Below are 288,358 nucleotides of genomic sequence, written 5' to 3' on the forward strand. Positions count from 1 at the left end.
TAGACACTATTTCTTCAATTGATTTACACCATATTATCTCCATTCTTTGGAGTTGAGCCAAACTTTTGGCGGTTGAAGATGTGAACAAATATGACAAGTTATCACAATTTTCTACTTTTAAACATATCAGATTTGAGAAAGACACTGTGCATGTTACCAAGTTTTCTAAACTGGAACAACTAATGACTTCAAAAGTTTCTATATTTCTGACAAAGGGCTCAGTCCAAGAGTTCTCTAACCCAATGGAAACTAGCTCCCCAAGAGACTCCAAGCGTAATTCTTTGAGCTGTAAGAGAAGTTCACTATTATTAGGTCTTTGATAGCAGAAAATCAGCTTGAAGGAACTACTACACACCACAAGCTTCTCTACATATGGCAACTTCGTAGAAATCCATACTCCGGAAATTCATCACACTCAATATCAAAGCACAGAGTAAGAACTTTTATCTTGTGTAAAAGGTTTCTCTGAAATTCTCCATTCACAATCATATTCAATTCATTTTCACCCACTGTCAGATGCTGTAAGTTGGGTGTAATTAGCTACAAAGAGAAACCAATAGTGAATTAACAGAAGTTTACCACAGCCATAGATTCGGCTCTCTCTATATTGAGATTGTGAACTTTCATGCTAAAATAAAGCTGATATTAAAAAAAAAAAAAGCCTATTAAAAAAAACAAAAACAGATGAACTAGCCAGTCCAGGTTGCTACTAATAAGGCGGTACCCTATGTTCTCAAACGATTTTGAGTTTAAAATTATTGTTTAGATGAAAAGTTTGATAAATGAGATGAATAGTGTTCGTACGTGAAGAAAATAATGAAAAAACTTTGGATGGTTGGTAGGAGAATACTTTTAACACATGATATATGATACAATATGCATGTACAAGAATGTATGTAATTGACTTGGAAATAATTCCCAAACCTCAAATATTGGTGTTGAATCATGAATGCAAGACATAGTATTATGCTTGAACTTGGGCAAATCCCATAGTGTCAATGATGTCACACCGGGAAACATAAGCTTGGGATTTGTTTGTTTTGGATGATCTGGATTGGCCTCTGTAACAATTTGAGCAGTATCTTCATTCCAAACAGTTTCCAGATTTGGCAGCTTCCATAAAACCAAACTCTTGAGAGGAAAAGTGGTTGTGTCTTGTGTTGTACATTTGACATCAAATATGGTTTTGACAGAATCACAGTTTCGAACTTCCAATGTTTGCAATTGAGGTAATAAAGGAAGCAAAGTGAAGGGGAGTACATATGATAGAAATTGACACCCATTGACAATCAAGGTTTCCAAGTCTCTGAAGAAAAAGTGTGGGATGTGCAGAGAGACACGCCATATCTCTTGTAGATCTGCCCTGTCTCTGAACTCAAGACTCCGTAGCCAAGCCCATGATCCTCTCTTTCGAAATCACCACATGTAAACGAATAAATAAAAATATGAATTTAATCTATTACAAGGATAAACAAATATTTATTTTTAACAATTTTCTAGAAGTATGATATGCATCGCCAACTTTATTTATAATTAATTATTCAGAAACGTACCGAAGAACTTTAATATTTTTTCTTTCCAAATTACATTTTTATTAAAAAAATTATATTTGAAAACAAGGTAAAATTTGAGTTAGATTTAACTCTATTTAATTTTCGTCAAAATTGAAATTCGTTTCCACGGTCAACCTTCATTAAAAATTATATAATTTGCTTTGGCAATTTAAGCATAGAAGTTAACTATAAAAATTCTAACTATTTTATAATTAACTTTGTCTTTGTTTTAATTGAATTCTAAAGTTTTTAAAATCATTATGTTCTGTTATTTTTATGTAACACTATCCTTTTAAGTTTAGGAATTTAATTAAATAAATATTAACTTAAAGGTTTAATAGAATTTTTTTTTCAATTTAATTTTTGTCGGAATTATTCAATACCATCTTTTAACTTTTTCTTTTTAATGTAATCATTTTTTTTTTTGTTAAAAGATTCAATATCATTTCTTCCCTTAAAGTGAGAAACATCATGAATAATAGGTGACAGTGAAATATTGGTGTCATATTAAATAACTTAGTCACATTGGACAATGTGTGACACAGATATATCTTCTGTAGCTTTTACGTTTATGATTTTCTGTTTTTATGTTATCGATAGAGATATGGTTAATATCTTTTGTTATTTATTATGTTTATGATTTTTTTGTTTTTATGCTGCTTTTAATTTTTTATTTTTTATGGGTTGAATATTTTTATATATTTAATGTCTTTCTTTAATAAAGGCAGCAAATATTGATTTAATAAAAATGTTATTAAGGTTATCTTTTATCAAATTCTCTTCTCCAATATACTTATATGATTATATGATATCAGATTAGTCTTGCTTTATTGTTCTCGTCCTCTCTCGTTTTTTCATGTCCTCTCTCGTTTTTTCATGACCACTTCTCAATTGGATTATCTCACCAATCTAACAAATCTCCTTTTATGTTTTAATGTTATTCTATTTTTTTATTTTATTTGATATTTTAGGTTTTATTCGATAAAAGTGTAAAAGATAAATATGTGAATTATATTTTACAAATAATTGAAAATCTTAGAAAATTGAGAAAATTATGAACATAATAAGTGGAATATTGAATAGTCAAAGATTATTAACAATATCAGATATCTACAAGTTGGTTAGTCAAATTACAAGTCAAGTAGCTAATTTTCTCATTCACGAAGTTAGGTGTAATGTATTCTTAATTCTATATGAATTATTCATTTGATGTAATTTTTTTCTATAATCTCTTATGTTTTATTCTTTTTTAACTGCATATTATATGAATTTTGCACATGCGAGAGTCTATACAATGGTCCAAAAGATAGTTCGGAAGCCTAGATTATCATCTTTAACTGCATGTTCTAGATATGGTGCAAATGTGAGAGTATTGGTTGATAAAAAAGATAGTTTAGAAAATCTGGGTAGGATAAAACAACTTTTGATTTCACATGTTAGACATAGATGCGGTCATTGATCATTCTTAAGCATCAACATATTGGTCATTAATGCAAACGTAATAGGAAAAATTGCTAGACATAAAGTTTTAATTATTATAGCTTAGGCTTGTCTACAATGAAATCGAGGCATGTTACGAACTATATGAGTATGAGAGATGGAAATAATAGTATATTGTTTGTTGTTTTTACTTTGAATGAAATCATAAAACCCAATCTCGATAAAATTTTTATCTTATATTTTTCTCAATCAAATTTGCTTTCATGGTGTAAATTCCTTTTATTCATTATATAATTTAATTATGAGTTTATTTTACATTTAAAGCAACAATGTCTTTCTATTCTCGACCCTTATCGTAATCAACTAATTAATTTAAACTACATTAGTATCCGTGGGATACAATATCTGAACTTGTCCACTATATTCTTTATACGATTTGATATATTTGTCAATTTCGTAACAAGTTTTTGACAGCATTGTCAGGAATTAAAGTTGGTTTAGTTTAATTGTGTTCGTATAGGTTTGTATTTAAAAAAAAAAAAGAGTTTTTTTTCTTTTTATATTCATTGTAACAGCACAAATCATACATCTAATAATTGCTGGATAAAACATGGTTATCCTCCAAACTATCATCAAAAAGAGAATAAAACTACTCATCCAAAGTTGTCAGTTAGTGTGGTTGATTATGCTCCTACTGTTACTGATGATACTCCTGTCGTTACGAATGATCACAATGATGTTCAACATGGTTTCTCTAAAGAGCACTATGCAACCCTCCTTGCTTTAATTCAACAATCACGGCTTGTTTTACCTTATTAGTGGTTGCACTATGAATAAATCAGACTCCAATATTAATTTAAATTTGTTCTGTTTTAGTCAATAATACTATTTCTTGTATTTTGTGACACATGAAACTTGACCATCATTCTAATAAAATTTTACAAATTCTTACTTCACAAAATTCTTCCATTACTTACTTTGTTGTTACTACTTGTTATGCATGTGTCTGTGCGAAACAGAAACGTTTGCCATATAGTAGCTAGGTTTTAAATATTTTCTAACGATTGTTGATCACTTCAGTCGTTTTACCATACAGTACTAGTATTACCAAAACTATTCACTTCTTTGAACTTATTCATATTTATATTTGAAGTTATTTTTCCGCAATTTCTTTGATGGTTTTAAATGTTTTGTAACCATTGTTGATAATTTCAGTCACTTTACTTCGATTCTTTTTTCTGAAAAAATAAAACTGATGTCCGCACATGCTTCAGCATTTTATCCTTTTCATAGAAAATCAATTTTCATGCAAACTAAAAAAGTTAGGTCAAATAACAGCAAAGAATTTTTGTTTAATAAATTTTAACAAAACAAGGATATTTCTCATGAAATCCCCTGTGTTGCCACTCCTTAACAGAATGAGGTTGTCGAAAACATCAACACTTTCTAAATGTGTGTTGAGCTCTTCTTTTTCTATCATATTTACCTAATATTTTTTGGACTTTATTCTTTTAAGCTTGTTGTTCATATTATTAATTAGTAATTATTAATTGTTTACCTACTCCTTTTCTACAAAACAAATCACCTTGTGAGATTGTTTGTTCCATCCAACCTGATTTTTCCAACCTCAAGTTTTTTTGTTGTTTATCATATGTTTTTTCAACTACTGCTAACAAAACTAAATTGTACTATCTATGTATCCCGATATACATATAAAAACATCTAGGTATATGTCTAAGAGTAACATCGGAAAAATATTAAAGTTTTATTTGTACCTTTATTTGTGTAAGAAAAATGTATTCATATTTGGTATATATTTAAATTGTATTTTGAAAGATTGTGTGCTTTTAATAAGCCATTGTTGTATTTATATTACACTTTAATATTTTGTGATACAATATATTTTATTTATTTTAAAATTAGGAAAAAGACAATTCTATTCAAGACTTTTTAAGATAAATAAATGTAAATGTTCTATATTTTGGAATATAAAAAACTTTTCTATATTTAAATTATTGAAACATTTATTTTTATATTATAAAACTGTAAGTTGTATTTTTTATTGATATTCTAGTTCATATATTACTCATAAATAAAATAAAGGTCACAAAACTCAGAAGAATAAAGAACAATTTATTAAAATATAAAGGGTTAAATATGTTTTTGGTCCCTTAATTTTCAGTAAATTTTGGAATTAGTTTATTTCGAAACTTTAGACCAATTTAGTCCTTCATATTTTAAAATACGTGGATTTAGTCCTTTTAATCAAATTTTGTTAAGTTTATTTGACATTTCAAACACATTTCATAATAGTATTTGACTTAACATTGAAGTAAAAATGTGTCAAACAGAATAAACAACTCAAATAAAATCTTGAAATGCGTATGAAACATCAAATAAACCTAATAAAATTTGATTAAAATGACTAAATACACGTATTTTGAAAGATGAAGGACTAAATTAGTCTAAAGTTTCGAAATGGATTAATTCCAAAATTAACTGAAAGTTAAGGGACCAAAAACATATTTAATCCAAATATAAATGATATCTATTCAAAATCTAATAGATTGTTGTTACTAAGTAATAAGGGATAGTAAGTTTCTTTTTTAGAGCTAGTGAAAGTGTAATTTGTATACTTCAAGAGTGGATAATTACAATTTCTATAAAACAATTTAACATGACAGTAATCAAAGCCTTATTTAGTTACTTTTTTTTTTCTTTATTTAAGAAAATAAAAATGATTTAACATACTACTTAGTCTCAATTTGGAAGTTATTAGGATTTATCCGGATAAATCTATAAATTTTTTAACCTGAAAAACACATTATATCTTCTTTTTTTCGTTCCTTACTAATAAGCCTGACTATGGGGCCCTAGAGTCAAACTCATAAGATATCATTATTGACCTATCTAAGTTATTTCTTGAAGATATAGTAAATACATTACACAATTTCCACATAGGACTCAGACATGTATTATAAATGTTCAATAAATAAAAAATATTAAAGACGTACCTTTATAAATTCCTTCCTCATAGTAGAGTTGAGATCAGTTTTCAATGGAATGGCCTTTGATGATCGTTGAAGTATAACTTGAATCAACTTGTCTGCCTCTAGCGTACCTGGACATAAAGTTATCATCTCGCTGCAAGATGTTACTGAAAGTTCCTCCAAGGATGGGAAACTTAAACTCCCTCTGTACAACCTTCTCAGCTTCCATAAACCTTCAAGATTCAAACAACAGAGCTGCGGAAACGTTATCTCATCCTCTGATCCCTCCACATCCTCCTTACACACTATCTCTTCGATTGATTCACAATATGTTATCTCCATTCTTTGAAGTTGACCCAAACTTTTGGCTGTTGAGGACGTGAACAAATATGATAAGCTATCGCAACCTTTTACTTTCAAACATGTCAGATTGGAGAAAGACACTGTGCATGCTACCAAGCTTTTTAAACTTGAACAGCTAATGACTTCAAAGGTTTCTAGATTTTTGACAAAGGACTTGGTCCAAGAGTTCTCTAACCCAATAGAAACCAGCTCTCCAAGGGACTTCAAGTGTAATTCTTTAAACTGTAATAGAAGTCCACCATAATCCACATTATTAGGACTTTGACAGCATAACATCTCCTTCAAGGAACCATCACACACCATAAGCTTCTCTATATTGGCAACCTGATCTAGAATTTCATGTCCAAATACTTCCGAAAGGGAGCAGAGAGTAAGAACTTTTAAGTTGTCTAAGAGGCTTCTCTCAAATTCTCCTCGCAAAATCATCTTCACTCCATTTTTCCCCAGTAACAGGCACTTGTAATAACCAAGAAAAACACAATCCAAAGCTGGTTAGGACTGTTGTAATGGTTTCTATGCAGAGGAAAATGAGTTAAAAAGTTCTTTAAATCTTAGGAGACTGTTAATAAAGATTGTGGAAGCATGAACACATGATATATTATAAAGTAGAATAGCGTAATCTATTCATATTGAAAAATGATAAACAACTATAGGAGGGACAAAAAATTCTGGTTATGATTTGTGTGTTCTTCCCTCCCATTTATATTAATCATCTCAAATTCGGAATTCCAAATTCTCAATCTTTTTTAAACTCACTCTGCTTGTGTATAGCAGAGAAACCAAAAGAAGAAACGGAAAACAATAAGAAATGAGAAACCTAAGGCCTAAGGGAAACATACTGTTCCCATTCACGAAGTACTATTTTTGAATTTGATCTAGATCTTTCATTTTGGAATATTCAATTTGCAGATACTGATCCAATTATGAACAACAAGAAGCAGCTAAAAAATAATACCTTTTGAGTACCGAGTTGATTCTTAGTATGTGAATCTAGAGGCGTATAAATGTCCGACTTGAGTGAGCAGTAGTAAAAATACTTGAACTTGGTCAAACCCCATATTTTCAATGATCTTACGCAGGGACATGGAGACGTAAGCTCTAGACTTTGGTCCGTGTTATCCTCTGCAACAATAGTCATCAATCCTTCACAGTCTTTCACCACTAGATTTTCAAGTTCCACAATATCTCTGGCTACTGATACTGGAAAGACGGTTTTAAGGCATTTACAATCCTCAATATTTACTTCTCGTAAATGGTGCATACTAAGAATTCCATGAGGATTTTCATTCCAAACATTCTTCAGATTTGGCAGTTTGAATAAAAATAAATTCTTCAGAGGAAAAGTAACTAATGTATCTTGTGTTGCACATTTGACATCAAATATGGTTTTGACAGAATCACAGTTTTCAACTTTCAATATCTCCAATTTGGGTAATGAAGAAAGTAAATGGAAGGGTAGCACTGCATCTGATAAAAACCGGCAGTCATTCACTTTCAATGTGGTGAGCCCACTGAAACACAAGTCGGGGATATGTAGTGAGCCATTCCATATCTCTTGTAGCTCTGGCTTACTTTTGAGATCAAGTTGCACAAGTTCTGATATCTGCACGTACGTGTGCAAAAAAATAAATTAAAATATGAAATTTATTATTTATAAGAGCCAATGGTATATTTTAGATTAGTAATCTACAAACATAAAAATATTAAATAATTTTTTAATATTACGGAAAAGCCTAGTTGACTTATGTTTTCTACTGAATTATGTTTTCTAATTTATATTACTCGACTTTTCAAGACCTTCCAAACAAGTTAAGAATCGAGATTTTGTAGTTTTACTTCGTTATTTATAGTAATAAAAATTGTATTGTGGAAACAGTTCAAGGAAACACGTGAGCAATGCTCCCACTTCTAAGCAAGAGAAATTAATCTTATGTACAGTAGATGGTTTGATACCATCAATGAAGACAAACAATCTGTTCAAGACAGACAATATTGTACCTGACGATCTTGAACTATCACATATATTATAACATTAGACTATCTGGGAACTTTATCAAGATTTTATTAGGTCAATTTTTATAAATTTCTATCTTGGTTTGATAACGCCATTTTCTATCTTTTATCGGTGTTTAGTTTTGAAAATAAAATCAACTTTTTCATAGTTTTTATCTTGTTTAATCTTCAAGTTTATCTTATTTTTGTATTGTTTTGTATTAGGAAGCAAATATGGTGGATTAAAACAAACTGAAACTCAAAAAGGCATGATTCGACAAGAAATAATGACTTTTAGACAAATATCCACACTATGGGCACTAGAATCACACCCAGTGCTGTAAACATGAAGAAAAGGACTCACCTATAAGGTACTATTATCATGGATCACCACCATTGGACACCAGCTTGAATCGCTGGGCGAGCTGGCTATTCTCTGGACAAAAATGACAACTCAAACATGCAATATTCGATTCACTGGACAAAAATATGGCTCGTCTAGCAAATTACAAGTCAAAGAACATCGATATTTAGGCTTTGCTAGGCGAGAATGAAGCCATTGGTCAAGAATGTTGACCTTGATATGCAAATATGGATATTTAATTATATTTTTATGAGAGTTTTAGGAGATTTCTCATTTTACAAGAAGAAAAACACCTTGAGTGATTGTGAGATTCTCTTGGAGGTTACTAGGGGTCCTAGAAGGTTCTCCCTTCTCCTTCTAGGGTTTTCTTCTTCATATAGGGAGGTTTTGTCAATTTTGGGTTCGAGATGATGATGAGCAACGAAATTAGAGGTGAAGATACAAATGAGAGGGCCATTGCTTCTTTATGATTCAAATTTCTTTTCTATCCTTTAATTTTTTAATAAAATCCAAGGTTCTCCACATGGGAAAATTATGTCTATTTATTAAGATTATATATAAAACATTGAATTTTTGTGTAAAATTATGTTGTTTATATACACATATATATATATATATATATATATATATATATATATATATATATAATCAAATAATAAGAGAGTTTGAGTTTAGTTCCACACCAGATATTAGCTATTCATTCTATTTCTGCAATCTTCCTAACGACAAAATATATATATATATATATATATATATATATATATATATATATATATATATATATATATATATATATATATACCTCGGTTGCACTTTATGGGAAAACAATTTTCATAATTTTTATGAGAAGGCAGTAAACTGTTATTCAAAATTAAAATGAATATGTCCGAGTCATATAGACATGAATGAGAGGTTAACTTAATTTTTTAGATTATTTAGAAAAATAAAAATAATTTATCCTGCTTCTCTGATTTGGGAGTTATTTAGAAGGCAGCGTCATAAATTGAATGACCATCGTACTGAGGTTCTAACAACAGTGTAACGACAAAAATCATGACAATGTTCAATTAAAAATGTGAAACACATACCTTTTTCAAATATTTCTTCTGTATAGTAGAATTGAGATCAGGTTGTAATGCTTCAGGGAATTCTCCAAGTTTAACTTGAGATAACTTGCCTTCCTTTAGAGTACCTAGACATAAAGTTGCCATCTTCTCGCAATCTGTTATTGACATTTTCTCCAAGCATGGGAAACTTAAACTTCCTCTGTAGAACCTTCTAAGGTTTTCTAAATATTTAAGATTCAAAAATCTGAGCTTCGAAAATATTATTTCATCCTCATTTGGTCCCTCCTCCTCCCTGTACACTATCTCTTCAATTGATTCACAATAGTTTACCTTCATTTTTTTGAGTTGACCCAAACTCTTGGCTGTTGAGGATGAGAACAAATGTGACAAACTTTTGCAATTTTCTACTTTCAAATATGTCAGATTGGAGAAAGATACTTTGCATGTTACCAAACCTTTTAAACTCTCGCAACCAATGACTGTAAAGGTTTCTAGGTTTCTCACAAAGGTATCAGTCCAAGAGTTCTCTAACCCAATAGAAACCAACTCTCCAAGGTTCTCCAATCGTAATTCTTTCAGTTTTAATAGAAGATCACTGTAATTCACATTATTAGGACTTTCACAGCAGAACATCTCTTTCAAAGAACCGTAACATACCACAAGCTTCTCTATATTGGGCACTTGTTCTAGAATTTCATGTCGAAGTACAACCGACAGAGACTGGATAATAAGAAACTTTAAGTTGTGGAAGAGGTTTCTCTGAAATTCTCCACGCAAAATCATCTCTATTCCATTTTCCCACAGTGACAAGCATTTAAATGACTGACAAAAAGCACAAGCAAAAACAAGTTATGGCAATTAGAGACCCATCTCTTTCGTATAATGACATAAATAAAATTTTGTGCTGAAAGATTCCTAATAGGTAATAATTTGTGTCAAATTAACTACGTGATGCTAAAAGATTGTTTATGGAGGTTGGAGTACCATTACGGCATGATATATCATAAAGTATGATGGTTTGCCTAAGAATCATTGTAATTGTTCTGAAATCATCTTTTTGTTGATATCATGAATGTATATTTATGCTTTTAATTTTATAAATTAATGTTGTTAAACTTTATTCAATCAGACAGGACGTTAAATTAGTGAATTTTAGGCCTGTGGTTTAATCAGAACTCAGTTAGAGTCGGATCAACTTTAATACAATATTATTATTTTAATTTTTTAATGCAAGAATATAATATACGGATTATAACTAATTTAGTACTACATATCTAATTCCCATTCACCTTATGTCCTCGTAATAGTTTATTTAACACATATGCACCCATAGTTGATCTAATTCTCCAATAGGGTTGTCAAAGTTGTCAAAGTGAGTCATTCTAATTCACACGACTTCATCATAGGTTGAGTTAAAAATGAGTTACTTCAACCTGACTCACTCTTTAATAAATCACAAATTTTGTAACCAGACTCAACCCACCACAAATTGGTAGGTTAGTTGGTTGACTCAAAGATGTTTTGTTCTTCCAATTTATTTTCTATATTTATTGTAGTACAATAAAAATATTGACCATATATTTTTTGTTTAGTAGCACAATCAAAGTGCTCATATATTTCACCAAACATTATTATAAATATACTAGTTGAAAATTAAATGTCAACTACATAACTTTACAAACAAATAAATTAAACATAAAAAATATTCAAACATTATTCAAGGATATTTTAGTATTTAAAAGAATAAAAATGTCAAGGACTCGAACCCACAGTTATGGATAGGGTTGGACATAATTTACTAAACTATACTAAACTATAGTTAATTGTACTATATTAAACTAAAATATATTGAACTATTCATAATAATAATTGAACTGTATTATAAAATAGTTCAGTTTTAAGAAACTAAACTTATGTTAAGTTAACAAAGTTAACTATTGAACTATAGTAAATTGAAAGAGCAAAATACCTCAAATAAAATATTGGTATTAAGATAAGAATTGGACTTATGTATTTTGTGTCTTACGTTCTATTCTTTCTCTTTCATATTGAAATATTTATTTTATTTTGTCTTAATTTTTTTCTTTACTCTTTCTTTGAGAAAAATATAAAATTCTATAATTAATTTATTAAAAAAATTATAAATTAATTCAAGATCTTATTTTATTTTGAATAAATTTTACTATGTAATGTTATTTTTATATTATGATTTTACAGAAGTTATTTTTAAAAATTAAATTTTGTGACAGCTAACATTTTTATAATTTTTTATTTATATTCTTAAATATTGAAATTAGTATAATAAATATAAATATTGGTACTAACGTATTTTTTATTTTAAAATCTTATGTAATATTATTTTTTAGTTTTAAAATATTTATTATGTGGCATCAACTTTTTTAAAGAGAATTTATTTTAAAAAATTCTTAAAAATATAAAAAGTTATTGATTCATTGCTTCACGAAATATATTTTAGAACTTCATAAAATTTCTAGAACATTTTTCACACAAATATTAATGAATACAAATGTTTAAAAAAATATTAATTTTGAGAATTTTGTAAAATAAATCCTTTTAAAAAATTTGACGCAACATAATAAACATTGTAAAACTAAAAAGTAATATTACATAAGATTTTGAAATATAAAAAATAAGTTAATATTGATATTTATATTTATTATATTAATTTTAATATTTTAATTACATTTTAAGTTACGGAAAACTTTAATATAAATAAAAAAATTATAAAAATGTTAATTGGTGTATTGAAGTATGATACATATTTTAAGTATTGTTTTCTAAGCACTTTCAAATTATAAACTTTAGATTATTATTGCGTAGTACAATCATATGTAATTAGTGCAATTTGATTCAAAATAGTGTAACTAAGTTCAAAAATAGTGCAATTCAATTCAAAATCAATACAATCCAATTCAAAAATAATATAATTCATTTCAAAAATAGTGAAGTTTATTCAAAATTAGTGCAATTCGGTTCAAAAACGGTTCAAAAACAGTGTAATTAAGTTAAAAATTAGTGCAGTTCAGTTCTGACGTAGTGTAGTTCATAAAACAATTTAGTTTATATTATAGTGCAGTGCAGTTCAGTGCAGTTCAGTCCAGTTTATTTTTAAGAATAACAGTTCAGTTCAGTTCAGTGCATTTCATGCGAACAGTTTTTTAGTTCAGTGCAGTTTTTGGTAGTGCAGTGCAGTTTGGTTTATTTTGCCCAGTCCTAATTATGGATTAAATCCATTTAGAAATCTCTAGTCTCCATTTAGAAATCTCTAGTCTCGTACTACTCAACTTCACCCACCTGCACCACATAGTTTCTGCCACTCTTTGTTGTTTCAGTTGATAATGTCAACACCTTTATATTTGAAATACCTTAACCATTTTCTCACATTACACCAATCCTTATGCAGGTTATCCCATTGAAAACAATCTTTGTATCTTTCACACTCATTAACATTTTATGCATTCCAAATCTATTGACACCGAGCCCATTTCTTATGTTGAGGCTGTCAAGAGTGATTACTGGCTTAAAGTCATGAAAACTAAATAAATTTAGTTCAAGTAACTCAAACTTCCATGCTCACCACTCTTCACAAAAATGCCATTGAGTGTCGTTAGATCTATAAAATAAAGTATAATACTAATGGAAATACACAGTGTATAAAGCACAACCTATTACCAAAGGTTACAAATAGATCGAAGGGTTAGTACCTTGATACATTTTTCCCTGTTGCTAAAATTACTATAGCCTAAAACTTCTCCTACTACCTTAAGTTATTCGATGTCAACAACGCAGCCTTACATGGTGAGCTACAGAAAAATGTTTACATGCATTTACCTTTTGGAATTACTTCCTTTTTTCCAATCAAGTTTACAAACTTCAATGTTCTATATATATGTCTTAAAACAAGCCGACTGACATATTTAGTTAGCACTTATGTTTTCAAATTCACTTTTGTAAGTTTGGAAAAGATATCAAGACATTTAGGATGTTCCGATCCTTTTACAAAATTACATAAATAATTGGATACTATTATTGGGTACTATTATATTGTAACTCTATAATAATGAGAAGACTAAAATCATAAACGAGTAGCTGATTCATTGGCATGAGCACTATCATCATGCAAATATTTAATTACAATTCAGTAAATTATCCCGTATCTATATTTAAACAACTTATACATGTAATGTAATAACCGAAAAGAATAGTCTTCAAACTTTTTCTTTAGAAAGATATACTTCTGCAGTTTTCTTCAAATTTAATTTTCAATTTTATCTATTTCACTTCGACTTAATAACTTAACTATTCAATTGTAGAAACTTCCCAATCAATAAATAAATTGTGACAACGGCTAGTTTTTTAACATGCTATACCTCTCCAATATGTTCTTGACAACAATATATAAATATATTTCATATTTTAATTTTGCAGAATTTCGTACTATTCATATTGATCAATGACAAACAATTAAAGAAACTCAACATTTAATTTGCAGTCACCACCCATATTGTGGATCTAGGAGGAAGTGGTATAACAATAGTACGTACCTTGTTAGTACAGAGTTGATCCTCGGTATGTGATTCCAGACGTGTACTACTGTCAGATTTGGGAAAGAAGTAGTAAAAATACTTCAACTTTGGCAAAGAATGTAGTTCCCATGATCTCACACAAATACAGGGAAACATAACCTCTAGACTTGGATCTATATTATCCTCTGAGACAATAGTCATCAATTCGTCACAGTATTCTACTATAAGATTTTCAAGTACCACAAGATATTTGGCTACTGATGTCGGAAACAAGCTTGTAAGGTCATCACATTCCTTAACATGTACTTCTTGTAGATGGTGCATTCTTAGAATTCCATGAGGTTCTTCATTCCAAACATTCTTTAGATTTGGCAACTTGGATAAAGTCAATTTCTTCAGAGGAAAGAAGATTATGTCTTGTGTTGTACATTTGACATCAAAGATGGTTTGGACATAATCACAGTTTTGAACTTCCAACGTTTGTAAATTAGTCAAGAGAGGAAGTAAATTGAATGGTAGAATTTCATCTGATAAAAATTGACAACCCTTCAAAATCAGAGAATCTAAGAGGCCAAAGCAAGAGTTTGCGATGGGCCATGAGCCAAGGCATAACACTTGTATATCTCTCATACTCAAATTTGAAATACTCTCCTGCAAGAGAAATTAGATTTAGAATTTTATTTTCCTTACATCCAAATTTGTTTTAACTGTTAACTTTTGGAAATACATCTTTTCATGATTACGATAACGATGATGAAAATGTGAGAATAAGAAGAAAAAAAACTCACAAATCATATAGTAATATAAAAGAAGAATAGATTGCCCTCCACAAGCATAAAATATAAACTAAATCTTGAATGGCCTTAATGGCAAAGTTGTGAGAATTACCTCTTTTTTGGAGCAGTGGATAGAGTATTTGAGGTCTGGCAATTGGTACAGCGTCAATGTGGTGAGACAAGGAAACACAGACTCCACAGACTCTTGTGTTGTTCCTTCCCCTTCTCTAACTTTTTTAAATATTTCTGCCAATTTCCAACACTTAATTACCTCAAGCACTTGAAGTCTGGTAAGATCTTTGGCCACGGATGCCGGAAACAAACTTTCAAGACACTGACATCTTGAAACACGCACTTCCTGTAACATTTTAAGGCCAATAATTCCTTCCGGATCCTTGTCCCATACATGCTCCAGATTACGTAGAGCATCTAAAGACAACTTTTTCAGACGGGATATTCCGGAAGCTTTTGTGAACCTGTTCTCATCATTGATATTAAATATGACACGTGCATTAATGCAACCCCATACATCTAACTCTTCCAAATTGTGAAAGCAGGAATGCAAATGAGACGGAATTACATGCACTACATTATCACATCTCCATACACTCAACCTTTTCAAATAACCAAAGCTGTTATGCTGCACCGAATGTCTGCCATGCCATAGTTGATCAATAAATTCAGTATAATTGTCAAGACTCAGATTCTCACTGTATGTAAAAGTGACCTGTAAAGTCAGGCAAATTGTTAAACAAGTTCTCCACCTTTAAAATATAAATTAAATTAAATTAATTATTCTTTATTTTAAAATATATAACAGTGATTATTAAAAGTGTTATATTATAATTATTAATTATTAAAAACTTTAAATCATTTTAAATTAATAATTACTCACTTATCACCGTCATGTTTACGTAATTTTTATTTTAAAAACATAATTTTTGATATATAAAAAAGCTACTAAATTATTATATTGGAAATTTGTAAACGTGTACTCTGTTGTGTGAACATCACTTGGTACTAATTTAAAATTAAAAGAAAACATGATCACGTTATTCTGGGCGTATTTTTGTTTAAATTGGAAATGTTAACATTGAATGCATTTTATCAGAAAATTAATATTATGAAGAAAAAACTACGATTTCTAGTTTCCAGTCTTGTTTTTTTTCAAGAAAAGTTAATAAAATGAGGAGAAATAACATTAAATAAATGAATAAGAGAATGAGTACCTTATCATTGAAAATTTTTTGTATGGTGACATTCAAATCACCTTCCCACTCCCATTTAGCTTTTTCATTTCCTTCCACACCAAAGACATCTTTTAACTTTGGTGCTATTGGCTCTCTCTCACTGAATTTTTCCATCTTTGCACATTCTCTTACAATCAATATTTCCAGTGATGGAAATTTAAATTCACACTCATTGTAACTGCAAAAGCTTCTCATGTTCTTTAGTCCCACAAGTTCTATAGAAATCAATTTGCTGAATACAATTTTCATCACTTTGCCTTCTTTATTTCCGCCATTACTTACTATTTCCTCTATGTTAGGACAGTTGATTACCTTCATGGTCTTAAGTTGAACCATGCTTTTGGCAGTCGAGGATTCCATTAAATTTCTTAATCTCCAACAATTCTTCAGTTCCAAATATGTCAAGTAAGTAAATGATAGAGAGGAAGGACCTAAATTTGTCAATTCATTGCACTCTTCCAAGCTTAAAAGCTCTAGTCTCTCTAGAACTTGGCCTCCATCAAATCCTAGATGCTTCATCGTTGAATTCATGAAAACTAATTCCTTCAACTGCAATACGATCCCCAATCCTTTTTGTTGTGCAATGTTTTCTCTTGGCACTAACTCTTTAAAATAAGAAGAAATAAATTTTAACTTTTGTAGATTTGGCATTTTGTATGGAAACTGGTTGAGAAGATCAAAACTTTCAACTGAAATCAAAGTGAGTTCTTTTAGACGGGACATTTGGTACTTCCCTAACAATTCTTGTGCTTCGTTGAAGTCAATTTCCATGCACACCAAGTTGGGTAATACCTAAACAATAAAAGAAATAAAAGATTTCAAATATATGAACTAAATGCCTACACTACCCCCTTCAAATTTGTTTGGTTTTTGTAATTGCATTGAAATATTGTAACAGTTTATGATCAATAAAATTGCGTATGGTTTTTGTTTTTGATTGGTTATTTGTTTGTTCTTTTAAGAAACTTAAATCATGAATTAAAATAGAAACATCCTATGTTTAAGAGATTCATTGTAATGTTGATGTACATATGAATTAATTTTTAAATTGGTCACTAATTAATTGGAAACTAAGTAATTTTTAAATTGGTCACTAATTAATTGGAAACTAAATTAGAAACTTGTGGTAGCTAAAACCTTTGTAGCTAATTTTAGAGACCAATTTACAAATTAATTATAATTTTTTATTCATAACAGTGACTTCTTTAATAACCAATAATTTGTAATTTTATAAATTAGTCATTGTAGTGAGTAATTATATTTTATCACTAAAATTGGTTATCATATAGAGATTTTCTTGTAGCGTTTGGGGGAATGATCTCCACTTCATATATATATATATATATATATATATATATATATATATATATATAGGTATTTTTGGTTGTTGTGTTGTTGTTTTCCCATTCGAGTGGCCTCCAAGCTCTTGGTTTGGGGCTATTATTACTTGCTCGAATGATGGACATACAAAGATGATTGCTTTAAATAGTATAAATTATCATTTGTGGAAGGGCAAAATAAAATATTTGTTGTTTGTGAAGAAATTACATTTGTTTATAATCACATTGCTTTTATGTAGAAGATAATGTTTATAATCATATTGCTAATGAGACACATGCTAGAACTTTGTGGGAGAATATTGAATCTTTGTATGCTTTTAAATCGGACAATAATAAATTGTATATCTATTGAATTGCTTTATGAATTTAAGGTAGAAAGGGAGTTCTTTAAAAGAGTGTTAAGGACTCTTAGATCAATTGTTATGACTGAGTATCAACTTTGATGATGAGATTTTAGGACTATAAATATTGAATACTCTATGAGAGTATTAAGAGATATTTCAAATTTCAATCTGAGGTGTTTGTCAAATAGAATAGGGAGAGTATTCAAAAAAAGGAACCAAAGGGTAATAGAGAGAATAGCAAGAGTAAGTCCAAGACATGATATAGGAATATGTCATGCAAATATTGTAATAAACCTGGACACATTCAAAAATATTGTTGTAAATGGAAAAATGAGAACAAAGGCGAAAAATGGGTAAGTAGAAAAAGCATGAGCATGAAGATAGTGGTCATGTTACTACTACTAGAGGTAGTGATATTGTTCTTCTTCGTGACTAATTTTGTTAATCTTGTATTTATGAGAGTTTGTAGATAATTGATAGTGGTTCTACACTACATGTTACACCAAACAAGGAGTTCTTCGCATCTCACGCTTCTAGTGATTTTGGAGTTTAAAAATGGGTAATTATGATGTTTCAAAATTTGTTGGTGTTCGGGATGTTTTCTTGCAAACCAGTATAGGAGTGCAATTACTACTTACAAGAGTTAAATATGCTCAAAATGTTCGTTTTAATGTCACATCTAATTATTTGCTTGATGATAGTGGTTATTATGACAATCACTTTGGTTTTGGTAAATGAAAGTTATAAATGGTATTGGACTAAAACTTTGGTTACTAAAGATAGGGTGAATTTTATGTATATGGAGACATAAGACTAATGAGACCTAAGTCCAACCTACATAAGAGATTGACACCATTTCTAATCCAAAATTTTAAGGCAATGGATTTATGGGTCTTTATCTTTATACGGTGTTCAACTTTTTCATTTCAATCCAATGTAGGGCTTAGACTCATATTTGAATTCTTAAGACTCATATTTGAATTCTTAAATATCTCTCCCCTTCAAGGGTGAGTCCTTTCCATATTGACACACTCCCCCTTGAGCAGAAGTATTCCTAACCACGACTATCCCTTATTCAAACTGTCGTTCATCTTAACTTCAAATGCTTACCTAAATCCTTCATCAAGAAGGATTTTGATACAAGAATCATATTGTACTCGTATGAGGAGGTCACCAAGACTAACTGGATTATGATACCACTAATGGATCTTTCGAGGAAGATCATCAAGGAGATACAACATCAATAAGATCTGAGTCCAACCATATAAAGGATTGACATCACTTCCAAATCATATAAGGAAGTATCACTTTGGATTGAAAGTGATGTCAATTCCTTGTGTGAGTTGAACTCAGGTCTCCCATATTGTTGTGTCTTCCCGATGATTCTATGGAAAAAATTCTATATTAATAATAATAATAATAATAATAATAATAATAATAAACAATATTAGTTATGGATAGAAATAAAATTACCTTCCTTTATATCTCTTTAAAATTAAACAATTTTATTATTTTAATTTTTATTTAGCTAATCTTTTATATGGGTCAACCAAATAAATTTAGTTTTCATTTTATTCTAGATATTTCTATTTTTATATTTATTTTACTTTATAACTTTTTATTCACTATCAAACATATCAATTTTACTAACATCTCTTTGTCTTTTACAATAAGAAAGTTGGAGTATTGCTTACTTCTTCAGCTGAGAAAACACATATTTCTTCTTTTTCTCCTTTGTTTGTTGTTTTTCTGGTTTCTTCAAGGATTGTTTTGAGCTTGATATCCCCCATATGAAACTCCTTTAATTTTGGGCACTTTATAGCATGTCTCTCCCTGCAGAAACATTCAATATTTGATAACACATCTAATTTCATATATGTTAGTTCAGGAAACTCTAATGGATCAGTGTTAGCTTCTGAAGCATCTCTACTTTCAACAACTTCTACCATATTCTCACAATGGAATGCTGAAATGCCTTCAAGCTTTGAAGCATCCCTTGCCACAGAAATCGGAAACAAACTCCTCAGTTCATCACAATAACATACTTCTATAGTCCGCAATTTCTTAATTTAAGAATTCCTTCTGGATCTGTACTCCACAATTGTTTCAACTTTGGGAGATTTTCAAGAAGAAGAACCTGCAAATTTGTGTCTATCCCTCCAAATGTATCTATTTCTTTAGAATCATTGATTTCAAAAATCACTTCCACCGAATGGCATCTAGAAACTTTCAAGTTGTCCAAAGTTTCGAACCATCCTTCCAGGTGACTTGGAAAAATCTTGTCTAATTTATTGCATTCTTCAATATTCACAGAAATGAGACTAGAAAAGGAGTCCACGCTCACTTTAGTTTGCCACATATCTGTTAATCTGTTCATTTTGCTAAGGTGGATTTCCTCTAACTTAGGAAAGACGCAAACCTGTATTTTGATGAAAGAAAACTATTATTACATATAGAAGTTAACGAAAATGACCAAGGTAAAGTGTGATCAAGAATAATAAACTTAATATTAAATCAACTAAAAACATGTACTTATTTACATCAATACACACCATGTCTGCATTATTTCCTTCAGTCTTAAAAATCTTCTCCATAATCGAACAATCACTTATGACAAGGTTTTTCAGCTTCTTCAAATTGCTAGCCATAGACAATGAACATAGATATGTCAATTTATCACAACCTTTCACAACTAATTTTATCAAGTTTTGAAAGATGAAACTTGACGAGTGTTGATCGCTCCATATGCTATGGATATTGAGTGAGGATGAATTCAAACTCTCTAAGTTTGGAATTTCAACCTGAAAATACATACATACATAGTTAATATATTTACAACAATTGAACTAATTATTTAAAATCAGAGAAAAAGTAGGCAATATCATACCATTTGCCCAAAAAGAGGAGACCTCCTGTCACTTTGAATTTCTTCTTTATTAATTTCTTCATGTCCCCTATTTGTAGTTTGAGGATCTGTCATATGTGACCAACAAGATTCTTCCACTTTGGTATAAAAACGTTTAAAGGATGGTAACAATTGGAGTGTCAAAGTGTGCAATTTAAGAAATTCAACCTTACCATAATGCATTGGTATTTGAAAAATTTCCTTTAAAGATCCACATTCAGAAACCTCAATTATTTCTAGACTAGTAAGAAATTTATCCATGTAAGAATTACATTCAGAAATCTCACATGTTTGTGCACCAGTAGGAAATCTAACCTTGTGAAAGGAGTAGAGGTTCTTCAATCGGTCACACATCTCAACCTTAATGGTTTTTAATTTTGCAAATGACTCAACTGTACTTGGACCGTAACATATCATGTCTAAGTTCCCCAGATTGTAGAGACAAAGAGATTCCAAATTGATAGGTTATATTTTTTCATATATGGTTTATAGTCATGGTCATGGCATATGGTTATTGGGAGATTATGGTTCTATATGGTTATATAACATTAGTCTTACACATATAAGACCTTAGACACCACTTTTACACCAAAACCTTAAGGCAATGTTGTTATGGGTCTTTATTCTTATATAGTGTTTAACTTTGTCTTTTCTATCCAATGTGGGACTTTTTGACTCACACTTGGACTATTCCCAACATCTCCCCTCAAGGGACCCTTGTTTTTTTCTTTTTTTCATATGGTATATTTCCCTTCAGGTGTGTATGAGTGACCCCTTTGGTTATGGTTATGCGGTCAGTCACTCCGAACCATCGGCTCTGATACCACTGATAGGTTATATTTTTTCATATATGGTTTATAGTCATGGTCATGGCATATGGTTATTGGGAGATTATGGTTCTATATGGTTATATAACATTAGTCTTACACATATAAGACCTTAGACACCACTTTTACACCAAAACCTTAAGGCAATGTTGTTATGGGTCTTTATTCTTATATAGTGTTTAACTTTGTCTTTTCTATCCAATGTGGGACTTTTTGACTCACACTTGGACTATTCCCAACACAAATTGGGAAAAACATTCACATAATTACACAATTCTGATGAATTGACATATTTGATGTCATTGTTATTTATGATGGATAAGTGTTTCAGATCTGGAAATCCATCTATATTCAACTCATTCACAACCATTTGAACACCATCTATCTTTCCCAACAACAAACTCTACTGTTTTAAACAATAGTTTTATGCTTTTATGGGAGTGAATGTTAGTGCCATCCTTCAATTGCAATGCTAAAACTCTTAATGCTTCATACTTATCGGGCATCCTAAATTCCCCAACAGAAAACATGTCAATGTCTCCGATCACAATCTTGTAATCTTTTAGCTTGTCAAAGAACAAGTGAATGGGAAAATTTGAAGCACATGGGATGCTTAAGTCCACCACTTTCAACTTATGCAAATTATTTAGCTCAATAAGAAATGAATCTTGACCTTTGTTTGTCTCTCCTTCAAACAACAATTTGAACAAGCTTTTTCTTATATATAGTTCTTCCAAACATGACAAACTTGATATAATATTATGTGGAATAATCTTCAATTCAGAACAATCGCTGATGTCTAACAATCGTAACTTATCTAAGCATTGTACTCAGATGGAAAATTTCTAAGTTGAGATCCAGAGAAGCTAAGAATTCTTAACTTTCTCAACTTCCCTAATATAGATAAGTTGCAATCTAAAGTACATCGTTCCAAACAAAGCATTCGTAGTTTTAATAAGTATTGAATTGAATATGGTAAGCTCGAAAGACGAAAACCAGTCATTATTAAAACTATCAAATTTTTCATTCTTCTAAAAAAACTCTCAGGAATTTCCAAAGATGGATCATTTGTCTCTATTTGCAAAAGTTTAAGTTGAGAACAATTTAAAACTTCAGGAAGCTCATCATTGATATCACTGTTGCATATAGAAATAGAAGTGCATTTTTCGAGTTCAGGCCAATCATCTAGTTTTCCATTTCTCAAAATGAAAACATTGTGATCCTTGTGCGCTATAGACAAAGCAGCATCTCGAACCATGTCATGCATATAGAAATGATTATTAGAATTTTCATCCAACAACAAGCCTGAGTCTTTTAGCTTTTGAATTGATGTCGTAATTCTATCTCGAGCTTCCCAAAGAGAGGAGACTCCTTCAAGTATACCCAGACCGAAGCAATACTTGACTAAGTCCATAATTAGTGGTTGATGGCCCATTTGAGCACAAATTAAGAAAATGGACTTGATCTCTTCATTTTCAAGATGGTCATAACTCATTTTCACTGAAATATCCATAGATGTTTGCACTCCTACCAATTCTTGCTTTTTAAGTTTTTCTAGTGTAGCTTCCCATACTGACTCACTTTTGCTTTTCAATGCCCTTGCAACTGTAACTATGGCCATGGGTAACCCTGCACAATACTTTTTCACAATTTCTTGTTTAGAGCTAGACATTTCATTATGTATTCCAGCCAACTTCTGAAACAACACCAAAGCATCCATATCATCCAATTCTTTTACGCAAAAAGTTGACTTTACATCCATTTCAACGCATAACACCTTTCTATCCCTTGAAGTTAGCAAAATTTTCCATCCCTTGTGACCACCAAGGAATTTTTCTTTTTTTAACACTATGCGACTAAGATCCTTGTTGTCATCTTTTTTTTCTTGTGTTTTCTGATTAGGATCCTTGTTATCCTTATTTTTTTGGCGACTAAGATCCTTGTTACCACTATTGAAATCATCATCATCTTCATCATCATCAAGTGGAATCCCTAACTTGTTCAAGTCTAATTTGTCCCAAAGGTCATCCAAGATTAAAAGTGTGTTCCCTTTTTCTCTCTTTAACCTCCTTCGTAGACAATTAGCTCTCACATTTTCACCTTCTCCTTCCAATCTCAATCCTAACACATAAGCAATTTCTTCCTGGATTTTTTGTGGATTGGGATTGGCTGTTATTTCTACTTTAACCACCACATCAAACAACTTTTTTTCTTTGGCTTTCCTTGCAATTTCTTTCACTAAAGTGCTCTTACCCACACCCCCTGGCCCGTACAATCTAATCATTCTCACAGTGGAATCATCAAGTTCTCTCATTACTTTTTCCATTGTGGATTTTGTGGAACCGAATTCTATAAATCCATAATTAGACAGTGTGACATCATTAGATGTTACATTTTGCCTATAGGCAATATCGTCCAAGTTGGGGCAATCATCAATTAGCCTTTTAACATCCAATTCTAACTTTTTTGCTTGTCTGCCTAACCTATGTCTATTCCACAAGTATGGAAAAACATAACAATTGGGCGATCGGGCCCTTTTATGGCCATTTTTATTCTCAAACTCCTCCACTATAGTTTCAATTTCACTGACTTTTTGAGTCCATTCAGTAACCTTACCTTCAACATTGTTGAGATTTTTCTCAGCCTCATCACGTTGGTGATCTACCCTCTCTTTTTCAAATCCAAGATCCTTAACACTACCACTCAGTTGAAGAACATTTTGCTTGTAATAAATTATGTAAGTCATTTGTCGAACACCATGTTTCCACACAAAATTGATTATTGCTTCAGCAGGTTTACCAAAAGGCCCTAAACAATCCATCCTTAAAGCTCGATTATCTTGTACAAGGTCAGACTACATCTTTTTCCCAACAAAAAGTCAAGTGAAAACATATATATTAGTCAGTAAGTAAATAAGAAAAGAGGATAAAATTTAATCAATAAAAAAAAATTCATAAGTGCATGTACTAAAATCAAATCAATCAACATTGTATTAAGATTTATAAAGACATACTAAATTTAGAAAAAGAAAGTATTTTTCATTAAGAAACGTTCTTTTCTCATTAAAAAAAAAAAGCAATGTATTGGATTGATATTTTGTAAAAAAAAACAAAGTATTTTTCATTCAAAAAAGTTTTACAAATTTTAAAGATGGATAACCAATCGCACTAATGAAACTCGCATGTGATTTCAGATATAGCAAGGCAGTCTGGGCTGAATTCACGAGACAAAGATTTCTCAATGATAAAGGCATGGTTGATGCTAAGTACAATGCTTCTGTTGTGTGGCCAGGCATTAAGTCCTTTTTTAATAACACTAGGTGGGTATTAGGTAATGGGAAAACTATTAGTTTTTGGAAAGATGCATGATGCTCTCCTTCATCTTTCATGGACTCTCTCTGGCCTCCTTCTTATGCTAGATTTGAAAGCTATAGTGTGAGGCATGGTCTGAAGGCTAGATTTTCACGTAGCAAATAACTCTATCCCGTCCTCAATTACTCGAGTGGCTCAAAAACCTGCACATTAGAAATGTGGATGTTGCTCCTATCTGGTCCAAGGAAGACGATGGTATTCTTACTGTTAAGCCAGCTAAAAAGTATAGTCAAAGTACTCTACAACCTGAATTGTCTAAGCTTATATAGACCAACAACATACCTCCTATAAGGATCTTAGTCATTTGGAAAGACCTTCAAAACATACTGCCTTTGGATTCAAGGATGCAATAGTATGACCTTCACATATTATTTACATGCAGCCTTTGCAACATTACCTATGGAACTATAGAACACGATTTCTTTTCTTTTTGTGTGAAGTGGTTACAAAATTCTAGTCTTAGCTAGCGAACACGTTTCGCTCTAACAGAATTTGTACATCTATAGATAATGTTCTCAGTTCTATGCAGGTGCAATGCAACATTCAATTAAAAAATTTCTGAAGAGCAACGTACATAAATATTACATGGTTGATTTTGTAAACACGAAACAGTGTCAAACATTATTAGGTAAATTTAAATGAGCGTAGTTGGGAAAATGCAAAAGATAGGAATGTTTCTTGGTAATTATTATTCGGTTCATTAAATTATATAGTTGGGTAGTTGTCTTTAACATTAGAAGTTCATTAGAAGTTCATTGATAGTATTTTGGTAATAGTTGAGTGACTATATTAATTGTATTGTGGTAGAATTGATATTAAATGTATGTGGTCGAAGAGTCAAGTTAAAGGACCTATAAATAGTGCTTGTACTATTCAAAATTTCACACAACAAGTCATAATACGAAAGAGTGTTTTGTTCATAAAGATTTGTTTGTCAACAAATTGACATTAGTGTTAGAGAACCTAAGTGTTTGAGTGTTTAAGAAAGAGCGTTTGAGAACTAGAGAGTTTGAGCAAGATAGCCAACCTAGCAAACATTATGCCCCTGCCTAAGTTATCAAAAGCCGTCAATTATGACAATTGGAGTCTGCAAATGAATACTCTCCTTGGTTCCCAAGAAGTATGGGAAGTAGTTGAACTACACCCTCTCTATTGTGAAGACCAGAAAGGCTCGTTTGTCTACGAACATAATGACCCAATTCTCTTAAACTACACCCTCTCTATTACAAAGACTAGTTGTACTGTGACCAGTAATTTACCTAGGATCTTACTAACACCGGTTAAGGATAATTAATATGTATTGAATATGATAAAGTTTATAGTTCAAAATTAAAGTAGAAAATCACCTCTTGGATCCATTTTTACTCCAGCAAGAATCTCTTGCCCAAACGCAAGCCTATTCAATCTGTTGAATGCTTTGGGACTTCTATCAAGGTGAAATTGAAATATTATTAGGTAATAATGTGCTTATACTTTTAAGTGATATGAGGTCGAGTAGAAGAAGGGTTTTTTTTTTTGATCAGCAAGAACACATATATTAATAGGAGGTAATTGGGTTACCTCAACTCATAAACAATAAAAAAAAATAAAAAAAATAAAAAAAACTATGACTTTCCTTCATCATTCTTCACATAGAATAGTATCTCACAATCATCACAAAAGAAAAGACACAAAGATTACAAGTAAAAAGCATATCCTTCATGACTTTGCCTTGAATACAAAACTTAAACGTCCTCCCCCAATAGCATCAATTATCCTGCAAAATATGAAGCCACAAATACACACAGAAACAATGCAAAGACAATGCAAAGAGCTAATTTCATAAGACTTTTGATGTAAACCGAACCAAGGCTACAAATAACAGTGAATGGAAACCACATGCAACAATCACAGAAGGTATATCATGATGAGCCAAAAGATGATAAACCACCAAAAAAAAAAACTTTTAGATCGCAAGGAGACATGTAATTGGACTCAAACACCAGTCAGTATAAGAGAATGTTGCTGATGGATACTTATTGGTGATCCAAGCCCATGCTTTAGTTTGAGCCAACATAAAAACTTCCTCCATGTCTATTAATGTATTTTTAAATATAACACCATTTCTATGTGACCAAATACCCCAAATAATAGCCATCCACATACATCCCCACACGTTACTACATTTGGTATGAAGACCTAAGAATTTAAATTGACTAAAATGAATTTGAGCACTCATGTGATATACTGATGATCTCCCTACCCAAGAGTCACACATCTTCCACATGTGTGAAGTCACATCACAACTAAAGAACAAATGGTTGATGGTTTCCTCATTAGTGTTGCATAAGACACACATTCTGCTACCAACATCTATTCCCCTCCTTTCCAAATTGTCTCGTGTGGCTACTTTATTTATGATAACTCGCCATGCAAAAAATTGAGCAGAAAGAAGTGCTTTGATTTTCCAAAATTGACTATAGCTAAAGCCATCTTGAACAAAGTTATCGTTTTTAAGCTTTGTATAAGCAGAGTTGACAATATAAACTTGTGTTTTATCATCCCTCCATTGCCACTCATCCTCCTTTTCTCTACTTAAAGATATACCCTCTATCTCATTCATCAGGACATTTTCCATTGTTTTTTCCCACTCAAACCAACTTCTTCTCCAAGGTAGACACCATTGCCATTGATCACTGTTCCAAAAACCATATTCCCCTAAAGTTCCTTCCTTAAGAATTGCATTTGTATACAACCTCGGGAATCTTTCCTTTAACGACATTTCGCCAAGCCAGATATCATCCCAAAACTTTATTTTATTTCCTTTGCCCTTGTTCCATCTTAAGTTCTTATTAAACCAGTTATTTTTTTGTCCTTTCACACAAAGTTTCTTGATATCCCTCCACCACCAAGACTCAAGTTTTGAGCCTTTTGCCTCATCTAAAGCTCTCCATGATCCATACTTTGAATCGAGAATCTCTTTCCATAAGCTAGGATCCTCCTTTCCAAGTCTCCACTTCCACTTGCCTAAAAGGGCCATGTTAAAAAGATTCAAGTCCTTAACGCCTAAACCACCATCTTCCTTAGTTTGACAAATATGATCCCATTTTATCCATGCAATTTTTCTTCCATCATGACCCCAACCCCATAAAAAGTCCCTTTGAATTTTTCTTATCATTTTCTCCACACATATAGGCAATTTAAACAATGATAAATAATATAGTGGGATTGTGGATAAGACAGATTTTATTAAGGTTACCCTACCTGCAAAAGATAGATACTTTCCTTTCCACAGTGCAAGCCTTTTCTGTATTTTTTGGATCATATCTTGCCAAAATTCTATTCTTCTATGATTTGCCCCCACCGGAATACCCAAGTATTTGAAAGGTACCTTCATGATGTTGCAATTCAGAATGGTTGAGAACCTTTCAACCTTCCTAAGGTGGATTCCTATGCTTCCTATCTTGCTTTTATGAAAATTAACTTTTAAACCAGATGCAATTTCAAAACATCTAAGAATACTCCTTATGACCATTATGTTTTGAATTTCCTCATTGCATACAAAAATAGTATCATCTGCAAATTACAACATACTAATCGGACTTTGTTTATGACCCACCCTAATGCCTTTGATCAGCCCCATAAACTCACCTGTGTAACCACTCCTGCTAACCCTTGTGCTACTATAAGAAACAAAAACGGGGCTAAAGAATCACTTTGCCTTAGCCCCTTGGTTGGTGTAAATTGCCCTGGTGTTTATAATTTACTGCTTGTGTCTGATGCCAAGTAGAGCTGGTCCCTGTTATCTACTGAGATTTATTCATGAAATGTACGGTACTTGGGGATGTATAACATGCATTTAATGAGACCTATCCAGAGTGGATTCAATAAGATCTCAGGTTCCACTTGTAGTCCTAGTCACGTAAAGTAAGGTGACATGCGGTGAGGATCCCATGAGGTGATACGAGGTAAGTACAAGAAAAAAAGGTGATACGAGGTAAGTACAAAAAAAAAATAATATTATCTAGGAATGACAAAATGAACTAATTTGATCCATTTTGGTTTGGCATGTTCTTAATTTGTCAAAAACCCATAGGAAGAGGCTGGCCTATCACAAAAATATCGGTTAGAACATCCAATTATAGGACGGATTGGCATGTTGGATAGGGATGTCAACAGGGCGGGTAAGGTACGGATAATAGCTCTCCCGTATTCTATTCGAATAAATATCGACCCCGTACTCACATATATCAGGTATCCGTTATGTAGGTACCCACATAATCTTTTAATATCCACGGATACCCACGGGTATTTATAAAAAAATAAAAATAAATATTTAACAACATATTTTAATCGTAAATTCAAAAAAAAAAATATAATACATAACATTCATAAATTTTAAACAAAGTCCAAATAACTCATTTAAATAGTGTTGAATGACATTTTACAAAGAAATGAATTTTTTTTAAACTAATTGATAAGAAAATAACTCATTCAAAATCAATATGTTAATATTTTAATCATGTTTTTTTTAGTTTAAATTATAGTATAGCGGGTACGTGTATCCATGGGTACGTACGGATACTATGATAGTCATATCTGCCCCATTAACATGCGAGTATTGAAAATGTATGTACCCATTACCCCTGGATATTCCTTTACAATATCTATTTTCTATCTGTTGCAGGTTTTATCTATCGATACTTGTGGATCCGGATTTTTTTGACATCCCTAGTGCTGACAGGCTGACCTGCTACCTATTTTTATTTTTTATTTTTAATTTGTTTGTATATATACTGATAAATAAATATTTAAATCATATTTAATTATGTAAATATTTTCTAAGCTTTAATTGGTTAATTAATATTTTTAAGTGAATAAACTAATATAATTATTACATCTTCATATTAAATCATTCTAGTACAACTAATAATTGGAACTTAATTTGTAAGTATTAATGATTGAAATTATAATAGTATTGCATATTTAAATATTTACAAAAATATATTATGAAAATTTTAATATATTTAATTATTTTTATTTTTATTTTTATTTAAAAAATAAAAAGTAAAATGAGCCAAGGACGGTATGGTCCACTAATTTTGCAGACTAGGAGGATCAGACCAAAACAAGCTGACGAGTTAAAAATTTCAACCCAGCGTATCCTATTTTTGCAAACTGACTTGCGAACCACAGTTCAATTTGACATCTCTAATATTATTAACGGCTAAAATCTATTAGTAATGAATAAAATCCACTGATAATTAAAAATTATCGATGTTACAAAATTCGTCAGTAAAATCTCATGAACTCTTTGTTATATTATATATTAGGATTTTTTTTTTCGATGCAATCAATTTTATTTCTTTGCTGGTAATCATCCATATGGTTTTGTTATGGTTTGAAAACTTAATCTAAGTCAATATGTAAAGTAGGATGATTAATATATCTCATTACAAATAATGTTTGATTTGTTAATATATGGTAATTTCAAAAACATATAATTTAAACATTAGTATAAATTGGATTGAGCAATTCAACTAAAATATCGGTATGGACTATGTTCGAGTCATTCAAATAAGATAATCAGCTCATAAAAAAATGAGTCTTAGAATCGATAAACCAATAAAAAAATATATATGACAAAGAAAAGTGTGTTCGTTGTGGGTCAATGAAAAATTTTAATATAATGTTATTTAATTTTAAAAAAATAAAAGTTATTCTAAATTAATTTACATCTTTTTATTTTCATTTGAAAGAGAAAAATTTATAGAAAATGTGTTATTTTTAGTTTAAATTATGCTATTCTTTTTCAAATTAAATGTCACTGAAATTTTAAAATATAAAATAATAAAATGCCTATTATCGTTATTTCATATTAATTAACTTTTGCACTAACTGACACCAATTCATCTAAATACAGCTTGTATAATTTCAGCAATGGGTCGATTGAAAGAGCAGAAGTAACTGGTACTTTAAAAATCTTACCGTGAGTGTGAGACAAACCAAGAATAAGAAGGCTCTCTCATTCATTATCATCAACCACTCCAATTTCCATTTCTTTTCCCTTCTTGCGTCCCCTTTCTGAATATTCCGCTCATTTAGATGCTGCTGCTGTGTAAAATTTCAAATTATTGTTTGCAAAGACGGACTTTTAAAGTGATTTAAATAGTAGATTTTAAATATTTTTTGTAAACCACATAAAAATAAATATAATATAGAATAAAAAAATTATTAAGATTTTTTTCTTCGTTTGTCTCTTAATTTATTTACTAATTTGTTCATCTTTCATTCACATGATTCTTTTATTTTATCTTTTATAAAAAGCTAAACATTAATTTAGTATTTTTACTCGCACGTTGCATTCTAAAAAAATATAACTTTTTTTCCCACATAATATCATAATATTAGTTTCATATTTTATTTTTTATTTCGTTAGTCATATGTTAGTTTATCAACATAAAAAAAGTTAATTGTTATGTCCCAATATTTATCATAGATTTTTCTTTTAATTACATGTCCCAATATTTAATTAGATTATGATGATTTATTTTTTAATTTTGAGTTTTTTAAATAGGTATATGCTTATGAAAAATAAAAAAAATTAAAATTAAAATTTAAAAGTATATTAATTTTAAAAATATTAAAATTACAAAAATAAAAATAAATAAAACAAATAAAATAAACTAAAAATTAGAATTAAAAAATTTAACATTTAAATGAAATTAAAAAAAATTAACACAGAATAACAAACAAAACTTAAATATATAAATATATTTTTTAGATTTAATTATTATGTAATATATTAAAAAAATTAAAAATATGAAAAATTAAAACTAACATTATTAAAGGCCAAAAAATAAACTGAAGAAAAAAAAGAAATATATATATATATATATATATATATATATATATATATATATATATATATATATATTTGTTTTATATTTATTTATATTTATTTTAATTAATTTTTATTTTCATTTATTCATATTTATTTTTTAATAGACATAAAAATAAAATTAAAAAATAATATATATTAAAATTCGTTATTGTATATATTTAAATTCGGTGACTAACTATAGGTGATGTGTATCGGATTTCGAAAACTTGTCATTGTGTTAGTTAGATTTTGAAATTCAGTAATTTTTTAAATTATATTTTAAAATTTGGTTAAGTAATTATTTTTAATTGGACTTCGAAATTTGCTTTAGTAAAAGTTGAAAAGTTATTTTGAAAGTTTTTGAAAAATTTGGAGGAGATAAAGAAGAGGAAGAAGTGTGGTATTTGTGTACCTAATGTTGATCTCTGTATGCGTCAAATCTCTTAAAATCTTAAATAAAAATGAGCCAACATATAGTTGATAGATTGGTATTTGCATAAGTTATAAAACACACCTCTGTTATTGGATGACCTTAAGTTGTGATTTGTCTTTACTTGTCACTGTTCCAAATCGTAAAACCAGAAACACAGCAGCAAGAGAATACTGAGAGCATATGAGCTGAGAAAAAAAAAAAAAACTGAGAGCATATGAGAAAGACATGAGTATTAAAAGAAGTGTTCCCCAACAGCTTTTTCGAATCAGTTAAAGGATATATTTCACGCACTTTTCCTTCATAAGGATTCACCAGCGATGCACTTCATCTATTTGTAAATGCTTGCATTAAGAATTAATCATTTAGAACAAGAAATGAGAAAGATGAATAAGGCAGAGAGAAACCTGAACTGCAAATAGAAAGTTTTAAGTTTTCGTGAGTGTTTACCTCACCAAACTATGAGGGCAACAAAAGCAGCCAGAGACTCTGAAGAAAGTTTAAAGAGCACTGAAAACGGAAGAAAACAAAATCTACAGCATCCTTCTTTCCTCCAATCTATGAGGGCATTCAAAGCAGCCAGAAACTCTGAAGAAAGCTTTTAAGAGAGCACTCAGAATGGAAGAAAAAAATAAGCTACGGTATCCTTCCTCCTGCGGTCACTTGCTTCATTTGAAAATATACCACATCTAATTATTTCATGAATTATTTTTCCGTATATATAACATGTATATAAATCTACATGCACATGAGACTGTACAAGTGCATTCACTTTTTTTTTTTTAATTATTACTAAATATAAAAAAAAAATATAACCCCTCTTAGCTTATATATTTGTCCCCCTAATTTCCTCTCCTAATTCTTTATTTTTATTTTAAAAAGTTGTTGGACCGAGATCCAAATAATTTCTAATTGTTCCTACTAAATTAAAATATTAATCTATGATATTATATATATATATATATATATATTTTTTTTTTTTTATAATTGACATTATCATGTTTTTATTTTATAAATAAATGAAAATCTCACAAATTTAGGTAAAAATAAGTGGCCTAACAAGTATTTATGGGGTTGAGTATAATGTATGGTAGGATAAAACTGATGAGATTTTTTCCTGTTATGAGTTATGGTTATAATCATTGACAGATTATAGTTCTATATGACATAAGTTTTATATATTGTTATCTCTAGGTGGGATACGATATCTGAATTTGTTCATTATATTACTTGTACGAGTTAATATACTTGCCAACATATTATATATATATATATATATATATATGTTGGGATTTTTAGGGCTTTTGAAAATATGAGAGATATGAAATATATGAGAGATATATGTGATATGTTATACGGAGGAACATGTTTTTGTATTTTATTGATATACTCTATATATAGAGCAAAATATAACAAATATCAAGTATAAAATATTTAGAATATCTCACTCATAATCTAAAATAGTAACAAATTTCTAAAACTGACACATATCTCTAAAACTGAAATATTTTCTAAAAACTAATTTAAATAAAAAAGATATTAAGTAATATTCTCAACATTCCTCCTTGCTTAATATCTGTTTATTTTATATCTTCAGATTTGATTCTCCATCTTTTCATGCTTGATTTTCTCCTCTTTTTGTGCTTGCAATATTTGTTTTTCTCCTTCTTCCATGGCATCACATCTTTCTTCAATTTGGCATCATCCTTCATATTTCTTCTTATATCAGCATCATCTTCTTTTTCTTTGTTCGGTGTGGATTTCATTGGATTGGCATTGGACCTTTTGTGAATATTAAAATGTGAACCTCCATGTACTTTCTTCACTTGGACATCTACTTTCTTCCATAGATATTTATCTTCTGATTTTGATCTTTCTTTTATACTCACTTCATTTGTAGCAAATTCCTCCTTCATAAAATCCTTCATAAAATCTAGCGCAAATCTTTTATCTTTCATGTGGACTTTAAATACCTCTATGTTGTTAGTATTTTTGATCACACATACTTTATTTTCAAATGAGACCTTATAACCTTTCTCTAACAATTGAGAGACACACAAATTTTGGGTAATCTCAGGAACATATAAGACATCAAAAATTAATTTGATACCTGAATGAGTTTTAATTGAAACTGTTCCTGTACCTTTCAGGTCAAGTTGTTCTCCATTCCCAATTCTTACCTTGGAAATATTTGATTTATTCAGCTCCTTGAAAATTCCTCTATCATGAGTCATATGGTTTGTGCAACCACTATCTATAATCCAATCTTTTGAAAAATCGTTGGTTGTGACACATGATGTTGCAACAAGTAGATCCTCCTCTGATTTATCCTCATCTGATTTATTCTCCACAATTTGAACATCTTCTTGAGAATCTTTAGATTTGCATACCTTTTCCACATGTCCCAATTGACCGCATTTGTAACATTTGACATCTGGCCTCCACCAACACCAATTGGGTTGATGACCTTTTCTCTTGCAATGGGGACAAGATGGGAAAACCTGTGTGTTGTTGTATTTGCTCCTTCTATTTTTCTTGACTATGAGAGCATTATCTTCCGTGTAATTTAAATTACCTTCAACCGCCTCATGATCTTCTCTCATCAATCTTCGTTGTTCTTGTGCTTGCAAGGCATGTATCACCTCTGTAAAGGTGATTGTAGACAAATCTTTTGTGTTTTCTAAGGAAGCAATAGATGCCTCATATCTTTCCGGCACCGTCACCAGAATTTTCTCAATGAGTCTAGAATCTGAAAACTCCTTTCCCAACAATTTTATCTTGTTGGCAATACCCAACAATTTGTTTGAGTATTCTTTAATCGTCTCTGACTCTTTCATTCTTTGCATCTCGAACTCCCTTATCAAGTTCAAAACTTTCATGTCTCGAATCTTCTCGTTCCCTTCATATTCTACTTTCAAGTATTCCCATATTTCTTTGGGAGACTTTAGAGTCATGATCCTGGTCATAATCATTTGTGAAACACCTGCGAACAAGCATGATTTTGCCTTTGCCTTTCTTGTTTTCTTGTCTTTATACGCTTTCATTTGAGCCGCGGTGGGATTTTCAGATAAGGGAACATCATCTTCCTCCACAACTTCCCATAGATCTAGCTCCTCTAGATATGTTTGCATCCTTACCGCCCATAGATCATAGCTTTCACCATCAAAGAGTGGAATAGCGACGTGTGACATATTTTCTTCGATTCTATCGACAGTAAGAACAATGGCTTTTGATACCAGTTGTTGGGATTTGTAGGGCTTTTGAAAATATGAGAGATATGAAATATATGAGAGATATATGTGATATGTTATACGGAGGAACATGTTTTTGTATTTTATTGATATACTCTATATATAGAGCAAAATATAACAAATATCAAGTATAAAATATTTAGAATATCTCACTCCTAATCTAAAATAGTAACAAATTTCTAAAACTGACACATATCTCTAAAACTGAAATATTTTCTAAAAACTAATTTAAATAAAAAAGATATTAAGTAATATTCTCAACAATATATATAATGTAAATATTTAAATATATTATATATGTGTTCATAGTCACCGAAAGACTGGATTTACAAAACAATAATGCGTTAAATTCGTGATCGTTACTGTCATTGTTTATGCATTTTTACATTTGGCTGTGCAATTTGAAATTGAAAAATTAAGAGAATAACTTTTTGGTTATAATAAAACATGTTGCCCTTAAAGAATTGTTAGATATGTATGATGGTCTTGTATTGATTTTATTTTACTATTATTTGCTTGACTGATTACAACGGCTTCTGAAGTCGTCTTAAAATATTGGTACATGAAGACACCTTCCACCAACTATATAAAGTAATCCATTGTGATGCATAATTGTAAGATTTATTTTAGGTGAAGTAATCTAATGGTACAACCGGTAGCGTAGATGTTGGTCGATAATTTTGAGAAGTAAAAATAATATATTTAAAATTTAAATATTTAATTATCATCGTTAATATAATCAAAATTAATACACAATTTAATATAACTGTGACTAAAACAAATTGTATGTATAAAACAAATATCATATATTATCATATATCGGATATTTTTATATATGTAAATATTTTAATATGTAAAGAAGTTGAATCTATTTTTTTTTTAAATAAATCTATCCTTTCATTTATCATCAATATATCGATTTTTTTAAAGTTTAAGATTAAAAAACAATTTATCATAATCAAATAAAAAAATTCAAAAACGCAATTTATGATAATTGAACAAACATTAAAAACCGGTTATGAAAAGTACAGTACAATATTTTTTCTTTTATATTCATAAGAAGTGAGTATTCACATGCTCATAAGATTAAAAAGATAACGTTAACTATTAAACTAGTCTTTCATTATCAAGTGAAACCAAATAGAATTACTTTTTTTCTTTAAGAATACAAGAAAATAAATGAAATATGAGAGTAAAAATATGTGAGAGTGGAAGGACTACAATATGTGATAAACTCAAAAGACAATAAAAAAAATAAAAAAATATCTTAATAAATATTTTTATTTTTATTATTTATTAACATTAAATGTTGTGTTATAAAACAAATAAAATACATTATAATTTAAAAATTTCTTAATAAACTACATTTAATTTCCACTATTTCTTAATGTATAAACTACATTATAATTTAAAATTTTTAAAAAACTTTAAATATATAAATATATCAACTTAAGGGCATGGTCCCTCCCTTCTAACATTCGCATTGATTAGGGCAACTAAAGTAGTTTGGGAGACTATTAAGAAAACTTTAGGCTGTTCTCATGAAGAGATAGATTTGGGAGAGAGTCTGAAAATGAATTTGTGTGAGTGATTATGTGTTTCTTTGTATGGATTTAAAGGGTAAATTTTAAAAAAATTTGGAGGGCATGGCCTCTCTAGTCACTTCTATGAATTTTGAGGTGAGTGAATTTGGAGATGAATTTTATGAGAGTTACTAAGTGATTTAAGTGATGTGATAGATAAAATTAAAAGTTATAATAGATAAAATTTTAAATTTATTAAATTGTCCTTGATGGAAAAAATATATAAAATAAGTTTTGAATTAGTTAAAAATATTAAAGTTTAAAAACTATTATTTAATTAATAAAAAATTAAATTACATTAAATTATTATTATTATTTTCATAATAATTACTATTATTTGAACTATTATTAATAATTAATAATATTATTATTATTAATTGTTATATATTATTTTTATTATATTTAATATATATATATATATATATATATATATATATATATATATATATATTTATATACACACCTTATTTATTATTATTCTTATTATTAATTACTATATATATATATATATATTATTTATTATTATTATTGTTATTATATACATATATTATTAATAATAATTCTTATACATATTTATTATTATTAATTATTATATTATATATTTTTATTATATATATATATATATATATATATATATATATATATATATATATATATATATATATATATAGGTAGTTTAGAAGGGATTTCAATGTAAATTATAATTCATCCCCTTCTATCTTTGTTATTTTTGGTAACTAACTATGTTCTCCTTGTGGTATTCATATGGTAGAAGTCAACCAATAATAATTCAAATGAATGACTTTTTGGTTATTATAAAACATGTTGCCCTTAAACATTGGTTATAATATTTTACTATTTTTTACATGATTTCTGAAGTCCTTCTAAATATTGTTACATGAGTCCATCGTCCACCTATTCAAGAAAGTATCAAGAAAGTAATGAATGATTAAAATATCTAATTTATTCTAACATGGTTGGTAGTATATCCCATTCAACGACCCAACTACCAAGAAATGTTTTCTTTAGCACATATTAATTTAATATGGGCTGCATTACAAACAAATATTCAAGATCATTTTTTTCTTATTCGAATCGGTATTTATCTTTAATCACGTGTGTCACAATAGGTGCTTCATGTGTTGTTGTGACATTAATTTTTGCTGTGGAATCCTTGGGCGTGTTCTTTTATTGTTTTAAATTATATTTTGGAAGCGTAAACAACAATCTCGAAATCTAGGATGATTAATTAATGTAATTTAGACCAAAGGAAAATAATGGAGACAATGCTTTATTCAATTACACATATGTGGGCTCCATTTTTTGGATATATGCTGGATAATATATAATATTTGTAATGTAAAAATTGTACTCATTTTATAATATATGAAAGATGAGCATTAAAGTAAGTTTCCTATATTAGACATCTCTTCTCATAATTATAAATCTGACCTATTAAACGTTTAAGAATAAATAGCCATTTTTCACTTTATTTGTTATGAATAAGTCATGAACAGTTAGACATTCCTACCATTCAATTCAAGACACGACAGCCTGTCCTAGTTCTTATGTTTGTTGTCTATTATGTTAAGATGCAGTCTGTTAAATGTAGATGGATGGTTCTCGTCATAATTTTCTTTTATTTATAACGACAAAAAATAATGAATAATTATAATAATTAATTTAGATAATAATTTATAAATTAAAAATTATTAATAATTAAAATAGTTTTTAAATCGATTATTATAACAAATTAATTTTTAAATTTGTCAATAAAATTAATTATCAAAACTAATTTAAAAACTAATTTTTGGTAGCTACAACTTTTATAGTCAATATATATCACCATGTCTGACGGGTTATAAATTTTAGACGTAGTAGCTTCTTAATTAATTATGGCATATGAATTATTTTACATTATTTTTTTATATTTAAAATAAGTTCAATTATATTTGGAGTCTCCGACCAATTTGAAAACTTTCAGTAGTTGAGTCTCTGTTAAATTATATGATGTGCCAATTATTTGACTATGTCATCTTAAATGTGATCATATAATACTAAAAGATCTTAAAGATAAAGATCTTTCTCAAGGATTTATTATATTTAAAGAAAATTATTTTAAAACAAATTAAAATTATAAAATTAAATGGTAAAAAATTATAAAATATAAAACTAAAAAATAATAAATTATTGAATTATTAAATATAAAATAAAATATATATTTTTTATAATTTTAGTTTCGTTATTTTTTAATTTTTAATTTTACAATTCATATTTTATATTCTATAATTTCGACATTTTATAATGTCAAAATATCATAATTTCAAAATTTAAAATTTCATATTTCATATTTTCATAATTTTATTATTTTTGTAATTTTACAATTTTATATTGTAATAAATTTATAATGGGTCAATTATAGAACATAAAAAATACTAATAAAATTAGATAACTGAAAGAAAATACTATGTGATGACATTTGAACAAAACAAAAGTGTGTAAGGTAACCGTCAATCTAAGGATATGACTTAATTAAAAAATTTTAAAATTTTAATAACTCAATGAACTACAAAAAAATTAATAGACTAAAATGAAAATTCTCAATTTTATCAAATATTAAGTATATAAATAAAGTATTTAAAAAGTAAGTAATCTAGTGACTACTTTTTAGTCTTTATACAGAAAATTAGTTATTCTATAATATGGTTACTGACTCAATTTTTTTAAAACAAAACACCGAAGCAATATAATTACTAAATTGCTTTCTGAATAATAAACTCATAGAATTGATTTTTGTATAAATGGTTACTAAACTTTAGTTTATTAACTTGGTTTCCATTAAATAATTTTTATATAATAATATTTACATTTACTTTTAAATCTGAATCTAAATTTCTATACAATGATGATCTTCCCTAGGGGTGATCATGAATTGGATTTTTAATGATTCAATCCACATCATTTTGGATCTAAATAATTGGATTAGATTTTCGATCCAAATCCATTTTTTCAGAAAAAGTAGATTTAATTTTTTAAAAATCCAGAACCAAATATTTAAATCAAGTTTAAATCCAGATCTAAATATTTGAATCAAGTTCAAAATCTAAAATCCATTTTTCATAAAATAAATTCAAATTAAATTTTTTTAAATTTGTATCCATAGGGCTGACACCACCAATGCAGTAAGGACTTTTTGCTCCGGTTATTTTTCTCATTTTGCCTCGGGTCTGGAACTAAGACATATTGGGGCGAGGCCAAAAGCTACCTCCTTTTAGCTTTTGGCCTCGGTTGTTACCCGAAGCCATAGAGTCCCTTTTATGCCTCGGTTCTAAATGAACCGGAGCCATAGGGTTCCTTTTCTGTCTCGGGTTCACGAGAATCGAAGCCATATGGTAAAAATATTTTTTTTTTAATTAAATTTTTCGCGACTCACCAAAGCACTTCAAAACTATTTACCATTCTCCAAGACCCACCTGCTTCATCTATATCACTGCCACTCACAAATCCATGTCCCTTGAGGGAGTTTATACCCTCAATAAAAGAGGTAACAACTCTAGATCAATCTTTTATTACTCATGACCTTCAAAATCACGAGTTAGATGACGGAGAGCACAGACAAAACACTAATGCCACTTGTAAACTCTCTAAGTCCAAATATTCTGGTGCTGTGGAATTGGTTCAAACTAAGAAAACAGATGCTCCTCATTGCGCATTAACACTAGATGCTATGCAAGGAAATCAGAATTACCTGAGACATGTCCCTGTGCACGTTGTTGATGAGAGGTTTAACGGACAACCTAAGATTCTCACAAATTCTGCTGCATCAAACATAAGTGAAAGTTAAAACAACACAGCACGCTCCTCTGTTCATCATCATCAATCGTTTTCTCATTGTCCTCCCTTCTCACAACACAATCAGGAGGATTACCATTCATTTCTTTAGCTGCCGCAAACCAATTCCTCCAGTTATCATCACTTTCCCGCAACACTCTCATTCGCAGAACCACCACCTCAACATCACAACACCATTCCAACCTGCAAACAGAACATACAAGCAAAACACCGGAATTACAACTCCATCCCTGCAATACAACATCACATCGAATCAAAACCCTCGTCCTAGCACAAAGCTCTCACGTTTCATCTTCCCCAATCATTCATACTCAAGAACAAATCAGAAATAGAGAAACAAAGAAGAAAGAAAATCGCCGGCGGCCGGAGGGCTGGTTTCCTTGGTGCTCGCGAACCCAATCTCGGTGGCTGGCGTGGTGGCAGCGAGTCGCAGGACCTAAGACGTTTCTCTCGTGCGGAAGAAGAGAGTTAGGGTTAGGAGACGAATGCGCGCCGACGTGGACGCCGACGACGGCTGGAATCGTTGACGTAGTCCCCAACGGGCAGGGCCGCGTAGTCGTGAGAGAGATCGGCGTTGTCGTGCAGTCACGCGAGCAAGAAGCCGCCGTTATCTTGTGATGGGGAGGAAGGAAGAGAAGATGTGCCGTTGTGGGCTAAGCTCCTGGCGGTGGTCGGTGTTGTCGCTAGGGTTCATACGTGATGTGAAAGGGAGAGGGGATCCAAGAGACTAGCGAGACGCAGAGAGAGATGGAGGAGATGCAGCGCGCGTAAGGAAGAAGTAGAGGGGTTCGCGTTTTTGTGCCCTAATTAAACTATATGGCCTCGGTTCAATTAATAACCGAGGCATATAGCCCTATTTGGCGCCAGTTTAGTGCCACCTGAAGCCAAAGACGTAATGGCTAGTGGCATTTTTGAAATTTCTAGCCACGTTTTTGGCTTTGGGTCTGCTCAACCGAAGCATATAAGCACCTTTTGACACCAGTTTTTTTTTGAACCAAAGCCTATAACCCCTTTTGGCTTCGGGTTTTTCTTGAACCGAGGCATAAAAGTTGTTTGGAATTGCAAAAATGTCACTGTGTCATTATATGCTTCGGTTCCTTGCCAACCGAGGCCTGAACCGCATATAAGGCGAGGTAAAAATGCAATTTTGCACTAGTGCACCATAGAATTTGGCAGATTTTTTGTCGGGGCCAACGAGGCCAAATTTCAACATGGGATGAACTTGGATGACTTTCAAACGAATTTCGGTCGAGGACGACGTGACCAAATTTGGGCCAAGGTCGACTTGACAAAATTTCAGTCGAGATCGACTTGACTTGATTCGACTAAATTTCGGCCAGAACCGATTTTGCAATACGACCAAATTTTGACCAGAGCCGACTTGGCCAAATATGGCCACATTTGGGCCGAGGCTTGATAAGTCAAATTTCAGTCAGGGTTGAATCCACTAAATTTGTCGGCCGGGACCGACTTGACTGAATATGACAAATTTTCGATCATAGCTGACTAAGTTGAATATAGTCAAATTTCGTTCGCGACTTACTCGACCGCATACGGCTAAATTTGGGCTAGTGTCGACTCGACCAAATTTTGGTCATGACCAACTCAACTGAATTTGGCCAAATTTAGGTCAGGACCGACTCACCTAAATATGACCAAATTTCGGTCGCGATCGACTCTGCCAAATACGACCAAATTCAGGTTAGGACCAACTCAGTCAAATTTTGGTTGAGGCCAACACAACCGAATTTTGACCGGAGCCGACTCGACTGAATTCGGCCGAATTTCGGTCGTTGCCGACTTAGTTGAATATGACCAAATTTTGATCGTGACCGACACATTTGAATACAGCCAAATTTCATCCTAGGCCGTCTTAGCCGAATACGACCAAATTTGGGCAAGGGCCAACTCGGTCAAATCTTAATCGGGGCCAACTCGATTGAATTCGACCGAATTTTGATTGGAGCTAACTAGGCTAAATACAGCCAAATTTTGGTCGCAGTTGTCTCGACCGAATACGGTCAAATTTTGTCTAGGACGAATCAACCCAATGTAGATCAGATTGATATCCAGATCCAACAAAATGGATTGGAATTTTAATAAAATGAATATTAAATGGATTGGATCATAGCAAAAATGGATTGGATCATGAAAATTAGATTTTTTTGTCCATCCTTAGTTTAACTTTTCAGATCATCCTCTACTCTCTTCCGCTCATTCAAGAGTTCAATAAATATAAATTATTGTTGTTATCCTCATAATTTTTATTTTTAGGTGTTAAATAAACATTAATTATCATTTTTACCCTCATATTTGTATTCTTTCAGTTTTATATGTATTTAATATCTTTTTATTAATACATTTTTTTAAAAGAGTATAATTTAAATTTGTTAGTACAAATTTATGGATACATTAACAATTCTTTTATTAAACTTCTAAAATTTTTAATGAAATTGTAAGGTTTAAAGTTTATAAATATAAATTTTAAGGGTTAGTGTTTACGGACGTCCCTTTTCTCAAGTCTCACGGCACACGTCGCATGTCCCCGTCTCATGTCTCACGTCTCTCGTCTCACGTGGCACGTCTCTCACGTCTCACATCTCTCACGTCCCATGCCCTACGTCACACGTCCCACATGTCACGTCTCACGTTCCATGTCTCACATGTCACGTGTCACATCCCACGTCCCACGTCTCATATCCCACGTCCCACGTCACACGTCTCACGTCTCTCGTCTCACGTCTCACGTCTCTCGTCTCACGTCTCTCGTCTCACGTCTCACGTCACACGTCTCATGTCCCACGTTTCACGTCCAATGTCTCACGTTCCACGTCTCAGTTCCACGTCTCACGTCGCACGTTGCACGTCGCACGTCTCACGTCGCACGTCGCACGTCTCTCACGTCTCACGTCTCACGTCTCATGTTTCACGTTCTATGTCCCACGTCTTACGTCTCACGTCTCACGTCCTACGTCTCTCATGTCCCACGTCCCACGTCTCACGTTTTATGTTTCACGTTTCATTTCTCACGTCCCATGTCTCACGTCGCATGTCTCTCGTTTCAAGTCCTATTTCTCACGTCTCACGTCCCACGTCGTATGTCTGATGTCTCACGTCTCACGTCTCACGTCCTACGTCCCACGTCCTACGTCTCACGTCTCACGTCGTACGTTCCATGTCCCACGTCTCACCTTCCACGTCCCACGTAGCACGTCTTATGTCACACGTCTCACATTATTGCACTGAAATACTTGATTCTTTCATAAAATAATGGTGTTTTGGTTTACTCGTTGGAATATAGCTAAGGTTCTTCTTTGTTGTTTATCCTTCTTTAGATAATAATTTCTTATTGATCGAAAGAAGGAAGAGAAAAAGATATTATTTTACCGAAAATAAGAAAGCTAACCTTATGCAACAACAATAATTTGAAGCTTTTGCAACAATAATTTGAAGCTTTTGCAGATGTCTGCTATCATTACATAGATGATTTTAGAAAAGTGTTTAGATGTTGACAAACAATATTTTTTCTTTTGGTTTTCTGTTCTGACATTCAATATGCAAAGAGATGTGTCACAAAATTCTAATCAAGGGTGGGCAAAAAAATCCATTTTTTATAATCCAATCTATTTTTTTTATTATCTAATCCATTTAATATCTATTTTATTAAAAATTCAATCCATTTTATTAGATATGGATATCAATCTGATATATATTTTATATATTTTATGAATCAGATATTCATTTTCTAAATTTAGATTTTCAAAATGGATAATACAAAATATCCAATACAAATTTTCAATTTATATTTTTGGTTAAGTTAGGCTAAAAGTTGAGACCGACTAGTTAAAATTTAGTCGCATTTGATTGAGTTGGCGTGACCCTATACAAAATTTGGCCGAATTCTGTCAAGTCGGTCTCGATCGAAATTTGGCTTAGCTGGTCCTGGACAAAATTTTGAAGTATTCGGTTGAGTTCACCCTGACCCAAATTTGACTGCATTGGGCTGAGTCGGCCTAGACAAAATTTGACCGTATTCGGCCGAGACAACCACGACCAAAATTTGGCTGTATTCGGCCTCTTTGGCTCAAGTCAAAATTTGGTCAAATTCAATCGAGTTGGCCCCGATTTAGATTTGGGCGAGTCGGCCTTGACCCAAATTTGGCCGTATTTGGTTGAGACGGCCTAGGGTGAAATTTGGTCGTATTTAAATGAGTCGGTCACGATCGAAATTTGGCCGTATTCAACTGAGTCGGCCACGATCGATATTCGGCCGAATTCAGTCGAGTCGGCTCCGGTGAAAATTCGGTCGTGTTGGCTTCGACCAAAATTTGATCGAGTTGGTCTTGGCCTGAATTTGGTCGTATTCGGCAGAGTCGATCGCGACCAAAATTTGGTCATATTTAGGCGAGTCGGTCTTAACCTAAATTTGGCCAAATTCAATCGAGTTGGTCATGACCAAAATTTGGTCAAGTCGTCACTTGTCCAAATTTAGCTGTATTCGGTCGACTAAGTTTCGAACGAAATTTGATTATATTCAACTTAGTCGGCTATGATCGAAAATTGGCCATATTCAGTCAAGTCAGTCCCGGCCGACGAATTTAGTGGAGTCAACCCTGACCGAAATTTGATTGATCAGGCCTTGACCCAAATGTGGCCATATTTGACCAAGTTAACTCTGGCCAAAATTTGGTCGTATTAGGCAAAATTGACCTTGGCCAAAATTCAGTTGAATCCAGTCAAGTTGCTCTCGCCTGAAATTTTGTCGAGTCGACCTTAGCCCAAATTTGGTCACGTCGTCCCCGACCGAAATTCGTTCGAAAGTTATCAAAGTTCATCCCATGCTAAAATTTGGCCTTGTTGGCCTCGACAAAAAATCTGCCAAATTCTATGGTGTCAGCCCTATCGAAAATATAATCCACATCCATTTTGGATCCAAATAATGGATGTGGATCCAAATTTGTGTCCATAGGACTAACACCAAATAATTTGATAGATTTGGCCGAATACTTCCAAATTTTGTCCAGGACCTGGGTCAAATCTCGATCGAGACTGACTTGACAGAATTTGGCTTAATTCGACCAAATTTTGTATAAGGTCAAGCCAACTCAATCAAATACGACTAAATTTGGGCTAGTCCATCTCAACCTTTAGCCTAATCTAACAAAAAATATAAAGTGAAAATTTGGATTGGATATTTTGGATTATCGATTTTGAAAATCTAGATTTCGAGAATGGATGTCCAATCCATAAAATATATAAAATGTAGATTAGATTGATATCCATATCCAATAAAATGGATTTTAAATGGATTGAATTTTTAATAGAATGGATATTAAATGGATTGGATCATAAAAAAAATGGATTAATCATAAAAATTGGATTTTTTGCCCACTCTTAACCCCATCAAGAAAACTTTCCTGCTGTCTTACCGACTCTCCAAAAGCTGGTTCTTACATGCTTGTTATGCATGCTACCTTTATTCCTTATATTTAGTGTACGTATGATGATGGTATTGGAAGAACAATACTCGGCTTTCCTTTCATGTAGTTATCTGGTTCGTTGCTGTATAAAAAAATAGGATACATTCATCTTCATCCTCCCTTGATGCCTTCAATCTCTTGTCAATTACTGCAATGTTGGAGTCGGCAACATAGACTCAACCTAGAAAAATTATTAATATAAAAGGGATTATGAAAAGATATGAATTTAATTATAGAAGAAGTAAAAGTAGCATTGAACCGAATATAATGCTATACATATATCTCATAACTCAAACATGACAGAAATATCTACTTAAATAAATATCAATAAAGCATAAAATGACACTACCTAATCAGACTTAATCATCGTGTTATACTATGAAAAACTGCTTCTAATTATAATTATTCGTCACCTGCATGCGCATAAAGCAAATGATAGTATAACTCACCATAAGAAAGAAAGTAACAATTTTAATAGCATTAGTTACTATTGATGTACATTGTTCACCATATTGAAGAATTGAAATTATGACACAAGAAGCATCTCCAGGCTATTTATAACAAAAAACATGTACATTACTCCAAAAATAATTTTCTCAATTCAATTGTTTATGACATTGTTGTTAATTTCTCCATTTGCAACTCTGCTCTGATTATAATAAAGTATTATGTTCAAACCTGAAATACTGATAAAATTAACAGCAAATGAATACAAGCACACATTGTTTCTTTATCAGCATAAGCACACATACTATAATACAGTCAATATTCTGTGACAGAGTTCATGACTTCACCTTTACTCAATATTCATGACCGTTCATCGCTTTTAATCTCACACATTCCATAATATAAATAATAATGTATTTCATCTTCAACGAGGTAGAACAACACATTTTTTCTTTTTTTACTTTTTTTTTAAACACAATCACACATAGTAAAATAGGGACACATTCATCTTCATCCACTCTCTATGCCTTCAATCTCCTCTTAAGTACTGCAATATTGGAGTCGGCAACTCAGATTCAACCTGTACAAATTATAAGAACAATTACTATACTTTCTTAAAAGTTACATATATCAAGAAAAAAATATGAATTTAATTATAAAGGAAGTAAAAGTAGCATTTTATATAGAGAATATCATTCTATACTAAAACATCACAAAGAAATATCCATGTAAATAGAAATCAATAAGACATTAAATTACACTAAAAAGATTGCTTACATAATCAGACGTAATCATCATGTTATTATGCTGTGAAAAACTGCTTCTTATTAATCATCACCTGCATGTGCATAGAGCAAATGATACTATATCTCACCATAAAAAGGTAACAATTTCAGTAGCATTAGATAATATTTGATGTACCATATTCACTATCTGAGCTATTGAAGAACTGAAATGATGGCACTAGAAGCATCTGGAGCCTATTTAAAGCAAAAGAATATGTACAAGTTAATTTTAAGCACGATGCAACTCAAAAACACATTACAATAAAAACAGTGTCTGAAAATATTGTTAAACATGAACCCTGAATTCCTGGACAGTATCATCTATCATTATCTATGAAGAAAGAAAGATTAAGACGTAAAAAGTTTAGGTACCTCTTTTTCACAAGTTTTGCGCACAGCAGAATTAAGATCACTTTCTTTGTGGGGTCTCTCATGTTCTGAACAATACCACTTTATGGGATGAATTATTTTGTTGAATTCACTGAAAGTTTTCATAGAGCTGCACTTGATGACGTAGACTTCCTCCAAGGAGGGAAAACTTAAAGTAAAATTGCCAGAATAAAAGCACCCTAGCTCATCTAATTTTTCAAGATACAAATCCTGGAGCTGCTTAAATATTATTTCTTCGTCCTCATCAGATTCTTCCCCCTCCTTTGACACTATCTCTTCAATTGATTTACATTCTTTTATCTTCATTCTTTTGAGTTCACCCAAACCTTTTGCTGTCGAAGATTTGAACAAATATCGTAGAGTACTGCAACTTTCTACCTTCAAATAACTGAGCCGCGGAAATATTATCCCATTATTCTCATCTAATTCATCTCCCTCCTTAGATTCCTCTGCAACAATTGCCATCAATCCCTCACAGTCTTCCACTACTATATCTTCAAGTTCCACAAGATTTTTTGCTACTGATGCAGGAAACACACTTGTAAGGCCTTTACATTCCTTAACATGTACTTCTTCTAGACTACTCATGTTTAGAATTCCATGAGGATCTTCACTCCAAATATTCTCCAGATTTGGTAACTTCGATAAAACCAATTTCCTCAGAGGGAAAGTAATTAACGTGTCTTTTGTTGCACATTTGACATCAAATATGGTTTTGACAGAATCAGAGTTTCCAACTTCCAATGTTTTCAATCTAGGCAGTAAAGGAAGTAAATGGAAGGGTAGCACTGCATCTGATAAAAATCTGCAGTCATTCACAGTCAATGTTGCCAAGTCACTGAAACAGAGGCCGGGGATATGCACTGAGCCATGCCATATCTCTTGTAGTCCTGGCCTACTTTCAAGATCAAGTTCCTCAAGCTCTGAAATCTGCATGTGCGAAACGATAAATAAAAATATGAAACTAATTATTTTTTATTATGAAAAAAAACCCAGTTGACAATTGAGATTTATAGTTTTATTTAGTTATCATAAAGTTATTAATTTTTTCAACCGTTACGTTATGTTTGAAACATGTAAACAAAAGTTATTGTTATGAATAATAAAAATAATTAACGACGTACCTTTCTCAGAAATTCCTTCCTCATAGTAAAGTTGAGACCAGTTTCCAATGGAGTGTTTGATCCTTCAAGTTTAACTTGAGACAATTTGTCTGCTTTTAGCATACCTGGACATAAACTTACCATATTGTCGCAATCTGTTACTGACAATTCCTCCAACAATGGAAAACTTAAACTGCCTTTGTAAAACCTTAGGAGATTTTTCAGATTTTTAAGATTCAAACAATTGAGCTTCGGAAATATTATTTCATCCTCATCTGATTCCCCCCCTTTAGATACTATTTCTTCGATTAATTCACACTCTTCTATCTCCATTCTTTGTAGTTTTGCCAAACTTTTGGCTGTTGAAGATGTGAACAAATATGACAAGCTACCACAACTTTCAACTTTTAAACATATCATATTCGAGAAAGACACTCTGCCTGATACCAAGTTTTGTAAACTGGAACAGCTAATGACTTCAAAGGTTTCTAGATTTCTGACAAAGGGTTCGGTCCATGAGTTGTCTAACCCAATGGAAACTAGCTTTTCAAGGGACTCCAAGCGTAGTTCTTTCAATTGTAAAAGAATTTCACTATTATTAGGTCTTTGAAGGCAGAAAATCCGCTCGAAGGAACTACTACACGCCACAAGCTTCTCTACATTTGGCAACTGTTGTAGAAATCCATACTCCGGAAATTCATCACACTCATTATCAAAGCACAAAGTAAGAACTTTTAACTTGTGTAAAAGGTTTCTCTGAAATTTCCCATCCACAATCATCTTCAGTTCATTTTCACCCACTGTCAGATGTTCTAAGTTCGGTGTAATTAGCTACAAAGAGAAACCAATAACGAAGTGAAAGCAGTTAGCACAAGTCATAGATTCGGCTCTCTATATAAAATTGAAATTGTGAACTTTCATGCTAAAATAAGCCTGATAATTTGTGAAAAACTAAACAAATCAATATAAAACAAAAATAGGTGTGAACAAGTCAATTTAAAAGAAGAAAAAACGTTTATTTTAAAAAAAATGTAAAAAAGATGATCTAGCCAGGCCAGGTACCTGTTAACAAGGCCATATATACCGTATGCATTTACAACAATTGAGTTTAAAATTTTAGATGAAAGGTGATAATGAAAAAAACTTTCGATGGTTGGTAGGAGATTGTTTATCAAGATTTAAGCAATATATTTGATGCATGTATGTAATTGTTTTGGAAAAAAAAAATCCTCAAATGCATGTAGTATTATACTGTTGGATCATGAATGCAATGTACACTACTATGATTCAACTTCGGTAAATCACAGTATCAATGACGTTACACTGAGGAATCTAACCTTAGGATTTGTTTGTTCTGAATGAGCTGGATTAGGGTCTGTAACAATTTCAGCAGGATCTTCATTCCAAACAGTTTCAAGATTTGGCAGCTTCAGTAAAACTAATTCCTTGAGAGGAAAAGTGAGTGTGTCTTGTGCATATTTGACATCAAATATAGTTTTGACAGAATCACAGTTTCGAACTTCCAATGTTTGCAATTGAGGCACCAAAGGAAGCACACGGAAGGGGACTACATATGATAAAAGTTGGCACCCATCCACAATCAAGGTTTCCAAGTAAGTGAAACAAAAGTCGGGGATTTGCAGTGAGAGACGCCATATCTCTTGTAGGTCTTCCCTATCTTTGAACTCAAGATTCGATCTCTTACCAATCTTGCGAAATCATCACATGTAAACGAATAAATAAAAATATAAATATGAATTATTTTCTGTATGATTATTCTATATTTATTTGTTTGTTATGACAGAAAATGTCCCTTATTTGCCACCAGAACGTTCAATAAATAAACACGTACCTTGCTCATAAATTCCCTCCACATAGTAGAGCTAAGATCAATTTCCAATGGAATAGCTTCTCCATAACCAACTATAACTTCACACAACTTATTTGCCTTTAGAGTACCTGGACATAAAGTTACCATCTTGTCGCAAGCTGTTATTGACAATTCCTCCAACGACGGGAAACTTAAACTTCCTCTGTAGAACCTTCTGAGCTCCTGTAAGTAATAAAGATTCAAACGACTGAGCTTCGGAAATATTATCTCATCTGGTTCCTCGTTAGACACTATCTCTTCAATTGATTCACAATTATTTATCTCCATTCTTTTCAGGTGACCCAAACTCTTGGCTGTTGAGGATGTCAACAAATATGATAAGCTTTCGCAACCTTCTACTTTCAAACATGTCAGATTGGAGAAAGACACTGTGCATGATAACAAGCTTTTTAAACTCGAACAATAAGTGACTTCAAAGGTTTCTAAGTTTCTGACAAAGGAATCAGTCCAAGAGTTCTCTAAACCAATGGAAACCAGCTCTCGAAGGGACTCCAACTGTAACACTTTCAGCTTCTGTAACACATTATTACCACTTTCACAACAGAATATCTCCTTGAAGGAACCATCACACACCACAAGTTTCTCTATATTCGGAACCTCTTCTAGAATTTTATATCCAAATACATCCGAACCCAAGCAGAGAGTAAGAACTTCCAAGTTGTGCAAGAGGTTTCTCTGAATTTCTCCACGCAAAATCATTTCTACTCCATTTTTCCCCACTGACAAACACTTCCATAACTGAGAAAAGGCACCAATAACGCAGGTTAAGGCAATTAGACATCCATCTCTTTTATATACAATTGTGACATTTTTGAAATTATCTGTACAACTATAAACATTGGTTCTCTAAGATAACCGAATCCAATACCCGTAACCTTATAAGTATAGGCTTCGGTTCTTTGACTAATATAGTGAATAAAGTTTTTATGTTTAGGTATATATTTGGTGTCACTAAAAATGTAAGATTGACTAATGTGTACGGATTTATTGACCCCTAACTCATTCATTGGACAATAAGTCAAGTGACATCCAAGCACATATCACCAGTTGTTTAGGACAGGGAAAGCAAATAAACTTCATCAGTAGGTGTAGTTGGTTTGTTGCAGTGTAATTATAATCTATTTTAAAGTGTCACAATGATTTTAGTTTCAATTTAGACGTCATTGAATACTTGTAATTTCTCTAAGAGATAAAACTGTTGTATGGTTTTTCTCATTTCACAAACTTTCCTCAAGAATCTCAAACAAATAATAGATTAGTAAAAACTTCAATTATTTATAAATTGTGATATATTTGTGGTACAGTAAATAAATCAACTCATATAAGTGTTTACCATATTATACAATGAATAACAAAAATTTTTGTGTTCATATTACAATTGATTGAAAACAAGTAATAATTTAATTTATCCAAAATACTTTACAAGTTTTTCTTTTTATATAGTAATTGAAATTATTGTCTGTTATCTACAAATACGACAATCTCACACCAATGTATGAAAATTCAATAACGTATGTAAGAATATCTTGTGTCAGCTATATTATAAAAATGTACGATAATTTGATCTACTCTACTTTGTAATCATTACATTATTTAAAGTACTATCTATATTCTATTGTGGTTTATGGCTGTATTATGTTTTGAATCGGTTGTCTATTCGTTATTATGTAGCCAAAATCATAAATGAAAAATATATTCAAAAAGAACTTAATAATACACTTAGGTTATTATCAAAATCGAAGCATATTAAGAAGTAAAAAGTATAGGCTTTGATTATTACCAAAACCAAAGCATATTACGAATAATATGTTGTTGTTGTTACTACAACCAGTTCCTTTCCCTTTTTAAATATTTTTCAATTATTTTCGATAGTGAATTTTTGTATTTGTAAAAGACAAAAATTAAAAAATAAAAATAATAAATATAAAGTGGTTGTAAAAATTTATTGAGTCTTAAAGTATTATATTGCCTGTAAAATATTTCATTGTAAAATACATGCAGAGAGTGTTAGGTTTATACAGAGGGAGTATCACTAGGGAGAACAAACATCAATGAGACCTGAGTCCAACCGCATAAGGCATTGATACCACCCTCAATCCAAAACCTTAAGACAATGGGTTTATGTATCTTGATTTTTATATTGTGCTCTACTTTCTCATTTCTGATCAATGTGAAATTTAGACTCACACTTAGATTTCTAACGGATAGTACATGTCATGTCTCCACTAATCTAATCAATGGAGTATATGTGGGGGAGTGTAGATCATATAAATGGTAGATATGTTGCGGGATGGCTAGTTTCTGCTGTATCGGTAGCGGCTATGTTAGATATGAGGACGTTTGTTTTTTAGTTTATGGTTAGTGACTATGTTTATTTATTTTTTATTTTTTTGTGGAGATCTATTATCAGGGTCACATAATCAAAAGACAAACTTTTTGGATGAAAAAGAAAATACGGAATATTATATATATATATATATATATATATATAGTATGTCTCTATAAACGAAAGTCAAATCCGTGAAAATTAATTAATTAAATAAATAAATAATTAATAAATGTGGGTAGTGGAAGCTTTTATCACATTAAATTTTGACAAGTATGAGGTGGAAAAGTACTAGCTCAAGTAGTTGAGAGTACTTGGTTGTGTTGAAAGGACTTAGGTTCGAGTTTTATGTATGTCATTAATGTGTTATATACTTTATAATTCTTTTAATAGTGTGCTAGATCGTGATAAGTGAAAACATAATTTTAGAATTATATGAATTATCATGAAACATGAATTTGTTAAATGGTTGTGCATTGAATTGAACATTCGCATGGTTATGGGTTTAAACCTTGGTAGAACCAAATTAAGCTTTCTTTTTGCCAATTTTTCGTTGGGCATGAATATGAGAGGGAAGAGAAAACCCTAGCTGAATGGGCATCCAAGGGAGGTTGGAAAAACAATCCATAATGGACTTTGAATGGTAATTAAGTTAGCTTAATGTCAATTCTCGTTTTTCTATTCATCATTGCTAATTAAGGCATTTTTTAGTGGGAATTAAGGGAGAGAGAGAGAGAGTTTTGGTGTTGCCATTGTTGAGCATTGTGAGAGGTGCGAATTCAGAGAGTGTGTGATGAGAATTGAGTGCAATTGGGAGCTGAATTGAAGGAAAGTGCTAGGCGGCCTAGTGATGAAAGAGGAACTCTCCAAATATCCAATTTTAAGCAAAGGAATTCCAGGTTATGGGAGCTTACCATGCTAATTTTATGTTTTGATTGACTGTATAATATGTATAACTTGATCATGCATGATTTCCCTCTGCACGTTTATATTTCTAGGTTTCTGGAAAAATTCCAGAAACCGCTTGGCGGGTGTGCATAGCCACTAGGCGATGCATGCTGGTCTTATGGTTTCTGGGTTCTAGATGAGGAACCGCCTGGCAGTACGAGCCTGACTGCCACGCGACACATGTGCGCCAACCCAGTTTCTGGGTTTTTGATGAACTGTCTGGCGGTGATGAACACTCACCAAGCGACGCGGGTCAATTTGACTCTTTTTTTAGTGTTTTGGGGTCTTGGGTTGATTCTGTTCGGCAAAAAAGACAGTATTAACTATTTGGAAATGATTGGAAGTCAGAATTCACTAAATTATATGTCATTGAGGGTTCGATTGAGTGAAAATTGTATGAACATGTATTTCAGGGTTGATGATTTGGGGATATTCAAATTTGTACTATGTTAAGTGGTAATGTTAGGGGAATTTCGTATATTGAGGATTTTGTGAAGGAACCTTGAATCTAAACACGTGAATGTAGCATATTGGATCCTAAATCGATGAAACCAGAACAATAGGGGTTAGATAAGGTTCGCAGGTGCTGAGAGGAGTTATGGGTTCCTGGAATAACAGGAACCGCCTGGTGGCACTCAATTCGCCACCAGGCACTATATCAGGGTTGCGGGCTCTGTGGGTTTGTTGTGCTGTGGTGGTTGGGAAACTCATCAGGATCATGTGAGGTACAATTTTTGTTAGAACTGGAAATATTACAGGGATGAGCCTAATTTGGAACTTAGGGTAAAATTTACCAAGGTTTAATTATGAAGTATTGGGGTATGGATGACTTAATGTAATGGAAAATTCTATTTTTGGGGGAATTGTACGACAATATGGTTAAGTCATTGTAATGGAAGGATGGTATGAAGGGTAAGAGTTCATAAATGCCTATAGGGGATATTAGATGGATAAACTTGAATTTTATTCCGTGGAATATATCACAATCCTGAGATGAATTAGACTATATTAAGACCGAAATATTACCAATAGGAATTCTAAATAATTATGAGGATGAATTCACAGCATGGGTGTAAAGCATAAGAGTAACTTAAGGTTATGTGTGACTAAGGATTTTAAGGATATGATTTTGAATGAGAAATTATGGGTGTAGTAATTATGGTGGTGCTAGTATATTGTAGGTGCTTTTATTGAGCCAAGACGTAAAGATTGGATTGGTTGAGTGACTATGCGAGTAAGGGTGTGAACTACAGTACCTGAAATCAAACTAGAACCAGTACTGCACGAGTACTGATGTGGCGCCTGGCGGCAGTATGTGACCCACCAGGCAGAAGTTGCCAAACAGAAGAGAACTAGAACGCGAGGCGCCAGGCCGAAAAGGGTGTTCCGCTAGGCAACACCTGCAAGAACAGTGGCAATAGAGGCGCTTGGCGCCTGGCGGTACGCGTCCCCACCAAGCGGTCTGGAAGCTTGATGCACCTAGCGGCTAGAGTGTTGTGCCAGGCGATACCGTGAAGCAAAGGTGCTTTGCTTGCTTTGATGTGAGTGATCTACAAGGCTTCTAGTATATCTTCAAGTTTGGCTTGCTGGTGTTCCTTGAGTTGTAGCTCGAAACGTATTCCTTGAGTTGTGCCTCATGATAGGGGTTAAGCACGTGGTATTCCTTGAGTTGTGACTTGGAATAGCATCTCTTGAGTTGTGGCTCGGGATGGCGGATGAACACGAGGAACTCTTGAGTTATGGCTCAGGTTGGCGAGTGTTGCCGGTGTGAGTGTGCATGTTGTGGCATGTACGGGTTGGGTCTAGTAGATTGTCCTCCTTAGTAATAAGCTGACGAGTTTGGTAGTCTTGGGACATTATGAATGTTATTCATATTGGGAACTCCACCTAGCGTTACGGTGTGTGATCCGTAGCACGATTTCCCGTATGTTCTCTATCAATTGTGGCTGATTAGTGTGGTAGCAAGACATCTTGAGATACTCACTAGAAGACGTAGAACACGGTGAACATGGTGGTGACCATGATTGTATGAAATCAAAGGATGAAAGTCCTTTGGTGTGATTGTGATATAAATTTGTTGTATATATGACTATTTTATTGTTAGCTCACCGTATCTGCTTATGTTTGGCGATGATCGTGTACATGGTATACGGGAGCATATGATGTTACATGTGGATCTGGTGAGACATAGAGCCGAAGCGGGGCTAGCTTGAGAATTTATCAGAGTTTTAATATGCTTTTGAATCAGTTGTAAACTTTTAAATTATCATACTTGAGTTTTGTAATTGGATTTATAATTATCGATTCTTTTGGAATAAATTGAGGTATTAAATGTTTTAATTTCTCGCGTTTTTGGGTGATATTTCAATAAATGAAGTTATTATTTATTTCTTTATTTTATTTATTTAAATCCATAATATCCGATCGGGATGTTACAATATGCAACCTCTAGAACACTACATGCTTCCTTTGAAAATGTAACGTTTGCAATCTTCTCGAAGCCTAACTCGTCCACAACATTGTACAAGAAATACAAAGCCGACTTTCCTTTCACTCGCGTCTTCTTCAACGTCGGCAATCTGGCCCACTATTTGATTTGCTTCATCTGTGGGTTCTTGATACTCGGTCTCCACTATCTCCCAAGTATCTTGGGATCCCATAAGGGTCTTCATCTGTAGACACTAATTATTGTAATTTGTCTTCTTCGACAATTGCGACATCGTCATACCATTAACAACTTTTGTCATCTCTCCTTTTTTTTTCAAAGTACTCAAGCGCACACCTTTTCTTTTTCACACTACTCTTTCTCCTTTTTTTCACTCGATACTAAAAGCATAGAACTCTGATACCATTTTGTTGGAGAAAACTAACACACACAGTAAAAGAATATGCAATGTAACTCACTATGGTGTTTTTATTGATAGAGAATGGGCTATTATATAGCCACTTACAAACTAAATAGGGTTAAGTATGTTTTTAGTCCCTGAACTTTGATCAAAAATTGGAATTCGTCCCTGTCTGAAACTTCAATATATTTTGGTCCCTAAACTTTAAAAAGGAATGAATATAGTCCTTTTAACTCAATTACATTAACTTTTTTTGAAGTGTCGAACATATTTCTCAGTAGATATTAAACCAAGAATGTGTCAAACAGTGTAAAAACTCCAATATTAATATGAAAAGTGTTCAATGTGTCAAACAAAGTTAACATAATTGGGTTAAAAGGATTATATTCATTCATTTCTAAAGTTTAGGGACCAAAATATATCGAAGTTTCAGACAGGGACGAATTCCAATTTTGAGTCAAAGTTCGGGGACTAAAAACATACTTAACCCAACTAAATATTAACAAACGAAACCAAACTAAATCTTAATCTAATCTAATTTAATCTAATCTAATATGCCATATTAACAAACTAAATCTTAGATAATCCAACTGACTAAAATAAGAACTAACTTAAATCTAATTCACCAAATATAAAATACTCTCACTTTACTAAATAAAAACAATTCTGTAATCTAAAACGTAATCTAAAAATTATCTAACAAAATTAAATATTATCTAACAAAATTAAAGATTATCTAACGATTAATAGGCAAAGAAGATAGAAGATTTATAGGTAAAGTTTATGTTTTAATTTTCACAGCATTTCGTACTTCATATGGAACAATGACAAACAACTAACGAGACTGATGATTCCACATTAAATTCAGGAGGAAGAAATAAAAGAGTAGTACGTACCTTTTTAGTATTGACTTGATTCTCGGTATGTGATTCTAGATGTGCAAAATTGTCGCACTGCAGTGAGCTGTAGTAAAAGTACTTGAACATGGGCAGACCCTTTAGTTTTAATGATCTCACAAAGGGACACGGGAAATCTTCATTTGCTCCCATTATATCTGTATCATCCTCAGCAACAATTGTCATCAGTTCCTTACAGTCTTCCACTTCTAGATTTTTAAGCTTTACAAGATCTTTGGCTATTGATACTGGAAACACATTTGTAAGGCCTCTACATTGCTCAACATATACTTCTTGTAAATGCTTCATATTTAAAATTCCACGAGGATCTTCATTCCAAACATTCTCCAGATGTGGTAGATCGTATAAAGTTAATTTCTTCAGACCAAAAGTTATTGTGTCTTGTGTTGCACATTTGACACCAAAAATGGCTTTGACGGAATCACAGTTATTAACTTCAAACGTTACTAAACTAGTTAAGAAAGGAAGCAAACTAAATGGTAGCAGTACATCTTCCACTACTAGATCTTCAAGTTCCACAAGATCTTTAGGTACTATTGGTGGAATCACACATGTAAGGCGTTCACATTTCTCAACCTGTATTTCTTCTAGATTATGCATGCTCATAATTCTGTGAGGATTTTCATTCCAAACGTTCTTTAGATTTGGCAACTCAGATAAACTCAATTTCTTCAGGGAAAAAGGAACGGCTGGTCCCATAAATGTCACATCTCTGTTTTGTGTTGTACATTTGACATCAAAGATGGTTTTGATAAACTTACAGTTTTGAACTGTTAATGTTTCCAAATTAGTTAAGAAAGGAAGTAAATTGAATGGTAGCAATACATCTGATGAAAACTGGCAACCATCCACCGTTAGAGATTCTAAGAGACCGAAGTAGGAGTTTGGAATTGACCGTGAGCCAAGACATAACTCTTCTATATCTCCCTCACTCAAGTTTGATATACTCTCCTGCAAAAGAACTTAGATTTAGAATTATATTTTCGTCACATTCAAATTTGTTTGAACGGTTTGGGAATTTTCCTTCTTTTGATATAATAATAATAAAAAAAAAATAAGTATAAGACAACATAATAATAAAACGGATTAAATATTTTCTTTTCTTCAAACTATTTAAAAAAATTATGTTCGTTTTCTAAGTTTATACGTATTTGGTTCATACACTTTATAAAAGTAATATAAACATCCTTCCAACCGACGTAGATGTTCAACATTTTCGTTTTTAAACTTCATTTATCACGTAATAAACGTTCAATACTTCGTTTTCTAAAAAAAATGTTTTATTTGATTTTTGATTCTTGTGTTACTTTCTCTTGTTAGAGTGACATTGAGGTAAGTGTTAAGGCTGTATTTATTTGCTTAAAAGAGGAAACAAATACATAAATGATTGCTGTAAATGAAAAGAATTATGATTTATGAAAGTGCAAGATAAAAAACCTGGTTGTCAAGAAATTTCATCTTTCCTTTTATTATTCAAAAGTCAAATTTTATCTATGATGAAGAATAGGATGTTGCACACCAATAAGTGTGTGGTTTATTTGACAATATGTAAAAAATATAATATTTGTAATCACACTACATATTTAAAAAATTGAAGAAGAATCGGTCCTTATATACTTCTATATAAATCAGGTAAAAATAAATAGTATATGTTGAATTGCTTCACAAATTTGAGGTAAAAAAAAAGGTATTCCCCATTTAGATCACTTACACGAGTTTCAAAAGTTCTTAGATCAATAATAAATAATAGGTATCAATTTGGTGAAGCTTGAGATTCCAGATGCTAAAAGAAAATAGATATAATTGACGACCATTATTCGTTAGTAACAACATAGTCAATTATAATCATAATGTGAAATATATGTAGATAATTATCAACAAAATATTTTTGTCACTAAAATTTATTTTATAGATGTTTTGTCGATAGTAATTATCGAAAGGTGTATTCTAAGGTAATTACCGTCATCCTTCAATAACTCTGTGCAAAAGGGAAAGTAAGTTGTCTATCTACTAGAAAAGTTGAATATATATGCATCTACCCAAGCATGCAAGGAAACTATCCAAATTTAAAGGTTAATGAAGGAACTTACAAACAAGCAACAAAAGATTGTTGTATATTAATAGTCAAAGTGTATTTCATATTACAAAGAATTCTATCTTCCATTCTAGGACAAAACGGATAGGTATAATCTATTACTTTGTTCGAGAAGCAGTAAAGCAAAGCAATGGAGCTCATTCAAGACTTACTCAATAGAAATTCGAAGCTTTAGCTTCGGCACATCGTGATAAAAATAGAAAATAAAGATTTTTGTGGTTTATGATTAGTTGAATAGATATAGTACTTCTCGAGAATTAAAAAGTATTTTATATTTGTTGATAAATCAAGTTCACTTTGAGAGTTTGAAACCAGACTTGTTTCACACGATTGTCTCCTTTGTATGCCTTCTGCAGAATATCTTACGCTTCTTTTGAAGACTGAGTATTCTCCATCTTCTCAAAGTCGAACGTCCTCCTTTTGCAGAATATCTTACGCTTTCTCCTTTGTCCGTGTTGCTTTTAATGTAACAAGTTGAGCTATCGTCAGTTCTTCAACGTCCTCTGGTTCTTGGTGCCCATTTTCGACCACCTCCCATACTTCCTGAGAACCAAAGAAAGCCGTCATCTACAAGCTCTAGTTATCATAGCTGACGCCTTTTGATAACTTCGGCAAGGGCATGTTGTTAGCAAGGTTGGTCATTTCACTCAAACTCTCTTACTCTCAAATACTCTTTCTAATGCACTCAGACTCTCAAGCTTTGATGCCAATTTGTTGACAAATCAAGTCGGCTGATGTAAAATAAGAACTCAGTGATGAAAGAACACTTTGTATATTATGCTCGCTGCAACTTTAAAATGAACAATACATGGTTATTTATAGGCCCCTAAGAGATGACCCTTCAACTACATCCAAATCTCAAAAGGCACTCTAGACTTTAAAACATATTCTAGACTCCAAGACGTAATCTACACCCAACAAGGTATTTCAGTACATGCCACAATCATTACCCGACACAATCATTACCCGACGCTTTCTTTACTTATGCACCTTTCTAAAATTCTTCTCCCAGCATGACACCTACCTAGGACACGTTATTGCATTTAATGTTCACCCAACAAAATCCGCCTATAAACTTAAATGTTTTTTTTTGTCCTTCATTCCAAGTATCATCTTGTTGTTCTCGGACAAAGTGGTCGGCAGTGGCTTCGTAAACATATCTGCAGCTTGTGCTCGACTTTTGATATGCACTAACTCCACATTTCCTTCTTTTACTTATTCTCAGACAAAGTGAAACCAAACATCAATATGCTTGTTTCTCTCGTGATTGACCGGGTTCTTCGCCAATTCAATGACCAACTTGTTATCAACTCGGATCACAATCCCTTTTTCTTGATTTAACTCTAGCATGCTTAGAAGGTTTCTAAGCCAACTACATGGCAAGCACTCTAGAATGTTGCAATGTACTCGGCTTTACATGTTGACAATGTTACAATGGGATGCTTCTTTGAAAGTTAGGTGAACGTTGTGTTCCACATGAAGAATACACATCCAGACGTGCTTTTACACTCATCAATATCTCCACACCAGTCGTTATCCGAGTAGCCGACTAGTTGGTAATCATCTGACATGGTATACATTAGGTCGAGCGACACAGTTCCTTTCATGTACCTTAGAATTCTCTTTCGTGCCTTCCAATTAGTATACCTCGGCTCCTCCATATACTGACGTACTATTCAAACACTTAGCATTAAATTCGGTCTGGTATTTGTAGGTACCTAAGGCTTCCAATCAAACTTAAGTATTTGCTCGCATCAACTCAATCTCCATCTGCATACTTAGAAAGCTTTGTGTCGGGTTCCATATTGGTGGAAATCGGGTTCCAACTTGTCATCTTAAACTTTTTCAAGACCTCCTCGGCATACATTTCATGTGACACAAAGATGTCATTCTCTCCTTGAGCGACTTCCAAGCTAAGGAAGTACTTCATAAGACCTAAGTCGGTCATTTCGAACTCCTTCATCATATCTTCCTTAAACCCTTCAATCAGCTCAGCATTATTCCCCATTAATATAAGATCATCAACATATAGGGCAATAAACATGGCATCTTCTCCACTCTTCTTTATGTAAAGAGTGTGTTCATAAGGACATTGCTCGTACCCATTCTTCTTGAAGTTTGAAGTCGGGCTTGCTTCACACAATTGTTCCCTTTGTATGTCTTCTGCAAAATATTTCACGCTTCTTTTGAAGACTGAGCATTCACTATCTTCTCAAAGCTGGACTCATCAACAACTCGATACAACATGTCAGAGCCGCTTTGTCCTTTGCCTGTGTTGCTTTAAACGTAGCAAGTTGGGCTATCGTCAGTTCTCCAACATCCTTTAGTTCTTGGTGCCCATTTTCAACCACCTCCCACACTTCCTGGGAACCAAAGAAAGTCTTCATCTGCAAGCTCTAATTATCATAGCTGACGTCTTTTGATAACTTCGACAGGAGCATATTGTTAGCAAGATTGGTCATTTCGCTCAAACTCTCTTACTCTCAAACACTCTTTCTAATACACTCAAACTCTCGAGCTCTGATGTCAATTTGTTGATAAATCAAATCGGTTGATGTAAAATAAGAACTCGGTGATGAGAGAACACTTTGTATATTATGTTCGCTGCAACTTTCAAATAAATAGTACATGGTTATTTACATGCCCTAAGATATGAGCCCTTCAACTACATCCGGCACTGTAGACTCTAAAACATATTCTAGACTCCAAGACGTAATATACGCTCAACAAGGTATTTCAGTGCATGCCACAATCAATACCGACGCTTTCTTTACTTCTGCACCTTTCTAAAATTCTTCTGCTAACACGGCACTTACCTAGGACATGTTACTACATTTAATGTTTACCTATCAATATTTATAATAATTTAATTAATAGTCTATACACGAAACAATTGTACAAATTGGTATATTAAAAGAGAATAAGAAATCTCGTTAAAGGTGAAATTTAGTGTTTAATTTATTTGTTACAAAAAGGAGCACCCCAAAATCACTTTCTTTTTTATGCTTGATAAAAAAATAAAAGGTACAAGAGTATTGTAATTTCCTTTAGTAAAATTATATTATTGTGTATTATCTATTTTATTCCTCTAATCATATTTTATTTAGTATAAGGTGTCAATAAAATTTATATAATATAAAATTGAAATAATAAGAGTAACAATAAATATTATATATCCATGTACTTGAAATAATTTTGAATGTGAGAGTTGTTACCTGTTGTTTGGAGCAGTGGATAAAGTATTTGAGGCGTGGCAATTGTTCAAGCGTAAATGTGGTGAGACGAGGAAACATAGAGTGTTGTGCTGATCCTTCTTCTTCTCCACTCGTCTCGTCCTTCCTATATATCTCTTCCAATTGCTCACACTCTGTTACCATAAACACCTCAAGTCCGGTAAGATCTTTGGCCACCGACTCTGGAAACAAACATGTAAGACTCCTACAATATTCAACCCGCATTTCCTCTAGCACATGAAGGTCAATAATTCCCTTCGGATCCTCGTCCCATAGATGCTCCAGTTTTGGTAGGTTATATAAACACAAATTTTTCAGACTAAATATTCCGGAAGCTTTTGCCATCCTGTTGTTGTGAGCGATATTAAATATGACCTCTACATTACTGCAATTCCATACATCTAACTCTTCCAAATTGTGAAAGCAGGAAAGCAAATGAGATGGAATTATATGCACCAGAGTATCACATCCCCATGCATTCAACCTTTTCAAATACCCAAACCTGTTTTGCTGCACCCAATGTCTACCGTGCCATAGTTGCTCAATTAATTCAGTATAATCTTCAATATTCAGATACTCGGTGTACGTGAAAGTCACCTAAAAATCAGCCAAATTATTAAATTGCTTCTCCAAATTTAAAATAGACAATTGAATCCAACTAACCATAAATTTTTCTCTCCCACAAAGTTAAAGAAACACTTTCATAAGATTAATAATTTCCAATCATGGTTCATAAGAAAAATCAAGGATTTATAATTTCCAATCATTTGGACAGAAGAAAAGTTCATAAGATCAAGATGAATCGTATCAAATAAACGAAAAAGTAAGTACCTTATCACTGAAAATTTTTTGTATGGTAGCATTCAAGTCACCTTCCCACTGCCATTTGGCTTTTTCATCTCCTTCCACACCAAATACATCTTTCAACTTTGGTGTTACTGATCCTCTTTCACTGAATTTCCTCATCTTGAAACATTCTCTAACAATCAATACTTCTAGTGATGGGAATACAAATTCACACTCCTCATGACTGCAAAAACTTGTGAGGTTGTTTAGTCCCACAAGTTCAATAGAAATCAATTTGCTGAATACAATTTTCATCACTTTGCCTTCTTCACTTCCCTCCTTGCTTACTATCTCCTCTACTTCAGCACAGTCGATTACCTTCATGGTCTTGAGTTGGACCATGCTTTTGGCTGTGGAAAATGCCATTAAATTTCTTAATCCTCCACAAGACTTCAGTTCCAAATATGTCAAGTAAGTCAATGATACAGAGGGAGGAGCCAAATTACTCAATTGGTCGCAATCTTCTAATCTCAAAAGCTCTAGTCTTTGTAGAAGTTGGCCTCGTTCAAATCCTAGATCCTTTATCTGTGAATTCAAGAAAACTAATTCCTTCAGCTGCAATACAATCCCTAATCCTTTTTGTCGTCCAATGTTTGCTTTTGGCACTAACTCTTCAAAATTAGAGGAGTCGAATTTTAGCTTTTCCAGATTTGGTACTCTGTATGGAAACTGGTTGAGAAGATCGACACTTTCGACCGAAATCAAACTAAGTTCTTTTAGGCGGTGCATTTGGTACTTCGGTAACAATTCTTGTGCTTCTTTGAAGTCAATTTCCATGTGCTCCAAGTTGGGGAATACCTAAAAGAATAAAATAAATAAAAGTAAATAATATAAAAGATTAAGTGAATTTTTATTTTTATTTCTCTCCAACAAAATAGTTTTTTCTTCATTTAAGTTCTCACGTATTTCGTTTTCTTTTTACTTATTTTTTCTTTGTGTCTTTTTATTTTCTACCAAACATATAATAAAAATTTCAATAGTTTTTTTTCTCGAACTCCGACAAAGATAGAGTATTGCTTACCTCTTCAATTGAGAAAACGAAATTTTGCTCTTTGTTTGTTGTTTTAATGGTATCTTTGAGAAATGTTTTAAGCTTCACACATTGTCTCACACTCAACTCCTTCAGCTTTGGGCACTTTATAGGATATCTCTTCTTGTAGAAATACTTCATGTTTGGTAGATCATATAATCTCACAGAGGTTAGTTTAGGAAACACCAATAGATCTTTCTTAGCTTCTGATGCATCTTGACTTGCAACAATTTCCTCCATTTTCTCACAATTTAATGCTGACATGTGTTCAAGCTTTGGAATATCTTTGGCAACAGAAACTGGAAACAAATTCCTAAGTTCATCACAACTACCTACCTCTATGGTCTGCAATTTTTTAAAGTTAAGAATTCCATTTGGATCTGTACTCCACAATTGTTTCAGATTTGGGAGGCCTTCAAGAAGAATTACCTGCAAATTTGTGTCTATTCCTCCAAATTCATCTATTTCTTGAGAAACATTGATTTCAAAAATCACTTCCACCGACTGGCACCAAGAAACTTTCAAGTTGTCCAAACTTTCAAACCATCCTTCCATGTGACTTGGAAAAATCTTGTCTAATTTATTGCACTCTTCAATTTTCACAGAAATGAGACTAGAAAAGGAATCTGCACTCACTTTAGTTTGCCACATATCGGTTAGTCTATTCATTTTGCTAAGGTGGATTTCCTCTAACATAGGAAAGATGCAGACCTGCGTTTTATTGAAAACAAACTATTATTACATATAGAAGCTAAATGAAAATTCACAAGGTAAAGTGTGATCAAGAATCGTAAACTTAATGTTAGGTCAACTAAGAACATTTACTTATTTATGCCAATACACACCTTGTCTGCACTATTTCTTTCGGTCTTAAAAATCTTCTCCATGATTGGACACTCACTTATGACAAGGCTTTTCAGCTTCTTCAAACTTCTAGCCATAGACAATGAACATAGATATGTCAATTTATCACAATCTTTCACAACTAATTTTATCAAGTTTTGAAAGATGAAACTTGACGAGTGTTGGTCAAGCCATATCTTATGGATGTTGAGTGAGGATAAATTCAAAGTCTCTAAGTTTGGAATTTCAACCTGCAAACACGTAACACGATTAATATATTTAAAACAATTGAACTAATAATTTAAAATTATAGGAAAAGTATACAATATCATACCAGTTCACCAAAAAGAGGAGGTTCCTTATCACTTTGTTCATCTTCTTCACTAAGTTCTATGAGGCCCCTATTTGTAGTTTGAGCCTCTGTTAGATGCGGACAGCAAAATTTCTCCACTTTGGTATAGAAACATGTAAATAATGGTAATAGTCGGAGTGTCAAAGTGTGCAACTTAAGAAACTCAACCTTACCATAATGCTTTGGTATTTGAAGGATCTCCTTTAAAGATCCACATTCAGAAACTTCAATTATTTCTAGACTAGAAAGAAATTTATCCATGTCAGAATTATATTCAGAAATCTCACATGTTTGTGCACCAGTAGGAAACTTAACCATGTCCAAGGAGTAAAGATTCTTCAGTCGGTAACACATCTCGACCTTGATGGTTTTTAATTTGGCAAATGACACTACTGTAATTGGACCGTAACATATCATGTCTAAGTTCCCCAGATTGTTGAGACAAAGAGATTCCAAATTGGGAAAAACATTCACATAATTACACAAATCTGTTGAATTGACATATTTGATGTCACTATTATTTATGATGGATAAGTGTTTCAGATCTGGAAATCCATCTATATTCAACTCATTCACAACATTCTGAACACCATTTATCTTTCCCAACAACAAAATTTGTATTGTTTTTAACAACAATTTTATGCTTTCCTGGGAATGAATGTTAGTGTCATCCTTCAGTTGCAGTGCCAAAACTCTCAATGTTTCATACTTGTCGGGCATCCTAAATTCTCCAAGAGAAAAAAAATCAAAGTCTCCAATCATAATCTTGTAATCTTTTAACTTGTCAAAGAACAAGTGATTGGGAAAAATTGAAACACATGGGATACTTAACTCAACCACTTTCAACTGATGTAAATTCTTTAGCTCGGAAAGAAACAAATCTTGACCTTTGTTTGTCTCTCTGTCCGCCAACATTTTGATCAAGCTTTCTCTTATATATAGCTCTTCCAAAGATGTTAAACTTGATATAAGATTAGGTGGAATAATCTTCAATTCAGAACAATCACTGATGTCTAGCATTCGTAACTTATCCAAGCATTGCAACTCAGCCGGCAAATTTTGAAGTAGAGATCCAGAGAAGCTGAGAATTCTTAATTTTTTCAGCTTTCCTATTATAGATAGGTTGCAATGTAAAGTACATCGTTCCAAACAAAGCATTCTGAGTTTTAATAGGCATTGAATTGAATATGGTAAGCTCGAAAGACGAAAACCAGTCATTATTAAAACATTCAGATTTTTCATTCTTCTAAAAAAACCCTCAGGTATTTCCAAAGATGGATCATTAGTGTCAATTTGGAAAAGTTTCAGTTGAGGACAATTTATGACTTCAGGAAGCCCATCAATGATATCACTATTACATATAGAAATTGAAGTGCACTTTTCGAGTTCGGGCCAGTCATCTAGTTTTCCATTTCTCAAATTAAAAGCATTGTGATCCTTGTGTGCTATAGACAAAGCAGTGTCTCGAACCATGCCATGCATGTTGAAATGATTATTAGAACTTTCGTCCAATAACAAGCCAGAGTCCTTTAGCTTTTGGATTGACGTTTTAATTTTTTCTCGTGCTTCCCAAAGCGAGGAGACCCCTTCAACTATACCCAAACCAAAACAATACTTCACTAAGTCCATAATTAATGGTCGACGACCCATTTGAGCACAGAGTAAAAAAATGGACTTTATCTCTTCATTTTCAAGATGGTGATAACTCATCTTCACTGAAATATCCATAGATGTCCCCTCTCCCACCAATTCATGCTTTTTAAGTTTTTTTATTGTTGCTTCCCACACTGACTCACTCTTGTTTCTTAATGCCCTTGCAACTACAACTATTGCCATGGGTAAGCCCTCACAATACTTCTTCACAATTTCTTGTTTAGAGCTAGACATTTCATTATGTATTCCGGCCAACTTTTGAAACAAAATCAAAGCATCTTTATCATCTAATTCCCTTACACAAAAAGTTGTCTTTACATCCATTTCAACACATAACACTTTTTTATCCCTTGAAGTTAGCAAAATTTTGCACCCCTTGTGACCACCGAGGAATTTTTCTTTTTTCAACGCTGTGCGATTGTCATCTTTTTTTTCTTGTGTTTTCTGATTAGGATCCTTGTTATCTTTATTTTTTTGGCGACTAAGATCCTTGTTACCACTATTAAAATCATCATCATCTTCATCATCATCAAGTGGAATCCCTAACTTGTTCAAATCTAATTTGTCCCAAAGGTCATCTAAGATTAAAAGGATGTTCCCTGATTCTTTCTTTAGCCTCCTTCGTAGACAATCAGCTCTCACATTTTCACCTTCCCCTTCCAATCTCAAACCCAACACGTAAGCAATTTCTTCCTGAATTTTCTGTGGATTGGGGTCAGCTGTTATCTCTACTTTAACCACCACATCAAACAACTTTTTCTCTTTAGCCTTCCTTGCAATTTCTTTGACTAAAGTGCTTTTACCCACACCCCCTCGCCCATACAATCCAATCATTCTCACACTGGAATCTTGAAGTTCGATCATTACTTTTTCCATTGTGGATTTTATAGAACTAAATTCTACAAAACCACAATTAGACAATGTGGCATCATTAGATGTTACATTTTGCCTATACAAAACTTCATCAACTTTAGGGGACTCATCAATTAGCCTTTTAACATTCACTTTCTCCTTATATGCTTGTCTTCCCAACCTATGTCTATTCCACAAGTACGGAAAAACAAAACAATTGGGTGATCGGGCCTTTGTGTGGCCATCATCGTTCTCAAACACCTCTATTGTAGTATCAATTTCACTCACTTTTCGAACCCATTCAGTAACCTTTTCTTCAATGTTGTTTAGATTTTTTGTACCCTCTTCACATTGGTGAATTATCCTTTGTTTTTCAAATTTAAGATCTCTGACACTATCCTTCAGTTCACGAACATTTTCATTGTAATGGACTATGTAAGTCATGTGTCGAACACCATTTTTCGACACAAAATCAATCACTCCTTCGACAACTTTGCCAAAAGGCCCCAAAAAGTCCATCTCCAAAGATTGTTTGTCTTGTACAAGGTCGAATTACATCTATTTCCCAACAAACATAGAGTAGAAACATATCGGTCAATAACTAATTAAGAAGAGGGGATATTGTTTAATCAATTAAAAAATCATATGTACATGAATTAAAATAAAACCAATCAAAGTTGTGTTACAATTTATAACGGTATGGAAAATTTTTAAGAATTGGAAAAATGTTAGTTAGAAACGTAATGGATTGTTATTTTAAAATGGTATTTTTTTATAAATAAAAAGTGTTGAAAATTTTAAAGGACTATGTGAGTAATATTATAAATAAAAAGTGTTGAAAATTTTAAAGGACTATGTGAGTAATACACTTATTTAATTTTTTTTAAAGACTTTAAAATGATTAAAATTTTGCAATTTCAATTTTTAAGAATTTATGTAGTAAGAAATTAAAATATTTAAAATAATTTTATAAATGTGTAAGATTTGATATAACTTTACTGACTTATAATACTTTCAAAATTACACGATTTTACATTGTTTGAACAAAATAGAAAAAGAAGACAACTCTTTTCCAGCCTTCAAATAAATAAGTGGATTTGAATTCATGTTCTATTATATTTGTTCTTTATATATTATCATTTTTTATTTCTCTTATTTATGGCTTATATTTTCTTGATATATTAAAAAAGATTTTGCGTATACTAGTTCTGCTGAAAAATTTTCAGAATTACATTATTTGCAGAGAAACTAATCATGCAGTCAGTGTAAATGAATATTTGACCTTCGACAAATATAAATTTGTTTCTAAGAGGGTGGCATGCAGGAGAGCGTAAGATGTGAATGGTAACTGCCTCTCCATTGTGCTTGGTTCTTTTCAATAGAGTTTTACGTTGAGATGATTTGTTTAGATAAAATAAGGAAAATGATATTTTAACCCACTTTTTTTGACCCATTTTTAATCCACTACTCTCATCACCTTTAGATCATCTATTTTAAGTTTTTGGAGTGATGTGATGTGATGATCTAAGGGTGATAAGAGTGATAGGTTAAAAATGGATCAAAAAATATAGGTTAAAGTATCATTATCCATAAAATAATTAAAAAGAAATTTTGAAAAATGTTTCAAATAAATAAAATAGAAAAATTTTAAATACTCTCAAAATACAAAATATTTGAAATTCTACTCATTTTTACTCCACTCACAAAGGTTGAGCCTAGTTGGTCGAATCGAAGGACAAAATGAGTAATGTAGGTTGAAGTTCAAGTCTATTGGACACATGTCAAAGGTCAACATAAGTTGGTCGGACCAAAGGTTGAGACAACTAGACCACGGTTGAAGGTAAAGACGAGTCAGTCAGACTGAAAGTCAAGACAAGTCGATCGAGACAAATAAAGTTGAGATGAAACACCTTGAACTTAAGGTCAATTGGATTCAACCCAGGCTTAAGTTTGTGTCTAGTCAACTCGAGCCAAAAGTCGAGACAATTCATCCTGACTGAAGATGTAGATGAGTCAGTCGAATCGTAGGTAGAGAGGAGTTGGCCAAGACCGAAGGTCGAGACAAGTTGACCCAAACTAAAGGTTGAGCCATGTCATCCTGGGTAGAAGATCAAGCCAAGTCGGCCCGACCGAAGGTTGAGCCAAGTCGGTCTGAGCCAAAAGTCAAGCAAAGTTGGCCCAGCCAAAGGTCAACTAGAGTTGGCTCGGGCCGAAGGTCAAGTAGAGTAGTCCCGGGCTGAAGGTCAAGTGGAGTCGACACAAGACGAAGGTCAAGTTGAGTCGGTCAAGGCCGAAGTTCGAGCTGAATCGATCAGGATCAAAGTTCGAGCTAGGTACGCCATAGTTGAGGGTCAAGTCGAGTTAGTCCAAGCTAAAGGTCGAAAGGAGTAGTCTCGAGCCTAGACTCGAGACAAGTTGGCATGGGCTAAAGGTTGATTTGAGTCGAGTCGAGCCAAAGGTCAACTCGAGTCTGCTTGAACTGAAGGTTAGGTCGAGTCAGCTCAAGTCGAAGGTCTAACCGAATTGACTAATGTTGAAGGACACGTTGAGTCGGTCCAAGTCGAAGTGTGAGCTGAGTCGGTTTAGACCAAAGGTCAAGAGGAGTCGATCCAGACTGGAGGTTGAGACGAGTCGGTCCGAACCGAAAGACAAGCTAAGTTGAATTAGGTTGAAGGGTAAAGTCAAGTTATCCAAATATCTTTAAAATAGAATTTTGAATTAAAATAGAAATTAAATTACTTTATCCAAACAATAAATTTGAAATTTGAGATATCACAAATTGTACAATCTTATTCATGATCTAGTCTTCAATGAGGATAGTTTCTAAAATTGGGATGTAGACGGTTTTCGATTTGAAATTTGCGATATCACAAATTGGGATTTTTATACCAAGAATGGATTTAGTGCTATCTGATTCAAGGTTGCCTTTCAAATTTCAAAGAAGACAGTTTCTGATATCCTTATGCTTTGCAATGACGATTAACAAAAGTCAAGGACAAACACTTTCTAGAGTCGGCCTTTATCTTCCACAACCTGTATTCACACATGGCCAACTATATGTTGCTATTTCTAGAGTAAAAACCAAAAAAGGATTGAAAATACTTATACTGGATGAAGATGGAAATGTCACGAACACAACTAAAAACGTTGTGTACAAAGAAATTTTTGAAACTCTTTGACAAAGAAGACATTATAGGTATATAATTTTTTATTTTTTATTTTGATTTGAACTAATTCGTTTGTATAAATATAGATCAACTTATTTCTGTTTTGTTCTGCACTGCAGCAAAATCATTGCCTAAAATCCAAGGCTTACAAGGAAAACTGATGATACAACAAAGGTTGAATTAAGAAGTAATAAACATTGTGTACAAAAGGAATTTATGAAGTTGTTTAATAAAAAAGACATTATAGGCATGTAATTTATTATTTTTTTATTCTTATTTTAACAAAGTGTATTAGTCATCTTTTTGTTGTTGGTTGTTGCAGATAAAAGAATAGACAACAAAAGATAGAATGAAATAAAATATGAACTTCACATACCACTTTCATTACATTCTAAATTGATTTATTCTATTTATACACTTCACAATTTTTTAAAGACATCATATTTTCGTCCTAAGATTATTAAATATCCAAAAACTCCCTTGCTATTACCAAAAATATTATATCTAAAAAAACTCTCTGTGTTGCACGAGTAGAAAAACGAGTAAAAAAACTAGTTGAAAAACTAGTTGAAAAACAATTACAAGTCGATATTGATGATAATAATGATTTTGATGGTAATAATAATGTTGATGATGATAATGAAGAAGGGAGGCAATAACAAATAATGCAAGTGCAAAGTGAGCAACAATTAGCTTAACCAACAAACGAATGTCCACAATGAAATAGTCAGGAGACCTACACGGATGGAGAATTTTGTGGTAGAGAAAATAATGAAAAGGAAGTTAATCATTTTGTTTTGTTTTGAAGATTCTGATCCCATAAGATTGTAGTTAGAGAAGAAAAATGAAGAAAAGAAATGGATGATGGAATCAGTTGCATTGAAAATGATAACGCCTTGTGATCTGAACTGGATTTTTTTTTTCAATTTTTTAGAAAATGGATGAATAAGATGTTAATTTTTATTTTAAAAAATAGATTTAGTATTGTATATTGTTATCTAAGATGTAATTTGAAAATATAAAAGTAAATATAATTTTCTTTTAATTTGTTGCGTATTAATTTTTTTTAATAGTAATTTTTTAAAAATTATGAATTATAATAAAAGTAAAAAAAGTAAAAATAATTAATATATAATGTTTGAGGTGATGTTATATTATTTATTTTTTTATGTTTATTAAATATTTAAAATAAAAAAATAAGTCGAAGTTATAAATAATTTTTTATTCATACAATATTGTTTAAAAAAATTTAATACACAATATACTTTCAATACTTCCATACACAAAATCTATATTTATTTTTATATTTTCAAATTACACTTAAATTAACTTAATATACGATATTAAATATATTTCTAAATAAAAATTCAAAAATTCTTATTCATCCATATTTTAAAAAAATGATAAAAGAAATCCAGTTCAAAATTCGGTTTCATAATAAATGAATTTCGAGTAGGATTGAAAACATAAATAAAAAAAAAAGTAACCACAGAATTCAGATCCTTAAGGACCAAATTCCAAACTTCATTCCAAAAGTGTGTTATCTGTATAATTATTGTACACAGTATACAGTATACTATGCCTGTAAATCAAACAAGGAATAGTGGTACGTGGGAAAAAAAATCATCATTTCAGCTATGAATCCATGGAAAGGGTAGTGTTATGGGATCTCTAACCTTGAGTGTGAGAATTACGTACTAAGAATAAGAAACCTCTGATTCATCATCCTCAACCATTTCCCTTTCCGAACGTTCCCCTCGTTTAGAAGTTACTTCTGCTAACACTTGAAATAAGATCCAAATAATTGTAAGTAATATTCATCTTTGTATGGATCAATGTTTTTAATTAAAATCTTGAAAAAACAATGAGTCGATATATATATATATATAAGCTACAAAACACCTCTGTTATTGGAATTCGATTACCTTAAGTTGTGATTGCCTTTAGTTGCTATTGTTCCAATCCAAACCGTGACACAGAGCAATACTGCAAGAGAATAATGAGAGCATATGAGAAAGAGAAGAATATTATAAAAGTGATCCCCACTGACTTTTTTCTATTGAGTTAAAGGATATATATTCACTCACTTCTCTCTGAGAAGGTTTCACCAGTGTGTGTGTGTGCGAGAGAGAGAGAGAGAGAGAGAGAGGTTTTATCGGTGTTATACTGAATTGAGGGGAAAATAATCTTTTCGTTAAGCGATGCACTTGATCTATTTGTAAATGTTTGCGTAAATAATTAATTATTTACAACAAGAAACAAGAAATGAGGAAGATGACTACGACCGAGAGAAACCTGAACTTCAAAGGGAACGTATCAAGTTCTCATGAGTGTTTACTTGACCACAATGAGGGCAACTGAACCAGACTCCGAATAAAGCTGCAAAGAGAGCACTGATAATGGCAGAAAAAGAATAGTACAGTATCAGCAATCACTTGCTTTATTTGAAAAGGACAAAGATATTATAATTTCTATTTTTTTTCCTTCTTTTATTATTTTTTGACGTGCTTAATATTTTACTGATTAATGTATTATTATATTTATATTTTTTTAAAATATCAATAATTTATACTAAATTAGGTCAAGAAGTAAAAAATGAAAGTTAAAAAAATGAAAATTATAGTGAATATGAAGAATGAGTTGTGTATGATTATTTGATATGAGAAACATGGTGTGAGATTATATTTTATGGAAAAATGATGAGGTTATGAGTATAAAAGAGAATTAGTGGAATGTTATTGGTAAAAGAGTTTTATGGGAAACTCTTGGTGATGGTATGGTTAGTATATGCCTTAATATATGAGATGTCTAGATAAAGGAAGTATACTGAACTCTAATAATCATTCACACTCAAGTAGAGTAGAATGAATTATATGGTAAAAGTGGCAGGAGGTCCTAATCTTGGGACGTATTGGGCCTGAGACATTAGAGGATTAACCTTGTGTGTGGTTGGCTGATAACCCCTTGTGTCTAGACTCTACAGATTTTAGAAACCAAGATGCATACTTTCTTTAGAATTCTATATCGAGTGCATAATTCGGATAATCGAGTTTAGAGAGTCTGTAATTATATCACTTGCTTTATTTGCTTTATTCGAAAAGGAAAAAGATATTATAATTCGTGGTTATTTCTTTTTATGAATGCTTGAAATATGTTATTTTATAATGTAACAAGTTTAACTGTTATATGATTATTTATGTTATAAACTAGCTTTCCCTTGCACTCTATGTCTCTTGTTGTTTGTCTTTCTTTTGCGACGATTACCTATTCGGTGGGAGCAAATGATGTTACAGGTTTAGAAGCATTTTTGGAGGATGAGGAACCATCCATTAGACTAGTGAAAGGTTTTTGGGAGTTAGAGTAAATGGTTAACATGTTTATAGAGCTTTGTTAGTTTTAGTTGATTTGTATAAATAATATATTTTTAGAGTCCTATCTTCTGTAACACTATATTAATATATCTTATACAATCTCTTTTGAATACTATGATGCAACATCCTAGTTTATTATTATTCTTTTTAGTTGCTAAAATTGGAATGTTGCAAACTTAACTCCTCCGATACAATATAAAACTCAAAATCAACGAAAACAGTAAATTTAATCTATAATTATTTTCATACTCAAATATAAAACCTCAATTACAAATCAAGTTAGTTTTCCTATTGGATAGTTAGTTGTATAAAAGAATGATTAAACAAATCCAAAATCCTAGTTAAACATTGTGAAACGAATCCAAAACAAAAAACAAACTAATTAAAAGAATAACTCTTGTCAACTAATAGAACTAGCAAAAAGATTTACACAATAGTATAAGATTTTAGAATATATGAAAAACGGAATTAGAAATTAAAAAAAAAATGGAGAGAAATAATAGATTGAGACACGTGCTAATAGAACTCTGAAATAGAAAAGACAAATAAAGAAAAAGAAGAAAGGGACAAGTGAAGAAAAGAAGAAAAAGAAAAGAAAAAAAAGTTATTGGGCCAAAGGCCTCTTATCTCGCATTTTCCACTTGTTGTGTTCACTTGCTATAAGGTCAGGGAACAGCCAACCAACATTGCGTTAAAGTTGCAATCATTGTTGCCATCCTCAATACATTATTGCAGGGCTATTGTGTGAAATTATCATGAAACTAAAGAAGCTAGATAGTGTACAAAACTATCTCCTTAAGATATTTTTTGTAGTGTTGTTGACCTATGAGATTGAAGGGGCAAATATATTGTAGCATTCCAATAAATATATTAATTTATAGACTTTAAGGGCAATAATGTACATTTTGGATAATTTTTTGTAATGTTTTGTTTTGGGAATGTTTTCCAATAAATAACCATTTATTTGTTTAATTTCACTTTTATTAATGTCCATCCAAAATAACATTCACCTACTTATACTATAATTTTACATAGTCAAAATATCTACTTCTAAATGTATTCAAAGTAGTAAAACAATATTTAACAAATTTATTTTTTTCAATTATATACTTCTTAGATTTTTAATTATCCAAAATAATTATTTTTCTCGTTTTTTATTACTAACTTATTTTTAAATATTTTTTTATTTCTAAATAAATATACATTTGTGAATTTTAATTTAAAAAAAAATCATAATTATAAAATAATATTATCTCATCTAGAGGTGTTATTGGGATGGGACAGAGACGACTTTCGTTATTCATACTCATCTCCAAAAAAAAAAATCATCTTTATTTCCATACCATCTTTCTCTCCATACCTAAACTCATCGAGTATGAAATTTTTGATTGATCCCCGTCCTCACCAGATAATTGGTATACACTTGTACTCGTACTTATACCTATACCTATTTTATTATGGTTTCAATATCAATTAATTATTTTTTATAAAAAATACAAAGGAAACGTAATATTATCAAATATTCAATATCAAAATTATTCTTCAATATAAAATATTTATAAAGAAGTTATAATTGTATACAAATCAAGTTAGAGTGAGAAACAAAATTTCACGAGGCCATAACATTTATTAAATTTGTGCAGTTAATGAAATAAAGTTGATAAAAATTAAATTTTTTTTTTAAATTACAAAAAGAAAATAGATCTAGATAATCAAATTTAGAAATATTTAAATGTCTTTTTACTCCCATTGTTTAAATTCTAATAAAATCTCTTTTTTACTAATAAAAATTATAATACACAACTGGAATAAAATCACACAAAAAACAAAGATTAAACTAATAATAATTGAAATTTAGCATAGATCTTAAACCTTTTGAACTTCGATATATGTTGGATGATGATAAACAAGATTCATGACAATGACATTAAATTACTATATTACAACAAATGATTTTTTTTATACAATTCTAGTGATATAAAATAAAAACAATTATATAAAAAACATCAAAATAATCTTTTACATGATAAAAATAAACGACAAATCAAAATATTAAAAAGAAGTCATCAATAAAAAATATTATCGTCTTTACCCCTAAAAATCATCCTATTAACACAAAAAAAAAAAACAAGAATATAACTTGAAAATTCCAAATACAAACAAAAAATCAAGGTCGTTGTCCAAAGACAACCAAGGAATAATCACTATGTGCAAACTTTTACAACACACAGAAAACACTCTCAACTCTAAGGAACGTAAAAATACTCGTGTCCGTGAGTATCCGTGACGGATAGTTGGTATCCATGAATATTTACTATCCGCTAGTAATGAATTGTATGTATCATATTATCCGTACCCACAAATATCCATTACCTAAAAAAAATTATTATTATTATTTATTATTACTAAAGTAAGACATTATTTCATTTACATTACTTAATTTTGTGTTACATGTTTTATCACATGGATCTAATATTCAAAAGATCCTATAAATATAGTTAGTATTTCGAAAGATATACATACTCTTATATTTTCATTCTCTCTTACAAAATATCTTTACTCTATTATTGAATTGAGAGTCTATAAGTCTTTTTACAGATAAATCTTTTCTCGTGTTTGAACCCTTAGAAGTAGTTGAGAGTCTGAAGTGTCACATCAAAATTTAGAAAAATATCCTGATCTTGTCACGTGAATGAAGAGTCACCTCAAGCTCTCGGTAAAAAGAGAAATGTTTCAAAATATATCTGCTGCTCAAACGCATAATCTGCTTTTAGAATGTATGAAAAATGGAATTAGAAATTTAAAAAGAAGTGGAGAGAAAAAAAGCGACAGAGATACAGTGTAACAGAATAATGAAATAGAAAAAGAAGACAAGAGAAGAGTAAAGAAAAAGAAAAGGTATTGAGCGAAAGGCCTTTATCTCAAATTTTCCACCTGTGATGGGTCTGGTGACAGCCAAGCCAAGAATAATGCATTGAATTAGTAATAAAAAGGTCACCCTTTCACCCACTCAATAAAGTAATCAATGATTAAACCTCAAATTTATTCTAAAATGGTTGTAAGTACATTACCCAAAGTAGTTGAAATTTATTTTAGGTGCATACATAAAGTAATTTAACTATGCCACAATTGAAATATGTATTGTAATTATCATGGTTCAACTCAGCTAAATTAATATCAAACTCAATTGCATAAAAATACATATCATTATTCAAAAAGGAAACTGCATTTAAATTGTTTGTTATATTAATTGAACTTTTAAAAACTCAATTGTTCTTAGACAAGACTATTAGAAATAAATTGGATCATAAGTTATAGTTAAAATAAAGTATGAAGTATATTATTATTTAAACAATTCGAATAGTTGAATTATAGTTTTGTTTAACAATAGTTTAGTTATTTGTACATTTTGCCCATTCCTAATTGCAGCAGTGCCTCCAACCACAATTTCTATAATGTGATCACATTATCTCAAATATAAAGTTAAAATTTTAAAATTTATATTTATAGATTCTTTTTTCGTATATCAATCACACTTTTCATTGTTAGGTCAGGGTTAGTTTTAAACTTAAATTATATAAAAGGGTTGATTGACCGTTAAATTATAGATATGACAAAGTCATGCTGATTTATGACGAATTATAAAGTAAAGTCGTTAAGTATATGAACGATTTTTTTATAATTTTTTAAAAAGGCAGAGTCATCGTATATCATGGTTTCAATGTAATGACTTTTAACTAAAATAATTGAAATCGTGAGAAATGAGAAAGGTTTCGATTAAAAGCATTATATTGAAATTGACTTTGTCTTTTTAAAAATTTTCAAAAAAATTGTTTACATATCTAACACCATGAGTAATTTAACGGTGAACAAATCCTTTCCTATAATTTATGCCTAAAACTAACTACGTTTAAAAAATAAAATTATAAAATATTAAAATATTAAAATATTAACTATGAAATTATAAATTTATAAAGTTTTATAATTATTAAATATAAAAATATAAAAATAATAAATAATAAAATAACATGTGAGAATAATTTTGATGACATGACAAAATAACAATTATTTGAATCATTTAACCATCACATCACCTCTACTAATAAAAAACTTAATAGAAAATACCGAATTAAAAAATATAAATTTATTTAATAATCAATCTAATAAAACCATTTATTAAACAATTTCTAAATTTTGTTAAAAGTTTAAAAAATAATTAATCTTTTATTTAATTACAAATTACTTCTGGTGTTCACTGGCAGCAGCCAACCAATAATGCTGCTTTAACTTTGGTATTATTTCCTTTATTTATACACTATTATATTCGCTACTGCACTGAGTGAATAACTTCTGGGTTATAAAACATGTTGTCCTTAAAGATTAATTAGATATGTATCAGCATCTAGAATATATAATTGTAAAGCATTAATACACTATTTTACAGTCTACTTTGGAAGTTTTACTCATGGAGCTTTAAGTAACACCCCTTTCAACTCCTGAAAGCAGGTTCTTCGGCTACTTTAACATACTTATTCTTATAAATCAACGATTCATACCTCCATTTCAATATTTTTTAGTGACCGGGATGCGGTCAGTCATTCTGAACCATCAACTCTAATATCACTGTTGAATTATATATATTGTCAGGTTTTACAGAGGAGTTTCACTGGGGAGAACAACACCAATGAAACCCCCTCTGTAAAACCTGACAAGTGGTATCAGAGCCTGGTTTTAGCATTTTCAACATTGAACCTACTAAGCAATTTTTTTATATATTTTTCCTGAGATAAGTTTAGAATACCTTTAGATCTATCCCTGGAAATTCTCATACCAAGAATTTGCTTGGTTGGACCAAGATCCTTCATTTCAAAATTTTTTGACAATTGTTTCTTCAATCTGTCAATTTCTGTTATATTAGCACCAACAATCAACATGTCATCAACATACAAGGCAAGAATGATATAACTATCAACATATTTCTTCACGTAACAACAATACATATTTCTTCACGTAACAACAATAATCTTCTTCACATCTGTGAAATCCTGAGTTTCTCATAAACTCATTAAACTTCTTATACCATTGTCGCGGTGCTTATTTCAACCCATACAAACTTTTATGAAGCTTGCATACAAGATTCTCTTTGCCTTGTACTTCAAAACCTTTTGGTTGTGCCATAAAGATTTCTTCCTCAATATCTTCATGTAGGAAAGCAGTTTTCACATCTAACTGCTCCAAATGAAGATTTTCTGCAGCTACTATACTCAAGATAACTCTGATGGTAGTCATCTTGACAACAGGAGAGAAAATTTCTGTGAAGTCAATTCCTTGTATCTGTTGGAACCCTTTCACTACGAGTCTGACCTTATATCGTTTGCTGCCATCTGGTTCTTCTTTTAACCGATAGACCCACCTGTTTTGCAAAACCTTCTTTCCTTCTGGAAGCTTGGTTAAAGACCATGTCTTATTCTTCTGAAGAGACTTTATCTCATCTTCCATTTCTAGCTCCCACTTAATACATTCACCTCCCTGCATAGCCTCAGCAAAATGCTCTAGCTCACCAGCATCAGTCAACAACAAGTAATGCAATGAAGGGGAGTACCTTTGTGGTGCTACAATTGTTCTGCTAGACCTTCTAGTCGGTAATTCAGGAGTAACTGACTCTACTATCTGTTCAGGCTCTGATACCACTTGTTACATTGGTACACTCCCCCTCCAGCGGAAGCTGCCCAACTACGAGTACTCCTTTTCTGCCCTTTTTTGTACCGTCTTCTTCTTAACGGGACACGCTTACTTGACCCACACTGTTAGAAAGACTTTCGATACTAACATATATATATATATATATATATATATATATATATATATATGTATATATTCATATATATGGTGGCTTATAATCATAGTCATTGAAAGATTATGGTTTCATATGGTTATATGACATTAGTCTTATATATATAAGACATTTGACACCACTTTTACACCAAAACCTTAAGATAATGGTATTATAGGTCTTTATTCTTATATATTGTTTAATTTTGTCTATTCTATCTAATAAGAGACTTTGACTCACACTTGGACAATTTACAATAGTGGACAAATCTGACAATTTCTCATTGGACAAACCGGCGTTCTGAACAAAGGAAACTAATTTTTAGACAATTCTGATGAATCAGATCTGGATATATAAGCTACTTTAAAAGTTTTACTCATCTTTATAGGGCTCTCACTCAATATCCGTTTCAACGTTCTAAACATAGTTATTCTTATATAGTTGGATATTCATACCAAACTTGCCTTGTTCCGTAAAACACAGAGGAATGTTTTATCTGATAAACACAGAAGAATGTTTTATCTGATTCGAATTAGATGAATTTTTTGCTTTCCAACTTCAACTTTTATGCTGTCTGGTTTAGTGCTGCATCTACACCAAGTATCCTTTTGAACAGTTCAAATCCAACAAGGCTCGTGTATATAATGTAACCCTTTTGCTTTGGATGCTTTTCATTATTAATCATCTACACAATCTGTTGCCATAAATTTTGGAGTTTGAGGAAACAAAAGCTGTTTGGTTGATGAATTCTCTCATTCATAACTCAAACATATCCAGTGGTTCTTTAAGAGTTTGTCAATTGCAGAAATTATATTAATTAAGAATGTTTCTTTCCTCTATCATGAACTTGTTCTCTACATTTCTCAATCTGGGTTCATCATCTCTCCATTACTTTTTAAATTTTTCTCTGTCTCTTCCTCTCTCTCTGAAAGCAAAGTATTTTTTATGATTTCTTAAACATGTAGGGTTTTGTTCTTGCCCCCTTATCAAAGTCTCACCGGATCCGTTGTGCTGTTGTTTGCTACTCATTTTTTTTTCTTTCTTTCTTGAGTGATTTGGTTGCAATGTTACTAATTTAAGTATTATAATTCTTCGATGTTGAGTGAGTTCATGGGAGAGTGGGTAGAATGAGTTGACTTTATTTATCTCCTTCTAATTTAGAAAAACTTCTAAAAATCTAATTATAATCCAAAAGAAAATGGATCTGAAAACTGAATTTGCTTTAACAAATTATAGAACTTCAAATTTAAAAGCATCTGGAAGAACCAAACTGTTTCTTTTCCTTCGCAGATTCCTTAATTCCAAGAGCATACACAACGCTCTCATCATGTTTTCTTATCCCTTAAACATACCCACAAGTATAATTCTTAAAAGTATCGCGTAGGGAACACAACTCAATGACTAAAATTGGTCGATGGAAACATGACCCATTTAGTAACCAACAAAAGCGGTCATTATTTTGTTCGTCATAGATTTATAATCACTATATGACTGAATTTGAATTTGTGACCGAATTTATTATAGAATTAATCAGATTTTTGAGTAAAATTGTGATTGAATTTGTGATCGAATTTGTAACCAAGTTTGTGATTGTATTTATGATACAAGTAGTAACTAAATCCATGATTGTATTAGATTTAATTATAAAAATTTAAATATTTTATTAAATGTTTTTAGAATTATTCTTAAACCAACCCATTTTTTACATGTACTAAAAATTACTAAAAACATATACCAACTAGAAATATCAGTATAATTAGAATTTTGTTTAAAAATAGGATTGGTTTAAAAATAATTATAGAAATACTTAATAATAATTCTTCATAATTAAATCTAATAATTTAGAATTGAATTTCATAAATATTTAATATAAAAGTTGTTTTAATAAAAATAGGAGTATATATATATTTGGTTATAAAATTATTTAATTTAAAAAATAAAATTAGAACTAAAATAAATAAAATAATGAATATATAAATTGAATCGAAAAAAATCAATAATGACACAATTAAAGTGACATGTGACACATGAAATTATGTTAAGTTAACATGTGAATATTTTTTTAAATTAAAAAATAAATAATAAATAAACAAGCTAAAATATAATTAAAAGATAACAAAAAATAGGAACTAACACCTCACACGTTCCGATTATATATTATTAACTATTTAAATGTCGTCAACACCAAATTAACAAAAATTATTAAAAATTTAAATTTATTCAACATGCTAAAATAAAAGAGGATCATATTGATCAGACAAAAATAAAGATCAAAGTAATATTTAAGCTTAGAATTAGAATTCATGATTATAAAGTACTGATCAATTAAAAGAAATAATCAATATAAGTTTTGGCATAAAAAAAGAACATATTATGATTTGAAGGTCTCCTAATTCCTTGCGAGAATATTTTGGCATCAAGTGGACTAATTGAAACTTTTTTTTACCTGAAAACTTATGAGCATGAGCAAAATAAAGAATAAAGATGTGAAAGAATTGCTCTAAAACTGTGTGGTGACAAGCTATGTGATTCTGCTTTTTATCCTTTGTTACTTTGACATTGACACCCATAGACCTTTAATTACAAATTACTTCTGGTGTTCACTTGCTATAAGGTCTGGTTACAGCCAACAACCAATAATGCGTTAATTTTGGTATTATTGCCATTGTTTATACATTATTATATTCGCTTCTGCACTTGCAAATAGACATGTCAAAGTGAGCCAACCCGGCTCACATGGGTTGGTTCACCACGAGCCGGGTTCAAAATGAGTGAACCCAACCCGGTTCACTTTCTGGTGAGCCAGAAATTTTATAACCCGGCTCAACCCATCACGGGTTGGTGGGTTAAGTGGGTTGGCTCACCAACCCACCTAAAAAAATTATTTATTTATTTTTTTTATTATTCAAATATTTAAATAAATTTTTAAGTAACCCATGAGATGACAATCATAGTAAAATCAAGAATCAATGTTTTGATCATGCTCACCACCAATATATGAAGAATTATTTCCAAGAAAGTATCCATTAGTCTAAGAAAGCATGACTAATATTACAAATTTTCTGTCATGCTATTCAGCAAAATATAAATAAAAAAAACTATACATTTTTTTCATGCTAATTTAGAAAAAATTGTTTATAAAACGGTTACTTGAGTAATTTACTATAAAGATTAAAGTATCAACATATATATAACTTGACAATCAAATTAATTAAACATTCAAATAATTCAAATATAATTAAACAACATTCTAGCATTCAAAAATATGAAATTGTGAACAAATATAATTGGAGTAGTAAATAATTTTAAAAAAATTAAAAGAAAATTAAAAAAAAAATAAAAAAAAAATTGTAAAAAAATGTTGGTGGGTTAAGTGGACCAACCCACCTTCAACCCGGCTCGAACCCGTTTAACGGGTGGGTTAAGTGAGCCGGGTTGAGTTCAACCCACTTTTGAAAAAGTTGAATTTTTCTCAACCCAACCCGACTTGAACCCGTGGTGAGCCCGATTGACTCACGGATTGAAACCCATTTTGACATCTCTACTTGCAAAGTTGAAAAATCAAAGGTAATGCAGCTGAGAGAATAACTTTTGGGTTATAATAAAACATGTTGTCCTTAAAGATTAATTAAATATGTATCAGGATCTAGAATATATAATTGTAAAGCATTTTACGGTCTACTTTGGAAGTTTTACTCATCCCTATGGGGCTTTAGGTCAACTCTCGCAGATATGTGCTGAATTCTTTCTGCGGCCATAGGAGAAAACAGGTTCTTCAACGACTTTAACATACTTATTCTTATAGATCAACATTTCATACCAAACTTGCCTTATTCCGTAATACACACATATAGAAGAATGTTTTATCTGATTCGTATTAGATGAATTTTGGAGTTAGAGGAAACAAAAGCTTTTGGTTGATTTCCCTCTTCTGATGAATTCTCTCATTCATAGCTTAAACATACAGTGGTTCTATAAGAGTTTTTCAATTGCAGAAATTATATTAGTTAAGAATGTTTCTTTCCTCTTAGTCTCTACATTTCTCAATCTGGGTTCATCATCTCTCCATTGCTTTTCAAAATTTTCTGTCTCTCTCTCTCTCTAGAAGCAAAGTAATTTTTATGATTACTTAAACATGTGGGGTTTTATTCTTGCCTCTAATCAAAGTCTCTCCGGATCCGTTGTGCTGTTGTTACTCAATTTTTTTTCTTTCTTTCGTGAGTGATTTAGTTGTAATGTTACTAATTTTAAGTATTATATTTCTTCTATTATGAGTTTGTTCATGGGAGAGTGGGTAGAATGAGTTGACTAATTCATCTCCTTCTGGTTTAGAAAAACTTTCAAAAATCAAATTGCCCCTTAAAAATACACCCACAAGTATAATTCTTAAAAATATCGCGTAGGGAACACAACCCAAGCAACAATTGAGTTGAGGTATAAGAAATTTCACCAAAATCGTACATGTTTTGTTTGAATAGTTCGTTAATATTCTCTAGTTTTATGTTTCAGTTATGTCTTCCAACGAAGAGGTAACAATCCCTTTGACATATTGGGTGGACGATAGCAAAAATCGTGTAGTTGTGGCAGAAGCAAGTGGGGACTTCGTAGATATTCTCTTCAGTTTCCTCACCCTTCCTTTGGGAACTATTATTAGGCTTGGAAACAAGTTGGAGCAACATATAGAGCTTGGCTGCATCAATAAGCTCTACGAAAGTGTTGATAAATTGGAATCTAATGTTTTCTGGAACAACGTCTGCAAGAAAATGTTGCATTCTCCGCGCAACCCGTTAGAGAGTTCTTGCCAAAGACTAAAAGTGAAAGTGGATGATACAGAACCCACCAGGTATTTCGTGTGTCACAGCTGTTCAAAGGAAAAAGAATTGTTGCTGAGTACCTTTGATGGTGGAAGGTGCCAGTGTGGGAAATTGATGAGAAAAGAAACGAAGTTGCTGGAAGAATCCAAGGAAGAGCTAGGTAGGGACAATGGTGTTTTTGTTAAATCAGATGCCATGTTCTTGATCTTGGATGACTTGAGAGTGCTCCGAAGCTCTGTAGGTGACTCTGTTCAAACGTTTCTCAAGCATCGACACAAAGACATCAGCAAGCTCACAGAAAAATCTGAAAATGTTGGCCTCAAGGAGGTAATTGTTTTTAAGCTATACATTTCTAATCAAACTTGTAAAAAAATAAGAAGGTAAAATCTCTCGAGTTTAATTTAACCCTATGTTTTTTGTGGCATAAAGTTAAGATATTTTCAGTTCAAGACATTTTTCCGATTTGCTCAACTGATAAACCTTCCTAGAATTCCTTAATGGTTTCGATTTTGGTGCTATTTTCAGATATTGAGCATACTAAAGCAAGCCTTAATCTCCAAATGTCCTCTGAGTGATGTGTTATTGAAAAATGAAGGATCTAAGAAATACTCTTCCTCACAAAACACCGGTCCCATTCATTCCAAAGGACATGTAAAAATCAAAGTAATGGTGAGGAAATCAGAGAACAAGATTTTGTTTGCTGAAGTAGATGCAGGTTTTGTTGACCTTCTAGCCAGCTTCCTCACAACACCTATTGGATCTATTGTGAAGCTTATGAAAGGAAATTTGTGTTTGGGAAGCATTCGTAACTTGTACAAAAGTGTGAAGCATCTCAATCCATCATGGTTTGTAAGATCATCAAATGAATCTTTATTGAATATAAAGGTTGCTCCTCATTTTGGTTGTAAGAGCAATCCATTAGGAGAGGAGGATTCTCCTCAGTATTGGTATGGCCCTGTAGTGGAGAAAGATAACGAGGGGCGTACAATGATTTCAAAGAAAAAAGAAATGTTACGAGATCCAAAAAAAGTGAAACTTTTTGACCCAAGATCTTCTGATGGAGCAAGAGAAGCTGGTGTGGGATTTATGAAGAGGCCATGTCTATTTCTTGTGACCGATGATCTGGAAATGAAACCAATGACGGCTTCTTCTAGCATTTCGTATTTGAAAGAGCTTGGGATTGAGAATTTGAATGATTTGGAGGAACATTTTATTAAAGTCAGAAAGTCACATGAGGTAATATTCTCAATCAACTCTTGAATACTTTTCAACTTATAATTGACATTCATTGTATCTATTTTGGTCAGGCACTAGACTTGTTGAGGGTTTCTCTGACAAACAATAAAGATGCTTTGACAAAAAGCCTATTCTCTCAATTCTGGATATGTCAAAGATGCATCCCTTGCTTGGGTGTATTGGGAAGTCGACAACAAGGTAAAACTGAAATAAAAAAGGAAAAGAAAGAAATAAAAAAGGAAGAAAAAGTTATATCAGTTAAAAAAAGGAATGACGAGGGAGAAAGAGATAAGAAGGAAGTGAAGTAGAAACAAAAAGGTGCAAGAGAAAATAGGTATATGTTATTCATAAATTCTGAAAAAGTCAGAGGAAGAAATTTAAGCCTAAACTAAATTTATGAATGAAGATTGAAAATGGGTGTTCTAGTGCATTGTTGTAATATATTGATGAGTGAAATAGTTATGTTCAAGTAAATTGGACGACCATGTAATATTTAATACAAATTTGATTATTGAATTAAATTTCAGAGCTAGTCAAAGAACTAATTTATTTGAACATGGCAAGGTTTTAGGGAGGAATTTTGCAATGAAATCTCATATTAGAATGAGATTACACTATCAAAAAGGTAAAGAAAACTACTTGAACTACATAACATAAAAAATGGGTCTGAAAGATACAAGAGCAACTTATTTGAAAAACGCTTGTTTGGAGTAATGTAACACTTTTTATGATTAGTTGAAGTCAAAACTTTGATAATCAAGTGGGTTCCGTTATATTACCTTAAATTGTATGTATTATTCTAGATATGAGAATATATCATATAAGGTAATGTGCCAAAAGGGGTTTGTACATAGGGAACTTGTGCAAGGTAGCACAAGTTAATCCTTGTGAAATTGATTAAATGTTTAAAGGCATTATGCAAAATGAGGGTACTTACAGAAAATTGTATATTTGAAATATTATGAATACCAACTAATTTTAAACTTACGTTTCTTAAGGTTGTAAAATTCAACACTCACTACAAGAATGTTGGGTATTAGCTGCCATTAAATGACACTGGTAAAAAAAGAGATGCTACAAAATAACTTTTTTATTAATATAAACATAGGTACGGTATGTAAAGAAAAGAACTAAAAAAATGAAAACATTAATGAAAGATGGAGTTTGACTCACTCTAAGCAAACACAAATTAACAAAAAATTATAACATTAAACATTGAGAGGGAAAAGTTGACGCTACAAACTAATTTTTGATTAATATAAGAATGCTCTAACTAGCGCTAAATAGAAAAAATAAATAAAATATAAAAATATTAATGAAAGAATTGACTAAGTCCACTCTAAACAGACACAAATAAATAAAGATTAACAACATTAAATATTATGTGGATCAAGCTACAAATATAAACGTTGTTGACACTAATTTAGTAGAGAAAATAAATAAATAATAAAAAAATTAATAAAAGAGTGGGTTAAGTCAATTCTAACTAGATTTAAATAAAAATAATAATGACATTAAACATTTGTTCGTCATCCCGATGTTTAAAAATAATTTTTTATTAATATAAGTATTGATCTAATCCTGTTAAGTAGATGAAATAAATAAAAAATAAGAACATTAATAAAAGAGTGCATCAAATCTCATCTAAACGATTGTAAATTAATAAAAATATATTAATAGCAGTAAATACTATATAGACTAAATCGACCTTACAAAATTATTTTTTATTATAAATTCGTGTGCGTGGATGAAATAGAATACAAACTTAGATTAGTTTTGATCAAATGGTGGGAACAAAAAGATATTATGCACAAATCATTTTCTTCTTTTGAAGAGTGTTTTTCTTTCTTTCTTTTTTTATGATTTTCTATGATTACATTCTTCTCTCTTCACTGTTTCCAAATTAACTTTGATGGTTTTCTTTTTCATAAATACCATCACAAGCGTTAGCTAGGCTAACAATATCACTAATAATTATTTTTTTTGAAAAAAATATAAAGTGAGTGTCAGTTAGATTCAAATTATCTCTGATAAATTTAAAAAAATACGTACACAACACTGACTAGACCGAAGCTAACTATTAAAGTTCATGCTTTGTGCTAAAGGCGAGGAAACAAGAGGAAAAAGAGCAACTTAAAGCAGAAAATAGAAGGGAAAGAAAAATGCAACAACAGTCTTGTCTATACTATTGATTGATGTGATTAAAAAAGAAAGGGTAACATATTTATACATATCAGGAAGTTGTAAGCTGAGAAAGCAGCTAAGACTTATGGTAAAACAGAAAGAAAGGCTCTAAGGGACAAAAGAACGAACACTAGGTAGGCATTGTGCGAGAGAAGATGACGCTGAGTCAATTATGCAGAAAAGGAATTTTATCACTTACTTCAATTATTAGTTAATACAAAAATTATGTTAATATGAGTCGATTGGATGCTACCAGAGTGTTCTTTCAAACTTATGCAAAACGCCATAACTTTCAAGATTAAAGGGTGGGATTTTTACTTGTGCAATACCAACACCAATTAATTGTTAGCTTTAAAAGAATCTTATTTTAACAAATTGTAAATAATCATAATAAAATAATTTGAACTTCTCCACACAAATATATATATATATATATATATATATATATATATATATATATATATTCCGTATATAAGTACATTCAATTCTACAATATACACATTACCATCTAATTAACTAATTAACGATGTTTAAATTTGTTTTTTTTAAGAAAATTATCAATTAGAAATCAATTTTAAAAATAAAAGTTAGTTAGTTACTATAATAATCAATTTAGATATGAATTACAAAATTAAGAATTATTGATTACTAAGATAGTCATTGTTATAAATAATAAATTATAGAGACCATTTTAGAAAATAAATCATTGTGATAATCAAAACCTAGGTAGCTAATTTTTAGTGATCTACTTACTTTAATAACTAAAAACCATGGTATCTAATTGTAAAAATCAATTTAATAATCAATTATAATTTTTAATTTATAATAACAATAATTAATAATTTTTAGTTTCGTAAATTAGTATCTAAGTGGGTTATTTACTAATTTTATTAAAATTAATCAATATTTAAAATTTATATTACAGTCATCTTTTTATCTTCTACATATAACATTAAGATCAACATACTCATGTCCATAAAATTCGCGAACAATTAATTCTTTCTCTTTTCAGTCACCCTTATGCTTAATCTAAATCAGCATGTATGCATTGTTTTGGATCTCTTTAGTCCAACCTTAATCGGATTATAAACAAACTCTTAATAAAAAACTATAGTTTGAACTTGTTTCAATATTAATAGAAAATTTTAAATTAATTGATTATAAGTAATATTTAACTTTTTAAAATCTGATAAGGAAAAATGAATATATACATATTTATTTGAGATTACTAAAACATTATTTATTAAATTTGTTTGATATCTTATTCTAAATCTTATGTCATTATAATTTTTTATTTTATTTGACATTGAGGGAAATAAAACTAGATTGACAATGGATTCTTAAAAATGTTCAATTCTTCTATTATAATTTATAGTTTTCTAATAAATGTTTGACAGAAACCAATGCGAATAGAAGCTGAAGTGTAAATGAAATTAAAAGCAAATGAACAAAAACACCATAATCCTTTTTTATTTTTATCAGAATACATAAGTAATATAGTTAATATTACACAGGTCATCAGTTGTTCACCTTTACTCAACATTCATGACCGTTCATTTTAATCTCACACATTACATAATATAGACAATAATGTATTTCATCACCACCAAGGTAGAACAACACAATTTTTTTTTTCCTTTTTATATTTTCTTTAAAACACAATCATACATAGGGACACATTCATCTTCATCCACACTTTATGCCTTCATTCTCCCTAGGGATGACAACGGGGTGGGGCGGGGACGGGTTTCGCTATCCCATACCCATCCCCGCATAAAAAATTCATCCCTATCCCCATACCCAAACCCAACGGGTATCAAACCTTTTTCCCATCCCCATCCCTACTGGGTAACGGGTATAATCTCGTACCCATACCCGTACCCGTGTTCTAACTACTTCAATATTAATTTTTATAAAAGAAAAAAAATTATGGTAAAGAAAACATAATATTATGAAATATTCAATATTAGGAGAATTTTCTTCGATGCCAAATACCTTAAAATAAATTATAATTGTTTACATTTTATATTAGAATACCAAATAAAATTTCATGTGAACCAAAACATTTATTAAATTTGCAAACTACAACATTGATGAACTTAGTTGATAAAATTAAAAAATATTTCAAAAAAATATAAAAGGAAAACAAATATTCAAATTAAAATATATTTTAAATGTTTGTTTACTTCAATTTTTTAAATTCTAATGAATCTCTTTTTTATACACTAATAAAAGTTATAATATATCACTTGATCAAAATGACACAAAGAACAAATAATAAAAGGAAAAAAATATTCAAATTAAAATATAGTTTAAATATTTGTTTACTTCAATTTTTTAAATTATAATGAATCTCTTTTTTATACACTAATAAAAAGTTATAATACATCACTTGATCAAAATGACACAAAGAACAAATAATAAACATAATAATAAAATTTTGACATAGATTTTGTATCTTTTGAACTTCAATATATGTTGGATAGTGACAAAAAAATATTCATAGAAATTACATTAAATTTTTATATTGTAGTAAATAAAAGTTATTTATACAATTAAAGTGAAAAAAATTACAGTATGATTAATAGTGAGTTATAAAATAACAAATAATTAGATAGAATATATCGAAATATTATTCTACATGATGAAAATAAACAATAAATAAAAATATTAAAAAACTAACAAATGTGTGTTTTAGAAATAATTTGAGAGACTATCGAAAGAAATCGCACAAAGGAAATCAAATGTATAATTAAGGTATGATAAAATGAAAAAAAAAAACCTTAGAGAACTAATTATTAAATTATGTTTGAAGTGGTTAAAAATAAATAGAAATATCATTAGTGACCAAAAAATTTGTCATTAAATTACAAATAAATTAGTAATTAAATTGGTCACTAAATCAAGTACCGATTCGATCATTGAATCAGTCACTAATTTAGACAATAAATCAACTACTACCACCAATGATGAAAAATAGTGACTGATATGGATTACTGACTAAATCAGTCACCATTTCATGTTTTTCTTGTAGTGAATTATCATATACTATTCCTAAATATCATTATATATATATATATATATATATATATATATATATATATATAATTTTAACCACTTCAAACAGAATTTAAAGTGAAAAAATTACATTATGATTAATAATGAGTTATAAAATAAAAAATAATTATATAGAATATATCGAAATATTATTCTACATGATGAAAATAAAAATATTAAAAAACTAACAAATGTGTGTTTTAGAAATAATTTGAGAGACTATCGAAAAAAATCACACAAAGGAAATCAAATGTATAACTAAGGTATGATAAGACAAAAAATATCTTAGAGAACTAAGAAAACTTTTCAAATATCAACATATATACTTAATGGTTGAAAAATAACGAAAATTATTTTAATGAAACAAAAGAGTTCTTCAAATTAAACAAAAATTAATAATAATAATAAGTAAAGAATTTTTTTATATTACCTTAAATTGAGAGTATAAACATTCTCATGGGAAAGGAAAATTTATAATAAATATAAATATTAAAAAATAATATAAATATTCAAATGTGAGGCATAATTTTTTTTTTTATTAACATACATCATTTTAACATAATTACATAAAGGTTATGATAAGATAAAAAATATATTGGAGATGAGAATGAGTATAATGACAAATGAAATAATTAAAAGAAATAAAAAATAGAAATATATATATATATATATATATATATATATATATATATATATAGGGGTTACTTGATTAATTGTGAATATTTTAATAATTTAAACGAGAATGAAGATATGGCGGGGACGGGTATTATGGCGGGTATATGTACATCCCCATACCCATCCCCATACCCAACTGAAAAAGTCGGGGATTCCCCATACCCATACCCATACCCAGTCAATGCGGAGATTCCCCGTCAAAACGGGGACGGGTTCAGGCAATACCCACAGGGACGGGTTTATTTGCAATCTCTAATTCTCCCCTTAATTACTGCAATATTGAAGTCGGCATCACAGACTCAACCTAGACAAATTATAAAAAAAATGACTATACTTTCATAAAAGTGATCAAGAAATAATACGAATTTAATTATAGAAGAAGTAAAAGCATTGCAACGCAGATAATGCCATACACAATTCTCATATCCACTAAAATAAATATAAAAAAAATTATTAAATGACACTATAATATAAAATTGCTTATGTAATCATGTTATGACGTGAAGATCTGCTTTTATTTGATGGTTAAATAATTTTTTATCCCTTAACTTATAGTAAAAATTAAACTTAATCCCTTTCGAAACTTTAACCCAATTTAGTTCCTAAACTTTAGAAGTGTGTGTATTTAATCATTTTAACCAAATTTTATTAAGTTTATTTGACACTTGAAATATATTTCACAATAACATTTGAGTTGTTTACACTGTTTAATACATTCCTGTTTCAAAGTTAAATGAATATTAGTTGAGAAACACGTTCGAAATGTCAAATAAATTTAATAAATTTAATTTTGGTTAAAAACACTAAATCCATGCATTTATAAAGTTGAGAGACTAAATTGGATTAAAGTTTCGAAGAGGGACTAATTTCAATTTTGATTAAAAATTAAGGGACCAAAAACATATTTATCTCTTAATTAATTATCATTCGCATGAACCTAGAGCAAATGATAGTATAATCATACAAAAATACAATAAATAACAATTTCAGTAGCATTAATTAGTTAATATATGATGTACCTTGTTCACTATTTTCATCAGTGTGAACTATTGAAGAACTGAAATGATAGCACTGGAGGCATCTGGAGCCTGTTTAAAACAAAAGATCATATAGAAGTGAATTTTAAGTAGGATGCAACTCAAAACACATTTCACTAAAAATAATGTTCTTATGTACTCAATTCAAAGGATGAATACTACCCTTTGTTTACAGCTTTGTTATTGAACTCCCCTACCCTCCGTGAATTAATTGAACTATATTTTTCCAAGGAAAAAACAATAAGATAATAGCCTACTTATATATTTCCCCCAAAGAAAATGTATACTTTTTTTTTTAATGAAAATGATAAATCTAATTCTAAATGCCACTGTACATAGAGAAATTAAGAAGAATTTTATAATTAGATTAAGACGGTGATGCATACCTCTTCTTCGTAAGTTCTGCGCACGGCAGAATTAAGATCAGTTTCCTCTGGGTGTGAAGCATATTCTCCATAAAACCACTTTAAATGAGAATCATATTCTTCATAATACCACTTTATGGAATGATCTATTTTGTTGAATGTAATGAAAGTTTTCATGGAGCTGCACTTGATGACATAGACTTCCTTCAAGTATGGAAAACATAAAGTAAAATTGCCAGGGTAAAAACACCTCAACTTTTCTAATCTTTTAAGATCCAAAACTTGGAGCCGCTCAAATATTATTTTTTTGTCTTGATCATCAGATTCTTTTGCAACAATTGTGATCAATCCCTCACAGTCTTTCACAACCAGATTTTCAAGTTTCTCGAGATGTTTGAGTAGTGATGCGGGAAATACACTTGTAAGGCATTTACAATTGTCAACAAATACTTGTTGTAGAAATTGCATGGACAGAACTCCATGAGGATCTTCCTTCCAAACCGTTTCCAGATTTGGCAGCTCCGACAAAACCAATTTCTTTAGAGGAAAAGTAATTAATCTCTCTTGTGTTCTGCATTTGATATCAAATATGGTTTTGACAGAATCACAGTTTCGAACTTCCAATGTTTCCAAGTTGGGTAATAAAGGAAGCAAAGCGAAGGGGATTACATCTGATAAAAATTTGCACCCGTCCACAATCAAGGTTTCCAACCATCTGAAGCAAAAGTTTGGGATGTGGAGTGAGACACGCCAAATCTCTTGTAGGTCTACCCTATCTCTCAACTCAAGACTCCGATTCCATGTACAATAAGGAGATGTCCACTTTGGAAATCATCACATGTAAATAAAAACACGAAATTTATCTTTTTTCCAAGGATTAACAAGAATTGGGATTTTTTTAATTATTCAGAAATGTAAAGATAGTTTTGAATGATTGGTCGTCCATTGATTTAATAGAGTTACCCATATGATATGATTGATATTCATATGATTTATTATGTAAATATTTATATTAAGTATTTGATTTTTGATTTGTATCATTTACGGGTTACATATTCTATATATAGATAAAACTCTTCCTATCATACACACATAAAAATTGATTCTCATTTTCTCATTCTTTATTCTTCTTGGACAATGATAATATGACTTCCATTTATTAACTTCCATCTTCTACTTCTGGCGTGACTTAGTATGTGTCATTGACTAATGTATTACTATTTTTTCCTTTGAAATAATCAATGACTCACACTACACCACGTCATAGAGTAAAGAATATGAGTAAAAAAGATGGGAGTCAAAATTTAATTTTTCATTCTTTCTTAACTTCTTCTCTCTATTATTAGCTTTATTTTATAAATCTGGTCAATTTTTATAGTTTTTTCTTTCCAAATTACATTTTTATTGAAAAATTCCGTTTCGCTACTTTGATTAAACAAGGTAATATTTGAGGTAGATTTAAAATTCTAATTAATTTTCACAAAATTAAAAATTGTTTCCACTGTCAACAAGCATTAACAAAGTATATATAATTTGGTTTGTCAATTTAAACATAGAAATTAATTATAGAAAAGGCTCTAACTATTTTTAAATAGTTTATTAAAAATTTTTTAGAGCAACGTTTCTTTTTAAATTTTAAATGAATATTAATTTAAAAATTCAACTTTCATTCAAATAAAGATAAAGAATTTTAGAGCAACCTTTATTTTATTTAAAAGTAATATATTAACTAAAATTGTAATAAAAAAATTAAATAATAGTCTTATAATATAAAAAAGATAAAGAAACTCAAATAACTCAATTATAGAAAAGTTACATTTATCTATCTTCAAATATTGTTAAATACAGGTATCTTTTCATTAATTTTAAAATAAACAAAGTATATTGCATCTTACAAATTTCTCGATTTTCTTAAAAAGATCCATAATGTATGTTGATGGTTTGATTCAAATATATTTTATCAGTAAAAATATCATATAAATGAATACTGTGTGTTCTAAAAAAAATTAAATGAATACACTTATTTATAAAACAAAAACATTTGAACATATTTATTGAATTTATTTAGATAAATAAAGAGTATAAAAGCTACTTCTAATTGATCTCTTCCTTTAAAAAATTTAAATTAAATTTGTTAAATAATAACTTAATTTCATTTTTCCATTAAATACTCTTTATAATTATCATGAACTTCCGCATCACTTCCACATAATTTTTTATTCCAAAAATGAATTAGATGTTTTTTTTTAAAATTAAATTATAATTATCTCTATAAATATAGAGGATATAAGACAAAAAAAGAAAAGAAAAATCACTTGTACCTCTTATTCTATTCCTTTTTTGAAAGCAAAAGAAAGGGGAGTTCACAAAAAATTAAAAAATTATAATTAATAGTTATTTGTTTGATCAATGGATGAAAGTATATTCTAGATCATAATTGTAGGGAATATTGTCTTATTTTTTCTGCCCACTTCTTTTGAATAATTTAAAAAGGATTAATATATGGTAGTAAGACAATTGGATCCACAACTTTGTTTTTTATTTTTCTCATCCAATCACTAAACCCACTTTATTACTCTAAGAACACCTGTAAGAACACACAGTGATCAAAGCCTTATTTAGTAATTTTTGACCTCATTTAAGAAAACAAAAATTATTTAACATACTACTTAGTCTCAATTAGTCAGTTACTAGAATTTATCTGGATAAACTTCGCTGTACAAATTTTAACTTAAGAAGCAGATTTTATATTATTTTTCTCTCTTCCTTGCTAAAAGTTTCCAAAAAAAAAAAGTCCCACACTTTAAACTGATAAAATATTAACATCGACGTACCCTAATTAAAAAGTTACTTTTTGCCAATGATTGCTAGCAATTACAGTACACATTTTCCGTGAACAGCTACAGACATGTATTATAGACGTTGAATATATAAATATTTAAAGACGTACCTCAATCAAAAATTGCTTCCGCATAGTATAGTTGAGATCAAATTTCAGTGGAATAGCTTCTTGGAATTTTTCCAATTTAACATGAGACAATTTCGCCGTCTTTAGAGTACCTGAACATAAAGTTATCATCTTGTCGGAGTTTGTTACTGAGAATTCCTTCAAGGATGGGAAACTTAAACTCCCTCTGTAGAACCTTTTGAGCTCCAATAACCATTCAAGATTCAAACATCTGAGCTGTGGAAATATTATCTCATCCTCATCTAATTCGTCTTTTACTTTTAAACATGTCAGATTGGAGAGAAGCAATCTCCACGCTGCCAAGTTTAACCCAATGGAAATGAAATCTTGAAGAGACTCCAAATGTAATACTTTCAGGTGTAAGAGAAATCTACTGTAATAATCCACATTATTAAGGCTTTCACAACAGAAGATCTCCTTGAAGAAACCATCACACACCAGAAGCTTCTCTACATTGGGAACCTGTTCCAGAATTTCATATCGAAATGCATCCAAATGAAAACAGAGAGCAAGAACTTTTAAGTTGTGTAAGAGGTTTCTCGAAAATTCTCCTCGCAAAATCATCTTCACTCCATTTTCACCCAGTGACAGACGCTAATAATCAAGAAAAAAACACAAGCAGAAGCTGGTTAGGAGGACTGATAAAGACATACAGATCTTTTAAATTTTCATGCTAGTAAAGAAGAAAAAAATAATCTCTTATGGTAAAAAGGAGAAAATGGTAAAACAATAATACCTTTTCAGTATCGAGTTGATCCTCGGGATATGATTCCATATTTTTATAAATGTCAGACTTCAGGGGACTGTAATAAAAATACTTGAACTTTGGCAAATCCCGTAATTTCAATGATCTCACACAGGGACAGGGAAACGTAATCTCCACATTTGTTCCTCTTGGATCTGTGATATTATCCTCTGCAACAATTACCATCAATCTCTCACACTCTTCAACCACTAGATCTTCAAGTTTCACAAGATCTTTGGCTACATATGCTGGAAATACGCTTGGAAGGCTTTTACAAACCTGAACATGTACTTTTTGTAGAAGTTGCATGCATAGAATCCCATGAGGATCTTCATTCCAAATAGTTTCCAGATTTGGCAGTTTGCATAAAACCAATTTCTTCAGAGGAAAAGTGATTAATGTGTGTTTTGTTGTACATTTGACATCAAATATGGATTTGACAGAATCACAGTTTCGAACTTCCAATGTTTCCAATTTGGGTAACAAAGGAAGTAAATAGAAGGGCAGAACTGCGTCTGATAAAGACGGGCAGGCTTCCACAATCAGTGTGGCCAACTTACTGAAATAGAAGTCGAAAATATCCAACGAGACATCAAATATGGTTTTCACATAATCACAGTTTCGAACTTTCAATGTTTCCAATTTGGGTAATAAAGGAAGTAAATGGAAGGGCAGAACTGCATCTGATAAGAACCCACAGTGGCCCACAGTCAATTTGACCAACTTACTGAAACAGAAGTCGGGAGGGATCTGTAATGAGCCATCCCATATCTCTTGTAGTCTTGACCCATCATACACAAAATCTACATCTACTTTTGACATCTGCACGTCCAAAAGAATAAATAAAACTTAGTTAACTATCTCTAGAAGAATTTCTCTAACGAATCACGTTTTATAATTTACATTAGGACTACGATTCTTTCACAAACTTTTTTTACCCAAGTTCGACAAAATTTACTGTATACTTTGTCAAAAATTTGATAATAAAATTTTGGCAAAACATAATTTTTCTTTACATTACTTTCCATCAAGACCTTCAAAACAAGTTAGGAATTGAAATTTGTATTGTTGTTTAGTTATCGTAACATAAAAATGGGTTCAACCGCCCCATATATATATATATTTGGGGCAATAGTTAAAATATGTTAAAAAAATTAAAAGTTACTTTTATGAATTTGAAAATTTATAATTTATTATTATTTCTAAAATTTTATCTAATTATGTCTAAACTTTTCCAACAAGTTGTCCTGAACCTGTTTTGCATGTTTAAACACATTCTATATACATAACAATAGAAAAATAAATTTTTGACAAAATTGAAAAATTTATTAAATAAAGTAATTTCTTTTACTTTTTATAAAAGTTATAAAAATAAAATAATAAAGTGTTAGAATTTTTTTTATTAGAATTGATTGTTTGTAAAAGTTTGTCAAAATATCATTTTTGTACCTAAAGTGAATAAAGCATATGGTTTTGTAATGTATTAAAAATTAACTGTTGTGGTTTTAATATTCCGCTGTCCTTAAAGATATTTATATATTGATATAAATTTAAATTAACTGTTATAATTCTACTTTTCATTTATTAGTAATAAAAAGTATGATTTAATGTGATTTGTGGTAGAATCTTATTACTAGGACACAACTTTTGTTATTTAAGAACGTAATTCAAGCATCACCATTCAAGTATGACCTGACTTGTTCTTTGTCATGGTATAATTAATGTACATCCAACCTTCCTCACATTACAATTATATACAATCAGCAACAATTGACATCCATTTATTAAATCTCTTTTAACAAAATTATATTTTATTAAATATAATAAGTCACTTTTCCACCACTTGATGATAAATATAGTATATTTTATTAAACTTTAAAAGCATATTTATGTATTTACTAAATTATATATATACAACCACCTATTCTTTCATAATTTTAGGAAAATATGTTAAAAGATAAATATAAGAAAAGTATAAAAAATATTTATTTCATAAATAAAAATTAGCTAACACTAGTTGAAAAGGTATAATAATTTCTTAATTATCTGGTAATATTAAATATGATTCTTAAGACGATTATTTAAAAAAAAAAAGAAATTTCCGTAAGAAAATATTGTTGAACGATAATATTAACTTTTACTTCACTTTAACTACTTTATCAAAAAACATTTTGCGAAATTGTTATCATACGTAAACCACTTTTCAAAATTAAAATTAATATATCCGCGTGGCATAGACGCTAACCAGAGCTTGATTTAAGGAGAATAAAAGTAATTTAACATGGTTATCTACTTTAGAGATTTTTTTTTTTTTTATTTGATACCGTTTGAAAATCTTTGTAAAGATAAAATAATCCTAATAAAAATGATTTTTTGTATTTTTAAAGAAAAAGAAAGAGTAAAAGACAGTGAAAGGTAGTGTTAAGTAGAAGAAAAAAAACAATATGATATCAAAATACCTTTGTCTAATTCGGAGTTATTTAGAAGGCAAGCCGCTAGTATTATTTTGACACCCAACTAATTTCTAAACAGACTTTATATCCATTATTTTATTCTTCGATCTCTCTTTCTTTACAAATATAAAAGTTAACTTTTTAAAGACCCTTAAAAAGTGTCAAAATAAATATTTTCCAAAGATTAAACATACCTGTTTCAGAAATTCCTTCTGCATAGTAGAATTGAGATTAGTTTCCAGTGGAAGAACTCCTGAGCCATCAAGTATAACTTCAGACAACATGTCTGTTTTTAGCGTACCTGTACATAAAGTTATCATGTTGTAGCAATTTGTTATTGACAATTCTTCCAAGGATGGAAAATTTAAATTCCCTCTGTAGAACTTTCTGAGATTCCTTAAACAATCAAGATTCAAACGACTGAGCTTCGGAAATATTATTCCATTCGCATCTGATTCCTCCCCTTCCTCCTTAGACACTATCTCTTCAATGAATTCACACCGTTTTATCTTCATTTTTTTGAGTTGACTCAAACTCTTGGCTGTTGAGGAAGTAAACAAATATGATAAGCTAAGGCAACTTTCTACTTTCAAATATGTCATATTGCAGAAAGATACTTCGCATTCTACCAAGTTTTTTAAACTCCCGCAACCAATGACTTTTAAAGTTTCTAGGTTTCTGACAAAGGGCTCAATCCAAGAGTTCTCTAACCCAATGGAAACCGACCCTCTAAGGAACTCCAAGTGTAATACTTTCAGCTGTAATACAAGTTCTTCACTATAATCCATATTATTAGGACTTTGGTTCTTGAAGATATCCATGAAAGTACCATCAATCAGCACAAGTTTCTCTATATTGGGAACCTCCTTTAGAATTTTATACGGAAATACCTCCGACTCACAACGAAAGAGAGTAAGAACTTGTATGTTATGTAAGAGTTTTCTCTGAAATTTCCCACGCAAAATCATCTCTACTCCATTTTTCCCCAGTGACAAGCCCTTCAATAACTATGAAAAAGCAAAAGTAAAAGCAGGTTACACAGCAATCAGAGATCCATTTCTTTCCTATACAAATTGTTTATAAAGGATGGAACATCATTAATGCCTGATATACGATAAATTATTATGATTATTGAAGTTTATATTCATTTTGATCTTTTCCTTTTCAGCCTTTCTCGTCTTTTTTCTTTCTATTTTTTTTCTTCTTTATACATAAGACACAACTCAATTCATCTTCCTTTCTTCTTTTATTTTTCTTTCTATATTATTTTTTCTTGCTTCGGTATTGCATTTGAGAAATCAATGACCCCTAAGAATCTAAGTATTTGATGTGAAATATTATTTTGTTCCTATCAATATATTTATTTATATAAATCAATGTTGTTAATTAGGACCTTATTTTTGAACCACCCAGATCACTAATTAGTGAAAACTAGGTCTAATAGTTTAATCAGAACTCAATTAAAGTCAGACCACTTTAATAAAATATTATTATTTTAATTTTTTGATAGAAGAATATAATATACTAATTATAATTGATCTAATGCATCATATGTATTTTTAATGTAATAATATAATATACTAACTACCTACTTTTACACGTATATTTAATTGGTTTTGGGATATATATATATATATATATATATATATATATATATATATATATATATATATATATATATATATATATATATATATATATATATATATATATGCAGTTGCCTCCAAATTAAATTTTGAATGGCCACTTTGATCTGTTTCATTGTAGCTTCAATTTAAGAACTTAACTATTCATTTATTGAAAGTTCCCAATCAAAAAATAGATCTGTGAAATTATCTAATATATTCCTTTAGAAAATGAGATTTAACAAGCTACCAATCCTGTATATTCTGAAAACAATGGTATAAAAAAAAAAAAAAAATGGAGGTTAATAAACAACAAAGAGAGTAGACAAAAGTGAACTTTTCATGTTTTAGTTTTCGGGGTAGTATTCATATTGAACAAAATATAAAAAAGTAAAGACACTCATAATTTCATATGAATTTGCAGTCAAGGATAACACGTACCTTTTCATTGTAGACATCATCATCAGCATGTGATTTTATATGTGCAAAATTGTTGCACTGCTGTGAGCAATAGTAAAAATATTTGAACATGGGTAGATGGTTTAGTTCCAATGATCTCACACAGGGACATGGGAGCTCTTGATTTGTTCGGCTTGCATCCTCAGCAACAATTGTCATCAGCCCATTACAGTTTTCCACAACTAAATTCTCAAGTTTCACGAGATTTTGGGCTATTGATGCTGGAAACACATTTGCAAGGCCATTACAATACTCAACATTTACTTCTTTTAAATGGTGCATACTTAGAATTCCATGAGGATCTTCGTTCCAAACATTCTCCAGATCTGGCAGATAGGATAAAATCAATTTCTTCAAAGGAAAAGTCATCGTGTCTTGTGTTGTATATTTGACACCAAAAATGGTTTTGATAGAACTACAGTTTCGAAGTTCTAACTTTTCCAAATTATTTAAGAAAGGAAGTAAATTGAATGGTAGAAGTACATCTGATGAAAAATGGCAACCATCCAAGCTCAAAGAATCTAACAGACTAAAGGAGGAGTTTGGAATAGTCCATGAGCCAAGACATAATTGCTCTTGTAAAGGGCTATATCTAAGACTCAAATTTTGTCAACCTCACCTGCAAAATAGTTAGATTCAGAAACATATATTCATCACATCCAAATTTGTTTGAACTATCTGAGGATACATCTTTTCATGATGATGAAGATGAAAATAGGAAACAAAACTAACAAACATCACAATAAAATACAATTAAAACAAGGACCTAGAAAATTAAGATTCTAGATAGTAACTCAATGTAGATGGAAGAAAATGGAATTTCTTGATTAGTTAGTAACGTTATTATGAAAAGAATAGATGATGTATCATGGTGCTAGCACTTAATTTTATTGTTATATAATACTGAACTCGGCGTAATTAATAAGCCTTCCAAATTATTCAAACAAGCTTTCTTAAGTTATCTTAAAAAGTCTTCAAGTATAAAGTCTTCGAGCATACATTAATTAGAGCACTCAATTTGATTCAAAGTTTATAGGTTAATCCTAACCTATTTTTAGAATAAGTTTCCTTCAATTAACTTTTAAATACTTTTTTGAATTGCATGAATCTTTAAAATATTTTAAATTGTGAATTGATTTCTAAATAATTTACATTAATTATAAATTAATCTTTAATTCATTTTTATTATTTTCAACTTAATTGCAAGATTGAAACCCAATCCAACTTGTCACAACCTAACGCAACTCAGCCTGAGTTTGAGCTCAACTTGACCCAACCTAACTGGACCATTCCTAATTTGGATACAACTTGACCCAGGTCCAACAGAACTTGGCCTATTATCCTGGTTCAACTCAGTTTGATTTTGACCTATGCCAACTTGAGCTCAATTGACTAGACAAAGCTTGAATTAAGCTTGACCTAGTCTAACTTATCTTAACTTGAATTAAGTGTGATCAATGTAACATTAGCCCAAGCTCGACACAAACTAACTTAGACTCAACTCCATCTTGAGTTGCATTAGACCCAACCTAGTTCAACCTAACCTATGACAACCTAGTCTAATTGAAGCCAGATTTATTTCAACATGATTGGGTCTAGCTCAACCCATCCTAACTTAGGCTCAATCGATAAAAACAATGAATAGACCGTAGATTGCTTAACTCAAACTTAACACTATTAAATTCTCTAGAAGATGATATTTTGTATTCTTTATCAAACAATTACAATTTAGAGTCGATAAATCACACATTATAACAACAACAAAAAATACTTATCACAACATTCACTTAACTGAAACTCCTATTTACTTTTACTCTTATATTTTCTTTGTGTAAAGGTGTATTTTTATTTGATGTTGTGCTCAATCTACAATCACATCAACATATCCTTGATTCCATATGAAGGAGACAAACTTTTTGCCACTAAGGAGATCAATTTTTTTATCAAAAAAAAAAAGAATATAAATAGATGATCTAATGGTGATTGAGATAGTAGGTTAAAAGTGGATCAAAAAAAGTGGGTTAAAATATCATTATCCTTCATTTATACGCTGTATACAAAAAACTTTAATAGCACTAGCACTTCTTTCTGTTTTCTAACAATTTGCACCCTGACATATACACCCCATTTCCTAGTTTAACATTTATATTGATACTTCATGACTTTCTTTTCTACCGCAGTTCTCTCTAGTACAACTTTATTTTGCTCTTTTACAACCTCGAAGTCTCTGTTAGTCGATCGTCCTGTTTCTTTATGCCATGAATCAAGTCCACATTCCTTTGGGTAATGGATACCTCTGTTTGATGATTTCAGCATCTTACTCCTGTATTTAAACTCACCATTGTCCACGTTTGAAAACTGTAATTTTAGGCTTAGCAGAATCCAATTTTCGTAAGACATAATCATATCCTCTTCCTTACTTTAATTTCTTACAGTTTTGAATAAATCATAATAGTCTATTGAACTATACCAGATACTCATTTTGCTCTCACCTGTAAATTAACCTTCCCATTTCCACCTTTTACACATCACTCCCCTTCTCCCCCACATTTATGTGTTTTAATTTGTTCCTCATTTATCACTTATATTTTATAAAATTGAAATAAATAAGAGTAACAGTAGATATTCCATGAGCATAAATTTATAAACTAATTTTGAATGACCATAAAGACAAAGTTGTGAGGATTACCTCTTCTTTAGAGTGGATAGAGTATTTGAGGCGTGACAATTTCTGCAGCGTCAATGTGGTGAGACAAGGAAACAGAGAGTGTTGTGTTGTTCCTTCTTCTTCTCCACCCTTTTCATCATTCCTAAATATTTCTAACAATTCCAAACACTTTGTTACCTGAAGCACTTGAAGTCTGGTCAGATCTTTGACCACCGATGCTGGAAACAAACTTTCAAGACGTCCACATTCTTCAACATGCACTTCCTGTAGCACTTTGAGGCCAATAATTCCTTCCGGATCCTTGTCCCATACATGCTCCAGTTGTTGTAGCCTACTTAAAGATAAAATTTTCAAACGGAATATTCCTGAAGCTTTTGTCCGACTCTTCGCACCGATATTAAATATGACCCGTGTTGCACTGCAATTCTGTATATCTAACTCTTCCAAATTCTCAAAGCAAAAGAGTAAATGAGATGGAATTACACACTGTAGATCATCGCAGCCCAATGCTTTCAACCTTTTCAAATAGCGAAAGCTACTTTGGTGCACCGAATGAATGCCACGCCGTAGTTGCTTTATATTAGATGATATAATATTGTGTTTAATAGTTGGGCTCAGCCCATTATGTATTTCTGGGATTTGGCCCATTATCAATATAAATAAATTGTCCTTTGTGTAGGGTTTACACAAGGGAGATTAATTCCAAAACCCTATTTCATCTTATTTTACATGGTATCTAGAGCTTAGGTTAGTTTACTACAGCCACCGTCCCGCCGCCGCTCATTGCCGCCGCTTCTGCCGTCGTCACCGTCGCCTCCGCCGCCGCCGCCACCGTCGCCGGAGCTGCAGTTTCGACCGACGACCAGACGGTTTTGTTCGTCACGGCCAGGCGACTCCAACGCCGCAGATATCGCCGCCATCGGAGTTCTCACGCGCCTCCACGCGCCGCCGCAAGCTCCGGCAGCCGCCACCTCTCCGCCGCGCGTGACGGCGCGTCGCCGGTCGTTTTCTGCGCCGATCAACTTCGCCTGAATCGCCTTCTTGAGCTCTTTCTGAATCTGTGGTTGTTGTTTCAATCGGAGCACCTTGAATTTTTAGGGTTTCTCCCTCTATGGCTTCTTCCGCTCCAATTCGGATGTGTCATCTTTAAGCACTCCGCTGTCTGAACCCTCTGTTTATACCAACTACGTCAATGTGCATTTATCCATTGACAAGTTGGATGGCACAAATTACGCGACATGGGCATCCGATATCAAACTTTGGCTCAAGAGTCAAGGATATGAAGATCATCTCACCCAGAGTGTAACTACAGTTGCTGCAGATGAAGTTTCCCGCTTGACGAAAATTGATGCCCAATTATGCATTGTCATTAAGTCCACCATTAACTCTTCGCTGAAACAAATGTTTCGTTCATATGAAACATGTTCAGACGTTTGGGCACAGGCCAAGTTGTTATACACCAATGACACTCAGCGTCTTTATGGTGTTTGTCAGGATCTTTTCAAAGTTGTTGCTCCGCAGAGTCCTGGACCCATGGCTGAATATTTGGGCAAAATTCATGCCCTTCTGCATGAGTTTAATGAGTTATTGCCTCCGGCCTCCACTCCAGCTGAAGAACTTGAGCAACGGTCAAAGTTCTTTATGTTGTTGGCATTACATGGTCTTTCTGATGAATATTCCCATGTTCGCGACCAGATTTTGGGGTCTCCTGTTGTGCCCAACTTCACTGCTACTAGTTCTGCCCTTTTACGTGTGCCAAGAAAACAAATCATTGATATATCTACTTGTGCTGATGATTCCTCAGTCTTGGTCTCTCAGCGGGATGATCGCAATCGTTCTCGCAAGCCGGGAAAGGGACGACCCAAGTGTGACCATTGTGGCAAATTAGGCCACAAGATTGACAAATGTTATGCTCTACATGGACGTCCTGAGTTGTTCTCTATTTTTCAATCATTCTTTCATGAAATTAAAACACAGTTTGGGGTTTCTATTCGAAATTTGCGGAGTGATAATGGTCGTGAATATCTCTCTCAATCCTTCAAACATTTTATGGCTTCTCAGGGCATTCTTCATCAAACATCATGCGCTTATACACCCCAACAAAATGGAGTGGCTGAGCGCAAGAATAGGCACCTTATTGAAACAACTCGCACTCTTTTAATTCATGGTGCAGTTCCTTCACATTTTTGGGGTGATGCGGTTCTTACTGCTTGTTATCTTATTAAACGCATGCCTTCTTCAGTCTTGCATAACCAAGTTCCTCATTCTATTTTATTTCCTCACGACCCTCTTCACCCTTTACCTCTTAAAGTCTTTGGGTCCACATGTTTTGTTCATGATTTTAGTCCTGGCTTGGATAAGTTGTCTCCGAGAGCCCACAAATGTGTCTTCTTAGGATTCCCCCGCTCACAAAAAGGGTATAAGTGTTTCTCTTCTTCCCTCAACCGTCATTTTATCTCCGCTGATGTCACCTTTGACGAGTCTTCTTTTTACTTCACACACCCCTCTTCTCGTTGTGAGCCACCATCTACTACTATAGATATCCCTGTTGTGTGTGATCCTCCTAGTGTGCCCACTTCCAGTGCCACCTCGGATTCTCCTCAGCCACCTCCGAGTGTACCTATTGCGGATAGACCACCTCTTCAGGTTTATAGCAGAAGACATCGTTGCCAACAACCAACACATGACTCACATCAAGTGCCGAGTTATTTGTCTCCTCCGGTTCCAACAACTGAGTCTGATCTTCCCATTGCCCTTCGTAAAGGTATGCGTTCTACCCGTAATCATTCCCCTCATTATGCTGCTTTGAGTTATCATAGAATCTCTCCATCTTTCTATACATGCCTTTCGTCTATTTCCTCTTTGTCAATTCCAAAATCTTTAGGTGATGCATTAGCCCACCCTGGTTGGCGTCAGGCCATGCTTGATGAATTGAGTGCTCTCAAGCATAGTGGAACATGGGATCTTGTTCAATTACCATCCGGGAAATCTGTTGTTGGTTGCAGGTGGGTCTATGCTATCAAAGTTGGCCCTGATGGCACTGTTGACCGTCTCAAAGCTCGCCTTGTTGCCAAAGGTTACACACAGATCTTTGGTTTGGATTATGGTGATACTTTTTCTCCAGTGGCCAAGATGGCATCTGTTCGCTTATTCATTGCCATGGCTGCTCTTCGCCAATGGCCTCTTCACCAACTTGATGTCAAAAATGCATTCCTCAATGGCGATTTGAATGAAGAAATTTATATGGAGCAACCTCCGGGTTTTGTTGCTCAGGGGGACTCTTCTGGATTGGTTTGTCGTCTTCACAAATCTTTATATGGCCTAAAGCAGTCTCCTCGGGCCTGGTTTGGAAAATTCAGTAGTGTTGTTCAACAATTTGGCATGTCTCGCAGTGAAGTGGATCATTCAGTTTTTTATCGTCACTCCAGTGCTGGATGTATCTACTTAATAGTGTATGTTGATGACATTGTTCTCACAGGAAGCGACAACCTTGGCATCTCCCTCTTAAAGCAACATCTTTGTCGTCATTTTCAGACCAAAGATCTTGGAAAACTCAGGTATTTCTTGGGTATTGAAGTAGCACAATCCAATAGTGGTATTGTCATATCTCAGAGGAAATATGCATTGGATATTCTGGAGGAAACTAGATTAATGAATTCTAAAGCAGTAGAAACACCCATGGATCCTAATATTAAACTTCTACCTAAACAGGGGGAGCCTTTCTCAGATCCTGAACAGTACAGACGGTTAGTTGGAAAGTTGAATTATCTTACTGTTACTCGTCCTGATATTTCCTTTGCTGTTAGCGTGGTGAGTCAATTCCTTAATTCCCCATGTGAAGAACATTGGAATGCAGTTATTCGCATATTAAAGTATATCAAAAGCTCTCCTGGAAAAGGTTTACTATATGATTCCAACTCTGATACAAAAGTTGTATGTTATTCAGATGCTGACTGGGCAGGATCTCCTTCCGACAGAAGATCTACTTCCGGATATTGTGTCTCAATTGGTGGTAATTTGATCTCTTGGAAGAGCAAGAAACAAAGTGTTGTGGCAAGATCTAGTGCAGAAGCAGAATATAGAGCTATGGCTTTAGCCACATGTGAACTTGTTTGGCTTAAGCAATTGCTTCAAGAATTGCAATTTGGAGATGTCACTCAAATGACACTCATATGTGACAATCAAGCTGCTCTTCATATTAGCTCTAATCCTGTCTTTCATGAGAGGACCAAACACATTGAAATTGACTGTCACTTCATTCGAGAAAAAATCCTATCCGGGTACATCAAGACCGAGTTTGTCAACTCAAGTGATCAATTAGCAGATATTTTCACTAAGTCTCTTCGAGGACCTAGAATTGATTATCTTTGTAACAAGCTTGGTACATACGATTTGTCTGCACCAGCTTGAGGGGGAGTGTTAGATGATATAATATTGTGTTTAATAGTTGGGCTCAGCCCATTATGTATTTCTGGGATTTGGCCCATTATCAATATAAATAAATTGTCCTTTATGTAGGGTTTACACAAGGGAGATTAATCCCAAAACCCTATTTCATCTTATTTTACACTTTATAATAAATTCAGTACCGTAGTTATAAAGCAGATCCTCAGTGTATCTGAAAGTGACCTGCAAAACAGGCAAAAAGAAGGTGATGTGGTTCATAATTTGTATAAATTTACCCAGAAAAGTATATTTCTTAATCACTACATTTTTTTTGTTAAATTTCATTTTAGTTCTTATATTTTAAATTGATGGATTAATTACCTAATTTTCATATAAATTAAATAGATTAATTCTGAACTTTTAATTTAAAACTTAGCGACAATTTTTTACCATCAGATTTTTATCTTTATCAAAGTTTGAAGATTAAAAATTTTCAAAATTGCAGGCCGTGTGGTTCTTCAAAAGCTATCACTTTAATAATCTAGTATTTTTTCAATTTTAAAATTTCAAACTTTTGAAAATATTGTTTATTAACTACGCAATAGTAGAAATGTTATATAAATAAAATTATCAAATTACTTTGTAAATGAATAAATGAGCCAATACCTTATCATTGAAAACTTTTTGTATGGTGGCATTCAAGTTATGTTCCCACTGCCATCTGGTTTTTTCATCTCCTTCTACACCAAATACATTCTTTAACTTTGGTGTTATTGGCCTTCTCTCACTGAATTTCTCCATATTCGGACATTCTCTTACAATCAATATTTCCAGTGATGGAAAATCAAATTCACATTCCCTGGAACTGCAAAAGCTTCTCATGTAGTTTAGCCCCACAAGTTCTATAGAAATCAATTTGCTGAATACAATTTTCATCTCTTTGCCATTTTCACTTCCCTCATTGCTTACTATTTCCTTTACATTACCACAGTTGATTACCTTCATGGTCTTCAGTTGAACCATGCTTTGGGCCGTGGAGAATGCCATTAAGTTCCTTAATCGCGAACAATGCTTCAGTTCCAAATATGTCAAGTAAGTCAATGATACAGAGGGAGGAGCCAAATTGTTCAGTAAGTCACAGTTTTTTAAGCTTAAAAGCTCTAGTCTTCGTAGAACTGGAACTCGTCCTAATCCTAGATCCCTTATCTTTGAATGAACCAAAACTAATTCCTTCAGCTGCAATGTGATTCCGAATCTTTCTTGACGTGCAAAGTTTGCTCTTGGCTCTACCTCTTGAAGAAAAGAAGGGTAAACCATTTTTAACTTTTCTAAATTTGACATACAGTATGGAAACTGCCAGAGAAGATCGACACTTTCAACTGACATCAAAGTAAGCTCTTTTAGACGTTGCATTTGATACTTTGGTAACAACTCTTGTGCTTCATCGAAGTCAATTTCCATATACTCCAAATTGGGCAACACCTACATAATAAAAGAAATAAATGTGAATATTAAAACTACCACTAAAAATGATCATTTTAAGAATGATAATAATAATAATGATAAAAACAAAATAATATTTTTTTTATCTCTTTTTGGAATTAAGTAATCTTAAAATTTTATTTTTATTTAGTTTTCATTTTATTATCAAGTATTTTTAAATTTACGTTTCTTTGTAATCTTTTATTCTTGACTAAACATTCTTTTTGCTTGAACTCAAACAAACACTACCTCTTCAGCTGAAAAAACACATTCTTCTTCTTTCTTTGTTGTTTCACTGGTTTCTTTGAGGAATGTTTTAAGCGTCACACGCGTGCCGATGCTCAACTCCTTCAACTTTGGACACTTTATAAGATGTTTCCCCTTGTAGAAATGCTTGATGTTTGGTAGCCATTGTAATCTCACACACACTAGTTCAGGAAACACCAATGGATCATTGTTAACACCTGATGCAACTTGACTTGCAACAATTTCCACCATTTTCTCACAATGCAATGTTGATATGCGTTCAAGCTTTGGAACATCTTTGGCCACAGAAGAGGGAAACAAGTTCCTCAATTCATTACAATTATATATATCTATAGTTCGCAACTTTTTAAAATTAAGAATCCCATTTGGATCTGTACTCCATAACTGTTTCAACTTTGGGAGATTTTCAAGAAGAATAGCTTGCAAATTTGTGTCTATCCCTCCAAATTCATCTATCTCTTTATAATCATTGATTTCAAAAATCTCTTCCACCGACAGGCAACTACAAACTGTCAAGTTGTCCAAACATTCAACCCATCCTTTCATGTGACTCGGAAAAATCTTGTTTAGTTTATTGCATTCTTCAATTTTTACGGAAGCGAGATTAGAAAAGGAATCAACACTCACTTTAGTTTGCCATATATTTGTTAATCTATTCATTTTGCTAAGGTGGATTTCCTCTAACATAGGGAAGACACAAACCTGCATTTTTACGAAAACAAACTATTATTACATATAGAAATTAAACAAAAATACATAAGGTAGAATGTGATCGTGTAAAGTTAACATTTACTTATTTAAACCAATACACACCTTGTCAGCACTGTTTTCTTCAGTCTCAAAAATCTTCTCCATAATCCGACACTCACTTATGACAAGGCTTTTCAACTTCTTCAAACTGTTAGCCATAGATAGTGAACATAGATATGTCAATTTATCACAATGTTTCACAACTATTTTTATCAAGTTTTGGCCCCCAAAACATGCCGAGTGTTTGTCGCTCCATATCTTGTGGATGTTGAGTGAGGATATATTCAAGCTCTCTAAGTTTGGAGTTGCAACCTAAAACATATGTAATTAATATATTTCAACAATTAAACAGATTATTTGAATTTATAAGTATATAATATCATACCAGTTCACCAAAAAGAGGAGTCTTGTCATTTTGCACATCTTCACCGACAATTTCTCTACTACCCCCATTCGTAGTTTGAAGCTCTATTACATGTGATCCATAGGACCCATCCACTATGGTATAAAAACTTGTAAATGATGGTAACGATTGAAGTGTCAAAGACTGCAACTTATGAAACTCAAGTTGACCATAATCCACTGGTATTTGAAGGATTTCCTTTAAAGATCCACATTCACAAACCTCAATTATTTCTACACTGGTAGGAAATTTATCCATAAAAGAATTACATTCCGAAATCTCACATGTTTTTGAACTAGTAAGAACCTTAAGTGCGTAAAAGGAGTGGAGATTCTTCAATCGGTTACACACTTCAACTTTGATGGCTTTTAATTTGGCGAATGACGCAGCTGTAAGAAGACCGTAACATATCACCTCTAAGTTCACTAGATTGTAGAGGCATAGAGATTCCAAATTGGGAAAAATGTCCACACAATTAGACAATGTTGTTGAATTGAGATATTTGATGTTATTGTTATTTACAATGTGCAAGTGTTTTAGATATGGAAATCCATCTACATTCAACTCATTAACGACATTTTGAACACCATCTACATTTCCCAACAACAAACATTGTACTGTTTTAAACAACATTTTAATGCCTTCGTAGGAGTGAATGTCACTGGCATCATTCAGTTGCAATGCCAAAACTCTAAATGTTTCATACTTATCAGGCATCCTAAAGTCTCCAACAGAAAACATTTCCAAGTCTCCAACCACAATCTTGTAATCTTTTAACCTATCAAAGAACAAGTGATCGGGCAAAACTGAAACACAAGGGATGCTTAAGTCCACCACTTTCAACTGATACAAATTCTTTATTTCAGAAAGAAACAAATTTTGACCTTGGTTTGTCTCTCCTTCCCCCAACATTCTAATCACAGACTTTCTTATATACAACTCTTCTAAATGTGTCAAACTTGATAGAAGATGTGGTGGAATATTAGTATCCACTATGAAACAATCACTGATGTCTAAAAGTTGTAACTTATCCAAGCACCCTAACTCAGTAGGCAAAGTTTTTAGTTGAGATCCAGAGAAGCTGAGAATTCTTAATTTTTTCAGGTCTCCTATATGTAAGTTGTCATCCAATGTGCATCGCTCCAAACAAAGCATTCTAAGCTTTAATAGACATTTAATGGAAGATGGTAATCTTGATAGACGAAAACCAATCAATATTAAAACTTTGAGATTTTTCATTCCTTCAAAAAAATTCTCGGGTATTATCAAAGATGGATCATTAGTGTCTATTTGAAAAAATTTAAGTTGAGAACAATTTATCTCTTTAGGAAGCCCGTCAACAATATCACAACTGCATATCGACATAGAAGTGCAACTCTCTAGTTCGGGCCAATCATCTAGTTTGCCATTTCTGAGTGTAAAAACATTTCTATCATTGTTAGCTATGGACAAAGCAGCATCTCGAACCAAGTCATGCATATTGAAATGATTATTAGAACTTCCATCCAACAGTAAGCCTGAATCCTTTAGCTTTTGGATTGACGTTTTAATTCTATCCCGAGCTTCCCAAATTGAGGAGACCCCTTCAAGTATACCCAAACCAAAACAATATTTCACTAGGTCCATAATTAGTGGCTGATGGCCCATTTGAGCACAAAGTAAGAAAATGGACTTTATCTCCTCATTTTCTAGATGGTCATAACTCATCTTCACTGAGATATCCATAGATGTTTGCACTTCCACTAATTCTTGTCTTTTAAGTTTTTCTAGTGTAGCTTCCCATACTGGCTCACCCTTGCTTCGTAATGCCCTTGCGACTGTAACTATTGCCATTGGTAACCCTGCACAATATTTTTTCACAATTTCCTGTTTAGAGTCTGACATTTCATTACGTATTCCAGCCAACTTTTGAAACAACATCAAAGCATCCTTGTCATCTAATTCCTTTACGCAAAAAGTCGACTTTATATCCATTTTATCACACAATATCTTTTTATCCCGTGAAGTTAGCAAAATTTTGCACCCCTTGTGACTACCAAGGATTTTTTCTTTGTTCAACACTTTGTAAGTGTGATCCTTGTTATCATTATTTTTTGCCAACTTTTGGTCACTATGATCTTTATTATCATTTTTTTTGGCCAACTTTTGGTGATTATGATCCTCGAAATTTTGGTGATTATAATCCTCGAACTTTTGGTGATTATGATCCTTGTTATCACTGATTGAGACATCCTCATAATCATCTTCATCATCAAAAAGTGGAATCCCTAATTTGTTCAGGTCCAATTTATCCCAAAGATCATCCAAGATTAAAAGGGTGTTCCCTTTTTTTTCTTTAACCTCCTCCGTAGACAATCAGCTCTCACATTTTCACCTTCCCCTTCCAATCTCAATCCTAACACATAAGCAATTTCCTCCTGGACATTTTGTAGATTGGGATTGGCTGTTATTTCTACTTTAACCACCACATCAAACACCTTCTTGTCTTTAGCTTTTCTTGCAATTTCTTTGATTAAAGTGCTTTTACCCACACCCGCTGGCCCATACAATCCAATTATTCTCACAGTGGAATCCTCAAGTTGTGTCATTACTTTTTCCATTATGGATTTTGTAGAACCAAATTCTACAAAGTCGGAATTAAACAAAGTGGCATCATTAGAAGTTACATCTTCCCTATAGGAAACTTCATCAAAGTTGGGGGACTCATCAATTAGTTTTTTAACATCCACTTCCATTTTCTTTGCTCGTCTTCCTAACCTGTGTCTATTCAACAAGTACGAAAAAACATAACAACTGAGCGACCTAGCTCTTTTGTGGCCATCATCATTCTCAAACACATTCATTAGAGTCTCAATTTCATTCACTTTTCGAACCCATTCAATAACCTTACCTTCAATGCTGTTTAGATTTTTCTGAGTATCATCACATTGATGATTTATCCTCTCTTTTTCAAATCCAAGATCCTTAACACTATTGCTTAGTTCAAGAACATTTTGCTTGTAACAGATGATGTAAGTCACATGTCGAACACCAAGTTTTGATATAAAATCAATCACTGCCTCAACAGGTTTGCTAAAAGGCCCCAAATAATCCATTCTTAAAGCTTGATTATCTTTTACAAGGCTGGGTCACATCTCTTTTCCAACAAAACATAAAGTGAAAACATATCAGTCAATAACTAAATAAGAAAAGAGGATATTGTTTCATCTATAAAAAAGCCATGAGTAGATATATTAAAATGAAACCAAACAATGATGTGTTAAAATTTATAAAAGCATGCTAAATTTAAAAGCATGAATGAAAAATATTCAGTTAACATTGTATTAGAATGATATTTTAATAAAGTATTTTTGACAATAAAAAGTCTTACAGATTTTAAGAGATTATGTAAGTGATATACTTATATGTTTTCTTAAAAGTCTTTAAAACGATTAATATTTTATAGTTTCAATTTTAGAGGGTTTGTGTAGTAAAGTTAAAAGATTTAAAAGAATTCTATAAATGTATAAGATTTAAAAATAACTTCATGAATTTAGAAAACTTTCAGAATTTTTATGATGTTATAAAGACTGACATCGTTTGGACAAAATAGAAAATCGAGACAACTTTTTTCATTCTTTTAAAACTTTTTTGTTTTTTACTTCGTGCTTTACTATATTATTTTATCTATTATATATCAGTTTTTACATTTCGCTTAAAGAGTTTGAACAATAATTTTACATTATGACTTTTGTTATCTTGAAATATGAAAATAAATATTTTATATCCTAGTTCAGTTGGAAGTTTTTCATAATTACACTATTTACAAAGAAATTAATCATGTAGTACACAGGAATTGCTTTTCATGCTTTAATTTTTTAATCAATTATCTTTGCTTCTTTTCAATTTGGGCATTAATGTTTTCAAATTTTAAACAAATGTTTACATAATTACAATTTAGTTTGAATTAGCACTTAATTTAAGTTTGATTAATTTGCTGACTAAAGGAGTGATTATTTAAACACGAAAGCAAATGAAGCCTTTAAATTAAAGACCATATTTGCTTTAGTTAGCTTTCACCTTCACTCTCATTCTAGCCAACATACAACCAAGAGAGGACTCTAAGTTTGAGCGTTGCTGCAACAAGACATAAATCTCAGTTACGTTGTGTTTGTTTCATCAGGTTTATTGTTGAGGAAGATGGAAAAGCATGAATGTTTGCCGTTTATATCGGTTTATGTGTGTGAAAAAATGAAGAAAGAAAGGGGAGGAAAGTGGGAATGTTGTGATGATTGTGAGCTACTCTATGTGGGTAACGATGGAGGAAAGTTGTAGCATATTGGTTTTTATTTTATTTTTTTATGAGTTGAGATAACCCAATTGCCTCCAATTAATATATGTGTTATTGTTAATAAAAAATTTAATATAGAGAAAAGAACAAGGACAACTGAATTTTTACATATTTGTCCTTACTTTTTAGTGAACATAAACAAAGAAAGAATTCTTGCATAACTAAAATGGCAAATAAGTTTATGGTGTTAATGATGTAGGGAAGAAAGACATAATCGATTATGGCTAAAAGCATAATTGCTTAAGCTAAAAAAGACACAGCTCACTATATAGTCATTATTCATTATATGGCCTTTTACAATTACGCCTTACGAAAATAATAAATTAATAGTTAAAGGTATCAATTAACTCATGTCATGGTCCATGGGTCAATCCAAATTCACTCCTAAATAAGTCCCCTCTTATGAGAACACCAAGTGAGTAGGCAAAAAAAAAAATCTTAGTCCCTCAAGTCCCCTCTTACGATGAGTTAGGGTCAGGGTTAAAGTGGACTTGACTTCACTACATGACTTTAATTAACTCTTAAATACAACACCTGGGTCTAAAGACGAGCTGAGTTGTCTCGACTCGAAGGTCGACCTAAGTCCACTTGAACCGAAGTTCAAACTGATTCAGCTCAAATCGAAGGTCAAATCAAGTTAGTCTGATCCAAAGTTATAGTCGAGTCAGTTTGGGACGAAAGTCTAGACAAGTCGACTAGGCTGAAGGTCGAGATGAGACCATGAGGTCGATGATCGAGACAAACTTGCCTAAGCCAAAGCTCTAGACGATTCATCATACACCAAAATAGAGACAGGTCAAGGATAGACCGACCCAGGTCGAGGATCGAGACGAACCAGCCTTGATAAACGGTCGAGACGGGCCAATAGAGGTTTAAGATTAAGACAAGTTAGCTTGGGTTAAAGGTCAAAATAGGCCAAAAGTGGAACAAATTCGACCAGAAGGTTGAGATGGGCTAGCTCACGCGGAAGGATGAGACCACCCATTTTTGAGAAAAATTCGAGATAGGCGGGCCAGGATTGAAGGTCAAAATAGACAAACTAATGATGAATGTCGAGACGAGCAAACCCAAGTAAAATGCCTAGATGGACCAACTTTGGGAGAAAGTCAAGACGGGTGTGCTCGAGCACGAAAGTCGATGGCTTGATTATGTTGATTTGAAAATGTTTCTTTGGTTATAAGGAGAACATAATTATTGATTATATTTAACTATAACTAATTATATTTAACTCACGCTGAAGGACGAGACCACCCATTTTTGAGAAAAATTCAAGATAGGCAGGCCAGGATTGAAGGTCTAAATGGGCATACTAATGATGAAGGTCGAGACGAACAAACCCCCGAGTAAAATGCCTAGATGGGTCAACTTTGGGAGAAAGTCAAGACGAGTGTGCTCGAGAAGGAAAGTCGATGGCTCGATTATGTTGATTCGAAAATGTTTCTTTGGTTATAAGGAGAACATAATTATTGATTATATTTAACTATAACTAATTATATTAGTCTTTAAACTTATAACTCTTTTGAAAAGGAAGCTCTCTCTCATTCATTTCAATGATTCCATACTCTGAGAAGAGAGTCTTGTTATTTTCTAAAAGAGATATTCTAAGAGTGTCATAGATTACATCTTATGTGGAAAAGAAGAGCTCAAACTTCATCAAGAAAAGTGATCACGTTATTGTACAATCTATCACATATAAAGCCATATCTTTCTTTCTTTTTTTGTAATCAGGTATTGTGAATCTTGCACTGATGTATTGGTATGTGTACTATAGGTAATTGAGTATTTTCCTTACCTAGCTTAGAGCTTCTTGAAAGGAGTTTTAAAAAGTGTTTTTAGTTTTCTTCTGATTGCATAAATACTCTTGTAATTTAATAAATCAAGTTTTGTAGTGAAAAATCTAACTCAGATTGTCTGGATCAACTAAATGTATATTCTAATCAAGCTATTATAAAAATTCTTGTGAGTTTTTGAGTTTTATTTTTTGCTCATTATCTTGAATTCTTTATTGTTTTCAATGTTCATTCATTATTGCACTAATTTTCCCTTATCATCAACAATTTTAAGCAAAATTTTCTTTGAATTATTTTAAGATCATTTTTTAACCAATTTACCCCTTTTGGTTGTGTTTTAACCATTTTGTAATTTACCAACATTATAGAAAGGCAAACCCAAGGTTTGTGGAATTCAAATGAAAATGGAAGGAATAGCAAATGATACATAGGATGGAATTTAAGAATGATTTCACATTAATGGATCTTATTATAATTGTCTTAGAAAACAAATATTTTTTTATTCCTTGTACATTTAATGTAATATATATTTTTCCAAATTCGTTATAATTTAAGATCAACCAATATAAAATATGTGTTCAATATTTACAAAATATATACTATTTTGACATCAAATTTTGTATAAATTAAAATACTTTTTACAACATAAAATAACATTTTTCTACTAGTTTCTCTTTATTGGATTTTTACTTAATATTCAAATAAGCTTAGCTAAACCGATTGAATTTGAAACAAAAAAACTCATGAACTTTTTTATGATAATATATTATGATCTCTTTTGTTTTCAATTCAATTAATACTATTTCTTTTCAGTAAATCATGGTTAGATGAAGTAATGGTTAGAAAACTCAATCGTGGTCAATATCTAAAGTAGAATAATTAATATTTCTTGCTAACAAGAATAATGTTTGATTTGCTAATATATATATTTGATAATTCTAAAGTATAAATCGGATTAAGCAATTCAACTAGAATATAGGACAACTGATCAGTGATCGATTTATTCAAATAAGATAATCAGCTCAAAAAAGATTCAGTAACTGGTAATTTCAGAATCTTACCTTGAGTGTGAGACAAACTAAGAATAAGAAAACTCTTATTCATCACCATCAAGTGCTCCATTTTCCATTTCTTTTCCACTTTTGTGTTTTCTTTCCCTTTCTGAATATTCCCCTCGTTTAGAACTGCTGCTGCTGTGTAAAACTTCAAATTATTGTTCGCTAACTTCATAATATTTGTAAAGCCGTGACAGTTAAAAGATCCAAAAATTGTACGAAATTGCCATCTTTGTATGAATCAAATTTCTTAAAATCTTAAAATCTTAAATGAAAAACGAGCCAATATACAGATTGATAGATTGATATTTATATAAGCTACGAAACACACCTCTGATATTGGAATTGAATGACCTTAGGTTCTGATTTGGCTTTCGTTGTCACTGTTCCAAAACCTAACATCTAGCAACACTGCAAGAGAATACGGAGAGCATATGAGAAAGAGGAGGGTATTAACAGAAGTGACCCACACCAACTTTTTCGATTCCTTGCATATGTTTGACGCACTTTTTCTTTGAGAAAGTTTCACCAGTGTGAGTGAGCATTGAGAGGTTTTTCCAGTGTTATACTGAATTTGGGGGAAAGTAATCGCATTTGATCTATTAATGTTTTAGAATATATCCGTTGGTGCATGTTAGGATTTGATTTTGAAATACATGAAAAATGCAATTAAAAATTTAGAAAAAAATAAGAGAGAATTGAGAGATAAAGACACATGCTAATAGAATAATGAAATAGAAAAAGAAAAAAAAAAGAAAAAGGAAGAAGAAAGAAGGAAAGAAAAAGAAAAAGTAATGAATCAAAGTAAAATATTCCTTAGTACTAAATTTTGATAATTTTTTTTTATAATCTCAATTTTAAGTATCATTTTTTAAATAATTTTTTTTAATTATTTTTAATATTTAAAAATTATTTAGAAGATCACACTTCAAGAAAATTATTAAAATTTAATAGTTAAAATATTATTCTCTTAACAAAGATCCATGATCTAACATTTTACACGTGGTGTTCCCACGTTAGAGTCCGGTAAGAACCAACGAATAATGCGCTAAACTCGTAATTATTATTGCCATTGTTAATGGATTCATACATTTGGTTCTGCAATTTAAAATTGAAAAGTTAAAAGTAAAGCAGATTAGAGAATAACTTTTGGGTTATAATAAAACAAGTTGCCCTCAAAAGATTAGATAGATATGTATGAAGGTCTTGTGTTGATTTTATTTTACTATTATTTTTGCATGACTGATTAGAACCACTTCCGATGTCGTTTTAAAATATTGGTGCATGAGGCCACCTTCTACCCACTTACTAAAGTAACCTATTTTGATGCATAATTGTAAGTATCTTCATAATTAAAAGTTGTTGCAAAAATTATATTTTATTTTAGGTGCATACATAAAGTAATTAAGGTTGCAACAATTGAAATGTGTATCGTAATAATTAGAAACTGAATCGTATAAAAAATATCAAACTATTTAAAAGGAAATTGCATTGAGTTATTATATTTAGTTTCGAATATTTGACAATTATTTTTAAATAAAACTATTTGAACTAAATTAGATTGTATTATCATTTGTATTTAAACACCAAAATTCCTATAAAAGTAAATTACAATTTGACTCCTCTAATTTAGTATCAAACTCAAAATAAATGAAAACATTAGATTCAATCAATATCATTCAATTACAATTTCAACAATAATTACTTAAAAACTCAACAATGGTTACTTGTGTTCCAAGTAATAACAAGGAAAGAGTGAGATGACACAAAATCTTATAGACACTGTGAAGCATTGTGAAACGAATTTAACTTTCAATCAAAGCATAAACTAATTAAAATAATTCTATTTTTATAAAGAAACAGAGTAAAAAAATTAAACACTCCCGTAATAGTAAATTGAGAAATATTAGACTAAAATTTACACTTTTACTGAGAATTATTTACATAGAAATGTGTCAGAATACAATGATAGGATTTGATTTTGAATTACATAAAAGTAGAATTAATAATTTAGAAAGAAATTGAGAGATAAAGAGGTATATATCATCGCATCATATCACTAAAAAAATTAAAATAAATAATCTAAAAGTGATGAGAGTGATGAGTTAAAAATAAATAAAAAAAATGGATTAAAATATTATTATTCAAGAGATATATTCATAGAATAATAAAATAAAGAAAAGAAAAAGAAAGAGAGAAATAAAAGAAAAAAGAAAAGAAAAATCTGATATGTCATATTTTACACTTGTAGTGTTCACATACCAGAGTCTCTAACAGCCGACTAATAATGTTTTAAATTTTAATCATTACCACCATTGTTTATATATTCTTACATGTTAATGGTGTTGGTAATTTTGGATCACACATATATATGATACATAATTAAATGTGTTAAAGCATTATTTATTTAAGTCAAATAATAAAGTGATATGATTAAATTAAAATTTTGGCTAAAGGCATGTGTCATGAAAATAAAAACTGTGTAGAGATTATAAAATAATTTCTAATTTGATGAGAGACCAAATTAGAAATACGGAATCTTTGAGTAATTAACCTAATCAGGTTATTTAAAGGGTCATGATCCTCTCCTGAGAGCACACAGGTAGAACGTAAATTTTCTATTCCTGATTTTTCTCTGTATCCCCATCAGGAGAGAAAACCTAGAAGGAAATATAGGTACTCTACAGATTGAAGATCAGGATTGAAGATCAGATGACCAACAATAACATTACTATTAGAGATGGCAAATAAACCCGTCCCCGTGGGTATTGCCCGAACCCGTCCCCGTTTTGACGGGGAATCCCCGCATTGACTGGGTATGGGTATGGGTATGGGGAATCCCCGATTTTTTCAATTAGGTATGGGTATGGGGATGGGGATGAATATATCCCCGCCATAATACCCGTCCCCGCCATCTTTCCATCATCGTTTAAATTATTAAAATATTCACAATTAATTAAGTAACCCTATATATTCTTTTTATTTTTTATTTCTTCTAAATATTTGGTTTGTCATGAAACTCATTCGCATCTCCAATATATTTTTTATCTTATCATAATCTTTATGTAATTATGTTAAAATGATGTATGTCAATTAAAAAAAAATTATGTCTGACATTTGAATATTTCTATTATTTTTTAATATTTTTATTTATTGTATATTTTCCTTTCACATGAGAATGTTTAATACTCTTAATTTAAGTGTTTAATAGCATAAACATTTCATTTACTTGGTAATATAAAAAAATCTTTTCTTATTATTATTAATTTTTATTTCATTTCAATAACTCTTTTATTTCGCTAAAACAATTTTTGTTATTTTTCAACCATTGAGTATATATGTTGATATTTGAAAAGTTTTCTTAGATCTCTAAGATATTTTTCGTCTTATCATACCCTAAATTATACATTTGTTTTTTCTTTGTGCAATTCTTTTCAATAGTCTCCAAATTGTTTATAAGACACACATTTGTTAATTTTTTAATATTTTTATTTTTGTTCATTTTCATCATGTAGAATACTATTTCGATAATTTTTATCTAATTATTTTTTATTTTCTAACTCATTACAATCATACTTTAATTTTTTCACTATAATTGTATAAATAATTTTTATTTACTACAATATAAAAATTTAATGTAATTGTCATGAATATTTTTTTATCACCATCCAACATATATTGGAGTTTAAAAGATACAATATCTATGATAAAATTTTATTATGTTTATTATTTGTTCTTTGCTTCATTTTTTTTTATCAACCATTGAGTATATATGTTGATATTTGAAAAGTTTTCTTAGATCTTTAAGATATTTTTCATCTTATCATACCCTTAATTATATATTTGTTTTCTTTTGTGTGATTCCTTCCAATAGTATCCAAATTGTTTATAAGACACACATTTGTTAATTTTTTAATATTTTTTTTGTTTATTTTCATCATGTAGAATACTATTTCGATAAATTTTATCTAATTATTTTTTATTTTCTAACTCATTACAATCATACTTTAAGTTTTTCACTATAATTGTATAAATAATTTTTATTTACTACAATATAAAAAATTAATGTAATTGTCATGAATATTTTTTATTACCATCCAACATATATTAGAGTTTAAAATATACAAGATCTATGATAAAATTTTATTATGTTTATTATTTGTTCTTTGCGTCATTTCTTTATCAACCATTGAGTATATATGTTGATATTTGAAAAGTTTTCTTAGATCTCTAAAATATTTTTCATCTTATCATACCCTTAATTATATATTTGTTTCTTTTTGTGTGATTACTTCCAATAGTCTCCAAATTGTTTATAAGACACACATTTGATAATTTCTTAATATTTTTATTTTTTGTTTATTTTCATCATGTAGAATACTATTTTGATAAATTTTATCTAATTATTTTTTATTTTTTAACTCATTACAATCATACTTTAATTTTTTCAATATAATTGTATAAATAATTTTTATTTACTATAATATAAAAATTTAATGTAATTGCCATGAATATTTTTTTACCACCATCCAACATATATTGTGGTTCAAAAGATACAAGATCTATGTTAAAATTTAATTATTATGTTTATTATTTGTTATTTGCATCATTTTGATCAACTGATGTATTATAACTTTTATTAGTGTATAAAATATAGATTCATTATAATTTAAAAAATTGAAGTAAACAAACATTTAAAATATATTTTAATTTAAATATTTTTTTCCTTTTATATTTTTTTAAAAATATTTTTTCCTTTTATAGTTTTTTTAAAAAATATTTTTAAAGTTTATCAACTAGGTTTCATTAATGTTTGCAAATTTAATAAATGTTTGTGTTCTCATTAAATTTTATTTGGTATTCTAATCTAAAATGTAAACAATTATAATTTATTTGAAAGTATTTGATATCAAAGAAACAACCATACTCCTAATATTGAACATTTGATAATATTATGTTTCCTTTACCGTAATTTTTATTATTTTATAAAAATTAGTTAAAATTAATATTAAAGTAGTAAGTAAACGGGTACGGGTATGAGTACGAGATTATACCCGTTACCCGATGGGAATGGAAATGAGACAAAAGTTTGATACCCGTTGGGTTTGGGTATGGGGATGAGGATGAATTTTTTTTACGGAAATGGGTATGGGATAGTTAAACCCGTCCCCGCCCCGCCCTGTTGCCATCCCTTACTATCATTATGTCTAATTCAAGTATGTTTTTATACTCGGCTTATAACATGTTTATGGGTATGAGATAATATTTATAATTGATCCTTAAAATCAATATTAGAATTGATTATCTATCAAAAGGTAATGAAGAGAGAATAACTTTTACATTATAATAAAACATGGTGCACTTCTTCAAGATTAGTTAGACATATATCTATCAGGATCTTCTTGTATTGATTTTATTTTACCATTCTTTACATGACAGATTATAACAATTCTCAGGACACTTTCCACACACTCACTAAAATAATCAATCATTTAAACGTATAATTTATTCTAAGATGCTTGTTAGTAACGCATTATCCATTCACCTACCCAGCCCTTGAGACACTCGTAAACACAAGACATCTAATTATAACATGATAACATGGTAAAAGACACTTCCATCAATAATTAAAATAAATACAAATTATTGCATATATTACGTTTTACTCTAACTAGGCGCATATATAGAATAATAGGCATTAGTTCAAAAATATAGAATAACGATCGAAATAGAAGATAATTTCCTCAAAAATGTTGTGTATGATGAAATGGTGACAGTTTTTAAATTATTAGAAAATATTAGACAACGGATAACTTAAAATCGTCATATTGCTTTATAGGCGACGATTTTTTTGAGGAAATAATTTTCTATAGTGTGTGATAGACAACAATTTTAACTTAATTATCCCTGATCTTTGTTGATTTGGTCTTCTCTATTTTTTTCTTGCTACTCTTACATACTAATTTTTCTCCTTCTCCTCTTATTTTCTATACTAACCTTATTTTAGTTAAATATTTATAGTTAATATTGGCTTAGCTGATCAAATTGTCCCGGATTTTATCGAAGAATTTTAAAATTTTAATTATTAATAGATTTTTTGTTAGTAAAATTTATCAGTAATTATATAACTTAAAATTTGTATGTAAAATTTAATGGAATTTGAAAATTGTTTATCATTGACGAATTTTTTCGTTAATAAAATTTATCAATAGTTACATATTTTAAAATTTGTCGGTAATTAAAAATGTTAATTACAAATCCATTGATAAAAAGAACCACAATTTCTCTTGCTCGAATTTGACAAGAAATATATTATAAATTAAATAGGTGAGTTTAGATAAAGAAGAGAGAAAGAAAAAGGTAGACAAAGAAGAGGAGAGAAAGATTGTCTATTTATTTAAATTAAAGTTAATCCTGTTGGAGTTGAGAAGCAATTTGATTATTGATTAAACTCTACTTTCTTTGGTTTCTCATCACACGCCATCAATCTAAACATGTGCTTCGTAATATTTCTTTCAAGTTAAAATAAAACTAAAAAAAAAAACAAAAAAGTTACAAATTGATACATTACATTATCTTTAGTAGTTGTACATTATTAACAAAAATAATCAAATTGAATTAATATTTTTTAAATTGACACCAAATTGAAATTAAAAAAATTTAAAAGATTAATTTAATATTTTTTTATAAAAAAAACAAATAATTAACTGAACTTGTTTTTTATTAAAAAAATATAAAAGACGATATGGAAGTACTTGAGATAATCCCATCTATACGACGTTAAACAACTTCAATCTTATCTAAACTTGTCGAGTAGATTCAAGAAATGGACAAATTGGTCCTCAATTGCTAGCTATTGCAATAAAGTATTATGTCAAAACATGAAATATAGATGAAATTAACAGCAAATGAACAGAAACATAATCTTTTTTTTTTTTATCAACACACATAACACACAAGTAATACAATCAATATTTTTGTGACACAGTTCATCACTCCTTACTCAATATTTATGACCTTTCATGAGATTTCATCTCACACATTACATAATATAGATAATAATGTATTTCATCATCAATCAGGTACAACAATACAATTTTGTTTTTTAAAACACAATCATACGTAGTAAAATAGGGACACATTCATCTTCATCCACACTTTATGCCTTCAATCTCCTCTTAATTACTGCAATTTGGAGTCAACCTAGACAAATTATAAAAACAATTACTATTGATTAAGAAAAAAAAATATGAATTTAAGTATAGAATAATTCAAAGCATTATAACGAATATCATGCTATACATAATTGTCATAGCTAAAACATGACAAAGAAATGTTACAATTAGAATTAAGACGTGTAGAAGTATGCGTGCGTACCTGTTCTTCAGAAGTTCTTCGCACAGCAGAATTAAGATCGCTTTCCTCTCGCGGGCTCTCATATTCTTCGTAGTACCACTCACCGAAAGTTTTCATGGAGCTGCAGTTGATGACGTGGACTTCCTCCAAGGATGGAAAACTTAAAGTAAGATTGTCAGCGTAAAAGCACCTTAACTTTTCTAATCTTGTAAGATCCAAAACCCGGAGCCGCTGAAATATTATTTCTTTGTCCTGATCTTCAGATTCCTCTGCAACAATTGTCATCAATCCTGCACAATCTTTCACAACTAGAGTTTCGAGTTTCTCAAGATCTGTGGCTACCGATGCTGGAAACAGTCTTTGAAGGCATTTACATCTATCAACAAACACTTTCTGTAGATTGTGCATGCTTAGAATTCTATGAGGATCTTCATTCCAAACAGTTTCCAGATTTGGCAGCTCCGATAAAACCAATTCATTTAGAGGAAAAGTAACTAATGTATCTTGTGTTGTGCATTTGACATCAAATATGGTTTTCATATAATCACAATTCTGAACTTTCAATGTTTGCAATCGAGGTAATAAAGGAAGCAAAGTGAAGGGAAGTGCATCTGATAAAGAGTGGCACCCGTCCAGAATCAAGGTTTCCAAGTTACTGAAGCAAAAGTTTGGGATCTGCAGTGAGATACGCCATATGTCTTGTAGGTCTGCCCTATCTCTGAACTCAAGACTCCGTTGCCATTGCGAGGATTCTCTCTTTCGAAATCACATGCAAACGAATAAATAAACACATGAAATTTATCTTTTCCAAAGATGAACAAGAATTAGGATTTTTTTTCTGATTCGTATTATAAATATATTAAACACTTACGTTTATCAAAAATGCCTTCCTCATAGTATAGTTGAGATCAATTTCCAATGTAACAGGACCTGATACTTCCAATTTAACTTCCAAATCTTTAGCTGTCTTTAGAGTACCTGAACATAAAGTTATCATCTCGTTGCAATCTGTTATTGAGAGTTCCTTTAAGGATGGGAAACTCAAACTCCCTTTGTAGAAGCTTTTGAGATTTTCTAAATATTCAAGATTCAAACAACTGAGCTGCCGAAATATTATTTCATCCTCATTTGATTCCTCTCCCTCCTTGGACACTATCTCTTTGATTGATGAACACCATTTTATTTCCATTGTTTTTAGTTTAGTCAAACTTTTGACTGTTGAGGATGTCAACAAATATGGCAGACTATTGCAATTTTGTACTTTGAAACATGTCAAATTGGAGAGAGGCAAGTTTAACCCAATGGAAATGAGATTTTCAAGAGACTCCAAATGTAATTCTTTCAGCTGTAAGAGAGATCCATTATGATAATCCACATCATTAGGGCTTTCACAACTGAAGATCTCCTTGAAGGAACCATCACACACCACAAGCTTCTCTATATTGGGAACCTGTTCTACAATTTCATTTCGAAATACATCCGACCCAAAGCACAGAGTAAGAGCTTTTAAGTTGTCTAAGACCTTCTGTAATTCTCCTCGCAAAATCATCTTCATTCCATTTTCTCCCAGTAACAGGCACTATAATAATCGAGGATAACACAAGCAGAAGCTGGTTAGGACTGACAAAGACACAGATCTTTTAAATTTTCATGCCAAAACATACAGATAATTAGTGAAAAATTATTAATTCTTAATTTACAAAAAGAAATGGAGAACCAAGCCTCCTCTCACCCAACAAAACTCCATCACTCTCCTGTCTCGTTATATATATTTTGCAATATTCAATTTGGAGACACTGATCTAAATTATGAAACATAGAGAAAGTGCTAAAACAATAATACCTTTTCAGCAATGAGTTGATCCTCGGAATGTGATTCCATATTTGTATAAATGTCAGACTTGAGCGAGCAGTAGTAAAAATACTCGAACTTTGGCAAACCACGTAATTTCAATGTTCTCGCACAGGGACAGGGAAACGGAACCTCCACATTTGTTCCTCTTGGATCTGTATTATTTTCTGCAACAATTACCATCAATTCCTCACAGTTTTCCACTACTAGGTTTTCAAGTTCCACAATATCTTTGGCCACTGATGTGGGAAACAGGCTTTTAAGGCATTTACAATCCTTAACATATACTTCTCTTAGATGTTGCATGCATAAAATTCTACGAAGATCTTCATTCCAAACACTTTCCAAGTTTGGCAGCTTCCTTAGAACCAATTTCTTCAGAGAAAAAGTAATTAATGTGTCTTGTGTTGTACCTTTGACATCGAATATGGTTTTGACAGAATCACAGTTTCCAACTTGCAATGTTTCCAATTTAGGTAACAAAGGAAGCAAATGGAAGGGTAGCACTGCATCCAATGAAAACTGACAGTTATCCACAAACAATTGGGTCAACTCACTGAAACAAAAGTAGTCGGGGATCTGCTTTGGGTCTTGCCATATCTCTTGTAACCCATCTCCTAGAACAGCTCGATTAAGTTTTGAAATCTGCACGTCCAAAAAATAAATAAAAATATGAATTTATTTATTTATTACAGGAGTTAATAAGAATTGATTTTTGTTTTTTTACATTAGTAGATTACAAATATGAAATATCCACTAATTTTATTTAGAATCATTTTTTAGTAATAAAACTTAGTTAGCTATATCTAAAAGAATTTTCCTAACGAATCACGTTTTCTAATTCACATTACTTGACTTCAAGACCTTCACAAACAAGTTAAGAACTGGGACTTATAATTTTTGTTTAGTTATCTTAATATAAAATTTGGTTCAATACCTATATGTTTGGGACAATAGTTAAAATATGTCAAAAAAAAAAAAAAATACTTTTATGAATTTGAAAATTTTTAATTTTTTATTATTTCAAAAATTTATCCAATTGTGTAAACTTTTCCAGCAAGTTGTCCTAAACCTGTTTTGCATGTTTAAACATATGCTATAAATATATGTCTATGCATAACAAATGGCTATTAAAGTCAAATGTAAAATGATAACTATTTTTACCTAAAGTGTAAAAAGTATATGGTTTTATATAATGTATTTAAAAAAGTTTGTGGTTTTAATATTCCAGAGTTTTTAAAGATATTTATACATAAATATAATTTTAATCATTAAATTTAAATTAACTATTATAATTTTACTAAGTCAGAGAAAGTATGATTTAATGTGACTGATCATCCATTTAATAAATCTTTTAATATTTTTTAACGAAAGTATATTTTATTAAAGATAATAATAAATCACTGGAATAATATTCTGAGGGCAGAGTGATAAATCCAATTAATATTGAGGTGATGAGATGGTGTTTTTAGAACATACCTTTTTCAGAAATTTCTTTTGCATAGTAGAATTAAGATTAGTTTCTAAAGAAAGAACTCCCGGATCATAAAGTATAACTTGAGACAACCTGTCTGTTTTTAGCGTTCCTGTACATAAAGTTATCATCTTGTCGCAATTTGTTATTGACAATTCTTCCAATGATGGAAAATTTAAACTCCCTCTGTAAAACTTCCGGAGCTTCTGTAAATAATCAAGATTCAATGATCGAGCTTCGGAAATATTATCTCATTCCCTTCTGATTCTTCTTCCCCTTTCTCCTTAGACACTATCTCTTCAATTGATTTGCACCTATTTATCTCCATTTTTTTTAGTTGACTCAAACTCTTGGCTGTTGAGGAAGTGAACAAATATGATAAGCTGTCGCAACTTTCAACTTTCAGATATGTCAGATTGAAGAAAGATACTTTGCATCCTACCAAGTTTTCTAAACTCCGACAACTAATGACTTCAAAAGTTTCTAAGTTTCTGACAAAGGGCTGAATCCAAAAGTTCTCTAACCCAATGCAAACCGACTCTCTAAGGAACTCCAAGTGTAATTCTTTCAGCTGTAATTGAAGTTCACTATAATCCACATTATTAGGACTTTGGCACTTGAAGATCCCCTTGAAAGAACCATCACACACCACAAGTTTCTCTATATTGGGCACCTGTTTTAGAACTTTATACGCAAATATGTCCGACTCACAACCAAGGAGAGTAAGAACTTTTAAGTTATGTAAGAAGTTTCCCTGAAATTCTCCACGCAAAATCATCTCCACTCCATTTTTCCCCAGTGATAAGCACTTGAATAACTAAGAAAAAGCACAAGCAAAAGCAGGTTATAGTAATTAGAGATCCATTTCTTTTGTATACAATCACATAAATTTAAATAAACCTTCCATGTTGAAAAAGATTTCAGATATATAATAATTGCTGACCTAAGGTTACTAATTAGTGAAAACTAGGTCTAAGGTTTAATCAGTACTCAATCAAAGTCAGATAAACTACAATAAAATAAATTATTATTTTAATTTTTTAATGCAAGAATATGATATACTAATTATAACTAATCTAATGCATCAAATGTATTTTTTAATGTAATAATATAATAATATATTAACTATACTTTTGCACGTTAATAAAATTGATTTTGAAAAAGAGATACTTATGCAGTTGCCTCCGAATTTAACTTTGAATAGCCACTTTGATCTGTTTCATTGTAGACTTCAATGTTTTAAGAACTTTAACTATTCAATTGTTGAAACAAACATCCCAATCAAAAGACTTTGTGAAAAGAAATTATCTAATACATTTCTTTAAAAAAAAATATGAGTCAAGGATCGTTAGAAATTCAAGTGTGAGTCTAAGTTTCATATTGGCTAGAAATGAGAAAGTGGAACACTATATAAGAATAAAGACACATAAACTCATTGTTTTAAGGTTTTGGGTTGAGAGTGATATCAGTGCCTTATATGGTTAGGCTCATGTCTCATTGACGTTATATCTTCTCGTGGAATCCCCTCCTTATAATCCTAACAAGGGTTACTCATAAGTAAAATTTTCACTTTTTAGTTTTCAAAGTATTTGGTACTATTCACATTAAACAAAGATGAACAGGTAAAGAAACTCATGATTAGTAATTTGCAGCCAAGGAGGAAGTGGTAATACAGTAACACGTACCATTTCAATATGTGATTTTCGATGTGTAAAATTGTTGGACTGCAGTGAGCAGTAGTAAAAATATTTGAACATGGGAAGACGCCTTAGTTTCAATGATCTCACACAGGGACATGGGAGATCTTGATTTCTTCTGCTTGGATCTGTATCATCCTCAGCAACAATTGTTATCAGTTCCTCACAGTCTTCCACCACTAAACTTTTAAGTTTCACCAGATCTTGGGCAATTGATGCGGGAAACACATTTTTAAGTCCTTTACATTGATTAACATTTACTTCTTGTAAATGGTTCATATTTAGAATTCCACGGGGATCTTCATTCCATACATTCTGCAGGGTTCGCAGATTGGATAAACTCAATTTCTTCAGACCAAAAGTTATTGTGTCTTGTGTTGTACATTTGACACCAAAAATGGTTTTCACAAAAGTACAGTTTCGAATTGTTAACTCTTTCAAATTTGATAAGAAAGGAAGTAAATTGAATGGCAGAAGTACATCTGAAAAAAAATGGCAACCATCCACAGTCAAAGAATCTAAAAGACCAAAGGAGGAGCTTGGAATGGGCCATGAGCCAAGGCATAATTGCTCTTGTGCAGAGCTCAAATTTGTTAATATCACCTGCAACAATTTTTTTTTTGAACTATTAACTTTTGAGAATACATCTTTTCATGATGATGAAGATGAAAATAGGAAGAAAAAAAACAATTATTTGTTTTTCATGCTATAAAGACTTTTTAGTAAAATATTTGTTTTTTGATTTTCATTTTTAAATAAGATCTTTTACTTTAAAAAAAGTCCCTGAATTGATCTGTTCTTATGAAAATATTTTGACCTTACCATAAGTTTTTTCTTATTTGAACCGTTTGATCCTATGAATTAAGCCAAATTGATAGATCATATTAGCAAGCTTCCAACCTTAACTTTTTAGATACAAAACTCATAAAACACAACGGTTATAAAAACATCTCATAAGTAATAATTGATAACATTATAATTCTATTTAAATCTCTTTTTCATTTCTATTTATCTTATGAGTCATAAATCCAAATATTGTACTTTTAAATTGGTTAACTCAAACTCATACAGATTATTATACACATTGTTGCCTTCGACTTTTAGATTAAGCATAATCTATGGTTCATACTATACATATGTTACAAAGATGCACGGTTTAATAACAGAAAAAAAAAAATAGTGTTGACATACGGAAGGCGAAGTTAAAGAATATTAAAGATATTTTAAACTAATTTTGTCTTACTCGATGCTAACTTATGTGAACAATAAAATATATATAATTGGCTTAAATACCTTGTTGGTCCTCATTTTCGTAGTGTTTGTTGCGGATGATGCTCATTTTGACAGAATGTTTAAAATGGTCATCATTTTTACCGGATGTTTAAAATGGTCATCATGTTCGCAATTTGTGTTTTATTTGGTCCTTTTCTGTAACGTCATTTAAATCATTAATAGAGCATTGTACAGGTGGCACGTTTGTATTAGGGTGTGTTACGTATACTGTAACTATGGCTAATTAACGTTAATTTCTCAATTTAGGGGGAATTTTGCAATTAGGAAAATTTCTTCATCTTCGTCTTTCTTAAGCTCGGATTATTTGTAGAGGAAACAGCTAATACTTGTCATTTCATCATTGGATTGCATTTGCGCTCTTCATTCCAATTTTACAGTTAATCTTCTTCTTCCTGCAATCCCATTATATAGGTATGTTACGGTCTCAATCTTCTTTCTTTATCTCTGATTGTAATCGTTGGAGGCAACCGTGTTGTATCACTTTGTGCATTGTTGGTGGTTCATGAAAAATGGATTAACCCGATTTGTAGCTGCGGAGAGATGGCAGCTTTAAGGATGGCAAGAACTCCAAAGAATATTTGTTGAAAATTTTGGGTACAATCTGTTTTTATTTTTGTGTTAATAATAAATTGGTTTTAATTTTTGGTTTATTGATTTACAGAGTGATGCTTCCAATAATGTGGGTTGCAATGTTTTCAAATGGTGGTGTTAATGAAAAAGATGTCATCATCATGACACAAATGAGGCAGATTAATGATTTGGAGAAGTCATTGAAAGTTGCTAGTTGCTGAGAAGAAACTGCAATTAGTAATAGGGTTGACGTTATTGTGTGTAATCTTTTAAAGTCCAATCTGTAAAATTGAAATAAAGAGCGCAATTGCAATCCAATGATGAAATAATAAGTATTAGCTGCTTCCTCTACAAATCCGAGCTTAAGAAAGACGAAGATGAAGAAATTTCCCTAATTGCAAAATTTTTCCTAAATTAAAAAATTAATGTTAATTACCACACCTATACAGTACACGTAACACACCCTAATACAAACAGTGCTACCTGTACAATGCTCCGTTAATGATTTAAACGGCGTTACAGAAAATGACCAAATAAAACACGAATTGCGAAAATGAGAACCATTTTGAACATTCGGTAAAAATGAGAACCATCTTACACATTCTGTCAAAATGAGGACCATCATCAACAAACACTACGAAATGAGGACTAAAAATATTTAAGCCTATAAAATTAATAATGATCTAGCCAACACTAGCTTAAATACATTTAAATCCTAAAAGTAAATATGATTCACATTAATTAAGTCAACGTTAACTTTTAATTTTTAATATTTATTTAAGTTAATGTAACCATATTTATTTTGACATTAATACAAAAATTTTATTTATTAAAAATGTTAAAATTAATGAGGGTCGACTTAGAATTGAGTAAGATAACTCCACTATAATATTATTAAGTTGACTCTATTAGCATTGGCTAACTAAAGTTAATCTCACACTATAGTTCAAATATTTTTACTTACAATGAAAGAAGTTAAAAATAGTCAGTGTCGAGTTATATAACATTAAGAGAACACTATTACTTGACAAATATTCTTTTAAAAATAATTTTATGCTTTTTATTATTTTTTAGAGTAACCTTTTAGGTAACTTTAGAATAATCAACTCTAATAGCATTGCTTTGATCAATGTTTAGAAGCTAATTTTAATGTTCTGTAGTAGTGAGAAGATGCAAACAAAATAGATATTTATATAAAAGGTGGGAAAGAAGGAAGTTGAAGATGATTCAAGTAACCATGAAGGCAAAAGCATCCCTACATTTTTTTTCTTGAGTGAGTCTCCACATAATAAAACAATGGTGTAGAACAATTTTTGTTTGAGACTTTCTCACCTAGGAAAAAATGGTTAAAAAGAGTAGTATGGTTTCAAAATCACTTTCATTTGATTAAAAAAAAAAACTTTCTTCAAGTTGAAGTACGAGTCTGCTCAAGTGAAATGTTATTGATATGCAAATATATAAATAGTTGAAGGACAAGAGAGTAAAAAGAACAGGGGAGGAACTGAGAACAGAGAAAGGAAAACTTGGATTTGAGCAAGGAAAAATCTTTGTTGGTCGAAAACAATCCTCTATTTGTCAACTTTAGTAATTGTTTCACTTTTCAAAATTGACTAACTAATTATCTGATATATATATATATATATATATATATATATATATATATATATATATATATATATATATATATATATATATATATAATAATTTAGTCAATTGATATAATGATAGAGAACTTCTGAACATATATAAAAAATAAAAACATATATAAAAGCATATATAAAAAGAAATGAACATTTACAATTCAAATGATATATGACAAAGTCAAAGATCAAAACACATCTCCTTGAGTCTTATAATATTTCATAGAGGAGAGAACTTAAAAGAATGTGAAGATCATGAGCACATTTGAAAAATAGTTATTAGGAAAATTAGTTTATCTTTCTACGATTTTGGGCTTTCTTCTAGAAATTAGTTTATATTATTATGTTTTTGGAGCTTGAGATTTCTTTTAGAAACTAGTTTATATTTTTATACTTTTGGGCATGGACTTTCTTTTAGGTTTCTATGTATTATTACACTTATGCACTTATATACAAAGGTACCAAAAGCACATATCGACATTTTTAGTCATATATTAAATTTTATTTTATTGTACTAACCTTTTTTCTTGCAAGATCTATACATAATGGACACTTTTTTATGAACCGGCAGATGCACTCATCTAGAAGTGGTTTTATGGGATTACCTATCCTACGCCTCACAAAGATCCATTGATTAAAGAATGTGACACTGCTAGAAGAATGACACACAATACTACACTTTTGAAAAATACAAAGGAACAATGGTGGTTATGGGAAGTCTTGCAAAAAAGAACAGAACCTGGACTACAAGAGATGTCAATGTCCTGGTCTCCAGAATTATAAAGTTGAATGTCAAGATTGGTAGTCTTAATAGGAAGCTCAAACCTAACAAAAAATCATTACCAAGGACAAGTGCGCTAAGATGTTCCAAATGAGAAGGTTATGGTCATGAAACTCATCAATATCCAAATTAGAATGCAAGTTCCTGACTAATAAAGATATCAAGAACTACATCCTATATTTGAAAAGAAAGGAAGAAAGGACATTGAAAATATTAGAGAAGTTAAAAGAAGCAAGACAAAAACAAAAGCATAAGCAAACACTAAAAGAAAAAGAGGAAAAATAAACTAGTGAAAGAGAAGAGAAAAAGAAGAAAAAGAAACTCGAGAAAGAGAGGAGAAAGAAACTCGAGAAAAAAAAGAGAAAAAGAAGCAAGAGAAAGAAAGGAGTAAGAAAAGAGAGAAAAAGAAAAAGAAAAAGAAGAGACTACAAAAAGAGACTAGCAAGAAAAGAGAGAATAGGAGAAAGAAAGAAGAAAGCATTCTAACTTGTCATTGAAAAAAAAATACTAAACTTTTCTCTTATTATTTTATTACCAGTGTAGAATTATTCATCAAAAAGCAATGAAAACAACAATGGGAAGAAGAAATAATACATAGGGAAGACTTGTTTATCAAGGAACAATGGGATCAACAAAGGGCAGAAGAAAGGATGATAAAAAAAAGGAGGGCACATGCTTGGAAATATAAACACGAGTTAGCTTATTTACCAATTAACAACACTATGGGCGACCAAAGTCATGCCTATAGTTTGGTTGTTTGTCTAGGCAATGTTCCTTTGATTTTATTAGCATAACATCTTTCATTTAAAACTACTTGATGATTTTTGAAGGTGGGTATTTGACCTTAGAGGCATACCTCCAAACCTTTGATAATAATATATTGGCCCCTTTTAGGATCCAAATCTCATTTTAGTTGAATTTCTATTTTGATTATTTTAGATTTTTTGTCCTTGATTTATGTTTGTGTCTGTGTGTAGATATTCTAGAATTCAGGTCGAATTTTCTCCCAACAGGGAAGAATGATAAGTAATCTTCAAGTGGTACGAATTTAAGAACAAATTCTCTTCAACAATGAGGGTATGATAGAAGACTATCTTCTAAACTTTAAGTTATATGAATTTGAGGACAAATTCTCTTCAAAAAGAAACGTATGATAAAGAGTTTCTATGAATGAGAGAACTTAAAGAATATGAAGATCATGAGCACATTTGAAGAATAGTTATTAAGAGAATTAATTTATGTTTCTATAATTTTGGACTTTGGGTTTTCTTCTAGAAATTAGTTTATGTTCTTATGTTTTTAGATCTTGGACTTTCTTTTAGAAATTAGTTTTTTTTTTTTTATATTTTTGGACTTTGGCTTTCTTTTAGGGTTTATAGGTTTTACTAAACTCATGTGCTTATATATAGAGGTAACAAAAGCTAATACACTCAGTTATATATTAAATTTTATTTGATCTGATAGATGATTCTTTTGGTTCTTGTATTACAACTCTAATTCTTATAAAAAATTAACTTTTTGTGACGAATTTTTACTCGACTTATCGATATGTTAGATTTTTGTGTTTTCCATCTTTGTCTTTCTTTCCTGATTTATTTTTGTTATGACTCTTGAATATTTAAATTAAAAAACGATCGTATCATATGAAATCTGTGACATATTATTTCAGATTCAAACATATGTATCTCATACATGTGAATGATTATACGTAGGTGATCATATAACATTCAATACATAAATTAGTATTTTTAGTTAATTAATATGTGATCTCAAACGGCATATATGTATGTAGATGCACACGAACATGTATACAGACGGAAACAAAGTTAATATTTTAAGTTTCAGAATAATGAATCTTCTAAGACAAGCCAAGAGAGATGTCTTGAGAATTTTTCTGCTTAGTTAATGATTTTTTTTAATTGTATTTTTTTTCACAATTCCAAGTCTTTTTGTTTTCTGTTTTTTACAGGTTATGTACATTTAATTATATTTGTTTTTACTGATAAAAATGTATTTATATGTATTTACCTTTCCATGAAAGCATATAAAAGTGGATAAATGGTCGGAACATAAAACATTTTTCTTTGTTTGTCATTCTTGTAATGTATATACTGTTAATTAAATAACATTTTTTTATCTAAATAATACATTTTATCTTCGTTAATAAAACTATTATATTAATACAAATAAATTATATTTTAAAAAATTGAAACAAATAAGAGAAAGGTGTGAGAATGACCTGTTGTTTGGAGCGGTGGATAGAGTATTCGAGGCCTGGCAATTTCTCCAGCTTCAATGTGGTGAGACGAGGAAACACTTGTGTTGGTCCTTCTCCACCCTTTTCATCTTTCCTAAATATCTCTGTCAATTCCTCACACTTTGTTACCTGAAGCACTTGAAGTCTGGTCAGATCCTTGGCCACCGATGCCGGAAACAAACTTTGAAGACGTCCACATTCTTCAACACGTATTTCCTTTAGCAGTTGAAGGCCAATAATCCCCTCCGGATCCTTCTCCCATACATCCTTCAAATTTGATAGTTTACTTAAAGACAAACTTTTCAGACGGAATATTCCCGAACCTTTTCTCACCCTGTTCTCATCATTGATACCAAATAAGAACCGTGCTGCTTTGCAATCCACTACTTCAAGTTCTTCCAAATTGTGAAAGCAAGAAAGCAAATGAGATGGAATTACATGCTCTCCAGTATCACATCCCCATGCATTCAACCTTCTCAAAGAGCGAAAGCTATTTTGGTGCACCCAATCAGTGTCACGCCATAGTTGCTCTATAATATCATTGTCAAGCCGCAGATCTTCAGTGTATGCGAAACTGACCTGTAAAAACAGGTAAAAAGAAGGTGATGTGGTTCTTAGATTCTTCCAAAGTAAATTATTTATAAATCACAGTTAAATTCGTCTCCTTATTGTGTTAAATTTTATGAATGAAGTTTTTCAAATCACAGCAATAATTTGTATAAATTTACACAGAAAAGAATGTTTTTTAATCACTTTTTTTTTATTAAATTTGATTTTAAATTGATGGATCAATTACCTACCTTTCAAATAAATTAAATTTATTATTTTTTAATTTTAAATTTAAAACATAGCGCCAATTGTTCACCACCTCAAAGTTAGAAAAGGATCAATTTTATATATTTATCAAACTTCGAAGATAAAAAAGGTGTCAAAATTGCAGACCGGGGTTATTCAAAAGCTGTCACTTTAATAATTTAGTATTTTTTTTAAAAAAATTTCAAACTTTTGAAAATAATTTTTTATTACTACGTGAGAGTAGAAATGTTATATAGATAAAATTATCAAATTACTTTGTAAATGAAAAAGTGAGAGTAAGTACCTTATCATTGAAAACTTTTTGAAGGGTGGCATTCAAGTCACCTTCCCACTGACATCTGGATTTCTCGTCTCCTTCTACACCAAATACGTTCTTTAACTTTTGTGTTATTGACCTTCTCTCACTGAATTTCTTCATCTTTGGACACTCCCTTACAATCAATATTTCAAGTGATGGGAATTCAAATTCACACTCGTTGTCACCACAAAAGCTTCTCATGTAGTTTAGCCTCACAAGTTCTATAGAAATCAATTTGCTGAATACAATTTTCATCACTTTGCCTTTTTCATTTCCCTCGTTGCTTACTATTTGCTCTACTTCAGGACAATTGATTATCTTCATGGTCTTGAGTTGAACCATGCTTTGGGCAGTGGAAGATGCCATTAAGTTCCTTAATCCCTTACAGTACTTCAGTTCCAAATGCGTTAAGTAAGTCAATGATACAGAGGGAGGACCTAAGTTGTTCAGATTGTTACAATGTTTTAAGCTTAAAAGCTCTAGTCTTTGTAAAACTGGAACTCGTCCGAAGTTTAGATCCTTTATCTTTGACAAAACTAAAACTAATTCCTTCAGCTGCAATGGGATTCCAATTTTTTCTTGTTGTGCAAAGTTTGCTCTTCGCTCCAACTCTTCAAGAAAATAAGGGTAAGTCATTGTTAACTTTTCTAAATTTGGCATACTGTACGGAAACTGGTAGAGAAGATTGAGACTTTGGGCTGACATCAAACTAAGCTCTTTCAGACGTTGCATTTGATACTTTGGTAACAACTCTTGTACTTCATTGAAGTCAATTTCCATATACTCCAAATTTGGCAATACCTACATAATAAAAGAAATAAATGTGAATACTAAAAATGATCATTTTAGTAACGATAATAATAATAAAGATAAATAATATTTCTTTATTTGTTTTTAGAATTAAATAATCTTAAAATTTTAATTTTTATTTAGTTTATCTGTTATTTATTCTTAATTAAATAAATTTGGTTTTCATTTTATTATCATGTATTATATTTATTTTTCTTTGGAAATTTTTATTCTTCTCTAAACATGTCACAAAAATCTGACGTCAAAAAAAGTTGTAATATTGGTTACCTCTTCCGCTGAAAAAACACATTTTTCTTCTTTGTTTGTTGTTTCATTGATTTCTTTGAGGAATGTGTTAAGTTTCACACGCTTGTGGATGCTGAACTGCTTCAACTTTGGGCACTTTATAAGATGTTTCCCCTTGCAGAAACGCTTGATGTTTGGTAGCCATTCTAATCTCACACAGGTTAGTTCAGGAAACACTAATGGATCATTGTTAGCATATGATGCATCTTGACTTGTAACAATTTCCACCATTTTTTCACAATACAATGTTGATATGCGTTCAAGCTTTGGAACATCTTCGGCCACAGAAGCGGGAAACAAATTTATCAATTCATCACAATCACATACATCAATAGCCCGCAACTTTTTAAAGTTAAGAATTCCTCCTGGATCTGTACTCCACAATTGTTTCAACTTTGGGAGATTTTCTAGAAGAATAACTTGCAAATTTGTGTTTATCCCTCCAAATTCATCTATTTTTTCATAATCATTGATTTCAAAAATCACTTCCACCGACTCACAACTACAAACTGTCAAGTTGTCCAAACATTCAACCCATCCTTTCATGTGACTTGGAAAAATCTTATTTAGTTTATAGCATTCTTCAATTTTCACAGAAATGATATTAGAAAAGGAATCAACACTCACTTCAGTTTGCCATATATCTGTTAATCTATTCATTTTGCTAAGGTGGATTTCCTCTAACTTAGGGAAGACACAAACCTGCATTTTCATGAAACAAACTATTATTTCATACAAAAACTAAATGAAAATACATAAGGTAGAATATGAGCAAGAGCTGTAAACATAATATTAACATTTACTTATTTACATATACACACCTTGTCTGCACTATTTTCTTCAGTTTCAAAAATCTTCTCCATATTCAGACACTCACTTATGACTAGGCTTTTCAGCTTCTTCAAACTTCTAGCCATAGACAATGAACACAAATATGTCAGTTTATCACAATCTTTCACAACTAATTTTATCAAGTTTTGACCCCAAAAACTTGACGAGTGTTTGTTGCTCCATATCTTATAGATGTTGAGTGAGGATATATTCAAGATCTCTAGGTTTGGAATTTCAACCTGAAAATACATACACAATATATATATATATATATATATATATATATATATATATATATATATATGTCAACAATTAAACAAATTATTTAAATTTACAAAAGGAAAATATGTCATATCTTACCAGCTCATCAAAAAGAGGAAGAGTCTTGTTGTTTTGCTTATCTTCTTCATTGATAATTTCTCTACTACCCGGATTTGTAGTTTCTACTTCTGTTAGATGTGGTCGGCAAGACCGATCTACTTTGGTATAAAAACTTGTAAGTGATGGTAATGATTGAAGTGACAAAGTGTGCAACTTAAGAAACTCAAATTTACCATAATCCATTGGTATTTGAAGGATCTCCTTTAAAGATCCACATTCACAAACCTCAATTATTTCTACATTGGTAGGAAATTTATCCATAAAAGAATTACATTCAGAAATCTCACATGGCTTTGAACCAGTAGGAAATTTAACTGTGTAAAAGGAGTAGAGATTCTCCAATCGGTTACACATCTCAACTTTGATGGCTTTTAATTTGGCAAATGACGCAACTGTAAGAAGACCGTAACATATCATCTCTAAGTTCACTAGATTGTGGAGGCATAGAGATTCCAAATTGGGAAAAATGTCCACACAATTAGACAATTTTGTTGCGTTGACATATTTGATGTTGTTGTTATTCACTATGTATAAATGTTTCAGATCTGGAAATCCATCTATATTCAAATCATTAACAACACTTTGAACTCTGTCTACCTTTCCCAACAACAAACATTGTACTGTTTTAAACAACATTTTTACGCCTTCGTGGGAGTGAATGTCAATGGCATCATTCAGTTGCAATGCCAAAACTCTAAATGTTTCATACTTATCGGGCATCCTAAAGTCTCCAACCGAAAACACTTCCAAGTCTCCAACCACAATCTTGTAATCTTTTAACGTATCAAAGAACAAGTGATTGGGCAAAACCGAAAGACACGGGATGCTTAAGTCCACCACTTTCAACTGATGCAAATTTTGTAGTTCAGAAAGAAACAAATTTTGACCTTGGTTTCTTTCTCCTTCCACCAATGTTTTGATCAAGCTCTTTCTTATATACAATTCTTCTAAATAGGTCAAACATGATAGAAGATTGGGTGGAATATGAATATTCAGTAAGGAACAATCGTCAATGTCAAGAAGTTGTAACTTGTCCAAGCACCCTAAATCAGATGGCAAATTTTTCAGTTGAGATCCAGAGAAGCTAAGAATTCTTAATTTTTTCAGCTTTCCTATAGATAAGTTCTCATCTAATGTGCATCGTTCCAAACAAAGCATTCTGAGCTTTAATAGGAATTGAATAGAAGATGGTAATCTTGATAGACGAAAACCGGTCAATATTAAAACTTCAAGGTTCTTCATTCCTTCAAAAAAATTATCAGGTATTACCAAAGACGAATCATTAGTGTCTATTCGAAAAAATTGAAGCTGAGAACAATTTATGTCGTCAGGAAGCCCGTCAGTGATATCACAATTGCTAATAGAAATAGAAGTGCAACTCTTGAGTTCGGGCCAATAATCTAGTTTGACATTTCTTAGAGTAAAAACATTTCTATCCTTGTTAGCTATGGACAAAGCAGCATCTCGAACCATGTCATGCATATTGAAATGATTATTAGAACTTCCATCCAACAGTAACCCTGAATCTTTTAGCTTTTGGATTGATGTTTAGATTCTGTCTCGAGCTTCCCAAATCGAGGAGATACCGTTAAGTATACCCAAACCAAAACAATATTTCACTAAGTCCATAATTAATGGTTGGTGACCCATTTGAGCACAAAGTAAGAAAATGGACTTTATCTCCTCATTTTCTAAATTGTCATAACTCATCTTCACCGAAATATCCATAGATGTCTGCACTTCCACTAATTCTTGCTTTTTAAGTTTTTCTAGTGTAGCTTCCCATACTGACTCACTCTTACTTCGTAATGCCCTTGCAACCATAACTATTGCTATGGGTAACCCTGCACAATACTTCTTCACAATTTCTTGTTTATAGTCAGACATTTCATCACGATTTCTAGCCAACTTTTGAAACAACATCAAAGCATCCTTCTCATCTAATTCCTTTACACAAAAAGTTGACTTTATATCCATTTTATCACACAATACTTTTTTATCTCGTGAGGTTAACAAAATTTTGCACCCCTTATGACTACCAAGGATTTTTTCTTTGTTCAACACTTTGTAACTAGGATCTTTATTATCATTATTTTTTTCTAACATTTGGTGATTAAGATCTTTGTTACCATTACCAAAATCATCATCATCATCATCATAATCTTCAACTGGAATCCCTAACTTGTTTAGGTCTAATTTGTCCCAAAGGTCATCCAAGATTAAAAGGATGTTCCTTTTTTCTTTCTTTAAACTCCTTCGTAGACAATCAGCTCTCACATTCTCACCTTCCCTTTCCAGTCTCAATCCCAACACATAAGCAATTTCTTCCTGGACATTTTGTAGATTGGGATTGGCCGTTATTTTCACTCTAACCGCCACATCAAACACCTTATTGTCTTTAACTTTCCTTGCAATTTCTTTGACTAAAGTGCTCTTTCCAACACCACCTGGCCCATACAATCCAACCATTCTCACAGTGGAATCTTCAAGTTGTGCTATTACTTTTTCCATTGTGGATTTTGTGGAACTGAATTCTATAAATCCATAATTAGACAATGTGGCATCATTAGAAGTTATATCTTCCCTATAGGACACTTCATCAAGGTTGGGGCACTCATCAATTAGTTTTCTAACATCCACTTCCATCTTCTTTGCTTGTCTTCCTAACCTGTGTCTATTCAACAGGTACGAAAGAATATTACAACTGAGAGACTGGGCTCTTTTGTGGCCATCACCATTCTCAAATTCTTCCACTATAGTCTCAATTTCACCCACTTTTCGAACCCATTCAATAACCTTACCTTCAATGTTATTTAGATTTTTCAAAGCCTCGTCACATTGATGATTTATCCTTTCCTTTTCAAATCTAAGATCTCTAGCACTATCTTTCAGTTCAAGAACATTTTGTTTGTAATGGATGATGTAAGTTACTTGTTGAAGACCATGTTTCCATACAAAATCAATCACTCCTTCGGTAGCTTTGCCAAAAAGTCCTGACCAATCCATCCTTAGAGCTTTGTTATCTTTTACAAGCTCAAACTACATCTCTTTTCCAACAAACATCAAGTGAAAACATATCAGACAATAACTAAATAAAATAAAAAAAGAGAGTACTATATCTATAAAAAAATATCATAGGTACATGTATAAAATTCAAATCAATTAATGGTGTATTAAAAATTTTAAAAGCAAACTAAATTCAAAAGCGTGGAAAAAATATTAAGTTAACAATGTATTAGATTAATATTTTAAAACAAATGTTATGTAAATGATATATTAATCTATCTTTTTAAAAGACTTTTAAAATTGCTACATATTCTTTGTGAGGACTTTAAAAATTAAAAGTGTTAAATCACTTATAGTCATTAAAATATTTTTACGACCTATAAAATAACCTTTTTCTACTAGTTTCTCTTTATTGGATTTTAACTTCGTATTCAAATAAGCATAACTAAACCGATTTAATTGTAATAAAAACTCGTGAACTTTCTTTGATGTTAATTATATTATGATCTCTTTTGTTCTCAATGCAATTAATTCCATAACATATAATTTACACACTAGTATATAAATTGGATTAAGCAATTCAACTAAAATATAAGACAACTGATCTGTGTTCGATTTATTCAAATATGATTATCTGCTCGAATAAGAATCGGTAACTGGTAATTTAATAATCTTACCTTGAGTGTGAGACAAACTAAGAATAAGAAAACCCTCTAATTCATCACCATCAACCGCTTCATTTTCCATTTCTTTTCCCCTTTTGCGTTTTCTTTTTCTTTCTGAATATTCCCCTCGTTTAGAAGCTGCAGCTGCAGTGTAAAACTTCAAATTATTGTTTGGTAAGTTTATAGTATTTGTAAAGCCTTGACGGTGAATCAAATTTCTTAAATAAAAAACGAAACGATCGATACAGAGATTGATAGATTGATATTTATATAAGCTACGAAACACACCTTTGTTATTGGAATTGGATGAGCTTAAGTTGTGATTTGGCTTTAGTTGTCACTGTTCCAAATCGTAGAGCAACACTGCAAGAGAGTACTGAAAGCATATGAAATGTGGAATTAGAAATTTAAAAAGAAGCAGAGAGAATTGAGAGATAAAAACACGCGCTAATAGAATAATGGAATAGAAAAAGAAAGAGGAAGAAAAAGAGAGAAGAAAAGAAAAGTAGAAAGAAAAAGGAAAAAGATTAAGGTAACAACCAAACAATAATGCGTTAGTGGGTAATTATTTATGCATTCTTACATTCGGTCGTGCAATTTGAAGTTGAAAAATCAAAAGTAAAGCAGCTGAGAGAATAACTTTTGGGTTATTATAAAACATGTTGCCCTTAAAAGATTAGTTAGATATGAATGATCGTCTTGTCTTTATTTTATTTTACTATTCATGACTGATTAGAACCACTTCTAAAGTCGTTTTAAAATATTGGTACATGAAGACTACACCTTCCACCCACTACATAAACTAATCCATTGTGATGCATGATTTTAAGATAAGTAGTTGCGAATATTATTTTGGGTCAGAATTTTTGGGTTAACTTGTACGTGGATTTGGATTAGATTGGATTGAAATATTTTATAAATTTCACTACAGATTAATTTTTTACTTAATCTACAAAAAACTCGACTCATTTGAATTAAATTCATGATGAGCCAACCAACCTACTCACAGATAAAAGGTCATACAATTTTTTTTGTGTTTGAGCTAGATTTGGTTGTATTTTTTAGCCAACATTATTAGATTGACATATACAAACCTAATACTTTTGTGTTTTTTATTTGTATTTGAAATTGAACATTATTTTAGATTATATTGAAGTTTATTTTGATTTTAATCACAATTATAATTTACTTTTTTTAATTGAAGAAAAAAGCTAATTGATATCTTTTTAATTAAGTCAATAAGTCAATCCATTTAATCACCAACCTATGGTAGGTCAGGTCAGATTTAATTTTTTGTGCTCACTAATAAATATGTCGGGTTAGATTGATTCACTAAGTGACTATATCGAACCAGTGACCCATTTTGATGGTTCTTTATGTGTATACATAAAGTAATAATGATGCAACAATTGAACAATGTGTATCTTAAAAGGTAATCCAATCGTATACAAAATATCAAACTATTTAAAAAGAAAATTGATTTGAGTTATTATATTAGTTTAGTTTTTAAAATTTAAATTATTTTAAAATAAAAATATTTGAATTAATTTAGAATCTAACTTATGATTGAAAATATATAATATTTAAAATAAAGTATCTATCATTATTCAAACAATTCAGGGATTTGAATTCGTTCAAACTATTTTGAAGTTTAGTTTAATAATTTAGTTGCACTTAGCATTTTATTCTCTAATTGCAACAATGTTTTCAACCATGTTTCTTCAATGCGATCACAATTTAGAAGCACTTAACTAACTAATAATCAACTTAAATTTTGTGAATTAATCCTTATATAGAGAGAGGCTTACATGATATTGTGAGAGATATAATTGGTACAAAACGTTAGAAAGATTTTAGAAAATAATTTTTCATTGTTTTTAAGATTATAAAGTTTTATAATCCAACAATGATGATGATGATTAATTTTTTTCTTTTAATTAGTTATAACCTTAAACGATATAATTAATTATAAATAGAGATTTAGGATATAAGAAAAAGTAACACATTATAATACTGAATATTGTAATTTGAAAATCTCTTAAACTCATGCTTAGAACATTTTATCACTCATGCTTATTTTCTATAATATTTATTTAAATATTTTAAATTTTTATGGCGTGATCGTATATGGGGATCATTCCAATCCATTCATTTGCGAAAATAGATTGTAAATTAAAGTCACTGTTTTTTTTTTAAAAGATGAATTTTGAGGAGACGGTGAAATTGAATTTGTGTAGATTTAATTGGATGGATATGTATGATTTTTTGAGTAAATTTAGAAGATAAATTGAATAGATTTAAAAATAAATTTTGTGAGAACTCGAGAATGATTTGAGTGATGTGATATTAAATAAAGAGCTATGATAAATAAAATTTACTAAAATATCCTTTATAGTAAAATTATATAAAATAGATTTTAAATTAGTTAAAAATATTATATTTTAAAAACTATTATTTAATAAATTTTAATAAAAATTAATAAAAAATAAATTATGTGAATTTCTAATTTTCAACATATTCTTACCAACTTCATTACTTTGAGTGGCTTTGCACGAGAGTAAACAAACACTATTGTAGCGTTTTTCTCTTCAAGTATAGCTTTTTAAAAAGTTTAACTAAATATAAACATTCCTAAGCCCTCAAATACATTCATGTATGAAATATATAAAATGGTCAGAAAATATTAGATGAAAATTACTCATGATTTAGGTTGCATTCCTAGCATATTCAAATTAATCTCATGAAAAATAAGCAAACGTCCAACAAGACTCAAGCTAATTTAGTTTTCATAAATAGATTAAAAGTTAATACAGTCCATATATTAAAAGTTTTCATAAGCTTCCATATTTTCTGACACAGTTCATCACTTCCTCACCTGTACTCAATATTCATGACTGTTCATCACTTTTAATCTCACACATTACATAATATAATTAAGAAAAATTATTTTTATTATTAAATTTTGACAACTTTTTCTCACAACCTTATGTGTTATATTTTAAATGGTTTTCCATTTTTTCTTTTTTTCATTCTCAATATTCAAAAATCATTTACGAGATGACACCTTATATTGTAAGATAAAGTTGTCAAAGTTTAGTAATCAAAATATCATTCTCTTATAAATAATAATGTATTTCGTCACGGACCAGAACAACACAATTATTTTTTTTTAAAAACACAATCAGACGTAGTAAAATAGGGACACATTCATTTCATCCACATCCAAATTATTGAAACAAAAGTAGGGAAATCCAGTGAGAGACGCCTTATCTCTTGTAGGTCTGCCCATGCTGCATTCTTTTGGAAATCACCACATGTAAACGAAAATAACAACATTAAATTTATCTTTTTCCAAGGATTAACAAGAATTGGGATTTTTTTGAGAGTGTTGCTAGAAATCACCAACTATAATTAATTATTCAGAAATGTACAGATCTATTTTAATAATTTTTCTTTACAAATTACGTTTTTATTACAACTTTCGCTACTATGAAAACAAGGTAAAATTTGAGTTAGATTTAAAATACTGATCAATTTTTACAAAAATTGAAAATTGTTTCATCTACAATTTTCACTAAAAAGGTATAACTTATTTTTATAAAAACAATAATTAAATAATTACAGTAAAGTCTTTTTGCAAGATGTTCTAACTCTTTTAAAAGAAATTGTACATCGTAACCTTTTACATAAGAGATGCTATAACCAAATTCCTGAATGATGGGTTATGTTATAGATGGGTTATGTTATAGATTGAGTCTTTTGAATTACCTCAGAGTCATAAATTCAATGACCATGGTATACATCTCGATGTCATGATGAGATGGTGGTATCTAATGACTTTATATAATAGATGTTACAATAGATTCAAGATAGACTTCGAATGATTATAACATTATCTTAAGAAATAAATTTTAAATTTAATTTAAATTTATAAAATTCATTTACAAAATAAGATTTATACCATTAATATATTATAAATTTATTTTATTTTTAATCGATATTTCCGACAAATTTAAAATTTTTTTTTTATATAAAACAAAATGCAGTGAGATCATCTATATATTATTCCAATATTCAACCCCACATTTATCGTAGTAAAATTTTGAGTTAAAAATATTTTAATTTCTTATATAAATTTGTAGATAACTAATTGCAAATTATTAGTCTTTCATTTTTTTCCTTTCATTTTTGTTTATCTTTTCTTGCAGCTGGACTGTTATAAATATTTCCGATTTTGAATGTTTCCGATTTTGTTGTAGTTTCTGTTTGAATATTCATCTTTTTATTCTTATTAGTTCACCTACTCGTATTGTTTTGGAGTGCAAATCAACACTTTTCTTTCTTCTTGAGAGGAAACTTCGTCGTATCTTTGGTCTTGAAAGCATTGACTTGTTCACAATTTTTATGTTTAAAATACGGTACTATACTATACACTCATAAACTTGCCTCGATCACAGGAAAATGGCCATTTTACAGAAAATAGAAGCTGCAAAATGTTGATTAACAAATTATTTGTGAACCGAATAAAAGCGCGTAAAACTTTTTCGAATCTATTGATTTTAAGAATATTAGAGTTTTATTTGCCAAGGGGACTACTCAGATTAATTCAGTTGGTTGAAAAAAAAATTCTGATATTGCTACCTTTCTAGGGATAAAAAGAATAGTAGACTTTTAATCTTTTAATACCGAATATTTAGCTACTATTACTAGTCTTAAATAATAAAAGAAAATATAGTTTCCTGAGGTTAAACAATTCTTATAAATATTTTCTTTTCTCAGTAATCATTTTTAACAATTTTAGTTAATTTTAACTTCAATTGGTTTATTAATAAGTCAAAAATCGGTTTTTATAAAATTAATATACAGAACTTTAAAAAAATAATTTATATACAAATAAAAAAAATTATAACAGAAAAAGTTAATATCTTTCATTTTTAAAGAAGTTGTAATCACAGTAAATCCAATCTTGAAGTCAATGAACTCACAATACATAAATCACATCACATCATCAAGCTTTTTCAATTATAGTATCTTTTAGTTTTCATTGTTATATAATTTTACATCTATGTATATCTTTAATCTTTTTCTTTCTACAACATTTATCATTTTTTTTTAATCTTTGTTTGCTCGGTGTATATACGTTTAAAACTTCCTTTCTTGAGTTTTTACCGAAAGTAGTGGAACATTTAAGATGTATATTAGTTTTTCCTCGTATGACATCAGAACATGATGTATTTTAAAATGAAGAATCCAAAAGTGTCAAAAGAGAACCCAAAGTGGTCAAATCTGGGGTTGGTAAAAACAATGAGATAGAAACAAAAACCCTTATTCTGGTTAATTCAGTTCAGTGACCTATGTTACACACAATGCTAAACTCAACTAAATTTCAACTACTTTTGTTCAACTGCTCTGTAACTCAAGTACATAGCATTCTGTGACACAGATTCAGAAGACGTGGCCAACATGCATATTCGTTATCACCAATGATGTTCTCAGTTTCTTCTTCATACACATACGAGAGTATACGAGAGTGGCTGTCCAACCTCTTCTACCTTCCACCATCTTTCTGCTTTATAAATTTCAACCTCAAAACAATCTCATTTTTTGTTCACCAATGGAAAACCAAAACCCTCCACTAGAAAACTCTTCTCCCTTCGTTTTCACTCCCACGTCAATGATGCAAAACCCTTTGGAGCCTCAGGGCTTGCATGATGACATAGACTGGGTTAACCTTTTCTCTGGCCAAAACAGTTTCCTTGGGGATGCAAAGGCCACGATGGAATACGCTTCTTCTTCGTCTTCATCGTCGTCGTCTTCGTCATCCTTGTCGTGTGCTTTGATGGCAGAAAATGGTGCTAACATGGATGACAAGAATGATAAAGAGAAAAGGAAAGGAGGGAGAGTGAAGAAGACGACACGACCCAGGTTTGCGTTTCAGACCAGAAGTGCAGATGATATTCTGGATGATGGTTATCGTTGGAGGAAGTATGGACAGAAAGCTGTGAAGAACAACATGCATCCCAGGTTTGTGATAAACCAAATTAGCTTTCTTTCACTTTGCATCATGCATGGCCATGATTATGTAATGGAAAATGTTTTTTTTTTTACATTATTGCTAGTTGACAACCCACTTTTATGATTATTTCGATCATTAAAAATTTTATGTATTTGTAAAAAAAAAACGATTAAAAGGTAAAATAGTAGATGTAAAATAATAATATTATCATGTGATTTACCCTCAAAAGAGGAAAACAAACATTATAACAAGAGAATGGTATTAATTTCTTGGTGAAGTGATAACAGCCTTATATTATATACTGAAAAAATGAAAATTAACATCGTGAATATATTAAGAGTTATCTACGTACCAATAAGCTCCACTTAAACCAGTATGGTAATTTTTTGAAAAAATTACTGAGATAGATAAATTGTAAAAAAATCATAAAATTAGGTAAATTTACTTGAAATAGGAATGATTTCCAATTGAAGAAGCCTTAAATATCTTCAACGTTTTCTTTAATAATAAAAAATCATGTTTAATATACACAAATTTTGTTTCATCTTTTTTGTATTGCGTTTTCTAAACATATTTAATCTCTTTTATTAGAATTGCAATTTATTTTTTTATTGAAATCGTATTTGGTAAGTATAATTTTGTTTTTATTTTTTTGGTAAAATTATACATATTAAATATAATTTATATTTATCAAACATGACATCAATATAAAAATTTATATGAAATAAATATGCGTATCTGAAACAAAACTTTTCGTGTTGTGAGAAATAAAGGTTAAAATTGTATTTATAGAATACGACTTATTCAAGACAAAATTGTGTTTTTGAAATTAGACTAATCCAATGTTATAAATAAATTTTTAACAATTTATCTATTTCGATCATTTCTAGGAAAAACTATACCTGGGCGGTAAATTCTCCGAAGCATATTGAGTTGCATGCATGTGCTGCGACACCGATCTTAGAATAAAATTTAAACTTCAAAATTACAAAAACGGCTCTTAATTAAGGAAAAAAAAATTTCACTACTAAATTTTGACAACTTTCTCTTATAACATCTTTTAAATGGTTCTCTATTCCTCTCTTTTCTCATTCTCAATATTCCAAAACCACTTCAAAAATTACACATCATGTTGTAAGAGAAAGTTGTCAAAATTTAGTAGTCAAAATACCATTTTTCCTTAATAATATCACCCTTAGTTATAGTATATATGTATACTTGGATTTGGAGAAATACGGAGATGAAACAATAGTAAAAATTAAGGTGTACGATAAACATAAATGTAAAAATATTTAGTATGGGAAAATAATTTTACGCATCAAAATAAGGAAAATGATTTCTTAATTACTAAATTTTGACAATTTTCTCTTATAATCTTAGATGTCATTTTCTAAGTAGTTTTTTATTTTTTTCATTTTTCTCATTCTTAATATTCCAAAATCACTTAAGAGATGTCACCTCATATTGTAAAAGAAGGTTGTCAAAATTTAGTAGTCAAAATATTATTATCCTAAAAGTAATCTTAAAAAATTATAATTATGGTCATATGAATAGTACAAACAAAATATAAGGGCGGTTTTTTTCACTTATGATTTTGTAACTTATTAATCTACAATTTATGTAAACTATCATTGGACAATATGAAATTATAAATTATATTTTGATATTAAGTTACCATTTAATTATTGTGCTGAGAGCACTGATATTGTTGGGTTTGATGGTGCATTGGACAATGAAGAAGCTACTACCGGTGCACGCATCATACATGCAATGTAAAGAAACAGGTGCAAAGGTTGTCTAAAGACACAAGCATCGTGGTGACCACTTACGAGGGAATTCACAATCATCCATGCGAAAAGCTCATGGAAACCCTAACACCTCTTCTCAAGCAGATGCAGTTTCTCTCTAGGTTAGGTTCCAATAACAACGCTTCTCCTGCTTCTCTGCTATAGCCACAACATTTACACATATACATGTAATGTAACTCCATCTATAAAAAAATAACTTCATCTATCAAGAACCCAAATTTCATTACCTGTATTTACTATCTTAATTTTATTTCTAATTAATTAATTGTTGTAATTGGGATGTACAATATGTACTGTCCAAGAATGATATATGGATTTATATTGCCAATTATTCGTGGATCTATATTTATTTCCTATAATAACCAAGTTATTACGATGAGATTGTGATGAAACTACAAGAAAATAACTTATGACTAATTTTAATAACAAAAAATAATTAATTATTATAATGAACTAAAACTTTTTGATAGCTAAAATGGTTTTTATTATGTATAATTAATCTCTAAGTAATTAAAATAGTTATTATTCTAAATTCGTTACTAACATTAGCTAAGATTTTGTTTATCAAAAACATTAGTCTTTAAATTGGTTTCCAAATGACTAATTAGATACCAATTTCGTTGTAGTCAAAACCTTGGTACATAATTAATATTAATGACCAATTTAGAAATCATTCATAATAGAAATTATTTTAGTTACCTATTTAGAGATCAATTATAATTTTTTACTCATAATAAAATCTATTTTAGTTAATAATAATTTTTAGTTTATAAATTGGTATTCAAAATTGTCACTATAATACCTAATTATTTGTTGTCATTAAAATTGATCATTACTTAAAAATTTTCTTCTAGTGTTAGTAAAATGTATTCATCTAGTCCAAGATTAGAATGTTACATGCTGGCAAACACTTATTTTTTTAATCTAATTAAAGTGTCTTGCTTTTTAAGTATTTACGAGTAAAATCAATGTGATGCAAAAGTTATTAATTTCATGAACTATATCTCACCCTCACGCTTGATGAATTCAATCCTTTTTACTTAGATTTTAATGAGAATTTCATGCATAGCGTAGTTTGTATTTTTGTTTCCTTTTTATTTTTCAATAATAATAGAGATGAGAATACAATAATAATCGAGGAAGTGCAATGTAAAAATGGTAAAATAAAAAAATTGTGCGTGGTGATATGAGGATTACACAAATGACAATGAAATGAAAAGAACACCAAAGTAAATTACAATAAATAGATTACCAAGGTAAATAAAGAAATGTGTAACATAAATCAATGAGAGCGGTGACTATAATTACAATAACCAATAATGGACTAGCCATTTGTGTTGTTTTGTTTGAGTCAATTCTCATAATATATGTATTGTTCAACAATTTTTTATTCTTGTAAAATATAAAATAAACATATTTATATTTTCTAATCCTTCTTGCAGTTACAAGATTTTGATTTTGATTTTGAAATAAAAACAAATAAAATATGTCCTAAAAATTATCTTTGGCAGTTTTGGAGTTCATACGTTTGAAGGAGTTAGTATCCACTAAATCCCCATAACAATTGTCGTTTTATTCTTCTTATTACTTCGACCATTTTCTTCAATGATCATTTCTCGATCAACGTTCTAACAATGGATAAATAACTTACTTCAATCACCTAATCAAGATAAATAGTCGACTTCTAACGAATTTGATACCCTTTAATGATTTATATATCAGACCTTCTAATGATTCATATGTTCATCTTAAGATGTCATTCACTTGCACAATCATATATTCTTTCTCGCTTCTTTCATAAGGTATGTCTTTAGATCTATTATATAAAACATCTATTAACACTCACATGAAGAATTATCAGTCAATTAAAATTCTGAAAAAAAATAATATAAAAATGTTTATGTCTTACAAATTAAAAATCACATAAATATGAAAAAAAAATAGTAGTAGTGTACATTTGATCTTTTAAATTATTTATATTTTATGATTTAATACATTTTCAAAAATTTTAGATAGTTAAAAATAATTTCATACCATAAATTTTTACATTATGAATTTTAAATTGAAATATAAACTTTACACTCAAAAGTATTATTTAATATGAACAGTAATTATAATATATTTTATACTAAATTGCCATTTATTATTTTATCATAAGTATAAATTATGTTATTTATACCATGTGCATAATTTAAATATTAGTTCGTTATTCATAATTAAAAATACCATGAAATACTCTTCTTATTTCTGGTATTTTCGACACCTTATGATGATCCTTGCCAAAATGGGACACGTGCGACACGTATCATGATTGTTGAGGTGTCTGGTAATGAACACACGTGTCAGTAGCAGATCCTCGTACTGGCATACAAGGACAGGGTTTTCACTCAGCTCTTCTTATATAAATTGGTTATGTATCTGTTACGTTCTTCACAGAGTTCCAGTGTTAAAGAGCATCGTTGAAAAGTAAAAAATGTCGCAGTTGTTGAATAAAGCGAAGAACTTCGTGTCGGAGAAGGTAAACGAGATGGCGAAGCCGGAGGCGAGTGTGAACGACGTGGACTTCAAGCGCGTGAGCAAAGATAGTATGGAGTATTTGGTGAAGGTCGCTGTTCGTAACCCTTATTCAACTCCCATACCCATATGTGAGATCAGCTACTCTTTCAAAAGCGCGTCCAGGTACCCTTTCTCACTGTTACAACACTGAAAGTAATTACTTTCTGCAAAATAGACTAAAAAGTATATATGACAAAAAGAAATTTACTTTCTGCAGAATGGACTAAAAAGATTAAATAAATTATAAACTTCATTAGAAAATAGTCAAAATAAATTGTAAATTTATACAAATCAAAATGAAATGGATAAATAGTTAGTACAATTATGATATCAATTTTGTAAGATAATAATAAAGAACTATAATTTGAATATAATAATTTTAATTTTATTAACTTTTTTTTGAAATTTATGATTATAATAATAAAAATTAATTTTAATAAAATAATTATTTTAATAATAAATTTTTAATTTTAATTTTATTTCAATTTTTAATATCCATTGTAATTTTAATATATCAACTTTAGTTTGAACACTTTTAATCACACAATTATGGATGTATTTGATCTTTCCTAATTGTCACCTTTTCAATATTAGAGGAAAAATTAATTTTATTATTTAATTAACTTTGAAAGATAAATTAAAATTTTTAATTAAATGAAAAAATAATTTTAATATTTAATTATACAAGATAACATAATTTCTTTAATTTCCTCAATAATAGTTTCATAATTTTACAAAGATATCATTCAATAATAATTTCATAGTTTTATGAAGACACCCTTCAAGCATAATTACTTAATTTTACTAAAGTCCAATTATTGTAGAAACTACCTTAATTAACAGATTTTTCTAATAACCATTAATTAGCAGATTTTTTTTAATAAATTAACATAATAACATGTTTAAAGTCCAAATATTTTTCATTTAAATAAAATTAAAAAATTGAAAAAAATTAAAATTTGTATACTGTATTTTTTTATTTTACTAAAAACAAAATATAAATATTATTATTGTACTAAACCTATTATTTATCCAATTAAATTGTCAAAATTCCTAGACCTTAAACCATAAAAGTTCACCCAATTAAAAAAAAAATCAACAATTCTGAATTAATTGAGTAAAACTACGTAAACTAAAGAAGATTTGTAAAAAAAAAAAAAGTTTATTATAACCACAAAATTCCGAATGTATAAATGAGAAAAGAAAACCTGTCGGCTTAACTTTACATATATTAAAATTAAAAAATATGATTTATTAAAAAACTACTTTTAAAATATCTTTAAAACTTAAATATTTTAAAACGATAATACTTTTTTAATAAAAATAATAAAAAATATTCAAAATAATAATTACAAAAAATAGGTATTTAATTAAGAAAATACAAAATTTTGAATATTTAATAAAGAACAACAAAAACACAATTGAAAAATTCAACAGCATTGGATTTACGATTTACGAAGTACAAAGAGTGAAAATAGAAATGCATGTAAGTTGCTTGTAAACAAGGTTTATTTATGTTTCTGTGTTGTGTGGTAAAGGGAGATAGCATCAGGAACAATTCCAGACCCAGGATCTTTGAAGGCAAAGGACACGACCATGGTGGATGTGCCAGTTAAGGTTCCTTACAGCATATTAATGTCCTTAGCAAGGGACATTGGTGCTGACTGGGACATCGATTACCAACTGGATCTTCGTCTCGTTATCGACCTTCCTGTCATTGGCAACTTCACCATTCCTCTCTCTCACAACGGAGAGATCAAGCTTCCAACCCTCTCTACCATGTTTGCCTAAGCCTTCTTCCATCACCATCGTTTCTTTTCCCTTTTATATGTATCTTTCAACCTTTCTGCATCTTCTCATACTATATATGTACATGCTCTTATAATAAAACCACTCTTCATATATATTTGGTTGTGAACTTCATCTTCTTTTATGTTACTAAGTATTAGTTGTATGATTTTTGTATGGGATTACATAAACAAATTTTACCATGAAGTATCTAATAATTATGTTTAAATTATAATGAAAAATTAAATGGGGATGTAGCTCAGATGGTAGAGCGCTCGCTTAGCATGCGAGAGGTACGGGGATCGATACCCCGCATCTCCATTTTTCTTAGATTTTCTATTTCTTCTTCCTTGCTTTGCTACTTTTCTTATTTTGGCATTTTTCTTAGTTTTTCTATTTCTTCTTCCTTGCTTTGCTACTTTTCTTATTTTGGCATTTTTCTTAGTTTTCCTATTTCTTCTTCCTTGCTTTGCTACTTTTCTAATTAAACAGTTAAAACATTACAATCTTATATAATTTACGTATTTTTTTTCAAATTTATGTAATTTTATATAATTCATGTAGTATCATCATACTATGAATAGAATTAAACTTTGATTATTTAAAAAAACAAAAGAGTGATCAAACCTGAACAATAGCAGAAACACAGACACCTTTTATGATTTCCACAGTCAACACACAATAGTTATGATCACGAGATTTGAAAGTAGTTGGTGAATCCAATTTGTGCTTCTCCTTCCCTTCAATTACCTCCACTCTTCACTGCACCATGGCGTCTTTGTTGCGAGCGAGAAACGCCTCTCGAGGCACTATGGCTAGTCTTCTGCGGAGCTTCAGCAACGTTCCCGAGAACACCGTCTATTCGGGTCCCACGGCGCAGACCCCGAACAAGCGAGTCACGCTCAGGCATTTGAGCGAGAAGCACCGATCATCCCAACCTATCACCATGGTCACTGCCTACGATTACCCTGCCGCCGTCCACCTCGACACCGCCGCCGTCGACATCTGTCTCGTTGGCGACTCCGCCGCCATGGTGGTCCACGGCCATGACACCACGCTCCCCATCACGCTCGACGAGATGCTTGTCCACTGCCGCGCCGTGGCACGTGGCGCCAGGACGCCGCTCCTCGTCGGGGATTTGCCTTTCGGGACCTACGAGTCCGATCCCAATCAGGTGCTGTTTGTGCGCATGTGATGTTTGTTTAATTGTTTCAGTCATGGTTGAATGTTTTTGAGCGTTGCAGGCGGTGGATACAGCGGTTAGGATTCTGAAGGAGGGGGGAATGGATGCAATAAAACTTGAAGGAGGGTCTCCTTCAAGAATTGTTGCAGCGAAGGCTATTGTTGAGGCTGGAATTGCTGTGATGGGCCATGTGGGTCTTACTCCTCAGGCCATTAGTGTTTTAGGAGGGTTTAGACCTCAAGGAAGAAATGTTAGCAGTGCTGTCAAGGTCTCTCTCTTCGTCTATCTACTTGGGAATTAGTTGATTCTATTGTCGTTCTGAAACTGAAAGGAATGTGTTTGTGTAGGTTGTAGAGACTGCATTGGCTCTGCAAGAAGCAGGGTGTTTTTCTGTTGTTCTGGAATGTGTGCCTCCACCTGTTGCCGCCGCAGCAACGGCAGCCCTTCAAATTCCTACAATTGGAATTGGTGCTGGACCCTTTTGTAGTGGACAGGTCAGTTGGATTGATTTCCCTTCTTTTTTATCGTGTTCTGTTATTGAGATGTTCTTTCTATTTTTCTTTGAGTGAAAGATGCTTAGATTCTCCTAGCAAGACTTGAGATCTTTGCTTTATTTCAAGGCGTTTACTGTTTCGTCATGTTGCTGTGTTGGACTTTAATATGTTTAAATTGGTTTTGAGTATCTTCACCGTCTATAACTACAGATGAGATTAGCGTAATTTGGGTTGTTATCTTCCTTTAATTAAAAATTATTGTCTTCAAACTACACTACTATTCATCAAATATGCAAGTACACTTTTTCAAGTATATAAGAAAAGTATGCAACTACACCTTTTGTTATGGGTAGATTTTTGTTTCTGTTTTGACTATCTTTCTTAAACAAATCAACACGGTTTATTCTTTTTTGTCATTTATGTTTGTCCTCTTCATCTAATATTTAGTTTGTTTAAATATGTATTTTATTATAAAAAATAATTAAACAATTTAAAATAAAAATCTTTTAATTATTTTATTACGACCAAGAAAAATTATGATGTTTATTTATTTATTTTAAAAAATTATACTATTAAAATTTAAATAATTTTCTATTAATATATATTTTAAACAAAATAATAGTCAATAAAAATGATAGAATTTTGATAGGCGGTGATGTGTGATTCATTCTTGTGACATCATTTTGTGTTAATACCTAAGGTTGTCTTTCTTAATCAATTTCAATGGTTAAATTGACTCGGATGATAGCATGATAACTAAGTTTAACTAAAAAAAATTGACTAAAACAATATGGTGTGAATTGAGCTTACCTATAAAAAAAATTGACTAAAACAATATGGTGTTAACTGTGCTTAGCTATGAAAAAAATTGACTGAGATAATATTGTATAAACTGGGTTCATTTGTCTAGAAATGGAGTCATGGGATAATATGGTTTTAACTAAGTTCATCTATCAAAAAATTGACTAAAATTATATATTGTTAACTGAGTTCACCCATTAAAATATTGACTCGGATGGATGATATGATGTTAACTGAGCTCAGGACTTGGAGGGATGGTATGGTGTTTAACTGAGTTCACTTATCAAAAAATTGAACTCACCTGTTGAAAAATTGACTTAGAGAATGATATAGTGTTAATTGAACTCACCTATTAAAAATATCAACTCTTCAACTTGGAAATAGAACAATATTAGGTAATAGATAATTCATAAAGCGAAATAAAAAAAGCAAGGAGCGATACTTACATAAATTGATAACTGAAAGAAAACACGAACAATAGATTTAAATTCTGAATAAGTTTTGCTGATATATACTTGGTGATTAATAAGCCTACTCTGTTAGATTAGCCACACAATATGCACTTTTATGCATATACAAATAATGCAATAGGCGACAAACAATCAAACAACTGAAAATATAGGTACTCATCAACAATTTGTTTGTTAACATTGACCTTGCTTTTAGACTCTATTCTTGCACTCGAGTTTATGTGCCAATAGACTATCATTTTATCAATATGTTTAGCCTTTTAGACTTTAAATTAGGGGCTGTGTGCTAATAGGTTTTCATCAAATCGATATGTTTGGCTTGTTAGACTGGAACTTGAGGGATTGTATATAGTAGGTTATGCCTACCAATCGATCAATCACTGATGAAGGTAGAGGAAAAATTGTATTTTATACCTACAACTAAGGGTATGTGATCTAGTAACAAAAACATAACAATAGAATTAAGGGAATAATGCGGAAGTTAGGAGTGACGGACTCCTAATCATAGAGACCTAATTGTGACCTTAGAGGGGAAATCTCTCTATAAATGAAGAAGACCAACACCTTAGAGACCTCAGAGAAACAAGACACTAATATTAAATGTTTTAGTTTAGCGAGTGTTATAAGTTCTTGGCTAGAAGTTTGATTATCCCTTAGTCATTTTCAGATAATTGAACAGAGCATTGTTTGAGTTTCAATTTTATATTTTTTTTCTTGGGAAGAAAAAAAAGAAACATTTCGTGGTAAAGTGAAAACTGGGTATTTATAATTTTGTTTCATTGTTCACGCAGGTGCTGGTTTACCACGATCTGCTTGGTATGCTACAACACCCCCACCATGCAAAGGTATTTCTAGCATCTTGTAACCTTGTTTTCCTTTCAAAACATTATTGGATTCATTGCTAATTTTGAGATGATGACTTTTTTTAGGTTACTCCAAAATTCTGTAAGCAGTATGCACGTGTAGGAGACGTCATCAATAAAGCCTTACTGGAGTATAAGGAAGATGTTACAAATGGTTCGTTTCCTGATGCTCTCCATAGCCCGTACAAAATAAGTAAGAAAGATGCAGATGTTTTTTCAAGTGAGTTGCAGAGGTTAGGTTTGGACAAGGCAGCATCTGCAGCATCTGAAGCAGTTCAGAAGATGGATACGGCTTAAATGACATAATTAAAATCACTTAAATTACTTTTTTTTTTTCTTTTTATCCTTTTGTTGATCAAGGTCAATGCAAAATGTCTTGATATTTCATAAACGTTATTTTTTGTTGTCCAATATCATATGGAATTTCTACAATGCACCCCTATTTTGAAGCAGTTTAATAGAGCAAACCATGGGAAACTAGATTTTTTTTTTTAATCTATATTGCTTTAGTGGGTTCAACATATGAACATCCACTGCTTGGAATGTGGTAAAAACGGCAGTGTTTCTGGAGTCACGTGTTAAATGTTAGTTTTTCTTTTAATCTCTATACTTACGTTACATTCAGAAACCTTATGCATACACGAATTCATTCTCATGGCACCGTTGAGCTTGCATTGCCATTGAGGGAACCTAAAGTAGTTTCAATCATCTCTATTTGTTCATGTTCCGAACTCAAGGTAGTTGAGCTAATATTTTAATGGGTGTACCAAAATTTGAGTGCTAATGTCCTTTATAATAACACTATTTTGGTTAATTTACAGTGTTGTTCGCTTTGAGAATTTGGTTACGATTTTGCCGTGAAAAGGTGTGTGAGATGAAAGTGAGGTGTATTTAAAGTGTTCTTAATCTCAAAACACTGCATTTTCCATTATTGAAACCTCCATTCCTTTTCCACTGCTATTACACAACAAATTTAAGGAAATAAACTACATCAAAATTCAGTTGTTTATAATAAATTATAGGAACGATAATTGATTTCTCATCAACGCAACCAACTTATTTCAAAATCAAAATAAAATTTAATTTTAAATAAACATTTTACAATCTTATTGTAAATTCTAGGAATGATTTTTTTTTTCTCTTTCCCATACTTCATTTATTTGTTATTATTATAGAGTTTAACAGAGTTGTTTTCTAACTTTTATAGGCTAATACTCAGTTATTGCAGTAAGCATAACTAAAAATACATACGGTATTAAAGGTATTATTATGTATGGACAAAAATATAAAAGGAAAAATGTTGTAAGTTACGTCTGTTCTATTTGTTTATCGTTTCTATCCAAATTTATCCTTAATTCTTCTAAGTATTTGCAGCTAGAGACCTTCATGAGGTTACATAAAGAATCCAATATTTCACAGCAATATACAGAACTATTGTAATTTAAAGCTTCATCTGCACCATTTTTAGCCACCTATTCACATAATCTTTTAAGCCAAATCCACGGCTAGGCTTTAGAATTTGCTTGAACAATGCCTTTTTGGGAACATTCCAGTGCTCCACATGCCTGAAATTTTTCATACATATTTAGATGATTGATCAAATGATAAGACTGAAAGGTAGAAGAAACATGTGCCTTCACAAATGACAGTTTCTATCACCTGCACACTTTTCCAGATTGTGCATCAAAATAGTATTCTGTGTATCCAGTTGCTGCAGCATATATCAACATGATCAAATTTCATTGCATTTAGTATGAATTATTATGATAGTGTACGCTGATAGAGCTCGATATGTACCAGAAAGAATAGGCCTCCAAGGAAAGGACAATATACAGCTGAATCGCCAGTGACCAATTCCCTTATCCTGTCATGGAAACATGTGTATAAATGCAGTATCAGCATTTGAAGAAATGGTAAACAGGTAATAAGAAACATGTTTTAATTGAGTTTCTAAATCCATCTGTAGTAGAAAGAAAATGCAATGAACACAATAATATGCTCTTGACTAGGAACAATACTTCTAAAACTAACAATGTAGGAAAATGAATGAAAAATTGTTCTCACTTCAAAATCTTCCCACTTCATAAGCTTCATGTTTGACATCTCCAGAAGAGATCCAAAATTAGTGCAGTTCCTTTTGAAACGCTGAAGCCCTTTAAATGACCCTGCTGGATCCGCAAATTCGCAATCCTCTTCATAAGCATTTAGTGTAAGATCTCCTGATGGTTGAGAAGAGCAGATTCACCATGTGAACTGTCTGATATACAGTCAAATTACTGGCTAGTAACATCAGTTTGGTTTTATGCTTGTCAAGTGGTCATTGTATGAAAAAAGCAGTGATTTGGAGGTTATTATGGATGACAGAACATTCTCTAAGCTAAAATTAGTTTATACACAAACTAAAAGAATAAGAATTTATCAAAGTTAAACCTCATTTCATTTCTTTTTTCTTTATTATGCTGTCCTAGAATCGCTTATGGAGAAGTTCTAAATATACTAGTAATGAGATTGTCTTTGCCTGTAACTAAATAGTTGCTTCAGTGAAGCTAGCAATAAAATATCTTAGCCATCAAACCCTGAAGATGCATTAGGAACTCGGGATGTTTTTCCCTTCATTGATTAATAGAAGACAAGGTTACACAGAAGAGTTTAAGTTTTATTAGGAGGGCTTGGACAATGTTAAAACTTAAACAAAAGAGGAAAGTTCAACTCAAAGCTAAGTATCACATCAAATTGTTCATTCTATTTAACTTGGGACTCCAAACAAACAATTTACATTCAAGAAAATGAGGTACTGTGCCAGTTTGATACAGCTTATCAACCAATCAACCACTACCAGAGGGAGATTAATCAGATTAAATGTGCAATAATCATTTACAATCTTAACAAAAATTGTGCTTATCACACTGTCTTAAGACTTCAGTTAGAAGATTTGTCAATCAAACAAGTTGGGAACTCAAATGTGATGCAGAGTTGTGAGAGAGGAAATCATACATGGTCCATCAATTTCATCTCCAAATGAATGAAAGGAAAGAAATTGGAAATGACCCAGAGAAATTAAGCAAAATGGGTGTGGGAAAACCTGTGACAAAATAGGATCTTTGGAAGTCTTCTTTAATGGTGTCCACAAGTGCAGCACGATGAATGGTCTGAAGAAGCCGCTGAGGAGGAGGTTCCTCAGTAGTTGGTGAACGGAAAACAGAGGCTGCAATACCAAGAAGCTCAGAACTATACCATGCAAGTTTGAGGAGGGCATTGTTCTGTGGTTGTTGTTGTTGTTGTGACTCTTCATTGGGGTTAGTTCCACTGCATCGCAACCTGTGAATTCTAAGGTTCTGATTTTGTTGTTTCGGAAGAAACATGAAAGTGCTATGATGAGTTGTGTTGATTGAAGTTAACACAGTTAATGCCATGGCACTACACACGACAGTTGCTAGTTTCTGCCTGCGCTCTGTTTAAATATCTACGCTTCAAAATAATGATAGCCACAAAAAAAAAAAAAACACATACCAAGAAAATTGTTCTCTTTTTTTTTTCTGATTCTGGGATCACCACTTAAGCATAGTTCCAAGTTCTATGTTAGTTTTTGGTTATGTTAACCCGAGTACCTTTTTAATTAATAAATTTATTTATTTATTTTATTTAATCTCTTATGTTCAAGTTGTTTGATTTCATAAATGTTACAATATAATAACCGTTTTCCTTCAACTTTTTAACATGTAGCTTATGTCTCTTTTTATATCTTAAAATTAAAGTCGTTAATTTTATAAAATATCATTATATTGGTTATAAAGTACCTTACAAAAATTACTTTACACAAAAAAAAATATTATTAATTAAATACCTTAGATATATTAAAATAAATAGTGATACCTAAGAGACAATATTTGTATGAAAAAATACCTTACACATTAAAATAATTAACATTTCTTTCGTTAAAATTTTATTATTAATTAAGTAAAAAGCGATTACATTTTTCAAAATTGTTAAATTTGATTGAATAATTTGTTAATAGTGAGATTAAATTAAATAGAATAAAAAATAATTAAATTTTATCTTAATTGGTTTTGTTTTAGTCTGTGCAACGAGAAATAAAGATTTTTTTCGTATATTTTGAATTAAAAATAAATAGACTGTCTTAAACATATAAAATATTATAGAAGTAAATTTACAGTAGATAGACATTTTCCATCGTATAAATTATAGTTTTTTTAAATGATTTATATTTATATTTAATATTATTTTTAACTATTGTTAATTATTAAATATTAAAATTTAATTTAAAAAAATGTTATGTGAAAATATCATACAAAACTTTATGGTGTTTTAAATATTAATTATGTTTTTACTCTTTGAAACATGAAATGATTTTTTTTCTTGAATTCTATTTTTTTATCTTTTACATCATAAAATTATAATGTTACGTTTTTAATATTATTTAATCACTACGTTAATCTCTTTGTAAATATAATTAAATTATCAAACCTTAAATAAGTCTTTTAGCTTATTAAATGATAATTCTAAATTTAATTTTAGGAGGACAATTCTTTATTTTTGTGTGTCTCGAGCTCATTGCATAAATATGAAAATTGAATATAATATTTTATTTTCAATTGCAAGCAACTAAGTGTTAATCTATGATACCAAAGAATGAAAGAAATTTGAAAAGAATTATGAAAATAGAAAGAAAAATAAATGTCACTTCAGTCTATTAATAGTGATATGTTACTAATTTTGTCGTCTAAGAAATTCTAAGATATGAAATAAAATAAAGAGAAGTTATTGAATCTAAAAGGTAAAAAAAAAATATTCCTCTTTTATTTTATTGGATTGGTTTCAAATTTAATAGAAGAAAACTAAAGATTTAAAAACATATTAGTCCACACAGTGATTTTAACTTTAAAAAGTATTAATTATTAATTTCGTCATTTTATAAGGAGAAATTATTAATTTTACCATTGTAATAAAGTTTATCTTAATTTTTAGATTGTCATATCTGAATTTTTTATAAATTAAAGAAATGACTATGAGTGCTTCTTAATTATAATTAAAAAAAAAGATTGAATATCAATTTACAATTCAAATGCTATTGAAAAGAAAAAAAAAATCAAAGTTTGTCTTTTGTGATTATAATGTTACTTATTAATTTTTCAATTAATATAATGTTTATCTCTCTTCTTCTTTTAATTGATTACTCAATGAAATCAATTTGATTTAAATAAAAAAGTGTATAAGTTAAAAGAATTTAAACTAAATTAGATATTGTTTATACTTTTTTTCCTAAATACTAAATCAAGTTACTCTTGCTATAATTATCACATTAAAATATTTAATGTTATTAATATTTTATTTTTGTTTAATTTTTTTGTAATCTAATATATATATATATATATATATATATATAATTAAATCTATTTTTAATAAAAATATTTACATTATATTTCCTTCCTTTTATGTTAAGATAAAACAAATTGTTCTTTTTAGCTTAAACACACAACCAATGTGTAAGGTTGAATGAGTTTGACCATTCTAGATAGATAGTGTTGTAAAAACTGGTTAGGTCAAGCATTATGTCCCCCAAACAACTTACAAGTCGGTCATACTAATAACTATTCCTCAAATAATACTTAAATATTAAATATACAATTATTTAATTTTTATTGTAATTACGATGAAAAATATTGTTTATTGGTTTTTAATCATTAAATTTTCCTGGTTCTGAAATATATGATTTTCTTATGAGGAGAAAATAGTGTGTATACGTCATTTAAGAAGAAGATGGTAAAACCAAATTAAAAGTTGTCTTCGCTTTCCCCCACCACAAGGTAAGCAATTACAATTATTTTTTGGTGCATATTACACACTTCACCTAACTTGTAGTATAACAAATGGGAAACCTACTTCACACAACTTTTCGTTTTAACAAAAACATGATTTGATATTATTATAATTTCAATAATTTTTTTTCTCTAATTTATTGATAAATATTTTTTTAAAGAGAATAAAAATAACGATCTTATTGAAAATTAATATTATTTTAATAAAACTGTTTTTAACAAATAGTTTATTTATTAATCTTAATTTTATAAAATAAATCTTAAGTTACAATTATTTTGAGGCAAAAGAAATACTTCGATTTGGCTATGATGTTCGAAAATGCTTCAATTTGATCAAATGACACGTCATTTTAATATATGACAATCTTTTAATAATGTAATTTTCATTTTGATAGAAATGAACTCTTTTATATTAAAACATCATTACTTCTTGGATTCGTTAAAATCTATTCATATTTTATAATATTGGGGATTTCAAGTGATTAAGCTATAATATAAAGAGAAAGAAAAACCAATAATATAATAGATAGACCTAATTAATCACACAAAGATAAATGTTTTTAACTTTTAATACTATATTAAAGATAAACCTTAATTGTATACTAAATTAGAAAAAAAAAACTATGAAATAAAATTACACCTAGAATTGTAATATAAAGAAAAAGGCTTAAATACATTCTTTGTAAGTAATTAATAAACTAAAAAACAAGATTGGTGGGCTCAGATTTTTCTTCCTGATATGAGGATTAGTCACACGAAAAACAAAAATGTACAAATATAGAAAAATGTTAAGAAACGTTTTTGTTATATCTTCATTTTCAACATTCGTTATTAATTTCTAACGAAAACGTATAAAAATTGCAAAAATTTACAAGTCTTATTTCTTAAATTCAGCTCTATACTCGTAATTTTACAATAATAAAAAACACTAATAACACTCTTTTAAATATATTTTTATTACTGATTAAAAGCTATTAAAAATAGGTAAAATAAATCATCTAACCCTTACGGTACTTAAGGAGAGGTTGGGGGAAACTTATTAGTCAAAGCGGTGGAATTTCTGCACAACCAGAAACGAATTCGTGGACTCATCGCTAAAAAAGTCAACCAACTTTATGAAACATGGGCCCCACCCACACTACTACCTACACGGTCACACATTAAGTCTTTAAAACATCATAAATAAACCATCACTCAAACCACAACACAACACCACAAACAACACAAAAAACACAGTTTTTGTTTTCCGACAATAACCAAAACTCCATTCTCCATTAAGCCAGCCATGGTAGATAGGGAGCAAGCAAGACCCTTGGCCCCAGCAATAGAAAGACCAAGCAGTGAAGAAGACGAAACCTCTCTTCACACCAAAAAACAAGCTCACAAAAAACTCATCAAACGATGTGCTTGCCCACTAATCTTTCTGCTTCTCCTAGCAATAGTGATCATAGTTTTGATCTTCACAGTATTTCGTGTGAAGGACCCTGTGATCACCATGAACGGGGTCACAATCACAAAGCTCGAACTTTCCAACACCATGGCCCTTCGAACCAGGTCCAACATGTCCCTGGTGGCAGATGTGTCTGTGAAAAACCCCAACGTTGCATCGTTTAGGTACAGCAACACCACCACCAGTTTGTTCTATCATGGTGTCATGGTGGGGGAGGCAAGAGGACCACCTGGGAGGGCAAAGGCTAGAAGAACAATGAGGATGAATGTAACGATTGATGTTATCACGGATCGGGTCGTTTCTACCCCGGGTTTTACAATGGATCTGGGTTCCGGGTTGATGACTATGAGTAGCTTCTCTAGAGTTCCGGGGCAGGTGAAGATCTTGAACTTGATCAAGAGACATGTTGTTGTGAAAATGAACTGTTCCACCACTTTTAATATTTCATCACAGGCTATATTGGAGCAGAGGTGTATACGGAAGGTTAAACTTTAGTGGTCCATGTGTTGATTTAGTTTAGTTTAGTTTTGTTTCCTCGAATATATTTGTGTAACTATTGTAGCAAAAATAATGAGATGTTTTCTATGTTGTTCTGGTGTTCGGTTTCAAATTGTGGGGATGTTTGTTTTTCTCTCTTTCCTCATTCAAAATAGTATTGGTGTTTTGGAACTTCTGGGTAAGCATAAGGACTTAAATATAGAAGTAATTAATAGCCAGGTGAGTGTTTTAACATCAGTAAAAGTCAAGATTATATAATTTTGATGATTTCCTCTTCATTTTGGTGCTCCTAATTAACTGTTTGAAGAGTGAAAACTTCTTATTATACTGAACATAGTTTGTGTGTGGAAAGGATCAATGTTATTTTGAGCAAGTCTCTGCTCCAACTCTAGCAAAGGGAATGGAATAGAAAATGAGAGAATTTATGAATCAGTTGAGCTGTATTATTCAAAGAATATTTCTACGAACTTTAAACAATTGTGTGTCTGTGTGTGATTGCTTGACTGTTGAAGCAATTAGTATTTAATAGGTTTCTCTCAAGGACGTGAAAATCACTATCTGATTTCGTTACAAGTCACTAACCAGGATAATACTGCAAAGCTACTTGTCAGCAAAACCATTCTCCTCCTTGACAGAAAAAGAAAAGAAAAAAGGACTATTAGAATTTGACAGAAATTACGGATATTATTTTATATACAGTTGTCGCAGTAAGAATTTCTTGCCATATAAAATTTGTTTTTGAATTGACCAAACATAAAAAACATGGCTTTAAGCCTTGAACCTGATATATATACATGTTTTCTTCCCAATATAGCCAACTGTGACTAGAAAAGGTACACACACTATAAGACTTTCAGTAATAAGGTTGAGAAAGAACTTGTCCTTAATATGAAGGTATTGATTGACAATGTTACAAATGATAAAGTGTTCACATGAATAAGGGTACCAAGGAGGGAATGGAACAATGCCTTCAGTCCTGCACCAGGGTGGAAATTAAGTAATGGCATAACGCTTGAAGATAAAGGATAAGAGGTTACCAACTCCTATGTAATAAATACAAACGGAACAAAAGAAATTACAGATATCAGAACTTAGTTTGAAACCTCCTCAAATTTCTAACCGTTTGGTATGACTTTTCTTTCTTTTCTTATGTGTTAAGTCTGTAATAACTTAAAGGACAGTTATTTTAAATCATGGTCTAATAATTTGTTATCAACTCAGTAACAAAGTTGAGGATAATACACCTTGCTCCAACCCAACCCAACCAACGTTAGCGTAGCGAGTGAGTTTAAAACCTATGTTGAGAAGTCCAACCAATGTTAATTGCAACAAAACAAACAATCCGTAGAATAGATTGCGTGTACACATGCAGCTCCAGTTACCTCGGAAGTGTTGTATGATTTGTCAAACACTCCCTTTCGCTCCAGCACACATCCTTTTCATCCGAGCCACGCCCAAGTTCAAAACTTTCACCTCCCCCATCAACAAAAGGCCATCCAAACCAAACTGTCTCTTAGTAACTGCAAGTAACAAAGTTCCATACCTTAGTTTTAATATAACAATGTACTAAACACTGATAATGAAATTAAAACTAGTGGAAAGTTGAAGAATGAAAAAGACTTGGTTGACAGAGATAAAAGAGAGTGTGGTGCTTGTGTTTGATCCACGTTATGGTGAATCCAGCGCAGGAATTAAATGGGGTGTGGAAGTAGAGTGGCTCCTGAAAGCATAATAGAGAGTATTAAATGCAGCAGCTAATACCCCCACCCACCTCCTTTGGCCCTCACAACAAACACATAATACACTTAACACTATTCCCTCCCCTCTCCTTTCACAAATGGAGAATTTCCCAACTCACCCTTCTTCTGCTTCTTCTTGTTCTTCTTCTTCTTTTATTTCTTCTTCTTTTTCATCTTCTTCTCTTCAATGTCCTCCTTGAACTCCTTCTCCCCTCCACCCCCCACCCCTTACTTCACCAACCTCGGCTTCGGCTACTCCATCGCCATCGCCCTCGGAGTCCTCTTCCTCATCTCCACCCTCATCCTCTCCTCCTACCTCTGCTGCCGCACCCTCCGCCACCGCAACAACAACCACCGCCGCCGCCGCCACAACCCCCACGCCCCTGATGGCATCGTCCTCCCTCGCGTTATTTTCGTCGCCGAGGACGACGACGACGGCGCCCGACAGAACGACGCCGTCTCCGGGCTCGAACAGGCAGTCATAAACTCCTACCCCAAGTTCCCCTTCGTGAAAGACGGCGGCTACGACACCACGTGCTCCATCTGTCTCTGCGAGTACAAGGATTCGGAGATGCTGAGAATGATGCCCGAGTGTCGACACTACTTTCACCTCTGCTGTCTCGACCCCTGGCTCAAGCTCAACGGCTCCTGCCCCGTGTGCCGGAACTCCCCCATGCCCACGCCGCTGTCCACGCCGCTGCAGGAGGTGGTGCCACTCTCGCAGTACGCCGCCGATGCTAGGGGGAGGAGGTGAAATTTTCTTATAGGGTTTTGGGTTCTGTGGGAAGGTTAGATGAAAAACACCGAGTAATGTTTTCTTTTCAAAATTGCAGTTTTATCTTGGATGTAATAAAAAAAAAAGTTTGGTTTTTTAAGCCTCGACGAGATAAAACTACAATTTTTATTAGACAGGGTCACCGAAATTGTTTAAGAAAAATTGTATCAAAAACTTTATGCAGAATGTAAATCTTCCCTGTAAAAGGGAGATGGTGGGTTTTTATTCAAAAAAGAAAATTTGAGATGAAAGATGAAGAGGTGGGGTGGGAACATGTGTAGAATTATTGGTAAAGGACCAACTTTGTACCAAATGTTACTTTTTTAGGGAAAATTATCCGCGATCGCGTTTTGTTAGTACCATGATTTGGTAACGATTTGACATTGGATAATGGGTACTAGTTTTTGTTCTAGGTTTGTTTCTTTGACCTAGTGTGGAATCTCTTGGTGAGAATATTATACTTTTTCTTTCACTTTTTGTGGGGTTTTAATTTATTTATTTATTAACTTTCTCTAATTTGGCTAAGAAATTGGTTGTGAACTTGTGGTACATTTTATGTTTTCCGGGTTTTCAAATGATATGGACCCATATGGGGTTGTCGTCATTAGTAGACAGCTAGCATTTCGTGCTCATTCTTTTTTGTTTTGGGCCAATATTTACGTTGTCGTATTCCAATCGTGAGATGTTTATCTAGTTTTGTGCAAACCAGCTTTCGGTAGTGAATTGTATTTCAGCCTTACTTAAGCTACACATTACACATTTGAGAACATTAAATGATCTAAACGTGGTGTTGCATGTGGCGCCAGCTTGTTCTTGAAGCTGTGGCATTAACTATGGCTGTGTATCCTCAGTTGTATTTTCTAGTTTCTTGCTATTGGCATTCCTCTATATCAGTGCTAGAGTTGAATAATCACCACACATTGTTAATATTATTTTCAGCAAGTTGTGATTACCTGAAATGCAAGATAGGTTTGTGTGTTGACAATCACTTTTGGCTTATTGAAATTAAGTACTTGTTAAGCAATCACTAGAAAAGTGCTAGGATAATGCACCAGAGAAGTGCCAAACTCTATTTATTAGTGTACGTAGAATATGGAATAATCTATCTCAGTATCCTTTGAATCAGTTGTTCATTCTGATATACCATGTTGTTTCTATAAATTATAAGAATATCACTCTCGATACTCTCAGCTTCAAAGTAATCAACTTCAAGGTAATTAATTTCATGATCAGTTTTTCTGTTCTTATTTCAACTTCGGTTTTGATGCTAAGGCTGTATGAATATCTTGTGTTTGAGCTGCAAATGTTCAGTTATGTGTTAATCTGAAGCTGCATATATCAACTTCAGTGTGTGTCTGGTACTTTTCTGTTCTGTAAGAACGCATGAAATCTTTGAATATTCACAGTCCTGAAGATAAGGGAATGACAAAACAGAATGTTAATACTAAGTTAAAAAAGTGCAGAAGTGTTTACTATTTCATCTTTATACCGGGTGCTCTTGCTCTTCTCCTCTCTGTTGCGGCCATGTCCAAGTTCCTCTCTTTCAAGTCATTTCTCGGTACTGAATCTTCATACTCAAATCTGAATCTTGAGGACCCATATGGGAATGAAAATAAAGTGATGATGATAACTGTTGAAATTGTGATTCAGAAAATTGAACAGCAAATGGAGAAACTGAGAGAAACAAAACAAGATCCATCATCATCATCATCCTCATTTGCATTCCAGCAAGCTTCATTTCTTGCTGATATATTAGGACTTCTTGAGTCAGCAGCAACACCTCATCAACACAACGAAGGGAATAATCAGCAAAATGGTAGCTTCACCACTCATCCTCTGGTGAGAAAAAAGAAACGATCAGATGAACCAGCTGAGTACTTTCTGCGAGAAGAGATTCGCAAGTATGTCAGGATCAAGCCAAACAGATTAGGAAAACAAAATTTTATGGGTGCTAATGCAAGCTTCACCAGCATAGGACATGCATGCTTTGCCATGAAGGAGGAGCTAGAAGAATACATGGATTATGATGTTGGAGAGATCTGCAATGATGACTGGAAACTAGCTCAAAAGCTCATGGTTCATGGCTGTGATCCTTTACCAAGGAGAAGGTGCTTCTCAAGGGCCCCTAAGCTATACAACCAACCCTTTCCCATCACAGAATCATTGTGGAAACTCCCTGATGATAGAAATGTGAGATGGAGTCAATATAGGTGCAAGAACTTTGCTTGTCTCGCTGGCAACACCACTGGTAAGGGATTCTTCAAGTGTGCACATTGCTTCAACCTCACCAGCCATGAGAAGCCTAGATGGATGAGCCTGGAATCTGATTCAAACCAGACAGCTGAATTCCTTATATCAGATGTTCTTGCAATTAAGCCTGGAGAGATCCGAATGGGATTGGATTTCAGTGTTGGAACTGGGACTTTTGCTGCTAGAATGAGGGAATTCAATGTGACAATAGTTTCTGCTACAATCAATTTTGGTGCACCCTTCAGTGAAATGATAGCTCTCAGAGGACTTGTTCCTCTCTACTTGACTATTAATCAGAGGCTTCCATTTTTTGACAACACCCTGGATGTGATTCACACAACTAGGTTTCTTGATGGATGGATTGATTTTGTGCTGCTTGAGTTCATACTGTATGACTGGGATAGAGTTCTGAGGCCTGGGGGGTTGCTTTGGATTGACAGTTTTTTCTGCTTGAAGGAAGATTTGTATGATTACTTGAAGGCCTTCAAAATGCTGAGATATAAGAAACTCAAATGGGTGGTTGTTCCAAAGCTTGATAAAGATGATCAAGAAATGTTCTTCTCTGCTGTTTTAGAGAAGCCTCCTAGGCCATTCAGGTGATCTTCCATTATAGTGTTATCTTCTTATCTATGCAGTTCCCACCATTTTTTAGGTTCATATTTGAGGCTCGTTACTTCTGAATGTTGCACAGTTGTCTTGTGTTTTTGTGTTCATAAACTTCTAGACATGACTGTTTAAATCATATATGTCAATAAGAAGCTTCATAGTTGAATATACTCTCATTCCTGTTAGTGGAAAATTTGCTCTAACTTTACATCATTGATTTTTCTATTATTCTGTTGTATATTTTTACTGTGTTTTGTGATAATCATTTCTGGATGAAACTGTGACAGAAAAAATAGATATCGAGTATCTCTAATGTTTTTAGGATAAGTTCTGTTACTATAATTCACCCTATCAGAGAAAGCAATTCATTTATTTGCTTTGATTGATACTCAAACTCCATAATGCTACAAGATTTTCAATGAAGTTTCTGGTAAGTGCCATAATTCATACAAGTCATTCAAACTAAGAAGGATGAGCAATTCAAAATAGTAACTATATGTGTGTGATTCTCAATGTAGATAGAATTTATATTGGGCACTTCACAGATATTTTGAATGCTTTAGTTACCTTTTATAATTTTATATTATGATAAGAATGTCATAATGCTAAAATAAAAAATCATATTCAATGATTCATTACTTTCAAAATGTTAATTTTCTTTTAATATAAAGTTTACATTTCATCTTATTCGTTGTTATATTTCATTTTTATTATTTTAAGCTTTATAGGAATAATATAACACTATTATAATTTTATTCATACCTAACTTCTTTCTTTAATATTAGAGATTTAAGATCAGAGATCGACAAAACGAATTAGCTTAATCTATTTTGATCTAGTTGCCTGTTGGCTTATAAAAATGGAATGGAACAAATTTATCTGTCACAACATAGTACTAACAACTAAAAAAAAAAAAAAAAAAAACTCTAAAAGCAATTTCTGTTCTCTCTATCTCAACAAATAGGAATGCATTAAGGGAATGGTGTTTCAGCACTCCATCTCATAATTAAAAATTACTTTTTGCTTAACTCTGACGGATTTATTATTATTTTATTCTTAAAAAAACATGTAAGAAATTTGAGACAGAAAATAAACATGTGTCTAAGCTCTCGATTTTAATTTTTTTAGCATCGTGAGAGTATTAAATATATATATAAATAAAAATATTTATTACTTTTTACTATTAATTATATTGCATAATTGTCTTAAGCAACATTATTGCATAATATTTTTAAAATATAACAAAAATAAGAAAAAAAATGTATATGGATTCTTCTTAATCTTAATCTTAGCTTCTAAGTGGGAGTATTAAGAAAGAATAATGTTATTTAAAATTACTTAAATGTTAAGTTATGCATCAAATATAATTTTAATCAAAAAAAATATCTATTTAAAGAGTAAAATTACAAAACAAATGTAAACATCAAAAAAGAAATCATCTCTATATATTGACAGACATAAATATGTACATGTGTATTCACTTATGATAACAAAAAATAAATATTTATTTTATAGATAAATTTTATTTTTTTATTCAATTTGAAAAAATAAATAGTTAAAATTTAGAAATAGTGATTAAATTAAAAAATGTCACTCAAGAAGTAAAACTGAAAAAAAGTTGCGGACAAAAAAAAATTATATGTAATAGTAGGAGTATGGTTGAAAAAAAAAGCATCTCATCTAACTGCCAAATTATATTATTAAATAATATAATTTGTCTAAATATATATTATTAATAATGTGTTTATGATGGAACCCCTTTTACTATGGATGTTAAATGTAATGTGACATTGGACGGTGGTGGCAGAAGTTTAAAATCCTTCCTCACACGATTTCATTTTGGATTATTAAAGAAAGAATCCAAAATCTGAAACTTGGTATACACATTTCGGTGACAAGACATGTGCGAACTGTACCATGAACTTTCCAATCTTTTCTTTTTCTTTCTCATTTAATCAATTTACGCATTCTAATAGTTTAACGACGAAGATACACTTAGAACATGATTACATGTTAAAGTATTCAGTTAAAAACAGTTAACGACGAGATAAATTTTATAGAAATCGTTAAATTAAGTTATAAGTGTATAATTTTTAAACAGTTAATTGGTTCTCATACATAAAACACTGAATAGCAAATTGGAAGAAAAAAATTCTTACAAAATGAAATCGGATCAATATTAAAGAAAATATAAATAGATGATGTTAGCCATTTGGATTTTATATATATATAATAAATAATTAAATGTGTTAGGATTATTATATTTTATTAGTCAACTAGATTTATGGTTAAAAATATACATATGTCATTAAAATATTAACTGTGTAGATACATGTAATATTATATTTTGATGAAGAGTCAAATTATGAATATTGACTTTTAGAACAAGTAATTGATACGGGTTACACAAAGGGGTTATGACCTGCATTTGTGAACACATACAAAATATATATTTTTGTTCCCAATAATCAATTCAAGTATGCTTTTGCATTATGTTTCTTCAATATTGGGAACTACTCAACTAACTATAAGGGTTTATTATTCTTTTATGATTCATAATCAAACAAATGGTATCAAAGCATGTTAGTTTATGATTAAGTCCATTATTTGCATGAACTCTTATATGAGTTTTTTCGCAAATGTTATCAGAAACCTAATTGTGAAATTTAGAGTTTCTATTTTGAAAGTTTTCCTGAAAATTGATAAATCCCAATCTAGTATGTTCATTCAGGTGGTTTTCGAACCCTAAATTCTCAAATGTTTTGAACTCTGACCAAACAGGTGGCCCTTATTTGTATACCTATATCTCATACATGAAAAATCTCAATCTCTTAACGTATTCAAATCATTTCATGTTGAAGTTGAGAATCAACTCAACAAAAACATTAAGAATATCAAGTCTGATTGTGTAGATATGACATATCAGGTGAACAACGTCCAGGACCTTTTACCAAGTACCAAGAGGGACAAGGAATCGTCCCATAGTACACCATGCCAAGTTCATCTAGCATGAATGGTGTGGTTGAAGACGTAATCAAACTCTTTAGGATATGATAAGGAGTATGATTTGTCATTCCACCATGCCAAAGTCACTCTAGGGAGGGGCACTAAAGACTACAACTTAAATTTTTGTGATGGTTTCTAGACTCCATAGAGTACAAAACCACAAGAGTTCATCACCCAACCACACAAAGTTAATCCCTTTCACGCCAAGGACCAAGGAACAAATCCAAAAGCTAATATCTCCTACTACTCTCACCACATAACTCATTATACTCTATTTAGAGTTCAAGATAACTCCTTCCATACATCTCTTATATCAAGGCATACATTAAATTATCCCACTAAGAATTTCCCTTGAAATCCTTCAATCTTCATCATACATGCTTGCTACAACAACTTCTAATCAAGTCATCACAATAAAAATCATAAGCATGCCTTAGATCAACCACATAATACTCAAAAGCAATCAAACAATGAAAAACAGGGCATTTAACGCTCAACGCCAGTGCTCAATGTCAGTTGCCTCGTAAAAGTGGACGCTCAATACCAACATATTAGCGCTCAACTTTAGGGAGCTAAAATGTTTCCAAACATGTACATATCTTTAGTGTTCAGCGCCACCTGGCTAGTGCTCAATGCTTATCAGCTCGTAAAAGCTAGCGCTCAGCGTTGCCATGTGAGGCTTAGCGCTGCATCAAATATTAACAAATTTAATTTAAGGTTTTTGGAAAATCAGGTCTTGTTTCATAGCTCAAATTGGTATTCATCCTTTAGGTATTAGTCTAAATAGTCTTTAAATCATAGGAATTCGTATCAATTTGCTCGATGACTCAAATCCTACATTCTCCAATTACCTCGCATCCAATGAAATAGAATTCATTAAGTAGTTCACATACTGAAATCATCCATACAAAATTGATAATTTCCAAACTCAATCAATCATAAATGTGCTAATATCACAAGAAAAATTAGCTTCCCTTACTTAGAGAAAATCTCGACTGACCCTAACAACTCGAAAACCTTCCCCATGACATAAGGTATTCTATCTACACAATAGAAATACCACAAGGATAATCAGATCATATTATCGTGACTATTGATCAACAAAGAACTAAACAACAGACTAAAAGAGCACATGTGATCTCAAAGAAAAACGCACGCAAAAATTATCAAAATTACACAAAGGTGGAATTGAAAATCAACTTACTTAAATACAAATATTGATCAAATGGACTTGAAGACCTCACCGTAAAGATCACATAAGTGGTCTTCAATCTTCGAAGAGATGATCACATAATTAGATAGCTTAAAGAGAAAAAAAAAAGTTTTAAAAAAGACATTCCTAAAGATAAAATATTTTTAAATAATAAAATCCCTTCATTAAATTTTTATTTATAATTAAACGTTTTATTATTAAAAAATTAGGCCTCATTTTAAAACAGTATATCCTAATATCTCACATCAACTGTTACAAAATTATTGTTCATATATTTATTTTTAACTTCGCTTACGCAAATAATTTTTTTTAATTATAATTACATTACGAGTAAATTAAATTTGTTGTAAAACTTTTATAGACAAACAAAAGTTGTGTTCTCTTATTCACCTTTCTACATTGCCATTTAATCCAACAGTAATTTTCATACCTGAAATGTAAATGAAGCACTTCATTCGACATTGTTTCTATGTCCTTCTCCACTTTTAGTTTTAAATATTCCAGTCCTTTTTTTTTTTTTCATTCATCTCCACGATTCATTCTTTTTTTTACATTTTGGAGATACTCCATCTCCTACAAACCAAACTCAATGTCTTCAGCTTCTCTCTTTTTCTGTCCCCACTCACATGCTTTCCCTTTTCATCCTTAACCTTTTTTCATAAGCTTCGTCTTTCTCTTTTCCTCATCACGCCATAACCAAATAAATCAAACTACTTCTCCAAGAGATCTTATTCTCACTACGTTTCTTGCATTCATTTTTATACTTCTTAATCGTATATTCAAATTCTCGCATTACACTTTTTTCTTATTATTCCTCTTTATGGTCTTGGCTTACGTTTGTTTTATGCTTTTTATCGATCTATTTAACATCCAAATGACTCGGATAAGCAAATGATAATTATATATATATATATATATATATATATATATATATATATATATATATATCATTATTTATTCATATTTAATGATATATTTAATTTCTAAAATTCTCACATTTTGTATCCTAATAGAGGAACAATCATTTCTTGTAAGAATAGGTTAAACCATATGGTGGTAGAGTATTAAGCTCAATGTGAACTTATACTATCTCCATGCCCGAGAAAATAAAAGTAATTATAGTTAAATGTTAACTATCTACTTAATAATAAAGTTAGAAAGCTAGAAAATTATTAAAAAAAAATTAGAAAATTATCATCTCACATATCTCTTAGGTTTTACTTCTAGAAGTGATTCTAAATAAGGTTGTAGAAAAATTAAGGTCTCATAAGTTTTGGATTTCTTCTTACCAATGAAGGTAAAGCAGGATGATAACTCCTGATGTTTGGTGGCTTACGTGCAACGCTTGATTTGGGAAACATAGACTTTATTATATGTCTTTGCACTTTAGCAAAATATGTTGTAACTATTGTTCATTCCTCCAACTTGACTTCAAGATGTGAGTGTTAAGCTTATTCTGAATGGTAGTTGCTGAAACCAACCTTTTTTTCTGTTACATTGGACATCTTAGAGTAGCTTTACGAAGATAAATATATATATATTTCAAGAATAATTTTATTATATAGTAAGACAATATTATGTATTATTTATACAAATAAATTTACATAGTTCATTTAAACTAGATCATTTTTGATTTTGGTTTCCGTAGTTTTTTTTTTTTTTTTTTTTTTGTATATAGTGTTATAATATGATATCGACCTGTGTGAGTTCTAAAAATAGTTTAAATACATAAGAACTAAAAATATTAATTCAAAAATTTATAGACAGTTTTTAAGAAAATTATTTTATAGGAATTAAAACTAAAATTTACATATTTTACTAAAATTAAAAAAGTGACTCTGAATTTTATAGGATAAAAAATATACGAGGATTAAAATTAAAACTATTTACTTTCAAAGGAATTAAATATCATAATTTAAGTCCAAAAGTTTATTTATAAAGGTTGAGAAATTTATTTTTGTTTATGGTGATTATAATATTACTTCAGATTATGTCTAAGGATGGTTGGTTGGTTGTTATAAATATTATATTTGAGTTCCTATTGCTTTACATAGGACTCTTGTGTCATATTATATTTAAGCATCTCACCAAACTTGTATAAGTTTTAGTTTAAGGGATAGTTTTTATAAACACAAACACTTACACTTTTTTCTCTATTTGTATTGGTTAAGCATTGTTCTATAATAGTTCTATAATAGAAGTAGGATTTAGTTAAAAGTATCTTGTACAACACACACAAGTATTCTTTCATTTAGATTTGTTAGAATATTAACTTTTGTGACCATGATATTTGTGTATATTATTTCTAGATAGTCACAATAATAATAATAATATGAAGCGGGTGAAACTTAATTAATTGTTGAAAATTTTATTTTAATATTATTTTTTCATTTATAAAATTTGAATTTAACATTTTGCCGAGTGGATTGAGTAAAAACTTCTTATTGGAACCAAACGTTTATCTTAAATTAAATTATCGTTTTGAATTTTTGGTAAAGAAAGGATTAACAATTAACTATTTAATGAATTCATATTATCCTCTATTAGAATTTATTAAAATCAATTTTTTTTAAATAATAAAGCACGTACGAAAATGAGTATATATAAATGATAAAAAGTGTAGGTGTTTGCTTGTTAGTATGTGTGTCTTGCGTAAAGGAGGAACCGTCCATGACACAGAGTCATGAGTTCCAATCGATAAGGGACACCTGTCCCACAACTTTTGATATTGTCGGTCACTACTTTTCTAAAGTATCACCGCCATACACCTCATCTTTTTCTTACACAACCACTTACTTATTTTCTATGAAAAATTCACAGTCGGATAATAAATTTTCTCAATTTCAATCATTTTAAATGCTATTATAATTTCTTTAAATTATTATTTTTTAAATGTGCATATCAAAGTTCAGCAATTTAAATTATGAATCAATTTTTTTTTAATTTTAAATACATGAACAAAAAAATGAGTAATTAAAACTGCGGACCAAATATCCTTTCATACTAAACTAGAGACACTAAATAATTTTACAGCACAAATTCTTTGCTTTCTTCATAGTCTTTGTTCTTTCAGTCTAAATTTATAGCATAAGTAATTGATTATGTATTTGTATATAAATTTTAATGGAATTTGAAACTTACTTTAAAAAATAATAATTTAACTATTTTTTTTTCTCTTTATGAAAAAGGAATAATAATCTCAGACTCCACATTCTTTTCATTCTATCAAATCACCACCAATTCATCCAAACAAAAACAGCCACTTTCAGCTTCCCACAATAATCTCCATGAACAATAAGTCGTTAGATAAAAAACAGTCTAATTTTTAGATTTCTTTTAAATTTAAATATTAAAAATGATTATGATTAATTATTTTCATAAATGTATATATTAGGTTAAATGACAGATAAAGTAAGATACAGAAAATAACTGTTTTTATCATACAAAGTTTAACATATTAATTGATGTAGTTTAAGGAAAGTTTTTAATTAAAATTAGTATATATATTTTTTACTTAAACAATCAGTGTTACAAGTGATAATATCAACATTAACCATATGTATTTCAGAAATAAAAATTTCATTTTAATAAAATATACTAAAATATAAATTTACTTGCTAATCAATGCTACTGTTACATAATAAGAAAATCTGTTCTAGAATTTTATTTTTAATCAATGTATTTTAGACTGTTATTAGTAAATTCTGATTATTAGGGAAAAAAAGTAACACTCTAGTGATTTTGAACAGAAAACGCCGTCAATTGCAACGGTTTCCCTCTCCCTATTACTGTAGCCAGATTCAAATGTGTACCGAACCTGAGGTTCGGCGCTGAACCTCGTTATGCACAACACTATAAGAAGGGACACCAAGCGCCTCGCACGTTACATGTCATCAGCACGAGCCTAAACTGAAAAGCTTTCGATCCCTGTAAGAGCGGTTCCGCGAAGATTTAGGGTTTTTCTAAGACAATGGCGGATGAATCGGAGCACACAGCGGCGCCGGCAACTGGGGAATCGTTGCTCGACAAGATCGCCGACAAGCTCCATGGCCATGACTCTTCCTCTTCTTCCGATTCTGATTCCGATTCCGGCAAAAAGGAATCCTCCTCGATCAAGGATACTTCCTCGATCAAGGATAAGGTTTTCCGTCTCTTCGGGAGGGAGAAGCCCGTCCACTCCGTCCTCGGCGGTGGAAAGCGTATGAATCTCTCTCTAGCATTTTTTACTTCTCTTAATTGACACTGTTTGGCTGTGGTTTCGTTAGATCTGTGATGTGAAGTGATTCGTTGATCTATGTTGAGTAGATTTTGAATGATGCTACGTTTTGTTGAATTGAAAATGTTGGAAATAAATATATAAAAGTTATTTATTTATTAGGAAGTGGAGTTAAGGTGCTTGAATCTTACATTACTATTTGGAAGTGGAATTCGAGTTCACTTGAGTCTGATACTCAATTTTGAATCTTTTTGTGTTCGATTTTCACTGATATTGAATTTAATGAGCGTTTTTGTATCTTCGTACAAAGCAACATGTTGTATAGTTCTCTAATTGGGTTTTAGATTTGTGATCATTTACGCGTTGGTTATTGTTGTTTGACTGCCGTCAAACAACTCGTTGATTTATCATGTAGATCGAAGACTTCTTCGAAATACCTGATTTTTCCGTGAAAGAATCATTTGTTTATTTTTTTTTCGTGTGTCTTTCAGTTTTCTAAAATATCAAAAATAATTTAAATTTTATCAGGATCAGAAGTTATTAGAGAAAATTAGTCACTTTTTGCTTTTTTTATAATTGCAAACAAATATGCTACAATAATCTTTTTGTTCTTTTTTATGCTCCATAAAATAATCGCTAAATTATTATAATCAGAAGCTAAATTATTTGACATGGGATTTATTTATTTTTTAATCCGTGTGACTAATTGTTCTAACATTCAATTGCAGCTGCTGATGTGCTATTGTGGAGGAACAAGAAGATATCTGCTAGTGTACTTTCTGTAGCAACGGCTGTTTGGATCTTTTTTGAGTTGCTTGAATATCATCTGCTTACTCTAGTCGGTCACATTTTGATTCTGTTGCTTGCGGTTTTGTTTTTGTGGTCCAATGCCCATACATTTATTCACAAGTAAGAATTCGGAAGTTGATAATCTATTATTATTGAACCAAGTCATCCTGTGTAGTAGCTATCATTTATTTCTATTTAGCATGTAATAATCAAATAATGTTGTTGCAGGGCACCACCTCGCATCCCAGTTGTTCATCTTCCTGAAGAGCCTTTTCTTCAATTTGCATCTGCATTGACAATTGAACTCAATCGCGGATTTGCTGCCTTGCATGCTATTGGTTCTGGAAGAGATTTGAAGACATTCCTCGCTGTATGCATTAAACTCATTTCTAATTTCATTTATATACATCAAATATTCTTTTTAACGTGTAATTATTATGAATTATGGGATTTTATCATGGTTTGAACTGCAAAATGCTGTACCTATGATTCTTAATTTAGTGTTAGTTTTAGTTTGAATAACTGAGCATTCCGTTGTTGATATGATAGGTTATTGTTGGCACATGGATTCTATCAATTGTGGGAAGCTGGGTCAATTTCTTGACCTTGTTCTACATTGGTAAGAATAGCTTATTTTTACTTTATATTTTGTTTGAAGCCATGAAAATGATTTCTGGAATTTCACTGATTTCCTTGATCTTCGTTTGCAGTTTTTGTTTTGTTGCATACGGTTCCTGTCTTTTATGACAAGTATGAAGACAAGATAGACCCTCTGGCGGAGAAGGCATTGATCGAGTTCAAAAAACAGTATGCTGTGTTTGACGAGAAGGTGTTGAGTAAGATCCCGAAAGGTCCATTGAAAGGCAAGAAGTTAGCTTAGTGTTTAAGTATTTGGCTCTCTGAAGACGAAGAGGCTCCACTTGAGTGTTTTTTATTTAAGAGCCTCGTTTCTTTGAAAAAATATGCCAAGCCTTGTTTTTGGACTTGCTTTTTGGCGGGTGCGGTATTCAAGATCATGTAGCTTTTCAGTTTTGCTACAAGCATGTCGATTTTGCTGATTACAACTTTTGTTGGACCATGTAGTTGTTCAATCAGTAATCATTATTGTAAGCAAAAAATATTTATGTTAATTGTCGACGTTTTTCTTTGATTAAGATTTCTCGTGTTTGGTGTTTCTGTTTGATGATTCAATTTACTTATTTTAGAAGTTAAAATTAGGAGTAGCTTACATAAAATCTTAGATAAATTAGCTCAATTTCTACAAATAGCTTATTTATAAATTATTTTGTAGAAAAATGATTTTATTTTAATTATCTTAGTGTAAACTTTGTGGAGAAGTTGGACAGTGAGATTCATGTTATTTTTTTTTATTTAAAACAATATTGCAGTTTGCCTGTAACTTTTTTTAATATAGTAAAAATAGTCTGAAGTCTGCATTATTACGAGGAATTGCCATCTATATAATCAATGCCAAATAAGGTTGTATTTACTCGAATATATAAATAAATATAAAGAGTATTTGTTGTATATATTGATAAAGTAAAAATATTTACGTTGTTATTCAATTATGAATTAACAAAGTGCCATGTATTTTATTTTTACATTAACCATCTTTTATAGAGAATCAACTATCATGTTTATTTAGTTGGTGTATAAGTTAATAATGACAGTCATTAATTAAAATGTTTCTCATCTCAATAAAAATGTTATTTTATTTATTAAAATATAAATATTGATGTAATTTATCTGGAAGAAATTTAAAACAATTTAGGTAACATTTAATTGAAAACTATAAACATTAATTAATTTATAATTCTTGTTAAAAATAAAATTGCAATCCTTTTAAAACAAAGTTTTTATTTTGTCCTAGATGTTTTACAATTTTGTTTGATAAAATTATGAATATTTTCAAATTTTCCATCATCTAAAAAAATAGCAAATTTTTGCATATAGTTTTATAAATCATTTCAATATCACAAATTAGCATACATATTAACGTAATTTTAAAGTTATTTACAATTTAGCAATGATTTCATGTAATACTTGATTACATTTTATTTTTATTTTATAAATGTTGTAAGCTAAATTGTTTCTGCTACATACAATTAAATTACGATTGTGTAGTCGATAAAGGAAAAAGCTTGCAAACAGAAATTTACAGTGGGACAGCTAAAAAACCTTTACGTCATTGGGGAAAATATATTAAAATGAAAAAAAATAGTAAATAAACTTATTAAATTTTAAATAGAAAGCTGCCAAATATTTAATTGCTCTTATTTTATTGTGTTCGTTTTTATTCATTAATATAGATAACTAAATACATTTCTTTATAATCACATTTTAAAAGGCCATTCTTTCAAATAATTAAGGCAATAAATTATCTTAATAGATAAACAATGTATATATGGAAAATTACTGTGAAGTGTTAACTTAAATGTACGAAAAATTAGTGGAATATATGATTGTGTAAAAAGTCAGTGTAAGTAATAACTAAAATCTCATCAATTCTGAATTCTTTGGAATGATTTCATGATAACAAAGAAGTGAAACTAATGTCTAGAGACTAGAGAATTGAGTATAGCAGACGAATGGAAAATTTATGTGGCTATATTGAAACCATTTTCAATACAGCATATCCCGCCATTGCTTTTCCCAACCACAGCATTTGATACCAAATAAGGCCACAATAATTTTCGTCAATGAAGAGTGTATAAAATATTCAAGCTCACTACACTATTTTCGTAACAAAAAGTTATAACATTATGATGACTACAAAATATCACATAATAGAACATTTAAGTATGGATCACAAAATAGAAAATACATTATAGCTGCGCACTGGTTTCAAGTATAGAACTGTGTTTTATATACATTAAAGAAATGGGACCGATATTACATGACATCTACATCTTCCAAAATTGGCAATAGAAAGTAAAAATACTTAGAAGTTCCCCGTACCCTCTTAATTGAAAAAGAGACACTCATTTTAAATGTGAAAGAATTAATTGAACAATATCGCATGCCTATAATTTAACAAACAATGATATATACCTTTGTTTAATGACGGACTCCAATGTATACTTAGTATCTTGGAAGCAGATTAGAACTAGAAGTAGAAGTAGAAGTTGTAGCATCGGATGACGTAAGAGGAACTGTTGAGAACTCAGAATCAAAATGTTCAGAGCGCTGAAAATAAACACGAGGGGGAGGAGGACTGACATTTTTATTAATTGGAGTAGTTTGAAAAGGTGATGTTTTTCCAGCATCAAACGTCCGATTCGAAAAGAGTGGAGTAGCAGAAACAGTATTTGGACTTTTATTGGAAAATGGTGAAGTGGCAGAAATAGTATTTGGGGTTTTGTTGGAAAATGGTGGAGTGGCAGACATAGTATTTGGACTTTTATTGGAAGGATCTTCCGTGGATTTACCTGAATTTCCTGAAGATTCTCTCTTTTCTCTTTCTTCCGTTTCCTTGAGAAGAAAATCAACCCACAGATCTGCAAATGACTGCACGAGAAAACATAATAGGACTTAAATTCAACTCAATTTTCTAATGCACAAGGTTGATTAAACATGGTTCAGTCGGGAAAAATTCATTGGTTAATTTTATAAAGTACCATACTGATCAACTCAACTAGAATTACATAAATCTATTTCCTCAATTTTCTCATCAGTGGTTATCTGTTCTATTGAAAAACAGCCAAATGTAACATTGGAGAAGAAGTTATAAGAGATAAGAAGAAATCACCTGGTTATCAGATCCCGCATTAGCTGCTGATTCAGTCGAATTTCCTCCCAGGATGCCTCCAACCAGGCGGCCAGGCAGCCCTAGAACTCCGCGAACAACACCTTTACCCGCACCTTGTTGAGCACCACCAATCCTTTGTTTATCCTCTTCAGAAAATCCTAGCATGCGAACCATAAGATCCAAAACCTGTTCCCAATGTATCAAACAGTAAGCACAAGACATCCCACAGATCAGATAAAATAACACAGCCAACATCAGCAGTACAAGTTACGGAAAGCAAACATAAGCTGCAAGTAAACAAATGCATGTGAAGAATATAATACCATACCATTTCCCTTTCATACCCAGGTTAAAACATGAACCAATGTTGCATTCATTCATGTGGCTAATCATTTTTCTCACATACCACCTCGTGTATTTCTTGTGCATGTTTGGTTTAGTTTATTCCAAGGGAAAAAAGCTTTTTTCAACTCCTCTATAAGAAAAAATGTTATTATTTCCCCTGATTTCAGTTAAACCAAGTCATGGGAGTTTTAAAATGCTAGCCATATATCAGAAATTTGCTGTACTAAATCTGAGTACAAGTATTTGTGCTCTCTGCCGCCCCCAAATGGCAACCATACACATGCAACATGAATTATAACAATTTTTTGTATGATAAAGGATATTGTTGGGTTTCGTTTCAGACCCAGTCCTGCACAACGCATTTAAAAAAACAAAAACAATAACATTTTCATACCTCTCTGCTGTGATTTCTCTGAAAATAAGTTACAAGTAATTTTATCACAATGCGCCTGCAACAAATTTAATTTAGATTAGTATGAAAGTTCACTATCACGCATAATAAAAAAATTATTCCAAGTCTAAATTCAGCCAAAATCCTTACTTAGAAGATTCCAAAAATAACCTTATAAGGAAATAAAGAGAGTAGATAAATGCACTTTCCAGGATATTCATCAATTTACAAAGAAATCACATGGTCGAGCAAATGATGGAAGAAAAACATACTAAGAACACAAACAGGCTAACCTGTCAACAAGATAATCCGAATCTACTGACATTCTATTCAACTGTGTCATACTCTGCTCAAGAACTTTCCTCAATTTGGCATTATCATCCTCAAGCTTGCTTACTCTACTTCTCCATTCAGTTTGCCCCTTCTCAGATTGTGAAAGCTTGGCTAAAATTTCTTCTCTTTCATTCCTTGAAACTTCTGCTCTGTGATCGGCTTCCTGGTAACAACAGTAACCATTAGATCTACAACTTATTAAATCAGGAAAGCCAACAAGTTAATTTATTATCTAACAAGACAAATATACTCGAGTAAATTTTTTGGGAACAATGCAAGATAAGATCAAATGCATAAATAGAGTGAAGAAATTTTTTTTTTTATACTTTTTTGCTTTCCAAAACTTTTATTTAGTAGATTAATAATGTTTTTCGTAATAATGACTTCCACAACACCCCTAAGGGATGTTGCTACATATGATGATGACAATAACACAGAAAATTGAATTAATCTAACCACTTAGATGATTAATTTGGAATGATTATTAATCAAACAAAGAATTTAAAAACTAAAAAACAGACTGAAAACGGAAACATGTTTTTTTCTAAAACAACTTTGTAACATCCTATATCTTTCAGAAAATCAATTGACATACTAAAATAACTAAAGTAACTCGTGAATACTAAACTTTAAAAAGTGTATCTAAGAACTCTTAAAAGTAAATGACACAAACTTAAGTCATACAATTATAAACTTAACATTTTACACTTCAGGTTATACTTGATATAATTTTATGTCTTTCTTGATTTATTTTGCAATGAATTAATATTATGTAATAGTTCTCTTCTAAATATGTTGATTATATGTTTTCTAATGATACTAATTGGAGTATGCACTAAATATTATTTATTAAAAGTGTGCACCGGTAACCTATAAACTGAAACGGATACCAGAGTCAGTTATGCTGAGTAGGCAATGTAGTTAGGTTAGTTGCAGTTCAAACTACTAAATCATATAAGCCAATTTTCTTTTCCCTCAAATAGTTCTATACAGTTTGTTTCCCAAAGTAGTAACAAGAGCACATTCAGATATTTAGAGACAGAAAGAGTCTTACTTTCAAAAGTTGAGAAAGCTTGGCTATTTCCTCTCTTGCATGAACCAACTCCCTTTCTAAATGCTCCTAAGGAATAAGAATATAGTTCATGAAAGGTAAGTCAAAACTGTAGACACAAGCACATAAATTTAAAATATAAGGAACTGTACCAAGAAAATGAAAGTGAGCAAGTTTTTTCAACCCAACTAATGTCTGCAATTTATGAACAATAAAAAAAGATGCACTGATGTGTTTTGTACCTTGGCTTCAATTTCAGCATAGTACTGCCCTAGAGCTGTCTGAAGATTTAAAAGTTCAATATTTTTAGCATCTATAGTGCTCATACAGTTTGTAAGCTTCTTGTTCAGGTCATTAATGGCTTCTCTAGACTTGAGAATTTCACTATTGTTAGCCATCTTCAGTTCCTCTTGACTTGCAAGTGCTTGCTTTAGAGTTCTCTCAAGATGTGATACTTGAGCTGCTAAATAAGTATTGCTATCACGTAGCTCTTCGATGATTTTGCTGTCTTCATCCATTTTGTCTGATTCCTCAGCTGCCTAGATAAATCAGTAAGGAGAACAACATTGATGTCAGAGAAATATGGATATAGTAAATCTGTCCAGGAAAAATGTAAGATTATATCATTAATGCTCAGGTTATGGAGAAAAAAAGGTAATAGTTCAGTAGATAGCAAAATAGTAGGCCAACAAATCAAACTAAAGTACACAATGAAAGCAACTACTCATGACCAAAGCTCATTTTATTAGGAAAATGTAGTTAAACAAGTATCATTGCAAATGCATATGTTTGCATGGTTTAGTTGTCTATAGGACCACTTAAAATATATTTCGTACTGCATATTATTACTGAAAAGAAATGTTGAAAGATCAATCAGACATCACCAATTAACATGGGTCAATATAGATACAATAAATGTGTCTCATTCGATGTATGTTGAAGAAACACCATACTCTTAAGGTTCGCCATTAAAAAGAGTGAAGAGGAGTAATTGGGAGAATTGAATGACAAATTAACTTAATAGATTGCATGAGAAGAAATGGAGATTGAGTGATTTTTGCAACATTTCCAGTAAGGCAACCGAGGGGAGTCAGGAGGGAAAGCTGACATGTATGGATATAAGAAAGGAAACAGGCGGAACATAGATGCAGGAAAAGTAGAAGTGCTGGAGAATACCAAGTCTCTCACACACTGAATATTATAATTTATAGTCTCAGTCTTTATCGTACACTGTCACTGAGGGGACAATACGCCACCTAGGAGTGTTTTTGATTCAGTTTCTAACACTGAAGTAAACTATATAGTCAAAGGTGTTTGGTCAGTTGGCAATGGTACAAGCTAGGTCAAATTTAACACAGGAAAAATATATCTTACAAATATATAATATAATTAATAAGATATGCAAAAGAACCATTATTTGACTCTTGAATGTCATGCTTACTTGTCATTGGTTCCACGATTGAAAATATAAATGAAGAAAGAGATTAAAGTAAAAAAGAACGAAACCTTTTCCAGTAAATGTTGTTTGAGACGGTTCAATTCGTGTACTGCTTTGTCCCTGTCCCGCTGTGCTTCATTCAAATCTTTGCTTAGCTTGTGTAATGATCTTTCCATTTCTTCCTTTTCGGGAAAACTTTTGGAGTGATCTGGTATCTATTACCAAAAACCAATTGCCCAATCCCCAAAATGAAAAGAAAATGATTAGATTAGTAAGGATATGAATGCATAACATGTAAAATGCATATTGCTATGAAGTTTTGGCTCACATCACTGGCACTGCTTGAATCTTTTTCCTCAGTATGTGAAGCATCACGCATCATTTTATCTGTGAAAGACTTCCTGCTATTTTCAAGAGCAGCCTCAATTTCATTTTTTTCCATCTAATAACAAGGGGAATAGGATCATATTGGTGTGTTTCAGTACAAAAATCATCATTATCAATTTTTGAGCAAAAAAATAGTAGCAACCTGCGTGCAGTCAAATATGGTAAAGCATAAATATACAAACCTTAAGAGTAGTGTTTTCCTTCTCTAAAGTTTCGATAAGTCTTTTTAAGCTATCCACAGCCACCCCTGCTTCATTTTCTCGTTTTGTCAACTCTAATTGTAGATGCTTTATTTCTGATACTTTTTCATTCAACTCGTTGTGTATTTTGTTCACCTCCATTGATTTCTTCAAAGCAATAACATATTACTAGTTAGATAACCAAAAGCTTTATAACCTAGCCCACGACAATGCAAAAGTTTATCAATGATTCAACGAAAGAAATAATAAAAAGATTTTGAAAAATTGGTAAAAGCTATCCTGTTCTCTTTTAGTTTATCCCAATTTTATTTTCTATTCAAAGAGAAAGACAGAAACTTTCAATTTGGGTTGTCATCTGAATTAATAACAGCACGACCATTTATTATCTTTTGTGGTAGAAAGAAGATTTATTTATGCCTTTGGTCCTTCTATTGATAGTTTGCTATTAAATCTCAATTTGTGTTGATCAAAAGCCGATTTAAATACTGGAGATTTCTTTTAAAACATATATAGACCAATAATTGGTGAGTTAGTTCACTGGATCTTTTAACAGTATAACAATATGAAAGCCCAATTTGCAAAGGCATTTCTAAAAGGCTAAAACAATTTATTGAGGTGCTTTTAAATTTGAGTTCTCTAACTTAACTTCAGAGCATGTCTAGTAAGTGAAAGGAAAAAATTGATAGCAACAACACAATGACAAAAATATCAATCACAAAAAGTGCCCCAAGATATACAATAATGAAATGTAACAGTCATTTCATGCATACATCATTTGCTTCATCTCCCAAATCTGTTGTAAAGTTTGAAATCAATTCCATCAAATTATATTAAACATAATCAGTTTGTTATCCCAACAAACTTCTGACATAGATGGTTCTCTCTTAAGTGTGACCAGGTAAATATGATGCAGCCAAGATCATGAAAATTCATATATCTACTTAATATAACTCACTTTGTCCCTTTCCAACTTTAACATTTTAAGCTCCTCTTGAAAAGACTTGCTTAATCTCTGTTCCTCTGACATTAAAGAAAGAATAAGAATGTATGTTAGGAACTTATGCCACTTCTACTTATATGCCCAGATACAATTTAGACATTCCAAAAGCATAACAAAAATACCTTGAAATTTGAGCTGAATCTTTGCCGATTGATCACGTTCTTGCTCTAGTTCTAACTTCAACCTCTGGATATCTGGGGAATGTTGTACAGCTACTGTGGTATTTCCATCAACCGCAAGCTCCTAGAAGGCATTCATACATCTGTTGTCAAATTCACTCATCACTAAAGTAAAATACAAAGCTATCAAATCTTATACATCAAAACTATCACGAAAAATATGGGTGTTTGTATTATAAAGACAGAGAAACCAAATTATAGACTAAGAATAACCCGAAATTAAACATATCATTACCTTAGAATTTCCTTGTAAATTTGAATGTCTGAATTCCATCTCACTTTGAATAGCATCAGATTTCAAAGTAGACACAGTTCCATTGTTTATGGCATTACGACTTTTACGTTGCAAGTTCAACTTGTTCTGTCGATTGGGTGATTGATCTCTACTTCCCTGCACAAAAAGTAGTCAACATGAATCCTTAGTTATCTATTAAGATCAAAGCCACATAACCAAATACTATTAGCCACATTACAACATAACAGTATTCCCATACTTAGGATGGAACAAAGCACATATCACAAGCTTAATGATCACCATCTAGAACACCAGATAGGTCTACGAGTCCCACCAACCCACACTAGATAACCTAAAACAAGAAAAGTATAAAAAACAAAGAAATTTGTATTCTTCCAAATGAATGATAAATGTTTGACCAGGTATTTATTTCAAATCACTCATTACTTGCATTGATCTAATCCTATAAGTTGACAAATAATAGAATATTTGTATTTTCATTAGTCCTGTTCTAAAAGTACTTTCATAATAGAATATTTGTATTTTCATTAGTCCCTCTCCAAAAGTATTTTTAACACTTAAAATTACTTTTTGAATGGCTATTAACAAATGCACCGACTTATATAAAACAGCTTAAAAAATACAGAGAACCCATAACTACAAAAGAGCTTTCTAATACCTTGTTTTCTGTATTTAAGGAAAAAGGAAAAAAAATTCCCTAAGAAAATCCTATCTGATTCTTATAAGGGTAAATCCTTGATGGAAATCCAAACTTTAAACTGAGGCACAAAAAGAAAACATAGTCATTTTCCCATCTTTCCCTACCAAAATGTGCTGTAAACAACCTAAGAAAAAAGCAGTTGCAAGGCTTTCAGCTAAGCTTGGTCCCCATTAAATAGTAAACGAAAGACCTTATCTCAAATATAAAATTAAGGCTGGTGTGTGAAAACCTATAAAACAAACAAAAATAACTTCTTTTGGTCGACACAAGCATTTTCATATGGTAATGACATATACCCGGTTGCCCACTCATAGTTCTATCCACAACTAGTCATTAAAAAAAGTATGTTCACAATAGGTTTGCAGCATTTTAATAGGCTTACTTAGATTCAAGGCCCAAAAACCAAACTTAACTGCAATATGAGAATGCAAATGGCACTGCAAGTAAAACATCCTCATTGCTAATTAAGTTTCACAAGAACAGATGCCAAAAACCAAATTTAATGAAGGACCTCCAGAACAGGTTGACATACCTTGACTGTATAAGTTCCATTTGAAGATACTCCAGAACCTTCAATTCTGGAGACACGCAGAGCAGTATTTGTAGCCTCCAAATTCTGCTTTAATGAGCCATTTTCTTTATTCAATTTAACAATGTGATCCTGAAAAGGAAATCATGGGGATGGTTAATTTTAACAAAGGCCACAGGTGCAAACAATGAATTAATAGTAGATAAATTGATAGGTGATTATATTGATGAAACTTTTATGTAAGATTCCATGTAATGCAGTTACATTCTATTATGTAATCAAGAAAATTAGAAAGTCCTCTTCTTTTGGGGGAAGGGGGAAAGGATCAAAGCTTTACTTTAAAAGGACAAAATCAAGAATATGTGTGTGTGTGTATTTTCAAATGACCCGAGATAAGAACAGTTTAAAGATTTGGGTTATGAATCAAGTATTCCAAAAGCTTAAGCAATTGAATGAATAGATATGCATGATTTCATATATAGCACACCTTCTCACCTATGATCTTGAGGCATGAAAAATGCACAAGCCCACCCCGGAAAAAAATTAACTTTTGTATACAAGAATAGTGCAGCAAGAATTGAACTCTAGATCACATGGTTATGGAAGATCTAATACTATGTCATAAACCATCTATCTAAAAATCTATGAAGCCCTGATACTCCAAACATAAAAAAATATCAATGTCTGAAACATATACAATACTGATATGCGTTTGATATATCACATATATCCACATACTATCCATAAAGTATCCATTAATTTTTATTTATTTTTAAATAAACTCTCAGATATGGCTCCCTTACTGCCTAGATAAGATACAACTAGGCACTCAGCTCTGTAAAAAATGTGGTTTTTATTCTTATAAGGCAGCCAATAATATTTATTGTTCTAAAGGAGCATTTCTCTTCCAAATGAAAAGAGCTTGTTATCTATCTTCCTAATCACTATGTATTTATTCTATAGAGCCAAAACTTCTTTTGGATCAATGACACTCTAACTTGGGTAGGGAAATCGTATATTTTTGCTGACACATAGTAAAAGAAATATATTATGATAATATGGGTGAAGGAAATGTATGTAACTATGCTTATTTGTCAGGACCACGAGTATCTTTTTTGGCAAAATGTAATCATTTATTGACTATTGATATATTTATCTATTAATGAGCAATTGGTAATATGAATGTTGCTCAAAGAATATGCTATTCATGACATATACATATATAACCGTTTTGCTAATTTATCTAGACCATATCATGTTTTTAATTTTTAAAAATTCCTTGTATCCATATCATATTATGTACCTAGGTCTCATGGCCCAAAAGTTTAATCGTTTGGGTGAGACCACATTAATCATTTAATAACCGATCAATTTAAAACACCCTAAGTTGCATAAAACCAACAATAGTTCTTCAAAACGTATGGAAGATACCCCAGTTAAACAGAATAAACCCAAAAAGTTCCAGTATTAAAAAATTGTCTCAACTCAACAGAGCCCGAGTGCACAATTATGTAGCTTCAAGTGAACTAATGAAAACAAAAATCTACAGATTAAATGTAAATTAATTACATATATTCCAGAAAGTAATTATCGTACCTCTTTTTCTTTTAACAGAGCAGCATAATTAACTGATAATGCTTTAATCTCTGCCTCAGATGCTTGAAGCTTCTTGATTTCTGCTTTGTACTGTTCTATCTACAAATAGTACAGCAAATAATAAAATTACATCTTTCCTTTCAGATTATAAAATGGCATCTTATTCAACCATCCACTTCTAAAGTAACTGGATTCAAGGGGCAAAAGAAGTTATAAACATTCACATATTTAGCCACTACAATTTCAAGCATTGAAAGCACATTTTCACTAATTAACCTACTAAATTTCGTGAAAAGTAAGCATAACAATTAAATCTTAACCAGTAGGTTCTAACCACAACCCGACTTTGATGACAAAATCCTGTTTTGATTGGATTCGGGTTTCCCCACTTTTCTAACATCCAACACAACTTTGATGTATAACCCGATTTGATTGACTTCAAGTTTCTCCCCCGCCCTAGTCATAGCAAGAGTGGGAGAGTCAAACCCATTCCTGACCTACTAATGCCTGTGTGAAATAATGGCAAGTATTGATGTTATGAAGAAATAGAAAAATCTCAGTAACTTCCTATAAGTTGGAAAAACAAAAAAGAATATTTTTTAAAAATATAGTAAACTAAGGGAATCTTTATATCTTTGAGGTACACGAAACTAGATAAAAAAGCATTATGTAAACTCAAGTTAGTTTCATAATGCACTTTTGCATTACCATTCAGTTGCCTCAAACATACATTTGCAAAAGTATCCCCTATGTTACTTATGTGGAGAAGGGATATTTAAAAGCACGCCGCTGCAATTTCAACGCAAATACAGACATGCTATTTTGAAACATTTGATGACTGAATAGTCAAAATCATTCCTTGAAAATACAGTGTCCATTATGTTAGTTCTTATTTCTTAGAGGATGAAATTACATTCACAGTTCTTGATTTTGCTTTTAGTCATCAAATTAGTCCCAAAATATTCATATAAAATGGTTGATTACTGAAGAAATTAATATCCAAGTACCCAAAGACTAATTTTCCTGATCAGGAACAAATATAGCCAATGAGATGTATAGTACGGAACCACCATGAGTAGATGATTCCGACCAATATTCCTGTGACATGTACTTGAATTTTTAAATTTCCGAGAGAGAATTAATTAAACTCAGCTGCTATTTGTTGAGCGGAAATCAACTAGGACAGTGGTAATCTTGAACAACACAATAATTTCCCATATCCAACTTGCTTAATTTTTTTTCTTTTATTTTTCCTATAAAATAACATTATATGAACTAATCTGGTATACAGTTCTTTAGATGTTAATTATCTCGTTCTCAGACAATTGGAATTTCGCATTGATAATATTTGTAACAAAAGTTTGCATTATAAAAGTTTACGCAATTACCTAGGTTAAACTTCACTTCCGATTAAAGAACAACTCAAACTTCTAAGAAAGTTCATCTAACTTTTGTCCAAAACTAAAACCCAAAACCTACTTCATTGCAGAACCAGATACGCGCTTATTAAATTCTCAAGAAGCTTAAAGATTCACAACGCAACGCATCTTTAAGAGAGAAACAGAGATAAAGAATGACCTCAGGAAGAGAGGCATGATCGATGCCGTTGGCGAGCGGCGACCCAATTCCCGATTTGGAACTGGCGGAACCGTACGAACTCCGGCGACCGGAGACGGCGGAGTTGTCGCCGTTGGCACTGATGCCGGTACCGTACTCACGGAGAATTTCGTCGTCGTCGTCGTCATGAACATCGAGCGCGATCTTGTTGAGGTTTTCCTTGAAATTGGCAATGGTGCCCCACATGATTCAAAATCCCAAACGTATCCCCCGAAAATTGCAGTGACGAATGAAAATGAATTTATAAAGATGCAATTGAATTTTTCTAGTTCTTCATTTATGGATTTGGGGGAAATGAGAGAGAGACTGAATCTGTGAAAGTAGGCACCGCAATGTACAATTGCTGGTAGATCTCAGATGGGGGAAGAAGAACTCCTAATTCTCATAATTTTTTATTTTTATTTTTTTGTAGGAAGAGTTATTTATTGTAATATTTTATTTTAGGTCACGTTTTGTTTTACGTCACGTTCTGCTATACGTGTAGAGCTGTTACAATCACTATTAATGTACATGTTTTACTCTTACCTTCTCTCTGGTATCCAGTTCCAATAGATTTTATTTAGAATTATATTAAATTGGATACAAAGTTTGATTCAATTAATAAAAATTCAATATAAAGAATTTTTTATGGATAGATATTCTATTTATTAAACAAAATATTATTTCTAACAATTTTAAAAAAAATTAGTCATAGAAAGTTGATTAAATTTATTTTTATTTATTAAATAAGAATTCATAATCTTTAAATTGATAGTTTGATGTGATAGATTATTTTTATAGTACAATATAAACTTCAAACGTAAAATTGACAATAAATATAAACACAAAAAAAAATTATATAATACTTTATATAATAGTATAAATACTGAATCACTTTAATAGATTTGATGAGAAATTAAAGAATTGTCATGAAAGAATAAATTGCATTTAGTATTTCGTTGTCCATATACAAAAATTTAAATAATAGAAGAATTTGTCTAAAAAAAAATCAACAATACAGAATGTAATTAAATTTAAACTATTACAAACTACAAAAATATCAAAGAAACCTTTTATCGAATTATTTTGAATAAATTGTTTTCAATAGTCATTAAAGTGTATTTGAAATGATGAGTTATAAAATACCGTACATTATTTAGTGAATATTTCTCTTAATTTTTCCATTTTTCACGTATGTTTTTTTTTTTAACCTGATTTATTTTTAAAACCCTTCAATAATAAATTATATACTTATATTTATATCCGTATAATCTTATAAATCTTTACAATTCTATAAATTTGCGATAACTTTAATTTATAAATAGAGAGAAAAGGTTTGATGTTGATTTATAGAGAACGATATTCACATAGATAACATAATGTTAAGAATATTTTTAAAATAAATGTTAATTAAAATTAATTAAATAATACTTTCATAATTTATTAAATTTCTTATTTATTTATTTTATGTAAAGTAAGGAAAATAACAAAAGTAATAATAATTAACAAGTAAATTAGATTAACGTATTTTAAGGTTTAGGAATTTCAAATTTTTCATTTATTTTGGAGACATTACATTATCATAAGCATATCTTAAGTTTTAAAAGTATTATACTTACACCCCTACCAATAATATTGAAAAATACACGAGAGTAAATATCATTTGAGAAAATTCAAGGGTTTGAAATAATCGAGTTATGACCTAAATTCTCACTCACCACTGCTACGTGAAGCAGAACAGAACCCTTCCTGGGCCAAGCAAAACCAGCCCAATATATTTTTCGGAATAAAAAATTAAAATATTGAAAAGTATGGCACTGTGGGTTTGGGTTTCAGACCAAAACTCTCTCTATAAAATGAGCTACAATGCAGCTGTGGCGGTAATTCGGAGCAAAATTTAGGGTTGCAGGCGCCGCAATCTATTCATCATCTATCTTCTCTGGAATTTTGGTTTTTGGTTAATTTGTCATCTTTTCAATTCGTTTCGCTTAGAAAATACGATGCAATGAAGAGAAACAGGGAAATAATCATCGATTGTGGCTCGCTCCGCAACATGATACGTTTCGCCCTTATGGTTCGTATTCACTGAGCATCATATCGCGCTTTTTTTTTTCCTTTATTAAAGAATTCGTATATTTGCATTGAGAACGGAATCGAAGGTTCCTATGGAGGAAACGCTTTAAGTCGGTGCGTTTTTTTTCAAGTTTGCCTTCGGAGATTGAATCCAGATCTCATCTCAACTCTGAAAGTGTTCCGGCATTTCGATTGGATTCACTTCTGGTGATGATTTTCTTACATTATTATTGTTTTTGCTAGTATTAGGAATGCGAAGGTCCCAGCAGGGGGGCGATTACTCTTGTTGTTGAGGCCTCTCTAACAATCAAATTCGATTTCCTTCGCATAGCTATTCGCCGAATCGTAGGATGCCCAAATTTTCTTCAATTTTGGTGCGTCTTGAACCTTCGGCTATATCTTATATTTTTCTTTAAAATAAATCGTGTGTTTTGCATAAAAATAATTCACTCCATTATTTTTTTCATTTTTTTCTACAAGAGGAAGTATATTACCTTTTATATCACAGCAAATCTATCAAAAGTTTAACCGAAATCCTCAGGTTAAACTCTACGTGAAACATGTCTATGTCTATGACAGATAACAACGTATAAGAGTTGAGGAGAAAAAGTAAGTAGATTGTCCATATTAAACTTTTTATGTAAAATTTTCTTACAGAAAGAAAAAGATTTCGAATAAAGACTTGGCATTCATAGGACTCTAAATACAGATAGAGTCTGTACGATAGACACAATTATTGATTTGAAAGCCTTATGCAATTCAGAGTAGGATGAAACTAAATTCGTGAAAAACTTCTGCAGATATAGAAGATGAACCAAGATATCATGATAATGCAGCAAATGAGACTTACTCTACTCTTTATTTCAAAACACAGACATTTTGATCAATTTTTTAAGCAGGTAAACTTGTACAAATTGTACAAATTGAAACCTTAATGTCTTAAATGATCCAGTAACTTAACCTTAATGTCTTAAATGATCCAGTAACTTAATAAGACCGTTGGATCATTGACTGACCTAAAGTGCACTAAAATTTGAAAAAACAGATAAAGTTCTATAGTTCAAATTCTGAAATATCATTATTGGTAAAATAACTAAGTTAAAAATAAATCCATAAACAAAAATAAAATAATACTACTCTGTAATTAAGTTCATAAAGCCTTGTATATATATTATATATTGTAATGTAAATAAATTAAAAGCTCTGAATCAAGAAAAACTTAATTTATAATATTGATTCATTAAAAAAAGAAATAAATGAATGAATATTATAAATCTTTCGAGCTAAAATTAAATATTGTTTTTATACAAATTGAATTATTTATGAAATTTCAAGAATAAAACTTCGGATATTTGCTGAGTAAAGAAAAAAAACACACATATTAAAAAAAATGTGGACCATTAAACAAGTTTTTGTGGGTCAGAACAACGTTTATAACTGTGTTCCTATCCTATGAATCATTGTTTCCTCTTTTTAGAGTTGCAGTGAATTCTTACCATCCCAAGGAAGAGTTTTCTGAATCAATTTCTATAAATACCAGAAATTATTCCAGCGATTATGGAATACATTACAAATATCGAGTTCAATTGCCAGTACATTGTTCATGATACACCATATATGTCAAGTTACAAATAGCATCACAATCTAATTTTATTTTTCTCACTAGCACAAGATAGAAACAATATTGATCAGCCAGAGTTAAGCACCTTATTCTAAAATAAAAGAAAAATGTATTTCCAAATGTTAAAAAAGAACTAACCGAGACTAAAATACACATACTATCCATTCATGGAATGGGGATATAAAGAGCATAAAATTAAGAGCTTCAAACTACTAGAATTATAGTTCTGCCCTGAACATGATGGAAAAAATTATATTTTTATCAACAGAAATTTATGAAGTCTTACTATATCATGATTCATGCAAATACACATAAAGGGTCTAAATGCCTCGAAATAGTGATGTGATGATTTCATTTTTGTTTCCAATTATAAATTTGCAACTGATAACAGCATAATGGGAAAACATTGTCCTCTATTCTAGAATGAGAACTGCTGCTCATAATGATACAATATCAGCCTTTGGTCAGAAAACAAAATGGTGAGAATACAACACAGCAATTATCCAAATTGTGCCAAGAAGCCACATTGTCATTCATCTGTTTTCAAATGACAATTGTTACATTATTGGAATAAAAGCCTCAGCTTCAACAAATCTAAATCCATACAATTTCATTCATCAGGGCATCTTTTCAACAAACAGAAACTACCCTTCTAACAAATGCAAAGCACCGTTCTGGTTCATCACACAAAACTCATACCTTGACCTTTCTTGCAGATTAATGAACTCTCATCCTTCAACTTCAGCTGGTGTCTTGGCCTCGATCGACAAGGCATGGAGTCCAGTCTGCAACTCCTCTTGCAGAAGGCCATAGATAAGCCTATGCCTCTTAACCAAACTCTTCCCTTCAAACTCCTTAGACACAACTTTAACATTGAAATGCGTTTCTCCATCACTCCCTCTAACCCCAGCATGCCCCGCATGCTGATAAGACACATCCTCAATCTCCAACTCAACAGGCTCAAGCTCCTTCTGCAACTTCTCCCTTATCCTCTTCCCCCTCCCCCCCAATTCCACACCACCCCCAGAATCCAACCCAACATCACCCTCACCAAGTTCAGAACTTTCTCCACCCCTCGAAGAATTCTCAACAATGCTATCAGAATTCGACTCGGGTGGCTTCAATTCAGTGGACTCGCCACCCTTTTCAGCTTCCACGAACAGCATAAGCGCCTTTCTCTGCATCAATTTAAGCATGTTCAAGAAGCCGTTGTTCCTCGAGGGGGTTAGGCTCTGCTGCAACCCTAAAAGCGTGACGAAATCGGGTGTGACCCGAATGATTTCACTGACGGGTCGACCCGAGAGGCCCTGAACGAGCAACGCGGCGAGGCCTTTGGTGAGGACGGAGTCGGAGTCGGCTTCGTAGACGACATGGCCGTTGGGGTCGAGGTAGGCTCGGACCCAGACCTGCGAGACGCAACCTTGGACCTTGTTCTCGTTGGTTTTGAAGTGGGGTTCGAGGGGTTTGAGGTTTTTGCCATAGAAGAGGAGTTGTTCGTATTTGGCCTTGGGTTCGGGGACGGATTGGAAAAGGTGAACGATTTCTTGGAGCTTCGGAGGGAGGTCTTCGATGGGTTGGAGGGATGTGGAAGACGGTGACGGTGATGATGATGATGATGATGATGATGATGATGATGATGACGGTGGAGATAATGATGGAAGTCTCTGGAAGGTGATGGATTTAGAGAAGAGGGGTTTTGTTAGAGGAGGAAGCAGAGTTGGGGTTCTGCGGAAGAGGGAGAGAGGGATTCTGGTTGTGACAAATCGAAAGGAGGATGAGGAAATCGTATGGGAAGCCATGGTTGAAGAAGATTGTAGCAGCTATTCAGAATGTAACTGAGAGACAGAGACATTCATTCATTCTTTGGTGTAGGCTTTTCCTTGCTTAAGAATACAGTCATGCTATTACCACCCCCTAAGTTACTATTTGAAACTCCCAACCAATGTGAGAAGTTAGATCAGTCTTGCTAGTTAGTCCCTTAAAGAAAATTTATAAATTTATAAATTTAATAAAAATCATAAAAATATATATTAAGACGATTATTGGCATTTATAAGGCATTTTATAGTTTCCATACAATTTTATATTTATTTTTCTTATTTATCATATTAAATGTTATAAGTATTGGTGTCTGTATTAAATAATGAAAAGTAAATTTTAGACGTCATTAATAATAAAGGTTAATTCAATATTTTGGTAATATTTTTTTTGAAGTCCAAGTAAATTAGTTATTTTCATTGGTATATGGATCTGATTAACTCAAATAATATTTGTCTTAAATTAAGGACAAACAGAAGTAGCATTTACCTTCTGATATTTAGTAAATAGTACCATCGACCTAAAACATACTTTAGGTATTTAAAAATAACACAGCAACAACAATTTGTTTGGTATGTTAACTTTTCAAAATAAATTAGCATCGTGCTACATTTTTTTCAATTTTTATTTTATTTTACAATGTATTTTGAGTTCACTCAGTTGCTGTTGATTGTTCTTTTGTAAATAAAAATTGAAAGCCAGAATTTGGAAAGTTGAATAGTATTTCAGATGTCAATAGCAATGTCCCAAAAGAGATCCCAAGCCTGTGAATTTGTGCCAGGTTCATCGCCATTTGGGCATTTGCCATGTACAAGTTAAGAACAAGAGCTTAAGTTCAATTTCTGATATCTAATTCAGTTTATGCGGAAAAAGATGTGAGAAACAAGGATGAAAATGAATATGAATACAGCATCAGTACATAAATTGCTTATGTGGATCTACAGATGAAGTAAGCCATTAGACATAAGTAGCAAATGCATTATATACAGGGATTTTGAAACTCAACTTGTTACAATAGATAACAATGACCCTATAACTGTTATCACCAGTATCGAGCACCATGAGACCAAATCAATGGCAAAGGACCTTTTTCTCACAGCTTTATGTGACAAGCAAGATAATAATATCTAACTCCATGTTTTGTTTACCACATAATATACACAATTTACATCAAAACTTTTTGAAGAACCTGAGCAACATTACGTTCTCTCGGGATGTGAAGAAGTTTCAAAATAGGTAGGTCTTGCTGTTGAGGGGCAGCCAATAGATTGAATTAACTCTGCTACACTCAACACTTTGAACCGATGAGGTGAATTGGTAGCAATGTTGTCAACCCTGTGTTCGAAAATCTTGCCCTGCTTGTCAAGTTTATACTCAGAAGTTCCATCAAACCTACCACGGCTTTCCCATAGAACTCGTGGGATCCCATGAACAGTCCAGCGAACCATGATGACGTTCTCCACAGGCTGCCATACACTACTTATGTCAACCCACAAAGCTTTGAAAAATATCTTGCCATGGAATCGTAGTGCCCAGAATATGGATTTGTAATTCTCAATACCAATGAACGTGTTCATTGGATCCTTAAACACAATATCATCCCTGAAAAAAAGGGGACATTTTAGTCTGCATATTTAGCATAACAGAACAAATAATAAATTTGTGTGGATTTCTCATACAGGACCCTCTGAAATTCACATTACTGAAAAAGCACACTTGATTTCATATAAAATGCAGGAGGTGTGGAAAGAGGTTTAAGGCTTAACATGTTCAAGGATTGTTAGGAAAAAAAAAGTGGCCAAAACAAAGACAAAGAGCCTCGAGAAGAACCTTTTACCTCTACTTCAACCTTCCAAATATAGAATGCTATGAAAGGACACCAAGCAAGTTACAACAACTTACTGATTCTGTTTGTGTTCAAATGTCTATGCAAAAATATTGAACACGTATAATAGGTACTATTCATGGATGAGAAATTGAGAATAACCCCCTCATAATTCTACTGATGTATCGTATGAAGTAGTCAACCCTTGTACAATGTAAAGTAGAAAAAAGGGGATCACAATGGAAGTTTCTCTCTAGCTTATTAATTCAATAAAAGATTATGTGTCCTTACTGTTCTTCTTGATTACTTTAATAAAGCTAAGGACTTCAATTGAGAGTTGTTTAAACAAGTGCAACTACCTTTGCAATAACATAAAGTGACATAAGTCATTTGTAGTTGGTAGTATAACCGATTACAACTCCAACATACTTAACCAAACACCAAGCTAAATATACCAAAAATAAGACACTTTAGCAGCATTCATTTTTTATGATCAAGAGCAGAAGTACAACAATAATTAAAGGGCATGTATCACTACATTTTATTGTTAGAGAAATTGTAGTTATCTGAAGTTCAAAAATACCAAAATCATAACATGCTTCATTGGCCCAATCTTCTGTCCTTTACACCCACTTCAGTACCTCCTTTAGGTTTACTAATAAATAAGTTATCATGATAAAAGCACGCAATCAGTCCCCCAAGCCTCTACGATATCTGACCTTAAAGACTAAGATAGAGAAGTCTAAGGCATACCGTGAAAGAGCACCAACTTATTGAGATAAATGAGGGCAGTAAATCTTAATCATCCAATCTTACGTTAATGATGAACATCACAGGACAATTTAGAAGTGTCATAAAACTTAAACTTTATAAAGACAATGTGCTCTGACTTCATAAAGTCAAACCACATAAACTAAAGAAAGTTCTGTAAAAAAAATTATAATATTAACCAAATAGAAGTCACCCTAAATATGACTTTTAAAGTGAGAGGTTAATTTTTATACAAATAGTTACCCTATAAGCAAATCATAGATCATCCAAAGAATGACTTTCAAAAAAAAAAAAAATACAAAAACCAACAAACTTTATGTCAATATGTGATTAGATGGATAATATTCTTTAAGCTATTATATAAGAAGTCCATAATTTTATGATTCATATAAAGTTAGTGCATTCTAATTAATTTATAACTCTAAAGTAAATTTCAACTAGTATGTATATGAACCTTCTACAAAAACCATCACAAAAAGCATCACTAATTTTACACACTGTCCTTCTATGCTCATCTATACTCAACAACCATCATGGAAAACCCAAAAACAAAGGCAACAAAACCCGAACCTGTAGATGTCAAAGCTAAGTTCCCTGTAGAAGAGATCAGGGAAATCCTCCCTCAAAGTTCGAATAGCATATCCCACATTAACATGGTAATTCTGCTTCTCTTCTTCTTCCTCTTTGCTCTGCTTCGACTCTGGCTTCACAGGAGCCGAAAATTGACCGTATGAATTCACGTTTTCATCCAAACCCAAATCCAGAACTGGACAATCTTTCACTTTGCAAGAAATTCTCACTCCGCGCGCTGACCCAATCCTTGTGGTCTTTGTGTGGGGTTTGAAGCTGTGGACTTTGCTCAGCCTAGGGTTAGGGTTTGGGGCAATTTGGAGAGCAACAGATATTTCCGGGGAGTGGATTAGAAGGGCCATGAAAATTTTAGATTTTTTTTTGTCCCGCGGAACTTCGAATTCGGGAAATCTAAAGAGAAAATTTCATTCTTCGGGAAAATCTAAAGAGAAAATTTCATTTTCCGGGAAAATCTGTGCATGGAAAAATCACGGAGAGAAAAGGAGAATATGATGTGGATAATTTGTGTTATTGAGTTATTAAAGGGAAAAAAGTAGCGATTGGCTGGATTTTCTGTTTTCTTTTTTTTTTCCATATAACACAAGTTTTGGAGAAAGAAAACTATATAAAAAGGATAAAGATGAAGAGAAAAACAAAACGAAGAAAAAGAAATGAGGAGTGATGACAATGAAATATCACAATAATTAGGGAGAAAATATTTATGATCATTGGTTTTTGGGGACCTTGACTTTAATCCACGGCATATTCCTTATCTTTTTGTTTTCTTTTTCAACTTTTTTCCTAATAATTTTTAGATTAAAAATATATCTTAAAAAAAAAGACAACCCATGAGTTAATTTTGGATTAAATATTGTTAATTTTATATGTATTATATTTTTCTAATTTTTTACGCGATCCTAATTTAATTCCTGTGTTTTTTACGTCTATAATTTAAAGCTTTCCATTAATAATAATTTGAGAAATTTTGTTGAATGTGAATAGTAATTCATCCTTGCCTTTCAACCAATTTTGGTAGAAAACATTTATGCACAATTATGACATAAGAAATATGTGTTCAAGCATATTTTTAACACGTTGATCATTCAAATATTTACTTCATGTAGATTGTGACTAGAATTAGTTCAGATGAAATTTAATAATTAAGCGAGTTTAAATACAAATTAAAATACTACAAAACATAATACAAATAATATTAATGATAAAGAACACATTTTGAAGCACTCATGATTAATAGCTCCACTAATATATTAATTTTGATCTTCATCCTTTGGTACATTGTCATCACAAAATATTAGAATGTTAATAAAAAAGGTGAACGAGTACATGTAGATTAACAACACAAACAAAGAAAGAAAAGGTTAATGAATTGTTGAGCGAGTGATACCTCTTGCTAAGCAAGTTGCCTTAATTCCCGGCACCCCACAAGAGAAAAATCAAATTTTCAAATGCTAAAACATAAGTAAAATTTCGCTAGGTGAGTTTAGTGGCCTAGCAAGTAGACCAACATGGCCATTAATTTGTTAGGCGAACATAATAGCCAAGCAAGTTGTGAAATAGTGACTTTTTTTCACTGGAAAATAAAAAGCTTAGAAAATAAAATATTGGGTTATCTCCCAGCAAGCGTCTGTTTAACGTTTTTTAGCTTGACATTTGTAATTCATTGTTCGTGATTAGTTATTCTGGTGTGCTTCTTCCCTTCATCACACCTATAAAGTTTCAACGTTTTACCGATCACCAATTTCATCCTTTTATAATAAGGATCTTCAATTTCCACCCCTATCAATTTTGACCTCTTTAACAACTCATATGTTTGACCATTTAAATCTCCATTTTTCGGGAATAATCTTCCACTTGGGATCATAAAACTTCACGAGTTTGCTTGGTCTAAATTTATTGTCTTCATTTATAGTACCACGATGATCCTTTCTATCACCCTTCTCATTTAGTTGAGTGATTATATTAACTTAATGTACCTTGTTGATCATTGCTCACACTGATGTCTCTTTCTTCTTATTGTTAAACGTGAAGAGAAATCCTGAGCAATTTTCTCAACTTCAAACACATTGAATGTCACCTTTCCATCTTGACCTTCCTACTTTCATCTTTCCCCATAAACATCGATGACAACTTTAGTTGTTTTCATAAATGATCGTCCAAGGATGAGAGGAATATTAGTATCTTCCTCTATATCAAGAATGACAAAACCATTGGAAAAGTGAATTTGTCCACCTTTACAAGTACATCTTCGAAAACTCCATAAGGGTATTTAATGGATCACTCTGCTAACTGCAACATCATCCTTGTTGTCTTGACATCAAGTCCATCAATCCTAAGTAACATCAAATTAATACTAGCTCCCAAATCAATAAGAGTTGTTATCATGTGTTGATTTCCAATGGTGCAAAAGATAGTAAAACTCTTACACCATAACCACTTGAGAAAGTAATACAATGTGTTGATTTCCAATAGTCCATAAAATTAAAATATTTTCTATAGAGTAAATCATACTGTAGAATAACAAATCAACTGTTTCAAGTGGTTGGTAAAATAGAAAGACATTACCGTAGCATTTCACTACATAATATGGAGCCTGAATTCATGTTCTTCAAGCTTTTAAGTTTCAGATGGTTGTAGAGAATAAGAAGAAGGGTAAAGGGAGAAGGAAGATTTGAGATGGTTATGAGAAAATAAGCAAAAGTTGTTCATAATCCTAAATACGAGAGATTTATGAAGGTTGTGTTACTTTTCATTACAGAATGGTGACAAGAGCACATAGGCAAGGAAATGGATTCAAAAACAACTGAGAAGGATCAAAGTAGGAAGAGGAAAATGACATAAAAAACATTAAAACTAACAAGTGTCGACCAATTAAAAAGGTTTATTTTGGATTTCAATTATACATTGTTATCTTACGTTTATAGTAGATAACACCATATTTATGAATTATGCAGAATTAAGGTGTGAAAGTCAAAGTCATGTTATAATTTTCACTCTTAATTAAGGACGTTGATGGTGTTTTTGACAAACTTTTACAATAACAAACTTTATTTTGATGGCTTCCAAAGTTATTCTATCGCGTTAAGTGGAAAAAAATATTTTAGAAAATATTGGTTATGATATTTTTATAATGTTAATAACACTTATAATTAGGGTGTAAAAGTCATAAGATGTCATAATTTTCACTCTTAATTAAGGATGTTGATGGTGTTTTTGACAAACTTTTACAACACCTACCATTAATTTGAAGGCTTCCTGAATAATTCCATTATGTGTAGTAGGCAAAATACATGAGGAAAAACATTCGTTAACATATCTTACTAACATTAATATCACTAATTTAACTCATAATTAAGGTTGTTGGTAGAATAAAATTTTAAAACCATAATTTATAGTAATACAATTTTACATATAAATTTTAAAATTTTATGAGTATAAAGAAGTTGTGTTTGCATAATTATTTTATTTGAAGAAGTTGTATACATACATCACAACTTTAAATTTTTAAACACGACTTTAATTAATTTTAAGTTTTAATCCCAAGAATGAATACAAATATAATATAATCTAATTTAAATTAACATTACGTGCATTACTTTAATTCAAATAAAATTACATTAAAATTACTTTTATCAATAAAAAATAATATATATATATATATATATAATACTATATACAATTCTAAACTAACAAATGGCAAGTTTCTCTATAAATTAATATATCTGACCCACTTCATTTCAAAATTTTCATTCTACAAAAGGAAAAAAAGCTAACGTGTCAATCAACTACGATTTTCAGCGTTTTAAAAAAAATTCAAAATGCATTTATTATCAGCATTCAAAACGTTTCTCTCTCTCTTTCTCTCTCTGTCTCTCTTTTCTTCTCCTCTCTTTCGCAGTCAAAACGTTTCTCTCTCTCTTTCTCTCTCTGTCTCTCTTTTCTTCTGCTCTCTTTCGCAGTCCACACTCTTCATCTTCTTCTCAACCTTCCTCTTTTCTCTGGTTTTCTCACCACATTCAACAACTCTTCATCTTCCTCTTTCCAGCTCTTCCTGTGGTTTTTACAGGTTTAAACGGAGAATTTTTGTTTTTTAAGTGTTCTTTAGCCAACAACTCATTTTCTGCGTATATTTTGTCAGATCTAACTTCTTCATCACTTTTTTTACAGGTTTAAACGGAGAAATATTTTTTGTTTTAAGTTTTCTTAGCCCACAACTCATTTTCTGCTTATATATTGTGAGATCTAACTTCTTCATCACTTTTTTTACAGGTTTATACGGAGAAATATAATTTGTTTTGAGTTTTCAGCCAACAACTCATTTTGGGCTTATATTTTGTCAGATGTAACTTCTTCATCCCTTTTTTTACAGGTTTAAACGGAGAAATATTTTTTTTTTTGAGTTTTCTTAAGCGAACAACTCATTTTCTGCTTATATTTTGTCAGATCTAAGTTCTTCATCACTTTTTTTACAGGTTTAAACGGAGAAGTATTTTTTGTTTTCAGTTTTGTTAAGTGAACAACTAATTTTCTGCTTATATTTTGTCAGATTTAACTTCTTCATCCCTTTTTCTACAGGTTTAAACGGAGAAGTCGATTTTTTTTAGAGTTTTCTCAACCCAAACACTCATTTCTTCTTCTTTTTTGTGAGATCTATCTTTTATTACCCAGATTTCGTGGTTATTTCTACTTTTCTCCAGCGAACAACTCATTATTCTTTTATTTTGTCATACCTAACAATTGTATTGCATCATTGTATTTTCTAGGTTTGCTACATTTGTAATATGGTTCACTGCCGCAGATTTAACATCAGGTTTGAAATAAACTTTTGATCAAACTTTTTTTTCTGTTTATGTATATCTAACTGTTGCTTATCTGTATTTTTTCACTTTTCAGACCCTTCATCTTCTTTACTTTTCTACCTTCAAATCTCTTTTTCAGTTTTTTTTTCGTTCATGGTATTTTTTAATACAGCATTTAATCAGCACATCTCTTTATTGTTACCTTCAAAGCGATTTTTTTTATAGTTTTCTCAACCGAAACACTCATTTCTTCTTCTTTTTTGTGAGATCTAGGTTTTTCAATCGTTATTTTAGACTTCTAAACCCAGAAGTCGTATTCATCTATCTTTGTGGATTACCTTCATGCTTTTTTTATTACCCAGATTTCGTTTTTATTTCTACTTTTCTCCAGCGAACAACTCATTATTCTTTTATTTTGTCATAGCTAACAATTTTATTGCATCATTGTATTTTCTAGGTTTGCTACATTTCTAATATGGTTCACTGCCGCAGATTTAACATCAGGTTTGAAATAAAATTTTGATCTAACTTTTTCTTCTGTTTATGTATATCTAACTGTTGCTTATCTGTATTTTTTAACTTTTGAGACCGTTCATCTTCTTTACTTTTTTACCTTCAAATGTCTTTTTCATTTTTTTTTTCGTTCATGTTTTTTGTTCATCATTTAATCAGCAGATCTATTTATTGTTAACAACTTACACTATATTTTGGCAAAATATAGTGTAAATATACAAACCCTTCATGTTCTTTATTTTTCTTTCTTAAACTTTTTCATTTTTTTTCGTTATTGTTTTTTTTTAATAATTCATTCTATCACCAAATCTACAAATTTTAACCCAATATTCGTTTTCATTTGCACATTTTTCAAATCACCCTTGACCGCTTCAAATACTGCTTTTATAAATCTCCAAATTAACCTGTCAATCAGTATTCAAAAGCATTAAATTTCGCACTGCTCGAGATAATGATGAATAAACTGATCCATCACCTGCCACACGTTTTCATTTGCACATTTTTCAAATCACCCTTGACCGCTTCAAATACTGCTTTTATAAATCTCCAAATCAACCTGTCAATCAGTATTGAAGAGCATTAAATTTTCCACTGCACGAGATAATGATGAATAAACTGATCCATCACCTGCCACACGTTATAATTATTAAAGTTTATTATATTCCAATATTAAATATACACCATCCTCAAAAAAAGCAACATTACAAAATTACATTAAAAAATTGTACTTATACTTTTACGACGTTTCATAATTTTTATTTTTATTTCACGTTTAATTTTTGAATTGGTATTTGTTAACCTCTACTTTTACCACTTAAGACTATTCACTTTGTACGGATACTTCCAACAGGTCTGACTTCTCCTATTTCTTTTATATATATTCCCTGTGTTTACCAATTCAAAGTCAGACATTTGATTTCTCTACTGTGAACCATTTTCTTCTCTTACAATTTTACTTCATCACCAACCTATTCTGCTTCAATGGAACCCATGCCCACACCACAATCCATACTTTCTTCAGATCTGGTTGGCGGATTCATTTCTATGTTTTTGATAGACCAGGTATATTTTTTTATTCAATGTTAAATAAATACTTTTATTTATTTGTTCTTAACTTATTGATCTTTTAAGGACTGTGGACACGTCGACCGAGTCTTCATCATACGCTATTGGAAGGACCTTGGTGCTAAATGGACTGTTGTGGATTACCAAAGTAATGTTCACCATGTTACTTACAACATGGATATTCACACTCCAATGATTACTCAAGGCTGGAACCAACTAAGATCTTTCTATGGAGATCAGTCAGACAAGTTGGTTGTGTTCAAATACGTGGGAAATTCATCTTTCGTAATCCACGTCTCTAAACGTTCTGCAAACACAGGAATCAAGACCAAGTTCCTCAACAATGTTGCCATACGTCGTCCTCTCTTTATGTCGAACTTAATCCATTTTACTGTTGAACTATCCACATACTACTGTCAAGCAAGCGACCTGGTTAGTTTTGAATTTTTAATATTATTTTAAATTTCCATTGCTTTATAATAATTAATATCTCTTGACATTCTTTTTTCAGTATTTGAAGAAAGAATTTGCTACTTATTTTCAAAACAGTGGACTTTCTTCTGTTGTTTTACATGGACCCCGGGGCAAGGTCGAGTGTAAATTGATAATAAGACGTAGGTCTGTTAAGATAGGATCTGGCTGGAAAGACTTTTGTGCTCTTCATCAACTCTCTGTACAGGATCACCCTGAATTATTTTTTGAAGTTGAAAGTCAAAGAACAAGCAGAGATATCAAAGTTCTTTATCCACTTTTTTGGTTTTAAAGTTGTAATTTTTTATTTTATTTAGTTTGAACTTTTTATATTGCACTCTTACTTTGTATTCAGTTATTATATATCTCAATATATAAGTTAAATTTTGTTCTCTTTTATTATATGTATTTTATTATTTTGTATTATTTTTGGTTCGTCTTCATTTTAGTAATTCTAATTTATTCTTAATTTCATTTTTACTTAACAATAATGACCATAACACAAAATGAACTATGATTAATTATTATTATTATTAGAATCTTTTAAGTTATAAATGAATTATAATCTGTTTAACCATTTTTTAATATTAATTGAAATAGAAATTTGAAATGACTGTTTAGAAAGCTTTTTGTATTCCACCGCCTTCAAAAAGTGGTTTTAATTGTCTTCAAATCAACCTGTCAATCAGTTTTCAAATCCATTAAATATCGCACTGCTCGAGATAATGATTACTAAACTCTGGATCTCCTCTGCTACACGTTATATTTATTAAATAATAAATCAGAAGCCAACAAACGTTTCATTTTTTTAAATTTCTTTTTATTTCTCAAGATCAAATTAAATGCACTGACCACATTACCGTAATCAACACTAAAACGTTTTGATTACCGCTTCATCTCTTCACATTCAAACGATTTTCAAGACGCTAATAATGACTGGTCTATGTAATCAAGACTAAAACGCTTTGATTACCGCTACATCTCTTCACATTCAAACAATTTTCAAGACGCTAATAATGACTGCTCTATGTAATCAACACTAAAACTCTTTGATTACCGCTACATCTCTTCACCTTCAAACACTTCTGAAGACGAAAATCATGACTGGACTACGCAATCAGCTACATCTCTTCACATTGAAACACTTTTCAACACGAAAATCATGATTGCACTGCGCAATAAACACTAAGACTCTTTGATTATCGTTGCATCTCTTCACATTCAAACACTTTTCAAGACGAAAATCATGATTGCACTGCGCAATAAACACTAAAACTCTTTGATTATCGGTGCATCTCTTCACATTCAAAGAACTCTTCTTTCAAGTATACGCATCTGTGTTCATCTGTTTAAATCAGATTTTCAGAAGTGCTTCTCCATTACACGGAAGGTATGTATGCATAATTATTACACTTTTATTACCTAGGCTTCTGTTCATCATGTTTTTTCTTTATCATCTTCTCCGTTTCATCATCACCATTTTCTTTTCTATTGCACAAACATTTTTAAACTGCTCTATCCTCACCATCTTCTTTTCCATATCACAAACACATTTGATTACTAAGACCTCTCTTCACAGTCAAAAACCGCACCTTCCTCTACAATTTACAACTTATCTTCTTTTTCTCATACTCATCTGGGCTAATCTTTCTGATACCAAAGCGCTTTCCATTACACAAAGGTATGCATGTTTAACTTTTATATTTTTATGAACGACAAGTTGTACATGATCGTCTTTTATGTTTCATCATCTTTTCTGTTTCAGCAACTTTGATGTTTCATCATCTTCAATGTTTCATCATTTTCTTTGTTCCATCATCATCATCATTTTCTTTATTTGTCATATTCTCTTTTTGATCATCAACCACTTCTACAAATTTTTTTAACGTATTCATGTTAAACTTTTAACTTTTTTATGAACTACACTTCTCTTGACAGTCCACATCAAAAAATTTGTTTCGTGATTTTCTGTTTTTCATCATAACCATGTTAAAGTTTTACCTTTTTATGAGCTACACTTCTCAGATGATGATGTTTTCTGTTTTTCAATGTTTTTTTAAATATTTTATACCATCTTCTTAGATGACGACGAAACAGTGCATATTGGGTGATCAATCCATACTTGCAACTAAGTGGAAGGGTGGATTCTTCACTATGTTCATCGAAGAACAGGTTTTTTTTTAATTCATCACTTATAAATTATTCATCATTATTATTCTCTGTTGAATTTAAATAATATATTTTTCATGAACTCTTTTTTCTGAAGGATTTTGGTGACGTGAACCGTAAGTTTGTCATTACATTAGGCCGTGAATTGGGTCCAGTTTGGACAATTTCTGATAACAATGGTAATATGCACCATGTTACCTTCAACATGGATATTTATAATCCGAGGATTACTCATGGGTGGTGTGATATAAGAAAATTCTATGATATAAAACCACCCAGAGTATGTTACTTAAGGCATACTGGAAATTCTGTTTTTGAAATACACCTTTATGATCAGTGTTCAGAAACTACTTTGCAAAAATTTCAAAGTCATGTTCGATCAAATCTTCCACTCACAACGTCAAAATTAATTCACTTTGAGTTTCGCCTTTCTAAATACAACTGGAAATCAAGCTCTCTGGTGATCTTTCTTACCTTTTTTTTTGTAATCTGTTTACCATTAATTTTGTTTGTTTCTAATCTTCGTTTTAATTTATATATAATTTTGTTTTGTAATAATATTTTTTTGGTCTCCGCAGGATTTGAATTCAGACCTATGTAAGTATTTTCGCAATAGTAATTTCTCAGAAATTGTGCTTTATGGTCCAAAAGCAAAGGTTCAATGCAAATTGTTAATTAGAGCAAGATCGGTGAAGATTGGCAGTGGATGGAAAAACTTTTGTGAACTACATGGACTACAGGAAGGAGATATATTACTTCTTGAGGTTGACGGTGAAGAACCAAGCAGCCATGTCAATGTGCTTCTTAATATATTTGACTATTATCATGGCCTCTGAAATCATCCCTGAACAATATTATTTTAACGTATTACTTTTTTTGTATGGCCAATGTAATATTTTGTAGCAATTATTATAGACTTTTTTTACATTACATATATATATATATATATATATATTGGTAAATACAACTGTTTAAATCTGATATAATTTTAACTGCTACATATCTTCTTCCATATCTACAAATCTGATATAATCTCGAATATCTTTGTCATTAAATTCATGTCAGAACCCCAAATGTCATATCATTCATTAAAGCTTTTTCAATTAAATTTTACATTTGACAACATATGACCATGGTTTATTTCAGATACATCTCATTTTTAAATATTATAACTAAAAAATAATATGATTTTAAAAAAGTAGATTGATATAACTTTTGCACTGCTCGAGAAATTTCTTAATTCTTTCCACATCTTTGTATTCCGTACCAATCTCTGATATTTATAACTTTATTAATTCTTTATACGAATTTAGTTTTTTTGAATATTTGTTATTTATATATTATTATTTTAATTTATCCAACCGTTTTGTCTTCTCCAGCAAGTTTCTAGCACTATTGTATATTGTGTATAACATTGTTTTGTTCTCTTTTTCTAAACTTTATTTAATTATTATTCATCCAAATAACTGTTCTCTTTTCTCTGCCAAGTCTGGATTCATACAAACCATATTCCACCAAAGGTATGTCCTTTTTGATAACAAATATAGTTCGACATGAAGCGTAGCAGTTCATATGTTCTTTTGTACAGTTGTACATTTTGTTCATTTGTTAACAAATTCTGAAAAAACATCTTCGTACATTGCTTTTTTCTTAAAATTATTTCTTTATGCAGCCATACTTTTTTGCAGATCTTCATTGTTTCCATATTAGTGATTCAATTAATGGTTCACTGCTCAATACATCACGCCAAGAGGTAATGTTTTCATTTCAAAGTAAGCTTTTAATGGTTCATCTTCATCAGAAAGCTTTTTTTCCTTTATTTTCCTTTTATATGAAACCTGTCAAAAAAACCATTGCAACACATTACTGGTTTCTGACATCAATAGCTGTTTTTCGCAGTTTTCACAAGAAAATGATAGTATGATTTCTGTAAACCTAGGTCAATTTTTTTTTTCTATTAACATGTCATGTCTATTACTCCATGTTTGCAGATTACTTAATGCTTTTGTACCTCTTGGTTTCTTTAACCATTTCAAATTTTACAATCCAATCACGTATGAACCTTTACTTTTTCAAAATTTGCCAAATCCATGTTATCTTTTTCTTACTATCCTTGACCAAACAGATATATATTACTCTATAGCTGCTTTGAATCTTTTATTATTTTTTTTAATTTCCTTACTAAAATATTTTATAATTCATTATTATCTTTTTTATGTGAGTTTAAATATGTAACCAATGTAGTACTTACTTTTTTACTTCCATTTGTTGAATATCTTTGTGTTGAGATCAACATGTCTCTCTCTGAACTTCAAAAGCAAACTCAAAATGTAAGCCAAGTTACTCCAGAAAAGGAGAACTGGAATATCATTGTTAGGGTGATACGTTCATGGTTCGTTCCAGATTTCACTAAACAGAGGTGTCCTTTTTCCATGGAGTTGGTTATTCAAGACAAAGAGGTTATTATTCGTCTAATTATTTACCATCATTGTTATCAACAAAATATCTGTATGTTAAACATCTTTATCTTTATTATATTGATGTATTTCAGGGTTCTAAAATACATGCTTCCATCAGACGTACTCTAATTTACAAATTCCAGACTAAAATTTCTGAAGGTGATGTTTATGCCATACAAAATTTCAGTGTTGCTCCAAATTCTGGAATTTACAGAACTACGCACCACCCTTATAAGATTAATTTCCAGTTTGGTACCAAAGTTAGTTTGCTTGATGGTAACTTGGTTCCTGATGTGAAACCACAATACACACCTTTGTCATTATTGACAACCACTAGATTCGATACTGATTATTTAGTTGGTAACTTAATATTTTTTGTTTTTCTACCATTCATATATTTTAGTTATGAACAATTATTTCGTCATTTTATGTTATGACTTCTATTATTTTTTCTTTAGATGTATTGGGATTACTGGTCGGAGTGGGTACTGAAAGAGAATTGCAAGTTGATGGAAAGACAACAAAATTAAATGTCATTGCAATAGAAGCTGATGGGTATTTTATTTCTATGATATACTACATACCTTTTTATTTTTGTTTAAATAATGATTTGACATAACATTTATTCAATGTTTAGGTTTCGAATAGAATGTACTTTGTTTGGTATTTATGTCGATGAACTGAATGTATTTCTTTCAAGTGGAGAAGTACAAAATTGTGCTATAAGTATAGAATTTGCGAAAGTCAAAACTTTTCAAGGTAAACTTCTGTGACTTCTTTTACTTTTGTTATATTACAATTTGTATTACCATGGTACTTTCACATGCACTATGTTTTTAAATTTAGATAAGGTTCAACTTCAAAATTGCAAGTTCTGCACTAGGATTAAGTACAATGTTAACTTCAAGGAGGCATCTGAACTTAAATCAAGGTAATGTTCAAATTGTTATTCATTTATTGCAATACTTTCTAATTTTTTAGTTAATCCATTTTTTTAACTTTAATTTGTATTGCCCAGGATGATTGAGAACAATGAATCTCCCTCTCAAGGATTAACGCAGCTGTCTCAGACTTCCAAAAATACTGTGGAAGAAGACTTTTTAACTGTTACACCTAGGACGACTATTCAAGGTCTTAAAGATTGTAAAGAGGTTAGAATGACTTCTAAATTATTTCATGTCAGTTTGTTGTTGTCAATACCTTTTTACATTAATCTTTTATATATTCAAAGGTTGCAACTTTCATATTGTTTGGAACCATTAACCATATCTTGGATGAGGATGACTGGTGGTATACGGCTTGTGTTTGCAACAAAGTTGTTTATCCAGATTCAAAGATGTTCTTTTGCGAGAAGTGTAACAAGCATGTTATAAAAGTCTTTCCAAGGTTAACTTTAACTTTATTAAACTTAATGCCAATTTACATATATGATTATAATTTTCACTTTTGGGAATTAATACTTTTATATATTTTACAGATATAGGATTAAGGTTCGAGTTATTGACTCATCCGATTCCATCACATTTGTTCTGTTTGATAGGGATGCAACCACCCTTTTCAAAAAAACCTGTGCTGATATGTTAGAGTCTCATGATAAGGTATACTCTTGAATATATCAACTTATATATATACAGTAATAAGGACAGTGCGATATATCTCTCTGAATATGATTTTAAATTACTTTGTTATCGTAGATGAATGGTTGTGGGAATTTTCCTAAGGAGTTTGAAGAATTAGTTAATAAAAGTCTGCTGTTTAAAGTTGAAAGTAGGAACGATCAAACTTTCAAACTTGAACAATCTTTCAGAGTGAAGAAAATATGTCTTGATGATGATATAATTGAGAAGTTCAATGATTCTTCGTTGAAATCTGTGGTAATATATAACTTTAAATATACAGTTTACATTTTACAATTTACATATATTTAACTTCTTAATCATTTATTTTTCTTAACCTTCTTAAAGGATGTTTATGCTGGCAATGGTGAGTTTAGCAGAGAAAAACAGCGTGTAGTCAATGAGTCTACTGTTGATATTGCCGAGGTATACAAATTTAATAAATTTCATTTTTTGTTAATGACGTATGATTTTATTAATTCTATTTGTTTTTAAACTGTACTATAGGATTTATTAGTCAGATTTACCAAAGAAACAATTGACTGTGCATCCCAATCTGCTGACTTAATCAAAGATACTGCTACGAATGAGCATGGTAACACTTCACTTAAGAGAGAATCTGCAAAGAAGACCTTATCACTTGAATCCATCGAAGAAGACATTGTTCCACTGAAGCTGCTAAAAAGAAATATTAAGAAGGAAAAAATAGTCAAACAATAGATGATTTTAGTTTTAATATTTGAAGACAATTTCTTTTATGTCTGACAATTTGGGATTGTAATATGTGTACGCATGGTTATGTCTTCAATTTCCTTTAAACTATAACTTTGATGTTTAATTTGATTATAACTATATTATGCTTTTATTATGGTTTTATTTGTTACAAATTGTATAATTTTATTTCTTCCATCCGCTGGTTTGTAAAATATTGTTGACATTTTTCAATTATTGTCAACAAACTTGACTGCCAGCTACATCAAAACGTTTTAAAAGTGATATTATGTTTTACCATCAATTATTTATCAATTATTTCTTATAATAAAAAATAACTTTTATCAAAAACTTATTTAGAAATTCAAATTTATTAGTTATATTTATTTTCATAAATGCATCATATATTTTTCTTAAACAACCGAATTTAGAAATTCTTATTTACATTGGTTTTCATAAATAATATATATTTGGCAAACTAATTAAATGTTGTCACATTTTAAGTTATGGCAACACAATTGGCTGTCATACACATATTTGAATCATTTTTCTTTGTTATGGTTACCAAGTTTATTAAATAAATTCCATTTTCATTCTCATATATCTAAAAAACAAAAATTTAATATATCATAAATTTACAACCAATTATTATATTTTAACCTACTACGTCAATTTCGATTCCATTTGTGTTAATATAATATAATATATAGATATATATATATTAATATTTATCTTTATATGTTATATATATATATATGGATTTTGGTTGTTACTTTATTGTAAAAATAACTCTTTATTTTATTATATATTATATTATATTATGATATTCTTATATTTTTAAAATAATTTATAACGTAATATTTTATATTGTTCTTTTAATGGTCTTCCCGTTTTCCAAAGTAATAATTACATTACTGTTTTGAAATGTATTTGTAATCGTCCCGTCTTTTCATGGGGGATTTTTCCTCTATAAATGTTGATCTTCATTCTACCATCACAACCACACTTGAACATAAGTTCCGTCATATTCTCCATTTTTACTACTCTATTTCTACTTCCATTCTGAAAGTCCTACCAAATGGAGAACAACTTCAACCAAGAACAAGTTGTTAATACAATGAGTAGGTACCAGTTCTGTATTATCCACCTTGAGGATGAGGTACGTCTTTGGTATATTTTTATATACAGTTTTGGTTTTAAAAAAACTCTTCTACTCTTCTTATTTTTTTTCACGGATTTGAAATTATATTATCATTTTTTCTTCAACTAATCTATGTCGTTGTTCAAATAAATTATATCCTTGGAGGTTGTTGGGTTTGTGGATCGTGCATTCGCCATTCTTTATGATCACGATCTTCAATGTCAATGGACTTTAACAGATGAAGAAGGCAATAGACATGTCGTCACTTATAACAAGAATTTACAGAAACCAATGGTAATAGGAGGATGGAATGATTTAAGGGAATTTTATGAACTACACGATAACCACAGTATTTATTTTGGATATGTTGGTCATTCTTGCTTCCACATCACTGTTTTTCCAAGTAAATGCAAACCTTTATCTATTGGACGTTTTCTTAAAAGACTTCAAGCAGATGAACCACTTTTCAATGGACCGAAGTTGCATTTTTGCATATTTCTGAATCCAAACCAATGCCATGCTAGCCATCTGGTGAGATTCATTTCATTTATATTTATATTAATGTATTTTAATTTTTTTAAAAAATTTAATCGATATCTTAAATGGATAAATAATTTTTATTGATTTCTTTAATTACATTCTATGTGTTAGGATTTGCCTTCTGATTTTGGCAATTATCTTCGTCAAGGAAGATTTAAATACATTCTTCTTCATGGACCTCGCGAAATAGTCAAGTGCAAACTACTCTTGAGAAATCATCCAAAGAAGTCTAACAAAATAGGAAGTGGGTGGAAGGAATTTTGTACTGCTCATGGATTTGATCAACCTATTGACTTGGTGTTTGAAATTGATCAGATGAAAAGCAATCAGAATGTCAAAGTGCTTACATATTGTAATCTTTAATTTACAGTTTCTTTTATGGTGTTATTTGAAACTTTTAACTATAATTAGTTTTGTTTTCATGTCTGCTACTTGGGTAGTTTTCAAGCTACAAGTTCATATATATTCAGCAATGCATATGTATTGTTCTATTTTGTTATTAATGAAATTTCTTTGCACATTGTCTCAAATTCTATGAATTCCAATCAAAAGTTTATTCTTAATCTTTAATTCATCAACTCTAATTCATACATACTAGAATCTAATTTAACATATTGAAATGAGTTATAATTAAACATAATTAAATATTACATGTATGGATATATCTTGGTTTACTATGTCATAACTAAACATACATGTATGGATACATGTTATAATTTTGCAGACATCATGAAAAAAGAATGGCACATACTTGGTATGAAACTGTACTTTTTGTTCTACTATATATAGTACTGCATAAAAAATACGTGTTGTAGTACCTACATAAAAAGCAGATTTTTTGTTCCCTGTAAGAACAAATCAAATATCAAAGAATTACTATATATATGAATGTTTCTGATCTATTACCAGTCACCACTGCATGCTCTTACTATTTATAATCTTAGTCTACTGCTAAATACTTTTGGTAGTCTTACAATTGCTTCCTATTACAATTACAAATATTTTTGTTTCCAGAATTGTGATTAGAGGTACAATCTGCAAAAAAAAAGTTTATAAAAATCATTCACCAATATAGTAATAAAACAGAGAACACTTTTTCATCCATTGAGTCAACTTATCTTTCTTTTTGTTTATTCCATTGACACCTTTGAAAGTATTCCATATGTTTTCTGCTGAAATGGAGGAAAACGATTGTAAAAATGCAAGGCTGAGGAGGAAGTTGGTGCTACAACAAAGGTTTAATGCAGGTAATCTTCTAACATATACCTTGAATCATTTGACTGCACAATCTCTTCATGAAACATTTATTTAGAAATTCTGTATTTCTATGTTTATATCTTCTTTGCAGATTACAAAGAACAGAATGCAAGGAAAAAAACAAAAATCGCCAACCATTGTTCTCAAAGTATAAAAATATCAGTTCATTTTTTCTCTATTTGAATAAATATATTTTGATTTGAACTTCACAACATAGATTGATAATCAAATATCTTTGCTGTTTTAATAATAGATAGAAGAAGTGAATCTGATAAATTACATAACAGTATCCAAAGGAAGCCATTACAAGAGTTGCATCTTAGTAAGTATTCTTCTTCTTACCTCTTTCTTTAAACCGTGTTGTTACAGTGTTGTTACATGAATGCCATATGTATGGTTTTGTATTGTTGGACATAAAATGCTGCTACAATAAACATTTTTCAGATTTGGAAAACAACAACAATTTTCACAGTATTAAATCAAGATTTCAGTCAATAATTGGTAAGTTATATTTGTTTGTTTTTTTAAGATTACTATTGCAATATCACTTTAACAAATTATAAACAATTGTTTATTTTAATGCAGTTTCTGGAAACAATATATCAAATTCTTCAACTACTTTAGTTGAAGATCCAATTCAAATAAACTTAATGACTTCACAATCCTCAGCTACTACTATAACATACAATACTCCTTGTGGTAAATTTCTACATTTAGCTGTATTTCTACATTGATCTTTAATGATTTCTAATCATTCTGTTCATTTTTTTTAATGATTTCAGTTCTCAGCAATAGCATTCACAGAAGTTATGTACAAAATAATTACAATTGCAGTGCAAGTAAGTAGGTTTGACTCATATATACAAAAGTTCATACTGATAATGACTTTGAATATAACATAATTGTTTTAATAATTATTTTCCATAGGTGCCACATCTGGAGTTCAAAATCATTCATATTCTGTCTCTAACAATAAAGTTGTCAAATATCCTTTTCAAGTCATACAATCACTTCAAAACAGATTCAATCTTCATGATGAAACAACAACAGAACAACATTGTTCAGACACAAGAAATGATGATTCAACAAGAACAACATATGAAGGTAATTCAGATCTTGAATTGCTAACTTATTGATTCCAATAAATTTCTTTTTTAAATTAGTAATTACTTTTCATTTTGTTAATATTGTAGGAGATAGTACAAGTACTACAATTACAAACGAATTGTATTGCAAAGGAGAGTTACAAGGTAAAGTCACACAAAATTGTACAGAATTTCATACATAAAATATTACTTGAGGTGCTAATGCTTTATGTTTTTGTTTAGAACTACTCAATATTGGAGATCCTTGCTTGGAATGCCAATACTGTCAAGCTCAACTGTGGTATGAAGAAAGAGCAGAAAAAAGTAACACATCAAAGGAAGTTCAATTTTCATTATGTTGCCAAAAGGGAAAAGTACAAATTCCACTACTAAAAAAACCACCTGATCTTCTTGAAGGTTTGTTAAATGGTGTAGATCGTAGAAGCAAATCATTTTTACAGAATATAAGACTCTACAATAGCATGTTTTCATTTACTTCAATTGGTGGTAAGATAGATACTTTAATGAACAATGGTTCTGCTCCACCACAATTTATTCTTAATGGTCAGAACTATCATCGTATTGGAAGTTTATTGCCAGAACGTGGATCAAAGCCAAAGTTTGCACAACTTTACATATATGACACCGAAAATGAATTGAGTAACAGACTAAAGCATTTCAGGTTAGTTGAAATGAGTAACATATATGCTCAAGTTATTTGCTGAAATACATCTGTTTATTAAGTTATTTCTTTTCTTTATTATGTTTTAGGTCTAACAGCAAGGAATCTGATCTAGATCAATCATTGGTTGCTGATTTGATTCAAATGATTGACACTCACAATGTTCTTGCGAAATCTTTCAGAAGAGTAAGAGAATTGTCACTGCAACATATGGAATCAGATTTCACACTAAGACTATTTAGAGGCAGAAACAAAGACCCTAGAGTATACAACACACCTTCATGTGATGAAATAGCTGCTCTAATAGTTGGTGATTTTGGCAATCTGGATGTAGGCAGAGATATCATTGTCAAGAAATTTTCTGGTGAATTAACAAGACTGCATGAAACTCACACAGCTTTCATTCCACTTCAGTATCCTCTAATGTTTCCATATGGAGAAGATGGTTATCAAGAAGATATTCCAATCAGAGAGTCTCATTCAAGAAGTCAATCCAAGGTTAGAATTAGAATTTCGTTGCGAGAATTTATTGCATTTAGAATACAACAAAGATCTATAGAACCTGGAAATATTGTGAATGCATGTAGATTATTCCAACAGTTTTTGGTTGATTGTTATACAATGGTAGAAGCACAACGACTGTCGTTCATTAGAGCTAATCAAAAGTTAATTCGTTGTGATATTCTTAATGGATTACAAGAGGATGTTAATAGAGGAGAGACAGATCCTTCTTTAATTGGAAGACGTATTGTACTGCCTGCTTCATTCACTGGTGGTACAAGATACATGTTCAACAATTGTCAAGATGCTATGGCTATTTGTAAAAAGTTTGGCTATCCTGATTTGTTCATTACTATAACATGCAATGTCAATTGGAGCGAAATAAGAGACTTTGTTTTACCAAAAGGGTTGTCACCATCAGATAGACCTGATATTGTATGTAGAGTATTCAAAATGAAGCTGGATGAAATGATGACAGATTTCAGAAAAAAGGACTTCTTTGGAAAAACCACTGCAGGTATGTTCCATAAGCATTAGTATAGACTTTTTGAATATTTTTGAAATTTCATTTTTTCAACTATTTAATTTGTTCTGTTATATATGCATGAATGTACACAGTAGAATTTCAAAAGAGAGGTTTACCTCATGCACATATACTTTTATGGTTGGATGGAGAAAGCAAATTGAAAAATTCAACTGATATTGATAAAGTAATATCAGCTGAATTGCCCAATGCGGATTTGTATCCAAAATTGGAAAAAGTTGTAGCAAGTTACATGATTCATGGACCATGCGGACCTGCGAGATATACTTCACCATGCATGAAAGAAGGAAGATGGTCCAAATTTTATCCTAAAATATTCACATCTTCAACTTCTATTGATGAAGATGGATATCCATGCTATAGAAGACTTGATAATGGTAGATTTGTTGAGAAGAATGGAATTAAGCTGGACAACAGAAGTGTTGTTCCTTACAATCCACCACTTCTAATGAGGTATCAAGCTCACGTGAATACAGAGTATTGCAACAAGACCAATTCAATAAAATATTTGTTCAAATATGTCAACAAGGGTCCTGACAGAGCTACTCTTAAAATAAGCAACAACTCTGCACAACGTGACAAAGAAACCATTATTGATGAGATCAAGAGGTATTATGATTGTAGGTATCTATCACCATGTGAAGCAGCTTGGCGAATATTTGCTTTTGACATCCATCACAGATGGCCTCCTGTTCAGAGATTGACATTCCATCTTCCTGGACAACAATCAACTTTGTTTAAAGATAATGATGATATTAATGTGATCTGCAACAGGTACGAAAATGCTAACACAATGTTTCTAGCTTGGTTTGAGGCTAACAAAGTTTATATCATGATATTAATGTGATTTGCAACAGGTACGAAAATGCTAACACAATGTTTCTAGCTTGGTTTGAGGCTAACAAAGTTTATACAGAAGGAAAAGAATTGACTTATTCTGAATTTCCAAGCAAATTTGTGTGGTTTGCTAAAGAAAAAGAATGGAAACCAAGGAAGAAAGGCTACAACATTGGTAGACTTACTTATATTCCTCCAGGCTCTAGAGAACTTTATTATTTGAGGATATTACTGACAATTCAAAAAGGTTGTATTGATTATGAAAGCATAAAGACCATTGATGGGAAATTTTATGAAACATACCAAGATGCTTGCTATGCTTTGGGATTGTTGGCAGACGATAAAGAATATATTGATGCAATCAAAGAAGCAAGTGAATTTGCTTCGGGGTATGAACTTAGAAGATTATTTGTTACTTTGTTGTCCATGAATACAATTTCTAAACCAGATATAGTTTGGAATTCTACATGGACTATCTTGTGTGATGGAATTTTGTACCAAAAGAGAAAGGAAATGAGATTACCAGGTATTTTATACTGTTATTTTTGTAATTCAATAAAAATATATCTTTTAATTGCATTATTTTGTTCATGCAGCTCTTCAAATTGAGACTGCTGAATTACAAAAAATATGTCTCATGGAAATACAAGAAATGCTAATGTCAAATGGTAGATGTTTGAAAGATTATCCTTCATTACCTCAACTTGATATTTCAGATGTACATACATTCAATAACAGATTTATTGTTGATGAGCTGCAATACAATAAAGAAGACATGGCAAAAGAACATGATATTTTGCTTAAAGCACTGAATGATGAACAAATGCATGTATATCAGGATATCATGACAGCAGTTGTTTCAAACAAGGGAGGATTCTTCTTTTTATATGGCTATGGTGGTACAGGTAAAACGTTTATGTGGAAGACATTGTCAGCTGCTCTAAGAAGTAAGGGCATGATTGTTTTGAACGTAGCATCAAGTGGAATTGCTTCTTTACTACTTCCTGGTGGAAAAACAGCACACTCTACCTTCTGCATCCCACTGTTAATTAATGATGAATCAACTTGCAACATAGCGCAAGGTACTCTCCGTGCTAAACTTCTGATGGCAACCAATTTAATTATCTGGGATGAAGCACCAATGATGAATAGAATGTGCTTTGAGGCATTTGATAGAACACTAAGAGATATTATGCGAAATGTTGATGATGCCAATAATGACAAACCATTTGGTGGCAAAGAAGTTGTCTTGGGAGGTGACTTCAGACAAATTCTACCCGTTATAAAGAAAGGATCTAGGTTTGATATCATCAAATCAGCCATCAACTATTCAGAGTTATGGAATTGTTGTAAAGTGCTCAAACTGTCCAAGAACATGAGATTAAGTACTACAACAAACAATCAAACAGCCAATGATATCAAAGAATTTGCTGATTGGATATTGAAAATTGGAGATGGCCAAATGGATGTAAATGAGAATGGTGAGTGCATGGTAGAAATTCCAGAAGAGCTGCTTATTATAAATACAGATGTACCTTTATTGTCATTGGTTGAATTTGTTTATCCTCAATTTGTGGTTAACATGATGAATCCAAATTATTTTGATGATGGAGCAATCTTGTGCCCAACTAATGATTCTGTAGAGCAAGTCAATGATTTCATGTTGTCTTTATTAGGTGGTGAAGAGGTGACTTATTTAAGTTCAGATACACCTTGCCAATCTGATGAACAAGATGAAGTTCAATCTGAATGGTTTACATCTGAATTTTTAAATGATATCAAATGTTCAGGGATACCAAATCATAAACTCAAGCTCAAAACAGGTGTGCCAATTATGCTCTTGAGAAATATTGATCAAGCAAAAGGTCTTTGCAATGGCACAAGATTGCAAGTCAACCATTTGGGTAAAAATGTAATCTCTGCAACTGTAATTACTGGAAAAAACATTGGTGACAAAATTTTTATTCCAAGAATGGATTTAGTGCCATCTGATTCAGGATTGCCTTTCAAATTCCAAAGAATACAGTTCCCAATTTCATTATGCTTTGCAATGACAATTAACAAAAGTCAAGGACAAACACTTTCTAGAGTGGGACTTTATCTTCCACAACCTGTATTCACACATGGCCAACTATATGTTGCTATTTCTAGAGTGAAAACCAAGAGAGGATTGAAAATACTTATATTGGATGAAAATGGAAATATCACAAACACAACTAAAAATGTTGTCTACAAAGAAATTTTTGAAACTCTTTGACAATGAACACATTATAGGTATGTCATTTCTGATTTTCTTTTAATTTGAAAGTTTGTATAAATATAGATGCATGATCTATTGTTGTAATTAAAATATTTGTTATAATTTTGTTGTTCAATGCAGGATGTATTGCGTAAAGTCCAAGGCTTACAATGAACATCATGCTGATTTAAGAAGTAATCAAATTTGTGTACCAAAGGAAGTTATCAAGTTGATTAACCAAAAACAAATTATAGGTATGTAATTTAGTCTTCTTTTATTGTCATTTTTTTAAAGAAATTATATTATAACCTTAGAAGTTAATAAATATTACAAAATCAATTCCTACTATCAAAAATATTACATTTAAAAAAACCCGTGCGTTGCACGGATAGAAAGACTAGTATATATATATATATATATATATATATATATATATATATATATATATATATAAAAGATATTTGGAGTTCCTCGACCCGTATATAAAAATGAGCAAGTGTTAATAAAGATGTTGTAATTCACACACAATTTTTTTAATAATTCCATGTTGAGACCATGTAATGAACAATTTAAGAAAAACACGTGTGTCATATTGTTTACACAGAGAAAAAATAAAATGGATTGTGCTCCACACTATCAAACAACCAATCCTATTAAAATCGTATTAACTCTACACTATTTCAATTTAAATTAGAAAGAATAAAAATCTAGATTATATTGATACTCACAATTTTTCTTCTAATCTCACAAATATGTAATATCCACACGACTTCAAGTTTTACCATATATGTAAAATAAGAAAATGAAAAAGTATGACCGAAAAATAATAGAGAAAGAAAATTATAGGGTTAAATATGTTTTTGTCCCTCAAGTTTCAGTGAATTTTGGAATTAGTCACTCTTCGAAACTTTATACAAATTTTGTCAAATGCGTAAATTTAGTCATTTTTATCAAATTTTGTTAAGTTTATTTGACATTTTAAACACATTTTATGATAATATTTGAGTTAACATTGAAGTAAAAATGTGTTAAACGATGTAAACAATTCAAATATTATCATGAAATATGTTTGAAACGTCATATAAACTTAATAAAATTTGATTAAAAAGACTAAATTCACACATTTTTAAAAATAAATGACTAAATTAGTAAATTTTTTTAAAAAGTGACTGATTCCAAATTTTATTGAAATTTGAGGAACAACAATTTTTTAACCCAAAATTATAAAAACGTGATATATTATTAGGATACTCACCATTCTTCAGTTGGAAGCTTTTTTTATTTTAGTATCTCAACAAACATTCTTACACGAAGAGCTTCAAACTTTGAAACGTGGTTTTGTTTCAGTGCACTATATCGGGTTCTTTTGGATTTGGTTGCGTGGTGATGATGAGTTAGGTAACTATGCGTCCCTAACAAATGAAAAAGAAAGATGACCTAATTTGGTTGGTAACAAATCCTTCTCTTATTTCCTCTACCTTCTATACACACTATACACACAAAAATTATGTTATTTTTATTATTTAGTTACAAATTACGTGAATATTAATTCAGTAACCAAAAAATGGAAATTACTCGAATTAATTTCCAGTTATACATAAATTATCTGTCTTTATTATCAAACTAAACATTCAATGGCAAGTAAACTGTTACCATTTGAACTACAAGAATTTAGATAAAGAGAAGTTTCCACTGGGACTTACGATGACTTCTCTTTGCCTTTTGATGATAAAAGTGAGAACTTTTCAAATTATTTCTTTTCCCTTTACATTATTCCTCGACACACTTTCTATGTTATATCTTCCTACCAACACACTTCTTTCTTTTTGGGTGGCTTATATTATGTTTATTATTGTGGTAGAACTCTATTTTAAAATCACAAGAAACATTTTTGTTTATTAGCTACAATTTCTTAAAAACATAACAAATTGTAAATTTCTTTTTAATAAATTGTTCCACTTGTGATTTTACGATGTTTAATAAATGTCGATAAAAGAAAAATGTGTGCCTATTACCAATCTATTTTATTTTCCTGAATTGGCTCATTTAAAATAAAACAACATTTTTAATTACAATTTTAATTTCAATTTCAATTTCAGACGAAGATGAAGTCAAAACCTTGATAATTTGTTAGGTGGTGGATGCAACTAGCAAGTTGCAACAACCAATGTTCATTATTGAAATAACAAAAAAATTATGATTTACTCAATGAAATTACTCATATGTTTAAATATAAAATCTGTTTAAGTTTTAAAAATATTTTAAATTAAATTAATGAATTAACAAAAAGGTTAAGAAAAAATAAAAAGAAATTAATTCATTAGACGGTCAATTACTTTAAGACCCATGAGGCTAGCGGGTCTAAAGGTCAACCGGGGAAGCGAGGGTAGTGGTGTCTTTTCACGTTGAAAGATTAATGGAGTGAAGTGGAAGTTGGCGTCAACTAACAACCCTGCCACGTGGCACTGCATTAAATATCCCTTTCACTTAACTCCAAAAAGCTCCCACTCACACATCACACACCACCTCACAACAACCCATTTCCCTCTCTCTCTCTTTCTCCGAGTTTTCCTTTCTCTCTCTACGCTTCCCAATTCGTATTCATTATGCAATAATCAGAGCACCGTTCACCAATGGCGTTTCGGCTGCATTCCTAGTTTCTCTCTTTCCTCTCCGCAATTTCATTCGTCACGCGTTTCTTTTCAGCGTGCGTTTGTTCCGTTCCGTTGCAGCAATGGAGTTTGAGCGCGCAACCGCCGCACCGCTCAACTCCGCCATGACCTACGACGAGGCCTCCATGGAGCGCAGCAAGAGTTTCGTCAACGCCTTACAGGTTTCCTCTCTCTGCCGTGCTTGTCCTAATTTCAGATCTATGTCTGTTTGGTTGACTTTGTTTCCGGCTTCCGGTTTCCTTCTCGATTAGGTTTCCTTTTGCGATTCTGGTTTAGCTAATGCAGGAAAAATTGGTGACCGTGAGTGTTAATTGCTAATTGAGTAGTTACCAAAACTCGTTGGGAATTAGCGTGTATCGAGTCAGTTATGCTTGACAATGACACAAGAATAAGGATTCTTTTGTGTTGTGTGACAACTAGGGGATGGAACTATTAATAAAAAAATTAAGATGCTGTTGCAGGGAAAAGATATTATGTCGGCTTGAAATTTGTTTAAGCTTTTAAGTTAAAAGTAAAGCTACCGGGGCCAATGGCGGAGCTAGATGGTTTTTAATTTGGCTGGCCAGATAGATAGAACACTGTTAAGGAAGGACTTATTATTCCATTAAAAACAGAGTAATGCTGTACTCCATCTCCATCTGATTTTTAAATTGTCCGGTTTTTAGATAATTTTTTGTTTTTATTTACAGTCCTACAATTAATTACTCTTTTACCAATTATGCCCTTCTGTTTTTTAGTTTTTAATCAATTTACTCAAGAATTTATTTTAAGATGGAAAGAGTGAGGAGTAAAATAGGAAACTCCACTATTTTATTAAAATAAAAAAATTAATGTATTTCTCGGTATTTAGAAAACAATCTTAAAATCAGATAAAAAGGATTGAAGGGATTATCCTCTTAATTAGCCTCTGATTTCCTTAGTATCTCCGTTGCACGATTTATATATATATATATATATATATATATATATATATATATATATGCTCATAACATAAAATTGAAGACTCGTGATTTTGGACTATAAAAATGAAAACTTTTTTTTTTCTATCTTAAAAATATATATTTATACTAACAACTAAATAAATATTAGTTAGAGTGTGAATCTTACAAGACCATTGCATTCAAGTAAAAACTAAAAATAGAAGTCTTAAATTAAAGATGTGACACATTAAAATCCATGTGAATTAAATTAAGGCATCATAAGTTAACGTGACTTCTGTAATGAATATTATTTCATGTGATGAAACTACAAAAGGCATTTAATACTTACCATACAAAGGAGGTAGAGAGAAGATATTGTGGGATGATCTATGACGACTCATTAAAAAATTCTTATATATATATATATATATATATATATATATATATATTTATCTTCTTTTTTTTCTTGTCCTTGTACAACGAGTCAATGACTGAAATTTTTGTTACCCAATAATTTACTCCTCAATTTTTTTAATTATTAGAATTAAGTTTTCCCGTCAGTTTACCTTTCAAAAAAAACCTCATATCCTTATTTTCTACTCATAGACTTGATGGTTTGGGACAGTTTAAGATAAGAAATAATTTAAAATTTTTCAGATGTAGACTTTTGATGAAAAAAATAATGATTTTGTAGGAAGAGAGTTTAAAATAATTTAATCAGTTTGGTTCATGGTGAAGAAAGAAAACGAGAAATTGAGTTCCAGGAAGAGGGAAAGCTGATGGAAGGATTTAATTGTAGCAATTAAAAATGTAAGAGATTTAGTTTCTTCCAATTACAGATTTGCAGAAGCTATGATATTCTTAAGCGTTTTACTTTAAATGTTGAACAAAAGAGATGGCTTGAACTAAAGCCAATGGGTCAAGTCTAGAGGTGGTTAGTTGTAGATCTGAATGGTACCACTTTATGCGGTTAATTAAGCTTGGGTCTGGATAATACTTATCACTTTTTTAGATTAACATAGCTGAGGATCTTCTAGTAGAATGCTTGATTAGTTTCTCTTCAGTTGTTGTGGTTATTGTTTTAACATGCATAAATACTGATTTAATCTTCATATTGTGATAATTTCAGGAACTTAAGAACCTCAGGCCTCAACTGTACTCTGCTGCAGAATACTGTGAAAAATCTTATCTCCATAGTGAACAGAAACAAATGTAAGGATTCTTTTGTGAATGAGTTTTTTTATTCAATTGTTCGTGTTAGCCTCCTTACCACATTTCTCTTTAGCAGGTTTTCTATGTGTAGTGGTGGACTTTTGTTCTAATTGATTCGTTCCAGAAATACAAATGTTATGAATTCATTTCTTTGTATTCTGCTTGGGTGTTTTAATTTTTGTCTATCACATATGTATCCCATCAAATGTTACATGTATTTTGTTGTAGGCAGGGTAATTGAAAAGAAACTTGGATAAAGAGAATGAATGGATTTGGACTTGTTTCTTTTCATTTCAATATAATGATTTGTAATTACAAACTTTGGATGGTCTGGAAAGTGGAACATAAAGAACATTAACTAATTTTTTAATCATTTTATTGGGTCTCTAAACCTGACTGTTTTAAAAGTATTCCCATCATTATATGTGTGCGGATGTGCATGCAGAATCATTTATTATATGGATTCTAAAACGCATGGTCATGTTTCAACTATGAAATTGGGAGGAATGGATGTTATAGTTATCCTGGAAAAGGATTTTAGATTTTATGTCCTTAAAATAATTTTCTGAGTTGTTAATTTAACTGTTTTTAGGAGCTTCAATGGGGAGGGTTCTTTTAACATTAAGCTCCATCCATATTTTCTCTCTGATACAAATGAATGTCACTGTCATCATTTCCTTTCCTGTGCCCATGTTATTATGTTTGGGCTGCATGGAATTTTCCTTATGTTATTAATATTTATGCGTTAGGGTTCTTGACAACCTGAAAGATTATGCTGTAAGAGCCCTTGTGAATGCTGTTGATCATCTAGGAACGGTTGCATACAAGTTAACTGACCTTCTTGAGCAGCAATCATTGGATGTCTCAACCATGGATTTGAAGGTGGCTACCATAAATCAGGTAATTACATTTTTTTTTATATGCTGTGCTTTAGAGAAAAGGAAACCAGTGCCCTTGGAACATTCGTTAAGGAAACAAAGTATTTCAGTATTTAGTTAGGAAAAAAACATATATTTCAAAGAAAACGCAGAAATTCTTTAATGCTTCCTTTATGAGTGCTTGAAAGCATTTAAAAAAGTAAATTGAGCAATACCCAATGTTATAACAGACAAATCAATTGGAATTGAAATAACATATTTGCTTACTAGCAGAAACTTCTTACCTGCCAAATCTACACTGATAAAGAAGGTCTACGGCAGCAGCAATTGTTGGCTTTCATTCCCAGACATCATAAGCACTACATTTTGCCAAGTATGCCTCACTGCTTTTATGATCATCTGGAAGTGTAATTATTGAAACTAAAGAACACTAGCTTTAGCTTTTACTAATGGTTCTATATGTTCGTTTAACCTTGCAAGCTAGATTCTGTCAATAAAAAGGTGCATTTCAGTCCACACATACAGATTGATGCAAGACAGAATCTATTTCAAACCAGAACCCGTTTACAATCTTCAGGTGTGTTCTGTTGAAAATGTTGTCCCTTCTAGAATTTTTACCGTTATTTTTTAAATGTTCTGTTTTTTTTCTGGAAGATAAGTTTATATCATTAATCCTAACACATATAGTTCTATATCTAGGTACCCCTGCAGCGAAAACTCTTTCATGGCATTTAGCATCAGAGACAAAGTCTACCTTAAAAGGGTCTTCTCATGCCTCCCCAAAGTAAGTTTTGGAATTTAATAGTATTAGACTACCAAACTGCTGCTTTTTGTGTTTTCTACACTCCGTAGATGGCATTATCATATCGCTCCTACTTTTGCAGCATTGAGAACCCAAAGTTTTCTGCCAAGGCTTCTGGAGTCTTCCATCTTTTAGGTTTGTGATATAATTGTATCCCTTTTATTATCTAATAATTCAGTTCAATTAAAAAATGGTGGTTTCTTAATGTAGAAGTCATAGATACTTATACTTCACTGTTATGTGCCTGTAGATAATGAAGAGAACACCTGGATGAAATCCTCACCTGCACAAATTCACTTTTCAAATGGAGTTCCTCCATCTAGTACACCTATTCATACTTTAGGTGGTACGCGCAAGGTAATTTATATTCATCAAAATTGCAAATGCCCGATGAAGCCATACTTGATTGTCAACTTGTGCTTTATGTACCTGTGCTTTTTCAAATAGTTGCAAGTGTTATAAAACCTGTTTGTTAATCTTTAAGTGAAATTGTTCGTCTAGCACTTGAGAAAATGAACAAAGGTGTTAAATTGTTATGGATGCACCAAATAATATGCTGGTGAATTTTTCAGTAACCTCGATTTGTACAACGACTCATTTCGGTAGCTATATGAATATGAACACTTGTGTAGTATAAGTTTACATTTCTGGGATAGGTCAAAGAATTAATGTTCAATATCTGCGTGTTGGAAAGCCACCTTAATCACTATCACTCGTAATGCCTCTTAATTGCAGCCTAAGGATAGGGGTTTACTCTCACATTGAGGATAGATATGACTTGAGAGCTTGTAAAGCTTGGACCGTCCACATTAAGTACTTGATATTTGTTAACTGTTGATGAATATGTGTTTCTGATATAATATAGTTTAACTACGTAAAGAATGTGATCAGAAAACACAGGTTACATATAATAACTAAACTAAACTTCTATTTGAGATTTATTCGACGGAATGAAGTTTTACCAAGTCACAATGTTAAGGATTTGGATAAGCTTTTGTTTAGTTTTCTAGATTAGCATATACTAATATTCACTCTTGACGGGTTTGTGAATTTTCTATAAAATTGTCACTCATGAGTTATCTGCAGGATGCATTGGAGGGTTCCAAACCGTTGACAGCATTCAGGTCATTTGACAACCCAAATCGGCGCGAGGTTGTCCAAGTCCCTACTCGAAGCAAGAGTGTGCTATCAGCTTTCTTTGCTAAGCAGAAAACGCCAAAGTTGAAGGCCGGTTCTTTCTTATGAGTACACCCAGAATTAATTAGTCTCTGATTCAAACTTTGAATAATGATCCTGTCAGTAGCCGCTTCCCTTGCAATGATAAAGGCCCGGGATCTTGGTCTTCTACTCGCTCGCTCTATCTTACTCTTGTCAATTGTCATCTATAGTGTTCAGGCTTCTCTAAAATGTATATTTGTGGCATGCTATGCAAAAAAAAGTTTCATTAATTTTGTTCTTCAAGTTTTGATGTATCATCAAATTTCCAAGATAGGGTCTTATTCCGATGTATTATACTCTTTACTAGTAAGACTAAGACTATACTAATCAGACTATCAGTAAGGGTGTTCAAATTCTTTTAATCAAAAGCCGTTCTTAAATCTTGCGGAATCTAATTTTTTTTATAATATCATTGATATATATATATATATATATATATATATATATATATATATATATATATATATATATATGTATATATGTATATGTATATATGTATATGTATGTATACACCGGTTGTGTGAATAATTAACTTATATGTGACTAGTTTTGGTAAAATTCTTCCAATTGACTATACTTTATTTTTCATTTATAAGATTTAGACTCGAAATGTTGTAAAAGGGGGTTTAGTTTAGAATTACTCAAATCATTGACATCTTGGTTAACGAATTTAATCATATAAATTGGTTCTTTAAGAGAAATTAATTGACTTGACTCATTTTAGAATATTAATTGATGTAAATTATTTCATAAAACTGGTTTAGTTGAAATTTTTACCAAGTGATGAATTTGGTTCTTTGAAAAAATTGAGCTTTATATTAGTATTACATATATAAAAATTAGATTGAATCAATTCTAAAAACAGTTTCATTTGACTACATTGTTTTTACAAAACGATGTAGTTCAATTTTTTAAAAATTTAAATCTTGCAATGTTTTTTATTTTAACTTTTTTTCACTGTTATATTTTCTTCATTTAATTGGATATAGAGTAATTTCCTTGAAAATTGTTACTAATCTGATAAGTTTTCATACACGACGAGTTCAATTAGAGTCGAAAAGTTTAAAAAATATATATACGAAAATTAACTGTATAATGCGTTAATAATTGAGAGAAAATTGAAATATGTTTAATATTTCGTCAAAAGCGTTAAAGAAGTCAAATTGTGACTTATAGAGAAGAAAACGAGGATAAGATGAAACAATTTTTGTGGTTAGGAGAGTTTGGGAATTTATGGGAAAACTTTTAGGTTAGAGGATCAACCTTTTGAGCTGGCTTGTTTCCTTAATTGAGCATTCAACAGCTGGCTCCTCAGGTCAGGGTTTAACACAAAAACCAACGGTAGGATTTTAATCTAAAATCAAATTAAAACAACAAAGAATATCAAAAAATTGCGTTTGCCGGGAGTCGAACCCGGGTCTATTGCTTGGAAGGCAATTATCCTAACCGTTGGACTACAAACGCTGTTGTTGAAAGGTAGGTGAGTACTTTTATATTGAAAGATTTCTAAATTGGAGTGATTTGGTCACATGATATATTGATCTGTGTGGATGTACCACAAATTTATTTGGTCTGAGCGGAGTAAAACTTCAACGTACTAATATTGATGGACAACTTTATCCCTGTATATTTTAGGTGTTAGAAAAAGATAAAATATAGTAATTGGTAAACTACAATTTTAGTTGTTCTTTAATTTTTATCCGTATTTTTCTAAAAAAATTTTAGTCCTTCCATTTAGAAAATTAGCGACTTTTTCTTATAATAAATTTTTCAAAGGTTTTTTATGATTAATTAATTAAACATTTTTTTGGTATCTTAAATGAGTATATTAGATAATAAATACTATTTGATGTAGTCTAATTTGAAAAAAAAAATAGAAGAGACATAATTGTCAAAATTGCACATATTAAAGTTGCTAATTTTTTTATAGTATTTCCACTTTATTGTTTTTGAATTATGGTGATATCACCAGGAGCTAACAATAAAATCAACAAAACAACATACCAACAACAATTCTCGAGATAAATGCAAAAATTAAATTTTATTCGATTCTCATTTTTTTTTTTTTTGGATCGTTTAGTTTTAAACATTTCTTAATCACATTTTTTAATATGTTTCGTTAAGTACGCGTTAAATAATAAAGAAAAAACGAAAATAACATAAGTGATATAAAATATAGAAGTATAACGAAATAAGTAAATAAAATAGTAAGACTTACATTATTAACTTTCCATTACAAGAAGGAAGAATCTGTGTAGAAATTGTTTTTGGTTATTACTTCATTATTCTTCTTTTTACATTCTGCTTCTTTTTTTGGTAGCATACTTCTTCTATCTATTACCACAGTTCTTGTTTCTCACATTATTTTTCGCAAAGACAAAAATAGTATAATATATTATACTAGTTATAATAATAAATATCAACAATAAAATACTAATACTAAAAATAAGATTTTTAATAAAATTGGTAGAAACATATATACTACACGTATGCGTATTCTCTTTCTTATTATAGATAATAAATTTAGTTAAAAAATAAATAATAATTTAAAATAATAAAAAAAGAAAATAATTATTTTAATTTAAAATAAATAAATTTAAATTAACAATTATTTTAAAGATAAAAATAAAAATAGAATTATTTTAGTTTAAAATAGTAGATACTTTGGAAAAAAAAATGTATGTACGAAAAAGTATATATAGATAACATCAAAGTTACTTTTTCTTTTTTCCTAAAAGAAACTTGTGTTTTTTTTCTGCAATTCAATAAGCTTTATTTTTACTTTTTTTTTTTTACTGTTTAATCTTTTTTATTTGTTTATTTTTTTTCTTGTCGTAAAACATTGTACACAGAACTTGGATTTGTTTCCTGAATCTGTATCTGTAGAAGAAGAACAGCAATAAAACCAACCAACCCCACGTGACAGTTTCATATGTACACATAACAGGACCTGCGAAACCGACAGCCATGGCAGTACCATATTAATAACTACATTTATTTCTCTCTCTCTCTCTCTCTATATATATATATATATATATTCTAACAATTTTTTATTTCACCTTTTTTTTTTTATAACTCTGTGAAAGTATTAAAAAAATAGATAAAGGAGTAGGTAGAAAAAAGTTGACTTATTTGAGAAAAAAATATAGTTGACTGAAAAATAAATAACATTTTTTTTGGAAGGAAAAGATAAACAGATTATTCATACTCGTTAGCTAAACATGAGTTTCATTTAAAAGAAAATATTAACTTGTTCATATATATATTTTATTTTGATGTTTTTATTATTTAATTTTGTTTTCCCATTTATTATCGTTATTTTCAATTTTTGCACATTTTGTCGATCTAATACTGTAACAAAATATCTACGAGTTTACGTGAAATGATGTCATTTTATCATTTCTAAACAATATTAATATTATTTTATTACTAACAACACGAGAGTATACAAAGAAATGAAACTCTATTGCTTTATAGCTTTTTCATTACATTTCTTCTCAGACACACTTCTATTCTTACTCTTTGATATAGTAAGAAATTGTAAACATTAATTCTTAATGTGCACATATAAATTTTGACCAAAACTAAGTGGAATTAAAAAAATAAAATAAAAAATAGGTGGAGTATATGAATTGTGGTGAAGGGTCACTCTCTCTGGTGAGCCAAAGACAAGGACAATATTAATTATATGGATGATAGAGAGTAATTGTGATTATGATTGATAATGATTGATTAATGCCCTATTATGGTAATCAACCAAGTGATTAAATACACAAGCATTAACAACACGAGCAAGATTGGAAGATTATACTTATAAAAATAATGGTTAGTGTATTTAATTTGTTTATTTTGAGAGAATAATAACACACCCACTGATTCACAATCTCATTTGTATCACTTTCATTGCTTACGTGTGGTCTTTAAAAAAAATGCATATAACTTCCCTACCATGTTTATGTGTCACCGGAAATATTTAGATTAGATATTCGTGTTCTGCATATATCGTTTCATAAGATTTCAAGATCTAATCTTTGCTTTGTATAAGGACAAACAAGTTGTGTAAGAATAAAAAAAATTTGGTTGAATAATATTTTCTTTTTCAAATTTGATTGGAAATCATCTAACGAATGACTTTTATCCTAATACATATAAAAAAAGTGTAAATTTCGCTAAATGATTAAGCTGAAAGAGTAAAATAACCTATTAAACATTTTTTTTTCTTCAAATTTTTTCTTCGTGTTTTGAGTTTTTTTTTTCAGATGAAAGATGTATTTTTTTAATTGTTGATTGAATTTTTCTTGTTCAAAGGATAAAACTGAAAAAAGTACGAAATACTAGGGCGAAAATAACTTTCTATTATCGTGTAGATTACAATTTATCTAACATAATAAATGACGTGGTGACAAAGAGATTTTTTTATGTTAATTATCACTATAATTGATATAAAAAGTTGATACAATGACTCTTATATAATATTATAGAAAATATTTTTATATCAATTCTAGTTATAATCGAGAAAGAAAATTAGAACAGTAACAATTATGTAATAAAAAAAAAATTGTATGTCGGTTATAGTTATAAAAAGAACATGTCCTTTGTTTTATACTGTGATTTGAATCACTTCCATCACTTCATTTATGTGTTCTTTAGAAAAATGCATATACTTTTTCTACCATTATTTATGTGCCACGTTATATACTGTTTCATAATATTTCAAGATCTAATATTTGCTTTGCATAAGGAGAAAAAGTTGTGTAAGAATAATAAAATTTGGTTCAAATAAAATTTTTTTTTTTTTAAATTTGATTGGAAATAATTTAGTGAGTGACTTTTATCACAATACATATAAAGAAGTGAACATTTTGTGAAAGAGTAAAATAGATTATTAAACTTTTTTTTTTCAAATTTTCTCCTTGAGATTTGATTTATTTCTTGTAGGTTGAGATGGAAGTTGTATTTTTTCAATTGTTGATTGAATTTTTCTTATCCAAAGGATAAATTGAAAGATCAAGAAAAAAAAATAATGAATCAAATATAACTATTTTGAGGATGTAGGACATGTAAAACCTATTAGAGAAACATGATTGAAAAACAAAAGCTATTATCATTATGGAGGAAAAAAAAACATATAAAACTTTTCAACAATTTTGGCAATTTTTTATCTTTAATCGTTACTAGTCACTTATTTGTATATATTTTTGTTTTGTAGTATTTATGGATTAGCTTGTGCTATTGTTGAACCTACAACTTTTAAATGTGAATAACGCCTACTTATTTTCTTTACATGAAAATATAAATTAATGTATATCTTTTGTTTTATAATTCATATATATATATATATATATATATATATATATATATATATATATATATATATATAAATAATGCCTACATTTGAATGATTGTTTTTATGCTAGATGTAACAGACCACTTGTTCGTGGAACAAATTTGATCTTAAAGTTTGTTTGAAAATGACATGAAAATGAGATGTTAGATATTTTTGTGAAACATATTTAACTTAATTAAGGGATAACCAATAAATGTATTTAAATTATTGACTTTGTTTGTATATGGTAGGAGACATAAAAACCATTTTTAACATCATTCCTAAGCACCAAGAACAATTTAGAATGTTAGTTAAACCATATTAAGAGGTAAAGGGAAGAAACAAACAAACATTTGACTTGTTTATTAAGAACAACCATCTAACCGGGTTGCTCGGTCAAGTGCTGTGGAAGCTAAGAAAAAACGAGAGCCAAGAACTATAGCTTTATATCTAAGCACAATATACGGAACATTTAAAGATTGCACAACTATTAGGATGTAGCTGGATCAGAGACAGATTCACAATCGAAAGATCCCTACCGTAACATCATCTAAAGGAAAACGAACATGCATGCATGTTGTATAATTCAAATAGAAGTAGGTAAATTCTTCCTTAACCCCTCCTGGCCTACACATACCACGTCAGAAGGAGAGCATCATCGTAAAAATATGTTGGTATTGGGGCGTCATCCTCTACTAAATTGGTGTTAGTCATGAAAGAACTCAAGTAGGAGTTAATCCTAAATTTAGAAAGAATGCTCTGCACACTACCCTTTACCCAATCATACTCGTCTTTTATTACCCTCCTCAACATTCGACAGATTTGTGACTTCACCATCAACAGTTCTCCCACCACCCGACTACTTTGTGATGACTCAGCAACCATCTAAGATAGTGGCATGTCACAACTTATTAATTCCAAATTATTGGCATGAATCCTAGGGAAACTATTGGACATAGGAAAAGAATACGGAGAAAAAAGTTATTTTTACCTCAACAAGAAAGACTGAGAGCACTTCAAGTTCTCATTCTTTGAGTGAAAGACAAGGAAGCTTAACATGAGAGATGGTGTGGAACCCACGAAAGGCTCCCCTATTTATAGATGAAGAGAGGAAGTCAAACACATTGACTTCCTAACAATTAGATCACTTCACATCCAATGGTTACATGTAAATGACGATTCACATTACCTTTGACGAGCGCACATCCCCAGTCTTCGTACACCATTATAGGCTATTCATCGGCTCCGCATACCTCAAGCCTAGGGGGCCAGTGGATTACATGTAGCTGAGAAGACAAGAAGTCAAAATGAAATTTTCTTTCAAAAACCATAAAAATCCACATACTCAGTAAAAAATAGCCTCTCAGTATTAACACCCACACACTTGACCCTACTAGACAGTTCAAACTCGCTTAAGCCTGAGCGGTTATTGGGCGAGCTTGACCTCAACACTACTATACAACTTGAATTATTTGGTTCTCGAACGTACCAAGTCGAAACAAAATTTACATTAAGTTGAGATATTATCAAATAAAAAAGGTCTCAGTTTTCAACTGATCACAAGAATTTGCTTGGGAAGTAATGCCAAAGCAGTGTAAGAACATCAAACACAATCATTACAAGACAATTATGATAAATATGGTTAAAGCATGCTTAGGTCGAGATTAGTGAATAGTATCATATCCTTTCACCAATCCTATAAATATATGTAGTAACAGTGGCAGAGCATAGTTGAAGCAGACGGGGCCACGACCCCAAACTTTTTCATCTTTTTAATTTTTTAATATTTTTTAAAAATAATGTGTTTAAAATTTGTTAAACTATTTATTTTTAAAACTTTTTAAATATATATATATATATATATATATATAAATTAGATAATAGTATATTGAAAAGTTAATAAAAAAAATTAGGTATTTTTTATTTCTATTATAAAGTATAACATTAATGTTAATAAATTGTAAAATATAAAATCAAATATAATAAAGAAAATAAATTATTAAGATAATTTTATTTTCTATTCTAATTGTCTTTTTAGTTTTTCAGATGTTGTATTTATCTTTTACCCTTACCTGATTTCATTTTGTTATGTTACCAAGAAAAAAAAAAGTTAAACAAAAACTTAATATCTCTGTTCTCATCTTTTATATCTTCTCCTTCCATTCTTAAAAAAGAAGAAAAGAAATTTTCTCCAGTCTCACTTGATAGTGAAATACATTTAATATTTAACACTATCTTTTTATCTCATGACTCTTTTGTATATATTTTTCTTATAGACAATTTTTAATTGTGACTTGTTTATCATAATTTTAGTAATTATGTCTCTCAATTATTAATTATATTATGATAAATTATTTTTTAGTCTTAAACTTATTTTTTAAATATGTATATTAATGAAAAACAAAAGCATAAATTTATTTTTTAAAATTGATGAAAAAGGAGTAAAGATCAAAATATGACAATATGGTTACTCATCGCATACGATGGACAATCAGTTAAATCCGTTAGATAATATAGTTTATTTTATAGTTATAACTATACTAAAATATTATTCATTTTCATTGAATGAATAATAATAATGTTAAATATATAAATTTTAAGTATATTATTTCCACTTTTCAAAAAATTTTGATAAAGTTCCGTCACTGTATAGTAATAATAAATGTAAGTTTTTTTAATATCCCATTATATGCTTATCCAAAATTCACAAAACTAAACACCGACTTGAATGGTAGAATACATTTTACATTTGCCTTTCCCATCACATAACCTATTGGAATCTAAGATCAAAATTGGAAAACAGTAACGTCAAAATATATAAGATAAATTGTGGTCTTATAAGACTATATGAATATAACCTAAAAATAAAAAAAACCATAAACACATTGTATATACTGTATACATATATGTACAACAATGCCATTAGTATTTTTGGTTCATAAAGTTAATTCTGTTAGTACAAGTACAAAATGTAACTCTATTTGAAAACATTAATGATAATTATAATTTTTTTTCGGAACATAATAATATCTAAATAGAACAAATTTCAAACGTAAAAAACAAATGTATATTTTAGCCTATCAATATTAAATGTGGTATGGAAAGTAATACATGTTAAACATTTTTTCATAACAAGAACATAACGATTTTTGCATAACAAGAACATAACGATTTCTGAAAAGTATGTACTTTTTATGCCTTTTATTTGAATTTTTAATTATTATATTAAAAAATAACGTAAAAATTATTATTATTACTATTATTTAAAAGCTAAACAACCACTTTTAAAGATTAACTGAAACGTAGATATTTAAAAAATAAACTGAAAATGATATATTCTTAAAGATAAACTAATCTCATCAATGATTAAAAAAATAAATTAAAACATATGTTTTATCAGTCAAATAATGTCTTTTAGAAGAGAAATATAACACACATGGTAAAAATATATGTTGCTAAAAACAATATCTTCCTATATAAGTAATATATAACTATTAGAGTAACGATACATGAACATTAAAGTTAATAAAATTATATTTCCACTTTTAAATATAAAACAGTTTAAGAAGAATTAAATAGAAAATTAAATATATTAGATTTTTAGGTTTTAAATAAATATAAAAAAATTAAAAGGAGTATATATATATATATATATATATATATATATATTTATTTTTTAAAAAATATATGTAATAAATTTTAAAATAGTTGTTAAATAAAGTAACTGTTAAAAAAAATTTAGAATAACGGTCAAAATAAAAAAGATTTAAAAAAATATTAAAAATAAACTAATTATAAGATAATTAATTTTTAAAATAATAATTAAGGATAAATTTGGAAAATGAAAAGTGGACAAAAAAAATCTCATTTATATATTACTAGTGAACACACAGGCGCTATCATGTCTGTGTATCCGCATTTTTTAATTTTTATAAGATCAATAATATTTATTTTTAAAATATATATAATAAATTTTAAAATAATTTTTAAATAAAATAACTTTTTAATTTTTTTTTAAAATAACAGTTAAAATAAAATAATTTAAAAAAACAGTTAAAAAAATAATTATAAAATAATTAATTTTTAAAATAAAAATTAAGATTAAAATTGGAAAATAAAAAATGGACAGAAAGAGAAATCTCCTTTGTATCTCATTATAAATTATTTTAACTTTCTCTCAAAATTTTCTGACCCCACTAATAGTAATTCAGGTTATTTTTGATGACATTGTTATTTTCTCCTATGCCACTTCCACCACCCCCTTAATAATATTTTCTGTGCTGATTTATTTTTCATTACCACTTTTTCCCGATAACACCCATCAATCATCATTATTTTTCGTTTAAATACTTTTTTTCCTTAAAATTAATTTATTTTAAAATTTTAAATTAATTTAATCTTTTATTTTTTAAAATACGTGAATTTAGTTGTTTTAATCGAATTTTATTAAATTTATTTGACATTTTAAGTATATTTCATAATAATATTTGACTTCATATTAAAGTAACTAAATTTATGTATTTTAAAGATAAATGACTAAATTAATCTAAAATTTCAAAATAAACTAATTTTAAAATTCACTTAAAGTTAAGGGACCAAAAACGTATTTAACCCTTATCCTTGTTTCTAAAGTTTTTTTTTCACACATTTATATACTCAATAGAAAAAATAACTATAACCTCAAACATTAGAATTGTGACATCAAGACACTGGCAAAGGAAGATAAGAAAAAGTGAACTAAAAAAATGAATTACCATCAACAAGAACACCATGTGTAAAGCAATAATACATACTAAATAAATTGAAAGCAGAAGAATAAAAGCTTATGCTTTTGATTCATCTAAAAGCTAAAATAACGGTTCACATAACAAGTTCAGCATAGCATTCACCTTGAATAAATTATCAAATTGACTTTATTAAAAATTTCGTAAAGTCTCTATGCAATTTTAGTTTCTGCTATAATGTTGAGACTCTACCTATATGGAAAAAAAAGCTAAATAATCAATCACATCAAAGGGTTTCCATACTTCATACCTAGCCACATTTAAATTTATTTTTTTTCTATACAACTTTTTCTCTGCACGCGTGACGCTACGCTTTTCACCCAATGCGCGTGACAAGATATTGGCATTTCATTACCAAATTGGTAGCAGGACAAGATTTGTTGAAGTTTATTTAACACAGATATAGAACACTTTCATTTTGCCAAATAAATAAATAAATAAAAAGAGCACGATTGTTACCCTTTCAGACAGCAAAAATATTGAACCATTTAATTTTGGTTTTGTTTTTCCTTTTTAATTTTTTTTTTCCAGATTAGATTCGTTTCGTTCCCGAGTCTTCAGCTCACTGGGCATTGTCTCTACCGTGTGCATCCAGTTCCTACTCGTCAAATCTTCTTCTTCTTCTTCCTTCTTTCTTTCGTCTTAAGTAAAATTCACTGAACAGTTCCCACATCAAATCACCCAAATCCACATCAGAACCCCGTTTTCTCACACCCAGAATCTTTCTTGGTCTTTTTTCTTGAATTCAAGCACAAAGTTTGGGTCTTTTTCAGCTCTCTTTGAATCCTCATTGAAGGGCTGGCATCTGGGTGTTAGTCTGCATGCGAGTTTTCGCCCAAGTTTGAAGCTTTTCCCCATTCTGCTGCGACCCAATTGATGGGACTCTAATGGGTTCCTTGGAATCTGGGATCCCATTGAAGAAGGGGAGCTTGTTTGGTACTCAGTTCACTAGAAAAGAGAAGAACCCTTTTTCTCACAGGTTCAGATCGAGCTTTTCGAGGTTGCTCTTTAAGAAGCTCGATTACGTGCAATGGATTTGTACGGTGGTGGTGTTTCTGTGCTTGGTCGTTGTGTTCCAAATGTTTCTGCCGGGGTCGGTTGTGGAAAACTCCGATGACGAATCCTTGACAGCTGTGAGAATGCGGTCTGATAAATTGTTCCATTATGGAGAAATTCACAAGGCTGTGTTGGACATTGGGGAGGATGCCCTTTTTTTGCCAATGATTTTGGAGAAATTTAGGAGAGGTGGTGGTGAGGGCATGGATGCGGGTTTGCTTAACCACACAGCGCAACATTTTGGATACAGGAAGCCTCAGCTTGCATTGGTTAGTTTTACCATTTTCAAATAATTTTTATCCATTGGTGTTTTTAGGTTGTGCATGTGGTTCATTTCTACATGGTTTTTATTAATGGGGGTAGGTTGACGTCAATTTGGAACTCTTGAAGTTAGAGTCAAATTTGTTGTTAAGTAATTTTTAGTGCTGTATGAGTTTTTCCTTGTTATGGTTGATCTATTAAAGTTTATTTCTCTCTTGATGTGATTTTGGTTTCTTTTGAAGGTGTTTGGAGAACTGTTGGTTGATTCTCACCAATTACTTATGGTAACAGTTGCAACTGCTTTGCAAGAGATTGGCTATGAAATCCAGGTACTCCATTTACAGTTTGTTTTCGGTGTTTTATACAGGAAAATTGGTGAGTTTAGGGAAAAGACAATGAGTGGGGAGCCAGCTAAATCATCAATATATCTCTGTCTGCACTAGTGTCGGGTGAATGTGGTGCTTTATCTCCGGAAGAGTCGGAGAGTATATAGATGTCGAATTATAGGAAAAATGTTAGTTTCTTGTATCTGTGTTTGCTTTACTATTGGCTTCAACTTTCAAATGCCTCAGAATCTTGGCAAACACGTATTTGAAAATTGAAGCAGGATTACGGATTTAGAAATGTAGATTGACGTCCTTAAGAGAATTGTGACTCGTCAAAGTGAGGCTAAAATTAAGATGTTTTGCCGACATGATTTTCAACATACATTTTCAATCAATTTTATGTTTATTTTAGCCCAGGTATTCTCTATGTTTTGCAGGTCTTTTCACTTGAAGATGGACCAGGGCATAGTGTGTGGAGAAAGTTAGGAGTTCCCATCACTATCGTCAGAACTTGTGATAAGCGAAACAACACTGTGGACTGGCTAAAGTATGATTGTTCTTCTAATTTTACTTCTGGACTAAGCATTTGTATGCTGATAAAAAAAAAGAATTTTGTATAGTTTTAATAATTGAAATGTGTAGAAATCCGAATCAAATAGCAACTTAGACTGATAAAGTAACTGTTTCTTTAAGCTTTTTGGTGTTTTGTATATCTTGTCTACATTGAAGCTAATGTCTGTTTTCCTCTCAGCTATGATGGTATAATTGTGAGCTCTCTGGAAGCCAAAGGTGCCTTTTCATGGTATGATACTTGATTGTTGTTTCCTGAATCCCTTACAGCTTTTGCACCCATGAATTTTGTTTGAGGTTTTTGCCACGAGTATCCTTATTCATGTAACACGAATGATTTTATTTTGTACAGCTTTTTGCTGGAACCTTTCAAGTCCATCCCTCTTATATGGATTGTTCATGAAAACACTCTTGCTTATCGATCGAGACAATATACCACTAATGGGCAGATAGAATTTTTGAACGATTGGGGAAGACTTTTCAATCGTTCAACAGTTGTTGTCTTTCCAAACTATGCTTTGCCGGTAATATGTACGGGCCAAATTATTTATATAATGTTTGATACACTATCATACCTGTGACATATGATTATTTTGTAATTCCACAGATGATTTACTCCACATTTGATGCTGGAAATTTTTTCGTTATTCCTGGTTCCCCTGCTGAAGCATTAGAAGCAGAAGCATTTATGACCTTACATAAAGATAATTTGCGCGTCAATATGGGCTATGGCTCCGATGATGTAATTATTGCAATTGTGGGCAGTCAATTTCTGTACAAGGGCATGTGGTTGGGGCATGCCATTGTTTTAAGGGCTTTAGAACCACTTGTGGCAGATTTCCCTGTAAACAAAGATAATGCCGGTGCTCGACTAAGAATCATTGTTCATAGTGGAGAATTAACAAATAACTACAGTGTAGCTCTTGAGGTATGTACCCACCTTCTCTTTGATTTTTGGCTAAATAATTTGAAGTTTCTAATCTTTTACTCTGTTACATTAGACCATGGCGCATAGCTTGAAATACCCAAGAGGTATTATAGAGCACATAGCTGGAGATCTGAATGCCGATTCCGTTCTTGGCACAGCAGATGTAGTGGTATATGGATCCTTTCTTGAAGAACATTCTTTTCCAGAGATTTTGATCAAGGCTATGTCCTTTGAGAAACCAATTATTGCTCCAGATGTTCCCATGATCAGAAAATACGTAAGTTTGAGCTCTAATCTATTTACGTTAGCCATATCATGGGTCTAGATTACTGTTTGTTGCTTTTATAAGTCTTTAATTTGAAGCCTCCTGCAATAATCCAGACTAATTTTGTTTTTGGCTTTTATAATAACTTCCCTGCATCTAAAATGTCAATTATTACATTTTATTTATAATATGAAGAGTTAAAGTTTCTCATATCATGTATTTCTGAGGAGAGTGCTGACTATCTTGTTGACATTGACTAGGTTGATGACAGGGTGAATGGCTATCTTTTCCCAAGGGATAATATTAGAGCTCTGAGACAAATTTTATTAGAAGTGATCTCAAATGGGAAAATCTCACCCTTGGCTCGTAACATTGCCTCTATCGGGAGAAACACTGCAAAGAATCTCATGGTTTCAGAAGCAATTGATGGATATGCATCTTTACTTCAGAATATTCTCAGGCTTCCATCAGAGGTTACTCCACCCAAGGCTGTTTCAGATATTCCCCCCAAGATTAAAGAACAGTGGCAATGGCATTTATTTGAAGCTGTTCCAAATATGACATATAGTAATAGGACATTAAGAAGTAGCATGTTTTTGGATAAATATGAGGGCCAGTGGAATCATTCTCATAAAAATAGATCCACTACGACAGTTGCAGCAAATGATATATTTGTATATAGCATATGGGAAGACGAAAGATATACTCATCTGGCTCTTACCAAAAAAAGGAGGGAGGATGAAGAGGTGAGATCAAAGAATTCTCTAATTTATAGAAGAGAAAGGCTATTTCTTTCTAGAACATCAAATAACTTTCCTAGTACTCTAGTTATTAATGAAACACCAAGTGTTCAAATTTCTCAAGGAGGATTATCTGAAAGAATGATTAGGAGAATTTAGGATTATTCTTTCTGAAGTTTTCTGAAGTTAGGGTATTAGATCTTTGATAATTTCCATTTCTGTGAGTAAAGCTTTTAACTTTAGTTGAGTTTTAATGCAGTTGAAGGATAGAACAGAGCAGTTTCATGGAACATGGGAGGATGTATATAAAAATGCTAAGAGGGCTGATAGAGCAAAGAATGATTTACACGAAAGAGATGATGGAGAGCTTGAGCGTACAGGACAACCACTATGCATTTATGAACCCTATTTTGGGGAAGGATCCTGGCCTTTTCTACATAAGAAAACTCTTTATCGAGGAGTTGGCCTGGTAAGTCGGGTGTTTTCGTATTATATCGTGTTCTCATATTAGTCCCTTTTACCAGTGATTGTAACACTTCATTTTCTGGTCTTGTGTATGGAAAAAGGCTTTATTGGAAGAGACCTTAAGAGGGATCATTCGATACCCCTTGTGCTCATATGCAATAATAATGATGCCCCAAATATTCTGCAATAGTAGTGCTTTCTCTTCAGAAAATATAGTGATTGGTTTCTTATTTCAATCTGATGCAATGAATGTGTTGGATGTTTGCAGTCCGGTAAAGGACGTAGACCAGGGAAAGATGATGTTGATGCTCCTTCTCGTCTTCCATTGCTTAATAATGGTTACTATCGCGATTTACTTGGTGAACACGGAGCCTTCTTTGCAATTGCAAACAGGATCGACAGATTACACAGAAATGCTTGGATTGGATTTCAGTCTTGGAGAGCAACAGCAAAGAAGGTATAAATGATTGTTTTCCATGTCTCATTTCTTTGGACATATGCCTCTTGATGTCCTTTTCCATCTGTCAATGTATTTATTTATTTAGAGGAATGTATGTAAGTCTGAAAAATAGAAAGGTGACTTGAATGGAAATGATAAATTGGATTTCTCAAATCTGTCCCTTGTTCTTGCTTCTTCTGACATCTAGTGTGGGGTTTTAACAGGCATCCTTGTCTGAAACTGCTGAAAATTCATTATTGAATGCCATCCAATCCAAAAGGTACGGGGATGCACTATACTTTTGGGTTCGCATGGATATGGATTCACGCAACCCTTTGCAAAAGGACTTTTGGTCATTTTGTGACGCCATTAATGCAGGAAATTGCAAGTATGATCTCTTAAATCCATTCTGTTTTATCTTGAGTACATGAAAGCTCGAGTCTTTGACCCTTGCTTTCATTTTCTTGTACATTTTCAAAGACATTGTCTGATTTTCTCTACATTGTGTTTGAGTGAAGGTTTGCTTTCTCAAAAGCCATGAGGAGAATGTATGGGTTGAAAGATGATGTGCATTCTTTGCCACCAATGCCTTTAGATGGTGATACATGGTCTGTCATGCAAAGTTGGGCTCTACCTACCAGATCCTTTTTGGAGTTTGTAATGTTCTCCAGGTATAAACTAAGTTCATGTCGCTGAAAAAGAAATTTGTTCTCTTGTAACTTGTTTAAGAGTTAAATAACTGACGTAAACCACCATTTGTGCAGAATGTTTGTGGATGCAATGGATGCACAGATGTATGATGAACACCATTCAACAGGACACTGTCCTTTGAGTTTGTCAAAAGTAATTTTCTTCCTCAAAGGATCAAGTATATTATATCGTTGCTACTTATTTTTGCCCCCAGTTGTGTAAAAACATGGATGAAACAAAATTGCAGGATAAGCATTGTTATTCACGGGTTCTGGAGCTTCTTGTGAACGTGTGGACATACCACAGTGCAAGGAGAATGGTGTATGTGGATCCTGAGAGTGGTGTAATGCAGGAACAACACAAGTTCAAGAACCGCAGGGGTAAGATGTGGATCAAATGGTTCTCATACAACACCCTTAAGAGCATGGATGAGGACTTGGCAGAACTATCAGATTCTGAGGATCCTAAGAGGCATTGGTTGTGGCCTTCAACGGGTGAAGTGTTCTGGCAAGGTGTATACGAGAGAGAGAGAAGTTTAAGGCACAGAGAGAAGGAAAAGAAGAAGCAAAAGAGTATAGAAAAACAGATCAGAATGAGGAAACGTCATCGCCAACAAGTGATAGGGAAATATATCAAACCCCCACCAGATGAGGAAAGCTCCAATTCATCCATGCTTGCAGCAACAGCATGATGATGATTTTGAAACCATTGTTTTGAGCAGTGTTCCTCGTAAAAAGATCATTTTTTTTTGTTCTTTTTGTAATATTTATTTGATTTTGGTTAACATAATTGTGGTTTTGGTTCAGAAAGGATGCATATTTCTGTTAAGGATGTTGAGGGTACGTGAGAGTATGCATCCTTCTGCTCATTCCTGCTTATAAATAGCTAATGTGTAAAGTAAGTATCTTTTGTTTTTTTGACTTATTCTGTAATTCTTTCATGATGATAAATTCTTTTAGAGAGGTGTGGCAAAATTGTAATGTTGGTGGCTCTTTCAATCTAAATGAATAATTAACTTCAGTGTTCTTACTTCACTTTTTTCCATGCACTGAGGGCAAGAGTAGCTGCATCCTAGCTCTGCAGAAATAGAACTAAACAGAATTGAATTAGTTTCAACTCTAAATAATATACACTAACATATCATATAACGTAAAGTAGGTTGGTTGATTTTAAAATGATTATTTTTAACATTTTTACCAGTTGGAATTATTGGTAATTGAATTTTATTTTAAAACAAACATCCCATAACTATTTGTTCTTTAATTTGGATTAGATTTTTTAAGGAATTGGTTAACATTTAATCAATAAATAAAAACAGAGGTATTAGATCAGAAAAAGAATGAATTAAGAGAGAATGAAGAATTAAAAAATGTATATTGATTAACTCAAAGAATAAAAAAGACATGAAAGGGCTTTATTTAAGCCAATGTATACCTAGAGAAAGCCACAAATGCAGAAACAGAAAACACTCTAAACTAAATAACTAAAAAAAAAAACAAAATTGAACTTCATATTTAAGAAAATGTAATTTTTTCTCCTATGGGCGAAACATGTATACAGTAATCACGTGAGAGGAAATTGAGTAAGGAGGGAAGAGCTGAACTCTTACTTGGTGGGTACAATGTGAGAGGAAATTTAATAAAGTTTATTTTTGTATATTAAATAAAAATAATTGTTATTGAGTCTATACACCACCATAAACAAATACAAGATTCCTATTAGATAAATGGTTGACAAAAAGGTTAGAATAATCATCACGCTGTTAAATAGATTCTTTTATTTAATGAAAAATTAAAAGTTAATGATAATACGTAGTATAAACAGATCTTTCTTTTATTTATCTAAAAAAATTAGAAGTTAATGATAATGGTGTCGCTGTCTTTAATTTTATAATCCTCAGTATATTAAACAGGTTAGATAAGGGGGCGTTAGACGTTGTTTCTGCGACAGTTATTTGTTTGTTGTTTTTTTTTTTTTCAAATTACCACCTTTTAATTGCGACTCTCCCAACCCTAACAGTAACTCGTTTTTCTTTTTTTTCTCTAGTAATGTCTCTTTTTATGGATAACGTTTCCATTAAGAAAAAAGCTTGTATAGTTATAAAAAAAATAAAAAGCACAATAGTACATATTAAATTATTGTAAAAATTTATCAGTGTTAAAACATCACTGCTTCATTTTATATAAGAATTTTGATTCCATTTACGCATATATTAGATTCTCAGAATTACTAGTTAGAAATTTATTGTTTTAAAAACATGCTGAAATTAGTTATTTATATAACTTTCGATCTTATTATAATGTTCAATAAACAAATTACTTTTTAATAATCAATTGATCTCAAAAGCCTCTAGTGAGTAAACAAGTAAATAATAGGGTCGTATTGTTGTTGTCAAGTTCACCATCATTTGCCGACTCCCAACTAGTCCATACACACATGTGACCATCACAATATTTGACTTTAAAAGTTGAGATTTGGTAATTTCACATTCATTACTTTTTATAAAATAAAATAATTTCAATTTATGAGATTTGCAGTATAGGTTTTTTATCCACTGACTAAATTTAAAATTAACTTATAATATATAATGAATTAAACCAAAATATATTATTTAAATATGTAATCAAAGTTATTTAAATTTTATCCTAAAATTTAGATTTTAGTATCTTATAATTCATCATCAGATTTTTCTTAATTCTCACTTTATATGTCTGTGGGGTGATGAGATGAGAAATGTGTAAGAGGTATGCTATTTTGGCATGAATATGTATATTAAAAACCTGTTAAGTAAATATTTTTTTTATAATTATATATACCAGTAAATATTTATTATATTGTAATAATAAAATAAATACAATTTTTTTATAAATTTATTTAAATAAATATTTTTGTTTAGAAATGTTAAAATTAATAAATATAAAATAAAAAATAATTAAATTTTCAAAAATTACTCAAATGGCCAAATTTATAAAATAATTATTTAGAATAATTATTTAGAAGATAAAAGTGAAAAATATAAACCCTAAAAATAGGAAATATATATATATATATATATATATATATATATATATATAGAGGTTGTTTTGGTGTAAGTATTTTATATGTTGTATTTTTTTCTATAACTTTTGTTGTTATTTCTCTTAGTTTTATTATCGTTTTTTATTTTTATCTTTTAAAAAATATAGACTTTTATATCATTGGTTACATGTAGGTCAAGTCGGCGAGTTGGTCAAGTCGGCTGATTCCACACATAACAGTTTAGTCCTGAATATCCCTAAATAAATAAAAAAATACGAACTTTCAAGGAAATGAAGAGAGAACATGTGCATTGTGGACTTACATGCAGAAATTGTCTTTATATATTATATTCCAATGTTTTCAATGTGTATATCCTTAATTCTTCTGTCTGAAATTGCTTGCTTCTTTGGAGTGTCTTCAACAACACCAGAAGTTTTTTCATGGCTCCTTCTACCCCTGTTTTCAGATGTACTAAAGTGACCTTTAATATAGCATACATCCCAGTATTTAACATTGCACTAGAAACCAATCCTGTTCATGCACTTGTTGCTTTCATCTTCGTTGTACTTCTTGGTTTTCTCCAGATCAGATACGCACAAAATCCCAACCCTTTTCAGCTTCATCCAAAGACCATTTGGCTTTGCATTGTTACCTTTCTTCTTTATTGCTTGGCTTTCTTGGGAACCCTCAAGTTCGGCATTAGGGTTCATCACTTTCACACTCTCATGCACGTCTTTGGTTCACTCTCTTTGATTTCCATGCTTCTGCTCCTGCTACCTCACACTCACACTTGGGAATCACTAGGTTTTGCTCTGTACACATTGTGCTTTATCATTCATGTCTTCATCATGTTCAGAAGAAGCCGCTTCAGAGAGACATGGCTGCAACGTCAACGCAGAGTGACACATCCACTGTTGCCAATCACTTCAATGAATTTGAATTAACTGCTTCAGAATATGTATACTGTATTAATAAGAAAATAAAACAAAATTTAGATTTCTTTTGCAAGATGTTGAGTTTTTTTCTATTTGTGTTATAGATCATATCTTTTCGTACTAAATTGAAGTTATAAAAGAAATATGTGAAGCACTTCTGCTAAACTAAACGTGGTATTGTTACTTTGGACGTATTTGTGTCTTTTTATTTGTTGGTATATATATACATTCAAGTTTAATTTTAAGGAGTGATATAATACATTTTGTTGATAAAAAAAAATAGATATATGTACAGATTTTTGGATATGTATAGTTGCAAAATACTATATTTGAAATTAATTTTCAATCATTGAATATTAAATTGAACTGTGTTTGAACATTGTATTAGATTGTATAGATAATAAGGAATAATTTAAATGATTTTGTTTGTATACATTTAAGTTTTAAAAGCAAAGTATTATCTATAACTACATGACTGTCCGTATAATACTCTTTATAATATATTTATTTATTGATTTTTCAAAGATTATATATAAAGGTGATATCTCTTTTATGTTCACAATTATTATTTTTATTATACTTTTTATAATATATTTATTTATTAAATTTTTAATATATATATATATATATATATAATATTCTTTTTTATGTCTAGAATTATTATTTCTATTACATTTTTAAATATTTATAGAAATATTTAATAAAAACATTAATTTTAGTAAGAATATCACTATAAGATTCATAAAAAAGTAAATTCAGTGGCAGAGCTATTTGGGGGCAGGGAGTAGCCCCGGCCCCCCAAGATTTTTTTTTAATTTTTTTTACATATATATATATATATTAAAAAATATATTTAAAATATATTAATTTTTTTAAATTATAGACAATATATATTAGAAATTAATAAAAATAATTTTTTTTTATTTCTTTTATTTAAACATAACATACATAATAAAACATAAAATTAAATATAATAAAAAATAAAAATATATAGGTTTAATTATTCTTTTGACCTCTGATTTTATTTAAAAATTAACAGTAGGATTAGGTTAATTTTACCAACAAAGCAAATCATCCATATTAACAGTTTCAATTTTAATGGAAAGATCATTGATATGTTTCGAGGAATTTAACGAAATTTATCATACAAGACGATCAGTTTTTCAAAAATTGGAACCAAATTGAGACTAAAAAGAAAATTGGAGAACCAACTTAACATTTTTAAACGAAAGCATGAATCAAAAGAATAATTAAACCAAATATTTATTAACCTAATTTTTATTTTCCTTTTCATTGTCTTTTTAGTTTTTCACAAATTGTAATAATCTCCCACTCTCATATGTCTTCTTTTTGTTTTTAAAGAAGAAAAAAGTTAGACATAAACTCATTATATTTCTCATATATCCTCTTCCTTTCATGTCTTTTGTCTTATTTTATAATGAAAACATTATTTTTTTTATCTAATGAGCTTTTTGTATATTTTTTTTATGAATATAGAAAAAATAATAGTGTATTATGTAATAAGAATAATGAATATATTTTTCTTTTAATAATTACATGTCTTAATTTTTTATTAGATTATGATCAATTATTTTTTAGTATTATTTTAAAAAAAGTATGTTGATAAAGAATGAAAGAATAAATTAATCCTTTAAGAGTGATGAAAATAAAATTATTGACTAAAACAAGATAGATTCTACCTCTTTACATATTTTAAAGCATTGTACTAATGATAAAAAATGTTCCGTTAGAGAAGTCATTTTTTTGAAGCATTATACTAATGATCGAATTTAATGATCTCCACATTATATTACTTTGGCCCCTCCGACACTTTTAATCAAGATTCGCCACTGAGTAAATTGAATGTCAATTTAAGGAGAGACATTTTTTACAAAAAATGGGACTAAATTGAAACTAAAAATAAATATAGGAACCAAATTGAATCATTTTGATACGTGACACAACTATAAAGTGATAGGTGTAAAAAATTCAAAAAATTCAAAAAATCAGAAATTGACACGTGACGTTGACGTTAACACTGTCGGGTAAAACTAACGGTAAGGACTAAATTGAATCATTTTTAAGAAAATGAGGACCAAATTGAGACAACGAAAAATTTGAAGACCAAACTGATATTACTTGACAAATAAAGGAACCAAAAGAATAATTTAACCAACTTTTTTAACTTATGACTGATGTAGGTCAGACACAAATATTGTTTATTTATTTATAAAAATGTGATTGCACATTTTTTTTTTTGTGTTATTTTCAAGTCAAAAATAAATTTGATGATATGAATACTATTTTGATGTTAGTCGATCTTTAAATCAAAGTTGAACTCAAATAATGTCTTTCGATATATTAAAATTAAAGTGGTAACAGAATAATGGAACATTGAAGTTGGATGTCATTTAGAACAAAATAAGAAAAGTTAATATTGAGAGAAATCCTAACAATAGAAAATTGAAAATATAATAAATTGAGTTGTACTAATATTCATTTTTAGATGAGATACGTGTAACTCTTAACTTCATATAAAAAACAAGGTAACATGAGTTTTACTAATAATCCACTATCTTTTGTCCACATTTCCCGTACTATATTTGTTTACGAGAAAATAATTTTAATAAAAGTTATCTAAAAAAATCATTATTATATAGCGATTAAAAGAGAACTTGTAGTACTATGGTAATTAATTTAGATACCAATTTAAATTATCTAAAATTTATTGGTATTAAAATATTCTCTATCATAAATACTAAATTATAATTAATTGTGTTTAAATTAATTTGATAATTAAATTGATATCTAACATTAGCTACTAATATTTTAATGGCTAAAGAATTAGTGTTTAAATTAATCTTTCTTGATCTGATTTAGAGACTAATCCTTGATAGCTAAAAAGCATGATAATGTTACAGATCAATTTAAATTTTAATTCATAGATCAAATATAATTTTTTATTCATAATAAAATTATTTTAAATATCAACAATTTTTTGTTTATAAATTGATATTTAAATTATACACAAAAATGATTAATTATTTTTAATCTCTAAAATTAATTGTTATTTAATGATTTCTTGTAATGTTTTTTTATATAAATTAAATTGTTTTAATATTACTATATAAACAACTGTTAACATATTATCTTAATTTAAATAGTGAGTTGAAGAGAAGTTACCTTACGTAATTACCTTTATTTTCTTCTTCATATATCACCTTCACCTCGGTCATTTTTTTATCAATAAATATTTGTGTATATTGTATTAGGAGTATGTCCAACTATATAAGTAACTCTATACATAAAATAAAATATAGATGCGTTTATAAGAAGCTGAGGACAAAACTTGATCTCACATTTCCTCCAACAAAACATATTTGTGTATATGAATCAACCTTCCTCTCACACCTTTCATTACATCTCATTCATTGTAAGAGTACCAATTTTATTCTCCAAACCTTGGTATCTTCCCTCATCGTTTTCTTCTTATAATAAGCCAAAGTAACAGTCAGGGGCAACCCTTCCGGAATAGCTGCCACCACATTCATAGCATCATTTAACTTTTCAGGAAATACTATGCATATATCACCTATCATAACTACAACCTTGTCAATGATTTCTCTAACATTTGTATGATTATCAATTTTTAATGTAGAAAATTTCATTTTTATTTGAGGGGTTAAATATGTTTTTTTTTCTTAACTTTCAGTGAATTTTGGAATTAGTCCATTTCGAAATTTTGGATCAATTTTGTCCTTCATCTTTTGAAATACATAAATGTAGTCTGTAGTCCTTTTAATAAAATTTTGTTAAGTTTATATGACATTTCAATATAGCTGTCAAAACGGGTAATTCGGCCCAACCCAGCTCAACCCACCACGAGTTGATGATTTAGTGAGCCAACCCAACCCGGCTCACTTTTTAGCGAGTCAAAAAAAGTCGAACCCGGTCCGGCCCACCATGGATTGATGGGTTAAATGGGTTGGCTCACGGGTTCACTTAATTAAAAAAATATAATTTTTTCATTTCTTTTCAGTCAAAAGTAAATTATATTTCTAATTAAAATCTAAATAAATTTTAATACAATCCAATTACAAACCAAAATAAAAAAAATACAAATTATTTATGTGTTGGCTAAAAAAAAACTAACATCACGAAAATGTAAAGCCCGATTTAATAAAAAATACTTGTGTGATCCTTTTATATGCGGGTTGGTGAGCCAACCCGCATGAGCCAGATTCTAGATGAGTCGGGTCGAAAATCAACCTGTATTGAACTTTGTAAAAAAAATTTCAACCCAACCCGGCCCGAAATGGACTAACAAATAAACCTAACAAAATTTAACAAGAATGACTAAATCCACATATTTTAAAAGATGAGAGACTAAATTTGTCCAAAATTTCGAAATTGACTAATTTCAAAATTTACTAAAAGTTAAAGAATAAAAACATGTTTAAAAAAAGTCATATATGTTCCTCTGGCTTCTTGTTAGAGTTCTATATTGTTAGTAAGAATTCTTTATTTTCAAAGTTTATGTCCAATCCAAACTTAATGTTATTTGCTACTAGGGATGGCAACGGGTCGGGTCGGGCACGGATAGTATGATACCCGTACCCGACCCGCTAAAAAAAAATCCGCCCGTTACCCATCCGTTTACCCGCCGAGTATCCGCTTAAAAAATACCCGCGGATATTTTTAAAACCCGCGGGTACCCGTGGATACCCGATACCCGCAAATATTTAAAAAAATATGTATTTTATAAATTTTTTAATATAAAATTATAAAAATAAAATATAAATTAAATTAAATTATAATTATAATTAAATTTGACATAATAAAATATATTATTACTTCTAATTTTAATTAAATTTAACTTAATAAAATATAAATTAAATTTTAATTTTAATTTTTTGCGGGTAACGGGTACCCGCGGGTACGGATAGTATAATACCCGTACCCGACCCGTTTATAACCGGATATTAAAATACCCGCTACCCGCTACCCGCGGGTAATAAATACCCGCAGGTAATAACTATCCGTCGCGGATTTTATCCGCGGATATCTGCAGGCACGGGTATTTTTGCCATCCCTATTTGCTACCCTTAGATTAAAAGTTGGAAAGAGAGTTAAACAAATTTAATTCTTATTTTGTTTAAATTTCAATCAATTTTATAGTCAGAAATTTGAGTTGTAATTTAATGTTATCGTTATAGCTAAAAACTAAAACATTATATATAATAAATAAATATTATTATTATCATTTTGAAAAATACAAAAACAATAATTTGAAATTACTTTTTTTTGTTCAACGTCTCAAGTAAACTCATACATGAAAAGTGATTACGAAGAGAGAAAAAAAATATTTACTGGTCATCAGTCAAAAAGAAGCTCTAGGTCCCCAAAAATCGTGGAATGAAACGCGGTTTCTGTGTGTTAATTAAAAATATTCTTTTTTTTTTTCTTCTCTTGATTCATTGTTACATCTGCGACAGACTTTTGATTTTTACTATATTATGATGGAGACATCATTTTTAAATATTGAAATTGATGTTTATTTGATAATGACCAGCAAGAATTTATTTTGTTTTTAACTCACTATTAATTATAATAACATAGTCTAACATTTTTGAAACATAAATTTCAAAACATAAATATTTGAGTTTATGTAAATAATGACTATTTTAATGTTAACAAAAATCAATTAATTTTCCATTTATTTGAATATTTAACAAATCTAACTTAATTTTCTTTAAAGTTTTATGCAATACGAATTTTAACATGAAATATAAATAAAGAAATAAAGAAAATCTAATGGTGAAAGGATGAAGAACAAGGAAAAAGGATCGAAGAAATATATATATCAAAATAAATTATTTCTTTTTGTCATTTACTTGGATACTTGTTGCAGAAGTGTTTTGTGTTACAAATATATTATTGTCTTCTTCTAATGTGTGTACTATATCTTATTTATAATATAACAATGTAGTCCTTAACAAGTCTCATTTAAAAAGTAAAAATAAATAATAAATAACTCCCCATTTCACATTTATGTACCCGAACCTACCCATTTATGCTACAATTCCTTATCAATTTCATTGGTTCCCGATCCTCTCCATTTATTAAATGCTTATTAATTCATAATTTAGATATATTCTCCTTTTTTATGCATAATTTTGAAACTTACATTTTTTTTTTTCTAAACACATGTTCAATTCCTTCTCAAGTTTTACCTATCAAATCCCTTATAGTAATCTTTTACTATATCATGAACATCAACGTCACCATGATATTAAAAATCATGGCCGGAAATACGTTGAGCTCTTATAAAACAACTCATAGCTTTGATCCTCACAGATACTTCATCTCAGTCTTTAATCTCTGTGTTCTTTCAGCTTTCCTCAAAATCACGTTTGAAGTTCTTGATGGGTGATCGAGCTTTTGGAATGAGAGAAGCTCGAGTAACTTATAACATCGGCAATATCCAAATACGTAACATGGCAATAGAAACCAATCCTGTTCATGCTCTTCTTGCGTTCATCTTCTTCGTGCTTCTCGCTTTTCTCCAACTCAGATATCCAGAAAACCCTACCCCATTTCACCTTCATCCAAACACCACTTGGATTTCCATTCTTAGCTTTCTTCTCTACTGCTTCGCCTTCTTGGGTAACCTCAAGTTTGGTACTAGGGTTCATCATTTTGAAACCCTCATGCACGTGTTCGGTTCACTCTCATTGCTTTGCTTGGTGGTGCTGTTGCTACCAGACTCTTGGGAAGGGTTAGGTTTCGTTATTTACGTTTTATGGTTCATCACTTGTGTGCTCCCTGCTATCAGAACACACTCCATGGAAACAAGGGTGCAACGTCAAAATATGAGTGTGGTGCGTCCAGTGTTACCAATCACTTCAATGGATTTATTTTAATTAACTGTTTCATCACTTGGTCTCGCTTTGTTTGAGTGTTGGAAATGCTTGCTGTTACTTCTTTTTTATGTGTGTGGTTTAGGGATAGTAATTTACATAAAATTTTACTGTAAAATCACATGACAGAAGGAGAATTATCCCTCGGTTTGTATAAATTTCTCATCCAAATTTACACTGTCATTAGTTATGTAAAGTTAATTCATTTTTATTTAGTACAAATTAGTTACAGAGGTGAGAAGAAATTATTAATATTTTATTATCCTCGATCTTGTTCGTGCTAACGCGGCTTTATCATAGGTGTTGGAAGCATAGTTTTTACGCCAACTTTCTCAGTTCATGCAGTTCCTGGATCTCAAAGCAAAACTAAAAACTCACTTCTCTAGATACCTCACAAAGCATAATAATCAACTCAAAATTAAGATTGAATTACAAATTTAATTTTTAAAACAAAACACGTTATTGGAGACACAGTTACTTGTTTATGATCATGTTCATATTTATTAAACACATTCAAAACCGGTGAAGCACTTTAATTATTCTTAATTTTGATTTTTAACCGATGCATGATTATTAAGTTACGTGTGACTATTTAACCTATATACTCAAAACACTTCAAAAACTTTGTATCTTATAATGATTTGTTATATTAAAATAAAAAATAATATAATATTGTTATGTTCTTGTATGTGAACATAAAAATTATTATTATTATTTGCAAAAGTGAAATTAAAATATTAAAAATTAATTATGAAAAACACTTTTATTTTTTCATTAATTGTTTTAACAATAATAAATTAATTAGATAGTTTATGATAGAAATAGAAATAAAAAAATAATTTTATTATTTTATAAAATTACACCTATTTATATTAAAATTAAATCAAATATATTTTATAATTTGTTATATTATTCAACTACTTTAATATTTTTTATATCATATATATAACTTTACTAATTACTTTTATGTTGTTTCTTTTTTCTTTTTCGATTATTCTTATCAAAATCTACAAGAAAGCATATAAGTTTAAGTAAAAAAATTTACATTATAAAGAAAGTACTAAAATGACGATGATGATGTGGTGCTGACAAAAGATACTTGTAAGTTATATATTTTTCTGAGGTAAAATTATAATTATAATTAATTGTTTCACTCAGTTACGACAACAAAAACAAAACTATAATGTTTCAAAGGCATTTTACCTTGGGAAACAAGACAAGAGGTTGAGGGCAATAAGAGATGTCAGTTTCAGTCGGAAAAAGTGTTGGAAGTTGTAGGAATGTTTTATTGTGGTGTTCACATCGCATAAACCAAAAAACACAGAAGATAGTTTAACGCAAACGCCGTTTGGATGTACAAAACAAAAGTTGTTTTCCTTGCTTCTGCTCTGCATGTTCCTAGCTCCGAACCTTAATCTATTTCTTTTTATCACACATTTTATTGCCTAACTAATTCATCAATTCATTTCTTTCTTTCCAATCTCCTCAGATTCAGAATCAACCCCCAACACCAAATAAAACTATGTATTGACCATAACACAAATAATTTTAAAAAAAAGGTTTTCATCAAATTTTTTACATATATATATATATATATATATATAATTCATAAAAATATTAGGAACCATATATAATAAAATTACTGTACATTTTTTTTTAAATTATACTGATGTTTTCAACAAACTCTTCTAAATTATACTGATGGTTTCCAGAGCACTAGCATCCTTGACTTCATTGAATCTAACAAACACTAACCTCTCTCCAAATTTAGTGACTTTTCGAGATATGTAAACCTCATAAATAATATGCTATCATTTGACACTCATAAATATTATCATTTTATTTCAAAATTTCATTTATATTTATTTTTATACATTAAATGTAATATGTACTATATGGCCCACCGTCAGACCATCGATCGGGTGAATCAAGGACAAACGGTCGCAGACCGCCTGCTACAAGATGACCTTCCCTTGGGACGTTGATATTGTAATCTCTCCGGAGTATTTTAAGGGGGCTCGCGACAAGTGCCCCTTACGTTCATTTTCAGTTGAACTTTGTCTCTAGACGCACGGTCCTTCGATCCGGTGGCCACACCAGAACCTAGATTAGTGTCAAAAGTGAATTAAGATAATATAAGTCAACAATCAAGTTTAAAAAACAATTGTGCCATAATTAAGCTCATACCGAAAACTATAAATGGAGGCTCAAGTTAAGTTGATAAGGACTTTTGACTCGCATTTATTATATCATTTATTGCTATCTTCCGATCGAACTTGAACTGACTTAAGTATCGGAACCTTTTAAACTGGTATCCGGATCGTCCGATCAATCGAGCGAGAAAAAAAAAAAGATTGAACAGACGAGAATTGAACGAGTTAGACGAGAAGAGCATGAGAAAAAAAAGACTTTGAGAATAATTTAAATGTTGAAAGTAGATTTTTGGCCCTATCCCTGAAACATAATATTTTATGAATAAAAGACGGAGTCAAACGAATCAAACTACATTTTTCCTTTAAAATATATTTTTCCGGAGATTATATTGACCAAAGGCAACCAGAAAACGGGTAAAGAACAAAGCTTGTCTTTGGTCTGCGTTCTGTATGTGTGCTGCGATTCCTCAAATCCCCAAAAGGTCGGTTCCTTAGAATCTCAACTGTTTAGTTAATCTTGAACTGTTATATAATGAATCCAATATTTTATGTTCATTCACTCTTTCACTCATTTCTATATTCAAATTTAGTACTAATTTTTTAGTATATCATACACAACATTACAATGATTTTAAAAGTAATAGCCCTAAACTTATAAAAACAAACATAACTTTGATCCTCATAGACACTCTCTCATCTCAATATCAATATTAATCTCTCTATTTCTTGATGGCGGATCGAGCTTTTGGGTGTAACTTAAAAAATAAAAATGAAAAACTATTTTTATTTAATTTTATAAATATAATAATAACAATAACAATAATTATAATTTTTATTTTTATTTTTTATTATTATAAAAAAAGAAAATTATAATTATAAAAAAAGAAAATATAATGATTTTACTCGTGTATATTAAAAATTTGGATATTACTCTTTTATTATCTAGTTCAAAGATATTAAGTTGGTCGCTTAATTTTTGTAGTCTCAATTTGATCCCGATTCTTTTCAAAAATTATGCAATTTGATTTTTTTTCGTTAAATTTATTTATCAGATCAAGATTTTTTCATTAAAATTGAATTGTAAATAACGTTTGTTTGCTTTATTGATGTAATTAACATAATCTTATTGTCAATTTTGATAAAAAAAAATATTTGTAACGTTTCAAAAAATTTAATCAAAAGAATCAACTTGCATCGATTTTTAAAAATAAAAACTAAATTAAGACTGAAAAAATTAGATAACCAACTTCACACTTTTAAAAAAAAAAATTAATTAAAAGAGTAATTCAACAAAAATAAAAAATCTGACACTCATATATTATATGTCAAAATCCGTCAACTGCTCTCATTGCTTTGCTCGGTGGTGCTGTTGCTACACGACACTTGGAAATGGTTCGGTTTCGTTATTTGCATTCTATGGTTCATCATCCATGTGTTCCATGCTACCAAAACCCACTTCATCATGGAAACAAGAGTGCAGCGTCAAAATATGAGGAGGGTGGCGCGTCCAGTTTTACTGATCACTTTACTGAAATTTAATTAAGATAATAATATTTTTATAACTAAATTGTAACAGTTTTTCTAAAAACCTTTATAATATGAGGTAATACTTTTTAAGTAATTTTGAAATATAAATACATGAAAAAATATAAAAATAAAAAATTACTTAAAAAATATCACTTCTTAATTATAAGAAAGTTGTGAAGATTTAATTGTTAAAAAATTATTTTCTTTTTAATTAATTTCTTTATCACTTGGTCTTGTATTAGTCAGTGTTGGAAATGCGTGAAGTTGTTTTTTTTATGTGGACAGCATTGGAATAATAAGTTAAATGAAATTTTACTATAAAATCACCAGAAAGAAGGAGGATCCCTGAGTTGTTTAAGTTTGTCGTCCAAATTTACATTAGTTAATATATGGACACTACTATTTTGACATTCAACAAATTTTAACGCAAACTTTATAATATTATTTTACTCTTTAATCTCTTTTATTTTATAAGTATATAAAAGTTAATTTTTTATAACTTCCAAAATATTTCTATAAGTGGTATGAAAAGACAATTTTTAGTTACTATATATCAATTACACAAGGCATAATTAAGTTTTTGTTACTAGAAGGAATATTTCAAGATTTATCTCTGGTCAGACGTTTCCAATCATACTTCTTCTATTTAGGCTGTTGTAAATAACATGGAAAATATCTGTTGATTTACTCATCACGTGACATCCTTTATAAGAAACTATCAATTTAAAATTAAAAAATAATTAATTACTTTAGTGATCAAATATATCAACTTATAAATTAAAAATTATTAATAACTAAAATAATTTTTTAAAAAGTTATCAAGATTTTAACTTAAATTTTAAGTTTTCCATTTTATCTTTATGCAGTGTCTCCTTCATACGGAGTTTTTACTTTCGTTTTTCATCCGTTGAGGTGTTGTCGCATGTGTTTTATAAAAAAAAATTCAAAAAAATTTTATTAAAAAAATAAGACCTATCCTTGTAAATCAATTATTCAAGATACAAAAATAAATCTTGCTCTTTTCAATTTTCATCTCTCTTGTTCTGTGTGTTTCCTTGCTACAACTTATTAACTTAAAACTCTTTCCGTTGAAGATGTTTTCCCCTCGTAACTCTTGCAAACAATATTGTCTAGATAAGGTGATCCTAAGTGTGTATGAAAGAACTTGAGGAGTTTGAACAGGTTTTAGTAGAAAGGAAAAACCAGATACGGACACCTGAATATGAAATTGAAAAGCAGGAAAAAAAAGTGTTAAAAAATCATAGGTATCAATTTGGTCTCTAGTCCATGAGTCATCCCTGATCATGCTTCATTAAGTCCTTTTTTAGGAGGCTCCCAAATGAGAAGGTCAAATGAAAGTCTTTCTCCAAACATCCTCTCAAGTGGGTTAGAGTTAAGGCTAAAGTTCCTCTAGAAATAATATTTTGAGTCAGAGTAAAAGATCAACTTGAGTCATATTGAATCAATCATGATCAAAAGTCGGACACGATACGAGTCTGACCCGCAACCAACCGCGACGACCCAGAGGGTCGGACATGAACCAATAACCCAAATGGGTCAGCCTAGGCCACCGACCTAGATAGACCGGTCAAAGCCCAAGACACATACAAGCCAAGCATCCAGATGGGACTACCCAACCCGACAACCTGGCTGGTCCAACATCTTGAACGAGTCGGACGAGCCCAACAATCAGGACGGGCAGGGAGGCCCAACAACACATACGACCCTGCCTAATTCGACGACATAAACATGCAAAGTGGGCCAGACGAACCTGAGAGACTTGATGATTCAGACGAACTCGACGATCCAAATAGTCTAAACAGACCCGACAATCAAGACAATTTTGATGGACTCAACAATCCAAATAGAATGGACAAGATCGACAACTTAAACGAGCCAGACAAAAATAGACCAAAACAAATCGTGCTACCCGAATTGACCGGACGTACCTGAAAACGTGAAAAGGTTGGGCGGGCTTTTTCACTAGAGAAAAGCTTGCAGTTTGTATACATATTCTCATCAGGAATAGTACTATGTTAATTGTTGTTAAGTAGCATTCACGAGAAAGTACTAGGTATTTCGTTTTGTGTAACACAGATATGAGTATTTGTCTATTATCATAGGTAACAATTCGAAATGTGAATTATTTAATTAATTTTTTACCATTTTATATTTATTATAACAATTAATAATGTTGAGTGCTTTTTTACCCATCATGTATATATTCTGTGACTATTTTCACTCTTATTAATTTAGTTTAATTTATTGATTTAAGGATACATAAGAAATTACTAACTATGTGGGTAGATACTATAATAAAAAATTACAAATATCCTTTCATATAATTATAACATTATAACAATAATAAAAGAACCATTTTAATAACTATTTTTTATACAAACATCATTTTAGTTATGTATAAAAGTAAATTTTAGTGTCATAGAAAACATTTTCTCTCAGACTAAAGATTATATTACTACGATCAATTTTTTTAGAACTACAATATTAATCCTTAAATGATTATTTAAAATGAAAAGTAAAATATTATTGAAAAATTATCACATTAAATAATTAAGATTAATTCCTCTGAAGTTAAATATATGAGAAATATTTATATGAAGTGAATAAAGAACATACTATTTATGTATTTTGTATAATAAAACAAAAAGTAAAATTTCACCCCGATATCATTACAAAAATAATTATTTTAGTGGGATTATATTTGACGTTTCTAGAGATTTTAATCTCCACTAAGGATTTTACCAGGGGTTTATCATTTTCCTAGAAGGACTAACAGATTACCAAGACAACCTTTGGAAGTAACACAACTTACCGGGGGTTTGGAAAACCCCCGCTAATGCTTAGGTTTCAAAAACCCTCAGTAATACCTGGGATTTGAAAACCTCCGTTATTTTCTAGTTATTTACAAAAAAAAACAATTTACGTTTTTAGTGATACAAATAACCCTTTTAAGAGAATAAGCTGATTTTACAAGTTATTACCAATAACTTTAATTTTGTAATCCTTACTGCTTTTAATTATTTTGAAAAGTTGAAACAATCACAAAAAAAAAGTACTTTTAAAGAAAAATTACTAAAACATAATTAGATAACTCTCTAAAAATGGGTACTAAACACTTCAATGCCATCAAAGCACTTACGGTTACAAATTAAACATGTTACGATCAAGAGGGAAGACTTAACCCTAATGGAAAACAACAAATTAAACATGTTACAATCAAGAGGGAAGACTTAACCCTAATGGAAAACAAGAAAAAAATAAATTGTTTACATTACAACAAAATTACTTATACAAATTAATCTAATTTGGTTCCAATGTCTCTAACCTCTCTTCTGCAAGTGATCTTACAGGATAAAGATCTATTGCACAGTGATCTTACTTTAGCTTTAAATCATGGTAAATAATCGATTCTGGTTTGCATTCATGAAGATAGTTCATGCCCCTGCTAGCAACAAATTATCAAGATAACTTGCATAAACAATCTAGTAGAATTTCCAATAAACTTGTAATCAATTAGTACATTGTAAACTTAGAAAGCTAAGAAAATGACTTTAGGATCCTTTTAAATAATCAATAGGCCGAAAGGTGTATATAAAATATATTGGGGTAACCAGAATCCAATTTATTGGTACCAAAAGTAAGAAACTTGAATTCTGATGCTGAAATTGTGGTTGTGTACAGTGAAGTCCAAAAAGTCAATCATTGTTTCAGTTTAAATAAAGTGCTGTAGAGATAAACGAATATGTTATATTGAACAAGTATTCCTGATAATAAGAATTAAAGTCAATCACTTACTATTGTCCAAAAGGTATAGAAGAGTCATGATGGAAAACATTATCATAACTAAGCCACTGAATTTATGAGTGAAAATGTTACATTCACAATATATTATTTTCACAGTCAGATATAAGGTTGTAGGAATAAAACATTAAAAATAGTATCATTGATGTAATGATAATTGAGGATAATGTTAAAAGGAAATAAATAAAGATATTGACAAAATAAGGAAAAGAATAATATGTATAAGTACCTGTGTACAATATCCATCAGTACAAGAACACTTAGTTCATGGGATTTGTCTATCAAAAATTTGTGACATGGTACCTGCACGAAGCAAAACACTACTAGTACAATCATACCATCAAAACTAAATTGCTTGATGGCTGTTATTTTGTGGCAGCACGTGTAAGTTTAATACATTATGGTATTATAAAGAAGAGATCCAAGTAGTAAACAGAGTCAAAATGATCATTATTAGAAGAGCATTATTAAAATCTACAATGAGTAAATCAACATTATAACATAGCATCACTACTTCAAAAGTTGATAAGCTCCTGGTTCAAAAACACCAGCACCCAAATCCTTGTTCAAGAAATAAGTACAAAATGATAATAGTTCACATAATAGAACATTTCATCTAATTATATAAATTGTACTCTAGTTTCACCTGTGAAGCCAACAAATTTTAAGAAGGATGACACTTCAATTGCAACCTGAACATAAGGAAAAAAAGAGGTTAAGCTTCCATTATAGAAAATAGTACAAGCTATAAACAAAACAAAAAGTGTCATGGAAAAATAGTTGCATATCACTGGGAAAAAATATGTACTAGCTTAGTTCAGAGTTGTGCATGGAACATAAGTTCAGAGCCTTTAAATGTGATGGCTTTTGCCTTTTAAAGCTTAGTGTTTTTATTGTGTTATTTGTTAGCACTCAGTGGCATACCACTACAATCTAAGGCTTCACATCAAGGTCTTGTAGCTCAATCTTATGGAGTAGCTACTCCTCTAAGGCCCTCACATCAAGAATCTGTTACATGAAAAAGAACAGCCCCAGGCTCATCAAAGTTATGCGTTAAAGTGTAATGTTACACAAGAAGAAAAAAATTGCCATAATTGATGCATTTAATTCAAATATTCAAGAATAAAGTTTTGATTACTGTTTTCTAGTTTCAACATTTAATAAGAGATTTTCACACCTGGCCTTCAGTGTCTGGCAATCCAAGGACATCTCCTTGGCCAAAGTATCTTAAAATATTTAGCATTTTGTATTCAATCCAAGGACATTTAATAGGAAACTTAAAATATCTTATTCATTACGTATTGATATTTAAGAATATTTTTCATTTGACTAAGCCTTTTACGTTAAAAGATTTCAATTCTTTAAACTAAAAATTCATACTTTTACCTTAAAAATTTCACCGGTTGAGGCATTTAAGCATATATAAAAAAACTTCCTCCAAATTCGTACTATTTAGATTGATATTTCCAAGTTAAAAAAATAAATAAAAAACTTGTGTTACTTTAAAATGTATAATGTTCATATCATATAAACTTACAATATTTGATAAGCTGCTCTTGTGCTATATTTTCTAAACGTTGTTTGATTGATTTATTGTCCATACTCGGGATAAAATTATGTTGATTAAGAAACTCAAGCTCAGCTGAGACTTCAGATCCTTCTGCCTACGAGAACATAAAAAGAAACAAAATCAGAACTTTAAACTATCTTACATAATATTTCCTTGCATTTTAAAAAAAAATGTCACTCTGCAAACATGTAGAATATTGCATTGTGAAGACACGTTTGTACATTTCTTTCCAGCTTAGCTATGTATAGAAGTTTCCTCCTGTGAACCTTGAGCCTAGTATACAAAAAGTTTCACTGTTATGAATAATTTCAAGCTACGAATCTGTATTATTTGGTCACTTTGGTGAGAAACATTCTAAAGGAAGTTGAGATGAGAGCCTGTAATTGTGAGGTTTAATATGAGTTCAGAGAAAAAAAAACATTAATCATCTAAATCAACAAAACTATAACTCATCTAAATCATATAAATTAAGAACTAATAATCCATTTTACCACAACAATTATCAAAACTAAAACAAAGGTAGAAAACACATACTCAAAGTAGTCGCTGACCTCCAAAGCAACCACGAAGCTCCGAAGCAACCGCAAACGTAAAGCAATCACTAACCACCGAAGCAGCCACCGTGAATCCACGACACAAACACCACAGGTATTGAACCCCCAAAACGCACCACATATATAGAAGAAAACACACCTGAAAACAAACATGTCGCAGTAAATTAGACAAATAAGAGATTTTTTATGTGAGAAATTGTGAAATCTAAAAGGAGGAAAGAAATTCTTTACCAATTCGAAGTTGTGATTCAGCGAAGAGTGAAATTATTTTTCTATGATTCAGAGGTGAAGCTATTAGGTTTAGATATGAAGAGAGGGAAAGTGAAATGAATGATAAATAAAAAAGAGTAAAAATGAAAATTATATGAAAAATAGAATAAAGAGAAAGTGAAAACGTGGTAATGAGAAAATTTATTCATTAAATAACCATGGACACTTGTCGGGGGTTTGTAAAACCCCCCTTTACGTGTTTCTCTTATCGAGGGTTATTCTAACCTCCAGAAAAAAACCCCTACAAAATTTAACTTTCTTTATAGTGTATTAAAGTAATAAAGAAGTATGATAGAAGTATGATAATCAGAGTAAACATAAAAAGCTTGGATACTGCTAAAATTCACTGCAATATCCAACCACTGAAATTTTAGAAGCAAGATTTATTCGCTGAAAACAAAACAACTAAACCTCGTATTTTCATAGCACACAAGTACAGGTGTTACAGTTTTTACAATGAAACATAGCTCATGCCACACCCCTCAACTACAGTGCATGCATACACTTCTGGAAATTCAAAAGAAGCATTACATCAAATTCATGGATTCATGCCAGAAATTTTCGAACTTGCTTGTCTGTAACGTTTTTTTGTCTTCATTCTCTTGCTTCTGCTCTTGGCTAATCTCTTCTCCAACTCCTTCACTCTCCCAGTTAAATCTGATATCACATTCAACTGTTCATTACCAGCCTCAAGCAACTTCTTCATCATCTCTCTTAGCTTCTCATTTTCCTCCACTAACTTCCACTCACCCTTTAACCCTCCATCATGGTCAGCTTGTGATGCAGATGATGCAGCAGAGGGTTCTGTTTTCTCTTCAGCCAAAGCTTCACACACTATCACTTCACCATCCTTCTGTGTCTCCTTCACTGCAATCTTTCCTTCTGGTTCCTCTTCCTTCTGTGTGTCATTCATAGGCACAGACTCCATTGGCTCGGCTGAGATGTTGTTTACATCTTCATTTCCTTGTTCATGATCATTGACATTTGTTGTCAAAGGTGGCAACTCAATTTCATCTTTTTGATCTTCCAGTGGCTGCTGCTGTTGCTCTGATTGAGTTTCCTTTGAAGTCTCATCTGTGGAAGAACTTGTTTTCTCTTCTGCATTACATTCCCCTTCTTGTGCTAGTAGAACCTCTTTAGGCTTTGCTTCATCATGCTTCTCTATTTCAGATTCTTCTTCTTTCTCATCAAGGATTCCCACTGGCAGCTCCTCAATAAATTCCTCATTTGTTTCTTCTCTAGAAATATTCATTTCACTGTCCCTTTCATCCTCATCAAGTAGTCCCACTGGATGTTCCATCATTGCATGGTTCTCTGAATCTAGTCCATCTCCTGCAGAATCATTCACCATGGCTGATACACTTCCAGAACCACTATTATCGTGTTCTTCCTTCTCAATACTAGCATCATTGCTATCTTCGTCAAGAACGCCCATTGGCAATTCTTTCTCAATAGTCATATCCAATTCATCAACCTCAATGGGAATGTCTTTAGATTCTGCTTTGTCTTCGGGTTCCACAGCCATTTTGGCAGTCTCAGAAACATCACTTGTAGAGTTCAATGTATCAGCTGTAACGACTTGAATAGTATCCTCACTACCCGAACCATTTGGAAGAATAACAGACTCTGTACCCTCGTTTGGTACAGGATCAACTGGTGACTGAGATACATTTCCACCATCACTGTTGGCTTCGGATGAATCTCCTGGCAAATGTTCTTCATTCTGCATGTTCGTTGGAGTCACTTCAACGTCTTTCTGAAGTTGAATATCCTGCATCTGCTGCTGAGGTTTATTAGCCATTAAAGAATCAAGCCTTTCTTGCAAGATTGTGAGCTCTCTAGCCAAGGATTTTCTGATCTCCCTGAAACTTGGATGCAAACCCTGATATATATGTTGAAAAATATGTAAGCATAACATAGAACAAGGAAATAAAACTATGCTAAACATCATAAATTATATAAACATCTATAGCTCAGGCAAACCACAACCAACACTCAAATGTGCAGATCAAAATATCTTCGCTCACACTATAACAGGTAATTAGGCATGCGAAATTCATTATCACATTCATCAACGAAGAAACTTCAGAATAATATAGAATTAAGGTATTTATATCCCAACCAAGATTAGCAAATACCAAAACTACACTACTGGAGCCACAAATCTCAATGAAATTAAGATTAGGTAACAGATACGAAGGGAGAAGGTTTAACTCCAAAGTGTGAAATCAAAACAAGTACCATGTAATGCTTAGTGTCAATAATCAAAGAATGTAAAATATTCATTAGTGAATCTTCGTAAGCAAAATAGGGTAAACGACATGTACCTGTATAGTATCCAACTTCAGCAGGAGCCTCATTATGTTCTCTCCAATTGCAATTTTTTGCTTCTCATCATTTTGAAGATCAGAAGATCTCTCAAAAGCTTGAACACGGTCTTGGACATTAGTCACCTCCTTTCTGACTTCATCTATTTGCTTCAGTTTCTTCAATGGTTCCCATTTTCTAACTTGATAACCGCGATATGCAGCTTGTATCAGAACAGCAGCATCTGCATCTGACAGGATCCTTCCCTCTTTACTACCAACATCAGTTGGTGTGCTTGAATCCTTCACTTCCCTTAGTTGAGTAGTTTCCTCCATATTTTCTGCTCCTTTCCCTGCCTCTTTATCTTCAATCTTGCATTCATCACCATCTGTGAATGTATCTCTTGTCCCTTTCGAACCTTCACTGGGAATGTTTACATTTAGCTCGCTCTGACATTCTTCTGTCTTGTCAACACCCTTGTTTTCATTAGTTTTACATTCAAACTCCTCCTGTATGGTTTTCTCCTTTGGTTCAACTTTCTCAATGATCTTTGGAGCATTCTGATGATTCAAATTTGGCTGAGTCTTCTCACTTGTGCCAGACACAGGAGTCTTCAATGATTCACCAGATGTAACTTGGGACTTTCCTTTTGAGGAAGGTGGACTTAGGGACCTCGATCTCGAACTCCCATTGCCATTTTTCTTCCTTGGTAGTGGATCAACTCTCAGACAAACAGGAGGTAACTTTGATGCTTTTGGTAAAGATGCAGATTGTCTCTTTTTGTCATCAGCAGAGGAATCCTTTTTTGTCACATTCTCTTCCATTTGATCTAGAGAAACATCTTTTCCTATCTGCTTCACAGGTATGCTTCTGGCATTAGTCACTTTCTCTGCAACATCTGAAGCATTTGTATCTGTGCGTGCAGCTTGATCTGATCTGGTTCCGTTCATACCACCTTCATCAACATGAGACTTCACTGGGACAGATTTGACTGCATGAGGCACCTCCTCAACGATTTTTGGTGAAGAATTGTTGTTCTCCTGGTTGTTAGTCTCTCCACTCTCCTCCAGCTTATTGTAATAAGGCAACCAGAAGATAGGGAACGGGAATTCTGACCTCTTCGGTTCGCTTTGACGTTTCTGGCCCATTTCTCCATTTTCAGATTCCCCTCTGTTGTTCCCAGAATCCTGTTTCTGGTTTCTTATTCCATTTCCATCATGAATCATGCTAGGGACACCCTTTACATCAAAGGGTAACCATCCATTCCATACTCTAGGCTCTTGTGCTGGCTGTGCAACAGCATTAGCATTCTCAATACGAGAAGGCTTGTTTTGTTCACCAACCTCCATTGTATCAGGATTATTCATCTGTTTGTTACTTGTGTGCTCCTGTGGAATCCAAACAAAGGGGTACGGATAGTTCTTGAGCTGAATAGGAACCAAAGAATCATTGACTTTCCTTCCAACATCAGGTTCATGTTCTTCAATCTTCACACTTCTACCCTCCTTTTGGTTGCATGAATGATTAGGACAACCACAACAATGATGGTCACGGGGCATGTATTTGTCATATTCATACCTAGGAAGCTCCATAGTTTGAGGTGGTTGTGGAGAATAAGGAACAAAGTAAGGGTCGGTGTACGCAGGACAACCACCAGAATAATACATAGGAGAAGGAGCATGAGGATATGAAGGCATGTAACCATAATTACAAGGGAAGTTGTTGTGGCCACAGCAGAAATGTGGGGGCATAGGGCGCCCATAATTTCCAGCATAGGGCCAACGTGGGTCATAAGAAAGGTGTGGTTTGGATGGATCAAACTTCATTTGAGGGGGAAGAGCCTCAATGCCAGGATGATAATGATGAGGGAGTGGCATTTGGTTTCTCTGGTATGGGTATGAGTCCATACTTCTGATTGGAATCATGTTTCGTAAAGCTACCAGACAGAACAAAGATTCTTATGGGTAAGTGTCTGTCCTTGGTAACTCTAAAGCGCAAACTCTGCATTTCACAATCCAGTACAGGATTAATACCAGGTTTCGTTTGTATACTTAAGGAAAAAGTTATCAGGAGAATAAATGCCAACAAAGAAAACCAGAAAATCACACAACTACAACATGGCATTCCTAGAAAAAATCTTTTAACTCAACAACTTTTGATTTGATCATCAACTAAAATCTATCAACAAAGTTACCACACCCACATGAACATAGTATGAACATGTTGAAAGTCGTGATATCCACAAAGTATATAGAAGAGACAAGGAATGACTTACACTAAATTTCCTGGGAAAACAAAACAAGAAAAGAGGTAATAAAGTTGCAGCCAAACGGTTCCGCACGATCCAAGTGAGAGATATCAGTACAAATTCGAGCCACCAACCCTGAAGCGGAAAATGATTCTTTTTGTTCTGAGTGCGTGTGTTGCGATTACTGTTATTGTTGTGTTACCGTGAGAATGTTAATTCATGGGAATGTGCCAGAGAAAGTGTTGGTCTTATAGGACACTCGTGTCTAGAATAGATGTGTTTAGACTGAGAATTCTGTCTTCGAGATGTTTCGCGCGTTGTCTATTGCGAACTACAATCTTCTCTAGATTTTTCGTAACGGTTAATGTATGACCCACATATTCTAGCCACGTGTAAATGCAATTATTAGCTGCCACGCTTCTATCTCTCAGAACCTTCGGGGACTTTTTGGATATTTTACAATAATATCATTCACTATTTTTTTTTTATAAACAAAACGACATTTATATGTTAAGAAACTGTGTTGCACAAAAATAACGGTCAAATATCAAATTAAATAGAAATAAGAAAATTAAATAATATTAAAAAAATTATAAATACTAGTGAAAACACATGCGGCTGCCGCGCATGTGTATTCGCTTTTTTTATGTATTTATATGTATAATATTATGAATAATTTATGACAATTTATGATGGATATATGTAGATTGGTTGAAAAAGAAAGCAGTAAATTACTAATTTGTAAGATTGTGTATCAAATAATATTTAATACATTTGATCAAAATTTTGGGTTAATGAGCTATATGTGATAAAGTCAATGGTAGTTTTCCATAAATATACCAGAAACTGACGTTTAGAAAGGGAATTTGTAACTTATTTCTATTATATTATTTTCTATTATACATAGATTGCTTGTTGTTAAGAATAATTGATGACAATTTAACTATTGATGAACGTGCGTATTACTTGGTCATGCTTTATTGTCATTACGTCCTGGAAACCTTTGTGGGGCAAAACCATAACCTAATATTTAAAAAATAAGATAAATTATATTTGAATCAAATATATACTTTATAGGAAAGGACTAAAAAGAATGTAACCATACTCGGAAGGATTTTCTCGGCTAATGACATAGAGTAGTTATGAGGTGGGTTTAAACCTAAACAAAGAAGTTGTATTCTACTTTTTTGTATAGAGTTATATATAAGTTTTTTGTTTAAGTGCAAGTAAATGTAATTATTTATGAAGTATTTTTAAGATTGTTAGAATACATTATTGTTTATGTATGTTTTTTTATTGTTGTACATAATACAAAGGATATAGTGTACTGACCATAATCTATGTTACTGATAGGTGAAGTACTTGACAATGCTTTATATACATTATATTCTTCAAACCTTTGTGGTGCATGAGTAGAACCTGTTATGTGAAAGCATGGAGCATAATAAATAAAAATATGTAAATATTTCATAAAATGGTAAGTAAATAACATGGATTAAATATTGATGAATAAAATTGACTGACCATGTTGAGTGTCAGTAATGTATGTATTACTTGGTCCTGTTTTATTATCATTATGTTCTGCAAATCTTTGTGAGACCAAACCATAATCTAATATTTAAAAAATAAGTTAAATTTTATTTAAATCAAATATATAGTTTACAGGAAATAACAAAAAAGAATGTGAGGATACTCGAAAGGACATTTTCGGCCAATGACATACAGTAATGATGAGGAAAAATGTGGTGTTACCTGCATAGTTACTGATCGAGCCATTTGCCGAATATATGTCATTCTCAATCGGGAAGCTCTGTTTGGCATTTGGACAATGTTGGTTGTGTTTTCAGGATTATTTTTCCTTCTTTTAGATTGTTCAATAAGTCTTTTGTTGAGGGATCATTCTACGTCTTCTATTTGCAACATTTATTCTCCATCTTTGTCTTTGTTGTTCTGATGTTGATTTGTTAGAAGGAATATTTTCCATTTAGGTATGTTGTCTATTTAAACCAAAAACAATAAATAATAAATCCAAAATTAATATAAATTTAAAAATGTATTACTTGGAAGAAAGTAATGAATGAAAAGAAGTACAATGAAAGTAGTACATAATATGTACAACAAATAAAATTAAAAGAAGATAATGATATAGGAAGAAGTACCTAAATGTGTGAGTAGAAAGAGTACAAAATTTGATTTGATGTAACAATGAAGAGTAACAAATACAGATGATGATAGGCTACAGGCTGGCTAGCAAGTTATTGAAGAAAAAAAAAAGATTTGTAATTAAAAAAAATAATTTGTCAGTTTTAAAATAATATAGCATGTTAAAAAATTGCTAAGTTCTAAAGAAACACTGAATAAAAAATTGCTAAGTTCTAAAAACAACATTGAATTGTAATGATAAAATAAAGTGATGTAGTGTATAAATGTTATAAATTTGTAAAATGATTAAAAATTAAAAACATTGTTGTATAATTGTAAACTTATCAAGTGTTTAAAAATTAAAAATAGTAATAATGAAAAAAATTTATGAAAAAAATTTATGTAAACTGGTAAATTAAGAAACAAATTTTAAAGTATTATGAATGAAAAATATTCATGTTATAAACTTTGAAACTTATAATAAAAAATATCTTTATTGTAAAGTTATTAAATAATTTAAAGTTGTAAACAGTTGCAGTGAAAAATATTTATGTTATAAACTTATAAATAAATTAGAAATTAGAAATACTTATCAGGTAAACTTATAAAATAATTAAAAATTAAAAATATTAATGTTGTAAATTTATAAAGTGATTAAAAATTACAAATACTTATAATGAAAAATATTACACTTTAAACTTAAAAACTAAAGTAAAATTTAAAAAACTTATAATAAAAAATATTTAAAAAAATAGAAATACTTATCAAGTAAACTTATAAAATGATTAAACTTAAAAACATTAATGTATAATTAAAAGTTATAAATATTAATCTCGTAAACTTATAAAGTGATTAAAAATTAAAAATATTTATGTTGTAAACTTAAAAAATAATGAAATTTGAAACACTTATAATAAAATATATTTATGTTAAAATATATTTATGTTGTAAACTTGTAAAATTATTAAAAATTTAAAATACTTATCAGGTAAACCTATAAAAATAATGAAAAATTTGAGACACTTATAATAAAAAATATTTATGTTGTAAATTTATAAATTAATTAGAAATTAGAAATACTTATCGGGTAAACTTAAAAAATGATTAAAAATTAAAAATATTGATGTATAATTAAAAATTAAAAATATTAATGTTATAAATTTATAAAGTGATTAAAAATTACAAATACTAATGAAAAATATTACACTGTAAACTTAAAAAGTAAAGTTAAATTTAAAAAATTTATAATAAAAAATATTTATGTAATAAACTTTTAATATTATTAAAAAAATAGAAATACTTATCAAGTAAACTTATAAAATGATTAAAAATTATAAACATCGATGTATAATTAAAAATTATAAATAGTAAACTTATAAAGTTATTAAAAATAAAAAATATTTATAATGAAAATTATTTATGTTGTAAACTTAAAAAAGAATAAAAAATTAAAAAAACTTATAATGAAACTTCTTCATCCCGCCTGTTGCTGGAACAGATTTTATGGCAGTCTTTGTGGCCAGTTGCTTCCTAGGAGCCCTCTGGTGGATTTGCTTGCAGTTTGCTTTGTTCGTGCCATTGGTGAAATAAATATGTCGTAAACCAATATGCGAAAGATATTTAGAAACCATTACGTGAAAGATTACAAATTTAAACTTTGCGTATATATAGATATTGAAGATTAAAATAATCAAATCGCAAAGACAGAAGAACACACTCTTTCTCTTTGAATTCTATTGCTTTTCGCGTACTGTGACTTTCCTTGCTACCGTCTGCTGCGTCCAAACTGTGTGAACACTGTGCAAATTGCACATTAATCTTCGATATCCTAACAATAAGCAAATCCTAACAATAAAAAAACTCTCATCTCACAACAAAATTCTCCACCTCCTTAAACGAAATCTATCATAAAACAATCGTAAAGAAGATGTGCACACAAAATTAATGGTGAGATTATAAAAGATTTAAATTTCATTTTTCATCGTTGACATGAACAAAAATTTGAAACATAAGAAACAATAAAAAAACATAAAAATCGAGTAATCATAAATTGAATAATTAGGCATTATTCAATAATAAGCATACACACCGGATAATCATAAATGAAAAAGAACAATAAAAAATACCTTTTTGTTTAATCCAATGAAGATAAATAGCATCAGCAAGCAAGGCAAGACAACTTCACATGAAAGGAATAATAATGAAATGATTTTGTTGCAGAGAAAAAACAAACGGTAAAATAACGGTTGTATGTTAAATTATTTTTAAAATAATAAATAATTTATTATATTAGAAAGGGTAGAATAGAAATTAAAAAATGTAGACACAAATGAGGGAATCCCCTTTATTATTGTTATAAATTATAAGTTTGCTTTTAAAGATGGATTTATGAGAGAATTCATTTGAGGAAATACAAAGAGGTGAAAGTGAAAAGATTTGAAAATAAGATTTATAAAAAATTTTAAATGATTTAATGTATGCCATCATAAATATAAAATAATATTTTAATAGATAAAATTGTTAAAATATAGTTTTATCTCATCATTAAAATTAATATAAAATAAAATAGTATTATTATTATTAGTTTTAGTATTATTATTATCATTATTAATTTTATTATTATTATTGATATTATTAGTTTTAATATTACTATTATATTATTATTATTATTATTATTATTATTATTATTACTATTTTATTATATTATTATTATTATTATTATTGTTGTTGAGCTGTATTTTCTTCTTATCTCTCCATTCAATGATAAAATAATATTTCATTCTTCCTGAAATTCATCTATACAAATAAGCTCTAATCCCTTAAGTCAAACAATGTTGATCCATCATCTTCTACATTCAATCTTTATAAGCAAACATGGTATAAGTTTTAAGTTTCTTAGGTTTATGGTTTAGAATTTATAGTTCACATGATCTATTTCAATAAAAAATTATACTAAATCTCACATGAGATTTTTTAATAAAAGAACAGTGAGATTATCTGGTTGTAAAATGAGCTTACTTGTTGTAAAGGAACTTTAACAGTAATTAGATAATATTATAATATCATTAAAGAAATCAGATAATTTCTTATACAAACAACTCATATCTCAGAAGTGATTGATTTTTTTCAGCCTATTTCAATACAAAATTATATTAAGGGTTAAATATGTTTTTGGTCCCTCAAGTTTGAGCGAAATTTGGAATTAGTCCCTCATCAAAACTTTTGACCAATTTAGTCCTTCATCTTTCAAAATGCGTGAATTTAGTCCTTTTAACCAAATTTTGTTAAGTTTATCTGACGTTTCGAGTGCATTTCATGATAGTATTTAAGTTAACATTGAAGCAAAAATGTGTCAAACAGTATAAATAATTTAAATACTATCATGAAATGCGCTTGAAATGTCAGATAAACTTAACAAAATTTGGTTAAAATGACTAAATTCACGCATTTTGGAAGATGAAGGACTAAATTGGTCAAAAGTTTTGATGAGGGACTAAACCCAAATTTCGCTCAAACTTGAGGGACCAAAAACATATTTAACCCTTATATTAAATCTCACATTGGAATTTTTCAATGAAAGAATAGTAAGGTTACCTTGTTGTAAAGTCATGTTACATGTTGTAAAAGAACTTTGACATTAATTAATGTATTAATAGTGTCAAATCTAGGGACCAGACTATCCCCTTTAATAAAGTTTTATCACATGCTTTAATATTATGATAAGATAATATCATTAAAAGGTTAGACAATCTCTTATACAAACAACTCATATTTCCAAAGTGATTGGTTTTTACAGTTGTCTATTTCAATAAAATATTATATTAAATTTCACATTCGTATTCTTCAACAAAAGAACAGTGAGGTCACTCTGTTGTAAAGCGAGATTACTTGTTTGAAAAGAACTTTGACAGTAATTAATATTTTAATTAGTGTCAGAACTAGGGGACCAGACTAACTATTTTTTGTCACCAATGACACACATTCCAACAAATACTACTCATATAGCACACTATTCATATTATATACGAAACTAGTATGATTTTAAAAATAGGTCAGAATTCAGTTTCCTGAAAACCAAATTTTTACCTTCAAATACATTTAAGTTGGCCTGAAAATCAGCTATGTGAACCAAATTCTAAGCTGGAATTTTTTTTTTAGTTTTCGTTTTTTAAAATAATGGAAGGAAAAAATTTAAAAGTTGTTATTTTTTATTTTTTTTTTAGTTTTTATTTTTATGAGAGGAGTTTTAAAAAATTAATGCAAGAATTATATAACTAAAAAATAATGGCCCAAATATTTTCATCTTCTTTGTGTTTTTCTTTTTTTGGAATATTTATATTTGGCTTCTTTGTGGTTGGTAGGTAAGAAATTTGGTGGAATGAAATGCAAGTAAGTTGAAGTGTTTGGAAAGGAAATTAAGTAGAAAACTTTTTGAAATATTTGGTTACAATATATTATTTCTAATATCACTCTTTCTTTTTTGTGAAAAACATTTGTTATTCATTTCTAATAATGAAAAAAAAATTATATATATATATATATATTACATATATGTGTCTTTATTTTTTTTATAATATAAAAAATAATAAAATTATTATTATAATTATAAACATAAATATAAATAATTTTTATTATTTATTTTGTGAGAAACTTAATTACCATAGATAAAAATGGTTAAATTTTAAAAAATATTCAATAAAAAAGTACTAAATTTAAAAGTAAAACACTTAAAGAATAAAATTGGTCAAATAATTATTTTGATTAAAAAACAATTTGTGAAAGAATAAAGTTTAAAAAAATGTAGACAAAATCTCTTTGATATAAATTCGAAAGAAAAATAAATAAATAAATGTGTAAAAAAAGAAAGAGAATCTCCTTATATTAGTGTTGATATTTTTCTTCAATTACTTTTTTTTTTCTATATTTGAAAAGGGCCTAGATGCAAGCCTTGTAGGAGGTTTGGACTTATCAGTTACACCATTTGGACTCTAATTCCTGTTTCTTTCAGAAATGAAAGTTTTTCATGCACCTCCCTTCATTTTTCTACACCCTCCCAATACCAATCAAAAAAGGTATATTTTATACTTTTCTAATTGATTCACCCTAAATATTTTAACATAAAGTTTATGAAAATAATATAAAATATTCATTAGTACTTGACCTAACGTTGAGCCACTGAATTATTATGGAAGGATCTTGATTCCCAGTGAATTTATTTGTCAGAAGTTGTTTCTACGAAGCTGCGAGCGGGTTTTCACAGCAGGATTTATTTATAACAGTGCGAAAGTGAAGGCCCAATGAAATCTTCCTTAGCCCACAGCCATAACCTTAGAGTAGGCAAGAATTCGAGGTTCCTCTGCCTCAAACCTTGCTCCAAAATAATAACTCTTTTAGAAATAAAGATTTTTGTACACTTGAACCCAGACCAAGAACACAACAGAAGCATATGTAGTAATCGAATGGTAACATAACATCATGTTACTATTAAGAAAACTGCATGGAAAACAACCTCTTCACCCTGTTTGATGATGACAGAATGCGTAGTTGATGGTAGTTGATGGTCACATGTCATAACCCATGGCTCGAATACCACAGAACATGCATGGTGTGGTTCGTGGGAACCCAAACATACCCATTTGGGCTTCCACTACAATCGCAAATACCAAAACTGGTAACCTTTTGAGGGGCACAAGGATTTTGCCCCACACTTTTACGGGAATGCCAACATTTATTCTTCCAATTTTCATTTTTTTTAATATTTTTAAAAATATATTAAAGACATTTTTATTATATCAATATTATATTAAAATTAATATGTTTTTAAAACAGTGTCAAAAACGTACCTACTTCTTCTTCCCACCCAACTACCACATCCACAGGTTCAGATTCAAAATTATTATTACTTAATTGTAAAATTATAGGGAACAAAAATTGAAGTGTGATTTGACGGTATGGTGGTGTGAGATTTAACTGGAACGGTGAAATTGTGTATTGGATGTGATTGAAATGATGTGAAAATCTAAAAGCAAGGTCTTAGGCGAATGAGAAGATGACACGTGGACATGCATGGTGATTTCATCTGTGACGCAACACCGTGGGGGTGTGTGTCTCAGAGAGAGACAGGGTAGCCTACGTCCCTACCCTTCGCCTTACGTTAACACCTCCTCCTTCCCTCCCTGTTTCTCTTTTTTTATCCTTCAAATATTATAATCATTTATTAATATTTCAATTATTTAATTAAGTCGCCCTGCTGGTAGGACTTTTGAGATTAATTTATTAATAAGATATAAGTTTAATTTATATAAATGATCTATCCTTAATTTAAAAACATAAAATATATATTTTTTCTCATCTAATATTTACCTTTTTATTTTTATTCAATATAATACTTAATTTTGTATGAAAAATTGTTAGAAATTTAATTATGAATTGAAATATCAAAGTACAAATAAGAAAGTTAAATAATATATACAAAAATTATAAATATTATGATTTTGTTTTTAAAGATGGATTTAAGGGAAAGTGAGTAGATTAATTTGAAGGAATGTAAAGAAATAAAATTGTTTGTTTTAAAAGATAGAAAGGTCAAAGTGAAGATTTGAAGATAAAATTTGTGGAATTTTGTGTTTAATGCATGTCATCATAGATAAAATTGTTAAAATACTATTTTACCTCATCGTTAAAACTAATATAAAATAAAATATAATTATTATTATTAGTTTTTTAGTATTATTATTATTATTATTCTTATTGTTAATTTTAGTATTATTGTTATTAATATTATTAGTTTTAATATTAATATTAATATTAATATTATTAATAAGTAAAAGCATATTTATTAAGTTGTACTTTAAAAAAATTGAAGGGAATGTAGGTAAATGTGTATTGTTGAACTGTATTTTCTTCTTATTTCTTCATCTACACAAATAAGTTATAATCCCTTAAAACAAACAATGTTCATCCATCATCTTCTACATTTAATCTTTAGAAGTAAACATGATATAAGTTTTCAGTTTTGTGTTAGAAATTAGGTTTATGGTTTAAAATTTATAGTTCAGATGATCTATTTCATTAAAAAAATATATTAAATCTCACATGAGATTTTTCGACAAAAGAACAATGAGGTTATCTAGTTGTAAAATGAGCTTACTTGTGTTGTAAATGAACTTTGACAGTAATTAGATAATATCATTAAAGATGTCAGATTATCTCTTATACAGACAACTCATATTTCAGAAGTGATTGATTTTTTCAGTCTATTTCAATACAAAAGTATATTAAATCTCACATTGGGATTTTTCAATAAAAGAACAGTAAGGTTACCCTGTTGTAAAGTCAGGTTACATGTTGTAAAAGAACTTTGACAATAATTAATGTATTAATTAGTGTCAAACCTAGGGACCAGACTATCCCTTTTAATAAGGTTTTATCATATGCTTTGATATTATGATAAGATAATATCATTAAAATGTTAGACAATCTCTTACACAGACAACTCATATGTCCAAAGTGATTGGTTTTTACAGTCTTTTACAATAAAAAATTATATTAAATCTCACATTGGGATTCTTCAACAAAAGAACAGTCAGGTCACCCTTATGTAAAGCGAGGTTACCTGATTGAAAAAGAACTTT

General features: G+C 30.8%; 26 protein-coding genes, 1 long non-coding RNA gene, 3 other non-coding genes and 1 pseudogene across 44 annotated transcripts; 17 read left to right on the plus strand and 14 right to left on the minus strand.

Moving 5' to 3' along the window:
- Positions 1 to 806: 806 nt before the first annotated feature.
- Positions 807 to 6,340, minus strand: LOC146883380 (uncharacterized). The gene is made up of 2 exons (XM_085668226.1): positions 6,008 to 6,340; positions 807 to 1,407 (listed from the first exon to the last, which is right to left on the minus strand). Exons 1-2 carry the CDS (start codon positions 6,323 to 6,325, stop codon positions 853 to 855), a joined length of 873 nt encoding a protein of 290 aa, XP_085524352.1. The 5' UTR covers positions 6,326 to 6,340; the 3' UTR covers positions 807 to 852.
- Positions 6,341 to 6,380: 40 nt separating this feature from the next.
- On the minus strand, positions 6,381 to 11,150 carry LOC146883381 (uncharacterized). Its single transcript, XM_085667528.1, has 6 exons — positions 11,097 to 11,150; positions 10,302 to 10,591; positions 9,791 to 10,232; positions 7,302 to 7,949; positions 6,522 to 6,802; positions 6,381 to 6,435 (listed from the first exon to the last, which is right to left on the minus strand). Exons 1-6 carry the CDS (start codon positions 11,148 to 11,150, stop codon positions 6,381 to 6,383), a joined length of 1,770 nt encoding a protein of 589 aa, XP_085523654.1.
- Positions 11,151 to 14,271: 3,121 nt separating this feature from the next.
- Positions 14,272 to 24,579, minus strand: LOC114166344 (uncharacterized). The gene is given in 11 exon segments (XM_085667529.1): positions 14,272 to 14,967; positions 15,205 to 15,819; positions 16,322 to 17,134; positions 19,721 to 20,097; positions 20,100 to 20,445; positions 20,579 to 20,827; positions 20,914 to 20,935; positions 21,014 to 21,391; positions 22,007 to 22,159; positions 22,161 to 22,584; positions 22,587 to 24,579. Coding segments are annotated over 11 exon segments (6,066 nt in total).
- A 7,931-nt stretch (positions 24,580 to 32,510) lies between these two features.
- LOC146883382 (uncharacterized) lies at positions 32,511 to 35,375 on the minus strand. Its single transcript, XM_085667530.1, has 2 exons — positions 34,602 to 35,375; positions 32,511 to 32,609 (listed from the first exon to the last, which is right to left on the minus strand). Exons 1-2 carry the CDS (start codon positions 35,373 to 35,375, stop codon positions 32,511 to 32,513), a joined length of 873 nt encoding a protein of 290 aa, XP_085523656.1.
- Positions 35,376 to 46,504: 11,129 nt separating this feature from the next.
- Positions 46,505 to 74,761, minus strand: LOC114166777 (uncharacterized). Of its 10 annotated transcripts, XM_085667733.1 has the most exons (17): positions 74,607 to 74,761; positions 74,237 to 74,297; positions 73,988 to 74,094; positions 66,622 to 69,702; positions 66,290 to 66,538; positions 65,436 to 66,155; positions 64,400 to 65,212; positions 63,551 to 64,165; positions 58,220 to 59,191; positions 51,165 to 51,941; positions 50,650 to 51,021; positions 49,334 to 50,143; positions 48,192 to 49,139; positions 47,956 to 48,014; positions 47,812 to 47,872; positions 47,382 to 47,614; positions 46,505 to 46,768 (listed from the first exon to the last, which is right to left on the minus strand). In XM_085667733.1, exons 4-14 carry the CDS (start codon positions 69,661 to 69,663, stop codon positions 47,973 to 47,975), a joined length of 9,360 nt encoding a protein of 3,119 aa, XP_085523859.1. In that variant the 5' UTR covers positions 69,664 to 69,702; positions 73,988 to 74,094; positions 74,237 to 74,297; positions 74,607 to 74,761; the 3' UTR covers positions 46,505 to 46,768; positions 47,382 to 47,614; positions 47,812 to 47,872; positions 47,956 to 47,972. The 10 variants fall into 10 exon arrangements, with proteins under 10 accessions (XP_085523859.1, XP_085523864.1, XP_085523861.1 ...); XM_085667738.1 differs by lacking the exon at positions 46,505 to 46,768 and having other exon boundaries at positions 47,294 to 47,614; positions 74,010 to 74,085; XM_085667735.1 differs by lacking the exon at positions 46,505 to 46,768 and having other exon boundaries at positions 47,294 to 47,614; positions 73,988 to 74,085.
- Positions 74,762 to 81,898: 7,137 nt separating this feature from the next.
- LOC114167268 (uncharacterized) lies at positions 81,899 to 88,114 on the plus strand. 3 transcript variants are annotated; one of them, XM_085667556.1, is made up of 5 exons: positions 81,899 to 81,935; positions 85,235 to 85,285; positions 86,025 to 86,656; positions 86,855 to 87,565; positions 87,637 to 88,114. In XM_085667556.1, exons 3-5 carry the CDS (start codon positions 86,027 to 86,029, stop codon positions 87,871 to 87,873), a joined length of 1,578 nt encoding a protein of 525 aa, XP_085523682.1. In that variant the 5' UTR covers positions 81,899 to 81,935; positions 85,235 to 85,285; positions 86,025 to 86,026; the 3' UTR covers positions 87,874 to 88,114. The 3 variants fall into 3 exon arrangements, with proteins under 3 accessions (XP_085523682.1, XP_027908104.1, XP_027908106.1); XM_028052303.2 differs by lacking the exon at positions 81,899 to 81,935 and having other exon boundaries at positions 85,129 to 85,285; XM_028052305.2 differs by lacking the exons at positions 81,899 to 81,935; positions 85,235 to 85,285 and adding an exon at positions 85,311 to 85,949.
- A 3,079-nt stretch (positions 88,115 to 91,193) lies between these two features.
- On the minus strand, positions 91,194 to 119,724 carry LOC114166893 (uncharacterized). Its single transcript, XM_085667531.1, is given in 16 exon segments — positions 91,194 to 91,456; positions 93,737 to 93,785; positions 94,501 to 94,569; positions 94,905 to 95,705; positions 97,834 to 98,445; positions 98,588 to 99,418; positions 101,244 to 102,056; positions 105,823 to 106,484; positions 106,568 to 106,859; positions 107,097 to 107,193; positions 110,360 to 110,430; positions 110,854 to 111,669; positions 111,919 to 112,638; positions 112,750 to 112,998; positions 113,072 to 115,413; positions 115,416 to 119,724. Coding segments are annotated over 14 exon segments (9,117 nt in total). The 5' UTR covers positions 116,185 to 119,724; the 3' UTR covers positions 91,194 to 91,456; positions 93,737 to 93,785; positions 94,501 to 94,527.
- A 7,449-nt stretch (positions 119,725 to 127,173) lies between these two features.
- LOC114165052 (uncharacterized) lies at positions 127,174 to 146,716 on the minus strand (annotated as a pseudogene). Its single transcript, XR_014985301.1, has 13 exons — positions 146,564 to 146,716; positions 146,288 to 146,419; positions 142,584 to 145,651; positions 142,214 to 142,462; positions 141,375 to 142,094; positions 140,283 to 141,098; positions 139,166 to 139,762; positions 132,631 to 133,245; positions 130,951 to 131,762; positions 129,463 to 130,116; positions 128,492 to 129,199; positions 127,642 to 128,376; positions 127,174 to 127,467 (listed from the first exon to the last, which is right to left on the minus strand). The product of XR_014985301.1 is annotated as an uncharacterized LOC114165052 (transcript).
- Positions 146,717 to 151,785: 5,069 nt separating this feature from the next.
- Positions 151,786 to 154,421, plus strand: LOC114167397 (putative WRKY transcription factor 24). The gene is made up of 2 exons (XM_028052487.2): positions 151,786 to 152,299; positions 154,030 to 154,421. Exons 1-2 carry the CDS (start codon positions 151,890 to 151,892, stop codon positions 154,241 to 154,243), a joined length of 624 nt encoding a protein of 207 aa, XP_027908288.1. The 5' UTR covers positions 151,786 to 151,889; the 3' UTR covers positions 154,244 to 154,421.
- A 2,095-nt stretch (positions 154,422 to 156,516) lies between these two features.
- Positions 156,517 to 158,559, plus strand: LOC114166634 (desiccation protectant protein Lea14 homolog). Its single transcript, XM_028051387.2, has 2 exons — positions 156,517 to 156,778; positions 158,194 to 158,559. The coding sequence occupies exons 1-2, from the start codon at positions 156,573 to 156,575 to the stop codon at positions 158,444 to 158,446; spliced, it is 459 nt and encodes a 152-aa protein (XP_027907188.1). The 5' UTR covers positions 156,517 to 156,572; the 3' UTR covers positions 158,447 to 158,559.
- Positions 158,560 to 158,691: 132 nt separating this feature from the next.
- TRNAA-AGC (transfer RNA alanine (anticodon AGC)) lies at positions 158,692 to 158,764 on the plus strand. Its single transcript has one exon. It is a non-coding gene; the product is annotated as a tRNA-Ala (tRNA).
- Positions 158,765 to 158,877: 113 nt separating this feature from the next.
- On the plus strand, positions 158,878 to 162,749 carry LOC114166123 (3-methyl-2-oxobutanoate hydroxymethyltransferase 1, mitochondrial-like). The gene is made up of 5 exons (XM_028050794.2): positions 158,878 to 159,617; positions 159,688 to 159,894; positions 159,974 to 160,120; positions 162,183 to 162,236; positions 162,321 to 162,749. The coding sequence occupies exons 1-5, from the start codon at positions 159,213 to 159,215 to the stop codon at positions 162,549 to 162,551; spliced, it is 1,044 nt and encodes a 347-aa protein (XP_027906595.1). The 5' UTR covers positions 158,878 to 159,212; the 3' UTR covers positions 162,552 to 162,749.
- A 753-nt stretch (positions 162,750 to 163,502) lies between these two features.
- Positions 163,503 to 165,708, minus strand: LOC114166582 (Nuclear transport factor 2 (NTF2) family protein). Its single transcript, XM_028051330.2, has 5 exons — positions 165,337 to 165,708; positions 164,319 to 164,473; positions 164,052 to 164,118; positions 163,914 to 163,965; positions 163,503 to 163,819 (listed from the first exon to the last, which is right to left on the minus strand). Exons 1-5 carry the CDS (start codon positions 165,665 to 165,667, stop codon positions 163,696 to 163,698), a joined length of 729 nt encoding a protein of 242 aa, XP_027907131.1. The 5' UTR covers positions 165,668 to 165,708; the 3' UTR covers positions 163,503 to 163,695.
- A 3,578-nt stretch (positions 165,709 to 169,286) lies between these two features.
- LOC114166840 (Late embryogenesis abundant (LEA) hydroxyproline-rich glycoprotein family) lies at positions 169,287 to 170,151 on the plus strand. The gene has a single exon (XM_028051703.2). The coding sequence runs from the start codon at positions 169,377 to 169,379 to the stop codon at positions 170,034 to 170,036; it is 660 nt and encodes a 219-aa protein (XP_027907504.1). The 5' UTR covers positions 169,287 to 169,376; the 3' UTR covers positions 170,037 to 170,151.
- A 602-nt stretch (positions 170,152 to 170,753) lies between these two features.
- Positions 170,754 to 171,804, minus strand: LOC146883383 (uncharacterized). Its single transcript, XR_014985354.1, has 2 exons — positions 171,660 to 171,804; positions 170,754 to 171,559 (listed from the first exon to the last, which is right to left on the minus strand). It is a non-coding gene; the product is annotated as an uncharacterized LOC146883383 (long non-coding RNA).
- Positions 171,805 to 171,860: 56 nt separating this feature from the next.
- On the plus strand, positions 171,861 to 173,025 carry LOC114166842 (RING-H2 finger protein ATL67). Its single transcript, XM_028051704.2, has one exon. The coding sequence runs from the start codon at positions 171,966 to 171,968 to the stop codon at positions 172,530 to 172,532; it is 567 nt and encodes a 188-aa protein (XP_027907505.1). The 5' UTR covers positions 171,861 to 171,965; the 3' UTR covers positions 172,533 to 173,025.
- A 205-nt stretch (positions 173,026 to 173,230) lies between these two features.
- LOC114166839 (S-adenosyl-L-methionine-dependent methyltransferases superfamily protein) lies at positions 173,231 to 175,579 on the plus strand. 2 transcript variants are annotated; one of them, XM_028051702.2, is made up of 2 exons: positions 173,973 to 174,111; positions 174,204 to 175,579. In XM_028051702.2, the coding sequence occupies exon 2, from the start codon at positions 174,219 to 174,221 to the stop codon at positions 175,401 to 175,403; it is 1,185 nt and encodes a 394-aa protein (XP_027907503.1). In that variant the 5' UTR covers positions 173,973 to 174,111; positions 174,204 to 174,218; the 3' UTR covers positions 175,404 to 175,579. The 2 variants fall into 2 exon arrangements, with proteins under 2 accessions (XP_085524198.1, XP_027907503.1); XM_085668072.1 differs by having other exon boundaries at positions 173,231 to 175,579.
- A 7,923-nt stretch (positions 175,580 to 183,502) lies between these two features.
- Positions 183,503 to 185,787, plus strand: LOC114167606 (reticulon-like protein B5). Its single transcript, XM_028052712.2, has 5 exons — positions 183,503 to 183,827; positions 184,573 to 184,753; positions 184,862 to 185,003; positions 185,183 to 185,252; positions 185,344 to 185,787. The coding sequence occupies exons 1-5, from the start codon at positions 183,599 to 183,601 to the stop codon at positions 185,511 to 185,513; spliced, it is 792 nt and encodes a 263-aa protein (XP_027908513.1). The 5' UTR covers positions 183,503 to 183,598; the 3' UTR covers positions 185,514 to 185,787.
- A 1,646-nt stretch (positions 185,788 to 187,433) lies between these two features.
- LOC114167146 (golgin candidate 3-like) lies at positions 187,434 to 198,788 on the minus strand. The gene is made up of 15 exons (XM_028052122.2): positions 198,365 to 198,788; positions 196,787 to 196,885; positions 195,194 to 195,322; positions 193,941 to 194,096; positions 193,649 to 193,769; positions 193,482 to 193,546; positions 192,509 to 192,673; positions 192,268 to 192,381; positions 192,008 to 192,154; positions 190,744 to 191,040; positions 190,505 to 190,570; positions 189,411 to 189,613; positions 189,121 to 189,175; positions 188,382 to 188,567; positions 187,434 to 188,140 (listed from the first exon to the last, which is right to left on the minus strand). The coding sequence occupies exons 1-15, from the start codon at positions 198,587 to 198,589 to the stop codon at positions 187,715 to 187,717; spliced, it is 2,454 nt and encodes an 817-aa protein (XP_027907923.1). The 5' UTR covers positions 198,590 to 198,788; the 3' UTR covers positions 187,434 to 187,714.
- A 1,918-nt stretch (positions 198,789 to 200,706) lies between these two features.
- LOC114168002 (small nucleolar RNA snoR145) lies at positions 200,707 to 200,858 on the plus strand. The gene has a single exon (XR_003600600.2). It is a non-coding gene; the product is annotated as a small nucleolar RNA snoR145 (small nucleolar RNA).
- Positions 200,859 to 202,472: 1,614 nt separating this feature from the next.
- Positions 202,473 to 204,028, minus strand: CPSUFE (chloroplast sulfur E). The gene has a single exon (XM_028050329.2). The coding sequence runs from the start codon at positions 203,873 to 203,875 to the stop codon at positions 202,805 to 202,807; it is 1,071 nt and encodes a 356-aa protein (XP_027906130.1). The 5' UTR covers positions 203,876 to 204,028; the 3' UTR covers positions 202,473 to 202,804.
- A 760-nt stretch (positions 204,029 to 204,788) lies between these two features.
- Positions 204,789 to 207,632, minus strand: LOC114167538 (DUF2358 family protein (DUF2358)). The gene is made up of 2 exons (XM_028052641.2): positions 207,060 to 207,632; positions 204,789 to 205,495 (listed from the first exon to the last, which is right to left on the minus strand). Exons 1-2 carry the CDS (start codon positions 207,419 to 207,421, stop codon positions 205,093 to 205,095), a joined length of 765 nt encoding a protein of 254 aa, XP_027908442.1. The 5' UTR covers positions 207,422 to 207,632; the 3' UTR covers positions 204,789 to 205,092.
- A 3,694-nt stretch (positions 207,633 to 211,326) lies between these two features.
- LOC114168294 (uncharacterized) lies at positions 211,327 to 214,322 on the plus strand. 2 transcript variants are annotated; one of them, XR_014984866.1, is made up of 4 exons: positions 211,327 to 211,887; positions 212,334 to 212,380; positions 213,521 to 213,886; positions 213,966 to 214,322. XR_014984866.1 is itself a non-coding variant. In XM_085667225.1 (3 exons), exons 1-3 carry the CDS (start codon positions 213,371 to 213,373, stop codon positions 214,215 to 214,217), a joined length of 699 nt encoding a protein of 232 aa, XP_085523351.1. In that variant the 5' UTR covers positions 212,412 to 213,370; the 3' UTR covers positions 214,218 to 214,322. The 2 variants fall into 2 exon arrangements, 1 of the variants encoding a protein (XP_085523351.1); XM_085667225.1 differs by lacking the exons at positions 211,327 to 211,887; positions 212,334 to 212,380 and adding an exon at positions 212,412 to 213,451.
- Positions 214,323 to 218,388: 4,066 nt separating this feature from the next.
- LOC114170394 (replication protein A 70 kDa DNA-binding subunit B-like) lies at positions 218,389 to 220,889 on the plus strand. The gene is made up of 11 exons (XM_085667532.1): positions 218,389 to 218,553; positions 218,646 to 218,913; positions 219,012 to 219,108; positions 219,191 to 219,312; positions 219,400 to 219,484; positions 219,572 to 219,704; positions 219,785 to 219,939; positions 220,031 to 220,151; positions 220,248 to 220,427; positions 220,518 to 220,595; positions 220,677 to 220,889. The coding sequence occupies exons 1-11, from the start codon at positions 218,389 to 218,391 to the stop codon at positions 220,887 to 220,889; spliced, it is 1,617 nt and encodes a 538-aa protein (XP_085523658.1).
- A 1,069-nt stretch (positions 220,890 to 221,958) lies between these two features.
- LOC114165621 (uncharacterized) lies at positions 221,959 to 229,736 on the plus strand. The gene is made up of 13 exons (XM_028050201.2): positions 221,959 to 222,039; positions 222,187 to 222,552; positions 222,673 to 222,913; positions 223,716 to 223,808; positions 223,910 to 223,966; positions 224,601 to 224,657; positions 224,746 to 224,922; positions 225,012 to 225,068; positions 225,147 to 225,585; positions 225,675 to 226,603; positions 226,693 to 227,404; positions 227,488 to 227,993; positions 228,064 to 229,736. The coding sequence occupies exons 1-13, from the start codon at positions 221,959 to 221,961 to the stop codon at positions 229,722 to 229,724; spliced, it is 5,376 nt and encodes a 1,791-aa protein (XP_027906002.1). The 3' UTR covers positions 229,725 to 229,736.
- Positions 229,737 to 232,226: 2,490 nt separating this feature from the next.
- ABIL1 (ABI-1-like 1) lies at positions 232,227 to 237,803 on the plus strand. The gene is made up of 9 exons (XM_028049759.2): positions 232,227 to 232,539; positions 234,428 to 234,510; positions 235,260 to 235,410; positions 235,662 to 235,761; positions 235,873 to 235,965; positions 236,088 to 236,172; positions 236,273 to 236,325; positions 236,441 to 236,547; positions 237,277 to 237,803. Exons 1-9 carry the CDS (start codon positions 232,441 to 232,443, stop codon positions 237,433 to 237,435), a joined length of 930 nt encoding a protein of 309 aa, XP_027905560.1. The 5' UTR covers positions 232,227 to 232,440; the 3' UTR covers positions 237,436 to 237,803.
- A 997-nt stretch (positions 237,804 to 238,800) lies between these two features.
- On the minus strand, positions 238,801 to 238,872 carry TRNAG-UCC (transfer RNA glycine (anticodon UCC)). The gene has a single exon. It is a non-coding gene; the product is annotated as a tRNA-Gly (tRNA).
- Positions 238,873 to 247,961: 9,089 nt separating this feature from the next.
- LOC114166716 (glycosyl transferase family 1 protein) lies at positions 247,962 to 254,278 on the plus strand. The gene is made up of 14 exons (XM_028051495.2): positions 247,962 to 248,843; positions 249,078 to 249,164; positions 249,599 to 249,708; positions 249,913 to 249,963; positions 250,084 to 250,255; positions 250,339 to 250,659; positions 250,733 to 250,936; positions 251,185 to 251,670; positions 251,924 to 252,133; positions 252,398 to 252,586; positions 252,793 to 252,956; positions 253,087 to 253,239; positions 253,333 to 253,411; positions 253,506 to 254,278. The coding sequence occupies exons 1-14, from the start codon at positions 248,406 to 248,408 to the stop codon at positions 253,947 to 253,949; spliced, it is 3,108 nt and encodes a 1,035-aa protein (XP_027907296.1). The 5' UTR covers positions 247,962 to 248,405; the 3' UTR covers positions 253,950 to 254,278.
- Positions 254,279 to 256,679: 2,401 nt separating this feature from the next.
- Positions 256,680 to 257,251, plus strand: LOC146883384 (uncharacterized). Its single transcript, XM_085667785.1, has one exon. It carries the CDS (start codon positions 256,717 to 256,719, stop codon positions 257,218 to 257,220), a length of 504 nt encoding a protein of 167 aa, XP_085523911.1. The 5' UTR covers positions 256,680 to 256,716; the 3' UTR covers positions 257,221 to 257,251.
- A 6,385-nt stretch (positions 257,252 to 263,636) lies between these two features.
- On the plus strand, positions 263,637 to 264,134 carry LOC146883385 (uncharacterized). Its single transcript, XM_085667533.1, has one exon. It carries the CDS (start codon positions 263,637 to 263,639, stop codon positions 264,132 to 264,134), a length of 498 nt encoding a protein of 165 aa, XP_085523659.1.
- Positions 264,135 to 274,409: 10,275 nt separating this feature from the next.
- BAG6 (BCL-2-associated athanogene 6) lies at positions 274,410 to 278,810 on the minus strand. The gene is made up of 3 exons (XM_028050664.2): positions 278,610 to 278,810; positions 276,355 to 278,335; positions 274,410 to 275,909 (listed from the first exon to the last, which is right to left on the minus strand). Exons 2-3 carry the CDS (start codon positions 278,257 to 278,259, stop codon positions 274,566 to 274,568), a joined length of 3,249 nt encoding a protein of 1,082 aa, XP_027906465.1. The 5' UTR covers positions 278,260 to 278,335; positions 278,610 to 278,810; the 3' UTR covers positions 274,410 to 274,565.
- Between the last annotated feature and the right edge of the window lie 9,548 nt (positions 278,811 to 288,358).

This window comes from Vigna unguiculata, chromosome 10 (assembly GCF_037176805.1).
Source record: "Vigna unguiculata cultivar grain cowpea cultivar isolate G323 ecotype 2 chromosome 10, ASM3717680v1, whole genome shotgun sequence".
In the NCBI taxonomy this organism is placed as follows: domain Eukaryota; kingdom Viridiplantae; phylum Streptophyta; class Magnoliopsida; order Fabales; family Fabaceae; genus Vigna; species Vigna unguiculata.

Excerpts from the sequence above, each read along its gene's own strand:
- LOC114166842 (XM_028051704.2), top strand. The coding sequence starts at position 171,966 with ATGTCCTCCTTGAACTCCTTCTCCCCTCCACCCCCCACCCCTTACTTC.
- LOC114167146 (XM_028052122.2), bottom strand. The coding sequence starts at position 198,589 with ATGTGGGGCACCATTGCCAATTTCAAGGAAAACCTCAACAAGATCGCG. Across the intron at positions 190,571-190,743 it reads ATGCTGAAATTGAAGCCAAG|GAGCATTTAGAAAGGGAGTT; the intron begins GTACAAAACACA and ends CTTATTCCTTAG. Across the intron at positions 189,614-190,504 it reads AGCTTTCTCAACTTTTGAAA|GAAGCCGATCACAGAGCAGA; the intron begins GTAAGACTCTTT and ends TGTTGTTACCAG.
- LOC114167268 (XM_085667556.1), top strand. The coding sequence starts at position 86,027 with ATGTCTTCCAACGAAGAGGTAACAATCCCTTTGACATATTGGGTGGAC. Across the intron at positions 86,657-86,854 it reads AAAATGTTGGCCTCAAGGAG|ATATTGAGCATACTAAAGCA; the intron begins GTAATTGTTTTT and ends TGCTATTTTCAG. Across the intron at positions 87,566-87,636 it reads AAGTCAGAAAGTCACATGAG|GCACTAGACTTGTTGAGGGT; the intron begins GTAATATTCTCA and ends TATTTTGGTCAG.
- CPSUFE (XM_028050329.2), bottom strand. The coding sequence starts at position 203,875 with ATGGCTTCCCATACGATTTCCTCATCCTCCTTTCGATTTGTCACAACC.
- LOC114166839 (XM_085668072.1), top strand. The coding sequence starts at position 173,937 with ATGAAATCTTTGAATATTCACAGTCCTGAAGATAAGGGAATGACAAAA.
- LOC114170394 (XM_085667532.1), top strand. The coding sequence starts at position 218,389 with ATGTCTCTCTCTGAACTTCAAAAGCAAACTCAAAATGTAAGCCAAGTT. Across the intron at positions 219,109-219,190 it reads ATTGCAATAGAAGCTGATGG|GTTTCGAATAGAATGTACTT; the intron begins GTATTTTATTTC and ends TTCAATGTTTAG. Across the intron at positions 220,428-220,517 it reads ATTCTTCGTTGAAATCTGTG|GATGTTTATGCTGGCAATGG; the intron begins GTAATATATAAC and ends ACCTTCTTAAAG.
- LOC146883381 (XM_085667528.1), bottom strand. The coding sequence starts at position 11,150 with ATGACTCACTTTGACAACTTTGACAACCCTATTGGAGAATTAGATCAA. Across the intron at positions 10,233-10,301 it reads GGAGAGTTGGTTTCTATTGG|TTTAAAAGGTTTGGTAACAT; the intron begins GTTAGAGAACTC and ends TGGTTGCGAGAG. Across the intron at positions 6,436-6,521 it reads GGAGAGCTGGTTTCTATTGG|CATGCACAGTGTCTTTCTCC; the intron begins GTTAGAGAACTC and ends AAAGCTTGGTAG.
- BAG6 (XM_028050664.2), bottom strand. The coding sequence starts at position 278,259 with ATGATTCCAATCAGAAGTATGGACTCATACCCATACCAGAGAAACCAA. Across the intron at positions 275,910-276,354 it reads TGAAGTTGGATACTATACAG|GGTTTGCATCCAAGTTTCAG; the intron begins GTACATGTCGTT and ends CATATATATCAG.
- LOC114166582 (XM_028051330.2), bottom strand. The coding sequence starts at position 165,667 with ATGGCATTAACTGTGTTAACTTCAATCAACACAACTCATCATAGCACT. Across the intron at positions 164,474-165,336 it reads AAGATCCTATTTTGTCACAG|GAGATCTTACACTAAATGCT; the intron begins GTTTTCCCACAC and ends CTCAACCATCAG. Across the intron at positions 163,966-164,051 it reads TTGGAGGCCTATTCTTTCTG|CAACTGGATACACAGAATAC; the intron begins GTACATATCGAG and ends TATATGCTGCAG.
- LOC114166716 (XM_028051495.2), top strand. The coding sequence starts at position 248,406 with ATGGGTTCCTTGGAATCTGGGATCCCATTGAAGAAGGGGAGCTTGTTT. Across the intron at positions 248,844-249,077 it reads GGAAGCCTCAGCTTGCATTG|GTGTTTGGAGAACTGTTGGT; the intron begins GTTAGTTTTACC and ends TTTCTTTTGAAG. Across the intron at positions 253,412-253,505 it reads GTCCTTTGAGTTTGTCAAAA|GATAAGCATTGTTATTCACG; the intron begins GTAATTTTCTTC and ends ACAAAATTGCAG.
- LOC114167397 (XM_028052487.2), top strand. The coding sequence starts at position 151,890 with ATGGAAAACCAAAACCCTCCACTAGAAAACTCTTCTCCCTTCGTTTTC. Across the intron at positions 152,300-154,029 it reads AAGAACAACATGCATCCCAG|AAGCTACTACCGGTGCACGC; the intron begins GTTTGTGATAAA and ends TGGACAATGAAG.
- LOC114166777 (XM_085667733.1), bottom strand. The coding sequence starts at position 69,663 with ATGGACTTTTTGGGGCCTTTTGGCAAAGTTGTCGAAGGAGTGATTGAT. Across the intron at positions 66,539-66,621 it reads CTCCTCTTTTTGGTGAACTG|GTTGAAATTCCAAACTTAGA; the intron begins GTATGATATTGT and ends ACGTGTTTGCAG. Across the intron at positions 64,166-64,399 it reads AAAAAATTTTCAGTGATAAG|GTGACTTTCACGTACACCGA; the intron begins GTACTTACTTTT and ends GCTGATTTTTAG.
- LOC114166634 (XM_028051387.2), top strand. The coding sequence starts at position 156,573 with ATGTCGCAGTTGTTGAATAAAGCGAAGAACTTCGTGTCGGAGAAGGTA. Across the intron at positions 156,779-158,193 it reads TCTTTCAAAAGCGCGTCCAG|GGAGATAGCATCAGGAACAA; the intron begins GTACCCTTTCTC and ends TGTGTGGTAAAG.
- ABIL1 (XM_028049759.2), top strand. The coding sequence starts at position 232,441 with ATGGAGTTTGAGCGCGCAACCGCCGCACCGCTCAACTCCGCCATGACC. Across the intron at positions 232,540-234,427 it reads GTTTCGTCAACGCCTTACAG|GAACTTAAGAACCTCAGGCC; the intron begins GTTTCCTCTCTC and ends TGATAATTTCAG. Across the intron at positions 236,173-236,272 it reads TCTTCTCATGCCTCCCCAAA|CATTGAGAACCCAAAGTTTT; the intron begins GTAAGTTTTGGA and ends CTACTTTTGCAG.
- LOC146883380 (XM_085668226.1), bottom strand. The coding sequence starts at position 6,325 with ATGGAGATAACATATTGTGAATCAATCGAAGAGATAGTGTGTAAGGAG. Across the intron at positions 1,408-6,007 it reads TGAGGAAGGAATTTATAAAG|AGAGGATCATGGGCTTGGCT; the intron begins GTACGTCTTTAA and ends TGATTTCGAAAG.
- LOC114166840 (XM_028051703.2), top strand. The coding sequence starts at position 169,377 with ATGGTAGATAGGGAGCAAGCAAGACCCTTGGCCCCAGCAATAGAAAGA.
- LOC114168294 (XM_085667225.1), top strand. The coding sequence starts at position 213,371 with ATGGAACCCATGCCCACACCACAATCCATACTTTCTTCAGATCTGGTT. Across the intron at positions 213,452-213,520 it reads CTATGTTTTTGATAGACCAG|GACTGTGGACACGTCGACCG; the intron begins GTATATTTTTTT and ends TGATCTTTTAAG. Across the intron at positions 213,887-213,965 it reads ACTGTCAAGCAAGCGACCTG|TATTTGAAGAAAGAATTTGC; the intron begins GTTAGTTTTGAA and ends TTCTTTTTTCAG.
- LOC114166123 (XM_028050794.2), top strand. The coding sequence starts at position 159,213 with ATGGCGTCTTTGTTGCGAGCGAGAAACGCCTCTCGAGGCACTATGGCT. Across the intron at positions 159,618-159,687 it reads ACGAGTCCGATCCCAATCAG|GCGGTGGATACAGCGGTTAG; the intron begins GTGCTGTTTGTG and ends TGAGCGTTGCAG. Across the intron at positions 160,121-162,182 it reads GACCCTTTTGTAGTGGACAG|GTGCTGGTTTACCACGATCT; the intron begins GTCAGTTGGATT and ends TTGTTCACGCAG.
- LOC114165621 (XM_028050201.2), top strand. The coding sequence starts at position 221,959 with ATGGAGAACAACTTCAACCAAGAACAAGTTGTTAATACAATGAGTAGG. Across the intron at positions 222,914-223,715 it reads TGTCAAAGTGCTTACATATT|TATTCCATATGTTTTCTGCT; the intron begins GTAATCTTTAAT and ends CACCTTTGAAAG. Across the intron at positions 223,809-223,909 it reads ACAACAAAGGTTTAATGCAG|ATTACAAAGAACAGAATGCA; the intron begins GTAATCTTCTAA and ends TCTTCTTTGCAG.
- LOC114167606 (XM_028052712.2), top strand. The coding sequence starts at position 183,599 with ATGGCGGATGAATCGGAGCACACAGCGGCGCCGGCAACTGGGGAATCG. Across the intron at positions 183,828-184,572 it reads CGTCCTCGGCGGTGGAAAGC|CTGCTGATGTGCTATTGTGG; the intron begins GTATGAATCTCT and ends ATTCAATTGCAG. Across the intron at positions 184,754-184,861 it reads GCCCATACATTTATTCACAA|GGCACCACCTCGCATCCCAG; the intron begins GTAAGAATTCGG and ends ATGTTGTTGCAG.
- LOC146883382 (XM_085667530.1), bottom strand. The coding sequence starts at position 35,375 with ATGACTCTAAAGTCTCCCAAAGAAATATGGGAATACTTGAAAGTAGAA. Across the intron at positions 32,610-34,601 it reads ATAAATCAAATATTTCCAAG|CTCATATGCTCTCAGTATTC; the intron begins GTAAGAATTGGG and ends TTTTTTTCTCAG.
- LOC146883384 (XM_085667785.1), top strand. The coding sequence starts at position 256,717 with ATGGCTCCTTCTACCCCTGTTTTCAGATGTACTAAAGTGACCTTTAAT.
- LOC146883385 (XM_085667533.1), top strand. The coding sequence starts at position 263,637 with ATGGGTGATCGAGCTTTTGGAATGAGAGAAGCTCGAGTAACTTATAAC.
- LOC114167538 (XM_028052641.2), bottom strand. The coding sequence starts at position 207,421 with ATGGCCCTTCTAATCCACTCCCCGGAAATATCTGTTGCTCTCCAAATT. Across the intron at positions 205,496-207,059 it reads CTTAGCTTTGACATCTACAG|GGATGATATTGTGTTTAAGG; the intron begins GTTCGGGTTTTG and ends CCTTTTTTTCAG.